This window comes from Podarcis muralis, chromosome 1, assembly GCF_964188315.1.
Source record: "Podarcis muralis chromosome 1, rPodMur119.hap1.1, whole genome shotgun sequence".
NCBI classification, from domain to species: Eukaryota; Metazoa; Chordata; class Lepidosauria; order Squamata; family Lacertidae; genus Podarcis; species Podarcis muralis.
In genome coordinates this window covers 15,931,855-16,200,679 of record NC_135655.1, presented here as the reverse complement: position 1 = coordinate 16,200,679, position 268,825 = coordinate 15,931,855, and the positions used below count along the sequence as shown (strand labels likewise).

General features: G+C 44.1%; 8 protein-coding genes and 1 non-coding gene across 27 annotated transcripts; 5 read left to right on the top strand and 4 right to left on the bottom strand.

Annotated features, from left to right (window-relative positions):
* Nucleotides 1-3,289: 3,289 nt before the first annotated feature.
* DYNC1H1 (dynein cytoplasmic 1 heavy chain 1) lies at nt 3,290-61,273 on the top strand. Of its 2 annotated transcripts, none has more exons than XM_077924012.1 (78): nt 3,290-3,670; nt 9,712-9,799; nt 11,137-11,310; nt 11,743-11,998; nt 12,675-12,861; nt 13,004-13,275; nt 13,969-14,196; nt 14,632-15,708; nt 16,279-16,458; nt 17,581-17,730; nt 18,608-18,754; nt 18,889-19,029; nt 19,265-19,441; nt 19,781-19,891; nt 20,238-20,357; nt 20,778-21,017; nt 21,545-21,700; nt 21,860-21,973; nt 22,919-23,029; nt 23,123-23,332; nt 24,067-24,213; nt 24,807-24,973; nt 25,144-25,317; nt 27,294-27,459; nt 28,092-28,280; nt 28,387-28,581; nt 28,710-28,992; nt 29,398-29,498; nt 29,809-29,968; nt 30,719-30,962; nt 31,199-31,382; nt 31,891-32,103; nt 32,426-32,664; nt 32,777-32,933; nt 33,362-33,589; nt 33,715-33,945; nt 34,095-34,235; nt 34,910-35,143; nt 35,647-35,853; nt 35,935-36,056; nt 36,387-36,552; nt 36,664-36,827; nt 37,978-38,107; nt 39,111-39,244; nt 39,591-39,705; nt 39,822-39,983; nt 40,428-40,642; nt 40,755-40,959; nt 41,081-41,254; nt 41,367-41,486; nt 41,603-41,723; nt 42,871-43,066; nt 43,203-43,320; nt 43,528-43,743; nt 44,439-44,651; nt 45,631-45,758; nt 46,504-46,657; nt 47,107-47,253; nt 47,349-47,499; nt 48,894-49,147; nt 49,277-49,411; nt 49,496-49,590; nt 50,858-51,032; nt 51,791-51,866; nt 52,318-52,478; nt 53,507-53,618; nt 53,707-53,767; nt 53,862-53,985; nt 54,573-54,686; nt 55,378-55,548; nt 55,938-56,155; nt 56,257-56,360; nt 56,816-57,027; nt 57,405-57,558; nt 58,060-58,202; nt 59,785-59,953; nt 60,584-60,711; nt 60,825-61,273. In XM_077924012.1, the coding sequence occupies exons 1-78, from the start codon at nt 3,400-3,402 to the stop codon at nt 60,951-60,953; spliced, it is 13,956 nt and encodes a 4,651-aa protein (XP_077780138.1). In that variant the 5' UTR covers nt 3,290-3,399; the 3' UTR covers nt 60,954-61,273. The 2 variants fall into 2 exon arrangements, with proteins under 2 accessions (XP_077780138.1, XP_028563803.2); XM_028707970.2 differs by lacking the exon at nt 42,871-43,066 and adding an exon at nt 42,369-42,564.
* Nucleotides 61,274-70,301: 9,028 nt separating this feature from the next.
* LOC114585565 (uncharacterized) lies at nt 70,302-77,706 on the bottom strand. Its single transcript, XM_077924004.1, has 3 exons — nt 77,427-77,706; nt 74,343-74,883; nt 70,302-71,371 (listed from the first exon to the last, which is right to left on the bottom strand). The coding sequence occupies exons 1-2, from the start codon at nt 77,535-77,537 to the stop codon at nt 74,344-74,346; spliced, it is 651 nt and encodes a 216-aa protein (XP_077780130.1). The 5' UTR covers nt 77,538-77,706; the 3' UTR covers nt 70,302-71,371; nt 74,343.
* Nucleotides 77,707-87,132: 9,426 nt separating this feature from the next.
* On the bottom strand, nt 87,133-94,718 carry HSP90AA1 (heat shock protein 90 alpha family class A member 1). The gene is made up of 11 exons (XM_028707844.2): nt 94,560-94,718; nt 92,770-92,928; nt 92,314-92,680; nt 91,959-92,092; nt 91,293-91,601; nt 90,676-90,841; nt 89,691-89,881; nt 89,460-89,607; nt 88,834-89,102; nt 87,997-88,330; nt 87,133-87,859 (listed from the first exon to the last, which is right to left on the bottom strand). The coding sequence occupies exons 2-11, from the start codon at nt 92,926-92,928 to the stop codon at nt 87,750-87,752; spliced, it is 2,187 nt and encodes a 728-aa protein (XP_028563677.2). The 5' UTR covers nt 94,560-94,718; the 3' UTR covers nt 87,133-87,749.
* A 15,635-nt stretch (nt 94,719-110,353) lies between these two features.
* On the top strand, nt 110,354-161,810 carry WDR20 (WD repeat domain 20). 2 transcript variants are annotated; one of them, XM_077923987.1, is made up of 4 exons: nt 110,354-110,796; nt 144,009-144,191; nt 147,672-148,952; nt 160,992-161,810. In XM_077923987.1, the coding sequence occupies exons 1-4, from the start codon at nt 110,533-110,535 to the stop codon at nt 161,043-161,045; spliced, it is 1,782 nt and encodes a 593-aa protein (XP_077780113.1). In that variant the 5' UTR covers nt 110,354-110,532; the 3' UTR covers nt 161,046-161,810. The 2 variants fall into 2 exon arrangements, with proteins under 2 accessions (XP_077780113.1, XP_077780115.1); XM_077923989.1 differs by lacking the exon at nt 110,354-110,796 and adding an exon at nt 122,587-122,718.
* A 3,533-nt stretch (nt 161,811-165,343) lies between these two features.
* MOK (MOK protein kinase) lies at nt 165,344-187,795 on the bottom strand. Of its 10 annotated transcripts, none has more exons than XR_013391782.1 (12): nt 185,438-185,459; nt 179,774-179,888; nt 179,050-179,139; nt 177,548-177,618; nt 172,879-172,957; nt 172,051-172,099; nt 170,835-171,013; nt 169,983-170,084; nt 168,643-168,816; nt 168,059-168,166; nt 166,331-166,534; nt 165,344-166,247 (listed from the first exon to the last, which is right to left on the bottom strand). XR_013391782.1 is itself a non-coding variant. In XM_028706821.2 (12 exons), the coding sequence occupies exons 1-12, from the start codon at nt 187,735-187,737 to the stop codon at nt 166,170-166,172; spliced, it is 1,326 nt and encodes a 441-aa protein (XP_028562654.1). In that variant the 5' UTR covers nt 187,738-187,795; the 3' UTR covers nt 165,344-166,169. The 10 variants fall into 10 exon arrangements, 9 of the variants coding, with proteins under 9 accessions (XP_028562654.1, XP_028562743.1, XP_077780099.1 ...); XM_028706821.2 differs by lacking the exon at nt 185,438-185,459 and adding an exon at nt 187,692-187,795 and having other exon boundaries at nt 168,059-168,197; XM_028706910.2 differs by lacking the exon at nt 185,438-185,459 and adding an exon at nt 187,692-187,790 and having other exon boundaries at nt 168,055-168,166.
* Nucleotides 187,796-197,296: 9,501 nt separating this feature from the next.
* Nucleotides 197,297-197,370, top strand: TRNAI-AAU (transfer RNA isoleucine (anticodon AAU)). Its single transcript has one exon. It is a non-coding gene; the product is annotated as a tRNA-Ile (tRNA).
* Nucleotides 197,371-198,171: 801 nt separating this feature from the next.
* Nucleotides 198,172-208,543, top strand: ZNF839 (zinc finger protein 839). 6 transcript variants are annotated; one of them, XM_028706268.2, is made up of 8 exons: nt 198,174-198,560; nt 200,193-201,107; nt 202,071-202,301; nt 203,663-203,755; nt 204,374-204,517; nt 205,337-205,474; nt 205,783-205,897; nt 207,618-208,543. In XM_028706268.2, exons 1-8 carry the CDS (start codon nt 198,210-198,212, stop codon nt 208,064-208,066), a joined length of 2,436 nt encoding a protein of 811 aa, XP_028562101.2. In that variant the 5' UTR covers nt 198,174-198,209; the 3' UTR covers nt 208,067-208,543. The 6 variants fall into 6 exon arrangements, with proteins under 6 accessions (XP_077780069.1, XP_028562268.2, XP_028562187.2 ...); XM_028706183.2 differs by having other exon boundaries at nt 205,783-205,903; XM_077923943.1 differs by lacking the exon at nt 207,618-208,543 and having other exon boundaries at nt 198,172-198,560; nt 205,337-205,485.
* A 1,269-nt stretch (nt 208,544-209,812) lies between these two features.
* CINP (cyclin dependent kinase 2 interacting protein) lies at nt 209,813-214,028 on the bottom strand. Its single transcript, XM_028706558.2, has 5 exons — nt 213,920-214,028; nt 212,638-212,797; nt 212,300-212,426; nt 210,913-211,033; nt 209,813-210,140 (listed from the first exon to the last, which is right to left on the bottom strand). Exons 1-5 carry the CDS (start codon nt 213,924-213,926, stop codon nt 209,938-209,940), a joined length of 618 nt encoding a protein of 205 aa, XP_028562391.2. The 5' UTR covers nt 213,927-214,028; the 3' UTR covers nt 209,813-209,937.
* Nucleotides 213,989-266,141, top strand: TECPR2 (tectonin beta-propeller repeat containing 2). 3 transcript variants are annotated; one of them, XM_028705787.2, is made up of 21 exons: nt 213,989-214,080; nt 215,230-215,358; nt 217,923-218,170; nt 220,461-220,589; nt 221,692-221,823; nt 222,635-222,792; nt 224,318-224,630; nt 226,012-226,144; nt 227,943-228,425; nt 229,678-230,624; nt 231,691-231,874; nt 233,632-233,805; nt 234,642-234,822; nt 235,896-236,037; nt 240,003-240,243; nt 241,091-241,180; nt 245,210-245,443; nt 250,557-250,705; nt 263,150-263,291; nt 263,516-263,665; nt 265,181-266,141. In XM_028705787.2, exons 3-21 carry the CDS (start codon nt 217,943-217,945, stop codon nt 265,330-265,332), a joined length of 4,362 nt encoding a protein of 1,453 aa, XP_028561620.2. In that variant the 5' UTR covers nt 213,989-214,080; nt 215,230-215,358; nt 217,923-217,942; the 3' UTR covers nt 265,333-266,141. The 3 variants fall into 3 exon arrangements, 2 of the variants coding, with proteins under 2 accessions (XP_028561620.2, XP_028561709.2); XM_028705876.2 differs by lacking the exon at nt 213,989-214,080 and adding an exon at nt 214,117-214,402; XR_013391767.1 differs by lacking the exons at nt 250,557-250,705; nt 265,181-266,141 and having other exon boundaries at nt 263,516-263,654.
* Nucleotides 266,142-268,825: the final 2,684 nt, after the last annotated feature.

Below are 268,825 nucleotides of genomic sequence, written 5' to 3'. Positions count from 1 at the left end.
TGCGGTTATGCTGAGGTAAGTGTCACCACAGAGGCTCCCAACGTGTCCAGGTCCCAAGCCCATCTACTGCATGGGGAGGGCAGGGCAAGACTTGGGACACTTAGCCTATTTCTCTCTGTATTCTCTCCAGCACTCTGGTGTTGGAATCCAGAAAATCCACTAGCACCGTATGTTGAGGAATGACCCTTTCCCTATTTTGGAGTACCGCTATCCCGGATGAGAGACGAGCCTTGAGCATTCCTTAGCCATAGATACCATCTTAATTGCAACCCAAGAGCATCTTCCCATCCATAGCTGAGCGTGTTCCAACGAGAAGGAATACCTTGTGCATGCATGTTTGAGTTACAGTGTTGTAGGGGGCCTTGTGCTCTGACCCACCCCCTTTGATGGAAGAGATCCAGTTCGAACATTCCCTAACAAATTACTTTGTTACACAGCACAAAGTTAAAACCATGGGATCACACAAGATGTAGCGATGGCCATCGACTTGGGACAGCTCTCAAAGAAGATTGGGCAGGTGATGAAGGCTATCAATGGCTGCTAGCCAAAATGGCTATGTTCTGTTTGCTGTGGGAGGCAGTATGCCCCTGAATACCCATTGCTGAGACTCCCAGGTTGGAGAGAGTGCTGTTGCTCTCCTGTGCTGCTTGCGGGCTCCCCATATGTTGTCCGCTACAGGAAGAGGATGCTGGGATATGGGTCACTGGCCTCATCCAGCAAGCTCTTGTGATGTGGCTGCCCAGCTTCTGCTTGAAGACCTCCAGCAGGGGAGAGTCTGCTATCTCTGTATGGGCCAGGATGGGAACCAGTGGCCCTCCAGATGTTGCTGGACTATAACTCCCATCATCCCTATCTGTCAGGGAACTGCCATCAGAGGCACGGGAGAAGGAGGGGGTCTCTGATTCTGCAGGGGAAGGTCCAAGCGCTAGAGGGAGACTCAGCCGGGAAGAAGGGGAAGAGAATGAGTGTAACACCAGGGATCAGGGAGAGCAACGGGACAGGGAGGTGCAGGGACTCCAGGACTCTTCATTGGAAGTCAGCGAGGAGAGCCCCAGCACCCCACTGCCCATGCCCACCCTGCGCAGGAGACTCCCGCGCAGTGAGAGGAGGAAACGATTGGGCGTCAAACAGCTCTTATGTTGGCAACGCTTTAAGAAACGCCCACAGACAGATTCTACGAGTGACTAAGAGCAGCCACGCTAAGATGGGCTGCGTAGTCCGGAGGGTTTAACCAGGCAATCTGAGGCTCAAACGGAGCAGGATTACGCACGAGTAACTCCCAATCCCTACACTATCCACACTGACCACACTGGCAGGGACTAAATAGGATCCAGAAACATCCCTGCTCTATGCAATCCAACCCATCTGCTCATCCTCCAGAATGGTAACTCCTTTAGATCAAAACAAAAAAATTCCTTCCAGTAGCACCTTAAAGACCAACTAAGACCAACTATCTGTGTATCTGAAGAAGTGTGCATGCACACGAAAGCTCATACCAAGAACTAACTTAGTTGGTCTTTAAGGTGCTACTGGAAGGAATTTTTTTGTTTTGACTATGGCAGACAAACATGGCTACCTATCAGTTTCCCAAACTTGGTTCTCCAGCTGTGTGTGTGTGTGTGTGTGTGTGTGTGTTTTGACTACAATTCCCATCATTCCTGACCACTGGTCCTGCAAAGCTAGGGATGGCTGGAGTTTTAGTCCAAAAACAGTTGGAGACCCGTGTTTGGGAAACCCTGCTTTAATCTCTGTCCCTCTGGCCTCTTACTCATAAGTAAGCCCCTTGTTACCCCTGCTTAAAGACTACAGCAAGCGGGCTGCCTCATCCTACACGTGTTTACCCAGAAAGAATTCCCATATTGTTTCCTAGGCGTCTTTACCAGCCCTAGTCTGCTGAGAAGTCCATTCCTTGTGTCTAAGCCCCATGTGAGAAGTGTGGCTAAAATTGTAGTCGTTTTGCCTACTCAGTTCAAGTGGGGCTTGGTGCAGAAGGCCTCAGCGTTAACTCCTTATCCGTAGCCGAAAATATCAGAAATACATCACTCGGCGCGCTGCAATCCGGGGCAAAGCTCTGCAGCGCAACTCTCTGGCAGCAAAGAGGCAAGAGGCTGCGTAGTGACAGCCTCAAAACTGCTTCTTCATTGCTCCGGCGGAAACAGTCGCAGTGCAATCTGGAACAAGTAGTTTTTCTCCTGCAGCCTTTGGCTTCGAAAAAAAGATTTCCTGAGAATAAGCGGGAAGGCGGGGTCACAAATCTGACATTTGCGCCCTATTGAGTTCGGCTTCCTAGAGAAAGAAACAGCCTGGGCTTTGCATTTGCTTTACATTATCTCTAGAAAACATATACTTTCTCTCTCTCTCTCTCTCACACACACACACTCCCAACCTTTAATTTTAACTGTGTAATTAATTTTATTCTGTCCTGTGTTTGTCATCTCTTGTAATGGCTTTGGTTAGACAATTTTTTTTTTAATAGTCCCATGTCTAAAGGATGCTTACATTTACATTTAAAACTTCATCGTATTTGCTAGTTTACAAGAGTGGCAGAATTTAACAGCGCAATCCTGCAGGTACCTACTCAAAAGCAAACCCCACTGAGCTCCTTTTCCAGAAAACCGGGACCTGAGGATTGCACTCTCATTAGCGGCTTTCTGAGCAGGAAAACACGCATTGCATACTAGCGTGCTTCCTTCGGCTGTGCCAAAAACTACATATGAAAATCCAAAAGAGACAAGTAATTTTTAAATATTGTTAATGCCCTTCCTCCCAAAGGAGCCCAGGAATGCAAGTAATGCTCAGGATTGAAACCTGAGGGTTTTCTCATATTATTACTATTATCATAATTGTATATTTATTTATTTATACCCCACTTTTCTCCCTGACAGGGACTCCAAATGGCTTACGGGGGGGGAGAATAAGAGCAGCTTAAAAACACAGGGAAAACCCAATAGTTAAAAAAAATTAACATGGATAAGTTCAAACATATTTAATATATATGCTGATCATCACAATACTGTAAATCCAACTTGCATTCTAAGCAAATCAGAGCCCCACCGCCGGAAACGTGAACTACATTGCCCGCGTGATCCTCTGGAGGGGGGGAGCGGATGTCCCCTTTCAGATGCATGTCGGGACTTGTAGTCCATCCTACCCCAGACCCCCCTCTTCAGCTACAAGCCCGGGCGGGTTTCCCCGACTACGCTTCCCATCATCCTCCGGGGCGGCTCTGACGGCAAGAGGCGGTGGTTAAAAGAGCGGCGGGGCGGGCGCGGCGGGCTCAGTACCGCTGAGCCGTAGAACTCAGCGGTCGCCGGGGGAGTTAGCTGCATCTCGTCTCTAGCGGCGTTTTATCCATCGGCTTCGAGGGGTGGGAGAGAATCCCACGAACCCTCAGCAGCCATGTCCGATTCGGTAGGGGGAGGCGGCGGAGGAGGAGGGGGAGAGGACGGCGGGCTGGAGGTGACCGGCTCGGCGGTGCAGAACGTGGCGGACGTGTCGGTGCTGCAGAAGCACCTGCGCAAGCTGGTGCCGCTGCTGCTGGAGGATGGCGGCGAGGCGCCGGCCGCGCTGGAGGCGGCGCTGGAGGAGAAAGGCGCCGTGGAGCAGATGCGCAAGTTCCTCTCCGACCCGCAGGTCCACGCCGTGCTGGTCGAGCGCTCCACCCTCAAGGGTGAGTCGGCAGCCCGGAGACACCCCAGTCCCACCAGCCCCGCCCGACCGCCTGGCTGGCTGCGTGTTTCAGGGCGGCGGCTTCCTCGCTCGCTTTCTGCGGGAGGCCTAGAGGTTTTCCCTTCCAGATGGGGATAAACAAGGGAGGAGCAGCGGAGGGGGAGGAGGAGGATGGAGAGAGGGGTGGGGCCGCTGGGGAAGACGGAGGCGACGGAGGCTGCCGATGCCGCCGCTCCCTCGGCTGTCAAAATGGCGCCGGCGCCGCCGCTTTGTCTTCTTCAGGCTGGCGGGCTGAGGGAGCCCGTCCTTCACCGCCTTTAATCTCTCTCTCAATCCCTCCCCCCCACTTCGCCAGTAACAGGAATAAATCTCTTTCCCCGCACATCTGCCCTCCGTGGCCTGATCCTGCAGTCTCCTCATCAACGCATCTTCCTCTTCAACCAGGCCTTGGGCTGATGAACCATCACTTTCAATGTGGGAGGGGAGCGGGGTTGGTTGTTGGTTGGGTTTGTTATTGTTTTCGTTGTGGGTTTTTTGTTTTCTTATGGTCTTGTTCTGTATTATTATTATTATTATTATTATTATTATTTATGCTGCAAACCTCCCCAGGATCTTCGGGTGACAGGCAATAGGCGGATCTAATACAGAATAATGGTATATCTTCTAGATCTGCGTGAGCAAAGCCTTTTTTGCAAGTCGATACAGTGACCCTCAATGCCACAAATAAAACAGTTCGAGTCAGGCCATACCTGCCTGGGTGGAGTTTGCACAGATAGGAAGCTGCCTCACACAATTTCAAATTATTTCTGTTTAATGTGGGTGCACCGGCGTTATCTATCCTCGTTCTTCTCAACACACACACACACCTGCCAACTGAGGCGGAGGTTTCTGAGCTCTAATCCATGCTATCACCTCACGCCATAAAAGAATGAAATATTTAGGATGCAGCAAGGCTTGTTTTTGCTGCAACATGCTGGACAAAGCCACCGCTCTGGAAATTGTCACATGTCTCTTTGTTGTCCAGACAGGCAGAGGATCTTTGGGGATTCAGGCAGAGTGAGGCCTTTCCACATGTAAAATGAGCATGATCGCTGGGTTAATAGTCCAAGGTACAGCACACAGTAATGCTCTGCTTGCGTGAGAGGAATTCCCAGTGTGGGATTGACTTCTTCTGAGCACTGTGATGCAGAGTGGATAGTAGGGTTGCCAAGTCGCCAGGAAGACAAACCGCCTTTGACAACAGCTTGGTGTGCCAGAATCAGTAGGTGAAGCTTTTCCTGGCATGGAGATAAACACAGTTGCTGTTTCTTGCCTGACTGTCAAGCTGATATTAAAGGCAAAGGTAAAAACCAGTAACAAAAACTGACAACCCTGGGTTCAAGGGCAAAATGACAGTGTTTCACTTTCGCAGGGTTGTTAGGTTATCTGTATTGGCACAGTACACTATTTTTTAATCCAGTTTCACCCTCTCATCAGGAACTAGATTCCATGCATTGCTTGGGGTTGGACTAGGTGACCCTTGGATTTCCTTCCAACCAGTGTTAGAAACTCAGATGTATAAGCCAAATTGCACCTTAGAGCTACGTTGTCTCCAGAATGGAATGTCTGTGCCTTTCCCCCCTTTTTGCAATGTGATTTATTATTAATATTAATTTCATTTCTATACTGCTTTATATTTTAAAGAAAAAAAATATTGAAGTGGTTTACATCACATTAAAACATCGAATAAAACAAATTCCAGGCTTGAAGGATACTATTTCAGATCCTTCTCTTAAGTGACATTTTGTTTTCCCCACATTTATTTACCTACTTGTTTTATATAGCTGTCCCATAGCAGAAGAACTCTGGGAAGCCAGTGTGGCCAGACTTGGCCCTCCAAATGTTTTGGGACTACAGTTCCCATCATCCCTGACCACTGGTCCTGTTAGCTAGGAATGATGGGAGTTGTAGTCAAGTTGGGCCATGCCTGGTTTAGAGTGTCTGACAAGGACCTGGGAATGAGGGCTCATGAAGCTCATTTGTTGACCTTGGGCCTGTCACAGCTTCTTAACCTACCTCAGGGTCATTGTAGGGATTAACTGAGGAGGGGATAAATCATGTACTCCTTGGATAAAAAAGGTGGGCTATAAATGTAATAAACTCTTCTTGCATGCTTAAGAAAGCTGGAGGGTCAGCCAGATGAAGATGTCAGTTGTCAACCTGGCATCCAGAGATAGCCATGTGGTCAAAATTGGACCCACTAGCAAAACGCGCCTGGCACCTGGGGAATTTCCAACACTGCTTCCAACTCTACAGTTCTATGTAGAACTGCACTGAAAATGACAAATGGTGACATTCTGGTTCACCTCGTCTTATCTCCAATTGTCCTTTGGCAGAACTGGACAACACTCTTTTGGCTTATAGGTTGTCAGCTAGAAGGACAGACCAGTACCTGGGGATTGTTGGGTGGCCGTTAATTGTAGATCCCATGCTTCCATGTATGGGAGGATTAGCCTATTTGTTTCCACTCACATCTTACGTAGTTCTACAGATTGGACAAGTAGTAAGCACAGGATCATTCTAGTCTTCAACCCCTTCCTCTCTTGGTCAGCAGACACCATAAGGCTCATTGTAGAGAAAAATATGTGTTGCATGCCAGATCTTCTGCTATGTATATCTTTCTAGGAACCAGAGGTATAATGCCGTAAGGAAGTACCATATGTCTGTTCTTGCATGCAATTTCCACTTATATGGGGGCCATGCATTTCTAAATGCATTTCTTGAAGGCATTTTGATGACATGGAAGAAGGGCCTCAGACGATGATCTCTGGGTCTGGGTAGGTTCATATGGAGAGAGGTGGTCCTTGAGCCGTTTATATAGCAAGGGAATGATGGTACTTTCTGGATAAGCCATCATTCTAGACCGTTGGTGGACTTTTTATGTCAATCATGCTATCAGTCATAGCCTGCCAATGGTCAGGATCTGCAATGATGGCAGTTGTGGTCCAACATCATCTGAAAGGCCACAGGTTTGTTATATACACAGTGGTTCTCAAGATGTAATGTCAATAATCCCAGCACTCCAGCTACTGTAATTGCATCTCCTCTGCCATTCTCCAAGCTGGCTGGGGTATATGAATGTGCGTGGGTTGTTGTTGTTTTTAAGGCATGCTGATAAGATTACAGATGGCTCTCAGTTTATATTGGGATTACATTCCAGGGATAGTGCCTAACACCAAAATTGCATATAGTTGGGTTCAATGGCAGGTGGGACTGCTAAAGTCTTTTTTCCTCTGACGTCCGCCCCCTTTTTGTTTTCTAATTTTACCAAGTGCATAAAGTTAAATGTGCGTAAGCTGCAAGTTACCTGTACTGTAGTCAGCAGTATATCACAATCCAAAGGGGAAAAGTCTCTACATATGTTACAGTGGTGAGATGTTGATTGGCTACTACTGTAAGTTTGGCCTTTGGAAAGCTTTTAGTGAATTATTGAGATTTTGCATCAGTTTCAGTACTATCAGCTACTGTAGACGGAGGTTTTCTAAGTATTATTTGTAACTAATCTTCTGCAAGAATTTGCTGTTGGTAAGCACCCTGCCCCCACTTCTGAGCACTGTTAATCCCTCCCCAGGAGGTGCGTCCCATTTTCCAAACATTAACTCTGTTGGCAGGATTTCTCTGTGCCCAGGTGTCACTCAGAAAGACAGCCTGGCCTGCTTGCTGAGTTCTGCTGGCAGCTTAGATAAACAAGAGAACTTTCATAGAGGACTGAGCTATGTAAATTTAAACATAAAAAAGTATAATATTTGTTTTAGATAGACCAGAACTAGAGAGCTTATTGGGATAGCTAACATCGTGCCTTCCAGATGTTTGAGACTGAAGCTCCTATCAGCCCTAGTCAGCATGGCCCATGATAGATGATGGGAATTGTAGTCTGAAAGTGCACCATGTTGGCTACCCCTGGCATAGATATTTTATTAAAGTCCCTGAACAATAATAGTTATTCCAGGCTATGGTTGCCATATTTCAAAAAGTAAAAACCTGGTCACCCTGCAAATTTTTGATTAACTTGCTTAAGATCCAGGACAAAACTCCACCTTTCGGGAATTCCCCCCGGATGTCAATTCCACCTTTGAAATCCCGGTAATGTCTGAGAAAATCCAGACTTATGGCAGCCATATTCTAGGCCCTAGCATAACTTTCTCTGTGGTTCATGAGCAGCTTTAATGAGTGTAAACAGACCAATTGTAATTCCATGACTAAATCATAGTCCTGGAATAGTTCTAATGATCCCCTTTGTGAACTATTAAAGTTTTTTGTGGGTGATTGCCTACTAAGTAATATTCATACAAATTTAATAATAAATAAATAAATAGATAGATAGACCATTAAGTTTATTGATTTCAATGGGTCTACTCTAAGCATGAATTAATTGGCTGTCTCCCTGTATCTTTTTTGATAGGCAATGTGCCTGAAGTGTTTGGCTTGTAGTGCAGATAGTGTAGCAGTTGCTAATGCAATGTTAAATATAAACCAAAGAGAGCTCTATGAGTCTTACTGGAGCCCTGCTCAATATAGTGCATCCTAGTTGTTAATGTTGATTCGTTACATCATTGCCACTTGCTCCTGAAAAACTTGCAGGCTTAAACAGTGGCTTATTGTTGAGATAAATGCTTCCATCTTCTCGAGATCCGAACTGTAAGGTCATTTGAATGTTGCGCTCATGTGTTTGAGTGCACATAGATCTGTACACATAAAATGTAACTTCCTTGACACAATTTTTGTACGAGCGTTTCACTTTTGTTGTGGGAAGCACTACACTGTTGTTGCGAAACTTTTAAATTTTGCATGTGGGTGACTTTTTAAAAGAAAAGTATTATTTGTACAACGTGATGGAGGTAGATACTCCCACATATTCCTGCATATTCTTTCTCTCTCATCTAAAGAAGTCTTTGAAATAGTATAGTTTTGAGGCTGAAAACAAATAACGTGTCTGTTGGAGAAATCTATATTGTGTGTCCTAAAGAAACTCTTCTGGAAGCAGAGTTGTACAGTTTAAGCCACATATTGATGTCTTGATTGATTCAAACCTATTCCTCAAATTGAATGTCAGCTATGGTGAAATGTATCTCTATTAAACCTTTTACTTTTTATATTAATTGCAAAGCAAACCCTGATGATTTTGCATAAGATTTGGAGAAAAGGACACATGCTTGCAGAATCTTGCATTTTGGCAGTATAGTTTCTCCTGGAAAAGGGCTATGACTTGAGAAGTACCAAGGTTGCTGCTGTTTATAATCAAGCTTTGTGGAAATTGATGCTTATTGAAAGTACACAGTGCAAAGGTTTCACAGTTCTTGACAGCATTTTTATAATGAAAAAATAGTGCTTTTTTGGCTGATATTAAAAGGAATGCATGCAATTCTCTTTATTACAGGGTTCTTTCCTGAGAAGAGCTATTCTTTGTCCAGTACACTTTCTCTTTCTGTTCTCCTGTTTGGGTGTGCCTCTTAGATGGAAGAATTGCTCTGCTGCATTGCAGTGGTTTCATTGCTGTAGTGTTGGCTGCTAAAGCAGTGACATCATCCTCTGAATTGTCGGTTATTAACAGGGCTCTTCCCTTTTTATCTTAGTTCTTCTGCTATTTTTAGATATAATACATATCTTAAATTCAAACTGTTTGAGGAAGCTGACTGCTTTTAAATAAATCTGATTTCCGCTAAATTTGAGAAGAACTGGATTTTGTTGAGAGGCCAAAGTAGGCTAACAAACATAGAATAAAGGGAAAGAGAGGGGTTTCTGCGCAATAAAGTTAATGCTAATGAATTCCTCTAGCTTCAGAGTCATGCATTTTGAGGGATACAAGGCTGCAGCCCTGTACCTGGAAGCAAGCCTCAAAGCAAGACTTAATTTGAGTAGATATGTTTAAGATTGTGTTGCGTGTATAAATATTTAGGCATTCTAACTTGAATGTAAAGTTCTGAACATGTGTGTGGCTCATAAAGGAAATGAGGGGAGAGGACATGCAGGAGATGTTAATAAAAATTTCCTAATTCTTTACAGAGGATGTTGGTGATGAAGGAGAGGAAGAGAAGGAATTTATTTCCTATGGCATAAGTACTGACATTCATTATGGGATGAAGTCAAACAGGTGAGTCGAATCTGTGTCTCTTCTGACAATAAACAAACAAGCCGTTCACTTGATGCAATTGTGGGACTGAAGAGGAATTCTGAGATTTAGGAAAAAGCTCTGTTGGTAGGAAATCCTCACCTGGGCCAATGTTAGTTGGGCAGGAAGAGTTGAAAGAACCATGCCCACTGGCTGATAGAGGCCTGTCGTATGACTGCAGAATCTCTCTGCCATCTTCTCTTATTGTTCCTGCCTGCTCCACCAATTTTCTATGCTCACATAATGTAGAAATGTTGTTCCTTCTTTCTAACTGGGAAGTGCAAAGTGAAGGAGAGAGCGAGAGCTATGCTTTCTGCCTGAGTGCCTCTTTCTCCCTCGTGATCCCAATTGTGACCAAAAAAACCACCAAAAGAACCAAGGCAGATATTTAAAAGGGGGTGGGGTCCATAACAACAAGAACAACAAAGAAAAAGAACAAAAACAATTTTATTATTTATAAGCCACCCATCGAACTGGGTTGCCCCAGCCACTCTGGTCGGTTCCCAACAAAATATTAAAAACTCATTAAAACATCAAACATTATAAACTTCCCTATAAGCTTCTAAAGAGAAGAGGTTAGTAATTTCCATGAGCGTGCATACAATATTTTTTCCTGAATTCCCCACCCCACCCTGGAAATTTGGTTCACACCAAATTCTGGACCGAGCCACTGGTTGGCATTTCACTTCTGAGCATAAACCCATGGTCTTAACTCTGGAAAGACAACATGGGGACATCTGATTTTCTGCCTGGGGAGTGCCTTCTGACAGCAGATTCAGTCATGAGCAAGGCTTACTCACGAGTAGAACTACAAACAGGAAGAACCTTAGCTAGCTGTTTACTGTAGAGCCCAAGCAGATGGTCTTGCAGATTGATCTGTGAACTGCATATCTGCAAACAGAAGAAAGCAAGTACATGGCGAAGGGGGAACAGAAAGGAAAAGCTTCTTTCCTCCTTTTCTTAGAAAAGAACTTCCACCTGCAAATATAGTTGATGCTACAAGACAGAATTAAACCATGTCCCTGACTCCTCACTCCCTTAGCCCCTGTGAGACCCCACTCACATTGCATCCTCATTCTGCATACAAAAGCATAGAGTCTGGGTAGGCAAGATTTAACCTACATAAAATACCATATTACTTCAATCCTAACCATTGAAACTTTTATTTCTTTTAAAATGTTAGGAAACCTTTAAATGTCTAGAACTTCTTTAACCCTAAAGAGGTTAATGTTCATTAAACTACAGTTACCTTGTGAACCCCAAAATACATATGTTCTCGGGTTAAATTGAATAGGTACTTAATATTATTTGGTTTACAGTTTGGCATTCATTAAACGAGCACCAGTAATTGATGCGGACAAGCCTGTGTCCTCACAGCTCAGGGTGCTTACCCTCAGTGAAGACTCCCCGTATGAAACTCTGCATTCCTTCATCAGCAATGCTGTTGCTCCCTTCTTTAAGTCCTACATCAGAGAGTCTGGCAAAGCAGACAGGTAAATACTTTCGTTCGTGTAATTTCTAGCCGTTGTGTACGTGAAGGAATAAAAGATGTGCAGGGGAAGGAAGATATAACTGGAAAGTAGATGGTGGTCAAGATCCTAAGAGCTTTGTGTGTATGTTGAAGCACATGTTTGTGTGGATTAGGGCTTCCCCAAGCTTTTCTTCTGACTGCAGCTTCTCTGCAACCAAAGATCCCCAGAGATTAGGGAGCAGCTTGCCAAACAACATGGGTAGTGTTGAACTAAGTTAAATTGAACCTCATTGGCTAGCCCTTTGACATCTTAGCCTCACGTGCTAGCTTAAGAAATTTGAAAAACGGAAATATATGTTGTCTTTATAGGGTGGGGAGGGCAGCTGCATGCACATTAATTGTATGTGACTCTGTGTGGTGGATTTTCCTTTGGCTCACTTCCGTGTTCCCTCAGGGATGGCGATAAAATGGCTCCCTCAGTTGAGAAAAAAATTGCGGAACTCGAAATGGGACTTCTTCATCTGCAGCAAAACATTGAAATCCCAGAGATTAGTTTGCCAATTCATCCGATCATTACCAATGTTGCTAAGCAGTGCTATGAGCGTGGAGAAAAGCCGAAGGTTACTGATTTTGGTGATAAAGTTGAAGACCCAACTTTTCTCAACCAGCTGCAGTCTGGAGTTAACCGGTGGATTAGAGAAATCCAAAAGGTAAATTCGAAAAAGAAGTTTAGTGTTCAAGGGATGTTCAGTTTCCCTCTTTAGTTCGTTGATGAATACCTTCCCAGTTGCATATTGTTAAAGTGGAGGATGAAATCTTCAGTGTGTAATCTGGAGCATATTTGGAATTGCAGCTTCTTAATTTAAAAATAAGAAGCAGTTACACATTTTACTTTCCTATACCTTTCCATTAACTATTTTATGTGTAGCAATGTGAACACACTCAGGTACATTATTTAGCAGTTTTATTTTTTAAAATAAACCCTTCCATCTACTTTGAGATAATCCATCTGAAGCTGATGAATGTAAGTAATCCATAGATTAATATTTTGGAGATGGGAGATAATGTCTGTATAACCAAATGGTCTTACAGTTTACTTAGAAGCAAGTCCCACTGTGTACATTGAGACTCCTTAATAGTTAGGATTGCAGCTGTAGTGTTGGAATCAGGTTTTCATTTGCACCTAAGTCCTTTTCTGTACATAGGTAGAACTCTGCTCAGTTCCAGTCGGGCAACGTCTTTTTTTGCTCTGCCCTCTGTTTACATAGCCAAGTAGTTAATGTGGTTCAGCAGCCAGTATGATCATATGGTTATGCCTTCAGTTGCTTTGACTCCCCCATTTGTTGAACAGTAGAAGCCTCATTACCCTCTTTACCAATTTTCAAGGTGACCAAACTAGATCGGGACCCTGCATCAGGCACTGCTTTGCAAGAAATCAGCTTTTGGCTAAACCTGGAACGTGCTCTATACCGTATTCAGGAGAAGCGTGAAAGCCCTGAAGTCCTCTTAACTTTAGATATCTTGAAGCACGGCAAACGCTTTCATGCTACTGTCAGCTTTGATACAGACACAGGTAAGAGCTTATGGAAGCTGTCCAGAAACAGAATTTGGCAGGACTGTAGCTGTTGTAGCACATTTACATTAACACGAGCCAAGTGATTAAATTCTTTTAAATGTTTGAAAAAGTGAAATTGGCTTTCTCTTGTGCCATCTAGGTCTAAAACAGGCATTGGAGACAGTAAATGACTACAATCCATTGATGAAAGACTTCCCTCTAAATGATTTGCTGTCTGCTACTGAACTGGATAAAATAAGGCAGGCATTGGTTGCAATATTCACCCACCTGAGAAAAATCAGAAATACAAAGTATCCTATTCAAAGAGCGCTGCGCCTGGTGGAGGCCATTTCAAGAGACCTGAGTTCTCAGCTACTCAAAGTGTTGGGGACACGGAAATTGATGCATGTTGCCTATGAAGAATTTGAGAAGGCAAGTCTTGCATTTAGATCCTTATGGGATCAGTGGGGGGTGGGAACTTGAGCTAAACTTTTGGAAAGAATTGCAGCCCCATCCCAGAAGCCACATTGCACTTGCTAACTGAAGCCTTAGCATTGGAATAGGTAATAAAAGGTAGAGATGTGTGATGACACTACCTTACAATTCTTTTTTAAACAACCTTTGGCCCTGTATACCTGAAGGAGCGTCTCCGCCATCATCATTCAGCCTGGACACTGAGATTGAGCACTGAGGGCCTTCTGGCGGTTCCTTCACTGTGAGAAGTGATGTTACTCGGTGGTAGCGCATGCCCTGTGGAATGCCCTCTCATCAGATGTCAAGGAAATAAACATTTGACTTTTAAAAAACATTTGAAGACAGCCCTGTTTAGGGAAGTTTTTAATGTTTGGTGTTTTATCATGTTTTTAATATTCTGTTGGGAGCCGCCCACAGTGGTTGCGGCAACCCAGTCAGATGGGCAGATGTTGTTGGTCATAATGCCAAAGTCATTGTTTGGTGCAATATAGTTTTTTCTACTCTTTCATAATCTACCAGTCCATTCCGCCCGCCCCCCGCAAATAAAGTTTGGGGGCCGATCTATCATCACATCCTTAGTGAACGCATACAATATGCAGAATTTGTGTGATGGAGCATGGTGTTCACTGACGGTGTTCAACTTTCTTTCAGGTCATGGTTGCATGCTTTGAGGTCTTCCAGACCTGGGACGATGAATATGAGAAACTGCAAGTCCTACTGAGAGACATTGTGAAAAGAAAGAGGGAAGAGAATCTGAAGATGGTGTGGCGCATCAATCCTGCTCACAGAAAGCTCCAGGCTCGTCTTGATCAGATGCGGAAGTTTCGACGCCAACACGAACAACTGAGAGCAGTTATCGTGAGAGTGCTAAGACCACAGGTAAGTACAACGGCTGGTGCCTTTTTTTAGAGACTTGGGTTGTGAATGAAACTAGTCCATTCGAAGTAAGAACTTACTCTTGTCTTGACCCAGACTATTTTCACCTAGAACACTTTCTGCGAAGCAAGCTGCCCCTCATTTGGGAGGAACGGTTTAAATCCATTTCCAAAGGAATTGCTTCAATGCAAGAGAGCTCCCCCTACTGGTTCCTAGGATAAATGCTAAAACGAAAAGCTTGATAGTCATTGAATTATGACTATCAAGAAACACCTTAAAAGAGACCCTGAAAATCTGGCAAACAAGTGAGCTAGTGAGTGAAATAACCATGGCTGCTGGTTGTTGAACCTTTGTTAGGGGAAGAGGCCATGTTGCTGTGTGTACTTGGTAGTGTGATTACTATTGCTGTTGCTTAATGATGTCTTTTTATCTTTTTAGGTGACTGCAGTACCCCAGCAAAATCAGGGAGAGGTACCTGAGCCACAGGATATGAAAGTAGCAGAAGTGCTGTTTGACGCTGCTGATGCCAACGCGATTGAAGAAGTAAACCTTGCTTATGAGAACGTTAAAGAAGTCGATGGCTTGGATGTTTCCAAAGAAGGCACAGAGGCCTGGGAAGCTGCAATGAAGCGTTACGATGAAAGAATCGATAGAGTTGAGACCCGCATTACTGCTCGCCTAAGAGACCAGCTGGGCACAGCAAAGAATGCCAATGAAATGTTCAGGATCTTCTCCAGGTTCAATGCTCTGTTTGTCAGGCCCCACATCAGAGGTGCCATCCGTGAATACCAAACACAGCTGATTCAGCGTGTGAAAGATGACATAGAGTCGCTTCATGACAAATTCAAAGTGCAGTACCCACAGAGTCAGGCTTGCAAAATGAGTCATGTTAGAGACTTGCCTCCAGTATCCGGGTCTATAATCTGGGCGAAACAGATTGACAGGCAGCTGACAGCCTACATGAAGCGTGTTGAAGATGTCCTCGGGAAGGGTTGGGAGAACCATGTAGAGGGCCAAAAACTGAAGCAGGATGGAGACAGCTTCCGCATGAAGCTCAACACCCAAGAAATATTTGATGATTGGGCCAGGAAGGTTCAGCAGCGTAACCTTGGTGTCTCGGGCCGCATTTTCACCATCGAAAGCACTCGTGTTCGAGGCCGAACAGGGAATGTCCTCAAACTGAAGGTCAACTTCCTCCCAGAAATAATCACCCTGTCAAAAGAAGTCCGCAACCTTAAGTGGCTAGGGTTCCGGGTTCCTCTCGCCATAGTCAACAAAGCTCACCAAGCAAATCAGCTCTATCCTTTTGCTATTTCTCTGATTGAAAGCGTCCGTACATACGAACGGACCTGTGAAAAGGTGGAAGAACGGAACACCATTTCCCTCTTGGTTGCTGGACTAAAGAAGGAAGTGCAGGCTTTGATCGGGGAAGGAATTGCTCTAGTGTGGGAATCGTACAAACTGGACCCATATGTCCAACGGCTGGCAGAGACAGTCTTCAACTTCCAGGAAAAGGTTAATTTGCTTTGAAGTTTATTACTGGGATTTGGGGTTTTTGCAGTGCATGGTTTATCAATAATGTTATTGCTTCAATAAAGAAACCTTGGAGAAATTGCCATTCAGCTGTTTAGTAGCCACAATGCCAACACTTTTAAAGCTGGCCTGGCAGGAAAGCCTCATGCAACAATGGATTTTGATACAGCCTTTTTATAAAATATTGAGTCAACTAGAAGCAAGGCAGTATTGACTCTATATAACAGGTTATAGTATTTTTTGTCAAAACCTTATTAGTACAGTATTACATACCAGACAGGATGTCAGTCTAGTTAGCGGAATCAATACTTCAAAATGCAGTTTTTATTTGAATTGTATTCAAATGCAGTAATCCTGAGAGAAGCAACTTAACACTGGTAATAAGCATGTACTTGTTTGTCTAAATTATGAATCCACTGTGAGTAAAGATATATTAGACATACATGTTGGAAAGGCAACGTAGACATTCGTTAATAGGTGGCTTCATGGAGAACAATCATTTTGCATATTGAAACTGAGCTTTAAAGACTGATTTCATTTCTGCCCTTTAAGGTGGATGACTTGCTTATCATTGAAGAGAAAATAGACCTGGAAGTCAGATCCTTGGAAACTTGCATGTATGATCACAAAACCTTCTCTGAAATTTTAAACAGAGTTCAAAAAGCTGTGGATGATTTGAATCTTCATTCATATTCCAATTTACCCATCTGGGTTAATAAACTGGATATGGAGGTAAGCTTTGCAAGTGGTTACCGGGAAGAGATAGCTGTATTTCTTAATAAGTTTAATTTTAAAGTTATCTGGTTTGAACACTTGAGAGATTTTGAGTTAAAAGCCTGCTGGAAGTTAATGGTGTCCTGATATATCCCATCACAGGATGCAGAGTCCAACTGCAAGGCTACAAATGTATGTGATACTAAAACAATAGGCTCAGCAGTAATGCCCACCATTCTTCTGCATTATTGTTGCTGTTAATTAAATTTGTATACCACTCTTCATCCAAGTATCTCCAGGCAGTTCACAGCCTTGCATGAAAGTATGTCGTCAGCTGGTGCCTAAAAGGTATAAGAGCCAATGACAGCTGTACAGGCAACTCCCCATTTACGTGTGTTCCAAGGCCTACATGACCATCCACACACGCATCACCGCAATCCCAGAAGTGGCAAAAAAGAGGAGGGAAACGGCTCTAAAATCATGAAAATGGTATCTAGTAACCCCAGGAGCCTTTGCACCGACCTTTGAGGCCTGTGGAGAGTTGGGAGTTTGACCAAGGAGGTTTGGAGGCAGCAGTTGTGGAGTGTGGTGCATTTTTGGTTTTCAAAAGGTTTCCAGATGTTTAGAGGATGTTTGCAGGCTTGTTCCCAATATACACGATTTCAGCTAAATGCACGGTGTCTTGGAACATAACCCCCCACATAAATTGGGAGTTGCCTATATTTCAGAGGAGAGGGAGTTCCATAACTGGGGTACTGCCACTGAGAAAGCCCTGCTTTGCAGTACCACATAATGAACTGCTGACAGCTGAGGTACCACAGGGAGTGCCTCCTCTCCCACCCACCACAGATCTCAGCACATAGGTGGGGCTGTGTGGGAGGAATCACTCACAGGTACAAAGATCCCAAGTTGTATAGTAAGTCACACACTGCTCCAGTTAACCTAATTCAGCCAAGAAGGACAGGTGTCCAGAGGACCTGTTGTCAGAGGGCTTTAAGTACCAGTCCATATCCTCAGGTCTCAAAGGGGCTAATAAGAAAGGAAGCTGATAAGAAAAATCTTTCCGTGGATGTTTAGTAGCATGTTTCTCTGCTGTGTTTCTTGAAGTACTTCAATTTTGTTAATGCAATTGCTTCCTAGATCGAGAGAATACTGGGAGTTCGTCTGCAGGCTGGGCTGAGAGCATGGACTCAAGTACTGCTTGGTCAAGCGGATGACAAAGCAGAAGTTGATATGGACACAGATGCTCCACAAGTCAGCCATAAGCCAGGTGGAGAGCCAAAGATCAAAGTACGTGGTGTCTTCACCTTGAATTGAATCCATGGAGTCTTGCAAGCTGGAAGTAATGCATGCAAAATCTCAAACTAGAAAAAAATGTGTATTGAAATGATGCAGTATAACTTAAATCTCATCCTGTGTTTGCACAATTCTGGTAAATCTGATGATCTTGCACAAAAGTTGGCATCCATAAGAATCCATAATTTTGCTGAGTTCCTAGCTCTTATGATCACAGAAAGAATGCTTATATTATGAGCGTTTATTTTAAAGGCTTGGAGTTGCAGGGAACCGGGATGTCTTAAGCTCTTTCATACTAATCATTGGCCAGCCTCCACCATCCTTTTCCATGGCCGCCTCTTTTTAGTCCTGTTCAATTCCCTGCGTCTTGTGGGGAGTAGTTATTTATTCTATTGTTACAGGATGTATTGCGTTCATCAACCTTTGCAATAACTGTTACTGAATCAAATGACAAATATATGTACTGCTGAAGACACCATGCTTGGAAATAAATAAAAACATTTTTTAAAAGAATTTCAGAGACAAAAGGGTACAGCTCTGTGTCCCTGCTTTCATTCTAAAATTTGACAGTTTTAAGAGATCATGAAGGAGAGGATATAGGATTGCATATATGTGCTTAGCCTTGATGGTGAAGATTAAGGGTTAAGCTAAAGGCTTTACAGGAGAGGTGGCTATTTGGAAACTGAACAGAATACATAACTTCATCTAGTGCAGTTTATATTTGTCCTATAATGCACAAATCCAAAGATAACTTTCCAACTTAATACCAGTCAAATTTTGGGTAATGCCACCAGACTAATGATAGTTTAATGCATTTTGTTATTACTTCCTCCAGTAAACCAAAACTGAACGTGGCTTTATATTCCTGCAGAATGTTGTTCATGAACTGCGGATAACCAACCAAGTAATCTACCTGAATCCACCCATTGAAGACTGCAGATACAAACTGTTCCAAGAACTGTTTGCTTGGAAGATGGTAATACTGTCACTACCTAGAATCCAAAGTCAGAGATATCAGGTAAGAATAAAGAAATACTACTTCTGAATCATAAGAATCTTGAGTAGATTTAAGCTAAATCTTAAAAAAAAAATATTATCAAAGCTCTCGTTGCTTTTAAATCAAAATGTGGTACATCTTCTGTTTTTCGTTAGGTGGGCGTGCACTATGAATTATCAGAAGAGGAAAAATTCTACCGTAATGCCCTGACACGGATGCCAGATGGCCCTTCGGCACTTGAAGAGTCTTACTCTGCAGTCATGGGGATCGTCACAGAAGTTGAACAGTACGTGAAGGTAAGAGAACATGTTACGTTTCCTGTTCCAGAGTTATTACGTAACATTATTCCACGTGACAGTGTCTTGATCAAGAATATGGAATGATGAGTTATTTAACATTTGTTTAAAGTACGGTGTTTACAGTTTTCGTTACCAGTTCGTAAACCCCAGAATTGGATATATCTAATAGCTTACAAATCCTTAAAATGAAAAATTTAGGTATTTCTTTTGTGTGTTCACGCTCGATCTGTAGGTTTGGCTCCAGTATCAATGTTTATGGGATATGCAAGCGGAGAATATCTACAACCGCCTTGGAGAAGACTTAAATAAGTGGCAAGCACTCTTGGTTCAGATAAGAAAAGCCAGAGGAACCTTTGACAATGCTGAAACCAGGAAGGAATTTGGGCCTGTTATCATCGACTATGGAAAGGTAAACACCCTGAAGGAAAATAGATCTGATAGTAGAGTTATAGAATCATAGAATTGTGGAGTTGGAAGGAAACCCAAGGATCATCTAGCCCAGTCCCATGCGATGCGGGAATAATGTAGTAGATAATCTCCTGCATTAATTTTCATTAAACGGTATCAAAGAACAGACCACAAGTAGAAGGGGTGGGGGAATGAGTAACCACAGTAAATAAACTTAGTTGGTCTCTAAGGTGCTACTGGACATTTTTTAAATTTATTTCTACAGTATATAAGAAACACAAGTTTGCAAATTAGAAGATAGATGGCATAGAGTAAAATTACCACTGTTTTAATTGTATAGGTGCAATCGAAGGTGAACTTGAAGTATGATTCCTGGCATAAGGAAGTGCTCAGCAAATTTGGTCAAATGCTGGGGCAAAACATGACAGAGTTCCATTCTCAAATTTCCAAGGTAAGTTTGCCAAAATTCGTCCCACTGAAAATACCTAAGCAGAAATTTTTGCCAAAGTGCCCCTAGCCATAGATATCAACACTTGCTTCTCTTCTCTCAATATGGGATGAAAGAGATTGTTCCATGTCAAAGCTTTCTTTCTTTTGTAATCTTAGAGGGGGGGAAATCATGTGTAATAGTGGGATATCTGAAGAACTGTGAGTGCCTGTACTATGCCTGTATTAAACTAATTGGGTGTGATTGGCACCTCCATAGAGGCTTTCCTTGTCTTTTGAACAGGGCGTCTAAAACTTACTCCCTTTCCTTTGAGAGCATTTTTTAAAATTTCATTTTTCCCATTTCTTAGTCACGGCAAGAGCTGGAGCAGCACTCGGTGGACACAGCTAGCACATCTGATGCTGTGACATTCATCACATACGTGCAGTCACTGAAACGCAAAATCAAACAATTTGAGAAACAAGTTGAGGTAAGCTTTCTACAACACGTTTCTGCAATCAGTTTCAACGGGAAAAGCTTTAATACTCTTCGTCCTAATATTTCCAGGCAGTTCACAGCCTTGCATGAAAGCATGTCGTCAGCTGGTGCCTGAAAGGTATAAGAGCCAATGACAGCTGTACAGGCAACTCCCCATTTACGTGTGTTCCAAGGCCTACATGACCAAACACACACGCATCACCGCAATCTTTATTACAAGAAGATATGTGATCAAAGCCTGTACCAAATAAAACATTGCTGTACATATCTCCTGTTCGGGGGATGTGTCAAAATAAAGTACCCTTTAAGGTTTTTTTTAAAAAACCTACATGGTGATGAGTTTCAGTTTAACGGTAGCATCTGAACTTGACACTTTTTGTTGAAATTGTAACTTATTTTTTGGTGGCTGTAGCTCTACCGTAATGGCCAGCGCTTGCTTGAGAAGCAGAGGTTCCAATTTCCTTCATCCTGGTTGTACATCGATAACATTGAAGGAGAATGGGGTGCTTTCAATGACATCATGCGTCGAAAGGATTCTGCCATTCAGCAGCAAGTAGCAAACCTGCAGATGAAAATTGTTCAGGAAGATCGAGCTGTGGAGACTCGTACAGTTGACTTACTGACAGACTGGGAGAAAACAAAGCCTGTAACCGTAAGTTGTCTTCAGTGCTCTGGCATTTTGAGCCTTGAGTCATCATTCCTTTGACACCTATGCTCTCCTTTAGCTAAAACATGCATCTAGTGGTGCACTTAGCACTTAACAGCATGACCACCATATAATTATTATCCTGCCTTAAGTCAGGCTGAGACCCACCAATTGAAGGCCAATGATCTAAATTATGTGTTCATTATGAATGTTTGTAATTGTGCTTAGCTGTCTCATTCACTAACAAACCCCAATTAGTGTATATATGGGACTAACCGTCTCAACACAACCTTGAGAACTGGAATTTGGTGCTTTTATATTCCTTGACATCCAACTTAATGGGAAGTCTGAAAACGGGGTGCTTGTACCTCTCTTCTGCAAAACTGGGGTATGCTATATTTCAAAATAGCTTAAAGTAGTCATACACCATCTATAAAAGTGAAATTTGGTACACGTAGTCAAAAGTGGCACCTTACATAACAGTGAACTCCACTCTGCCTAGTCTGATAATAGTATTTCACTTCTTTTTTCAGGGCAACCTGCGCCCAGAGGAAGCTCTCCAAGCCCTTACCATCTACGAAGGAAAGTTTGGGAGGTTGAAGGATGATCGTGAGAAATGTGCAAAGGCCAAGGAAGCTCTAGAACTCACAGATACAGGACTTCTCAGTGGTAGCGAAGAACGTGTTCAGGTATGAAAATCTAGTAGTCGGACGTATAAATTTCAGCAGCTGTATTCCGCAGAAAGACCTTTCCAGCTACGCTGATCAAAACCTACTAGAATTATTTGTCATATCCTGCTTTCCCCCCTCTAAAATTACCGATGTTTCGAACCATCTTTTGTCTCATAGGTTGCTTTAGAAGAGCTCCAAGACCTTAAAGGAGTCTGGTCTGAGCTTTCCAAGGTCTGGGAACAGATTGATCAAATGAAGGAGCAACCCTGGGTTTCAGTACAGCCTCGCAAGGTACTTCAGCTTTATATATATAAAGAACTTGAGGACCATAGCAAGAGAAATTGCAAATCTATCCTCTTCAAACACTGTAAAACAGAAGCTAAAAATGTTCTGCCGTATAGTCAGCATTGACATGGTTTGGCACATATTTGATAGCACTGATTAAACCTACGGCCCAGGGACCTCAATCCTGTCCCAGAACACCCTGACCATCTCTGCACATCTCTGAACTAACTTGGGCGTAGGAAGCTAACCTGTCAGTAAGGCAGAGAGACCAACCTACCAATGGCTACTACTGCAGGCTTCAACATCGGCTTCTTTACCTTTCTATTTAAATTAGCAGTGCAGCTCGTCGGCATTTGTAATCAAGGGGGAAGAATTTGGGGTGCAGAAAAGGATGGTGAGAATGTTGGATGACAGGGAGATTTAGGTTTGTAAGATGCGTGGGGGCATCTGCTACGACAATTAGAAGTCTTTGGAGGACTTTGGGGAGCTGCAGAGGGAAGCTCAGCAAAGGAGAAGCTGAAATTATGTTGTGAAACGCCCTGACATCTATGGATAAAGGGTGGTATACAAATTTGATAAATAATAATAAAATTGGGGGGCATGGTGGTACTGGTATGGAATTTGGGCAGGCAAGATGCAGAAAAGTAGCACATTGGGACCAGGTGGCAAAGGATATTTTAGAAGAATATGTAGAATGAGTTTATGAGGCTAGTCTTTTTTAGGGAGTCTTTGGGTGACTTGATAAAGAGCATAAAGAACAGCTTATGGGTAGGCATGCAGATGCGCTCTTGCCGTATCAGAAAGGAGAACAAGATAATAACTTGGTCAGTGTTCCTGGCAAGCAGGACTACTTGGGTGAGCCGTCCATTAATAAAGATGACAAATGGGTAATACTCAGCAATTTGTGCAGTCTGTTAACTTGTTAAAAGTTGCTCCCCATCTTCCTTATAGCTTCGACAAAGTCTAGATGGCTTACTCAACCAGCTGAAAAACTTCCCTGCTCGCTTACGGCAATATGCATCCTATGAATACGTGCAGAGGCTCCTGAAAGGTTACATGAAGGTAAGCTTGCCTATGAAAGACCTTTGGATAGAACATCGTGCTGATGCCTAACAAGACAAGTTTACACCTTTCCTTCATTTCCAACCCACTCAGATAAACATGTTGGTGATAGAGTTGAAGTCGGAGGCTCTTAAAGATCGCCATTGGAAGCAACTGATGAAGAGGCTTCACGTGAATTGGGTAGTTTCCGAACTAACCCTGGGGCAGATCTGGGATGTTGATTTGCAGAAGAATGAACTGATTGTGAAAGATGTGCTACTTGTAGCACAGGGAGAGATGGCACTGGAAGAATTCTTGAAGCAGGTAGCTATTGGCTTTTAATAAAAACTTTTGCTCGTTCAATAATTTTAAATCTATATTTCCAGCGAAGTTCCCTTAACTCAAACAAAACCATTGTCACTGAAGGAAGACAAGTCCTGATGCAATGGTTGCTACTTATTTGTGACCCTGCATACTGAGGGAGTAAAGGGAAAGTGGCAGGAAGGCTTGCTGGAAAAGGCTAAGAGGCTTCCTTCAAGGAACACAGCCTTTTGCACTCAGGAGCACTGGGGAGTTTTCTTCCTGAAGGGAAAGCAGCAAATTGCTGGCAATATTCTGTTCTTCCCAAGGAAGTCCAGTTTTTTAGAGGACAGTTGGTTAAACCTATGTCAGGCTGCAGGGTGTATTTCAAAAAGTTTTGTTCTTAGAAGCCGCTGTTGGTTTTAATCATCTACATACTGAATATTTTTGATCGATAGTGTTAACGTTTTATATTTTTGTAAACTGCTTGTCTCTATCAAGCAGTATATACATTTTATTAGATAAAGAAACCGCTAATTAACGTAGAATGAAATAATGATAGAACCAAAAGCGGAACCATTTGAACATCTGGCCACATTTATATGACAAAGGTCTTGCTTCCTGATGATCACTTGTTACATAAAGATGTTCTCTGGCTCTTCATCATCCGTTGGGCTATTTTTAAAGAAAAGCAGCTTTGGCCTGCCTGATTTTTTACCTGTAATCCTAAACACCACTGTACATTGTTTTCTATAAAGATACGAGAAGTGTGGAACACCTATGAGCTGGATTTGGTTAACTACCAGAACAAATGCCGTTTGATTCGTGGTTGGGATGACCTTTTCAACAAAGTCAAAGAGCACATCAACAGTGTTTCTGCAATGAAGCTATCGCCATACTACAAGGTAGAACCCAGAATGTATCTCTTGCTCTTTGCATTTCTGTCTCTTAACGTATTTAGGAATGTTAACGCATATGCTTCAGTTTGCACCCTTTTGTATAGCTATGACTAACTAGCAAGCACTGAATACAATTATATGATCTCCCTTACAATCCAGCCTGCTTCCTGAGATCATCTTGGTCCTAATTTCCCTGGAATTGCATTTAGTTGGCACTGGGCAGAGGGTGTTTTCGGTGTCTCGTGCCCAGGCTTTTGAACCCTCTCCCAAGAGAGGCTCATCTCAGCCCTTCTTAAATGCCCTTATGCTGGGTTGTTTTAAAACCTTCCATTTTAGGAAGGCTTTTGAGCCATAAGTGTTTTTTGAGCTTTTACTGATCAGTTTGTTGTTCTGGTTTTTTATTCTGCTGGTCTTAGTGTACTTTTTGATTATGCAATTTTTACATTTATTGTTAGACACTTTAAGCCCTTATTGAGGAAAAGGTGGTTATAAATTTTATTTAATATAGATAACACAGCTTAAATATAGTTGGATTGTGCTTTATTTGCAATAAATGTGTAACTCAGTTACATAAATTAAAGCCATTTATTGATCTGTAGGTGTTTGAAGAAGATGCCCTAAGCTGGGAAGACAAACTGAATCGTATCATGGCACTTTTTGATGTATGGATAGATGTCCAGAGGCGCTGGGTTTACCTGGAAGGTATCTTCACTGGGAGCGCTGATATCAAGCACCTGTTGCCTGTTGAAACACAGAGATTCCAAAGGTAATGTTTTGTTCTTGAAGATAAATGTGAATGCAGGAATCTCTGTAACATCTTATTTCACCCAGGAGGCTTTTATGTCTAAGTGTCTCCTTGGGGACATTGTCTCCTTGGGGACATTGGCTGGTGGTGGTTCTGCTTTGTTTCAATGCTCTCTCTTCTTGACTTCACAGCATCAGTACAGAGTTTCTGGCCCTCATGAAAAAGGTGTCCAAATCTCCCCTGGTCATGGATGTTCTGAATATTCAGGGTGTACAGAGATCACTGGAAAGATTAGCAGACTTGCTTGGGAAGATCCAGAAAGCTTTGGGAGAGTACCTGGAGAGAGAGAGAGCTTCTTTCCCTCGGTAAAGAATTGATATTTCACTGCATTAGTTTTGTTCTATAAGCAAACTCTGGCATTAATACATTGCCCCCCCCCCCAGGCTTTATGTTACCTTATCATCACCCATGTTCTAATCTTGTGTTTGACCAAAAAATTAAACCACCTGTGCAGATTTTGGCTTGGAAATAATTTGGATTGGGGACAAGCTTTTAAAAGAGAGTGAACGTTGCATTAAGATATAGCTAGAGTTATGTAAGGGACGCGGGTGGCGCTGTGGGTAAAAGCCTCAGCACCTAGGGCTTGCCGATCGAAAGGTCGGCGGTTCGAATCCCCGCGGCGGGGTGCGCTCCCGCTGCTCGGTCCCAGCGCCTGCCAACCTAGCAGTTCGAAAGCACCCCTGGGTACAAGTAGATAAATAGGGACCGCTTACTGGCGGGAAGGTAAACGGCATTTCCGTGTGCTGCACTGGCTCGCCAGATGCAGCTTTGTCACGCTGGCCACGTGACCCGGAACTGTCTCCGGACAGCGCTGGCCCCCGGCCTCTTGAGTGAGTTTTTTTTTGCAAGGGACGCAGGTGGCGCTGTGGGTAAAAGCCTCAGCGCCTAGGGCTTGCCGATCGAAAGGTCGGCGGTCCGAATCCCCGCGGCGGGGTGCGCTCCCGTCGTTCGGTCCCAGCGCCTGCCAACCTAGCAGTTCGAAAGCACCCCTGGGTGCAAGTAGATAAATAGGGACCGCTTACCAGCGGGAAGGTAAACGGCGTTCCGTGTGCTGCGCTGGCTCGCCAGATGCAGCTTGTCACGCTGGCCACGGGACCCGGAAATGTCTCCGGACAGCGCTGGCCCCCGGCCTCTTGAGTGAGATGGGCGCACAACCCCAGAGTCTGTCAAGACTGGCCCGTACGGGCAGGGGTACCTTTACCTTTACCTTTAGAGTTATGTAAATGACTTCAGTGTATTATAAAGCAGCTATACTTTATTAAATTTCTGTACCACCTTTCATCTGAAGATCACAGGGCAGTTTACGATTTAAAAACACAATAGTATATACCGTAATAACTAACAAAAACAATACCCTCCCAGTATTATTTATTAAATTTCATTTGGGAGCCTTGGATTGAAAAGTTTTGTGACCTGACACAATACTGTACAGTAAATTGATTCAGTAATTTGCGGTCTGGGCTTCCCATGTTATCTTAGACCGAAACTAATTACCTACCTACTAACGGCGAATGTGAATATGTAAATACAATAAACAATGCTGTCAGCTTTATTATTTTATGTTCGAATGACTTCAACCTGGCTCTTCAGCCAAGAAGAGTGGCTTACAAACATCAGTAGTAAGATGGGGCCCTGGTCTTCAGCCTACAACCTAAATGTGTGACCCCCAAAAAATACTGGGAGGGAGGCAGGAAAAAAGTAAACTCGGACACTAGTTGTTCACAGTCAGAGGCAGTAATGCTTCAGAATGCCAGTCGCTGGAAACCACAGGAAGGAAGAGTGCTCTTGTGCTCAGGCTCTGCTTGAGGGTTTCCCATAGACAACTGGATGGCCACTGAGAGCAGGGTGCTGGACTAGATGGACCATTGGCCTGGTCCTCTTCTGTTAGTCAACAAAGGTGTTTGATCAGCTGGAATGGAAAGAGTTGAAGGGGTTGGGGGAGCAAAGGTTGCTGGTTTCAGCTAAGCTGGTGAAGTGGCCCCTCTACCCTTCCTCTGCTGCATCCCGATGGAGTGGGAGCTCCCAGGTAACAGTTGTGGGAGGGAGAAGCCTGATAGAGCTGGCTTCTCAGCATAGCTGATGGCTGCCCTGTTTCCCTTCACTCCCTCTACTGCAGCCTAATGGAACAGCTCCCATCAGCTGACAGATGTAGTCTTCCGTTGCTTCACTTGACAGTCCACATAGAAAAATCCTGTTGAGGGGTACTAGATGCTTGTCACTTTGCATTTCACTGTACCCCTTTTTGTTCATTAAAATGGCAAGCTTTCTTTTTTTTTTTTAGGTTCTACTTTGTTGGTGATGAAGACTTGCTCGAAATCATAGGGAACAGCAAGAACGTAGCTAAACTGCAGAAGCACTTCAAGAAGATGTTTGCTGGAGTGTCGAGCATCATCCTTAACGAGGACAGCTCCATTGTTCTGGGAATATCTTCACGCGAGGGAGAGGAGGTACAGTGAAGGGATACCTCACTCTTTAAAACAGGTGGGGAACCTCCGAACAACCAGGCCATCAGGAGCAATCTACGCCCACCTGCCCTACACCTGACAACAGGTGAAGGGCATGTAAAGGCAGGGCTTGGCAGGATCCAACAATTGGCTTTCCAAGAGCCCAAGCATCAGCTGGTGGTCAGGCACTTGGGAAGTGCTGTTCAAGGGGCTCTGCAACTTCCTTTGGAAAGAAAAAAAGGCTCTGTTCTTACAAGTATTTATTTTTTCCAAAGGTCAGCAGGTTTGGAGTTACTGCATATCTCCTGATAGGTGGTAACTCCAAACCCTTTGAATCAACTCTGTGTTCAAGTGTCCCGTAGTAAGCTTGGTCACACAGCCAATCCCTGCAGAAAGGAGGTTTAAAACAAGTTACTACTTGTCAGGTGAATTCAAAGTCTCTGTTGCTTTAAAGCTCCACACAGGGCTATTCACATCGCTGTGAAGTCCTCACATGTTGCAGATCTTCTGTCTCCCTGCGATGAATTTGACAAATGTGCAGACTGCTACATCTGGCCCACCAGCTAGAAAGATTCCCCATCCTAGCTTTTATGAAAAGAAAAACACACCTAAACTTGATTTTTCCCCCCCTTCAGGTGCTGTTCAAAACTCCCGTTTCAATCACGGAGCATCCCAAGATCAACGAATGGCTCACACTTGTTGAGAAAGAAATGAGAGTCACGCTTGCCAAGCTGCTTGCTGAGTCTGTCACGGAAGTCGAAATCTTTGGCAAAGCAACCTCTATTGATCCAGCTACCTACATCTCCTGGATTGACAAATACCAGGTATAGGTTTGTTCTCTTCAGCCTTCAGAAAATGCATTGTGCTTTTTGGGGAAGGAAAGGGAAACATCTGGCAAAAGCCAATGCCTATTTTTGTTTAATGCTCTAGGCCCAGCTTGTTGTCCTGTCAGCCCAGATTGCCTGGTCAGAAAATGTGGAGTCTGCTTTGAGTGGCATGGGCGGTGGCGGTGACAGCAGCCCTCTGCAGTCTGTGCTGACCAATGTTGAGGTCACCCTGAATGTGCTTGCAGACTCTGTGCTGATGGAGCAGCCACCTCTCCGCAGAAGGAAGTTGGAACACCTGGTAAGCCGCAGCCTTCGTTATGCTCTCTAGACATCCCATCTCCAATTGCTTTTAAACATGATGGTGTTTCATGAAATGGTTGTTTTGATACTTCGCATTCTGAATTTCACCTTTTCTTTTTTCAAAAGATCACTGAGCTGGTCCACCAAAGGGATGTCACGCGATCACTGATCAAAAGCAGAATTGACAACTCCAAATCCTTCGATTGGCTGAGCCAGATGAGGTTCTACTTTGACCCTAAACAGACAGATGTGTTGCAGCAACTGTCCATCCAGATGGCCAATGCCAAGTTCAACTATGGCTTTGAATATCTTGGCGTTCAGGATAAACTGGTGCAGACGCCTCTTACTGATCGATGCTACCTGACAATGACCCAAGCTTTGGAAGCCAGGCTGGGAGGTTCTCCATTTGGTAGGTTACTGTTTTCTGTATGCCCATTTCTCGAAAGCTTTCTTAACGCTGGAAACAAAAAATTGTGTGTTCAGGTAGCAAAGCGATTTTAATAGCTGCACAGATAATTTAGTCTTAACTAAAAGGATCTCGGGGTTTGCTTTGAGACATACAGTACAGCGGTGTTGCTGAAACTAAACACATCTACTTAATTACTGGATAGAAGATCCCCTGTGAGTCTTATGTACAATGCCTTAGGGTTATAGTTTGGTATCGAGCTGGAATTCGAATTGCATCCTCCAAAGACTGAGGGTTATAAGAAAATTGTATGGCTATAAAGTGGTAACAAGTGTTGGGCATGGCTGTTATTTGGAAGTGATGGTTAAGATGACATGAAATATGTCTCTTTTTTTATTTAATGGACAGGGCCTGCTGGAACCGGTAAAACAGAATCAGTTAAGGCTCTTGGTCACCAGCTTGGACGTTTTGTTCTCGTGTTCAACTGCGACGAAACATTTGACTTCCAGGTATGGTGGTTTCAACTATCATTATGCTACCTTGGAATAGTGATCATAAATCCTGCAAGTTTCAAGTGTCTGTGTCTCCCGTACAGGGAAGCTATAGCTGGTTTCATTGGGCAGCCCTGTATTCTGAAGCAAGAGAAGGAGCACTTCTATGATTCTGTGTCTGTACGAAAGATTGGTACCATATAGGATGCCCTGCCCAATAATAGCAATTTCTGCCTCTCTAAAACTTAAGGGAAAATCCAGCCCCATTTTACAACTGATCAGTCTACTATTCTGCCGTGTTCATTAACCTTCCCCATCCTTTTTTCAGGCAATGGGACGCATCTTTGTGGGTCTTTGCCAAGTGGGCGCGTGGGGCTGCTTTGACGAATTCAACAGACTTGAGGAGCGAATGCTTTCTGCCGTTTCCCAGCAGGTCCAGTGCATCCAAGAAGCCTTGCGAGAGCACTCAAATCCAAACTTGGAGAAAAGTATGTTTGATGCACATGCCCTGCTGCTAATTATTCATGTGTGGTATCTAACAGGATACAACTCCTGAAACAAACTGCCCACCCCACCCCCCGACCAATTAACACCTCTCTTAAAATTGGACATTATAAACATGGGTTCTATCGCTGTGCTATATTTTTGCTAGTCCATTGTCACAGTGGCAACAGCCTCACATGTTCAGGGTGGGACAAGCACTAGAGTCAGGCAGGCAAGTGAGTGGGGATGGGGCAGAGGAGTGAGCAAAGCAATAGGGGTGGTGGGCCAGTGAGCTGGGCTTAGGGAAGTGGGACAGGTCAGCTGAGAGAGATGGGGTGGTGGGTTGAGTGAGAGGGGTGGCGCAGGTGAGCTGCAAAGGTTTGATGAGAAAGGGGATGGGCTATGGGGAGCAGGTGCTTGGACAAAGGGGAAAGGAGGGGACTTTGGAGAGGAGGGAGGAGGAGAAGGGTGCTTGGAGACCTAAGCAAGCAAGAATCATCAGCCCCTAGTATTTCAATATAAGTGGCTTTTATTGTGAGAAGGTAAGAACAGAAGTCTGAGTAATTCATTCTTCCCTGTCTTTCCCTAAAGCCTAGGGTGGTTTATGTTTATGTGCTGCTTCTCTGAGAATTATTTACCTCTTTGGGCTTTGGAAGTCTAATTGCTAGCCTTGCTGACTTCCTTTCATGTGTGCGTGCATACGCAAGTTGATTTGGTTAAGAACAGCAAACTGAACGACCAATGCTTGCTTCCAGCTTCCACCACCATTACCTGTGAGTTGCTGAACAAACAAGTGAAAGTGAGCGCAGACATGGCAATTTTCATCACAATGAACCCTGGCTATGCCGGTAGATCAAATCTCCCAGACAACTTGAAGAAACTGTTCCGGAGCTTGGCCATGACAAAACCTGACCGTCAGCTGATTGCCCAAGTCATGCTGTATTCCCAGGGATTTCGGACAGCAGAAGTGCTTGCCAACAAGATTGTCCCATTCTTCAAGTAAGAAACACTGCTGGTAGTAGAAGCACGTATCATGATTTGTTCTTAGAGCTGTGTGAATTCAGCATTAACCGGCCCAACCTGCTGCTGGCACTGTTATATTTCTGAAACTTAATCGTCAATTATTCTGATGCATCTGACTGTGCTTAGATCATTTCTCATGCAACCGTAGTATAACTTGCAAAAGCATCCAAGCCAACTTCAGCATTAATCAGTTGGTGTCTTTGGCTCCTTAGGTTATGTGATGAGCAGCTCTCCTCTCAAAGCCATTATGACTTTGGCTTGAGAGCTCTGAAGAGCGTCCTGATCAGTGCTGGCAATGTGAAGAGAGAGAGGATTCAGAGAATAAAGCGGGAGAAGGAGGAGCGTGGTGAAGTGGTTGATGAAGGAGAAATTGCTGAGAACTTGCCAGAACAAGAGGTATAGCCTGGGTTTGCATGTGACGGAACTAATGTAAAGTACAGTTACATACGCAGATGCTTGGAGACTATGGATGCACAAAAGGAGTGTGGTGTTAAATTGCTTGTTTTCTTGCACTCTGTATTCATGCCTATCATTCCTCTTGCTGCCATAGATGTTGCTTTAGCTGGCTACCAGTAGGCTTTGGTAGAAGGCATCTGAATTGGTGTCAGAAGTGCTGCTGTTCATCATGAGGGTGAACAAACTTCATGTCCTCTCCATAGTATAGAATCTAAAAATCTAAAGGAAAATTCAGTAATTGACATTGCATCATTCACAAAGCTTTTATTTTTGGATGAAGGGTGGTATATAAAGTTAATAAATAGCAATAATATAATAATAATTAAAAAGTATTTCTGATGTAGGATCTCAATTTTGATATTGTACCCAGAAGTATCACTTGAGTATTTTCATGATGCTTCTCACAGGCGTTAATAAGCAAGTCGGGTTTTTTTGTTCTTCTGTGTAGATCCTGATCCAGAGTGTCTGTGAAACAATGGTACCCAAACTGGTTGCAGAAGACATCCCATTGCTTTTCAGTCTCTTGTCCGATGTGTTCCCTGGCATTCAGTATCACCGTGGAGAAATGACTGCCCTGAGGGAAGAGCTTAAGAAGGTCTGTCAGGAAATGTACCTGACGTACGGCGATGGGGAAGACATTGGCAGCATGTGGGTTGAAAAGGTAGGTTGCGTCGGCGCTCACTGCCAACAAATAGCACAAAGTTATGTGAGATCTGGCCACAAACAGCCTTCTAGACATTTAAGCAAGATAATTATATCTTCCTTGTATTTATATGCTATCTCTCCTCCATCATGGAAACCAAGGTGGTGTACCTGTGGTTGCCAGGTGTCGCCCACCCAAGCACTGAGCAAACCCAGACCTGCTTAGCTTCAGCAAAGTGATGGCCTTCCTTGTTTTTGGACCATGTCAGCTGGACCCACCCAAAGCATTCTACATTAAGATGTTCCTCATGCAACACTTTGATTTTTCTCCTTCTCCATAGGTTCTTCAGCTCTACCAAATTACTCAGATCAATCATGGTTTGATGATGGTGGGCCCATCTGGAAGTGGAAAGACCATGGCTTGGAGAGTTCTTCTGAAAGCACTGGAGAGGCTGGAGGGTGTGGAAGGTATTGCCCACATCATCGATCCCAAAGCCATCAGCAAAGACCATCTCTATGGCACTCTCGATCCCAACACCAGAGAGTGGACAGATGGACTGTTTACTCATGTCTTGAGAAAGTGAGTGTGTGCTATAAGTAAAGGTGTGAGCTAGAAATTTCTCCCTGGTGTAGGAAGAACTTGGGCTGGCTGGACGTTCTCTCACATGGCCCTACATTATTCCCTTGTCTAGGATAATAGATAACGTGAGAGGTGAACTACAAAAACGGCAGTGGATCATCTTCGATGGAGATGTTGATCCTGAGTGGGTTGAGAATTTGAACTCTGTTCTGGATGACAACAAGCTGCTGACACTGCCAAATGGAGAACGTCTGAGCCTTCCACCAAACGTAAGGCTAGCTCCTTTTTTGCCCAAATAAGAAAATAAATCTGCTTGGACAATATTGCTGGACTGGGAAAATTTCTGGTAATTTTGAGATGTTTGTGTCAGCCAGGAAATTCATTTTAAGGTGTTTCCAGCAGACACAGTTTGGAAGTAGGTTGTTACTCCCTGGTTTTGTCATGTTGGGCTTTGCCAGTTCCCATTAGATTATGAGGAACTGCCTTACTTAAAGGGCTAGCTATAAAATATTACTTGAGGTTTAACTTGTACCATTCTGATTGCAATGCTGTCTTAATGCTCCCAGTGGCCTCTTAACAGGGCATGGGCCAAGGTTAGTCGAAGGAGAAAACTCTTAGAAGTTAGACACAGCTGTGTCCTCAGATAATTTTGAGGCCGGCGCTGGTTTCTAAGCCATCTTTCTGCTTTTTCCTATAGGTGCGCATCATGTTTGAGGTTCAAGATCTGAAGTATGCTACTCTGGCCACAGTGTCAAGGTGTGGCATGGTTTGGTTCAGTGAAGATGTTCTAAGCACTGACATGATTTTCAACAACTTCCTGGCCAGACTGAGGAGCATCCCTCTGGATGAAGGTGAAGAGGAAGCTCAGCGTAGGAGAAAGGGCAAGGAAGATGAAGGAGAGGAAGCAGCTTCCCCAATGTTGCAGGTATAGTTCAAGAGTATATCACATGAAAGATTGCAATACCACCTTGCTGTGGGCACGCAAATTATTATACGAGTAGTTCAGCTCTATTTTGCCCGATAATGGTTGATGAAATGCTGTTTCAACAGATTCAGAGAGATGCAGCAACAATTATGCAGCCATACTTCACATCGAATGGGCTGGTGACGAAGGCACTCGAACATGCTTTCAAGCTGGAGCACATCATGGACCTCACTCGCTTGCGCTGTCTTGGCTCCCTCTTCTCCATGCTGCACCAGGCTTGCCGCAACGTAGCACAGTACAATGCCAACCATCCAGACTTCCCTATGCAGATAGATCAGCTGGAACGCTACATCCAGGTAATGCCCATAGCTAAGTAAATAAAAAAGAGGAAACTGTCAAGCTGCCAGCCTTGTTAATTAATCTTGCTGTTAATTTTCATGTGGCTCTCTTGTGTGGGATTCCCTTTTTTCTGCACTTTTATTGATCAGTTTCTGAACTTTCTCAGCGATACCTCGTGTACGCGATTCTGTGGTCCCTTTGTGGAGACAGCCGTCTGAAGATGAGAGCCGAGCTGGGTGAATACATCAGGAGAATCACAACTGTGCCACTGCCTTCTGCACCAAATATACCTATCATTGATTACGAGGTAAAATATAAACCTTTCCATTTTCTAAATGCCAGGCTTAATGTCATTACTTATTTATGCTATTTGCACAAAACTTCATCAACACAACAAAACAGATGATTTCATAGCCTTCTTCCAGAGACTTGGCAGCAACATATTTATTCAGTGCACTTACATTTTGGACGTGCGCTTAACTAAACAAATTTCTTGGTGATTTGAATCTAAGGCTGTCATGAGATTTAAAGACTGATCCTTGAGCCTTGTTGATCTGGTTGGCTTTTAATTCATACACCTGGATTTCAGAATAAATAAGTTCAAAATAAAAGTATACTTTGCTTTTAGATGGTATACTCAGGTATTTTAGAGTCATTTCCCCCCACTCACTCAGAAGTGTATTAGCTGCTGTCTGTAATGAGTTTCTTTGTTAAAATCTTTTATAAAGTGTTCTCAATCTGCTGTCAGCTTAGTGGAGGCACTTCACTTTTTTTTAATTCCAGCGAACAAAAGCAGGGCCAACATAAATATATAGAAGTCAGTAGTACCAGCAATATATACACAAACTTCTTTTAAATGCTTTTGATCAGCTTAATGTTGCAATTAATGTAGCCGCTTTAAACAACACCAAGTTGCTTTGGCAGCAGCAACAGAAGCAGATAATACCAGATACTTATTTTTCTTTCTCTCTCTCTCCATAGGTCTCAATTACTGGCGAGTGGATTCCCTGGCAGTCAAAGGTCCCGCAGATTGAAGTCGAGACTCACAAAGTGGCAGCTCCTGATGTTGTGGTGCCAACCCTAGACACCGTCCGCCACGAAGCCTTGTTGTATACTTGGCTTGCGGAGCACAAACCCCTAGTGCTGTGTGGGCCGCCAGGTTCTGGAAAGACCATGACACTCTTCAGTGCACTCAGGGCTTTGCCTGACATGGAGGTAAACCGTTCTTTGTGTGTGACCTTCTCCCATTCCGAACATTCTGAATGAGTAACCACACCTGCAGGCTTTAAAATGCCACTAAGCTGCAGAAGATCAGAATAAGTTATTCATCTTCCACGTTTAATTAAATCTCTCTGCACAACAATGCAATAAGCAGAACGAGCGAGGAGGTGCTCAGTCCTTTTTTTTGCCAAGCCATTGTGTAGATAGTTCATTGCTGCCTCTGAGCCAGAATGGTTTGTTAGTTTAAGACCTTTAGATACCACTTTTCAAGTTTACAAAAAGCAGTTAAAACAAATTCAGCTAAACTGGCATGCTAGCAGAAGAGCAAGAGAGGGAAGTCACGATGTTGACTGCCTCCCATAGAAACATGAGCAGCATTCATAAAGAACAAAGGAAGGCGAGCAACAAAACTTTAAAAGCTGTCACCAGTCGGCAGTGTTTATGCCTCTTGGGTCTTGCTGCATATTCCTTTCCTGATCACGTCCTTGCATTTTTAGGTGGTTGGTCTGAATTTCTCCAGTGCTACAACTCCAGAGCTGCTCCTGAAAACCTTTGATCACTACTGTGAATACAGGCGTACGCCTAACGGTGTGGTGTTGGCTCCTGTCCAGCTAGGAAAGTGGCTGGTGCTCTTCTGTGACGAAATCAACTTGCCGGATATGGATAAATACGGCACACAGAGAGTCATATCCTTCATCAGACAGGTGCGTATAAGTCAGATTAAAGAACTCAACTTTTTTTGTCGTAGTTAAACTCCGTCGTAACCGCCTCTCTCAAATCCTCAGATGGTGGAACATGGAGGTTTCTACCGCACATCTGACCAGACGTGGGTGAAACTGGAGCGAATTCAGTTTGTTGGAGCGTGTAACCCACCTACAGATCCTGGAAGGAAGCCTCTTTCGCATAGGTAATGTGTCCACATTGCTGTCTATAAGTTGCTGAAGGTTTAAGGATCAAACCTGCAGTCTAGAGTCATATTAATGTGCTTTACTAAGAAGTAGAATTCAGCCTTTCAAATGCTCTATTAATGTTTTGGCTGCCAGAATGTAGAACTTCAGAATCTTTTTGTTGTTGCATTAGGCTTTGCACGCTAGTTCTGACACCTTGAACATGGCCTGACATCTCAATGGCAGCCAGTGCTGTGCTTTCAGGATCTGTTTTTGCCATATCTAGACCCATATATTTAGCCTAATAGCTGAGGTGCTACAGAACTCACCTCTCCTGTATGCCTTTCTAGATTTCTGCGCCATGTTCCTGTTGTGTACGTGGACTATCCTGGCCCAGCTTCCCTCACTCAGATCTACGGCACTTTCAATCGCGCTATGCTGCGGCTCATTCCATCTCTCCGCACGTATGCAGAACCTCTCACTGCAGCCATGGTTGAGTTCTACACAATGTCTCAGGTAACTGGAATGATAAATCTCTTTGCAGCTTTTTTATCAAATGTCTAGAGCGAGCGGTTAAAAAATACTTCCCTGGTTACTATGGACAACTCCTTATCCTGTTACTTCCAGGAAAGGTTTACTCAAGACACACAGCCGCACTACATCTATTCACCCCGTGAAATGACTCGATGGGTGAGAGGGATCTTCGAAGCTCTGAGACCGCTGGAAACATTGCCTGTCGAAGGCCTCATTAGAATTTGGGCACATGAAGCCCTGCGTCTCTTCCAAGACAGGTAAAGTGTGAAATCATAGAATTGCAGAGTTGAAGGGACACGGGGGGTCATTTAATTCAACCCTCTGCAATGCAGGATTGCACAGCTGTCCCATAGGGGGATTGAACCTGCAACCTTGACATTATCTGCACCATGCTGTCTCCAACTGAGATCACAGTGTACTTTTTAAAACTCCTTTTTGGTAGGAGGCAGGGTACACAGTCTCTTTCCCAACCCCAATTTTATGCTCTCAACAACCCATGAGGGAGGCTGAAGCACAATGGCTGGTCCGTGGTCACCCAGTGAGCTTCATGGCCTCCCAGTTCCTAGTCCAACACTAGGCACTACACCTCACTGGAGTAAAGTGTGACTGCACACTTGGTAGTATAATAATCCACAAGCATTCAGGCTGCATAGAATTCCTCTTGTGTGTTCAGACTGGAACAAGTCGTTCCAATATGTTTTTCTTAATTAACACAACACAGTTTACTGTACTGTAAATAAGCCCTTTCTAGTAAATGCACATGTTTGTAATGAAATAGAAGGATGCACATTACAAATAAATTCAGTTTGCCATTTGTTCACCAGTAGCTGGCATCTCTAGGTAGCGTAGGATAGACTGAGAGATGTACCAGTTAGTATAAGGCACTATAGCTTCCTAGGTCCCTAGGGGTTTGTGTTTTTTGGCTTTTTGTTGGGGGTGGAAAGTCAGTGGAAGTATTTATAGGTCACATTTCAGTATCACTGCTATGGGCCATCTTTCCACCCAAATCTTAGTGCAGGGAAAAATGTGGACAGCTAACTGGGGGAAAGTGTATTTAAAACATGTTTAGATACCTCTTGGGATTTGTGAGCAAATTTCAAGCTAACTGAGCACTACTTTTCACAACTCATAATTTGAACTCTGGGCATATGATGTAAATGTCAGTGTCCGGGTTCAAACTCAGAGGGAAATTGCTTAGCTATAGGAATATTCAGAACATGAATTACTTGCCAGTGGTGTCCCTGAATCTTAGACCATTGCAAGCGATATGCAACCATTACATTTCACTAGTAGTTGGGAGAAGTTCATTTCTCACTTTTGAACATATTAATGCCAAAGCTTCTCTGTCATGAAGTCTTTAAGCTGTTAATGTGCTTTCTAATACTAATGGTTGCTCCCTTTATCTAGGCTTGTGGAAGATGAGGAGAGACGGTGGACGGATGAAAACATTGACATGGTAGCTCTGAAGCACTTCCCCAACATAGACAAAGAGAAAGCAATGGCCAGGCCCATTCTGTACAGCAATTGGCTATCCAAGGTATAAGCTCTGCTGCTTACTTGAACTTTAATACATCAATACATTGCTTTAGTTCGTGGGTATATGGAAGTGTGCTGTGTTTAATTTTTTCTGCTTTTTCGGTTGATGGAGAAAACCTATGACATTAAAACTTTTCCTTTTATCAGTTGCAAATTGTATTATCATGACTTAATCATTGGTAGCAGATGTTGACTTGGTTTGAATAATATTTCTTCTGATAATTTAGAGCATAATTACATTTGGTGTGTTTACATTGGAAGTTACTGTCTTGACCTCGCTTTTAAAACTTCCTTGGATATCAGGGCACAGCTATCCTTTTGAGGATGAGCACCTCTCAATTCCCCCCTGGTGTAACAAACCATAGCTACTATCTGTTTTAGTGTGAGATTCGTGCAAGAATGGAGCTACCTGGGATTTTGAGTGTCTCTTAAAATAAATGTAATTAGTTGCACATTTTATCCATATTTCCTTCAGACAGAATGTTTGCCTGTATGGGAATTGAGTTGTCCCCTTGTCCAGCTCACATACATTTCCCCTCTTCTGCTTCCCTTCTTGTAAAAATGAGTCTATGTCTGCTGGCTACTTGGCCAGCAACTGATGAAAAGTATGATCAGGGTAGGCACTAAGCACATTGCAGCAAACTGGCCACCTGGAGGATGCATGTTGCATCCAGCCTATGTGCAAAATTCTCCCACGTGGCTGTTTTCATTCTTGCCCTTCAGCTGAAGTTCTGCAAAACTTCACTAGATTTTTTCAGTGATTACTTCTCATTCCTCATCTTGGGAAGACGCATTTGTCTGTTGCCCACCACTGTTCCCTACTTGGGAAAAGCTTGGGGATTATTGTTAGTCAACATGAGACAGTCAATTAATTAAGGTGGGTGGATAAGCTTCATGAATAGGCAATAGTTTGTGCCTCTTCAAATATTGTCATAAGCAAGGACAGCTCTAATGCTGATGCTTTATGGTTTGCAAGTATATAAGTTGTTTGCACTGTCTTTTAGGATTATATTCCAGTTAATCAAGAAGAGCTAAGAGACTATGTGAAAGCCAGACTGAAGGTTTTCTATGAAGAAGAACTTGACGTACCACTTGTCTTGTTCAATGAAGTCTTGGACCATGTGCTAAGAATTGACAGGTACATGACTCTTGTGTTCTAAACTTTTTTCCAGTTGTAGCACCTTGGCAAATATGTTTCTAAACCAATCCAGTATGTATTTAGAAAGGGGATACAGTTTTTTTTAATCACCTTGGACATTGAGTGCTAGAGCAGAACACAAAGAATATTGCCTACTATGTACCAGTAATACATATGTATTTTTGTAGGGGATGGTTGTTTACCAGTTACTCCTAAGCTGCAATTGTAGGCACAGTTAACTAGGAATGCGTGCCATTGAAAACAATAGATTTAACCCCTGAGTAAGCATGCATGGGATTCACTGCTAGTCAGTATTGCATCTTCTAAGTCAAGACTCTCTTTTCAGAATCTTCCGTCAGCCTCAGGGACACTTACTTCTCATTGGTGTTAGTGGAGCAGGAAAAACTACTCTCTCACGATTTGTGGCTTGGATGAATGGCTTAAGTGTCTACCAAATTAAGGTTGGTGTGCCCATTTCCCTAAACTGAAGTTCCAGCTTCGGTTTCTTGCAGCATTAAATCGAGCTTGGCATGCTAGATAAAATCATAGACGTTTAATCTATAACGGATGTTCACAGGTGCATAGAAAGTACACTGGTGAAGACTTTGATGAAGATCTGAGAACAGTATTGAGACGATCTGGCTGCAAGAATGAGAAAATAGCATTCATTATGGATGAATCAAATGTACTTGATTCTGGATTCCTGGAGAGAATGAATACTCTGCTGGCCAATGGAGAGGTAACTTTACTAAAGGCTGGACTTGGGGGATGGGGGTGGGATCCGAACTGTGCCATCCAATCTTGTTTAAGAGATTCTGGATTACTGACAAGCTGCTATGCAGGCCCATATATTTCTTGTTCCAAACATAGTAATTTATTTATTAAATTTGTATACTGCCATTCATCTGAAGATCACAGGACGGTTCACAACATAACAATACAAAAGAAGAATATAAAATACATAATACAACAAAAACAAACCAATAACCCCTCGCCTCCAAACACCTTATTAGCTTTTTGGAAGGTCTTGCACATTCTGTAAAAAAATGACTTTACAATCCATTGCCCAAACCAACAATTTTTAGAGTTCTCTGATTTCAGATTGCCATTGGCTCCTCAAGATTTATCTCAATGCAAAATTCAGAGATCTGTCTGTAAATTAACGTGTCTCTCTTCCATTTAGGTTCCTGGCTTGTTTGAAGGGGATGAATATGCCACACTTATGACTCAGTGTAAGGAAGGAGCCCAGAAGGAGGGTTTGATGTTGGATTCGCATGAAGAACTATACAAATGGTTCACCAGCCAAGTCATTCGTAATCTCCATGTGGTCTTCACCATGAACCCATCTTCTGAGGGTTTGAAGGACAGAGCAGCTACATCTCCAGCCCTCTTCAACAGGTACACAACTGCTTATTTTCTATTACATCCGTTACAGTGGTGTATGGATAATTCAGATGAGCAGGACTGTAAACTACAGTTAGTCTTCATAGCATGTCATCTTTTGCTTTAGGTGTGTCTTGAACTGGTTTGGAGACTGGTCGACAGAGGCGCTTTACCAAGTTGGCAAAGAGTTCACCAGCAAAATGGACCTAGAAAAGCCAAACTACATTGTACCAGACTACATGCCAGTTGTCTATGACAAGCTGCCACAGCCACCATCACATAGGGAAGCCATCGTGAACAGCTGTGTGTTTGTTCACCAGACCCTTCATCAGGTGGGTTTGTCCTCGCACTTTTTGTGCACCTTCTTGCAGTCCTCAAAGCATTTCCTACTTCGAAGGATATTTTAAAATGCGTGCATCAGTTTTTAACACGCTCTTTTCCCCTTTCTGGCAGGCTAATGCTCGTCTAGCCAAACGTGGTGGCAGGACAATGGCCATCACTCCTCGTCATTATTTGGACTTCATCAACCACTATGCCAATTTGTTCAATGAGAAACGGAGTGAGCTGGAAGAGCAGCAGATGCATTTGAATGTTGGTCTTAGGAAGATCAAGGAAACGGTTGACCAGGTATGAGTCTTAAGGAAAGAGCATTGCAAGAAGGAAGAAACCATTCGTGACAATCCTTGGAAGTTGTCTTGAAAAGAGTTCACTGTAATTGAGAATTTGCTGTCGGTTCTAGGTAGAAGAACTTCGCCGTGACTTACGGATAAAAAGCCAGGAGCTGGAAGTCAAGAATGCAGCCGCGAATGATAAGCTGAAGAAGATGGTGAAAGATCAGCAAGAGGCAGAGAAGAAAAAGGTGAAGACCTTAAAGTCCTTTTTAGTGCATGTTGTCGCACCAAGTTGTGCCTCTTAACTCAGAGCAGATAGGGTAAGAACGGGGCTCTTGAAATATCCTGTGTAACTTGCTTCCAGGTTATGAGCCAGGAAATCCAGGAGCAGTTGCATAAACAGCAAGAGGGCATTGCAGACAAGCAGATGAGCGTGAAGGAAGATCTGGATAAGGTGGAGCCTGCAGTCATCGAGGCTCAAAATGGTATGTGAAAGTCATCTGTTGAGCAGTTTTTTCGTGCATTCCAATCTGCTGCATGCAACAGGAACATTTTGCTCCATGCTTTCGAATATGCCCTTTACGGCTCCCTAAAAAAATCGTGCATTTTGTCAGCTTAATTCTTCTGAGTAATACATTGATCAATAATCAGGTTTGGGCTCTGATTGATTAGAAGCACAAGTAGTAAAGCTTTCCAGAATGCCAGATCATGTTCCTAGATAATCCACATTGTATATGGATGTTGTTGTCTTTAAATAAAAGGCAAAAGCATTGCCTTTCAAAAACAAAACCAAGAAGTTCATCTGCCATGAAAAGAAGTACCCAGTCTGGCTATGCCTTTGACAAAGGCTTTGAAGTTGCTTATCATAGTTTTGTGTGTTTTGAAATGGTGTTTCTGAAGGCTGAGAATCTGGGAAACATCCAGGTCCTTTTCCCTTGGCTTTAAAAAAAACAGTGGGAGATGTGCCTGGTAAATTGTGCCTTTCGTTTTTTAAATCAAAGTTGATTTTTGCTGAAGCTTAAGAATCTTTCACACTGATCCTCAAGATTTGCTAATCATCTTGCTCTTCACTGTTTTCTCCCAAATCACTATTTTTTCTCTCCTGGCTGATTGGGCTTGCTCCTTCCTAGCTGTTAAATCAATAAAGAAACAACATCTGGTGGAGGTCCGTTCTATGGCCAACCCTCCTGCTGCCGTGAAGCTGGCGTTAGAGTCGATCTGCCTGCTCTTGGGTGAAAGCACAACTGATTGGAAACAGATCCGTTCCATCATAATGAGGGAAAACTTCATCCCAACCATTGTAAACTTTTCTGCTGAGGAGATCAGGTGAATAATTGGCAGGTTTACAGTGGCTGCTGCAGGGAACAGAAATAAATGGTTCGCGAAGACTTCTGCAACATTTCTTGCATGTTGCAGATAAAAAGCATAATTTTTAAGGGCTCGATTTCTGCTTCAAATTAGCAAATCTCGTCTTGATTCAAGGAGAACATTCTCAGAAAGAAACTCTCCATTCAGTGGATTCCATTGTGGCCAAATCTCAGTCTTGGAACCAAATTTCTTTCTCCTATTCCCAGCAGCAGCCTTCAGTGTTTGTTTCTGCATGCTGAACCCTTTTTTCCATCCCCTTAATAGCTGTGAGCTCTATAAAGAAGCAGCACCTTATTGAAGTAAGAGCTATGGGCAACCCACCTGCGGCGGTAAAACTGGCTTTAGAATCCATCTGTCTCCTGTTGGGTGAGGAGACGAATGACTGGAAAAAGATCAGGCCAGTTATTCTGAAAGATAATTTCATCACCAGCATTGTCAACTTTAATATTGAAGACATGAGGTATTTGTGGTCTATAGCTTTGCTTACCAAGGTGACGGGATAACTTGCAGGCTTGGCAATTGCATGCTGGATGGTAACACCACGCTTGTCTGGATACCTTTTCAATATCTATCTATCCCCCCCCCCCTTATTCCAGTGATGCAATACGGGAGAAGATGAAGAAGAACTACTTGTCAAATCCAAGTTACAATTACGAAATTGTGAACAGAGCATCTTTGGCCTGCGGCCCTATGGTGAAATGGGCTATTGCACAGGTAATTTGTCTTGCGGTATTTAACTGGATTAGGATAAAATACTATAGAAGCTCAGTCGTATTTTGAAGGTGGTTTCCTGCCTCTTGCTGTTGAGCTCAGCAGGTCGCTGACAATCTAGCTTTAAAAATAACAAAGCTTTAAAACCAGAACTGTTTTAAGTGTCCCAGAACCGAGTGACCTGGTGTTATGTTTCCCCCCCCCCCCCAGCTGAACTATGCTGACATGTTGAAACGGGTAGAGCCCCTGAGAAACGAACTGCAGAAACTGGAGGACGATGCCAAAGACAACCAGCAGAAGGCCAACGAAGTAGAACAGATGATTAGAGACCTGGAGGCCAGCATTGCCCGCTACAAGGAAGAATATGCTGTGCTGATTTCCGAGGCTCAGGCTATTAAGGCGGATCTGGCTGCTGTGGAAGCAAAAGTGAGATGGCTGTGAATTTATCCTTCTTGTGCTTCCTTAGAAATTTGTCTGTGGTTTCCCTCTTTTATCCTGTCTCCTTAAGGGCTTACATTATAGTTGCAACCTTGAGTGGTCTAGTTGAGGGAAGCAAGAAGATAGTGGAATGGGTGCTTCTAAGCATTCTACACAATTTCCTTGTTAGTGCTCTTCGTTCAGGCATGAATTAAAATCCAAAGTTCATTTGTACATTGAAGAGAGTTTACTTATTTTGCTTCTATATTTAATACCAATAGCATAGTTAGGTAATCTATAAATTTGTCCACGCTAATAAATGCAGTATAATTTATATAGTTTTAGAAGCTTAATTTAAAAATGTGTGTATCACTACTTCTGTGTCTTCTGTAATAATTCCTACAGCTGCCTAGTGCTGCATATATTCTAGGTTTTAAGGTTGCCTTTTAAGCCAAACTTGATAAGCAAACAATTTTGCTCTGCTTCTTTGTTGATGCTGGCTGCACTTTCTAATACAAAATAAAGTTGTGGTTATGCTCCCCCTTTCCTCAGCCTCCTAGGTATTTGAAATGTGTGTTTCGTAATAGGATGCTGAAAACCTGGCCCTGTATCTGGTGCAGTTACAAATTTCTCCATGTTTTCAAAGACAGGTAGCAATCTTCGATCCAGTTTTCGTTTAACTGTATCAATGGTTTTACTTGCAGGTAAACCGCAGTACGGCTCTCTTGAAGAGTTTGTCTGCAGAGCGTGAAAGATGGGAGAAAACAAGTGAAACCTTCAAAAACCAGATGTCCACCATTGCTGGAGACTGCTTGCTCTCAGGAGCCTTCATCGCTTATGCTGGTTACTTTGACCAACAGATGCGTCAGAACCTGTTCACAACATGGTCTCATCACTTGCAACAAGCAAATATTCAGGTAAAAAACTGTGCATAGGTCATAAAGACCGCTGCTATTAACTTGAACTAATTAGAGCATTTCATTTTATGGTGCACCTTCCTCTTCCATGAAGCTCAGAACAGCTACATGTTTCACACGTGGTCTTCCACCTGAGCAGCTGACAAAACCAGATACGCTCTGCAGAACCATCATGTCCCTTCAGGCCATTTTATTTTGTTCCCAGATGTCTGATGATTTTATAAGGTGGCCAATAATAAAGGGTGATGCAACGTGGGTATTTTAGGATGGGATATCTCAGTTGGTAGAGCATAAGACTTTTACTGTCAGGGTCGTGGGTTCAAGCCCCGGATTGGGTGAAAGATTCCTGCATTGCAGGTACAGTGGTACCTCGCAAGACAAAAAACTCGCAAGACAAAAAACTCGCTAGACGAAAGGTTTTTTTGGTTTTTGAGCTGCTTCGCAAGACGATTTTCCCTATGGGCTTGCTTCACAAGACGGAAACGTCTTGCAAGTTTGTTTCCTTTTTCTTAACACCGTTAATACAGTTGCGACTTGACTTCAAGGAGCAACTCATAGAACGCGGTGTGGTAGCCTTTTTTGAGGGTTTTAAAGACTTTGGTGATTTTTGAAGCTTTTCCGAAACTTTCCCGACACCGTGCTTCGCAAGACGAAAAAAATCGCAAGACGACAAAACTTACGGAACGAATTAATTTCGTCTTGCGAGGCACCACTGTATTTGGACTAGATGATCCTCAGGGTCCCTTCCAACTCTACAATTCTACGATTCGCAACTCTACTGCCATCACCGCCTTTGACTTCAAGCTCTGCCCCCACTTTGCCATAAATGGCAGTGAGTGAATATGTTCTGCAGCCAAGAGAATGCCAATGTTTGTGGGAGCCCAAAGCCATAAGTAGCAGGAAGACAACTGATTGCTTCACCTAGTCACAAAAGTTGGTCAGTTCTTGGCTATGAAACACAATGGTCCTTTCCCTGCAGTTCCGTACAGACATTGCTAGGACCGAATACCTGTCCAACGCAGATGAACGCCTTCGCTGGCAAGCAAGTTCCCTACCTGCAGATGACCTGTGCACAGAAAATGCCATCATGCTCAAGCGATTTAACCGGTATTGTTGCTTTTCTTTTAATTAATTTTGTGCATACCAATGGCTTCTTCAGGCCAGAAAAGCTTTCCAGTGGAAGTAACATTTCAATCCTTCTGATGTGATCATTTCTGTCCAGGCTTTCTCTAGTGATTATGAGTGTTTTGGAATTGCCTGGGCTCTCGGCATTTAGATAAGAAGCCTTGTTAAAAGACAGGCAAAACCTGCTCATTCAACACATTATGAACATAGAGTTGTTTGCCAGAGGATATTGTGAATGGCCACTGGCACAGACAGCATGTGCTAGGAAAATTTTGTGGAGAAGTCTAGCATAGTCTTAAAATGAAACTTTCAAGTGGCGTCTGGCAAAACCACTGTTCTAAGAATTGCCATGCTAGATCAGATCCCTCTAACAGAGCACTCTGTAGTCAGAATGGAAATTTAGAAGCTCAAAAAGGTAAATGTAACTTTGAGCCCAACTATTTCAATAGTAAAGGCTGGATGATATACACATACATTACGTGCAACACTCATAATTTCTGAAGTAAAAATTATTCCAGGCCCCTATTTGGTATCTGCAGCATATCAAAATACAAACTAAAGGCTTTCAAAATACTTGAAGGACACCTAGTATAGCCAATTGTAAACTTTTTATCTGTTCCATGAATCCATAAATTGAAAGTGCTTCTTCCGTTAATATATGTTGAACAAATCTCTTCCTCCTGGGCTCTCTGAATTATAAATAACGTTCCACCAATTACCTTTTTAGGTATCCCCTGATTATTGACCCCTCTGGACAAGCTACAGAGTTCATCATGAATGAATATAAGGACCGTAAGATCACTCGTACCAGCTTTCTGGATGATGCTTTCAGGAAGAATTTGGAGAGCGCCTTGCGATTTGGTAATCCTCTGCTTGTCCAGGTTAGTTCTGTGCATATATATATTTTTTATAACCAGCACAAGTTTTGAATGGGTTGTTGAAACAAATATTGTGTAACTTGAATAAAAGAGCTTCAGAAAAGCTGAAAGATAAGCACTTCACCTAATATCAGAAAGACCACAGTCAAGATCCCAGGAACTGTAGCATTAGTTCCATGAGCCCAAGGGGGTTTGGACTTAGCACTGTGTGGGAAACAGCTTTCGAAACTTGGGGAGAGACTCTTTAAAAGGCAGCTTGTAATACAGCATGGGAATTTGCGGTTCTAATTAAAACGAGAGATCTCAATGGGTTTAAACTCTTGGGTGTGCCTAAAAGCAACTTTTGGAGTCCCAGCCTATATCTGGGTTGCTTTTTAGAACCAACTCCAGGGATGAAGGGAAGTACAATTCGTAATACTTAAATTATTTCCCCTTTCTGAATGCTTGCCCAGGATGTGGAGAGCTATGACCCTGTGCTGAATCCTGTGCTGAACCGTGAAGTCCGTAGAACTGGAGGCCGAGTTCTTATTACCCTGGGAGATCAGGATATTGATTTGTCTCCATCGTTCGTCATTTTCCTCTCCACCAGAGATCCAACGGTAAGCGAGAAACTTGGTTTACCTGCCCATCAGTTGGTGGGAGTGGAAGGGAAAGGAGATTCTATGTAAAAGGTGACTATGCTCTGTTCCGGTAGGTTGAGTTTCCACCAGATCTCTGCTCCCGCGTGACGTTCGTCAACTTCACAGTAACTCGCAGCAGCTTACAGAGCCAGTGTCTGAACGAAGTACTGAAAGCTGAAAGGCCAGATGTGGATGAGAAGCGCTCTGATCTCCTCAAACTTCAAGGTACAGTATTGGCAGGAATTGGATCCCAGACAGGACTTACTACTGTAGGTGGGCCTTAAAACAAACTAGAGATACTTGCAGAATCTCCCTCTGCTGCATTCTGACCCAGATTGTCTAGTTCTGCTTACACAGGTGTGTTCAGTGCTTTTTTTCTAGGGATATGCATACCCCTAAACGTTTTGTGAATCTTAAGTTTTGCCTCATTGAGGGGCAGTATTTCAATATGAGTAGGAAAATGAGAGTACCCCTAAACATTTTTTTAGAAAAAAAGGCACTGGGTGTGTTCACTAGAATCTCAGAATCTCATTCTTTCCCGGGTGCATTTTCCAGCATCTTTCAAGCTGAGGGAGATTTCTGTTACTTTATTTTTAATGTTTTCAAGCCGATGACACAAAGGACTTTTATACAGTTGCAAACAGAATGTTTTAAGTGCATTACAGTCATACCTTGGGTTGCAAACACTTTGGGGTGCGTGTTTTCGGGTTGTGGACCACGCTGAACCCAGAAGTACCAGAATGGGTTACTTCTGGGTTTTGGCGCATGCGCAAAATGACGTCATGCGCAGAAGCGCCGAATTGCATCACGCGCGTGCGCATATGCAGCACTGCGGCTTGTGAACATTCCTCCTGCACGGATCATATTCACAACCCGAGGTATGACTGTATACAAATGTGACACTAGATGGTGAGCTTATGGCAAATTCAATATAAAACATTTCATTAAAAAAGCATTTGCACAGTGTTTTTTATGTGTCTAGAGTCCACCCAATGAGTTGAATTAGAAAATGAAGTGCCTTGTCACTGACATATATTAAATGTTTATTTGTAATTGTACAAATATTTGAATAAAAACGTGGCTTTTATAATCTTAAAAACCTAGAATTGCGGGATGTGGGTGTTACTCTGCAACCTCTTCAATTTCATTCAAGGGCCCAAGAGTGAGGGACTTTACATTTTTAAATAGTCTTATGAGGGCAATCTGTTACCAGCCTTCTGAAATCTGATTGATTGGAACCAAGGGATATCGGCTTGGATCCAATGGTGGCCGCTGAATTCTTCAGGCTTCCCCATTCCACTCTGGCCCACCTCATGCTACTCCAGGGGGTTCCTCAACCTTCAAAACAACTTGCAGGGGCACAGGGAGCTGTAGTGAGTGGAAGGAGCCAGGAAAGCCCCCATTGTGCAGGTGGAGTTCTTCTGACCTGTCATTTTCATAACAACTGTGGAAGTGAAACTGATGGAATCTGTTCACTCTTAAAGAAGCCTAATTAAGTTAAGGACTGCGCTGATGTTGCTCTGTGGCTGAAAGCAATTTCCGGGGGATGTTGCAGAGTTCTTAGATTCACGCAGTGTATAGCTCGAACTGTCCTTAAGGCTTTTTTCCTCTACCCAAAGGTGAATTCCAGCTGCGTCTGCGGCAGTTAGAGAAGTCGCTTCTCCAAGCCCTCAATGAAGTGAAGGGTCGGATCTTGGATGACGACACCATCATTACTACGCTGGAGAACCTCAAGAAAGAGGCGGCTGAGGTCACCAGGAAAGTTGAAGAAACCGATATTGTCATGCAGGAGGTGGAGACTGTGTCTCAGCAGTACCTCCCACTTTCTACTGCCTGTAGCAGCATCTATTTCACAATGGAGTCGCTAAAACAGGTACAAAAGGACGACTGGGGCTTGCCTTGCCTTCTTCTACCTGTTAGCCATGTTTGTTGCACAACATGATGAGATGCCACAGGTACAGAAGCGGCTTGGTTTTGTGTGACTGTGTTTTTCCCTCTTTAGATACACTTCTTGTACCAGTACTCCCTCCAGTTTTTCCTGGATATCTATCACAACGTCTTGTACGAAAACCCGAATCTGAAGGGGATAACAGACCATACCCAGCGCCTTTCCATCATCACAAAGGATCTCTTCCAGGTTCGGAAAAGCCATATCAAGTTAAAACAGTTCCATGTTATCAGTAGGAGATGAAACTAACCTTTCTCGTTTTTGCACTGATAGGTTGCTTTCAACAGAGTCGCACGTGGCATGCTGCATCAGGATCACATAACCTTTGCTATGCTGTTGGCCAGAATAAAGCTGAAAGGCACTATTGGGTAAGCATACAATTCTCCCTTCTTCAATAGGTAGCCCAATCTTCAGTCTCTTACAAATGTAGGCAGTGTGTTGGGGCTATTCTTTAAAAGTAAGGCATACCCTGCCTTTTTGCAAAGGTGGCATTTGTAAAATCAATGCAGTACAGCCTAATAAACCACAAAGAAAGTTTCAAAAAGGTAAGTCAATAAAATCAAGAAAAAATCATAACCCTACTTTAAAACATACAAAAATTAAAATACTAAAACAGATTAAAATTGCCTCCACTTTCTGGGTAGGCCTGGAATGTTTTTAGCAGGTGCTGAAAATATCAATAGTCAGGGAGTTCCAAAGTCCAGGTGCCGCCGCATTAAACTATCGAGTTCTTACAAATGTGGAATGAGTATTAGGTGGCAGTTCTAGTAGTGCCGAGGCCGCCAATCATAGCGGTCAAATGGGCCCATGTGGGGTAAGGTGTTCCTGTAGGTAAACTGTTCCCATGTTGTTGTTCTGTATATATTATTTTTTTATTTTAACAAAGTAATAATAATAATAATGTGCACCCCACCCTCAAGACCATTCCAGTGTAACTATCCAACCTCCCAAAATTTCAGCACCTCTTGCAATGGTTTGACCCTTTTCCATTTTAACAGTACAAATTCTACAAACATCTTACATATCTCCTCCAAATCATTTCTTCTGCATATTCCTCATCATACCTTAATAGCACATGTCAATTTATCCTTAACAGCTATATCCCACACCTCTTTGTGCCATTCTTCCGTTTTATATTCTGCTTGCCCCTTCCACTTCCTAGCTATAATAACTCGTGCAGCTGTCAATAAATTTGTGAGCAAGTCCTTCATAGCCTGTGTACCTTCCACCTCATCGTAAATTGATGATAATGCTACCTCTGGACTTTCGGTCAGCTTCAACCCAGTGATTTCTGTTAAACACCCTTTGCCAAAAAAATTGTACATATTTATACCTACACCATATGTGAACATAATTCGCCGTTTCCTGGCATCCCCTCCAACATAACACTGAATATTCCTTGTTTATTTGATTTAATCTGACTGGTGTTAAATACCATCTCCAAATTAATTTATAATAATTTATTTTTTTCCTTATTGACAACATTTTCAAAGTGCGTCTCTCCCATATTTCACCCCAACTTTGACTATTTATCTGCTCCCACGTTCTTAAGGGCTGAAAATACTACTGCTTTTGTCCATAAGCACAAATAGTGAATTGTTCTCTAACGTGCCCTTCCTTTGTTGCCAATTGCAGGGAGCCTACCTATGATGCGGAATTCCAGCATTTCTTGAGAGGGAAAGAAATAGTCCTCAGCAGCACACCTCTCCCCAAGATCAGTGGCCTGACTGTGGAGCAACTGGAAGCCATGATGAGGTTGAGTTGCCTTCCTGCCTTTAAGGATCTGGTTTCCAAAGTCAAAGCTGATGATGTGAGTAATGTCGTCAAACAAAGCTGCCAAACTGAAATTAAAAATGAATTGCTGGTGCGACGGGAGAGGGCCTTATTGATACTGAAGCCTTGACATTATCTTTATTGGGAACCCTTAACACGTGGCAGGGACGCAGGTGGCACTGTGCTCTAAACCACAGAGCCTAGGGCTTGCCAATCGGAAGGTCGGCAGTTTGAATCCCTGCGATGGGATGAGCTCCCGTTGCCCGGTCCCTGCTCCTGCCCACCTAGCAGTTTGAAAGCACGTCAAAGTGCAAGTAGATAAATAGGTACCGCTCTGGCGGGAAGGTAAATGGCGTTTCCATGCGCTGCTCTGGTTCGCCAGAAGCGGCTTAGTCCTGCTGGCCACATGACCCGGAAGCTGTACGCCGGCTCCCTCAGCCAGTAAAGTGAGATGAGTGCCGCAACCCAAGTTGTTTGCGACTGGACCTAACGATCAGGGGTCACTTTACCTTGACTAACATGTGACACTTGTTCCTTGCGCTGATAATTTGTAGAGGGGAGGACAAATGTGTTTCACTTCCATACTTACTGCTTCCAGTACATGGACTGAATAGCTAAAGCTGCCTGATCGATGTATTGTACAACATCAACTTTAATATGTAGTAGTAATATAGGTGCTGTCTCTCCATGTCAGTCTCCTACCCCACCCCCACACACAGACACACTCTTAGTATCTCCATTGTGGTCTTTGGTCTAACACAAAGTTCCTGTTCTTTATCTCCACCTGATTCACAGCAATTCTGCATTTGGCTGGACAGCAGCTCACCAGAGCAGACTGTGCCATATATTTGGGCAGAAGACAAACCTGCAAGTAAGTGGAGAACTCCATTTCTGGATCAGTTTAAGTATATTTGGAGAAAAGGCAAAGCAGGTGCGTGTGGAGATTGATTCCACTGCTCTGGGGAAAGATGCTTCAGTATTACATGCACAAGGCATCTATTGCAGTTGGCCATTTGTCTGCCTTTGGTGGTGGCAAGTAGCAGTTGTCCCCTGGCAACACCTACAACTGAAATGTTGTGTGAATTGGCTGCAAGTATGCACACCGTATCCATGTCAGAAACTGAGGACCGTTGTCATGTGCTTTGTCCTGAGGACATCCAAGGTAGCTTATGTGCTTCTAGGTTTCAGTCACTGTCTCTATTCCCCTACTGGGAAAGGTTGGTGTTAAAAGAAGCATACTCCCTCAGTCCTCCTTTGCAAGGCCTTTTACCTGATGACTTTTAACCCCTCCCCCCATTTTTCCCCCTCTCTCTTCTGCTCAGCAACCATTGGGCAGGCCGTCCATCGCCTGCTCCTGATCCAGGCTTTCCGTCCTGATCGCTTACTGGCAATGGCGCATCATTTTGTTTCCACAAACCTTGGAGAAAGCTTTATGTCTATTATGGAGCAGCCCTTGGACCTGTCACACATTGTGGATACAGAGGCAAGTCGGCATTTTAAGTCACACCCATTCCGTTCCACAGAACCTCAGGTGGAACTTCTGCAGGCCTGCTGCTTAAACTCTCTTTCTCCGTTTTGTTTAGACCACTTCTGTACTGTTTAATATAAAAAACAAATCTATGTGATGTACAGGAAGCTAAAGCAGCAACAGCAGACAGCTTAAATAGCACAGATTTTAGAAAAATTCACAATATTACATTAATACAAATTACTAAGAAATATAGGCCAGTGTCAATTCCTTCTTCTGAAATACCTCCTGACCTCTCACTCGGGGCCCAGAGAAACTCACAAAAGAGGAACCTGCTGACATCGCCCTACTCTAAACTTGTTTTTATGGGCAGGCAGCAAGGCAGATGGAGTTTCCTCAGGCTGCCAGCCGCTGTGTCCCAGTCGGCTGCAGTTCTTGCAGCCCTGCTTCCTCCTCTTGTAATTTGCAAGGTGGTTTTATGTGGCATTACAACATGCCTTTTTCTACAAGGTTGACTCTAGTTCTGCGTGCCTGTTGGGAGTTCAGGCTTCTGAATCTTAAAGCAGCAGTGGCCAGTGCCACATAGCATAAACACTGTTGAAACTTTGCAGACTTTTCAGAAGCAGTGTGTGATACGGCTCAGGTTTTGCTGCTCAAACAAAGCCCCACTTTCTAAGACGCCCAGCACACCTCAAGTAGACCTTTGGATCTCAGCCTATATTGGAAAACTGGGGTTTGAATTGAACCTTGACCTAGATCCAGAACCTACCTTAAATGCCCACAAGTCAGCGGGAACGTGAAGAAAGAGAGGTCTGTTTGGAAATGTGCAAGGCATTCCACCCCTCCTTTTATTACCAAGTGCAGTTACAATCCCGTGCACTTATGCGACTGTTCCCCTCAAGTCCTCCCTGTGCTGCTGAAACATGAGAAGAGTAATGATCAGCTCCTGTGGGTGTTGAAAAAAGCAAACCTGCTTTGTCCTGTAACTACCCTAATTCCTTTACCTTTTTCCTTCCCCCCGCCCCACCCTTTTTGGATTTTAGGTGAAGCCTAATACGCCTGTGCTGATGTGCTCAGTGCCCGGCTACGATGCCAGTGGGCGCGTTGAAGACCTTGCTGCCGAGCAAAACACACAGATCACCTCTATTGCTATCGGTGAGACCTTTGGGCATCCTTGTCACTCCAAATGCTGCGGAATGTAGCTTTAAACTCCGCCTCTAAATTGTAAACTTCCTGTTGGCAGGTTCCGCTGAAGGATTTAACCAAGCTGATAAGGCAATCAATACAGCAGTGAAGTCTGGCAGGTAGGCTCTGCTCGGTCTGGCATTTACTCTGGCATTGTACAAATAAGTATACTGGAACTTCTTAATCCATTTTTTAAAAAACCATTTCTTCTAGATGGGTCATGCTAAAGAATGTCCACCTGGCGCCTGGATGGCTGATGCAGCTGGAAAAGAAGCTACATTCTCTTCAGCCTCATGCCTGCTTCAGACTCTTCCTTACAATGGAGATAAATCCAAAAGTAAGCAGCTCGGAAGCAAAATCCTAGTCATGCCCTGGATCTTTGCAAGCCTTTTCTTTCTGCACTGTTGTTTCTGGGAGAAGGGTGCCGCCTTAAAACAGGCACACAGAGATAGTATTCCACACACACACACACACACACACACCTGTGAGTTCTCTGTCCAGCCTTTTTAAAAATTAATTAACCTTCTCCTCACTAAAGTCAACTTAATGGCAATGAATAGAAAATAATAAATTAACTTTTATGCAGATTTGTTTAAAAAAAGTTTTATTTAAATAAACTACAATGTTTTTATTTAAATAAAACCTCAACGTGGTTTTTTGAGTGTCTCTACATTACCTCAGTAAATGGGGACAAAATGAAAAAATGTCTAGACGTTCTTTACTCTCTCCTCCGTTGTTTATTATTTATTATTATTATTATTATTATTATTATTATTATTATTATTAACATGAAGATACTTCTTGACACTAGGAGCATGACTCTTTTTAAGATTCAGAATTTGAGCTGGCATAGTCATTTTGCAGAGGTCTGGGAAAGGGGGTCATCTTTTAGTGCATAATTGTGGGGCTTATTCTGTGTTTTAGGTGCCTGTGAACTTGCTGAGGGCTGGGAGAATCTTTGTCTTTGAACCACCCCCCGGGGTAAAGGCCAACATGTTGAGAACCTTCAGCAGCATTCCGGTGTCCAGAATGTGCAAGGTAAGCTGTCTTGAGGATTATAAACAGATCCTATAGTTAGCCAAAGCATTAGCGGGACAGCATATGGTGGTTCCCCAAAGTGCTAGTGGGGGGGTGGGATCCATCAGAGTTTAGTTTAGAGCCCACCTATTCCCACCTAAAAGGGAGTGTCAGTCACTCATTAATTATTGCATTGGAAAGATCATCCTCTGCTGGCCTTTTGGCCATTCATTGATTTAAATGAAATAAGTTGAAGCTCCTCCCAGGCTATGTTTCCTTAACACCAACCTTGCAGAGAGAATGGTGCTGGTCCTCTGCTTGCTGCTGACACTCTGGTAGAGCGCAAAGCATCTGAGAAGGATGGGAGAAGACAGTGAAGAGCTTTAGTAAGCCCCTCTAGCCTGCACAAAGCAGACAAACATTGAGGCAGGCTCTCTGAGGCAAGCTAAACGTGTAATATCCACAACGACCAGGCCATCTGTTCTGACTTGATGTCCAAATGCAATACCTTGTCTTCACTAGCACAGTCCTAAGGCTGCCTACTGTGCCTGTTTCCTTTGGCAAACTTGCTCCAGGAGGTTATCCGTAAGATTAAAAAAAATGTACAAAGTAAGGACAAGGGTTTATTCGTCGTAATCTCAAGCATGCAGTTCTTCTCTTGAATGCAATGTAAGAAGAAGAAAAAACATTTCCCCCCCTCTCTCCTCCTTAGTCACCCAATGAGCGCGCTCGTCTCTATTTCCTTCTTGCTTGGTTCCATGCCATCATTCAAGAGCGTCTCCGATATGCTCCTCTCGGCTGGTCAAAAAAATACGAGTTTGGTGAATCTGATCTAAGATCTGCATGTGATACAGTGGATACATGGCTGGATGACACAGCAAAGGCAAGTGAAGTTGCAGGCGTTCCACTTTACCGCTCTGCCTTAAAGGGAATGTGGCTGGGCTGCTTTCGTGAAGGACAAGTAATTTGTAACAAGTAGGCAAAGCACATTCATAAAACTTATTGAGATCCTGCCTTTCCTCAATGGGAGCTCAAGGCAGCATGCATGGTAAGTAAAGCTAAATACTGAATAACTTGTCCAAGATCAGCAAATGGCTACGCTAAGCAAGATTTTGAAACCTGGGTCTCCCTAGTCCTAGATTTTGAAACCTGGGTCTTCCAACATGCTGACCAGCCTACCACACTGGTTCTTAATTTGTAATAATGTTGGCTTTGTAGACTTTTACTGCCCAAAAGCTACCTCCATTACAACAAAACTGTCTACCCCTCCAGGGCCGCCAGAATATCTCTCCTGACAAGATCCCCTGGTCTGCGCTGAAGACCCTGATGGCTCAGTCGATTTACGGAGGACGCATTGATAATGAATTTGACCAGCGTTTATTGAACAGTTTCCTGGAGCGCCTCTTCACCACTTCAAGTTTTGACAGTGAATTCAAATTGGCCTGCAAGGTTGACGGTCATAAAGACATCCAGATGCCAGATGGAATCAGGTACTTAAGTTCTGCCTTTAGTAGTAAGCCTGGGCCCGGTTGGCTCAAGCTGCTCAGTGCTATGGACCACGTGGTCATTACCTGACGTTTTGTCTCGACAGGCGTGAAGAATTTGTCCAGTGGGTTGAGTTGCTGCCAGATACGCAAACACCATCCTGGCTCGGGCTGCCAAACAATGCCGAGAAGGTTCTTCTCACCACCCAGGGTAAAAAATGCTTCACTTCAGTAGTTCAGTGTTAACCGGAGTCTAAACAATATTTGCTAAACCACAAAAGATTCCGTAAAGAAGCTTGCAAATGTTGCATCGGTTACTACGGAATTAGCTGGGTTTAAAAAAATTAACGGCTTAGTGCAGCATGAATCTCATGAACCAAATTTAGCCAGATAGGGAGGTTGAAGTGTTGCAGCAGGGATGAATCCTGAAAGCCAAAACTTTACTCACAATCTAATCAGCTGAAGTTATCAGGACCACACTTTGAGGATATGTGGCTGAATGTTATTTGTGAACTGACTAATAGCATAGGATCAAATTCCTAAACTATATGCAGGGCTTTCAAAGCTCAAGGTTGGATTAAAGTTAGCCTGCTTACAGCTAGCACACGTATGTTAATCTTTAACCTTTTTAAAATGCTTAAGCATTTCACGCCCTGTACATTTCAGGTATTGATATGATCAGTAAAATGCTGAAAATGCAAATGCTAGAAGATGAGGATGACTTGGCCTATGCTGAGACCGAGAAGAAGGCACGGACAGACTCCACCTCGGATGGTCGGCCAGCTTGGATGCGAACACTGCACACCACAGCTTCCAACTGGCTCCACCTCATCCCACAGACACTGAACCACCTGAAACGTACCGTGGAAAATATCAAGGTAGGACACGCAACCTAGTATGTACAGCAGAGCTGGGGAACTTGTTCTGGCCAGATTCTGCTGGACCACAACTCCCATAATCCCTAGCCTTTGCCATACTGGCTGGAGCTGATGAGAGGTAGAGTCCAACCATATGTGGAAGGCCACAGGTTCCCCAGCCCTGATGTAGGGCAAAGGTTTGCAAAATCATATTAATACTCTTAGATGATGGCGGTGATACTTAATTGACAAAATTGTCTTGGTTTCAAAAATCAAAATGTGTAAAGTTACTGATGGTGCTTCTAGGAAGGATAGTGCTGGGATATTCCTGCTCTCACAATTCAGTTGCCAGGATTTTCTCCACTTACTAACACTTTGCTCTTCCTTTGGAAACCAAGGATCCTTTGTTCAGATTCTTTGAGAGAGAAGTGAAGATGGGAGCCAAACTCCTTCAGGACGTTCGTCAAGATCTTGCAGATGTGGTTCAAGTGTGCGAGGGGAAGAAGAAGCAGACCAACTATCTGCGGACGCTTATTAATGAACTAGTGAAAGGTGAGCTATTCTAAACACACAAACAGGGCTTCCTGAATTAAGATGCTGCTGAAAGAAAGAAAATGGAAGGTCTAAGGGGGTCTCTTTCTTAGCTGTGGTGTTGTGCATATGGGATGGGATTAAACCAAGTACCTACATTCAGCTAAACCTGATGCCAAATCATAAATCCAGCTTGGTGGTTGTTGTTTTTTCCACATGTTACAGAATCCCATCCATAGATTCTGCAGTCGCTGGTGCTTAATTTAGTATCTTTCCATTTTATACACAAGAGTTTTCAGTGTAAATGTTGAGTGTTTGGAAGTTAACATAAATGCCACGATGAAGTAATTTAATTGCTGTAATTACTGTCTGGTTTTTGTTGTTGTTTTTGTGCATGTGTTTCTTTTTTTAATGTGTTCAGGATTTGCTTATAGGGAAACTATCAATGAAGGAAAGAGACCATCCAGTTGTGACTAGTCTTTTGCTCCCAAAAAATACAGCGTTTTTATACTTTCTCTCTAGGCATCTTGCCTCGCAGCTGGTCTCACTACACTGTGCCTGCTGGCATGACGGTCATCCAGTGGGTGTCTGACTTCAGTGAGCGCATTAAGCAGCTACAGAGCATCTCCCAGGCAGCTGCCGCAGGTGGAGCAAAAGAACTGAAGGTAGGCAATAGAGTGTTTCGTAGTGGTTGAATTCAGTACCGGTAATGTGAGAATACACATGAAATGAGTTTCAGCTCCTCTGACTTTTATGTGAAATGTGAAGACTACATCAGGGGTGGAAAAGCATGTTCCTTGGAGAAGATATAGAATAATAAATACACTCAGCTGATTGCTAGGGAAGCAGTGAAGCCCTGGTTCTGTAACCCCTCTACTGATGAAGTCTCTTCCATAGTTTTCCAAGCACCACTTTTTTAGTTATGTACAATGCTGTCGCCGTATGGATCACATATCACCATAACAATGATATATACGTGCTTGTATAGCATATTCTCATATGCTGTTTGAGAAGGGGTTGAATACAGCATATCCTCATTTTTAACGCACTACTAAGGAAGTGTGGGTGTCTGTATTTCCACTCACACAGATCTGCTTAAATCCATGGGATTTTGTGGGGCTGGTGAGGGCCAGTAGCTTCCAGGGTCAGAGGGAAGGCAGAAAGCGCTTCCCTGTCAGTAGCTAAACTGCTCAGACCCTGAGGGTGCAGAGTATGCACCTAAAATGATTGGGCAAAGAGAGATAAGAATAAGTCTGTATATGACTCACCAGCAGGCCTGGGCAATATGTCACCTAGGACCGGTATGAGGAGCAGACTGCGATGTTGGTTTCACTCAGCGGTATATCGCTGGTGAGCCACCGCTCCCGAGTCCCTCTGCTGGCAGCATCTGCTGGAGGGAGTCAAGAGTTTCTTCCTCCAGCGGGCGCTGCTAGCAGAGGGACTCGGGAGCGACGGCAGTTTCACCAGTGGTAGTATCACTGAGTGAAACTGCCATCCCACCCTCATATGGTGGAGAGGGAGAAACAAGCTGTATCAGAGAGGCATTGATACTGTCTGTTCCTCCCTCTGCATCTTTAATCTGCTCAACTGAGGAGTGTGCAGCTGCCCCTTGCTTCAGTCGAGCAGTTAAAGGAGCCCCGATGTCCTGCGCATGAACGGTGACAGCACCGGGCTGGTCTCAGCTTGGGGGTGGGGGAGGAAACCTTCCCTCCCCCCCAGCTGAGCGGCGCAAATGAGCTGCATTGTCCCAGCCTTCGAGCCTGGGTGAAACCGCCTCAGTTCTTGAGGTGAGAACGGGGGCAATTTCACTCAGTGTCTCGCAGGCAGAGGCCAATGCATTTGTTTTTTCAACATCACGGTATACAGTGGTACCTCTGGTTACGAACTTAATTCGTTCCAGAGGTCCGTTCTTAACCTGAAACTGTTCTTAACCTGAGGTAACACTTTAGCTAATGGGGCCTCCTGCTGCCGCTGCGCCGTTGCCGCACAAATTCTGTTCTCATCCTGAAGCAAAGTTTTTGACTCAAGGTACTATTTCTGGGTTAGCGGAGTCTGTAACCTGAAGCGTCTGTAACCCGAGGTACCACTGTATCGCCAAACCACGATGTTTGGCTGGGGATACACCGTGATGTTGAAAAGCCAATATCGCCCAGCCCTGCTCACCACGTCTTCACCTGCAGGCCTCTGGTACTGATCCAATGAATCAAGTTGTGTCAAAACAAACTCTGCTGTGGATTTGCTTAACAGAACATCCATGTATGCCTGGGAGGCCTATTTGTACCTGAGGCCTACATCACAGCTACAAGGCAGTACGTGGCTCAAGCCAACAGCTGGTCTCTTGAAGAACTCTGCCTAGAAGTCAACGTTACAACAACTCAGAACGCAGTGTTGGATGCTTGCAGTTTTGGAGTAACAGGTTAGTTGGAGCTACCGTTTCAAGGGTGACGTGGAGGAAATGTGCTTCATGCTGAAACGTTCCAGTTTCTTAATGGGTGTAAAAGCTAACGCATCAAGCAGAGTATACAGTGGCAAAGTAATTTTGTGTGCAAAAGACCATGAGGTTAGAATGCGCATGAATTCAGTTGTGCTGAAGTGGTGTTCCATTAACATTTTGGGGGTATGGGTGGCACATCTGCATCTTACATCTCTTCAGGGGTCTTTAATGGAGACAGGTGTGTGCCACAGTGGCTGTGGCAAAGATTCCAGGTATCTGCAGATTCCTTTGGCTTCATGTATGCAGTTAGGTGATATTGCATTCTGCCCATGCCAAGATCAGACAAATTTCCAAGACTAGCTGCCATGCATGTATGAAATCCAGGCCTCCTGAAGTGAACACATACTCATTGGAGGTTTTTAAGCAGAGATAGGGTGGCCATCTGTCATAGTTACTTGAGTTGAGATGACTCTCAGGGTCCCTTCCAACTCTACAATTCCATGTGCTTCGCTTCTAAGGAGACTTTGTATGAAATGGTGAATCCACAAAATAACAGACTTAAATACACTTCACGGCTGACATTGAAACATCCCTCTCTTTTTAACTCAATAGGCCTGAAGCTTCAGGGAGCCACATGCAATAACAACAAGCTGTCGCTTTCCAATGCTATTTCAACGGTTTTGCCCATAACTCAGCTTCGCTGGATCAAACAGACAAATGCTGATAAAAAGTCTAATGTGGTAAGTAATGTGATCTGTTGAGTCTTGTGCTTTTCACCTGTACATGCTGTTTATGCTCTCCTCGTGATTTACTTCCTCCTCTTCACCTTGTACTGAACCTGTTTGTTTTGCAGGTGACATTACCTGTTTATCTGAACTTCACTCGTGCTGATCTGATCTTCACGGTTGACTTTGAAATTGCTACCAAGGAAGACCCTCGTAGCTTCTATGAACGTGGCGTGGCTGTCCTGTGTACTGAGTAAAAAAGGAACCTGTAACCAGCATTCAAGCATTTTTGCATCTCGAATCTAGTTCAAGAAGGCTGTTTTAACACTGCAAAGCATAGTTATGTTGTCAAATGGTTATGTAGAGGAGAGTAAGAGTGATGTATCTGAAACATGCTTAGATGTTGACTGTTGGACTGCAAGGCATAGTTAAGTTTTCAGATGGCTGTATAGAGGTGGCTAAGAAAGATTTGTGGTTGAAAAATACCTGGAAAGACTGTCAGAAGGATTTGTTGTTTTTGGATTGTTCTAGATTGGTGTACTAATGTCAGATGCTTAAATAAAACTTTACAGCACGATTTCTTGTTTTGTGGGGGGGGGTGTTCAGTGCCTTATTCACTTGTCATGAGAATAACCAACAAAAGAGAGAGGTCTGTATACACAAAGCTAAGATCAAAAAGTAAGTGTACTGCAATCCTATCTTGAAATAGCCTCTATAGCAGGAGAGAGTCCACACTGAGGTGCTAGCTTGAGTTATATAGTCCATCTGTAGAATGTGGTCTGCCATTTGGCAACCTGATAGCTTGGACTAAATTTATTCTTTCAATTCAGCTTTTACAGTAAGTATTTCAAAACAGGCTCTAGGACAAGCTTGCCTTCCAACTCTTGTTGGATTCCCATCAACCCCAGTAAGCATGACCAGTGGTTGGGAATTGTTGTAGTCAAAAACAACTGGAGGGCAACAGATTGGGGGGGCGCTTTTCTAGAGCTATTTATTTTGTTATCTATAATCTGTGAGCCACCTTCAGGGAGGCTCACAATAAAAAAACTGCACTAAAATAATTTAAAACACTATGGCCTATTGCACACATCAAGTTAGCAAGGTGAAGAAAGCTCAGTTAAGTGGGAAAAGGGGGCATCAGCTGCTTCCGGCACAAGGGCTGGTGAATACTGCTATTTCAGGGGGTGTAAGAAATATATGGTGTTACTGAGATTTCCGCACTAAAGCGATAACAGTTCTTGATAAATTCTCTGCGATTTGGTATCTTCCAAACTGCCTTTATTACCAGGCGACTGACACTAGCAAAGCCTGGAGTAGCAAGGCAGTCAGTTGGGGATTAGGACATAGATGGTTGGTTTGCTGTAACAAGGCTGTCTAGTCCAGCATTTGGTCTTCAAATAATGACCAGCGTATAGTGTGGCCTGCTTTCAGGCAGGACAGAATCATGCCATGTTTGCCCTTGACATCCCAATAACCAGCAGTTCATAACACTATTATTGTGAAGACTAGCGTGGAGAAACAGTATAAAAATGTTCTCACAAACACTGCTTCCTCACTGATAAGACAGAAATCATCTTCTAGCATGAACTTCCTTTTTAGTGCTACGTGTTCCTAACTTTCCAAAACTTTTGCGATTACCTTTTTTGTGTAATGTGGCCTTGCAAGAACAATGAAGTGCTTAAATGTTAAAAAGACTTGCACACTTGTGGGCTCCACCTAATTTATTTTAACAACAGGCATTGTTTTCACCCACAGACATAGGTAGATTGCAGTTAGGCTACACAAACTCAAGTCATCCGCAATATTTTCCTTGGTGTTTCTCCAGCACTGTCTAGGACAGCCCTCCCTTCCTTCCTCTTGACCTTAAGAAGTTCACGCAGATTATCACAATCGGCCAACACCGGGTGTAGCACAAAACCACAAGGTGATTTTTCAGAAAGAACAGCACACTTTGAATGACCTGGCCCAGGAAACCAGGAAGGTTCTGTGGTCATCTGCAATACTTCTGCTGCTTCAATCAGCTGAGGTTCATCCTCATGAGTTACAATTAGAGGGATTTCCATGGGTGCGAAGGCAGAGAGGGGTTCTGGGCCTTCTGAAAGAACACTGTCTTCCGTGCTCAGATGCTTCAGAAAGATCACCCTACTCGACTCAAGGGAGCCCAAAGTACTGCTGGAGTTGCCTGAGATTTCTTCATCATCACCATCATAGGGATCCACGAACTAAAGCAACAGACACAGCAAAAGACTTCACTTAACAAGAGGGAAAGTTCCTTCTCAGCAGCCAACTTTCGGGAAAGAGTCCCTGAAACTAGACAGGATTTGCACATAACACTTAAGCTGTGGTTTGTTTAGCCCAAGCTAAGGTGGTTTGTTTCAACATCTGAAACCAGCTCAGAATGCTAACAATGGTTTCTTAAAACAACCCAGTATGTGGCACCAATATCCAACTAAAAGGTTCTGCCAATGCAAGGACTTTTGTGCTCAGTCTTGTTTAACCATGATTTGTTTGGCCACGCTACCCAAATGCTACAGAGTCACGGGGCAAGGGCAGCTGGAACCAAGCTTTGGAAAACTAAGCTGTGGCTCATTTGCTAGCCTGTGAGATAACTTGTGGTTTTTTAAACAAACCGGTTAAAAAAATCACACTTAGTGGCTTACCATCACGTGTAAATGATTTAAAAAACTCTTGCATTAATCAGACAATGAACTACTACTAAATAGTCAACCTCAGATAGCTTCAGAAAAATTCCACCCTGATCTAAGCCTAATAGTAGAAGCAAGAATGTATCCCACTTTAATAATACAATATAGTACAGGCACCTGTTGAATGCATTTTTGTTTGAAAGCACATTCTGCAGATGTATTCATGAAAGTGGAGTGGTGCCAAAGCTGGCAAAGCAAAATTCCATTGGAGGGCAGAGAATAGATACTAAAAACTTACTTGAAGTTTTGTTCTCTCCCGGGATCCTGCCAAAAGCGCACTCTTGGGCGGCACCTGTTTTGGATAAGACACTTAGCACATGGTTAAAGCCTGACTGCTCAAAGCTTAGCACATTCAAACTATGCAGGTTCACTGTGTGCATGTGCTCCCAGCTGTCCCTATATACCAGGAACAGTTTGGAGTTTTAGCTAGCTGCCTCTAGCAAAATAATTGCCCCTGTTTTACAATTTGGGAGGGTGTTTTCAAAATGTTTCTGTAAGATGCAAGAGTTGCCATTCTTCTGCACTTCCCCTTGCCATCTAGAATGGGGGTAAATCTAGGCATGGGGCGCAAGTGCGCCTTATCTCTAGTGCAGATGCAAGGGCATTAAGGTACCATTAAGGTACACATATGGGTGGCGCTGTGGGTGAAACCACAGAGCCTAGGACTTGCTGATCAGAAGGTCGGCAGTTCGAATCCCCGTGATGGAGTGAGCTCCCGTTGTTTGGTCCCTGCTCCTGCCAACCTAGCAGTTCGAAAGCACGTCAAAGTGCAAGTAGATAAATAGGTACCGCTCTGGCGGGAAGGTAAACGGCGTTTCCGTGCGCTGCTCTGGTTCGCCCGAAGCGGCTTAGTCATGCTGGCCACATGACCCAAAAGCTGTACGCCGGCTCCCTTGGCCAATAAAGCAAGATGAGCGCCACAACTCCAGAGTCAGCCACGACTGGACCTAATGGTCAAGGGTCCCTTTACCTTTAAGGTACACATTCTCTACTTTCGCATTCTTTAGCTAGTGATTTTGACCTCTTGATAAGGTACTCTGAATACCTCCTTTTTCCAACAAGCCCTTTAAAGTGCAGATTTGTATCCCTGTCTGTGCTCAACTATACAGCTACAAATATGTCTTAAGTGCATTATCCAAAGTGACACTAGATGATGAGCCAAATGCAAATTCAATATATATTTAAAAACTTTTTTAATAGCATTTTCACAGCATTTTTTGATATGTATCTAGATTCCACCTGTATCTGCATCGGATACAAAGTTGATGCTGCAAATCATTATGAGATGTTTCATAGATAACAGTTCATTAAAATACTCTACTACAATGGCATTGCTAGCTGAAAGAACAAAATCCCTTATTGCATTCAAATTCAGTGCAGGGCAGGCTATGTCCAACAGCAGCCCAATGCAGCAAGCAGACGCCATAAAAGACCCTTCCACAAACTGTAGCAGCCTGAGCTGGATTCAGGCTCTTGTCTCCAATTCTGTATTCCATGGGTAGGCCCAGGGGCCGGATTCGGCCCAATCACCTTCTAAAGCTGGCCTGCGGACGGTCTGAGAATCAGCATGTTTTTACATGAATAGAATGTGTGCTTTTATTTAAAATGCATCTCTGGGTTATTTGTGGGGCATAGGAATTCGTTCATTTCTCCCCAAAAAAAATATAGTCCGGCCCCCCACAAGGTCTGAGGGACAGTGGACTGGCCCCCTGCTGAAAATGTTTGCTGACCCCTGGACTGTGCTCTGCTTTCAAGGGAGACCTTTGCTGCTTAGTAATGTATTTGCTTTTCTGCTATAGTGTACGTGTATTGGCCAGCGGCAACCTTGAAGATAAGTGCTAGCCAATCTAAGTACACAACCAAATGCACCGCGCAGCAACCCAGAGATACAAAACGCTTGGCTAAAAACTTCACTTTCTGGAGCCCAAAGGCAAAATGTAATTTAATAGCCTCGTGGAAACCCATTATACTGCCCTTTTAAGATAACCACTTATCAATTGCTTTCCATAAGGTGTTTTGGGAGATAGTTAGGAGCAATCTGTACCAGGGAATAAGCAGGCACTGGAGCAGGCAAAGTGCTTAACCTGCTTCCATGTTATCACTGGGTGGGGGGGGGGGATTCCTAATTCAGCTCAACCAGCAGAGCAAAGACTCGGCAGAAGAGTTCTGTGACCTGGAGCTTAGAGCTTAGAATCATAGAGTTGGAATAGACCACAAGGGCCATCGAGTCCAACCCCCTGCCAAGCAGGAAACACCATCAGAGCACTCCTGACATATGGTTGTCAAGCCTCATATTTCTCAATTGTTTCTCAATTGTTTGCTAGTACAAGGTGCAAATAAATGCATCAGAATTCATCCGCGTGACCAAGAGGAGCCTCATGCAACGTTGAGATGAAAGAAGTTGTTTCAGGTTGCTAAGCATTTATAAGTCACTTTGGGTGACTTTTTTTTTTTTTTTTAGAAAAGCAACTAATGAATAATGATACTAATAATCTAGTATCGGTGCCAAGTCTCTCGCACTGCAAAGCTGGACGCTCAGAGGGCTGGGCGTGATGATGCCACAAGATGGTACCTCATGATGCCATAGGGTTGCCAACTCTTAAGAGAGAGAAAACGGATGCAGAAAGCAAGGGATGTGGCCCAGTTGAATGGGGATGAAACCAAACAACATTCTGCAGGTGGAAATAACAGGGTTCTTTGGGGTTTTGGCTGCAGGGTGGGGAGAATGCTACAAATTTTCATTTTGGGGGGTGGGGGGGATGTGTTACGAAAAAGGAGCAATGCAGATGCGAGCTCCAGATGGCTGGAAAGCCAAACAGTATGTTGTTGCTTGTGGCTGTACCGTGGGAACAAAGGGGCAGTCTATTCACTATGCTGAGCACCGGATGTTAGCTCAGAGTGTCATCTGACCTGTACTGGAAGTACAGGGGAGGAGTTCTCTCTCTCTGTTGTTGGTGTTAAGAGAGTACAGACACGTTTCTCTCTACTGCTGTGAAGACAGAAATAAAGGCATGTAAATAGATTTCTGTCTGTTTCTTTCCCCTCCCTGAGGGAAGCAGGGAGGAGGGGAATTTGGTGTGTCCCCCTCACGCTGAGTGGGATCGCCGATAGAAGATCTCGCCTGATCTTGCCGGGAGTCGCAGACCGGGGAGGTCAACAAGGAATTAAGCCGGGTGCCTGGAGAGTGTCCAATTCCTCTGATAAGGCTTAATTCTGACAGGATGTTCTCTCTCTTACGGTATTTTTTTTAAAGTCACATTTTAAAATACTACTGCGAAACTCCTAGACCCAAAATTCAAAGGAAGGAGGTGGTCTTATAGATGAACATGAGATTTAAACTTGCTGCCCTGAGCATTTGACTGCAGAAAATCTGAGTCTCAGGAGCCAAAGACTAAGATTCGACAACACAAACTCTGTATGTCTATGTCAGGGGTCAGCAAGGTTTACCTCGCCTGGGCTGGTTCACTTCAGCGGAGATCCCTCCATGGGCTGGATCGTGAGTGCCCACGCCTGCAATTTTCAGCATCTGCGCAGACGCGATTTTCAGAGCTGCGGAAGCGAGGTGCTGCACCAGTTTAGTGCAGCACGCAGGGACTCACCGCAAGGGTGGCTCAGTTTGGGGGTGGCTCATGGGCCAGTTAAATGACCCCTGTGGGCCGCTTGTGGCCCATGGGCCTTAGGTTGCCGACCCCTGGTCTATGTCTTTGCGTGCCTGCAATGTGCACCATCTACCTTCTTTGAAGCGCTAGTTCTATTGAGAGTAGACCCATTGAAATGAATGGACATGGTTAACACACCCATTAATTTCAATGCATTCACTCCAAGTTGGGCTTTGTTGAATGCCCACAACCCTACAGGGTACTCTTCTCCTAACAACATGCTACATCTTTAAGTGTTAAAAGTGTTGAGCAACTTCTATTAAATATATATATATCATAGGGTGTATCCTATTATACACACACACTCTCTCTCTCTCTCTCTAAATTTACTGCAACCACTTCATCACAACACAAGGCTTTCAAAGGGAAAGCCTTACTTGGGAGTAAATTGAATTCAATAGGACTTAAATCTGACTAGAAATGGTTGGGATTGTGTTGCAAATTAAATTTATACAGTGGTACCTCGGATTAAGTACTTAGTTCGTTCCGGAGGTCCGTTCTTAACCTGAAACCGTTCTTAACCTGAAGCACCACTTTAGCTAATGGAGCCTCCTGCTGCCGCCGTGCCACTGGAGCACGATTTCTGTTCTCATCCTGAAGCAAAGTTCTTAAGCTGAGGTAAGGGTTAGCGGAGTCTGTAATCTGAAGCGTATGTAACCTGAAGTGTATGTAACCCGAGCTACCACTGTATAGCTTTTGGATAGATAATACTTTGTATCTATATATTACCTCCAAGTCGGTATCTGATTCAGATTCACTGCTGTACTCAACAGTACACTTTTGCTGTGAAAGAGAACAGCTGGTGAATACAAGGGGATTTCATTTAATATTCTTAAAACACTTCAGTCCTGCTGCCCGCAACCTTAGCTTCCAAAAAACTTCCCACTGCCAAGCACACTAAATGGTCTTCTTCAAGTTTCCCATTCAACACCTGAAAACTACTCACTTTGCCCAGATTTAAACAAACAGGCAGAGTAGTTTGCCATTTGGAGCAATGTGGAGTCACCGTTGTTCCACAGTTCCTACCCATGCATGATGCAGTACCGAAATACCGGTGGACAACAAAAGAGGTTTAAAGATGCTGTCAAAGGCAAATCTAAAAAAAAATGTAGTATAAGCTCTGATAACTGGGGGGGGACTGGCCTGCAAGTGCTCCAGTTGGAGAACAGCCTTTACCAAAGGTGTCATGGGCTTTGAAGACACTCAAACTCAGGATGAAAGGAAGAAATGAAGAAGAGGAAGGCACACTTGGCAAACCCTCACCATGATAAACTCCCACCTGCAAACCTATGTTCCCACTGTGGAAGGACGTGTGGATCCCGAATTGGCCTCCAGTGTCACTTACAAACTCACTGTTAAGACCGTGTTCATGGAAGACAATCTTACTCGGCTACGAGTGATCGCCAAAGAAGATGATGCAATTATTCTTCAGGAAAATTTAGGAAACACAAGGAAGCTGCCTTATACCATCGGCCCATCTAACTCAGTACTGCCCACACAGATTGGCAGTGGCTCTCCCAGGTTTCAGATGAGTTGCGGACCTACTGTGATGGCTACCAGCAGCTGGGAATCACAGGTGGGCAGAGTGCGGTTCTGCTCCTGTCAGTTCGTAGACTTCCCACAGGCAAGTCGCTCCTTCCCGCCATTTTCATGGGTGGAAAGAAGCATGTGTGTGTTTAAAGGGTGGCAATCAAGTGCTGCGCCACAGACACTGCCACAAGTGAATTTTAGCGCAACATGGCGGTATTTCAAGCAAAAAGCCTGCGTTCCATAATGCGACAGGGTGTAATAAATTGGGACTATGACTAGGAAAACCAACACAATAATCCTCACGTCTGAAGACAGCCTATGGGTTTGTACACCCTCTTGTTTACATCCAGGCCCTGCCTGCTGCTATTTTGTGAAGAATTGTATGCAATCCATATCCTACACCTATCTTGTCTTTTTTTTTTTAATGAAATACCGTGTTTTGATGTGTTTCCCCCCCAAACCACTTTCAATCCAAACTGAGAAAGAGTTTGCATTTTAAATCAGTAACGTGTGCACAGCCCAGGATTTGCGAGACAAGGGTTCAAATCCCAGCTCGGCCATGAAACTCACTGGGTGACCCCCCCCCCCGGGCCAGACCACTGTCTCTCAGCCCAACCCACCTCAGGGGGATAAAATGGGAAGTGGGAGGTCAGAACCATATACAGTGGTACCTCCAGTTAAGTACTTAATTTGTTCCAGAGGTCCGTTCTTAACCTGAAACTGTTCTTAACCTGAAGCACCACTTTAGCTAATGGGGCCTCCCGCTGCTGCCGCGCCGCCGAAGCCCAATTTCTGTTCTTATCCTGAAGCAAAGTTCTTAACCTGAAGCACTATTTCTGGGTTAGCGTAGTGTGTAACCTGAAGCGTATGTAACCTGAAGCATATGTAATCCAAGGTACCACTGTATGTCGCTTGGAGCTCAGGTGTAAAACTGGTGTAGAAATAAATAAATGGAACATGCACAGGCCCAAGCAAATTTTTAAACTTTGTCAAGGATTAAGAGGGAAGCACAACATCACCTCTAGGCCTGGTGAGAGGATTCCATGTTACCTCAAGCAGCTCTTGGGGTCTTGCCTCGTCACCTGCAGCCGTTCCCACCTCACATTTCACAGGTGGCTCAACTTAAGCTGCTTCATCCCAGTCACAAGGCTCAGCAGAACTTACCAGTGCAATCAAAGCCAACCCTAGGCCAGGTGAGGCCACTCCTTGCAAAGTTTTGTGTTTTCAAATCAGCATTTTAAAGTGAAAATCTTACCATGTACTTGTGAGCTAATCGCTCTATCTCATCAGATTTCCCCCCTGGATTCCGAAGATCACATGAATCTACTACAGAAGAAGGGGAAAGTGTTTGGTTAGGGGGGGAATCAGCTCTTAAACCAGTGAGCAGCTGTGTTTGGCCTCCCTTCTCTTTCTCAATCTTCTGACACGAATTTAAGCAAATGTGGTATGGAACATCACCTGAGAGGTTTGTATTAGAAACATTTTCAGCTGTTTCTATAAGTGGATCTGTTTTTACGTGTTTCTTGCTTTATGGTCCTGATATATTTGTTTTAGAACTCTATAGTTTATTGTTGTAACTGACCCTGGGACCTTAATGGTAAAGGGCCATCAAGTTTTTAGAAAGAAAACAGATTTAAGGATCACTGCTCTTTGACACAGAGGCTGAACTGAACACACAGAAGGTAAAATTCACACCAACTATTTTTATTTTTATTTTTATTTACTTTGGAGCAGCACACAGAGCAAAATTTGAGCTCTGTCTTATTTGTTGTACCAATATGCCATGTGAGACTGGCTTTCCAAAATGCATGCTTTTCCATTCGGTTCTATACAAACTGGCAATGCTATCAAAAGACTCCACCCCAAAAAGTTACCATGAGCTTTTTTTTTTTATTAAAAGGATTCTTTCTCCATCTGTTTAGCACTGCTGAGAAGAAGAAGAAGAAATAGAGTTACTGTCTGATCCTAGGCCTATGCCCATCAAATTCCATATGAGATACTCCAAGTGCAAAGGATTACAGCTTTATAACCCAAATAGCTACACGTTACTTGCAACAAGCTGTTGACCTTATGGGGACTAACGTTTAGCTCAAGTGAATTAGGACAGTTGCAAAATCAGGACAGGTATTGAGACCAGTTCCCTCCATCCCCGTACCTGCCATAGAATTCCCACTTTGGTATATTTTTCTCCTCTTTTTCCTCTTCCGCTTTTCTTCCACAGATGTCATCCTGTCTCCAGCAGCCTTCAGTGTTCTGTGGTCTCACCAGTCACCACCCATAATTATAACCTTAAGTACTTGCACCTGACCTCGAAATTTCTATAGGTAGGGATGGTGTTGCATTGTGGTAGCTGAACTGCATGTTGGGATTTGTAGTTAAAGGCCAAAAAAAGATCAGGGAGGAAAAGGGGGGAAGTGGGCTTGGAGAAGGGTGGAGTTTAGCTTTTATTTCAGTTCTGAGTGAGTTGTTGGAAAAATAATATTAAAAAAACTAAGCATTTTTCTCTGCCATTTTGGATTTCTTAAAACAATTTGGTGATGTAGGTGTCAGGAGCAAGCCAGCAGTAAATCACACTGTGCAAGTGGAGTTAACTCTTTATCAGCAAAAACACCATTTGTCAGGCCGAATGAGCGTGGCAACTCCTCCTCAATAGGTCTTGCCCCCATAATGCAGTTGTTGAGACTGAAGGTCCCCAGCTCTCCAGGGTTTCTTCCAAGCAATTGGAGGCTGCGTGTGTGCATCACCAATCTCTCCTCCACCCTTTTCATGCCTCTTCTGGCTCTGGGAAACAAGCAGAGAGGGGAGATTTTTGCAACAGGAAGGGAGACACCCATTGCTCTTCACCAGCCTGACATTGCCTCTTGACTTATCTTGCCTTTCCCCACCCCCTCCTGCTTCAGCTTCTGCCTCTGATTCTAGACTTCTCTCTGCCATAGACTCTTCCCTGCTCACTAAGCCCTGTTGCTCTTCAGCATCCCTCTTATGAGAGGAGGAATCACTTGTTTCTTGCCCTTGGTGCCGCATAAAAGGCTTTCAAGTCCTCCTCACCAAATAAGCAAGAGCCCTTGAAAGACATTGAAGCCAGGTTGACCATGGTGCCACATCACCATTCCAGTTGCCAAATTTTACACATGGCCACTTTTTAGCTTTGGTTGTTTTGTCAGCTCAAAACACACCCATGGCACCATTGGAGGGGAACAGAGGGGAATGAAAGAACTGAGGAAGGCTTCAAACGACAACAAAGAACTTGCAGAAGGAAGAAAAACAGGCAGGGAGAATCAGATAAAAACCGCTGAGAATAATCTGTGGAAATCGGGGAAGGAGAAAGTTGATAATCTGATCTTCTTAGGTGTGGTAGGGAGAGAAACTGGAGGAAGAGGCTTGGGGTGCTGCCTGCCACTGCAATTTGGACCACGTGACCCTCTCCTAGGTTTTGTGGGGGCTGTTGACCCATTGTCTTCTGGAGGCCTACATGCCAACCCGGGGACAAAAAGCCTCATTTGAATCCCTGCATCATGTCAAAGTAACATTAACATCGGAGGACATAGATCTGTTCAACTCATCCACACTCTCATTGGTCCTGAGATTTCTAGTCACAGGGTCAAGAGAGGCTTTCCTTTTGTCCTGCATTTTCACCAGGAAAACCCACTGTTTACTGCTGAATTGGAACAAATGTCAATTCACAGAAAACCCGATCGGCATTTGTTCCGATTCAGTAGTGAATGGTGGGTGTTCTGGGGGGGGGAAACAAAGGTCTCTCAGACCCTTGACTAGAACTCACGGAACGAAATAAATTGTGGACGAGTCTTTAGTTTAAGAGGGGACAAACAAAAAACAACAACCCTTGAGTGACAGCTTTCTTCTTTCCCAACGTATGTTTTATTTCACTGGTGCCATTTAAAGACATGCTTATTTGAGAAACTGCGAAAATTCATTTATACCCAGCAGAGAGAGAGAGAGAGAGAGAGAGCAGAAAAGTACCCAAGGTAGCCAGGTGATTCATTTCAGCATCACTGTAGAATTGGAAGGAAACATTAGTGAGACATTCCCAGCCACGCAATCTCCACAAAACTAAAGCATTAAACTATGTGGGACTTGGGTGCTTCTCATAGTAAGATTGCAGGTGCACAAGGCTACAACAGGGCGACAGAAACAATGAATGCAGGAAGCTGCTTTTACCCAAGTCAGGCTATTGGTCTATCTGGCTCAATAGGTCTACACCATAGGTAGGCAAACTAAGGCCTGGGGGCCAGATCCGGCCCAATTGCCTTCTAAATCCGGCCCACGGATGGTCCGGGAATCAGCATGATTTTACATGAGTAGAATGTGTCCTTTTATTTAAAATGCATCTCTGGGTTATTTGTGGGGCATAGGAATTCATTCATATTTTTTTTCAAAATATAGTCCGGCCCCCCACAAGGTCTGAGGGACAGTGGACTGGCCCCCTGCTGAAAAAGTTTGCTGACCCCTGGTCTACACCTATTGGCAGCAGCTCGATAGGATTTCAGGTGCGATCCTTTCCCCCATCCCTACATTGATATGCTGAGGACGGAACCCAGGACCTTTTGCATAAATCACCGTGTCTAAGCTGTCAGGGAGTGTCCCAGGGTATGGTCCGAAGGTCCACCTCTTTGTTGAAGCCAAGCGTGTTTGGGTCAGTGTGTGGATGGATGACCACTTTTGGAACCTGGTACATCTTGCCTTGGGTTCCATGATGGGAAGAGGGTGAGTTATGCATGCGTGTGAAAGTAAATAGATAAATAAAATAGAGCACCTTCCGTATGAGCAGCGTCTTTCTTCTGGGGGGGGGTGCAGGGAGGAGCATACCCCTAAACGTTTTGTGAATCTTTGTACTTTTGTCAATTTACTGTATTTATTTCCCCCAATTTGAACTATAAAATGGTGGTTTTCTTGAGTCAAAATGACAGTACTCCTAAACATTTATTTTTTTTTAGGGGGGGAAAGCACTGCGTATGAGGATAAGCTAAATCAGCTAGGGGCTTAGAAAACAGATGACAGAGGAACATGTTAAACACAGTGTGGAGAAGGAGAGCATTTTCTACCTCGCAGTACCAGAACCTTGGTCACCCAACAAAACTAATCAGTGGTAGATGTTATATGTCAGATTCTTCATGTGCTTATGCCCTTCAGTCGGAAAGCATTTAGACCTAATCAAAAACACTTCCCCTTTTCCGCCCTGCAGTACTCTATCTGTCTGTCTCTTTCCATTTTTTTGCTTGCCACCCAAGCCAGAGAGTTCCTGGGCCGAATGGACAGGCACAAGCAGAAACCCACAAGGCGCTCCCATGTCTTCTCCTAGGTCTCTCTGCAAGGCAATGGTGGCTGGACCCCATTCAGACTGGTAGGGCAGGAGGAAGACAACAGTAGTAGGAGCCAGAGTCAACGATAGGCAGACCCAATGGCAGCCATTGCTAACAAACTCTAGTTTTGTGCCCATCCTACCACCTGCTGAGCTCTACATGGGCAACATGTTACTAAGGAGGAAGAAGCCAACACCTAGGGCCACCCTTCTGGACTTGGTTGCAAGAATGCAGGCCAGTGGGCTGAGGGCAGACAGAGGTAGATAGGACAGTGGCACTCGCCCTGATGCACCAACCTCCAGTGAGAGAAGGTATGCAAGGAGGACAACAGAGAAGAAGTAGTGCCCAGACAGAGAATTTGCTTCTGCCACTGCCCTGCCCACAGTTCCTATTTGTTACACATCGCAGCGAACAAGAGCCCATTCTGCTACCTCAAGTCTGGGTGGTGCGCAGTTTCTTTTGCCGTAGCGTCTCCCCAACCCGCTCTAGAATCGGGATGTCCTTTGACTTCCTGACAACTGTTTGGTCAAGCATAACAATGTCGCTATCCAGAGGTTGCGGCAAAGGAGCCACAGGTGAAGTTGGCGAGAGTCCCACAGCTTCCGAAGGCTCCACATCCATGAGCAAGGCCAGGTCGGGCACCAGCTCCTGAACTTCCGCCTCCGAGTCTTTCGGAAGCTCAGAGCCCCTTGGAATTATTCCGGGCAGGTTGATCACCGTCCCTGTAGAGAGACTTCCGTTTGCTCTTTGGGCATCGCTGCTGGGTTCCATATCAATGTCATCGTGCCTTCTTGTTGATGGAGGAATCCACCTTGCAGGCATTGGGAAGGGTTCTGATGCTTCCCCTCCCGATCCAATCAAGTGCATTGTAGGAGCGTGCGCTGCTTGGGGCCTTCTGTTGCTAGGAAGGTTCACACTGAAGTCAGGGTGAATTGAGAGCTCTTCCCAGAATCTGCCACCGGAATCTGGAGGCTAGCATAATGACAAAACACTGTACCATCATACAAATACAAGACGTGCTCATTTACCCAAGTGGAATATGAGAGAGAGAGAGAGAGAGAGAGAGAGAGAGAGAGAGAGAGAGAGAGAGAGAGAATGAGAATGTGTACATACATTATGTGTCTGCATAGGTAAAGGTAAAGGGACCCCTGACCATTAGGTCCAGTCATGACCGACTCTGGGGTGGCAGTGCTTATCTCGCTTTATTGGCCGAGGAAGCCGGCGTACAGCTTCTGGGTCATGTGGCCAACATGACTAAGGTGCTTCTGGCGAACCAGAGCAGCACACAGAAAAGCTGTTTACCTTTCCGCCAGAGCGGTACCTATTTATCTACTTGCACTTTGATGTGCTTTCAAATTGCTAGGTTGGCAAGAGCAGGGACCGAACAATGGGAGCTCACACCGTCGCGGCAATTCGAACCGCCGACCTTCTGATCGGCAAGTCCTAGGCTCTGTGGTTTAACCCACAGCGCCACCCGCGTCCATAGAGGACATCTAAAGCATTCGGGTATGCAAGTTTCCGTATGTTTTACGATGTCCAGCTAGAGATGGATGGAACAGCTCAGTGCTAAAGCACAGACCTTGCATGAAGAAGGTACGCCCCTCTGACATAATGCTGGACAGTTTCTCACCTGCTTAACTGTTGCCAAGGACTGTAATCAATGATATAGTCTATTATAAGGTCCTTGGGGCAGAAACCTAATTTTTTTGCATAAAGCACCAAGCTGCAGGTGGCCAGGACTCAGCCCAGGACCGCTTGCATGCAAAGCCTGCACTGCAAGCAGCAAGTTGCAACTCTTTCCCACTTTTAAGGGGATTAGATAAGGCTCCGTCCTTGGGGGGCACACTACCTCCAGGATCAGACCGCCAACAATCCCTCTGAATACTAGTTACTGGAGACAGCAGCAGGAGACGGCTACTTCCCTTACGTTATGCTTGGGATGCTGGACTAGGCAGGCCTTTAGACGGAGTGGTAGGGCTGCCTTTATGTTCTTTTGGGGAATGGCGTTTTCACGGAACTGTAGAGTTGGAAGGGACCGCAAGGGTCATCCAGTCCAGTCCCCAGCAATGCAGGAATCTTTTGTTCCATGTGTGGCTCGAACCCACAACCATGAGATTATGAGTTCTCATGCTCTAGCAGCTGCACTACCTGTAAGGGGGAAAGTGGGGATACACTCTTCTCTAATGCATTTTAAAAATACATTCTTGTTACGATGAACGTGAAGGCAGGCTACTCTGCCAGTGGGGTTCTCAGAGTCTCCCTCTCTGAAGTTGGAAGGTGCATGTCCTGCAGTTTAAGTCTCCCAAGCTTAAATGGCCAGCTCAGGTCTTCATAGAGATTTGCTGATCAGAAGCTCTTCACGAGATTTGCAACTGCACCACGGAGACCTGAACAACTTCTTAAGGAAGCTGCTTGCCTGCCCTAATTCACGCTGCAGCCCTGGTGAGAGATGAAACTGGGGAGTGTCTCTTTTCAAAGTCACGGAGCTTCATTCAATTCAGGGAACATCCAGGGATTATGCCCAAGATGCGTTTCTGTGCTAAGAACTGAGCCCTCCACCTCATTCATTCATATACTTCTAACTTCACTTTCAACCAGACGTCTCCAAGACAGCCAACAAGACATACAAATTATGCCTTACAAAAATGTGCATATATATATATATATTCCTATAAATATTAATTACAAGCAACATGAATCCTCGCACAGTGAATTTCACAACTGATCAGAGATGTGAACTTGCACTCTCTGCAGCCACTACATCACCCTTTGCTAGGTCTGTATTCTATGGCCATCAGGCAATAATGGGTGAGTTTTGTGGAAGATATAGATAGAGCAACACAGCTGCCTGCAATTAAGGACTTTTCATGGGGTGGGGGCATGCAATAGCTATGGATGCAGGGAGAAGACTGTCAGGTGGTCAGGTGACAAAGAGGACACAGGGCTACTTCACTTTTAATAGCTGTATAAAAGGTAAAGGGACCCCTGACCGTTAGGTCCAGTCGTGACCGACTCTGGGGTTGCGGCGCTCATCTCGCTTTATTGGCCGAGGGAGCCAGCGTACAGCTTCCGGGTCATGTGGCCAGCATGACTAAGCCACTTCTGGAGAACCAGAGCAGCGCATGGAAACGCCATTCACCTTCCCGCCAGATTTATCTACTTGCACTTTGACATGCTTCCAAACTATTAGGTTGGCAGGAGTAGGGACCGAGCAATGGGAGCTCACCCCATCGCAGGGATTCAAACCACCGACCTTCTGATCGGCAAGTCCTAGGCTCTGTGGTTTAACCCACAGCGCCACCCGCGTCCCTTAATAGCTGTATAGAAGGCAGGATTTTCCACTTCTTCTACTACCCAACTATTAAAAGAGAAACAGTCCTTGTTCCACCTAACAAACCTTGGCCACAATAAGCCCTCACATTTCAGATTTTGCTGTTGCACCACTGTGCATTCCTACGTCTTCCCAGACCTTGTACCCCCCTCTTCCCTCAAACAAGAGAGCACCCTCAGGACACCTTGTGACGAAAAGCTGCACTTCTCTTCCTCAGCTTCATGGAACCTGTCGTGCAAATCACACTGAACGCTCCCTTGGTGCAGTTTCTTTTCTTCCGCTGTACATCTGTCATGGACTGGAGGGGAAACACTTGTTTATTGCATGGTTGCGGCTGCGCAAAGAGAGGAAGTTACCTTTTTCTCCGTGTGCAGCAGAACAGTCTCCTGCCCTCCTTGTTTACATGCCCCTCTAAATCCCTCGTGGGTTTTTCACAGTGCAGGGCACCCAGGGGCAGAGGAGGGGGGGGATCCTGTTGCACTAGTGCAAATGTTACTGGTTTTTGTTTAATTAAACAAGAGCACGTGGACAAGGGTGGACTTTGGTGCCCTGCGGCGCAAAGACAAAATTTGGTGCTGCACCCCCACCCTGTCATGAGGAAGACTTGGCTAACTGCCGCGTGAAACTAAACATGCAGAGAGCTTCTTTTCAGTTCTTTATTAGCAGTAAATAAAAATACATGGAGACCATGGAATGTGAGCTGTTGCTCAGAGTGCCTGCTTCTCCCCCGTGGCAGCTACTTCCTACCTCTCAGACCCCTCCTGCTGTCTGCGGTGGCCGTGAAGGGAATCCCACTGTTTCTGTTTGGCTTTCTGTTCAGATAGATATATATATAAAAAGGTAAAGGGACCCCTGACCATTAGGCCCAGTCGTGGCCAACTCTGGGGTTGCGGCACTCATCTTGCTTTATTGGCCGAGGGAGCCGGCGTACAGCTTCCAGGTCATGTGCCCAGCATGACTAAGCCGCTTCTGGCGAACCAGAGCAGCGCATGGAAACGCCGTTTACCTTCCCACTGGAGTGGTACCTATTTATCTACTTGCACTTTGACATGCTTTTGAACTTCTGATCGGCAAGTCCTAGGCTCTGTGGTTTAACCCACAGCGCCACCCGCTGGGAAACAACAACTGGGAAACACTTGCCTGTGAGCGCTCCAATTGGAGAACAGCCTTTACCAAAGGTGTCGTGGGCTTTGAAGACACTCAAACTCAGGATGCAAGAGAGAAACGTGCTAGGAGGAAGGCACGCTTGGCACATCCACACTGTGATCAACTCCCGCCTGGAAACCAATGTCCCCACCGTGGAAGGACATGTGGATCAGGAATAGGCCCCACAGTCACTTACGGACTCATTGTTAAAACAGTGTTTATGGAAGACATTGGATCCCAGTACGTTTCCAAGCACAATTCAAGTGTTGGTGTTGGTGCTGACCTTTAAAGCCCTAAACAGCCTCGGTCCAGCTCCGAGGGCCTTCTGGCGGTTCCCTCACTGCGAGAAGCAAAGCTACAGGGAACCAGGCAGCGGGCCTTTTCGGTAGTGGCACCTGCCCTGTGGAACGCCTTCCCATCAGATGTCAAAGAGATAAACAACTACCTGACATTTAGAAGACATCTGAAGGCAGCTCTATTCGGGGAAGTTTTTAATGTGTGGCATTTTAATGTATTTTTAATCTTTGTTGGAAGCCGCCCAGAGTGGCTGGGGAAGCCCAGCTAGATGGGCGGGGTACAAAGAATAAATTATTATTATTATTATTATTATTCGGCTATGAGTGATCACCTAAGAAAGAAGAAAGAAGAAGAAAGGACCTGGTTCTAGGGGAAGGAACGAAGGAAGCATACTATTCCAGAGACATCGTGTCACTTGGCTGCTGTGCTGTTTCTAAGAGATCGGACTCTTTTCTCTGCCCAGGGCTAGTGCACCTGCTATCCTGCTCCTGTTCTTCACTATCCATTACTTCCTTGCTCTTTTGCTCTTCTGGACTCTGTCCCATCTCCCACCACCACGAACCTGGGTCCATACTCCCTTCATCGACCTGACTGAAAGCTTCCTGAGGTGGGGGGGGGGGTGTCCTCCACTCCTCCTCCTCACCTGCCCAGTCCCTGACACACATCCCATTCTTATTTTCACAGTAATTCTTTTTTTTTTTAATGAACTGTGCCCCCTCAGTTTGGCACCCTGTACAGGGGAACTGCACACACCTCCCTAAATCTGGCACTGATTGTGGATAGCACATTGTCCAAAGTATTGACTTAAACCGTTAGGATACAAAACTTGATCAAATTATGAGCCTTTCCAGACCAGGTAAGTGTTGGTTGTTTTTCCGACTGCAGAACATTTTGCTGAATACCACCCAATATTTGGGAGCCGTGATCTAAGCACAACCCTTTCCAAACTGTTCATTCTTCCAAAAGGGAAGTATCAGTAAATCTCACACATGGTGGAAATTCCCTTTTGTAGGCAACTGTCAAAACTACAGGAGTCCTGTCCTCTGTTTCACCTGTGGTCAAAATGCCCCTAAGTTTAGAAAAACGGTAGTGTTGACATCCACAAATGAAGATAGTTGCTACAGAGTTTTATATAACAAAGCTGCAAAAAAAAAAGTACAAACCTACTTGATGAGCCAGATCGCCTGTTTTTTCTAGGAGTCCATCTGTGGGCATATAGATGATATCCTGTTTCGGAAATAATTACATTGTAAATAGAAGAATAGGAAAGCAGCTGCCTGAGTCTCAGCTAAAGCTCTCTGAAAGGTGGCAATAATGAATGTGAATTGCTTGAAATAGCTTTTGTAAAAACTTAGCTATAGTACTGTACTGGCCTGAATAGAAGCCTCATTTCCCCTCCAAATTCTGAGCATGAGAAGTTAAAGTCCGGCTAAAACTCACGACCTTACAAAAATTGGCTTTTATGATATCGCTGCTGAAACAGACAGACGGTAAAACGGAACGGGTGTGAGTGCCTGCGAAATTTTAAGGGAGCGGATTATATTCAGGTAAATGTATTTTTTTCTTCCCCCACCCCCTTGAATTTTAAAGGTGTGGCTTAAATTCGGGTGCGGCTTACATTCGGGCCCATACGGTACTTGCCTGACTGAAGAAATTTAACATGTGAAGTGGGAAGATGCGAAGACAACACAAGGGTGACAGAAGAGGGATTTTCAGCAGGTGTCACTTGTATGGACAGGTAAACCGGCTGAAATCCCCTCTGTTAAAGGTGCAGGAGTCCTGTTCTCTCCCGCATCTGGCCACTCCGTTAACATGCAATCCTAAACAGGTTTGCTCTCTAATAAGAGTGGTTAGGATTGCAGCCTGGAGATGCAATCCTGTGCTCCGCTTACCTGAAAGTAAGCCCCATTGAACTCAACAAGTTATATATCTGAGTAGAGATGTATAGGATTGTGCTGCAAGTTATTAAACTGTATGCATTTTTGTTGATTAATTAATAAATCTGCATGAATTTGCATATTAATACAATGCTTCTGAAGACAGAAAGCACACTTTGTGTTCAGAAGATGCCCCCATTTGTGGCAGTGGTACCAACTTCAAAAATAGTCTCCTGTGTGTAAGAGAATAGTCAATGCATATTCTAAGAAGGTGCCTGCCACCTAGGTTTTTTTTATAATAAAATGTTACAAAGGTTATTGTACTGTTTCTAGCATTCAAAATAATATTTTTAAATTATTTAAATTTTGCTGCTGAATTAATCAAGGGCACTGTTTCATTCAATTAAAAGATTTGGTGTTACTTAATGTAGTAGATTAGACAACTACTGTTTAGTTGAGTAGCCTGTTGGTAACAATAAATCTCTTAATAAAAACAGTGCATCCCTTAGAATATTAGAATTATTATCCTGATGATCAGTTATACAATTATCTAATTATCTGGCATGGCAGATAATACCCTGAGCTCCAAACTTCATTCCCCTGAGTATGAATATTATTGGAAAGCAAGCGCTACATTTAAGGAAATATTCCTCTTGAAAACATTGCTTTTGTACTGCCAAAAAAGACCCCTCTATTCTTCTTTGCATCATTAGCAGTATAGGGTGGTACCTCGGGTTAAGAACTTAATTCGTTCTGGAGGTCCGTTCTTAACCTGAAACTGTTCTTAACCTGAGGTACCACTTTACTTAATGGGGCCTCCCGCTGCTGCCGCCACCGCCACATGATTTCTGTTCTCATCCTGAAGCAAAGTTCTTAACCCGAAGTACTATTTCTGGGTTAGCGTCTGTAACCTGAAGCATCTGTAACCCAAGGTACAATTGTACAGAGAAGAGGCACAATTGCCTGGAAATGCAGCAGTCATTACCTTAAGGTTGGTGTCAGAAGCTGGTCTTGTCCCAGACGCCACTGTGCATTTCTGCTTTGAGGGAAAAAGAACATAGAGGCAATATTGTAAATGACCACAAATGGGCAACAAACCTCTCTAAAGTTGAAGAAATTCAAAATACATAGGATGATTTTTTAGTTGAATAGAATGGCCAAGTGAAAAGAGTGCTGGCTCTTTTGTTTCGGACAAGAATGGAGTTTGAAACTAGCCTTTTTGTATACCAATAGCTTAGTAACTTTTACCATCTTGTAACCAGGCAGCACTTCACTGCCTGTGCAACTTTTTCTGACTGCTGTGTGGAAAAACACATGAATCTGACTTTTGGAGAGTTTTGTAAGTAAACTATTTTATGACTTACCAAACATGTGATCTATTTGTGTGCTTGCTAAGGAAGTGAGATATATTGGGGTTCACTGGGAAAGGCACATTTAAAAGGTTTTCCAGCTATATTTCCATGCTTTGCTTTGCTGTCTTTTTTTGTGCTATTAAATTTTTGCTGGGGTTCTCTTATCCAAAAGCATTTGGCCAAAACCTAGGCCTCGGCTTCCAGGATTCCAATGAATTGTTATGAGGATAAAATAGTGCAGCCATGGGTGCTGCCCTACGCTCTTTGGAGAAAGGCTGGGATGAACATTTTATAAATAAATATTTTCTACTTGATTTTCACTACTTTTTAAAGACTAGGCAGCTCTGTTAATCTGAACATATTTGAGTAGGATGAGGATGGTGATGATAGGAGGAGAAAAGGAAGGAGAATTTATTTTATAAATATTAGAAACCAACATAGTCTTCTGTGATCTGGAACATATAAGACCAGTGTTTCCCAAACTTGAATCTCCAGCTGTTTTTGGACTACAATTCCCACCATCCCTGACCACTGGATGGGAGTTGTGGTCCAAAAACATCTGGAGACCCAAGTTTGGGAAACATTGATATAGATAGAAGAAAACCCCATAGAGTTAAATAAGGAATATACCATGAATCTGTTCCTTAGTCCCTCCATGTTGTCTGGAGATTTGGCAACATCCATCAGATCAGAAGTCTAAAACAAAGGTTTGATAGAGAGCTTTGCTGAAAAGGACCACTTTTACCATGTTCCTAAATATAAACAATTTCATTTAGTATTTCCATTCATCTTTGTAACTGGCAAACTACTTCATGGCTTAACCAATTGGTCCCCACTTCTGCTCTTTTTGCCTCCTGAGGAGGAAGCCAAACTCATGAAAGGTGTTGTTGTTTTTTAATGCTGATGACCTCAGCCCATTGTGACACAATGCACAGCTCCAAAATAAATCACCTCTCCTCAGCTAATCATGTTTTCTTAGAGCAAAACCAAATATACCATACTTTTCCGTGTATAAAACTAGGTTTTATTAGTTTAAAATTATGTGAAAATCTGTGAGTCATCATATACACGGTTAGTGAATGGTGGGGATTTCTTAAATTGGAGTCCCTAAAAATAGGGGGCGTCTTATATATGGGGGCATGTTATACCCGGAAAAATATAGTAGTTTGTTAAGGGTGCTGACCTCACAGACCTGTAATTCCCAGCAGCCTTAATAGAATACAGTCAAATACCACAGTTCAAGAAGGACACTGACAAACTGGAACGTGTCCAGAGGAGGGCAACCAAAATGGTCAAGGGCCTGGAAACGATGCCTTATGAGGAACGGCTAAGGGAGCTGGGCATGTTTAGCCTGGAGAAGAGGAGGTTAAGGGGTGATATGATAGCCATGTTCAAATATATAAAAGGATGTCATATAGAGGAGGGAGAAAGGTTGTTTTCTGCTGCTCCAGAGAAGCGGACACGGAGCAATGGATCCAAACTACAAGAAAGAAGATTCCACCTAAACATTAGGAAGAACTTCCTGACAGTAAGAGCTGTTTGACAGTGGAATTTGCTGCCAAGGAGTGTGGTGGAGTCTCCTTCTTTGGAGGTCTTTAAGCAGAGGCTTGACAACCATATGTCAGGAGTGCTCTGATGGTGTTTCCTGCTTGGCAGGGGGTTGGACTCGATGGCCCTTGTGGTCTATTCCAACTCTATGATTCTATGAAATCTCGTTCTATGTCCGCCTCCGCTTGCGTCCGCTTCGGTGAACGTCCGCGGCAAACCTGGAAGTACCAGAATGGTTTACTTCCGGGTTTGCCACTCGCATGTGCACAGAAGCGCTAAATCGCGCTGCGCATGTGCAGACGCAGCACTTCAATGTGCGTCATTTTCGGGTTGCGGCAGGGCCTCTGAAACGGATCCCCGTCGTAACCCGAGGTTCCACTGTAGTGTTCTCATTATATAACCTTGACACAACTATTGTTGTGCACCACCCAATCTCCAAGTGAAAGAATGTCTCTACTTTCTAAGGAGTGTTGGAGGGTAGTTATCCTCTTCTGAATAAACTCGTTTGCAGGTACAGTCCACCAGGCTTGCTCTGTTCCTAGGAGAAACAGGAGCGCTTCCAAAAGCTAGGGGGAAAAGTATATAGCTTATGTGGCTGACCACACACTTTGCAGAAGACTCAGGCAGTAATGAGAAGGGCATTCACCTGCAGGCTGTCAGGGCCAACAGTGCTAGCCTTCCTCTGCTAACAGTACAGTGGTACCTCAGGTTACATACGCTTCAGGTTACAGACTCCGCTAACCCAGAAATAGTGCTTCAGGTTAAGAACTTTGCTTCAGGATGAGAACAGAAATTGTGCTCCGGCGGCGCGGCAGCAGCAGGAGGCCTCATTAGCTAAAGTGTTGCTTCAGGTTAAGAACAGTTTCAGGTTAAGAACGGACCTCCGGAACGAATACGTAACCCGAGGTACCACTGTACTGTGATTCTGACATCTACTGATTTTAGTGTCAACAGTAGGATCTGCATCTCCAAACCAGGAAACACTTACATCTAGAAACCTACCTTTGGGTCATTTTTAATTCTGTTAGCCACCAAGTGCTAGCATTTTGCCTTTGCGAAGAAGGCACCTCTCACACCAAGGCAATCTGTTCCATGCCACGCTCACCACTATGGTAACAGAACTGTCGCACATGCTGCACTATGACATCACCATTGGCATGGAAAGCTTATCTACATAAGCGTATCCCAGAAAACCACTCAGCCACCTACCTGTATTTTCACCCTCTTCTCCTGGGCTGAGCATGCATTGGATATAGTTGCAGAAGTGTGTCTGAGTGTCTCTCTCACTCAGTGACTGGGAGAGACACACTGCTATGCCAGCAGAACGGCCACTGTATCCTTTGCATGCTCAGCCCAGGAGAAGTGAGAGTGAAAGCAAGACAGACAGTCCGGGTGTGCTGAAATGGAAGAGATATTCCAAGTCTCCTGAGGGGGCAAGAAGCATTCGCTTCCTGCATTGCCCTTGCTCAGCGTTCTAAGGCTCTTTTGTCTAGAAAGCTGCTTAGGTGTTGGAATCAGAGCGGCTAATGGTCCTGGACTGGGACTTAATGGCGCCATGTTGTCTGGCATCCTCTCACTGCTGCGCGGGAGACGATGCCTCATTTTCTGAGCTACAGCAGCTTGAGGTCCTTGCACAGTGCTTGGGGAGGCTGCAAGGAAGCCATGCTCAAGCCCTTGTGCATTGCCATTCTAATATTATTACTACTGCTGCTGCTTTGTTCATTTTGTTACTGGATGGTTTGTGGTTGTACTTTTATTATTTGTAACAAGCAGTGCTTTTGGGGGGGGGACACAGGGGTATGCATACCCCTAAACATTTTGTGAATCTAAGTTTGGCCTCATTGCGGGGCAGTATATCAATATGAGTAGGAAAAGGAGTACCCCTAAACATTTTAAGGGGAAAAAAGCACTGGTAATAAGTATGTGCTTTGTTTTTAATTGCTGTCTTTTTGCAACCCACCCTAGACTCATAGAACTAAAGAGTTGGAAAGGACCACAAGTCATCTAGTCCAAACCCCTGCAATGCAGGAATCTTAACTAAAGAATCCCTGAGAGATGGCCATCCAACCTCTGCTTAAAAACCTCTAATGAAGGAGAATCCACCACCTCCCGATGGAATCTGCTGCACTGTTGGAACAGCTCTTACCATCAGAAAGTTCTTCCTAACGTTTAGCTGGAATCTCCTTTCTTGTAATTCAATATTTAGATCCCAGCCTCTGGAGCAGAACTGGCACCATTTGGTGAAAAGTGAGCTGTAAGTATTCATCATCATATCATCCTATTTGTTATTCAGTCTTGTTATGTGGAACAGTTTTCCTGGACCACTTGGTGTCATTTGATACCAACCATGGTAACCTTCTGAATAGCTCGTCTGGGTTGGGGCTTGAAGGCATTGCTTTATGGTGGGGTTCTGGTCACTCCTGGATAGTTGTTCTCAGAAGAATGGTGCTGGGGGACATTTGCTCTGCCCCATCTACATGAAACCACTGGAAGAAGTCATCATGAGGGTTGCAGTCTCATCTCTCTGCTGTTCTGTCTCTTTTCCATTTTCTGATCCCAGGGAGGCTATACTGTAAAGTTCTAAACTGGTACTTGGGGGTTGTTTTGGGGATGGGTAAGGGAGAAATTCCAAGGAAAAATATTGAGTAATGTTGCAGGTGCTGTGGGTTGGGATACCATATGCTACAGAAAGTGGTTTACAACTAGCCTTCGACAGGGTGGCACACCGCATCACCCGAAAAACCAACTATGCAGTTTGGGAATTTTCTTGAGAGCTCACACAGATCAAAGGCTCAGGTGGTGGGGTTAGCCATGATTGTTTTATCAACTGCAGCCCTATTTAAAGAGGTCAGACCTAGCCACAGTAATCCATGTTCTAGGCACGTCGAAGATTGATGACTAATGTCATCTCCATGGGACTGCACTTGAAGACAGCCTGGAAATTCAGCTGCTTCAGAATATAGCCACCAGGGTCTTGATGGAGACAAGGTGGCAAGACTCCTGAACACTATACCAGCAACACTGGTTGCTGGTGTATTTTCAATCCCAACTTAAAAGTACTGGTTTTAACCTTCAAAGCAAGTCATCTGTCACTTGGTGAATCAATACTTCATAAATCAATACATCTGTTGAAGCAGTTCATTCGTATTAAATAGTACTCCCAGCTACACACCCACTCAACTGATAAAATATGACACCAGAGGTGTAGAGATGAACGACAAAGGAACCATCAGGTGCTTGTGTGCGCGCTCTTACGATCCTGGTTCTCACCAACAAGGTGAGGACAATGTAAGTACTGGAACTCTTAGTATGACTGTTACCAAGCTTTATCACTCTTATTCAGTGAATCTTAAGAACCTATGTAACAGGAATTAGCAAGTGGTCATTACCACCCCAGAGCCTCCTCTCAACATAGCACTGACACAGGGCCTCCATGTAGTTTTAAAAGCCAGGTTCACGACTACCATCTTTTTTTGAAGTTTGTAAGCTTGCACTTTGTTTTATAGACCATTCTAGGAGCCTTTATTGGCTGAAGAGTAGGATAAAAGTTTCTCTCATAATTAAGGCTGTAACTAAATTTTTCAGCATGTATGCTGATCAAACTTTGGCAGCAGCTGCCTATAGACCCCAGTAAAGGAATCCCATTGAAAACCAAGTAATTCAACCAAGATACATTCTGAACACTTTTATTTCTAGATACTTCCAGAGTAACTGTACATGCAAAACTGCATTAGTCACAATAGATTTACAGTAGATTCTAATCTATTTTAAGTGTGGAATTTAGAATCCTTTTTACAGTATATAAAAAGACTAAACATCAATATCCCAGAACTTTGAATAGGATGTTTAAATATTCCACTTTTTAAAGTTGCAATACCTAGTTACTAGGCATTGTATGTTACAGGTGGTTGAGTTATCAGAACTTCAGAGGCTTAACAGCAACATTGCAGAACAAATCTAAGCTCCCAACGTATCCCCCCTTTTCTGTCCACAGCCAACCTCAAAACCCTGCCATCCACAACCAATAGAATTTATTCACCTGTATATAGGATTGTACAGTGTTATTTGTCAAAAGAAGACACTCCCTCAATGGCATCTCACATAAACTTTAAAAAGAAATTTAACAAAAATAAAGGTGTAACATCTTCAAAAATAAATATAAAGAGGGAATGCAGACAAGTGTCAAGACATTTTGGCAGGTCACATTCATAATGTACAAAATATAACTTATTCAAAGCCAAGGGCAAAAGAAATATATCCAAATTTCTCTTTCAAGAAGTCAACCATTTAATCCACTTCTTCCATGCGTGATGTGTCATCATCTCCTTCAAGTGGTGGCATTTCTTCAGCAACTGCAGGGGTAGTTTCTTCTGGAGCAGTATCATCTTCATCTATACCTGTAATTAAATTATAGTGTTTTATCACTAAATTTAACTAGTATCTTTAGCAAAAATTGAATTCTATACTATGTTTATTTCCACAACAATAAAGCTTTCCCAACTATACAACATTTAGTTAACGAGATTTAACTTACCCAAACCAAGTTTTATCATTCTATAAATACGGTTGGCATGTGTCTGGGGGTCTTCTAGACTGAAGCCAGATGACAGGAGAGCAGTCTCATACAGCAGGATGACCAGGTCCTTCACTGATTTGTCATTCTTGTCAGCTTCTGCCTTCTGCCTCAGTGTCTCAATAATAGAATGGTCAGGATTGATCTCCAGGTGCTTCTTGGCAGCCATGTAGCCCATTGTGGAGTTATCCCTGAGTGCTTGTGCTTTCATTATTCTCTCCATGTTTGCTGTCCAGCCATATGTGCTGGTCACAATACAGCATGGGGAAGTCACCAATCGGTTGGAGACTACAACCTAGGTAAGTACACAGAGATTTAGAGAGAAAATCCATACAGCTAAATGTGCTACAGTACTAACATTTTTGCACGTGAATGTTAGCTTATTGGGTATTTAGTTTGTACCAAACTAATGGGGATACATGCAGGCTACTTCAACATAATGTAATATGGAATCATCTCAACACCAAGCTAGTACACCAAGTGCACCAGCATAATTAAGCTTTAGTTATCAAACAGCAATCCATTAGGTAGCACTAAGAATTTAAAAAGATTTAGACAAGGATTAGAAAGGTGGCATAGTGGTGAACACCACAGGTATCACATCAGCTGGGATTAGGTCTCAAATTCAATCTTTGGCACCTCCAGTTAAACTCTTAAGAGTCAGAGCTGGAAGAACTTCTGCAAATTGTTGCTTGGCAAGATGAACTAATAGTCTAACAGTACCAGATAACTTATGAACTTGCAAGAAACAATCTGACAACTGCTTTTACCAGAGTTTATATATTATTTCATGCTTACCTTCTCTACTTTCTTTTCAAGTATATCTTTCATGATTTTGCAGAGGCTTTCAAACTTTGCTTTCTTCTCCTCCTGTTTCTTTTTCTCCTCTTCATCTTCGGGAAGTTCCAGTCCCTCTTTTGTTACTGAAACCAAAGTCTTCCCCTCAAATTCTTTTAGCTGCTGTACACAGTATTCATCAATGGGCTCAATCATGTAAATTACTTCCAAACCATGTTTACGAAGGCGCTCCACAAAAGCAGAGTTTGCTACTTGATCTTTGGTTTCACCTACAAAGAGAGAAACAGATTCAATTACTTTAACTACGCACTCCTCCATCCCCAAAATTGGTTACGTCTAAGACCAAACAGTTTCCCTCAAATGAAATTTGCTACCAAGCCACAAACATATGCAGCATCAATGCCCAAAGTAACAATAGTCTAAAACATAGAAGATGAAATATGGCAAACCTGTGCAACAAATTCAAATTCTATAAAGCCACTCTTGGTCAATACTCAAGTCAGTCTAAAACGCAACACCTAAACAACACAGTTTCCCAATAATCCTGTTAATCAAGGTAACTAGACTTCATTTCACTACTGAAAGTTGTAGTCATTTTAGCTTCTAGTTATAAAAGTGAAACTTGCCTGTAATGTAGTATATATGTTTCTGGTTTTCCTTCATCCGGGTGCAGTAATCTTTTAATGATACCATCTCATCCCCAGATGCAGAAGTATAGTATCTCAACAACTCTGATAGTTTCTTGCGATTCTGTGAATCCTCATGTATGCCAAGCTGGAAGAAAGTTGCAATTTGTATGTTAGGTGTTACCCAAGACTCAAGGTGCACAGGAAAGTGCATTCTATGACCCAACCAACCTTAATGTTTTTGGAAAACTGCTCGTAGAACTTCTTGTAGTTTTCTTTATCTTCTGCCAACTCAGTGAAGAGTTCTAAGCATTTCTTGACTAAGTTCTTCCGGATCACTTTCAGAATCTTGCTCTGTTGCAGCATTTCACGGGAGATATTTAGAGGCAGGTCTTCTGAATCAACAACACCTCGCATGAAATCTGTGAAGAACATATTCATTAGTCTATCATGCAGAGTGATAATCTAGCTATTCCTAGACATGGGTTATTTATATGCCTAAGTAATTGTATGTTGCTTTCAGTTTATAACAAGGTTTCTTGAAACGGTCATCCCTTAGGGTAGATAGGGCACAGTGCAAGGGGTTAATAAAGACCTGGGGTCAAAAATAGCCTAGGGTTGTTGAAGTTTATGATGGCAAGTGAATAAAGATTAATCAGAAATAATTGCCATGGGCATTTTCACCTCCTTTGCAAATGAGAAGCCTCTATTTAGTAAGACAAATCCACAACTATTATTGGAAAATGCTGCTTTACTGCCAATTGTTTTAGTTACAGGGATCAATGCATGGTATCATTATTTTCCCTCGTTATAGTATTTGATCATTAATAAATGTTGATTATATACTTCTTGATTTTACTTCATATTTGCATAAAATTTAGGTTGGGGTCACTGACACACTCTGTAAGCTCTTTGAGCGGCAAGTGAATTCTTAGATTTGGGAAAGCCTGATTTAGAAAAAAGGTAGTACATCATGGCAGCGTTATTATGCTGCACACACATCACTCACTTGGCATTAGAGCTTATTAAAAAATGGAATTTAAAACAGAAGCACTCCACACATAACATGCATTAATTCACTCAAGATATGCAAAGTGCTGCATTTACACTTATGTTATACATCTTCCAAGCCACTCTGCACGCATCACAGGTAGCAGCAACTTCCATCCTATATCTACCAGGATACCACTTAGCAGATGCAGAGCTATTCACTTACTCAGATATTCAGGGATTAATTCTTCACAGTTATCCATAATGAACACTCTGCGCACATACAGCTTGATGTTATTCTTTTTCTTTCTGTTTTCAAACAAATCAAAAGGTGCACGCCTTGGAACAAACAAGAGTGCTCTGAATTCCAGCTGCCCTTCCACAGAGAAGTGCTGCAAAAAGAGAAAGTTGTAGTGAAACATCTGGAGAAACAAAGGATTCCTTCACCCCCTATGTGCCCACGTGACCACTTCCATTGGCAGAATAGGCACTTTTACACGTGCCATGTAATACCCGCAGCACTTCTGTAAGAACTCATTGGCACAGTGTGGCAGCACTGTCACTTTGTAACTCCTTGCCCATTGATAGTAGGCACATGTATTCACTGTATTCTTTTTTGGTGCCTGCTGAAGACATTCTTATTTAGGCAAGCCTGCCTACATTTTTAGAAAATTTTGTGAGTTTTAACTTGTCAGTGGTTTTGACTTTCTATATGTTTTAAATTTTGATTGCAATTTTTTTTTAGTAATGTTATTGTTTCATCAATTTTGTAAACCTCATTGAGGGCTTTTTCTACAATCAAGCTATACTACAACTTTAGCTTTCCATAAGTAACAATCTTACTTTGACTGCTAGATGATCTTCCCAGTCATTGGTTAGGCTCTTGTAGAATTCTCCGTATTCTTCATTAGTAATGTCATCTGGGTTCCTGGTCCAAATTGGCTTAGTCTTGTTCAGCTCTTCCTGGTCAATGTACTTCTCCTTGATCTTCTTCTTTTTCTTCTTGTCACCCTCTTTCTTTTCCTCTTCCTCATCAGAGCCAACATCTTCAATCTCAGGTTTATCTTCAGCTTTTTCTTCCTTTTCTTCCTTCTCTTCCTCTTTTTCCTCAGCCTCATCATCACTCACCTCTTTATCACGCTCTTTCTCCACCTGCCCACAAAAAACGAAGTTGAAACATGGCCAGTGAATTTGCATGACTAAACTACGTAACAAGTGAAAAGACCACTGGTTGCACATAAACCTCCACAATACCACTTTCTTTCGCAGCTTTGAACTTCAATTGCCCTCCTATTCCAACCTATTAGAGTGACTAGTTAATTCAAAATAATTTGCTGCAACCTTTCATTATTAAAGCTTTACCAACGCTTGAGCGTGCACTGAAAATTTTGCTTCCCTTGCTATTTTTGACACACATAAGTGAACTGCTTGGTAGTTCAAGGAGAATGAAGAACTATGATTTTTGTATCTGGTACACAATATAATGGCTCTGGAAACAAAGTCACTTACAAAAAGTGTTATTGGATATCCAATAAACTGAGAATGCTTCTTGACTATTTCTTTAATTCGTCTCTCTTCAATGTATTCCGTTTGATCTTCCTTCAAATGTAGAATAACCTTTGTACCACGGCCTAAAGGCTCACCTGCAACACAGAGTTACAGAAGTTAACTGCCACTGCCACAAAAGCTATTTTGAGTATTTGACTGCTAAGTAACAATTCCAAACAGCCAGCTTTAGAAAATGTAATGTTTTAATGTGCATAATATGTTGGCTCAGTACAATTACTGATCTAGTTTTGTACCAGAGCTCTAGTTTTTCTTAGAATCATAGCAATTTACTAAGGAGAACATTAACATTTCTTACCATTGTCCAGCCGGACAGTAAATGATCCACCAGCTGAAGACTCCCAAGCATACTGTTCATCATCATTGTGCTTGGTGATCACGGTTACTTTCTCAGCAACCAGATATGCGGAGTAGAAACCAACACCAAATTGACCAATCATGGAGATATCTGCACCAGCTTGCAAAGCCTCCATGAAGGCTTTGGTGCCTGACTTGGCGATGGTTCCCAGATTATTCACCAGATCGGCTTTGGTCATTCCAATGCCAGTATCCACAATGGTCAGGGTACGATCATGCTTGTTAGGAATAAGGTTGATCTTCAGGTCCTTTCCAGAATCCAGTTTGCTTGGGTCAGTCAAACTCTCATATCTGATTTTATCCAGAGCCTGTAGAACACAAGGTAGCCTTTTTAGTGTTTAGGAAACCTTAACATAAGCCAATTATTTGTTTTCTACCCCTTGGAAGATTTACTTACATCAGATGAATTAGAGATAAGCTCCCTGAGGAAGATTTCCTTATTGGAATAGAAAGTGTTGATGATCAGGGACATCAACTGAGCTATCTCTGCCTGGAAGGCAAAGGTCTCCACATCCTCCTCCATTGGCTGATCTTGTGTGTGTACTTCCTCTGGCATCTACCAATAGTAAAGAAAATTTTTTTAAAGCACAGGTCACTGAATGTAGCCACTGAATTAACAATTGCATGCTTTAAGCATCCTAACTAGGGTCCTAAGTATCTGTTATCTATGTAGGAAAACTGTGTTTAAAGTTTACTTTAGTGGGGAGTCAGTTTTAACTTAATCTCAAATATTGTACATACTAGACAGTTAACTAGTTCATCAATAACAGTTCCCAAAGTAATGTTTCACAGATCAAGAATTTCTGAAAGCAGCTTGCCATGCAAATTTTTCCTGTTATAAAGTTGCTTACAAGATAGATAAGAGAACTCATTTAATGATGCAGTATTTCCCAACAGTCTGCTCGCCTGGGAGTAATTCTAGCAGCAGCACCCTATGTAATCAATCACCAGCCCAGACTCTCAATATACATTGCATGGAGCAATGACAAATCAATCTTATTGTGAAAAAAGTTCACTCTGCCATACATAATATGCACCCGTTTTAAAAGTTTTAAGAAATCCTGGCAATTAATTAAAGAAAGGCCAATGTTTGCTGTGTGTGCGCTGGCTGCATCTACTCGGCATTAAACTCCACCGAATTCCGCAAGCTTAACAACTTCTGAAGAAGGCTTAAAGATGGTCTTGCTGTGGCTTTTTGCTACTGTAACATGAACCATTTAAACCTGAAACTCGGGGGGGGGGGGGGGGGGACTCAACAGCACCTGCAACTCAACAGCACCTGCCTAGCGAAACGACCAACGGCGAAAGGAACCGAATGAAAGAGGGACACTCCACTGGCTCTCCCAAGACGCCAGTCCCTGCGCCCCCTGCCGGCCTCGACGCGGAACACACTAAATCCTTCTAGAAACTGCTAGAGCCTTCCCGCCCACCCTCTTCTCTTTTTTTGCCCTTTCAAACCCCTCCCTTCACCAGCGCTTTGACAAGCCAATCCTCTCGGCCGCGCCGCGAAGCTGCCATAGACTTAACGTGCACGCGCCGCCACGGCAGAAGACGTTCCCCCCCCCCTCCCGCACCCCAACTCGCATCCGCCTCCCCATCACCACCGCCGCCCCCGCGAGCGCCGCTTCCATCTTCCCTTCCTCCCCCCCCCCCCCAGTACTGGACAATCGAGCCCGCTCTCACCGAGAACACCCGCCCGCTCCTTCGACGTAACCGCCTTCCGCGCCGAGCTCCCGCTTATCGGCTCCGTTATTATGCCCGTTAGCCCCGAGCAACCCTGTCTATTTATTCTTCCCCGCAAAAAACGCCGACTATTTATTGTACAGTTTTCTACGCACACTTAGAATGAGCGGCGAGAGCGGGAATAAGAGACACGCGGCCCATTTGCTTCGCTGAGGTGTTTATGTGTGGGGAAGAGACATCTTTCCCTTCTTGTGCCTTCTAAACCTCCCCCCCCCAAAAAAAAAAATCTCTTCAACCGCCTCCAACTCCGTCCTTCACGCTGCCGGCCGTGCCACTTCTTCCCTCCGTCCTTCTCCCCTTCCCCATCACGGCGCGGCACCTCAAAGCACCGGCAATTCCGCCCCGTCACTTTTCCGTTGCCACTTCTGTGGCTGTCGCGACGGGCGTCCGTGAGGGGCAACTGACACCGCCAACTGCCGTCCCCCTACCGAACGGCCTCCTCACCTTGGCGGCTGTTGGATTACCAGGCTGCTTGAGAACGCTTCCTCTCACAGAGCTCGCTCTCCCGCTACCTCCTCTCGAGCTGCACTGCGCGGCGCCCCCGCCTCACGCTCGCCTTATATAGCCTCGCCGCCGCCTCTTTCCAGAACCATCGGGAACCTTCACTGACAGAGAACGCGCGGGGCGGGGAGCAGGCGGGGTTTCGCCTCCCGCGCGAGGGGGGAAAGGGGAGGAGCCAAGCTTGGGAGGGGGGAGATGCGGCAAGGCGCGCATGCGCTAGCCGCGCCTCTCTTCACCTTCCCACATGGAAACTCGCCGAGTTGATATGCGAGGGGCTCTGTCGTCTTCTCTTACCCCCGCCTCGCGGGAGACTGCGCGTGCGCTAGCGCAGAAGTCCCCGCGAGGAGGAGGGAAACGCTGCAGCTTGGCGCGGTGACGCCGTCGCCCTCGTTACGGAGAACAGCCGAGAAGCAAGGGCGGGGCTTCTCGCATTTTCTTTGCTTTGCCCCTCCCATCCTTCATCGAACTAATGAGGAGGGGCAGAATTGCGCCCTCCCCCTCCGCGGCGGTTGGAGGCTTGAGAAGCTTCCCGACGCTGCCTCACCTCAGAATGTCCTAGAAGCCGCGGGAAGCTGAAGGTGTTCCTCTTCTCCCCCTCCACCAACACTTAAGAACTGCCCGGAAACGTCAAGACGTTGTTTCAGTTTACACACACACAGTTGCCCCCTTGAAAATAAACTGCCTTCCACAACCCCCTCTCTCACCATGTGTGATTTATACCTATATATCATATATACCTCAGGATGACTCCCCATGAGCCCAAGAGTGTCTGCAGACCCTCCAAGTGTCCCTATTTTCCAGGGAAGTCCCTGATTTAGAGAGCCATCTGGTTTCTGATTTGATCCCGAAATGTCCCACTTTTCCTTAGGATGTTCCTATTTTCATTGGAGAAATATTAGAGGGTATGGAGTTATCCGACCTCCACCGCAGCCATCTGAAGACAATCTTGCATAAGGAAGTTTTTAATAAAATGTTTTATTATGTTTTTATATACAGTCATACCTTGGGTTACAGACGCTTCGGGTTGCGTGTTTTCGGGTTGCGCACTGCGCCGAACCTGGAAGTACCAGAACAGGTTACTTCCAGCGCATGTGCATGTGCAGAAGCGCTAAATCACACTTTGCACATGCACAGAAGTGCTGAATCGCAACCCGTGCGCAGACACAGCACTGCGGGTTGCGAATGTGCCTCCCGCATGGATCACGTTTGCAACCCGAGCATCCACTGTATGTTGTAATCTGCCCAGAGTGACTGGAGTAACCCAGGAAGATGTGTGGGGTATAAATAGTAAAATTATCGTGATGGAATGGGATGTCCCTATTTGCATCAGAGGGTGCGTATCCGCAAAGGCTTGTGCCAGAATCTGTCAGTGTCTCAAGACTGCTATTGTGGCAAATGGAGCCAGCCCACCCATGAGGCAAGTGAGGCAACTGCCTCAGGTGGCAGAATCCACAGATCTAGCCTTCAAGGGACGTATCACCCTTTGCTGTGGTACCAGTGATGGCTGCAGCGGCGCATTCTTTGGAGGCCGGATCTGCTGCCTGCTTGGGAGCTCTACCAATTGCTGTCTCTACGGTGGCCTCCGGGCAAATCGGAGGTGCTGCTGGTCTCCCACTCCCAGGAAGGAAATGGGAGCTGCCCTGTGGGGTCTCCCGGGCTCTACACCCACATGGCGATATTTAGATTGGGCCCCTTCCCTGCACACGATGGCCTTCGATTCCTACCTTTAACGGTTGGGCAAGGTTGATTTGATTCTCCCCCTCGTTCCTGGTATAGATCTTCATCTACCCCTTTTTCCCTGGTGGGGAGGTCCCTGCCATTTTGTGGTTCGCCTCAGTTGCCAAAATGTCTTGGGCCAGCCCTGGTGGCAAATAACGCTCAAAGTAATTTGGAGTCTCCTGACCTCTTCCCCATCCTGGCACAGAGGGGAAGGGGGACTTGGTGAAACTAGACTAAATGGGCACGTGTTTGGTCCAGCTTTATTATTGCGGGGACCCAAAAGACACCCGAGCCACTTGCCTGCGCTCGCTTTCCTTGACTGAGGTTTAGCCCAGAGAACCAAATCGTATTTGTCACACCACTGTGAAAAGCTGGGAACACAGAGCCACCCCAATACATTTTGCTGCCCGAGGCAAAGGGACAATAAGGCATCTCCCTTTTCCATTCCACATACAGGAGGAGCCAGGTGGATGTTACTTCGGCACTAGCGATCTGATAGCATCCTGCACTGTACCTGTGGCTGGTACCACATGCTTTTGACAGAATCTCCCCAGATCAGAATACACAAGTTTACTTATCATAGTATCTAAGTTCAGTACAGTGGTACCTCTGGTTACATAGGCTTCAGGTTACATACACTTCAGGTTACACTCCGCTAACCCAGAAATAGTACCTCGGGTTAAGAACTTTGCTTCAGGATGAGAACAGAAATTGTGCTTCGGTGGCGCGGCAGCAGCAGGAGGCCCCAATAGCTAAAGTGGTGCTTCAGAAAGCATCTTCTTTGAATCCATTCTGTTGAGTTTTCTACACCATTAATCTGGACCTGGGAGCTAGCTAAGGTTAGATGTGCCTGCATGCAGGAAACTGTTCTGGAAACATATTATCTATGTTTAAAAATACATTATGTGTGAAACAGCCCACAGAGTATACTCATCTCCAGAACTGGAGCTCAAAAAGCTGTGCCCTTGGAAGCACACTGTTTTGAAATTCACTCAGACTCAGCACTGTGTGCTATATACTTAAAGCTGCCAGACAAAAAAGCATCACAAATAAAGCATGTGGAGCCAAGGTGTCTGCAACATTTCCGGGAATAAAATAAGGTATGAGAACACACACACACAGAGCACGCAATATACTAGAGGTTCTGTTTTCGGTATGGCTCTGCAGATTAGGCCTCAAGCTTTTATTAGAGGGTCTAGATTTCACATGGGGATGTGGTCAACAATGGCAATTCTGCCTGCCATCCTTCTGCAACAATGTTTAGTCAGCCTTACTCGTTTTGATTTCGCAGCCCCTGCTGCTCCCAGGGAATAACATGGTAGCATGTTGCTGAATGTTGTGTCCAACATACTGACAGAGCATCACACAGAATGCTCACTGCCCCACTAGCGCATGTCATTTTCAGAGCAAAACTTAATTTTTACAAATTTATTCCATGTGAGGTCTTTAAAAATATGTTTTGGGGTGTGAGGAATTCAAATCTGCTATTCTTTTTGTGATTGGACAACATGTAGCTTTGTAAGTCTATGTCCGATGAAGAAGCACATAAACTGCTTTAGGAAAACCAAATAATTTTAAGTTTACCTTCTGAAAATATCAGGAGATTCTAAATAATAATAATAATACTAATAATAGGAAATAATACATAATAAAATTGCAAGTACTCGGCAATCATTTTTAATTATTTCTATGCAATTTTACACACATTTTACATACATTTCATTTACACATTTCATTTAGCAAGCAAAACAAATTCATATTAATTTAACCAAAATAGCTTTTGAGTTCCCAACTTTTTAGAACCCAACATTTTTGGAATTTGAGCATTTAAAAATTCAACATGTCCTATGCCCACCCCTTCACACCCCCCCATGGTAAAGTCTGTCACTGAGGGAGACCTGTCTATCTTTCCAAAGTATAAGAGGTTTCATCCCCTCAAAAGGGTTGGCTATGCCTGCAATTAGCATCAAATTCGAGCAAAAAAACAACAAACACACTTTGAAAGTTTCCTGCACAAATAAACCCTTGATAAATCTGGCTGGAATTTAGCAAGCAGGTTTAATCTGCTCTAGAAAGCCTGCCTTGACAGCAAATTCCAGCAAAGTTTATTTTTTAGATTCCTCATTATAGTCAATGAGGGCAAAACAGAACTTTTGATTTAACTTATCATACTTGGACCCAAATAACAAATAAAATCAGAGCATCACACAATAGGCCTGACATGGATTGGGCTGTTTCCAAATGCTACATATAGATTAATCTTGTGCTTGCAGCACAGCCTTAATATTTCTGACTAAATCACACAGAATATTCAAATGCATCTTAGAAAGGATACAGGAAAGATGCTAGGATTGTCTAATAGTGAACAATCTCTTCATTTGTTGAGATGGAGAATCCAAAGCAGAATAATTAACTAGGGTCCATTTGCGTTGTATTCTGTTCATCCCCTCTGCAGTTCCATCAGAGCCTCTCATTCTCTGTTATCAAGTCATCTATGGCAACAAGCAAGCAAGCAAGTAAGCAAGCAAGTTCTCTTCCAAATAACTTTGCCTAAAAATAGGCATCTGCCAAAAACACCCAGTCAGATCTCAGAAAGGCACACGGGAGGAGAATCTATAGAGAATATACACTGCTCTGATCTCCTTTGGGGACGCGGGTAGCTCCCTTAGACCAAAAGACACCCCAGGTGTTACATAGTCAACAGCTGGATGCAGATTAAGATAGCTTTTATGATTTTTGCTAAATTTCCTAGAGAAATTTCCTCCATTACTATAAACTCCTTTACTATCTATAACATTAACCTATATTAACCAATATCATTGAACTATAACTATAACCATCTCTCAAGACACTGAAGACAAGAGTTTCCAACTCTGTCAGAAGTTATAGGCAAGTGCTATCCTATAACTTAAAATGTTTTGGGGGGTTATTGGGTTGTTATTGTTTTGATTTTATGTATTTTGTGTTTTTATATTGTGATTTTATTCTGTGAACCGCCCTGAGACCTGCGGGTATAGGGCGGTATACAAATTTAACAAATAATAGAAATAATCAATTTCACTTTCCTTATCGCAAAAGGTACAGATCTTTTGAGGAAATGGGTTTGTTGCAGAATACGTTCCAATCAACTATAATTCTATCCAAAAATAGTGACAGTCTGATGGTGTCCAAGATCCAAAGTGCAGAGGGTAGATCTGGTCCCCACCTCATCTGCCTCATGTTCCTAGAATTCTGTTCCCATGCCTTTCTGTGGATATGTAATCCATGAGTCATTCATAAAGTATACTATTTTAGTTTTGTTTCAGGTTCTGTGGTAGCTACAGCGGGAAGTGCAGCATTGTCCAAGTGTTTCCTTCTTCTTCTAAGTAAGACACTTTCAGTTTCAGGTCTGCATGCACACCATTTGAATAGCAATGCCCATCAACTTAGGAGGGGCCCGGTGCCCTCAGATATTTTACAGGGGAGGGGCAAAGACCCCTTGGCCCCTAGGAGTTGGTTCCTATGGGTCCCATCCTGGGAGTAATTGACCATATACAGGGTTCGGGGTGACACTGAATTTATTTGGAACGAAATTCCTCACTTGTTTCTTCCTCTTCCTTTGAATATTTGTATTTGATCAGTCTTTATTTTTAAGAAGATGAGTAGATCAAACCAAAGGCCCATCTAGAGAGCCAGCGTGGTGTAGTGGTTAAGAGCGGTGGTCTCGTAATCTGGGGAACCGGGTTCGCGTCTCCGCTCCTCCACATGCAGCTGCTGGGTGACCTTGGGCCAGTCACACTTCTTTGAAGTCTCTCAGCCCCACTCACCTCACAGAGTGTTTGTTGTGGGGGAGGAAGGGAAAGGAGAATGTTAGCCGCTTTGAGACTCCTGAAGGGGAGTGAAAGGCGGGGTATCAAATCCAAACTCTTCTTCTTCATCATCTAGGGCTCGTTCATGTGTTGCTTGACCCATGCCTAAAAAAGCATGAAGGCAAACAGTTTTCTGCCTGTACCATGCATTCTAGGCCCAGGCCCAGGTGGTTTTCCACTGAATCCTATTCAACTCAGTACCTAACTATTCTGAATCCTATTCAACTCAGTACATAACAAATTTGATGGTTGAAAGATAAGTGTTCACTGTGAGAGAATGTGCACTTGGCTGATGGCTGGAACCTCTCTGGAGTCATGTTGGTTTCTCTCTGGGTAGCTGATCTGCTGCCTCCTAGAAGTGCCTGCTGTTTTCCTTCATCTGCTAGTTGTACACACTATATTTCTAAGGAAAGCAAGGATTATAACCCATACCTTTGGTCTAGAGTGCTCTCTCATCCAAAGGAAAGCCAAAACCAGATAGTGTGCAGCAGTACATTAGGTTAAGAGAACATAGGTAACTTTGCCCAAGATTTATGGCTGAGATCCAATGACAACCCCAGTCAAAGTCTGACACTGTGTACTACTACACTACACTGGTTCCCACAGCACCAACACCTGCAAACTGTAAAATAGTTTTTGTATATCTCATGTTCCTTGCCCACCACCCTTCACTCAAGCAGGCAGCCCCAGGCCTGAAAATTACCCATTGGCAGCACATGACCATGTGGCCAAAGCATTATCATGTAGTCAGTGGTGGTATGGCATTATCATTGTCACCATCTGTTTATTTGAAGAAGAAGAAGGAGAAGAGTTTGGATTTGATATCCCGCTTTATCACTACCCGAAGGAGTTTCAAAGCGGCTAACATTCTCCTTTCCCTTCCTCCCCCACAACAAACACTCTGTGAGGTGAGTGGGGCTGAGAGACTTCAGAGAAGTGTGACTAGCCCACATGTGGAGAAGCGGGGATGCGAACCCAGTTCACCAGATTACGAGTCCATCGCTCTTAACCACTACACCACACTGTATGCTATTCTTCCACAAAACTGTGCCGCCCAAAGCAGCTCACAACATATAAAAATGTCCAATGACTATAACAGTTCAATAAATGTATTAGAAACCATTAGAAACAATCATAATGGGAAAAAGGAAATACAAAAGAAATCAGCCCATACAGCACTGTAAAATTTTAAAACCAAACAGGAGAGAAAATAACGTTTAGCACAGAAATAAAATAACAATATACAAAATATCACCATGTTCCAGAAAACCCTATCTTCAAATATAAAGGGCACCCACCACTTCTCTCACCTGGGGTAGTGCAGACACTCCAGCCTTTGCTCACACTCAGAAGGGCTTTGTGGCCACTGCTTTCATAGGCTCTCACCCCACACAGTGTTCCTTCTACTGAGCACATATTCATTATGTGCTGGTTCGATCTTGGTCCGACTGCACTGGCTACCAATTTGTTTCTGTGCCCAATTCAAAGTGCTGGTTTTGACCTCTAAAGCCTTAAATGGCTAAGGACCACAATACCTCAAGGACCACCTTTTCCCATATGAACCTCCCCAGACCCTGAGATCATCTTCTGAGGCCCTCCTTCGTGTGCCTCCTCCTTGAGAGGTCCGGAGGGTGTCAACACGAGAACGGGCCTTCTCTGCAGTGGCTCCCTGTCTATGGAATGCTCTCCCTAGGGAAGTTCGCCTGGCGCCTTCATTATGCACCTTTAGGCACCAGGCAAAACGTTCCTTTTTAACCAGGTCTTTGGTTGATCTGATTGACATCCTATGTCCTTTTAAAATGTGTTCTTTGGGGGTGGAGGGCTATTGGATTATTGTTTTTATTTTTATTATGTATTTTGGTTTTATATCTTGATTTTATTCTGTGAACCGCCCTGAGACCCCCATATATAGGGCAGTATATAAATTCTATTTAATTTATTTATTTATTTATTTATTTATTTGCAGCAAAAATGGACAAGCTCAAACCAAGCTAAAACCAAAGCCCACAAATGCCAAACAAACTACTGAGGAAATACATGCAGCTACTGAGGAAATGCACACAGCTAGATATTGCAGCTCACTCCCTTGCAGGTTAAGGGAGGACATGGGCAGCAGCATCGGTACTGTGTGTTCACATACAAGTCAGCTGCAATAAATAGCTTAGAAGGCAGTCTCCAAGGAAGCTGAGTGGTAATTCTGCTAGGACAATGGAAAAGGGCAAGCAGACCAAGGCAGGCATCAGAGACCCATGTGCTTTTGAAAGCATCAGCAAATAAAGCCATATCTATAGTTCTACTGGAGTTAGGAAAAGGCAGGTTGCACTGCTCTACATCCCCACTAGCAGATGGTACCTCATCAATGCAAGCTGCAACCCTACCCACGCAGAGAAGAAGGCAGAGTACATCATGCCTGCAGTTCATAGGCAGGCACGTGTGTTGCCAGAGGCAACCATCACACCCACTCCAGTCGATTCTCTCTCCATCTCTCTCTTTTCCATTGCTTTCATTTGGTGAATTAGTTGCGTCCCTCCAAGCATACAGAATTAAGGAGGGGGAAGTTGAATCTGTAAAGAACAGTAGAGATCATTGTATGTGAAATGTGCAAGAAACAGACCTGCTTTTCTGAGCTCCGTCTTGGAAAAGAGATACAGACATACCTCGGGTTACAGACCCTTCAGGTTGCGCGTTTTCGGGTTACGGACGCTCCGAAACCCAGATGTACCGGCATGGGTTACTTCTGGGTTTTGGCACTCGTGCATGAGCATAAACATTAAATCGCGCTTTGCACATGCGCAGAAGCACTGAATCACAACCCACGCGTGTGCAGACGCGGCGCTGTGGGTTGCGGACGCTGCGGGTTGCGAACGTGCCTGCCGCACGGATCACGTTCGCAACCCAAGTGTCCACTGTACTGTACAAGGAAGGGCTGTAGCTCAGTGGTAGACCATGTGAGCTGCATGCAAAAGGTCCCGGGTTCAGTCTCGGTGTTATGTACTGAGTTGAATAGGATCCAAAATGCAGCAGTCTGATTGGTCCTAGAACAATAGGATTTAGAATGCAGCAGTATGATTGGTCTGCAGGAGTCACCCAATCCAGCTCCAGATGGAAGTGAATCCACAACCCGATTGGCCTACAGGAGAATCCCGGAATTAGCCAATCACGTGCAGCCCATTGTGTAAATAATGTATATAAAACAGATACTTTGGGGGAACTTCCATTCCTCCTCACCACTATGAGCTGAATAAAGAGCATGAAATCCACTCTCGACTCCGAGTATATTTCACTCTACTTTCTTCAGGTGGGGCTGGAACTGGCTACACCTGCTTGAAACACTGGAAAACCACGGCCTTTCAAGTGACAATACTAAGATAGAAGGACCACTGGTCCGATTAGGTTTAAGACAGCTTCCTGTTTCAAGTATACTCAGACATTTAGGCATGAACCCTTCAAAGGAATCCATGATGAACACCCTGTGGGCACACAGCACGATGGACTTCCTTTTTCTGCTGTCAAAGGGATTAGGAGGGACGCAACTTGGGATAAGAAGAACCGCTCAGGATTCCAACCGTTGTTCCATGGCAGAGTACTATAAGAAGAGAGTGGCTGTGTCTAGTGATATGAGGTGAGGATATTCTCTGCTAGAAAATTCTCCGGAGAATATTCTCCACAAACTGTAAATTCTGTGTCGTCTACATAGCTGTGTTAAATGTACACACCTCATTAATCGAGAATGTTCTCGGGACTATTCTCTAAAATATTATTCTCAAGAATTTAACATCACTAGGTACAGTATACAAAAATGGGGACATAACATCATAATTTAAAGCAGACATGGGAAGAGCCAAGGAATGTGCATATCTAACTGCCCATGGAGGTATGGCAATGGATGTGAAAAAAATAAAATGGGTTGAGCTTGGGCGGTTGATTTGGTAAAACACTAGCAGGTGTTACAAGCCTTTGTGTCTATGAAATGTTAGAGACTGTGCTTTAATGGACTATATCACGATATGCAGCTTGTGCATGGAGCAAAGGCTGTTCAGGAACATTGTTCTCCAAAAGCATTAAAGACTATTTATGGCACAGCTAGTAATGTTAAATTCTCAAGAATAATCTTTTGGAGAATATTATCGAGAATATTTTCGATTAATGAGGTGTGTACATTTAAAGCAGCTGTGTAGACGGACACAGGTCCGTATAGTTAAAGCTATAGTTTTCCCAGTAGTGATGTATGGAAGTGAGAGCTGGACCATAAAGAAGGCTGATCGCCGAAAAATTGATGCTTTTGAATTATGGTGCTGGGGGAGACTCTTGAGAGTCCCATGGACTGCAAGAAGATCAAACTTATCCATTCTTAAGGAAATCAGCCCTTCCAGTGCTCACTGGAAGGACAGATCGTGAAGCTGAGGCTCCAATACCTTGGCCACTTCGTGAGAAAAGAAGACTCCCTGGAAAAGACCCTGATGTTGGGAAAGATGGAGGGCACAAGGAGAAGGGGATGACAGAGGACGAGATGGTTGGACAGTGTTCTCAAAGCTACCAGCATGAGTTTGACCAAACTGCGGGAGGCAGTGGAAGACAGGATTGCCTGGCGTGCTCTGGTCCATGGGGTCACAAAGAGTTGGACACGACTAAACAACAACAGACGACATAGAATTTACATTTTGTGGAGAATATTCTCCAGAGAATTTTCTAGCAGAGAATATTCTCACCTCACATCACTAACTGTACCCACCAGCAAAGTGCAACAAGCATTCAGGGCTCTGTGCTGGAAGTTCTTATTGTATCTCTTCTGCAGCATGGTTTTAATAATTCAGAAATCCCACAAAGTTCAATAATAATATAGTCGTCCCCCCCTCCACCACACACACCTACAGTCTGGAGTAAATATAGACCACTCAGCTGTTGCATGTATAAACCAAAAGAAAGTGGGAGGTAAGCTGCAATAAGGGAACTAGGCGTTGGGTCTTGCCCAGAGTCTCTCTTGTTAACGGAAGGAAGGAGTAAATTCTCCTGTCTTGCAACATGAACCAAATTCACCAGAGGGAGCTAAAGTAATACATTCAGATTCTAATAATATGTGCAAATGTTCATGCTACATCAGAAACATTATAGCATTCCTGATTTTTCTATTGACATTTTATTCTATTAACATTTATTCTTTGCTATTTAGATACATTTTATAAAGTTATTATTATTTGGATAATCTATTATGTGCATGCTGTAAAATGAGATATGGAATCTGTACCTTGGAACACTGGAATGTGCTGCTGTGATGCCACAGTTGCAAGGGGCCTGGCTTATAGTTTTGCTACCAGGCTATGTCTGCTTGGGTAGTTTCTCTTCCTGTGGGAAATTAGTGAAACAAATGCTTCCAAGGTCTATTGCTACTTAGGATTGCCGGTTTCAGATTGTAACAAGGTTGCTGTGCAATCATATGCTTGTTAATACACTATGTTCAGCAGGGTTGAACAACATAGGGTTGTGCACAGGACAACAACCTCAGGAACTTCTAGGAGGTTAGTTGTATTAGTCTGTTGCAGCAAAAACAGCAATGAATTTTGTAGCACCTTACAGACCTAGCAATTTTATCAAGGCATAAACTTTCACAGACAAGCGTCCATTTCATAGCTCAGTCAGCAGAGCATGAGACTTGTGGTCCCTTCTAATCCTACAAATCTATGATTCTATCTATACTAGCAGAAACTTATCTTTACATGTGTATTTTATATACTTTGATGTCCATCATGCCTTTCTTTGTTACCACAAACTGCTGGCTATAGAACAGGCACAGGCAAACTCGGCCCCCCCAGATGTTTTGGGACTACAACTCCCATCATCCCTGACCACTGGTCCCGTTAGCTAGGAATGATGGGAGTCGTAGTCCCAAAACATCTGGAGGGCCGAGTTTGCCTATGCCTGCTATAGAAGCTGCTTCCCTCCTACAGAACTGCAAATTAGAAACTGTATTTCACCCAGGTAAGCGGGGTTAGGATTGCAGTCTTACTTGTAATTTTAAAAACAAGCACGAACACAAGTCTGGCCCCCCTCACCGCCACGAACATGCTGTATGCGGCATTCCAGGCACTCACATTCTGTAACCTTTATTACATAGCTAGACTTGCAGCTATGAAGGTGATATTGTGCTTTATGTACTAGGTCTTGAAAGTGACAGTTTCCTTGAGATAAGCGCAGATCATATCACAACTGGATTCACAGTGATTTAGCCCAGCTTTCAAAAATAATTTGCATTGGTTTGAAGGTTCATGAAAAGCTATGAAAGGAAGCTTACAGGTGGTTTTTCTTTGGCTTTTTTGGAATTGGTTCTTTTGAGATAATTTTCATTGCCGTTGGAGATAGAGTACATTGTATTATCTGTAAGTCCAGCCACGGAATAGATGTTCTAAAAAGCAAATGGCTCGGAATGTGACATGCAGTATGTTGCAAATACCACCACAGACCTTTGTACCCATTTCAGAAATCACAAGTCAGCAGCTACAATGGAGGCTATTGCAAGATAATAATAATAATATAAATGTCCACAGCTATTCAGACTTAGAAATATTCCAAGCACCATCCAAACTCAGGACACTATTTATTTCCTATATTTTTGTCCTGTTTTCTAGACTATTATCTCCAAAAACAGATCACATAAATGAAAAAAAAAAAACCAAAGAGATAAAAAGCATAGGCCCTGACATCAGGCTTACAAACTCAAAAGGTAAAACATACAAGGGAAGGTGAGTGGACAGTATTTGTAGAGTAGAAAGATCAGCCTTTCAAGGCCGAAACACAGTGGTAAGCTGTAAGAATTTACATCCAGTGGATTGTGAAATCATTTTATTAAACAACAGAGGTTCCTCAGTGGAATTGTACATGCCCATTCTTCTTACTTCTTTTTTTTTAAATTATATTTATTAACGTTTCAAAAAAGGTTACAAAAATAGAAAAAAGAAAAAGAAAAGAAAATACAAAATACAGAAAAAATAAAAACAATTAAAAACAAATCAATCTTTTCATGTCTTGTCTTTCATTTGCTTGTTTCCCTGACCTCCTCACACCTCCCTTTTTTGTATTCCAATTCAGTTAGTTATTTCAGCAAATCCTTACCCTCTTTGTTTTTATCTTTAATCCAATATCTTAATATATTATAACTTTAGATTCTCACCTGTTAACAATCCATTTTTACATACTCCTTTATAACATTGCTGCTAAAACCACTTAACTTCATTCCAACATCATTCTAACATTCATTAATTTTACAATATTTCTGTAGATAGTCTTTAAATTTCTTCCAATCTTCTTCCACCGACTCTTCTCCCTGGTCTCAGATTCTGCCAGTCATTTCCACCAGTTCCATATACTGTAGTCCATCACCTTCATCTGCCATCCATTCTTCTTATTTCTGAGGCTTACAGATCCTGGTATTATTATTATTATTTTGCACTATAACTTGTAAACCTCCCCCACCCCTTTTCCTGCCCCCAGATCTTTATCCACCCACTGCACATTCCTATCAGCCCTCAAAGGGGTCAATATCATGCTCACTTTTTTTCTGGAGACTGACACTCACTCTCTCTCTCTCTCTCTCTCTCTCACACACACACACACAGAATCTTGCTATTTAAAAAAGGGTGGAAGAAGAACCACGTAAAGTATAGAATTTTAGCGTTTATAGCGACCACAATGGTCAAGTTCAGGCACCCCCAACCTGCAGCCCTCCAGATGTTTTGGTCTACAACTCCCATGAACCCTAGCTAACAGGACCAGTGGTCAGGGATGATGGGAATTGTAGTCCAAAACATCGGGAGGGCCGAAGGGTGGGGGTGCCAGGTCTAGTCCAATCCTCTTCTATGCAGGAATCTCAACTAAAACCTCCAAGACAAATGGCCATCGAAACCTCTGCTTAAAAACCTCCAATGAAGGAGAGTTCACCACCTTCCAAGAGAGCCCACTCCACTGTTGAACAGCTCTCACCAAAAGAAAGTTCCTCCTGCTGTATAGTCATAACCTCCTTTATTGCAACTTGAATCCATTGGTTTGGGTTCTACCCTCTAGAGCAGGAGAAAACAAGCTTGCTCCATCCTCCATGTGACCGCCCTTAGCTATTTGAAAATGTCAGTCATGTCTGCTCTCAGACTCCTCTTTTCCAGGCTAAACATACCTAGCTCCTTTAACCCTTCCAGATTCTTTATGATCAGGGTCACCCTCATCCGCACATGTTCCAGCTTGTTAACTTCTTTCTTAAATTGTGGAACCCAGAACTGGACACAATACTCCAGGTGTGGCCTGACCAAGGCAGAATAGAGCAGCACTATGACTACCCTTAGGGGATGCGGGTGGCGCTGTGGGTTAAACCACAGAGACTAGGGCTTGCCGATCAGAAGGTCGGCGGTTCGAATCCCCGCACAGGGTGAACTCCCGTTGCTCGGTCCCTGCTCCTGTCAACCTAGCAGTTCAAAAGCATGTCAAAGTGCAAGTAGATAAATAGGTACCGCTTCGGCAGGAAGGTAAACGGCATTTCCATGCGCTGCTCTGGTTCGCTAGAAGTGGCTTAGTCATGCTGGCCACATGACCCAGAAGCTGTACACTGGCTCCTTCGGCCAATAAAGTGAGATGAGCGCCGCAACCCCAGAGTCGGCCACGACTGGACCTAATGGTCAGAGGTCCCTTTACCTTTTATGACTACCCTTGATCTAGACACTATACTTCTGTGGATGCAGCCTCTAATATAATTAGCGCCCCCCCCCAATAGCTCCTTTGCTGGAAGCAACATTACAAACCACACAGTGAAGAAACAAAAGCCTACCATACTCATTCCTTAAGCAATGAAGAGCATGTGCAGAGCGCTTTTCCCTAGATTATCATGATCTATTTACAAACACTCCGCCTTTTCCCCTTAAGCCTTTTCCCTTTTCGCCTAAGCCCTTTGTGGCTTAGGACCCTTGTATTTACCGGACCGCCTCTCCTGGTATGCCCCACAGAGGACCTTAAGGTCCATGAATAACCATAGTTTAGAGGTCCCGGGCCCTAAGGAAGACTATCCTCCACCAGGGCCAGGGCCTTTTCAGTGATGGCTCCTACCTGGTGGAATGCTCTGTCCCATGAGACTAGGGCCCTTCAAGATTTAACCTCCTTCCATCAGGCCTGTAAGACAGAGCTATTCCACCTGGCCTTTAATTTGAATTCAACCTGATCTTTTATTTCCCTTCTCTTCCCTCCCCCTCCCCTTTTATGAAGATTACCCGCTCTGAGACCCCACAGCTAATTCTCATCTGACTTCCTTGCTGGCCCAAGTAGGACTAATTCAGCCAGCTAGCCCTGGTGATTATCTAATGCTTATTAGATGGATTCCCCCTAAATAGATTTCTGAACTTTGAATTTTATTGTTATTCATGTTTTTATACTGTATTTTATGCTGCTTTTATAATTAAGTGTTTTAAATTTGTTGTTAGCCGCCCTGAGCCCGGTTTTTGAACCGGGAAGGGCGGGGTATAAATAAAATTATATTATTATTATTATGGGACTAAAGGTAAAGGAACCCCTGACTATTAGGTTTAGTCGTGACTGACTCTGGAGTTGCGGTGCTCATCTTGCTTTATTGGCCGAGGGAGCCGGCGTACAGCTTCCGGGTCATGTGGCCAGCATGACTAAGCCGCTTCTGGCGAACCAGAGCAGCGCACGGAAACGCCGTTTACCTTCCCGCCGGAGCGGTACCTATTGATCTACTTGCACTTTGACGTGCTTTAGAACTGCTAGGTTGGCAGGAGCATTATGGGACTAGTGGTGGCTTAAGAGAGAGAGAGAAAACAAGAATCCCCTCAAAAGATAGGGGGGAAATTATTTTTTAAAAAATAGACATTGATATCATTTAAACTATATCCATATATAAAATCTACGAAAGTCATACGAACCATTTCAAAAAAACACAACAGCAGGGCACCTGCCCTTTAATTAGCAGCAGCAGCCGCCCCGCCCCGCCCCTTTCCTATCTCCTTGCACGCCTCCAGCCAGCCTTTGCCCTCCTCGCTTCTTCCTCATCTCTCATTCTCCGCCCCCTTCCGCTCCGGAGGCTCCTCCCTCTTCTCCCCCCCTTCCTACCACCTGAAAGCTTTGCCTCGCCCCTCCCCTCCGCATCCCCAAAGGGGCGCAGCCGGCGCACGCGCAGCGCCTCGGTAAACAAGGGGTGGGGAGGGAAAGGCCCGAGGCCCCGCCCACATCGCGGCGTGAACGTTTCACGGGCTTCCCTTCCCTTTTGCTTTCGGGCAGGGGAAGCGAGCTTTCCCCCTTTCTCGGCGGCGGCGGCGGCGCCTGCGCGCTGGCCTCAACATCCGGGCACTGGGGCAGGATGAATGCTCCTTTCCAAGATGGCGGCGGAGGGAGGAGGGAAGGAGATGAACGAGATTAAGACCCAGTTTACCACCCGCGAGGGGCTGTACAAGCTGCTGAGCCACTCGGAGTACAGCCGGCCCAACAGGGTGCCCTTCAACTCGCAGGGCTCCAACCCCGTCCGCGTCTCCTTCGTCAACGTCAACGACCAGAGCGGCAACGGCGACCGGCTCTGCTTCAATGTGGGCCGGGAGCTCTACTTCTACATCTACAAGGGGGTCCGCAAGGTAAAGGGACGGGAAGGGGAGGGCGCCGCCGCTCGGAAGGGGCTGCCGGCGCCGCGCTGAGGGAGGCGGCGCGGCCTGAGGAGGGGCGCTCGGGGCTGGCGGGGTGGCATGAAGGGGCGCCCGGCCCTCTCTGGCTGGGCTCACCCTCGCCGAGAGGCTGCCTGACTGGCGTAACCGCCTCCGCCGCGCGGGAGCTGTCAACAAACACGTTTCCCTCGCTTCCTTTAAAAAAAAAAGGGGGGGGAAGAAATCCGTTAAAGGGTCCCCCACCCCTTGTAGCTTTTTTGGGTAGGTGGGTTGGGGTGAGGGAGGTAACTTTGCGTGGTTTGGAGAGCAATGGAGGTGTCCTTGCCGGGCTCAGGAGTATAGGGCAGGTTACACAGGTCTCTCTTAAGTGCTGTGGGTCTTCACTTTGAATAAGATAAAAGCAAATGGAAGCGGGGAGGCGGCAGCAAGACCTTTCTTCTTCTTCTTTTTGCCTTGGAAGGCTTTAATGTAACCTGCCCTCTTGACAGGAAGCACAAAAAAGGTGTCTCTGGAAGTATGTGTGGGTGGACTGCTGGATACCTTTAAAAAGTTGGCTGCCGTGCTCTTCGAGGAAGAGCAATAAAATAAGAAGGATGGACTTCTTGTTCTGTTGATTTACTTTTATTTATTTTCAGAAGCGCTGTTAGCTAAAGCAGTATTGATCATTTTGGTATTCCAGGAATGCTTGTGCTGTAAGGTGAATGTATTTACCCTTAAACAAAGCTGGTCTATAGGAGCCCTTCCAGCTCTCCGTTTACAGGACAAATGAATTCTGGATGCGTTCATTTTCATTCACTGCCTCATGAGATTTTGGGAGGAAAAGATTATTTTGTCATCATTGTGTCAACACCCTTTTGAGGTGCATGCAGTTTGCAAGGAAAACTGGTTTTAGCTAGGAAAACTGGGAATTTTGATGTAGAAAGTGAGGAGTTACAGCAGTGTTCTGGTTGGTAGTGAGTTTTGGTTGGAAAATGTTTTCAAAGTAGTGAAGCTTCTTGTGTGTTTAATGTAAGCGTAGGTGCTGATATGAGATAGTGTAGTAGAAAGAGCTCTTAAGAAGAGTGTGCTGGATCAGGCCACTGGCCTAACTAGTCCAGCACCTTGTTCTCACAGTGGCCAACCAGATGCCTGTGGGAAGCCTGAAAGAGAAGGGATAAAGTTTTTTTAGCCATTCACTTGATATTAAATAATATGTAATCACAGTTAAGTTTATTTGGATAGTTTAGAAAGTTTGCATTTTCACCTGTGAGTTGGGTGCCTGACTAAATCATACAATACCATGTTAATGAACATAGGCATGTAGATGCTGCTGATAATAATAATAATAATAATAATAATAATAATAATAATAATAATAATAATATCTGGTACCTGCTGTATTATATTGAAATGCCAGTTTCCTACTCAGTAGTAACACGATGGGTTGAATTGCCAGTGAAAAATCAAACACTCTACTTGAGGATCAGTTTGCAGTAACTAGCCCTACAGACCTATTTTTAAGTATCCCCTTAGATCAACTAAAGCCCAAATCTTGTACACATGCACCTGTGCCATATTTTGATGCAAGCTTTTCATTTCAAAAGGAGAAAACAGAGACCTTCTGATTATATACAAATTAAGTGGTGTGCTAATTAATATTGGCAAATGAAGCTTTGTGGTTTCATTTCATAGCCTGATGAAGTTATTACCACATCTTAATTGCTTGAACTTTATCGTTTCTATGACTCTTCTGTTTGAGATTCAGTGCCCTAATACATAATTAAAACATTAGTTCATCTTTCCTCAACAGTCTGGTCTATACTGTATTAAGATTCATATTCGGTGTAATATTTGTTTGTTCGCTTCAGCCAAAAAAGAGTTCAAGGGTGGCTTTTAGATCACTTTATTGAAGAAGAAAAAGAAGAAAGCCCCATCTCTCATGCTTATACTTTAAACAGACACAACACAGAAGTAAAATGGATAGGGATGGAGGAGGCAATAAGCAAACTTGTCTACAAGTTCTTTGTTTTTCTCTACTGACAAGTTGGGGTGAAAAAGTTTAAGGTAAAAAGCGGCAAAATCTTGGTGCATTGGTGGTGCGGCGCGGCCCTACCTCTCTCCTCTTTCCTTCATTACTGCAACTTGATATAATGGCTGCTGCCAGGTGACAGTTGCTGAAGGAAGGAGTCTGGCTCCTCAGTAGAGCTGTAAATGACCACTCATGCCTTCCCTTGTTTACAACCAAATGCTACTCATGGGAACTAATTTTCAAGATGACCCAGTCTCTGAGTCATTAAATTTCTGTGGCACCAGTTATCACAATTGTAAAATATGGGGAAAGGGGTGTGCAGTTTGGAAGTAGGACAGAGATCTTGAAGTGAAATGGTCAACAAGGAAACCAGTATATTTTGTTTGGCTTTCTGAAGCCATTTAGATTCTCCCTTTTGATTAAAAGAATAATGTCATACTGAATGAATGACAGTAAGCTCTGTTGAGAAACATCTAGTATATTTCAGATCCAGCTGTAAATATTTTGAAAGGCAGTACAAAAGTCAAGAAATACTTTATTTTAGCAAGTTGGCTAGAGCCATGAATAGCCTTAAAAAGTGCTTGAATCAAAAACAGTATCTTAGCTGGCAGTGCTCAGATTTCTATGTTAAGAAATTTATGTTAAAGGTTTTTGTTGTAGTTTTTGCTATGCATGATAATCTTTGATACAGGCATTTTGTATGAGAGGCCTTTTTGGTTTTAGTAATAATTAAATGTTTTAGACATCTTATCAAAGGAACGTATAGGGTTCTGTTTTCTCCTTGAAGAAAGCTATGGAAGAAGAAAGTAGAAAATGTGAAACATTATGTTCTGAAAATGAAACTTTTTAGTTAGAATGCAGCAATCATGTGCTAAACCAGTGATGTCAGGTGGACATCTTCAAAAACAGTGAACTTTTTCCAGTGGTTCACTTTTCCATGGAAATATAATACTTTCATAAGTTCATTAGTAACAATGAATGGATGCCAGTTGCAAATACAATATTAGGCAAGCTCAGCAGTTTGAAAGTTGTAGTTAATGTTTTTCATAAGATTATCCCTATCAAGTGTGAGAGAGAATACATGCATTTGTAAGTGGCAGGTGCAAGGGAATCGAAACATGTTGACCATTTTCAATACCCTTTTGCCGTAAATTTAGAAAATGTAAGGTGAATACATGATACTGTCATTAAATTGTACAAGTATTCCAAAAGAAATGTCTACATAATATATCATTTAAGCCACTTCAAGTGTGCTTTGTAGGACAAAAATTTTTTTGGGAGTGCTTTTATCTTTGTTTACTAAATGGAAGAAAAATAAACATACTAAACTAGGTCACTTTCTATGGCATCAGAAAATTTCCCAGTGCAAACAGAAAGATTTCCAGAAAACTGGTGTAATGGTTAGAGTATTTGACTAGAACCTGGGAGGCCGGGGTTCTGATCCCCACCCATGGAGCGGTCTAGGTGGCTTTGGGCTAGTCACCATCTTGCAACCTAATAGACCTCACAGGGTTGTTGTTTTGAGCATGAAATAAAGAGGAGAACCATGTATGCCACCTTGGGCTCTTTGCAAGAAATGTGCAATATAAATGTAGCAATAAAAAATCAGTATTAAGTTCGGTTTACGAACTTAATCTGTCCCGGAAGTCTGTTCTTAAACCGAAACTGTTCTTAAACCGAGGTACCACTGTACTTACATACATTATTTTCAATTATTCATAGGGCTATAGGAGCAATCTATAGAATCAGATAAATAGTATTTATCTTCCCGTTTGCTATTTGAAGGCCAGTTTTTATTCATGGGCTATCCAGATTACCGTGTTCTTGCTTAGCTGCCTACTTCTGAAATCTCATTGTGTTGATTCATTCCCCCTAAACCTGGTTGTACAGTAATAACATTCCAAGTGAAGACTAAAGTCTCATGTCTTTGCACATCGCTGTCTCTTTGGTTGTAACTTATTAGCATTTATTACTAGTATTTATATACTGTAACTAGTTTAACGGGCACTTTATAGAACAGAACAGGTCCCAGCATACCTTTTAAAACACTTATGATACAATTGCAAATCCTTACGTTAAGCCTGCTCAGGGGCTTGCATGCCCCTAGTGGAATTTTGGCCTTCAACCCTTTGAAATAGCAAGCCATGTTTATCAACTGTTACTTCATATTCTAAAGCAAATTGTGATAGACATGTTCATTTTTTCTACAAAGGTAAAAGGCAGAAATTCCTCTGGGTGTTTTGCAAGTTCATGAACATGCCTAAAATTAGGTATTTCAGTTTAAGCTCCTTGAGGCAGAGACTTGTCTCTTGATTCTGTAAAACACCATTAACAACAACAACAAAAAGTTCTTGTGTCCATGTTGATGACGCTTGTACTGAAATATCGGTTTCCAAAGCAGTTCACCACTGTATAAAAGATACAAATTAGTGTGGTTAGCAAGTTGCTGAGTACAAATTCTCCTTGAATCATCCTGTTTGTTGTTTTTGGATCCCAGCTTTTGAATCTTTTTTGCTGATGACCGTAGTCTCGAATGATGGAGCTGAATCTTGGGAGCTCATACTTCATGCTTCCTATTCTTGTTTTGCCTACTTGTCTCAGAGGATTGTTAGGCTACAGTGTTGTTCCGAACCACTGTCAGAAATTAGCTAGTCACGTTTTGCTATTGACACAGATCCAATTGCGACCGCACGGAGATCTCTGGATGCCATGTTGCTGACTGGGGAAAGCAAAATGTCACTTAGAGAAGGTTCTGAAATATTTTCCTTGAAACTTGAATTTGTTTTATTCTGGATTGTTTTACTTGATGTTTTAAAGTATTGTAAGCAGCTTTGAGATTTGTTCTATAAAATATAAAGTGGTATAGAAATGAAATGAACAACAACAACAACTTCATGGGGGTGTGGGATGGCACCTAGACATTTCATTGCATATCCTAAGTTAAGCCATTTGGCGATTCGATTATATATCTGAGTTTCTAATACTGTTCTGAATTCTCTGGAGAAAGAGTATGAAACAAAAATATCAAAATAAGTGCTAATTGAAACGATAACCAATTTTATGGCTCTATACTACCCCAAGAATAATCAGGCTCCCCCCAAATATTAAACATAAGCATTAAAGAACTAGTTAATATATACAACACCCATGTACCAATCACCTGTGAATAAATTCATATTTTCTATTTTGCTGAAATTATGCAAATTATCTTCATCATTTGACTTTGTCATAGCTTGTTTGTAATTGTTAGTGGCAAACACTCATTGCACATTGATCATGTCCTGTGGGAAGTACTGGTATTCTAGGGTGCACATTGTCCTATTCCCAGTTGCCTGAGAGTACAATTATGTTTAGTGGTTCTTACTTTTGAGGAGGACTGCACCGTAAATATCACTTTAGGTAGATTACCTATGCATTGACCCACTCTGTATTTGCATAGTGCTTTAAAAAGTATTACAGGGTAGATTTTCCTTCCATTTAAATGTGTATGTGAATCCATATTGGATTGTAATCCATATAGATAATTGAACTATGTTCTTGTTACTTCACAGCACGGAATATATGTATCATTCATTGGTCTTTAAATCGATCTGTCTGGGAGGTGAGGAATGCTTTGTTTGTGTGCATGTGTTGGCATTAACTTTAGATGTCTTGTAAAGGACATGTGACTTTGCTAAAATGTAGGTTAAAAAAAAAAGAGGTAGCCAAACAGAATGAGATACAGGATATTCAAGTATTATAAACCTGTGGGAAGATGTCTACTTACTGAGGAGCCTGTCCTTAATGTTCTAGTCTGTCAAGACAAACTGCTGATAAATACTGCTCTTGAAGTTGCATTTGTTAAACAAGGAATTGATCTCTTTTTTTCTTGCAAAGTATTTGAAAGTCTTAAGCTATTCTGTCATACCAACTGCAATGATACATAGAAATAACAATTCATGTATTATGATATAAGCTTTTGTGTGCCAGTGTCCACGTCATCAAATATATTTATATATTTTAATACATTTTTATCCTGTTCTTCCTTCCAAAGAATCTCAGAGTGGCAATATCTGAAGCGTAATCTTTAATTGTCAGGCCAGGCATACACATGGTTCAGGAGAAATGGAGAAGACAGTGGCCAGAGGGAAACAAAATGCAAAAAGAAAACTTTTGACTTTGAAAGCATGTGCCACAATAAATTAGTTAGTCTTGAAGGTATCACAAGACTGTTTTTGCTGCAACAGGCTAAAATGGCTGCTACTCTGGAAGTATTTGTGGAAAGGCCATGCTTCTATAATGCTTGCCTCTTTTCTGCATTTGAAGGTAGATGTGTGTCCAACAACATAAGTGGAGGTGAATTTTTTTAATCCAGCTTTGTGAGTACTGAGGACTAAGGGATCCAAAATACTTGTCAGAAATATGGTGGCGAGAGTTCGGGTTTCTGTTTTTCCATCCCTGGGACTGTATGTTTTATTTTGCTTTGTCACAGATAAAGCAGTAGAGCCCTGGACTAATTAATTTATTCTGAATTGCCCTTCTGTCAACCCTGTAAATTTCATTTACCCAGCTGCAACTTCCATTGGCTCCCTTGAATATTCTTGAAGGGTGGATTACTGCAGGGGTAGATTGACCTGGTCTTGTGTCTACTTATTTTCACGTGCATCATTATGATCCATGGTTGAATTTAAAATTGACAAAACAAGAGTGCATACTTGGGATCTCTGACCAATTAAGGCATAACTAATCTGTTTTAAGTAATACTTGGTATGCACCATCACTTTTTGCCAGAATCCCAACAACCAGTAGGTCCTAGGCAGATTCCCAGAAACTGGCCAGTTGTTCATCCATGGAGCATAGTCTTTCTTTTGCTCACCCTTGAATTACTGGATGACATCTAGAAAAGTTTGCCTTTTTAAAATTCTCAGACTGACATATCAGATTGCTGTATGGTTTACCAAATATTAATTTTTAATGTAATATCGCTAGTGTGGGAAGGTTAACAACGTTCATGGTTTAATCATATGAAGTTCTTGACCTGCACTGAGGCATGGCAAATGATTGTCTAATTGTCTTAGTGTAATACATCTTGGCTTTCAGCATACAGGTTAACTAATTTAACATGAATTAAAGAGTTGCCTGATAAGATGCTTGCTCTTGGGTTAAGAAGCAGATAGCCTGGTATTTGTACCTAGATGTGCTGAGGTTCATAAAAGTTTAGACTATGGTTAAAGTGACAAACAGAAATACTTCAGTATCTTTGGCTTCCAGAGTATTGTACCTGATGATTTCTTTTCTTTTGTTGGAGTTGAGATGATCTCTGGATGCTTTCACTGTCCATGCAAATTAAGGGTGCGGTACATCTGCCCCTTGGGCCCAACTGTGCCTCCCCATTGGCCTATCAGGCCATTTGGGTCAAACATGCCCACTTGCGTGATGCCTGTGGGGCAGGAAAAACCTAGCTCAGCTGAAAGGGCATTTGCAGGCACTGTTGATTAGCTTGTCAACAGTGTCTGAAAAGTGCTGTGCAGATAGCACTTTGAAAGGGGCTTCTGAAAAATCCTGTAGGCAATTGTGATGCTAGGTGATTGACATGTGGATGGCTCTGCCTACTTGTCAGACTTGACCTGTAAGGGATGGGGGAGATAATGATAAAGCTCTTTGGCCATGGCCAGTTCCTCACCCCGATGTAAACAATAGTTCTCTAGGAAAGCAGATTTATGGTATTGTGTCCATTACTGGAATTGGATGAAATGTGTAACAGTGGTCTTGGAAAACAATATGGCATAGACACTCTAGATGTGTAAGCAGCTTGCTGCATAATCCTACACATGTTTACTCAGAAGGAACATAGAAGTACCACTGTCCTAAGCAGATAGGACTCGCTCATAAGCGATCTAGAGTTAGAAGTGAGCACTGAGATGGTCAGACTTGCTGATGATACTAAATTGTTTAGGGTTGCTAAAACAAAAATGTGAAGAGCTCCAAAAGGACCTCACCAAACTGACTGAATGGTCAGTAAAATGGCAAGTGCAGTTCAGTGTAAACAAGTGCAAAATGATTCATATGGGGGCAAAAGAAATCTTAATTTCATGGGGTCTGTACTGGAGGTGACAGACCAGGAATGAGACTTTAGGGTCATGGTAAATAACTTGATGATGATGATGTGAACCCAATGTACAGTGGCTATGGAAAATGCATAGTGTCAGACTAGGATCTGGGAGATCAGGGTTCAGATCCTCACTCACAGTCATTAAGCTCACTAGGTGACCTTGGGTCAGTCACAGCCTCTTAGCCTACCTCACAGGATTGTTGTAGGGATTAATTTAGGAGGGGGGTGAACCATGTACTCCTTGGAGAAAAAGGTTGGATATAAATGCAATTTACTAGCTCTTAAGAAAGCTGGAGGTGCCAGCCAGATGACAATCGTCAGTCTGACATCCAGAGGTCTCCATGTCATCGAAATTGGATCTGTGCCGGTTGCAAAACGTGCTTGGTGCCTGGGGAATTTCAAACACTGGTTGGGGTACCCTCCAGAACAGCATGAGAGTCTCTCCTTCCTCCCGCAGGAACCTCCTCCTGGATCTCAGTTCCTTCTGTCAACAGGAGCAAGTCTGGATCCAACTGTCTTGGTAGTTTTAGCCAAAACTATGATTTTTCACAGGATTATAAGGATTTATCAGACGAGGCTTTTATAAGGATGCTTGAGAACTTTTGTGAAGCTTTTTATAGTGCTTTTCTGAAATAATTATACTCAACAGTGTTACTGCTGTTTTCCTTCATTTCGGTCATGAACAGACAGTTTGTGGCTAGTGGTTCTCTTCTTGCTAGTTGGAAAGGTGGCAGTAAAGTTTAGTAGTTTTTATTGTATGTAAATTGCATTCTTGGTGTTTCAGAAACAGATAACTATAGTAATACTCGATTCCTCAGTTGGTTTCTGGGTAGTAATGTTAGCAAGTGATTTCTCTTGCTAACTGCCTCCGCTGTGTGGGGAACTCTGAGCTCAGTTGCAATTCTGATTTCTGGAACATGTTCTTCTAACTTCAAGATTACATAAACTGAAGTTTTGAAGATGGGATGTTTACAGTACTTTCTCCCCGCATTTCTGAGGTCACCATTTCTAGTAACATGGTTATTAAGCTAACAAACAATGGAAAACAGCCTAGAAAAAACAAACAACCCTACAAATCCATTTTTCGTACAGCATCCACAGGATGTTTATTAAGTATGTTAACTATTCTGCTATTCTAATACTAGAGGGTGAGCTTATTTAATACGGGGATATGGGACCTATAGCCCTCAGATATTGTTGGACTCTAACTCCCATCAGCTTGCTGGGGCTTACGGGATCAAGAGTCCATCAAGGCTGCAAGTTCCCCATCCCTGTTTTAATATAAAGACATGATTATTTCCTCCACCCACCCCAAATTGGTAGAATTTAACATCTACAGCCCTGGATTCTGGCATCCTTTTTGTAGAGATGCCAGAGATTTCATATGGCATCCTCTTCATCAAAGCTTGGGCTTTACTAGTAAGCTATGATTTTAACTCTATCTCTGGGCTTGGTTGTGGTCCCCAGAATATTCAGACTAATTTGTATAAAGATGTTCACAGCTTTAGGAATATGTATTTGCTTTTCAAAATCAGTTGTCTGATGAAAGCTTTTGTTTGGGGGCTAAAGTAGATATAACGGCAGCAGTCGCAAGTGTTCTCTGTGTTTGCCCTACTAGCATACAGAATGGGGTGTGTCTATTTTAAACATCAGTCTCAGGGTCATTGGTACGAGCCACACATTAGGCAAAAGGATTAGAACAAAATACATGTGTGCCCTACATTGTGACTGATGTGCAAGCAGTGAAGTGCTGGGGTATGTTGTAAAAATGATTTGCTTCTAAAACCTTTTTGAAAGTGGCAAAATAAAAATGGACCCTCCTGATCCTAAGCATCTCAGCTCAATGGAAGAGGGGTTTTGAGAACCTGAAGCTGTGAAGCCTGGTAATTACATGGGCAGATTTAAGAACTCTGAAGGCAAACAACCAATAATTGTTATAGCTTTATTGGTTAATAATCAGACTTCACTGTACTGGAACTATCCAGACATCCAGCTGGCTGGAAGAACTGAGATGTAAAAGAAAACTATCTTGCATATCTTTAATAAGGCCAGTGCTGTGGTCTGTGAATGAAATACCTATGCAAACTAAAGAATAGTGGGAAAGTTCCTTCTTTCTGGAAGAGGGTAGTCTTCATTTTTTTCTCTTTTACCTGAGATGGTTGAGTTGCAATTAGGAGAATGTTGTTCTTGACCTCAGCTGTTAATAATGTACGTTGCCTATTCAGAAACTGCAAAAATTGTATTTATAAAATTGCAAAGTGAGTCAGGCCATGAAGCTGCCTACAGCTGAGGCTTGCATAAACAAACAAGGATACAACACAAATTAAATACACCACTTGTGTAAACATTCACGGCTACAGGGGCACCAAGAAGTGGAGAATTAGCAAACTAGAAATCATAACTCTAACTTGGGGTCCCTCTAATGTAGGTGGTGTTGGACATGCACTTGAAATCCTTTCATTATTTTGTATTACATATTTAATACTGTATTTTATTCTTTTAATTTTTGTGAGCCTCTTGAGAGAGTGTTTTTGGGCAGCCTTACAATTATTGCAAATTGATGTCTTTGGTTTTTTTAATGAATTGTTTTAACTGAAGAAATAGTTACATTAAAAAATTACCACCACTACCAGAACCCTGGAAACTATAGCTTTGTATTTGTGCCATATATGCACACACACACCACTTGACTCCATATTAATTCAGAAAAATCACTACCCCTTGGCACCATAATTACTAAATTTATACTGGTCCTTCTGCAAGGAGACAAACTCCCTCTTGATTTCCTGTACAGTTGTCCACCAGCTCTTAGCCTAAATCTTATTAGTGCACTCAAAAGAAACACATTGGACTTTCATGACTTCCATATCACTAGTAATTGACTGTATTGACTTATATATCACTAGTAATTGACTGTATTGATTTCCAGCTGTTATGATTTGGTTAAGGCATAGTGACCAAAGTGTATTTTGGTGTCTTGACTACCTACAAGATATAGCACCTTCCTTTCCCTGCTTCGCTCAAACTTTAGTTTTGTCATTGCATTTCAGTTGGATGAACTGTAGTTGCTTCCACCCAGGAATCGCTTCCAAACTATGACTCCAGAAGGTTTGGATGCAGTTCCTGGTTTGCAGTAACCATAGCTTGTCAAGGCTGGATTTTACAGCAAGCTACGAAAGGGAGGAGGAACGCCCCCCGCCAAAGTTTCTGAACCACGGCTTGACAATGATATTTGAATTGGATTGGTGAAATGTCAAGCTTTGCTAAAACATCACTTGCTTTGTCACTGAGGGACAGATTCAGCTAACTGGTCCCAGTAACACAAACCCACACAAGGACTTACTGTAGTGCAATGGGGCATATCCCCTCCCCTCCCACCGTGTGTTCCACCAAATTGGCTGCTATGGGACGGGGTGGGGTGCGTAGAATAACTCCCACATCAGCATGTGCGGGAAGGAGATGGGAGATCATTCATTGGGCAAGCAGAAATGCTTGCCCTGATTGGTCAAACTCCTTAGTGCTGTGTTATACATAGAGATGTAGTAGATTATAGCCTGCTTTTTGCCACAAGTCCTTAAAGCAACTAACAGCTGCACGCTCATGAAACAAAACAAAAGCAGAAGCTGGATCGGGTGGCAGTTGGTGTCAATTGGCTCTGAGATGGGATGTGGGAAAGACAGCCTGACAGGATTGGGCCCCGATGTTACCCTTGATTGCTTCCCTCACTCTTTCCATAGAAGATATCACCTCTGTCCTTCATTTCTGCCATGCCACATATCTTCTCTTGCCAGAATTGGTAAGTGGTGCAAAACCCTACTCTATCTAAATGCCATTCTTGAGCTTGAAACCAAACTATTCTCGTAAATCTGTTTGGCTTAGAACACTGTTGCAGGATTGCTGAGGATAGCGCATGTGACCCTATCTTCTTTTCACTGTGTGTATATATGTTGAATATGCGTTGCAGGCTTTGTGTAGCTGTGTGTGGGAAGTGAATGAGAGGATCATATGCATCCTTTTAAAAGTATAGAAGGCTGTTTTGTGTGGAAGGGTGTGTGTACTTGCACCTTGTCTCTTAGGGGCGGGCCCCAGAGATTGGCACAGCAGTTGTATTAACAACAGCTGATGGTGCCAGCAGCTGCTTTAAACCCTGCATGCTAAGAAAGTTTTTCTCAGGAGACAAAGTCCCTGACAGAGGCAAGACCTGCCCTGGTGTGGGTGTGCATGTGAGCAGGTGGAGGGAGGGAGGATGCAGTGAAGAAATATCTTTATGCTCCTGAGACATGCCAAGCTTTCTACACAGCCGGTTCCAGATTGGGTCAGTTCCAATGCTCATGCCCATTCTGCAATTGTTAAGGCAAAAGATGCACTGAATACTTCTTCATTGTGGCTGATAACTCCTCATCTAAAAATGGGCTGCAGTTCCTTTTTATTTGTTAGGATGCAGAAGGATTAGTTTTTTATTCTCTAAATCTGTGATGCCTTAGCAGGGATAGGATGAGAAAACTTTCTGAAAAGTGGTCTCATTGACATTGTTTTCATTGCATTAAGCAGCAATAGAGTCCAGTTTTGATGTCATGCCAAAACATACTTTTGATTACCATATTGTATATCTGGTTATAGAACCTTGTTCCTTTTCTGAATCAGTTATCTCCAAGAAGCGACTGTCTAAACATCCTGCACCAACTGAGAACCCTTATTCTAAGAAACCACAAATTCCCTCAGCTTCATACCTTTTCTCGTTTAAATCTTTAAGGAATCAATAATCTCTTCCCTTAACCTCCTCTCCAGAGATGTGTTAAAGAATGGATGATAAACATGTTGCTAATGATTTTGAGGTTGCAGTTGGTGGCAAGCATATGTAATATGATCTCTTTCTCCAAAGGAAATCTTTGAGGCCACCCAGTACCATTATTGCAGTGTCCAGAAGTTCCAAAACTCAAATGGAGATACAGTGGTGCCTCGCAAGACGAAATTAATTCGTTCCGCGAGTTTTGTCGTCTTGCGATTTTTTTCGTCTTGCGAAGCACGGTGTCGGGAAAGTTTTGGAAAAGCTTCAAAAATCACCAAAGTCTTTAAAAACCTCAAAAAAGGCTACCACACCGCGTTCTATGAGTTGCTCCTCGAAGTCAAGTCGCAACTGTATTAACGGTGTTAAGAAAAAGGAAACAAACTTGCAAGACGTTTCTGTCTTGCGAAGCAAGCCCATAGGGAAAATCGTCTTGCGAAGCAGCTCAAAAAACAAAAAACCCTTTCGTCTAGCGAGTTTTTTGTCTTGCGAGGCATTCGTCTTGCGAGGTACCACTGTACTGGAAAGCAAAATGAAAAATGGCAAGTGAATAAAAAGTTCATTGCCTGGAACGAGTTGTGAGGTGTGGTTGATGTTAAGATGGTGCATTTGCTGCCTTAATTCACTACTAAGTCCATGTGCAAACAGGAGTGGCTGTGCTGGTCCGTGTCAGACGGCACAGATCATTTTGAAGGAGGACAAAGATGAAAATGGCTGAGAACAGCCAAGCCATTCAGACATCTCAACTCCCTTTCCCAAATACTTGCATCATCCTGAGGCCAGGAAATGAGTTTCATTAAGAGCTAAACTTGCAAGTGTTGCTTCTACCAAAGCTTCACTCATCAGCTTCAGGGGTTATTCATACCTTATAATAGTCTCATGGCTTGCTTCCATGTTTTTAAGGGTGGGTTTGGGGACTGTGTCATCCTGAGAATGGAGGCAGAAACTCTCCCAAGCCAGCATTGGTTTCAGCAGGGAACTCTGACATACATAGTGCAGAAAGCTTGACTGTGCTTTGCAGCATCAAAAAACAACAAGAAAAAGTTGGGTAGCAACCGTGAGTTAAAATTACTAATGCAGGGGGAGAGGAGAACCAACACTCCATTGTGAAGTACTTAAGCCAGATGTGGGGTGTGGATGGCAGCTTCTATTTTAGACATATATTTATTATATTTATATACGTTAATCCAAACATGTTCTCTGCATGAAATACAGTTTATAATTTGCAGTTCTGTAGGAGGGAAGCTGCTTCTATAGTAAGCAGTTTGTGGTAACAGAGAAAGAAGGGCATTATTGACATCAAAGTATATAAAATACACCTATGAAGGTAATTTTCTGCTAGTATAGAATAATCAAATTGTAGGGTTGGAAGGGACTCCAAGGGTCATTCAGTCCAACCCCCTGCAATGCTGGAATCTCAACATAGCATCCATGACAGGTGGCCATCCAACCTCTGCTTAGTAGAAATTGATAGTCAGAATAAGAGCTGAGCTTAGCCTTTGGCTAATACTTTTTCTTTGAAAGAAAAAGGCAAGGTGGGAAGAATAAAATCTTATTGGGTGTGGGAGAATTATGTATTTTTTTACAGGGTAGGGGGCCATATCCTAACAAGCAGTTAGGGTTGTACATCATGCATTGAGCATACCAGTATGTTTGCCTAGGGGCTTCTTTTCTCTTGGATCCTTTTTTCAGATGAGTATGGCAGAACCTTGAGCCCATGCCTTAGGGCAGCCTGGGTCCAATATATGCTTCCTCCCAAGCAAGCTGTCTGGGGTTTGTATAATATTGAACATCCTTCCCTGGAGTGCTGCCTCTGAAGTGCCATAGGGACATTGATGAGTAATGATTACCAGCTGCAACACAGTCACTGGACTGGTTGAGTCAAAGTGCTCATGAGCAAGTGATGGTTCTCCCATCTCAGTGCCCTTCTGGTGCCCTTGTCGTGTTGTGTGGAGGAAGGGTACTGTCTGAAACAATAGTTACCCCTTCCTTGGGAAGTGGGACTCTTACGTGCATAGAGTCTAGAAAAAACTGGGTATGGATAAATAAATGGACAAGGAGAACAAAGATCTGTGCTCAAAGTAGGCATTGATCCTATAAGGCAGGTGGGCCTCTGCACCTTTGACCAGCAGTTGCAGTGGCTGGAACAGAGCACATGCTGCTCATGGACTCGAGCATTTCTTCTACACAGTTGAGAGTATTGAAGCATGAGGAGCAAAATGTGGGAGACGTGTGTAGCAGATATACTTTGAGGCATGGCACCTTTCCTCCTTGTGAACCCTTTTGAAGCAGTGGAGTATAATCTCTGTTTTGAATCCTGAGGCAGAGTTAGAGTTCTGAGAAGGCCAATGGTGGCAATGAGCTCACCCTGTATTTGTGCTGAGGCTAGGCTGTTCATGTAGGGTGCCCTCTCTTTGTGCAGTCTGCCCTTGCACCATAGATCTTCTCACCAAAGTTCCCATTGTGGAAACTATGTGAGACCCAAGTGATGTGTGCTCTGTCATGTGAGTAAAGGGCTTCCTTAGTGCGGGGCGGTTTGTATACTAGTGTTAGCGCACTGCAGTTAGGTGCAGTTAGAGTCTATAGTCTGCCACAGCAGTGTAGGTGGTGGCAGGCAGAGGAATAGTTTATTTTGGCAACTCATTTTCAGTTATTTTGCCAGCAAAGAAATTGGGCCAAGCTTGATCCTCACCACCTGCTGCCCATCTTGGCCACTCTATCAATAGTTCTGCCAACAGTGAGGATGTTGCTGTCTCTGGGACTATCAGCTAAAATGATCGCCAATGATGGTGTGGTATGTGCCCAAGATACATCAGCATTGGGAACGTAAGCCAGTTAAGATGGTATCCTTGAAGCTTGGGATTGTAGTGTGAGCTGCCTTGAGTTGGTAAAATCTTAATTCGACCGATGTGCTGGTAATCTCTTGGAAGAGGCTTTGCTATTACTGCTTCCAAAAAATCCTCAATTAAAGGACAAAATAGTTGGTTCTAGATTTTCTCCTTAGCAATAAAACATTTAAGCAGCCCACAAATATCTCATGTCTCGCAGAATACCAATGTTCTGCCCCAATATCTCATTCTGAGGAGAGAAGAGAATGATTAATCCAAATGACTTCAAGCTGCAAATAGGGACCAGTACAGGAAAAGGTGGGCAGCTGTTATGGAGGGAGGATCTGTCCAAATGAGCAGTAATTAAAATGGAGTGCTGAATATTTGAAGACTTAATAGATGCAGGAAACAAGTTGCTACAACTAGAAACAGGGGGAGGAGGAAAATAAGGCCTTTGCTACATCCTTTTTATAGGATTTATAAAAGTGACTGAGAACAGGGATTGGGAGGCATGGCACAGGAGACACTGTAATTATATTTTCAAGTATAAATAGAAGTCTGTCTGGGATTGCAGTTCCTGGAGGCATCTGTGTGTGTGGCACTAAATAAGTTTTTCACTCTGGTGATGGAGTTGAGAAGCTACACAAATCAAAGTAGATGGTTAACTAGTTTTACATTTTTAACCAGAACAGGAAAGTACTAAATTTGGAGGCAGTGTGTCATGAACACATGCGAAACCTAATTTTTCTATTTCTAGAACCACTGTAGCGCTATGTGTTACTGTTGTAACACTTTTTCCTGATTCTGTTGGGACTAGAGTCGTAACATTTGGGTGGGGGGAAGTAACACAGTTTTTCAGAACTTGTCGAGGAGCCTCCCAATGACTTTTGACTTAAGTTCAATAGAAGTTTAAATTGTTACTGCCTATTCTTTCTAAATAGGGACGTGGGTGGCGCTGTGGGTAAAACCTCAGCGCCTAGGACTTGCCGATCGTCAGGTCGGCGGTTCGAATCCCCGTGGCGGGGTGCGCTCCTGCTGCTCGGTCCCAGCGCCTGCCAACCTAGCAGTTCGAAAGCACCCCCGGGTGCAAGTAGATAAATAGGGACCGCTTACTAGCGGGAAGGTAAACAGCGTTCCGTGTGCTGCGCTGGCTCGCCAGATGCAGCTTGTCACGCTGGCCACGTGACCCAGAAGTGTCTCCGGACAGCGCTGGCCCCCGGCCTCTTGAGTGAGATGAGCGCACAACCCTAGAGTCTGTCAAGACTGGCCCGTATGGGCAGGGGTACCTTTACCTTTACCTTTATTCTTTCTAACTCAATAACTGTAACATAACATGATTTTCTAGGAACTGTTAATTACTTTCTTGCCTGAATAGGTAGAAATCCTCCGCCTAACTGGCATGTATACATCTAAATTGCTCCCATTGCCAGTGGTGTTTTATTATTATTATATTTGCGCCACCCTCTTAACCCTCTAATTTGCTCAGCAAAACTGATTATTGATTAATGAGCTTAGATTGTTCTTGTCTTCATAGTTTTTCTTTAAGCTATCTGTTATAGTATACCACATCTTTCTTGATCATCACTGTTTCTGTAAAATTAGCATGATTTAGCGTTCAAAGAGTACATTTGATTAAAGCAGAGAGAGTGATCTAATTTAGGGGTGCCATAGGGATGGATGTAGCCAAGATTATAAAGAAGATGAAAAATATTTATGAATTAATGTTTCTTCCAGCAGCCTGTTATTGCATGAGGAGCTCATACATAGCTATCTATAACCTATTGATTGGAACAAAAGGATATTATTTGAATAGGAGTGCTCCTTTTCCTCCCCTCCCTTTTGCCTGGCTCCAGATTCATTTCATTTCTCCAAGATGGGCTGTTGGAGATTAAGGCCTCACACCAATGTCAGGGAGGAGTTAATCTGGCATGCTTTCCTGGAAGTGTTTGAAAGGGTGAAGGAGGTGCCCTAACCAGATAGGCAAGAAGGTTTTGCATAGCAGGTGAGAATAAGGAAGTTGAGAGGTACTGCAATTTTAGACACTGATCCAAAGGAGGAAAAGATGTGAGTACCTTCTTCTTTCTTCAGCTGTTTGGAGTTCTGGCTCGTCATCTCCTACCTCAAATAATCACCCCACTGCCCTTTTACCTATTGGGCCATGTTGTGGAGTTTCCAGAAAAGGGTTCCATGCTCTAAATTAGGATCTTATTCAGCATGTTTATTTTGACTAATAGTAAACAACTTAAGAAGTACCGTGTACTCTGATAACCGTACATGCTATATAGCACCAGCATTTTTCCAGCAGCTGAAGGGATTTTAATGAGAAGGTCTGATAAGGAGGAAAATTAAAGCACACTAAGAATTGAAGGCGCTGAAACAGGTGTCTACAATTTTTGGCTTTCCTTGCTGGCCATGCGAAAAACTGGATAGATACCGTGTTTTTCCGTGTATAACACACACCCGTGTAGAAGACAACCCCTATTTTGGGGGACTCAAAATTAAAGAAATGGGGGGAGATTGCCCAGAGTTGTTGAGCTTTTTTAGGGGGGATTGCCCAGAGTTGCACAACTCACCGAAGCCATTGATTGTCTGCCCGCTAGCCACCAGCAACCGCCAAACACACAGCCACTTCCCACAGCAGCAGCCAGTCACCAGCACACATTGCTGCAGCCCAAAAACCACAGCCAAATCACAGCTTAAAATCTCCTGCTCGCAGCTGCCACCAATCGCAGGTCCCCCCTCACTATCCGTGTATAAGATGACCCCAAAATTGTAACAGTTCTTTATAATATAACAACCTCATCTTATACACAGAAAAAGACGGTAACCCCTTCTCTGCATTTCCTGAACTCAAGCACAAAAAACATTGGGGGCAATGAAAGGCAGTCTGTTCCTGAATGGCCAAGGTTGTCTGGCAACATAGCTGTCAGATGTCCCTTAACTTTCTGCCTAGTGGCCCAGGTGGTAGGGATCTCCATAGAAAGAGATCTGCCACTTTCTACAGCTTCAGAGTTGGGATAAAGGCAGGCTGCTCACTACAGTGAAGTTACATCCTTGCCACGGTGAGCATAATTGGACATATTCCCTGTTGTTATGCTAAATTTATAAAACTCAAAAGAGTTTTGTATTGGGCAAGACATTACTGTTATAAGTAATGTGGAGTTGCAGGGGTGGGGAGAGACGTGGAAAGAGAGGGAGGGAGGGAGGGAGGGAGGGAGGGAGGGAAGGAAGGAAGGAAGGAAGGAAGGAAGGAAGGAAGGAAGGAAGGGGGGTTGGTGAAATTTCAATATTTTGCATTGTAATGGTATATGAACAAAGTTTTGTGTCAGTGTCCCATAAATAGGTACCTTATTTTTGTTGGCGGCATGAGAGTCTGGAGTGCCCAGGGCATGGTTGGTTGCAGATGGCTGGTTCCCTGACTTCTGTAGAATTAAGAAACAGGCTCTAGTGCATACAGCTGCATGTGTGATTAGGAGCCCTGACCAGCCAGCAGCACAGATCCAACACCCTTATAGCCTGTTCTCACTTTTTGCACAGCGAGCAGAGGTTGTACGAGCAGGGCTTCTGCATGTTTGGTGAGAAGGGACCAAGTAAGTAGCCACAATCCCACTCCCCTCCATGACTAGATGGAACATGAGAAAGGACCTATAGTTACGGGGGTGGGGACAACTTACAACTTTGAACATGCCCAGTGAAATTGCATTTATTCATTATGATGCTCCTAACTCATTTTTAAGAAAACATTCTTTCACATGGAAAATGTTCTGCCCCACATCACTGCTAGTATACTAGGATAGGTAAGGAGGTAGTAGGAAGTGAAAGAGAGCAGATTTCCAGGAAGGGAACACACTAAAATGCCAGCTTGTCTTCTAGCAGTGGTGGCTGCCATTTGCTCCAAAACCCCAGCATTCATTTTCACTCCCACCCCACCAGTTGACTACCTGCGTGCATATGACGGAGTAGCTGCATATGGCACCATTTTGAGAATATGTGAATTCTTTTCTGCTGGCTGTCAGTTGCGAAGCCAAACTTCCAAATGTTACTAAACCAGGTTAACAAGTTGTATGATTATGAAACAAATGAGGCTAATTGCTTTCACGTTGTTATGCTGCTAGGGTGCATCTTTTAATTGTTTCAGTTGGACCTTGGGGAAGGGAGAAGTCTACAGCAGAAATCATTTTGAGAGAGCTACTGAAATTGAATTGCTCAATAATTACTGAGGCCTTTTAAAATTGCGTCTGACAACATTTTTTGTCTGCAAAACCTTTCCCTACTCCTCTGATAGGAAAACACCTGCTAGGGAGGGAAATTTGAGACCAGTGTATATAAGCAAGGAGAACAGTAATCTTGTTCACGTGCTTTAGACTTGTTTTTTCTGTCTCAGTGAATATGGGAAATCTTTCATACCAGGAGTGTGAAAGCATTTTGCAGCAATATTTTGTGCAGCAGACAAATAGTTGTACATATGACACTGCACAATAACGCTGAATAGCCCCCACAACCCTGTTGGCTTTCTACCTGCATGCTTTTTGTTCTTGGTCTTCTACAGTTGTGAAGTTAGGATTTGCAAGATAAAGTGGGAAGGTTATCTGCCTTTGCCTACTGGCCCTATTGCTAAACCTGTGCAGGTGGCAGGTGCTTACCTTGCTTGTTTGCTTAACTGTTTACCTTAATGCTTTGTCACTGAGGCTGAGACTCTTGTCTGCTGGGATTCTGCTAATTCTTATAGAACTGCCACCATCTCCCTCCCTCTGCCTACTTGTTTCTGTCTGCCATCTTTCTTTTCTTTTCTTTTCTTTTCTTTTTTCTTTTCTTTTCTTTTCTTTTCTTCCCTCCCCTCCCCTCCTCTCCTCTCCTCTCCTCTCCTCTCCTCTCCTCTCCTCTCCTCTCCTCTCCTCTCCTCTCCTCTCCATTTTGCTGCTACCTTCCTTTCAAACACCAGCCAGTGCTCCAACTGGCCTATCTGGAAGTGGAGAAATGCAGTAATAGGTGGTGGCGGTGGCGGCAGCAGCTTACACCCTGTGAACTACTGAGTGCTGAGAAGTGGTGACAAAGAGTTGTGTGCTTGGAACCAGTGGTACCAAGAAAGGAAAGGGAGGTGCAAATTCAGTGTGTGGCGGTGGAGTGAGGGGCAGTCTTTTTGCAGTTGCAGTTGCAAGGAAGGGACCATTGACACACAGTCCCAATATTACAACCAAACTATGGGTTGTCCGTAATCTGGCTGTAAAGGGCTTACATGGTCACTTATTTACTCTCCCCTTCCATCCTGCACTTCCTGGTTTCTGTCAACCACACTTTTTCCTGACACCAGAATTGCTCAGACAGTGGTTACCACAAACCATAGCTTCTGGTTCTATTTTTGAAGCATACTATGAACCTTAATCTTCCCAATTCAGACATCATGTCAAGCTATTGTCATTGAAAATCAAGAAGCTTAGATGAGAGTTGGCATTGCCATTAGCTTGCTTTTCCCTCTTGTGTTCCCAGTGGTGAAAACGTGTTTTCATTGGTGCCATGCTATTAAAACCAGAGTTGGTTAGAGCTCTTTAAAGAGAATGTGTGTGTTTCTAAATACTCAGTGATTTTCTCAAGATGGCATACTGTGTTGGCTTGAAGGTTTCTTGATCTTTAGATGTCTATAACCATGCTGTGCTGTTTAGTTATCACTGACAAGAGTTTCTGTTTGAAGCTCACTGCTTAAGCTAATCCGCTTTAAGTTTACAACTGTTCATTTTTCTTCCCTTCAGTGGACTGGTGTGTGTTTTTCATGCCACCAAGCCGTACTTTTGCAAAGCATTCTGTGGTTCAACATAGAGGCACTTTTTCTGACAACTTGCTGCTTTCTCTTCTCCTATTCAAAAGTTGTTCTTGTCTTTCTTCTTTGGCATAAGTTCATCCACATCTTAAATACACTGGAATAGAATATACATTTCCCATACACAGCTTATTGCAGTCATGCAGCACAGAAGATCTATAAATCAGAGCTGTTAACCAACCTGTGCTTACATACTGTTTGTGTGTGAGGGAGCAGATGAGCAATGAATTCCACCACTTACTGACTGCAAGGCAATTGCGTTGCTGGTATTAAATGTTTCATTATGGGGTGGGAAATTGAAACATGACTGTAGAGATGAACTTGTGATATTTAAGTTGAACTTCCTCCTCCTCCTAGGGTTCTCTGAAAAATCATTGATTTTGGGAACTGTTGCTGTAAAAATGACAGAGGGAAATCATGAATAAAACATTCATAATCTGTTAAACAGTATTAACAACAAAGGAACACAAAAAGCTAAACACTATTATGTGTAAAAGGTAAAGGACCCCTTGACGGTTAAGTCAAAGGCGACTCTGGGGTTGCGGCGCTCATCTCGCTTTCAGGCCGAGGGAGCCGGAGTTTGTCCGCAGACAGCTTTCCGGGTCATGTGGCCAGCATGACTAAGCCGCTTCTGGCACAACGGAACACCGTGACAGAAACCAGAGCACACGGAAATGCTGTTTACCTTCCCACCGCAGCGGTACTATGTGTACATTTTCTCTTTGTTTCTCTCTCTCTCTCTCTCTCTCTCTCTCTCTCTCTCTCTCTCTCTCCACCAATCATAACATTTCACTCTATTCATCCCATTAAAATACATACCGCTCCTGATCCATTTATGAGCCTACTGTAGTGTTGACTAGTGTATCTTATACCTATTTTGACTTTGAACTCTACTTCTGAGGCCTTTAAGTACACCAGAGAGATAAGGTTATGCAGGTGGATTCTGGGAAAAGGGCCTCTTCAAAAGGTGTGCCCTGACTGTAGACTGCTCAACTCAGAGAGGCTCACCTGGTGTCTTCCTTGATGCCCTTCTTGCACTTAGCAAATACCTCTTTATTCCCTCAGGCCGTATGTATGTATGTATGTATGTATGTATGTATGTATGTATGTATGTATTTCTGCACTGTCAAATTATCAAATAGCAGGGTGCTGTACAATAATAAGCACCATTAAAAAAAAATGCAAATTGTTTAGTTTCTCGCTGGCATGTCCCTCTGTGATTTTAGACTTGATTTGTCTTTTCATTGCATTTCACACTTGGTTTTCTGATAGTTTGCTCCCCTGAGAACTTACTCAGATGTGGAATAGAAATGCAGTCAATCAATTGCTAAAGTAGGTGGGATGTAAAGAGCTCTGTTCTGGGCTTCTGCCCATACAGCCCCTTTGCTTTGCACAAGACCACCTTAAAGCACTTGCAGAAACAATCTCTGGCATACCACAAGGAACATTGATCAAAAGTGGAGAACAGAAACTTTCTTGTACATGTACCAGAGCACTTGAACCCTTGCTTAGAATTTTTTGTATCCTGTCCTATATGTTTTGAAACAAATCTGACTCTGATTTACATAGGCTGCTTGCCAACTCCTGTTGCAAGGTAGGCTTGCATAATTATTGCAACAAGTATATCTGATCTACCTTTACACAGACATAGCACTGTAACACAGATGTCACCATGGTGGTGCCCACAGAGGCATATGCTTCTGTGCACAGAGTCTCCCCGCCCTCACTGAAATTAAACACGAAAGAAGCATTCTGATAGTTCCCCTGGTTTGCAGTTGTGTCCATGACCCAAAAAGGTCGGGAGCCTTTATGGACAGGAAGGAGTTCACTTATTCCAAAAGCTTCATCTGAACTCTAGTCCAGAACTTCTGCCTCGTGCTGCCTTAGAGTTAAAATACTTCTGCACCTCTTACGACCCTGACAATCAATTTACAATGTATGTATAAACCAGCTGGTTCTCATTTTTAGAATTCAAGGAGTGCTGTAAAATGACATTTTATTCATAGCTTACTTGGAATAAAACATGTCAGTTCCAAGACAGAAGCAAATTAAGACTTCTATGCATTTCTTAACATTTCATAAAGCAGGTGTCTCTGGGATTTTTGTTTTTATTGCATGGCGCAATACTAAATAATTGAATCATTTTGTAATTCTCACCTGTTCTTACTAGGCAGTTTCCATATGATGAAAAACATCTCTACAATTTAACAAAAGTACAAAATCAGAATTTGACACAGCCATTTAGGATAGAGAGAATGCACAGTGATTAACCATCATCACCACCACATTAGAACATCTCCATAGCAACCCAAGATAGAATTATGCAAACTGCATTTAGTTTGTTGATAACTTATTTACATCTAAGTGAAAGATGAACACCTAAGATTTTGACTTCTGTGGTGTGCATATTATAGGACTGTGAACAGTTTCTTTTACACTGAAATGCCAGTATCCGTAATACATTTATTTTTCAACCAAGGTGCTAAGATCTTTGGGGTTTCAGTATTACTGTTTGTATTGTGCTACTTGATACTTATATATAGTACTTGATAATTGACATGTTGGTGTGTTTGCACTTGAAAAAATCCTGTTGCTTAAGGGCCAAAGTAGACATTACACACAGAGGTCAGTAACATCTCTGTAGGAACCTAAAAAATCAAATCAAAAATTTTGAGAGATGGTGAGTAATCTTTTCCCTAGTGGCTGTTTTTTATTATCCAAATATGCCACCCTCCAAACCCATTTCTCTCTCCCCCGCCCCCCCCTGGAGACTTACATTTGAAACTTGCTGGCTGTAGTACTACTCTGAATTGAGAAACAACTACTGGGGAGAGGGAAGTAGACACACCACCTGTTTCTCCTCCTGAACACCCTGTCCTGAAGCCGCTGCTAATTAGCCAGCAGGGTAACCTTAAAGAAACCCATGCATTTGGCCATAAAATGCAGCCAAATTGGAATCATTCTAATTTCAAAGAGGAAATATAATATTGGACAGTTAGAGTGGCTAACCATTGAGTCTGACTTGATACTACATTAAGGACTGGATTTAGACATTGTCCTAGTTTGCATGGAACACTAAACTCTGGATGGGGTGAGTTTCCTCATAGGAACCTTCTCGCATGCTTGCAGTGGGTGGGAATAGAGACAGAAATGGGTGGGCGAGAGGCAAAACAGTCAATGGAGCAGCAGCTGTCTTTCTTACCTTTGAATTATGGGCCACATTCCAGCCTTGCAAAACCCAGAGGTTTTCCCACATGCAGATCTCTCTTTCCATCCAGGCAAGCAAAAGGGATGATCATATTTCAAAGAGGTATTCTGGGCAGGCAAAAGCACTTGAGGAAGTAAAGCAGTGCCAGTGATGTGAGCTTGTATTGAGGTGAGCTCGCATTAGACCCCTGGGCCTGAGGCTCCCCACCCCAGCACTAAACCATTGCTTAGTGTAGGGTTGGCTAATATCTTTTTCAGCCTAAGGGCCATAGTGAAAGCTGCTCACTTATGATATGGGCATGACAAACATGGATACAGTGGTGCCCCGCAAGACGAATGTCTCGCAAGACGAAAAACTCGCTAGACGAAAGGGTTTTCCGTTTTTTGAGTCGTTCCGCAAGACGAATTTCCCTATGGGCTTGCTTCGCAAGACGAAATGTCTTGCGAGTTCTTGCGAGTTTGTTTCCTTTTTCTTAAAGCCGCTAAACCGTTAATAGCCGCTAAGCCGCTAATAACCGTGCTTCGCAAGATGAAAAAACCGCAAGACGAAGAGACTCGCGGAACGGATTCATTTCGTCTTGCGAGGCACCACTGTAGTTTGTGTCTGCATACACAACATTTTCAACCCCACAATAGGCTAGGAGTGTGGGTTGAGATAAACAAAAAGAAGGAAAATCACGATAGTCTTAGTGCCTTTTCTCCCTCTGGCACAGTACCTTTGTAAGGAAGTCTTCGTGCTCTTTCCTATTTCTCAGGTCTCCAAAACCACCTTCCAATGACAAGACAAGGCTTTCCTACCCCTGATTTTGGTCAAAGGTTGGTAGGCCATAAAGGTGGTTCTGTGGATCAGAACCAGGCCAAGGTTTCGTGCTACATGCATGAGGTGGAACAAACCCAAGTGAAGCATTGGGCTCCATTTCCTCCTTACCCATTTTACAGGGAGAGCTTTGCAAGGCCCCATCCCCACTTTCCTCTAATCTCTGCTTGTTTCATATAAGCAAAATATTGCAGTTTATCACATATACTGGTTAGTTCAAAATAAGCTAGCTTTAGATGGCGAGTTAAGAAGCTGACTTGTTAAACTAAGCAGAACTTTCCGGAAACTACAATTTCTATTTCGTACACAAGGACAAGCTAAGATGAGGGGAAAGTGAAAGAAAATGCTGGCAAAATCCTTCTCCTGGCTGTACAAGATAGGGGAACCCATGAGCCTGAGGCTTTGTTTAGGCTCATTGCAGCTTGTGTGCATAGCACTAAAGAACGGTTTAACATCACACGCAAGCACTTCCAATGAGTTACTATGTCATTTATAGGAAGCACCTACTGTTTTGAATGACCTAGAGAATGTCAGGTTTTTGTGCTGATTTGTCAAGTAAGTACAATCATAGGGTTAATCATCAGAGAAGAGAGAAATCTGCTGTAATACCTTTTTTGTTTAACAAAATGTTGCACCAAACCAAAGAATGGAAATCTTTATGCATTCATGTAGCACAATTGCATGGTGTGCGGTGCTGAATTGCCATCTGAAGTGCTTAGTCAAAAGATGGAAGTTGACACAATAGATAATAAACAGTGGTGGTATGTGTACTGAATGAATGCCTTTTGGATGATGCTAGCAATCTCCATCTCCACTTATCTGAAGTCATGCAGATCTTTGGCAACAAGTCTCAGTGGCTTGAAATTGTGTTTAAGGAGCATCAGAATTTTGATTTAATCTCTGCTTTAAACACATAAGGGTGCAGAAGAATATAAAGCAGGCAATAAGGGAGAAAATCCTTGTTTTGATGAGGGTGTCATCTGAAGCCTGAAAGAGGAATTGAATCATTGCTTTGTGAATGTGTATGGAGCCTAAAAATTGGCCCAGCCTAAGACGGGTAAATGGGGTATGCAGAGAGCAGGTTGGGATAACCCTTGAAAGATTCTGAATTGATGTGTCTAATGAATGTATTTGGACTTTTCTATCCACCACATAGCCTTTGTTGCATATAACCACAATTAATAGCCCATTGTGTTGATGAAAAGTGGCATATAAATGCTGGTATGAATAAAATGAATACTCCCAGTATATCTTAATGATAGAACTTCGTGTTCTGTAAATATTGGCCATTTATTGTTCAAAATCACTCTACATCATCAAGATATCCTGAGGCATTTTTGATAGGCCCCTTGCAAGGATCCATCTTAACCTCCGTGTTGTTAAGTACCTATATGAAACTGCTGGGGAACATCATTTGGGAAACAATGTCAACAATATGCAGATTATTCCCAGCTGTCTCTCTGTTCCACCTGAAATCAGGTGATGCTGTGAAGATGCCAGACCAGAGTCTGGTGACACTAATGAGCTGTATGCGGGCCAGTAAATTGAGCTGAGCCTTTGCCCATATAGTTCTCAACAGATTACAGTCAATTGCTTACAAGTCTTTCCCGAGTCACAGTGTACCTTTAGAGCTCAGAGGTCAACAGTCAACATGATTTTTTCACTGCATCAGCTGCAGGAGAAATGCTGAAAGCAGAGACGCCCCTTGTACATCATCTTCATAGGCCTGACAAAGGCCTTTGATCTCTTCAGCTGAAAAGGACTCTTCACACTGCTCAGCAAGATAGGTGGCTCACCTTAGATTGTTTTCTTCCACTAGAACGTGCACAGCACCATCCAATATGGCGGCTCATCCCCCTGGGATGATGGTCAAAGAGTGTTCTGCCCTAGCCGTACAGACCCAGGGCAATTCAAAAAACTGAAGGAGAGCAGGACTTTGTGTTTGGGGCAGGAATTTACCATTAAAAACAGCAACAGCCCTCAGTTGGTTCTTTGAAAAGAAGCATAAATAAGAAGACTGACTTGCAGTGTGATTTTTCAAGGATTTGTGTTTGCTAAATTGTGTCAGTTATTAATATAAATATTGGCATAATCATTTATTAACTCTGACTGCTTCCCACCACAACTTCTAAATGTTGCTTAATACATTGTCCCTATGTTCATTTAAGAATGTGAAAGCAATTTTTACACCTTGGCTTAAGATACAGTTTTTGCTTAAGCTGGGTTGATAGGCTTAGAGATTTGGGGGCAATGATGTGGAAAGTTTTGTTGTTGTTGTGTGGTCTTCTGAAGTTTAGATAGTTACATTTGTCCCAAATAAAACATAGCTGAATATTTGAAATCCACAGTTGATACCAATACTGACAGGTAATTTTGTGCTTGCTTTCAGTGTCACAAAATGGAACAAACTGTCACTTCTACTGTAATTATACATAGTAAGCAAAGAATACTCAATATAATGAAATGAAATGCAGTGGGTAGCCATGAGTAGTAACTAGGGCTGCCACATTTCACAGATCCTGAATCCTTCACCTTTTGAAGCAGAAATATAGTTGGTGATTCTCACAACTTTGTCAGCCTTCTCCAGCTGCTGGGAATTGTAATCCAAAACACCTGGAGGATGCAAGGTGATAGACGGATGCTTTATGTCCATGTTAGTAAAAAATGGACTGCTTAACCGTAGTCTGACATACAGATGATAAATAGGTGGAACTTTTTCCTGTTACCTTATATATTTGTCGGAAAAAGCCTAATCTGAATTGTGTGTCAGGTTGCTACAGGAACAGAAGCAGACCTAAGGGAAAAGGTGGCAGCCCAAGGAGTACCGGAATTTAAGTCACCATGTATCTTTCACCTTGGTATAAAAGGTTTATCTAGGACTCTCAAAACAGTATTTTCGTTTGCTGCACATTAGCCTTGGCTACATCTTGCTCTGGTTTCGTTTTGGGTAGTGCAGGTGGGGAAGAGAAGATTGAACCATAGCGGATGCTGTTGCCACTTAGCTGTGAATAGATTGATGTTGGTATTTGGTAATCCTACCAGCAATATTAGAAGAGCAGGGATTTGGTTTGTGGTAAGCCGTAACATTTGGTAAATTCTCATAAAATTCACGAAATTTTATTCAATAAAATGTTGTGATAGTCTCCAGTCTAAATGGTAGATTTGTAGAGAATGTTAACCATGATAGCTAAATCGAACCACCATGTTCAAAGGAAGTATGCCAAAATACCAGGGATTGGGGGTAAACATCAGTAGAAGTTTGTTTGCTTCATACCATACTTGGAGATTTCCTGGAAGAGTGTGTTGGAAATGGGGTGTGGATTAGATAGATCCCTATGCAAAATCATATTTTGTCATCCAGGCACCTTGGGGTTAGCATAAGAGGTCGACTTCAATATCTCTTGCCAAGAAAAAATGGGCACATTAAATTCAATGTGTGTATGTGTTTCTGGGCTTGCTTGGCTCTAATTTGATGCTAGATCTGTTTCTGATGACTGTCCTATACCAGTGTGTCATGCAGAAACGTCTTCACACTGAGTATCTGCCTTGCAGAGAATAGTTTAGCAATGGTATTAATGTGTTCCTCCAGCATGGTAAGAATAATGAATGAAAAATATTACGGCTCCCAAGATGTTTAAGAGCAAAGACCATCAGTCCTTTTCTCCTCCCGTCAAATAAAATGTCATTGTTCAGAGGCGCATTTAGACAGGTGAGAAATGTATCCTTCAGAGCATTAAAAACCAAGAGTTAGTTAAAGGATAGTTAATGTATTTGCTTCCTCTGTTTTACTTATAGGGTCTCTTTATGTTTGTAACAAACCCTTTAAAAATTGCTTGCCCCCAGGTCCAGTGGTTAGCACTCTGGCTTGCACAGTCTCTTAAATTTAGTGGACTCTTATTAAATATGTTAGTGCTGTAATATGAAATGGCAAAGAGGTTATATTTAATTCAGTGCTTTTGGAAACGGTATCTGAAGCATTTAGACATAATGAAATGTTCAGTGCTTTTATTCCAACTCTTTTAAGTACTGAGGCTGGATCTGAGGAAGCATGGTAGTATAACTTGAAGAGCCACTTCAAGTGTGAGTGGAAGCACAGAGCACCTTTCAGATACAACCTCCTAACAAAGTTAGGAACTGCTTCAGATTCAGTGGTGGTGAACTTATGGCATGCATGCCAGCTTCCATGCCTGGGGTGGGGGAGGAGGAGGAGAGGAGGGCTCACGCGCGCCATCCAAAGTCGGCGGCACCAGGGCCTGGCAAGCGAACGAGGGGCTGAGCAAGCATTGACTTTTGATGCGCCAGGGCCTCCCGCCAGTCTATTTTTCCTACTTGGGAGTAAGCTGCCTTGGGCTCAACTCCTAGGTCAGTAAGCATATAAAGACAGCAACCCAAGAAAGGGCTGCTGGGTTTACATGTTTGCTGGGCTTTCCCGCAGAAGCCAACAGAGAAATTCATTCCATGGAGGCTGCGATCAAACGGCAGCTGAAGAAACGGCAAATAATAATAATAAATACCATGCCCATCTGGTTGGGTTTATTTATTTATATTTATTTGTATGTGTGCACGCAGACAATCATGATTATCTCACATAAAAAATTGGGAGAGGGTGGCTCTTAGTACAGCCCTCCAGTGTGCTAGTGGCCAAAATTGTGGAACCTTCTGGAAAAAACGTATTTGCAATGTTTGATGGTTCATAACACCACTTTGTTTTGGAGTAATACCAGTGTTGTTTTTTTCTGTGGGGACGCATACCCCTAAACATTTTGTGAATTTAATGGGAGAAGAAATTCACTGTATTTATTTTCCCCGATCTGAACAGTATTTATTTCCCCCCGGTGGTGATTTTCTTGAGTCAATATGAGAATGCCATTAAACTTTTTTTTTAGAAAAAAAAGCACCGAGTTATACCATAAAATTATATATCAGTGGGAAGGTAATTTAATGAAGAATGTAATGCAATAACTTTTATGAAGGATTATTTATTACAACAGCAGCCATAAAGAAGAAACGTGAAACACACAGAAAAATGAGATATAAAGGTTAAATTGCCGTGTTGGCACTTTGTGATAAATAAATGGGTTTGGGGTTGCAGTTTGGGCACTCGGTCTCTAAAAGGTTCGCCATCACTGATATAGTGTAATTGGTATTGTTACCTTGAAAGCCATGTTTCCAGTCCACAGGAAAACAGAAAATTAGAGTTTACAATAAATCTGGGTGAGGTTTCCAGTAGTTAGAATGAAACCTCTGTGCACAAATTGGAGGGAAAGGCAAGTGCACATAAAACAAATATTGTTCCTAAGCCATTTGGAATTCAGTTTTCTCCTATAAAGGAGGTAGAAAATAAACTCATTTGCTTACCTTATGCTGCCTCAAGGGAAAGCCTAAGGCTGCAATCCCAACAATACTTAGTACCATTGAATTCAATAGGACTTCTGAGTAGACATAGGTAGGCTTGTTCTGTTAATCACAGTTCTTCTAATATATTTGCCAACTGCTTGCTCCCAATATCACAGCCTTTAAAGTCTACATGTGATTAAGTTCCTAATACATTATATTTAAGATCTTAGTTTAAATCACCAAAGGCAGCAAAGATTGCCATTGCTGCAGCAGGTGGTGGGTCTTTGACCTTAAGACCACTCTCTGCCAACCACAGAGAGGTAGGTCAGCAGCCTCCCAGCTGTTCTTCCCACTGCCTTAGGATTGTTCTCAGGATGTCCAAGTTAACACTATGTAGATTAGGCATTTAATATACTTGTCAGTTGTATAATTTGTACTAAAAAGTATTAAGGACTCTATTGCCACAACTGTCTCTTAATAGCAGGGGTCATATGGAAAAATACACCTTCCACAATTCAGTTAGTTCCATTGTTGACCCTACTAGAATAATACATATTAACATTGCTCTTGTAATCTTTAAGCATCTTCATGATGGACAATAAAGATGAAACTAGATGTTAGGCTTGACAAAGATTGCAGAAACCTTGTGTTGAATTATTGCATCTCTCTCTAATGCCCAGGCACATTTACATATGACATGTCACCATGCACTAGTTATTTAAAATATTTGTATCCCACTCTTCAGCCAAAAATGATTCCAGAATGACTTACAAGATCAATAAAAAAACAATGCAGCCCCCGCTCTGGGGCTTATAAGCTAAGGTATGATACAAAAGGAAAAAGGAATGTGAGTGGAGGATGCAAATGTTTTAAAAGTTGAGTGTTGTAATGACCCAGCTAGAATGGAAACAGTTTGGTGAGAGGAGGAGCTGGTCTTTCAGCAGAGCAGATCATGTGGCCTTGCTTTCCATTTCCCCCTCTTCTACAGCCTGATAGAATGGCTGCTGCTATGGCATAGTTGAGAATCCAAAAGACAGCTAGTTCCTCTTAGCAGAGCCAATGGCTCTTCTCTTTTACTTTTCTTCTTCCCTCTGCTGCAGCCTGTTGGAATGTGAGCTTCTCTGCAGATTCATTCATGGCAGCCAGTGGTGTGCATCATGTGCAAATTCATAATGTGATGACATAATGTAATGGGTAAGAGAGATTCAATTTATGAGAAGTTGGAGAGCTTAACATGGAGCTGCTATTTTATTGTGCCAGTGCCACACTGAACATTAAGTCTTTTTCTACCATATGTTTTGGGTATTCCTACTGCATTGACTTGCGTAACTGTCCCACCAGTGCAAGGGTTAATGTTTGTGCAACAGGACTTTTCTCCCGTCTTCTCTCCCTACGTGTTCCCTGCATCCTCCCCAAATCTACTCATGAGGGTTGGGGGAATCCCCAGAACAGATTTAGGGGCACATGGTTCAGGTCCTGTGGGGGCCTGGTACAAATTGGCCTAAATGGCAGATGCAGAATTATCCTTTCAACAAGCTGGTAAAATAGATTAGACTGATGGAGTGACCTATCTGGGGCACCTGATGAACCTCATAGACTTCAAAACCAGAAGCGCTATGCCATTGCACTACACTTCTGTGATAACGGATAATGACTCTGATGACCAGAGATGAAGCAGCAATGCATTTCATGTAGAGCGTGAAGCTTTTTGGCACACCACATAATACAGTGGAGTTACAGATTCTTGGAACATTTTGCTTCAAACAAGGATGGCCACCTGCCAGCAGTTTCGTGTCACCCGAATCTTGTACTAAGGTGTTAATATACAGTAAAACTTTTGGTCCACTATGTTTACAGAGTAAGGGAACTTCTTGTTAAGGAATTGAGATATCCATACTCAGTTGCAACTTCTTTGAACTTTTGTATGTGCTGCCAATGTGCATGTTACTGTGTAATGCTTTCCATGAATGCATGTTCTGTCTGACTGGGAAGCCCAGGTGGTGCCAACTTTTGATAGACTGTGTCCATTTCTGAAGAGGTCAGTTCATGAGTGACTAGATATATTCTGGCCTCCTGATGACTCTTGACTATACAACTCTTGACTGTACAAAAAAAATTGCTGTTCCTTTAGTACATGATTTCCAAATAGTCTACTTAAAGTTAGTTTCTAAACTCTCTCTGGGTTTTAATCCTGCATTGTTGCCACAGTTGCTACAAACATCAGACTTGTTCTACTGTAGAGCACACTAGAGTACCGTTATATTCATTGCTAATCTTATTTTCAATCTTTTTGCAGGCTGCTGACTTGAGTAAACCAATAGATAAAAGGATATACAAAGGAACACAACCAACGTGTCATGACTTCAATCATTTAACAGCCACGGCAGAAAGTGTTTCTCTACTAGTGGGCTTCTCTGCAGGCCAGGTGCAACTTATAGATCCTATTAAAAAAGAAACTAGCAAATTATTTAATGAGGAAGTAAGTGGATACCGTAATCTTGGTGCATGCAAACGTTTATTTTCTTTTATGAGCTCTCCATATGCATGTTTGTTTTTCCATTTGAAAATAGTCACCTTGGAGGGATACTAGGGGAAGCCTTTGAAAGTGGGAAAGCACATTTATATCACATTCTGTGAGAGGGACTGTGTCACAGTAATGCACTATGGAAGAGGTGGTGGTTTTTCTCACATCCTCAATTTCTCACCATTTGCTTATTGTCAGAAGACTGGAGTACTGTATGGGATATAGCAGTGCACTTAGACTGTGGGCAGCGTCACATCTGTGTCATCTCCTAATCCAAGGGTGGCTAACCCTCAGGGTGAGGGGTTGATCTGACTCCCAAAGGCCCAACAATTTTGCCTGTGGCAGCAAAAAAATAAAATAAAGTAGACACAGTGCTGAAATGGGTAGACTCTACCATTCTATGATTGCATGAACTGTTATATGGAATGCTCTAGACCTCTTTCAGTTAATATTAATGCTTAAAAGCTTGCATATTTGCAGAACATAAATTTATTAGTTCTTGGTTTACCTTCGAGCTTGGACAGCTGCACCCGAAGAGCTCCTTCAGGCGAGTTGCACTCAGTGGTTTCTTAGCTTGAACAGCTTACTGCTTTGCAGCTTTCCTCAATTTCAAGTATTTTACCATGCAATGGAACTGGAACACATACATACCAGCCTTTGCACACCCAAGACAGTTTTGGAACCATGAAACTTTTTGGGACCATGAAAGTGATTTTTGGATTGCTAAGTAACTATTCTAGAGGGGTGGGTAGTTCATAATGTAAGACAACTGTGCCCAAACACCTCCCCCTGTTCTCCTTTTGCATACAAGGCAAGATCACAGAATTGTAGAGTTGGAAGGGACCACGAAGGTCGTCTTGGCCAACTCCCTGCAACGCAGGAGTCTTTTGCCCAACATGGGGCTCGAAGCCATGATTAAGAGTCTCATCCTCTACTGACTTAGCTATCCCAGATCATCAGCTCTCCAAAGATGGATCAGCACAATTTGGACAAAATGTGCTGCAACTTGCTTTAGGTGTAGTTTATCGTTCATTGCAGTGGTTTGTAAAGAAAATATAACACTGTGAGAGCAGTTGTAAGTCACAAAGCTTGTTCCACAATTTTGTACTGGCTTTAATGCCTTGTTACTGATGACGATAGATAATAATAATAATAATAATAATAATAATAATAATAATAATAATAATAATAAAAATCTGGTGCAACTTGAAAGAAGCATTTTTTTGTTTTAACTTGTTGAGGATTAGTATACCACATGATGGTGCGATGTTTGACTGCCAGATTTTTAGAGAGATCTGTAATTTAATTTGAATACAAATTCTACTTTAAAGTGAGTCTCTAAAATCTGATGCTTAAAGGTCTTGCCTTCTGTCCACTCATAAATATGCTCAGCAGTTTGCTATAGCAACTCAGGCAGTTGCAAACACATTCAAAACACATTTGTGCATTTCTAGCACCTGTGTGAGTAAAATCGTTAACTCGAGGTCTAACATTGATTATGACTCAGTCGAATTATTCTAGAAGGTGGATCATTGAGTAACCCTGAATATAAAATGGGTTGGTTTTTTTGGGGGGGTCCTGTTCTCATGAATGTCAGCCAGACCTATAAAACCTTCTTTTGTTTCATTGACTGAAAATGTTTCACTTTTCGGGGGTTCAGGAGGCATATTCCTGAAAGTGGTCACCTTAGTACAGAATATGGTGGACTTTGGGCCGGGCATGTTTTTTTTCTTTGTAGTCTGCTGAGACAAGAGTAGTAAAGAACTCTGCATCTCACTATAAATTTGCTAGCTTGGATCCTATGATAAGTTGACTTAAGGATGCTTACAGAAGGAGAGTTTCTCATCTTCTCCTGACACCGCCCATGTGAGAAAAGACTCTCCAGAACAATGTGAGATGGGGAAATGTGTGTTGGGGGGGTGGCATATTCTGCGGGGAGGGGTAATTGCCGAAAATTGGACTTGGATCCCAGAATAAGCTTTAATGTAAGTGATTTCACAAAAGGAAAGTGCCCTGTTTTCTTCTTTATTATTAATATTACCACCTTTCTCTCCCCCACCCTAATGCCGGGGAAATGCAAACCTTCTTTGCTTGTACTGACTCCAGATTATCAGGGATCCATTAGCCCCCATACCTCAACCCACCCTATTCAGTAGGTTCCCCTGAAGCCCAAAGGGGAAATCAGCTTTTTGCCAGCCTCCTTCCATGGACTCTTCTCTAGACCATCCCAGCCCTTTCTGGCTACAGCTGCTCATTTAACATATTGTGCATTGTACACAATTTGTCACGTTGATGTATATCCTATATTGAACAAGACAGGGCAAGAACTCTAGGATGGGGTTTTCACATTTCATAATTTGATGATTTTTTCCCCTATAGTCTCCAGGGATTATTGAAATTATAGTAAGTGTTTTCCCTCAGTGAGCAGCCTTTACATCACTGTACTAGTGAAAAAGTATTGTATCATAAATTTTTGTTAAACAAAATAAGTTGTGTCCCAGTTGAAGACATGCTACAGTCCAGAGAGGGAAGGATATTTAGTTTTATAGCTGGTTACAAAAAAAAACCCCTGGTATTACTGTTATTTGCTTCTTCCCTTTTTTGTTGTGATGCTTGAATGGCTTAGGTTGGCAGAATAATGATAAAACCCACAGAAGTGCCATTACTATCACTTAAAGATAATGAACCCACAGGCCAAATTGCATTGGTTGTTCATAGAAGCCCAGCACAGGTAATTGGAAGGTGGAATCCGCAACTGAAAATCTCTTCCATCTATCGTAACTAATTACCTTGAATGTCTAGACATCTTCTACACAAAAGCAATGCAGTACTTGTTAAGTGGCTCAAAGATTTTAACTTGCCCAGATACTAGATCTCTCCTCCCCATCCTAGGTCCAGACTGTCAAAGTATTTTTTTAAGTTGAGCATACTTTGCAATTGCCATTATTTTTGTTGAAATAACCTCTGCTTCCTTCCTATTTTCACTTCAGTAAGGTAGAGCTATAATACCTAAAGTGGTCCCATTATTCTACTAAATTGCTTCTTCTCTTCTGGATCCTTAAAGCCAGGTTCCTTTTTCCAAGGACATATTAAGTGGTTGTCTTTTCAGGGGTCCCCCCCCCAATCTATGTCAGATTCAGATTTGATGAGTAAGTTCTTCCCAGAATGTACACAGCCTGACTTTCTTTTTTTCATTGAACTGTGTTAAGGGAGGCTTGCCACAAATCATGCTGACCCTTGTAATGTTACTCCAGATCTACATGGGGTAAGAAAAGCACACAGTAGCTTATAACTGAAGTAGTCATAGGCTTGTTTTCTGCAAGTAGAATAACTTTGTGTATTAAATGCTGAATGGCAGAAAATTAATTACCTTGTTAAATGAAAAATCAAAACTGAGATGACTCTGATGTGTACCTTCTTTCCTTTGTTTTCCAGAGACTAATAGACAAGTCCAGAGTAACTTGTGTAAAATGGGTTCCTGGTTCAGAAAGCCTCTTCCTAGTAGCTCATTCCAGTGGCAATATGTACTTGTATAACGTGGAACACAATTGTGGTACCACAGCCCCACACTATCAGCTACTCAAACAAGGAGAAAGTTTTGCAGTCCATACATGCAAGAGCAAATCTACACGAAACCCTTTGCTTAAATGGACAGTAGGTGAGGGGGCCCTGAACGAATTTGCTTTTTCCCCAGATGGGAAATTCTTGGCATGTGTAAGCCAGGATGGCTTTCTTCGTGTATTTAACTTTGATTCTGTGGAGTTGCACGGTACAATGAAAAGCTACTTTGGAGGGCTGCTGTGCGCATGTTGGAGCCCCGATGGCAAATACATCGTGACAGGCGGAGAAGACGACTTAGTGACTGTCTGGTCTTTTGTGGACTGCCGAGTGATAGCTAGAGGCCACGGACACAAATCCTGGGTCAGCGTCGTGGCCTTTGATCCGTATACCACTAGCGTAGAAGAAAGCGACCCAATGGAATTCAGCGGCAGCGACGAGGACTTCCAAGACCTTCTTCATTTTGGAAGGGATCGAGCAAACAGCACGCAGTCTAGGCTATCTAAAAGGAACTCTACGGACAGTCGTCCAGTAAGTGTCACATATAGGTTTGGTTCAGTGGGCCAGGACACGCAGCTATGCTTATGGGACCTAACAGAAGATATCCTCTTCCCACACCAACCCCTCTCGAGAGCAAGGACACACACAAATGTCATGAATGCAACCAGCCCACCTGCAGGAAGCGGTGGAGCTAATCCAGGCAGTAATGGAAACAGCATCACAACACCTGGGAACTCTGTGCCCCCTCCTCTTCCACGGTCCAATAGCCTTCCACATTCTGCCGTCTCCAATTCTGGCAGTAAAAGCAGTGTCATGGACGGCGCCATTGCCTCTGGCGTTAGTAAGTTTGCAACCTTATCACTACATGATCGGAAGGAGAGGCACCACGAAAAAGACCACAAGCGAAACCATAGTATGGGACATATATCTAGTAAGAGCAGTGACAAACTGAACCTAGTTACTAAAACCAAAACGGACCCAGCAAAAACTTTGGGAACGCCCCTGTGTCCCAGAATGGAGGAAGTTCCTTTGTTAGAGCCTCTTATCTGTAAAAAGATAGCACACGAAAGACTGACTGTGTTAATTTTTCTTGAAGACTGTATAGTCACTGCTTGTCAGGAGGGATTTATTTGCACATGGGCAAGGCCTGGTAAAGTGGTAAGTTTTAACCCTTAATGCTGCATCAAAGAAGTAGAACTTGAATAGGTAGTTTTTCTCAAAACATAACTGAATGTTGAATATAAAATTTCTTTATGCTTAATGTAAAAAAGAAAAAGGAAAAAAAGAAAAGATTATTTCCTCAGAGCCATACTTTTGGATACTGCATGCCATATTTCTGAACGATTTGAAGTGTCTGGCCCAGGTAAAGTTCTTTTGAAATACAGTTGCCTTCCAGCTGGAGAAGTGTTGTGTATCCAAAGTGTCCGTGATAGTTTTCCTATATTTTCAAAAGCTATTTTTGTATAACATGATTCAGACAAATCTAAAAAAAAATCAACTAGTGAGGGTAGAATTGTAAGGGCATTCAGGATATCGGATTGGTTGCAGCTTGCGTAAGCTGTAGCTTTGCATAACATGCATTCTGGGTAAATTGAAGTTGGAACATTTATTCTGACAGGAATCCATAAAGCAGGGTCTGTTCTCACTTTTTTTTTCTTTCCAAAAGTTAGTCTCTTCCTCCTTCGGTGATCATCTCAAGAGCAGTTTTTAGTGTCGCCATTTAAAATTTGAATAAACTTGGTATTAAATATACATTGTAATATTCTGATCTTTAATATCAATCTTCTCCAAATATGTAAGGTCACTTTTTAAAAAAAGCTTCCTAGTGAATTGTATCCCTTACTCATTTCTACCCCCTAATCACTTTACAGAACGTTTGTGTTAAAGGTATTTTTAATTCATGCATTTTTCATTAAATCCACAGGCTTAAAATGTGGCACTAGTGATGTCTTCTTTCATGTTAAGAAACTGAAATTATCTATTTAATATTTAGTACTTTCTACTGATAAAAATTATTTTGCCTTCAAATACTCATGGGCAATTTGCAGGCTATGGCCAAGCTCCAAGACTTTTGAGGTGGCTTTTGGGCATGCAGTTTGGTTGACTTTGGCTTGCGCTTCTCAGAGGGGGCTCCCCAAAAGCAACCAATAAGGGTTGGGGGGATCCTTTAATTCAGAACCCAACACTGTGTGAGGGGTTAGAGCTGCAAGCAAAGACTTGGGAAGCCCAGTGTGTGCATTGGAATGCACACATGGGTTCTCCTGATCTCTGCCTATGATGGATAAACCAGCAAAAGACCCTAAATGGCAGCTGGTTATCTTCTGGAGATCTTCCTGAAGGTTCCTAAACTTTGTTCCTAAATCTTCCAAAACTTGGAAAGTGTTGTTGAGAGTTTCTGAAGTGCATCTGTTTTACAAAATTAACACTCTTCCAGTAGACATTAATGCCCATTTTGACTGTAAGGATTCACAGCTTCTCTAAAATATGTAATAATTAGATATATTAAGTGAAATCTTATCAAACATGTTCTGGTATGTAATGTCACCTGTATGCCTTATCTTGGATAGACAATCTGGAAAAATATGGCATTGCTTTTCGTGCGGGGGGGGAAAGCAAATGGTAAGGATAAAGGACAAAACTGTCTATGTTCCCAAGTGCTAAAATCATGGAAATGTGTGTATTTCTGTGCCAGGGGCCAAACAGTTTGGAAGGTAATTTTGCAGATGTGCATTGCTGAGCTATTGTTGGTAGCTATCCAAGCCCCTCTGCTTACTATATTCTAAAGTAACTTAACATTCACCCTTTGGCTACTTGCATTTCTATTAAGTAAAAATTCTGCAAAAAAGTTGTGTTTAATCGGTACAGGTCGTAACTTGCACGCAAATGACAATTTGATTTGGAGCACATTTCAAATATTTCAGAGATAAGTATGCAGTACCAAAAGCTAGGATTTCTCTATTTGGCCAATGCGGAAATCTTTAATTAAAGGTAAGTTTCATGCTGATGTTGTTCACTAGGTCTTTGAAAACTAATATCACACACTGATGTAAATGCCATATTGTTTAGGATGTGTTTATTTAGAATGGGTTTCAAATTATTATTATGCTTTATTTTTGCAGTCGGTGAGCTCACTCAGCTGGCCTAAATTAGCAAGTTAGGTGATATGTTTACATGGCTCTGGCCAAGAAAGTCTTTGTTCCAGAAAGGTGTTAATAAGCACCATTTTCGTTCTATAGGAGAGCACTTACTAAACTTTATACTTATTTAATGAGTCTTCAGAAACACTCATGGTAACATATTTCTTTCCCTTGGGTTATACACTGCATATGTTAGTCTTGCCTATAGTTTAGTTCCGTAGCTTTTAAAGAGTTTAAAGCTGCTACCTTCCCGCGTTGACATTTCTCTCCCAGACTCCTCGAAAACTACTTCCATTGCCCTTTTCCTCTGCTGAATTTGTTTCCCACCCACCTTTTGGCAGAGTTGGAAAGAAGGGCCACAAACTTCCAGTTTGAGGAGCAAATGGGCCAGAAGACTCAACCAGTTGCGCAGTCTGAAACCTCACTGCTACTGAGCCAACCCTGTCGTTTTCCTTCCTCACCTGTCTGTCTGCCAGGCTGATGCAGTCAGGAAAGCAAATGTTATTTTCTTGAGAAGAACAGGGTTCAAATAGGCAGGAGTGGGCAACCTGCGGTATTCGTATTGGGCTCCCTTCAGCCCCAGCCATCATGGCTGATGGTTGAGGACGATGGGAGTTGTAGTCTGACCACACCTGGAAGGCTGCAGGCTAACCCATCCCTGGTATGGACAGTCCCTCCCTAGAATAAACATATTTTGGCTGGCTGATACTTGGCTAGACTTGAGTCTCAGAGACCCATAGGGCAGAGGAAGCCAATGTAGTGCCCTGCATATGTCACTGGACAATATCTCCCCCCACCCCGCCATAGGGCACAGACAGACTCACTGCTGGGTTGGAGCAAGAAGATCTACGCTACAAACATTATGACCTCTGTGTAGCATCATGTCTTGAGCTTCCTTAACTCCTTTCTCTTTCGAAATGCTACTTAAACATGAGTTCAGATCTAAAGTACCATGTTCAGCAGAAAACGTGGGGCAAGCCCATGTTGCATACCGCAGCAACATTTTAGAAGTGCACTAATTTGTGGGAGAAACTACCTACTCTACAGGAAACAAAACTTCTCAGTAATGACTTTGTAAAAAAATATATATATGCTCTACTACTGGGAAACACAAAACTGCTTATCTATCTCTCGGCCATTTCCTTCCCGATTACATCGTATGGCAGAGATGGCAGGGAAGCTTTTGCATTTCTTTTGCAGCGCTACTGTCACACATGGAGGTGTTGCTTTCAGTAGCAGGCTAATCTGCAGCCCTCCAGGTGTTACTGGACTTGCAGCTCCCATCAACCCCCATGCAGCAGAGCCAAAGGCTGGGGGTGATGGGAGCTGCAGTCTAGCAAAACCTCTAGGGCCGCAGCATCTTTATCCCTGATCTACAACCCCTTGTAATTTCAAGGGGAACTTGCCACTACTTAACCGGGAAACTCCTGGTAAGAAAGAGTGGACAACTGCAAATGAATACAGTAGTTGAGTGAAATGGCAGCATATACCCTGGCTGAGAAAATGTGTTACCACTTTGTACAACAAAATGCACATGAAATTTAGAATATTTATTTGAACTATATTGTACAGGGAAAAATCTAGAGTTAAATTATAGAACGTCCTTTAGTTTTCCAATAAAGAGGAACTATATAGTACAGCATCATGTTTAAATGAGTTCTATCATTGCTGTTTTAACAGACATTTTGTTTTACTATTTGGGCACGGGAAGACGTCACGTTTACTACTAAATCTTCATTGGCAAAGGGCATTTCATTTGGTAGAGCTGAAGTATAAAGTGCTGTTGGGAAGTACTATCTTATTTCGTTTGATTTAATTTTAAATTCAGGGATGGTTAGGAATTGCTAAATCAGTTCTTGATTTTGAGGTTGCCATGATATAAAATGAAATATATGGAACCATAAACACTGCAAACGAGAGTTCAGATTCCTTGAAATATTGCCATGCAAAGTTCTCGGGATTGGTGTTGGCTTAGTACACCAGGTTAAGAAGCTGCCCAGTTGAGAGTGGGCCAGTTACTTCTGTGAAGCCAGGAAAGAGTAATTGCCTTATTATGTGGGTGTCCAGATTAGGAGGGGAAGATTCTTACTAAAGACTTTTCAGAAAATGCTTGATCTTTTGGAACTCAGTTATGTACTTGAAAAGACTGTATATGTCTCCTCCTACCACGTTAAAGCTACTAAATTTGCATTTAGAATAACTGCTGGCCTGCTTGTGTTCTTAAAGAAAGAAAACCAGCTAATTTACTGTCATATAACTTGTGTAAAGTTTAAAAGCGAGACTTTTTTCCTGCATTTATGAAATCTGTATACATGAATTTGTTAAGATTGACACGTTAGGTGATACTGTACAAAATTGTAATGATATAGTGAAAAAAAATCAACAGTAAAATTCATATGTATTTTCTTTATAAACGTCCATCTAATTTCTTGACAACTTGAATAAATTTCATAAGAGCCTTTCTAACATAACAAATTGTTAAACTAAATTGACTGTTGCAATAATAATGAAGCTTTAATAAGTATTGTTATATTTATAATTTTAAAAAATCATGTTTGTTTCATACTGCTTATTTTTTAGCGTTTTATGTCACTGTTTCAGCTGAAGAACCCTACTAAATACTTGACATTACAGAATAATTTACTGGGGTTGTCCTCTGTATACTGACATTAAATAAAAAGTGTGACTGAACTGTAAAATGTAGATAACTGTCAGTAGTGCTTCTCATGCCTGAAGTTCTAATATTGATCTGCCGCAATTAAGACTTCTATGCAGGAAGAAGCATATTCCTGAACAAAAAATGGCCACCGTGAAACTGCTGCCTCTGTAACTGCCATTTTTATAAATGACCAATGTACAACCTCTTATTTCATACAGTTTTCAGATGTTAGCTTTGACTTACTTATATTGATCTGTCATAATTCATGTCCATTTGAATCATACTGGATTGTTATATGACTTAAATGAGAAAATATGCAGTGGGCATGGTTAAAATTGGTGTTTCTAGTTTAAATAAAAGGGAATTGTGGGAGAAGGTAAGATGATGATGTAAATCCATTAAACAACCAATGGAATGGAGAATTGATGCCTTTTGGATTCTACAGGAGCTCTTTTGTTTATCAACAATGCACGTTAACGTTTAAGCGCTTTAGGGGCTGCTCACCAGAATGAAGTGCATAAAAGGACAACCCAAGGCTTACTGTAAACACAGATTCATGCAACTCTCAAGTGTTTGTGTATCCGTTTGGGTCATGTAGGCTGCTGATACTGCAGGATGTTGCTAGCAAACTTTAATTCAGATTTGGTTAGACCACTTGGTTCTGTGTTCTCTCCAAAAGCAAGAATTCTTAATTGTATCTGAAGCAGGCATGGTAGTGTCACTAGAAGGTATCTTCCCCAGGCTGGCACGTTGAATATGGATTTAAAAATCCATCTCCCAACTTGGTTTCCAAAGCCATACTTCCTACTACTGTTCAGTTATGTTACTTTCTAGTTACCCAATTCCTTTGATTCCTGTCCATTTGCCTCTGTGCACCAAAGTGGCTTTAAACCTAGCAGTGACCCCCCCTCCCCAAGCTTTATGAAAACACAGAATGAAAAGGGGAGGGGGTGGAGTTGTCCTTGCTGAAGAGTTATATTAACATTATCTTCGGGTACAGAGTCTGTGTCACAGCAAGATCATATTCATTTGAAGCCCAGCGTCTAATCTGACTTTCAGCATATAGCTTTCCCCAGGAAAAGCATTTGAAGATCCTCTGCCCTGGCTCCGGTTTAATTTTTGAATGGATCATCCCTAATTTTGGCCACCGGGCAACTTAGCTTCCAAACTTGACGAGAGACAAGCTCCTCAGTGGGTACAGCAGTTTCTGCTAAATTAGCAACCGTAACCATATCTTAAGGGACGCGGGTGGTGCTGTGGGTAAAACCTCAGTGCCTAGGACTTGCCGATCGCATGGTTGGCGGTTCGAATCCCCGCGGCAGGGTGCGCTCCCGTCGTTCGGTCCCAGAGCCTGCCAACCTAGCAGTTTGAAAGCATCTCCGGGTGCAAGTAGATAAATAGGGACCGCTTACCAATGGGAAGGTAAACAGCGTTCCGTGTGCTGCGCTGGCTCGCCAGATGCAGCTTGTCATGCTGGCCATGTGACCCGGAAGTGTCTGCGGACAGCGCTGGCTCCCGGCCTATAGAGTGAGATGAGCGCACAACCCTAGAGTCTGGCAAGACTGGCCCGAACGGGCAGGGGTACCTTTACCTTTAACCATATCTTGGTGTGAGATCCTACTTGCAGAGAGTATATACCTTGAACATATGAAGGGTATTGCTCCTTGAAGTTTGCTATATTCAGGGTACCAGTATGGTGCCCCCCAGATTTCATTTGGCTCCTACCTCCATCAGCCCAAGCCAGCCTGGCTGATGGTTGGCAACGATGGAATAAGTAGCACAGCAACATCTGGAGGCACCATGTTAGGTACCCCTGGCAATAGACCTTGTAGAAGTGACATGCAATGCACTAGAGCACGGTGCCCCAACTACTGCCAAATGCTTTTCCGTGTCTCATTGATAGAAGCAGAGTATGTTGCAAAAGGGTAAGTGGATATATTTGAGAAGAAGTCTGGAAGAAGAACTTGCATTACATCAATAAGATTATGCAGTCCTAATTTCTGTAAAGAGATTGGGTGGTGTCCAGTGAAGTCTTCCGACAGAAGTAATACATCAGATGAATGGGAGGCAGGCAAATTTTGGTGATTCTGCCTCCCCCTGCACCCCCTAAATGCGTTTCATAGGGCTCCCCATTGTTAACCAGTCTTGAATGGAATAGCTTGTTTTTATTGTGCCTAAAGAGAGCAGCCTTTTTTGTCTGTCAGGTAGCTTTGGCTCTCACTGTCTCAATATTTGTTGCAGTGTGTTATGCAAGGTACCGGTTTCTTCCCTGAGTATTTGCATAGAAGCAATGTTGTTTCAACTTCGTCTGCTTGCCCAAGAAAAATACTTGAATCGTTCTAAGAACCTTTTCCTGTCTTGATGTGCCAAGCGTTCGAAAAGAAATATTTTAAATTGATCATAGTTGGATTTCTTTTTGATAGTTTCCTTGTACAACCTTTCTGAAACAGTCAATTTTCTTTAAAAGCAAACTAGGGAATGATCCTGTCTCCCTTCTGTGGATGGTAGATGAACCCTTTCAAACACCCCAATGTATGTGCAAACAAAAAGGAAAAAATAGAGAGAGCAGCTGGATTCCCTCCTTAGACTTAAGGATGGTACCTTAAGAGATTCAAGATGTATTATGCCCTACTTGTTATATTTGATAGAGAAATAGCTTACCTTTTCATTCTATCGAGTAAATGATTACTTGAAAGGGATGCCTACATAATAACCATGGAAAGTTGGGCCAGTGAAAATTCATTGATTTGCATAGAGTAAGCGTGAGACCTGCAGAAAACCTGTCTTCGGTTATTCTACAGTGTCTCAGCTAAGCTTCTTTTCTTTCCTACGTGTAACTGAGATATGCATGTAATAGATTTTGTTGAAGCTGATCAATGATGGTTTTTGTTTCCTAAGCCCCACAAAGCCAAGATATATTTGATCCCTGATTATATCTGTATACTTGGGGCATACCAGCTCAGATGTCAGCTGCACCCCAAGGCCCTAAATATATTTTGATTCTTTCCTGGTTGGGAAATTTAGGGGAGAAAGACATATTAAATAGGAATGATCTACACTATAATAAATGAAAGTCCGTTCTTATTTGGGTTTAAAGCAAACCCTTCTCCAGAGTCCTGCACTATCCAGAAACAGATGAAACAATACCAAAAATAGCCACAAGGGAATAATAGAACACACAGGCTTCAAGTAGTGATCTTTTTCAAACTCTTTACTACTTCAGAGCTGAAATGTCCTAGCTTTAACAGAATTAGATAATTGGGGATCTTACAGCTATTGTTGGGATCCAGCTTCTTTCAGCCCAAGTCAGCATGGTCAGGGATGTCGGAGTTGTAGCCCATAACATTTGTTGGGTTGTTGTTGTTATTACTATTATTATTATTTAAAGTTATTAAAGGAAGCAAAATGGAGCTACAATAATACTTTAACACCCTAGGGTTCCACAGCTTAAACTGCTGTATTCGGGGAGAAGTGAATGGAGGCCGCACACAGTATTTGAGCTAGTTGGCTAAGCGGCTTGAAAAGTATCGAGTATAAGTAGTTCTTTATACCTAAATGCTCCTTGAACAGGCTTGTGGTGATGGGGACTGACTGATCAATACAAAAGTCCTCTGGGTGTCAAATTAGCCACGTAGTTCTCTGGATCCAGGCCCCAAGTGTTTTAGATAATTTTGAAGGACATTTTTATATTGTTAAACAGCTTTGTGCTGACGGGAGTCACCATTTGTTAGCTTGAACAGCTTAGAACTTGGAAAGAGTAAGAGAAGACAATTAGAATATCATTAAAATTTGCCAACCCTTGCTGAACTAGCACTGCTCAAAGACTGCCCAATTTGCCTTTGAACATAGATGTTTCATTCTAAGTTACTTCTGGCTAATGGATCTATTACTGGCAGCTGGCTATAGGAGGAAAAACGAATCATTAAAGTTGGGCTTCGCAATGGCTGTTATCTAGTCTGCCTGTGTGTACCAGGGGCGTAGCGTGGGTTGTCAGCACCCGGGGCAAGGCAAGTAATTTGCGCCCCCTAACCCATGGATTTGCGCCCCCTAACCTGTGGATTTGCGCCCCCTAACCCTAACCCCCAGATGTTGCGCCCGGTGCGGCCGGCCCCCCCTGCACCCCCCACGCTACGCCACTGGTGTGTACTCCGCAAGCAAAAGTCCATAGCTCAGTTGCAAACTGGGCCTGCTCTAGATATGCTGTTGCCTGATAGAGCATCAAATACCCTCTTTCAAGGTACATAGTACCCAAGGCCAGCCAAGTTATTTTGGCACCTGAGGAAGAAAATCCTTCAAGCACTTCTTCCTGGCAGTAAAAAGAATAAGCCGCAATTTCCTGCTCTTTAATGATACTCAAAATCAGGTACTTGAGGTGGATGCTTCACTTCCTCTAATGATCAGGCCAGCCCTGGAGAGAGTCCATGGTGTTTGCATACAGAAGATTCTAGATTCACTGGCAAGCACCTGCAGTTAAAGGATTTAAACTGGATTTTAACAAGCAGAAAGAGCTGCTGTTAATCAGAATACTTGGACCAATGGACAACAGTCAGTCATATTTTGTAATTTCCCCCCATACTTAATCCATCTTATGCAAAGTTTAGAATATGATGGCCCCTGTTTTCATTGCTTTATTTTAAAAGGACACACTTCCGGCTTTTATATTTTCATAGATAGTTTTGAATGGGTACATGCCATAGAAGTTCTAAGAAGCCAGAATGCTGGATGAATAAAATTTTCATGCCTGGCAGAAGCAGAACATATTATGCAAATCCAGCAAATAGATGTAATTTCTTCATAATCATACAGGTCGCAGAATTCAGCTTCTTTTGGTCCAAAGCTCTTGAGTCAGGCTAGCTGCTCGCAGCCAGCCAATGAGAACTTGCTCGTTCAGAGGCTGTATACTAGTGCTTAAAGAAATTCTTGGGAAAGTTACACACCTCTGACAATTTTTCAAGTCTATGCATGCGGGGGGCGGGGAGAGAGATCCATTTCCCCATCCAAACACACTTTTGCATTAGGGATATATGTTTGAGTACACTTCCATATCCAAATATAAATGTATTTGCTTTGCATTACATTTTTTCAATGGGATGCATGTGTAATCACACCATAGGAGATCATGGGTCCAGCTGCCTTGGAAATGGGGACATGTTCCCCCTTCTCTCCTCCCCTGCCCCCCAGCAGTGACTGATGAGAAGAAACGGTGGCTGTGAAGAGCTATGGAAATGTGCAGAAATGAAAACCGGAGGCATGAACCATGAGGACTTTGGTAGTGAAAAGTGATCCTCACCAATTCAGCTGAGAGCACCACTGCCTACATCTGTCTACTAAGTCAAATTTTGTTGTCAAACTCTGATTATGAACACCTGGGTTAACAGGAAATCACTGATGTTGGGTGATATTCATCATTTGGACCTGTGGCCTAACCAAGTAAAGCAATTTGTTTATTAATATTGACATGTATGAGAAACATAAAGAATATAGTGACCATACAGATATCAGCCACAGAACAGACCGTGTTGTTTAGCTACGTTGATTAAGGGTTGTCCATTAGCATTTATTTTGCCTGTTGAATCCGACTTTGGGGCCGTCACTCCTATGACATGGCAAGTTTGTGCAGATTGTTTAGCTCTGACTTCACATTTGTTTGCTACTGTCTCCTGTCTCTTGTTTCTAGCTAATGCTATACTCTTTATTCAGAGTGGTGTTTTCTTAAAGGCCCTTTTCCCGTTTTGAAATCAGCAGTTTTACACATTTCTCTCTGGGACATAACTTTGGTGTGGGGTATGCTAGACTATGTTGTGCATAACACTATAATATGAAAAGTGTGTGCCTACCGAAACAGTGATTAGGCTCCTGGGCTTAAAACGAAGACACTTTGACTTATAACCTAGTACACCTGGAGGAGCTATGTCTTTCTTTCTGTGCTGCTACCTGAAATGTCATCTTGAATAAACTTGGTTTAGACATTTTTAAGAGATGAAAATATCAGGCCAGGTTCTGGTCTGGGCAGCTTGTGTTCTCCAAAGCAGGGCACTTTTGTCCAACCTGGTTTCAAGAGCAGGGAGTATACTTCTCTTTCATAGCGCTTTCTCAGTATTTGGGTCGGACCCCAAAAGAGCTCCTGTAGATTCCGAAGACTTAATTCTACATTACAATTAATAATAATGATTGGTACCTCGCCCATCTGGTTAATCCAACCTGAATTTCACAATATTCAGGTAAGAAAAATACCTGCAAAACCAAGTATTCAAAATGATGGATTTCCCCCATGCATACTTAAAGTGGAACAACGGTATTTAAGAAACAAAACTAAAAAAAACAAGCACCCAAGTTTGGTGTAGATGCCAGTGTATCTGTTAGGGGAGGGGTGTAATACAGAAATGTTCAGAACCGTATCTCTAAAGCCAGCTTTGCTAGCCTTGCTGATCAGTTTCTGATTGGAGAAACGGTTGCTTAGCGAGCTGCAAATTAAATGTGAAATGAGCATTTCCCATTGTTTAAAACTCAGTTTTTAAAAAATGCGAATTGGAAACGTGAGAGTTCACTGCAAACACAACCACTAGCTGCAGTTGCTTGTTAGTGTTCCGTTTGTGGGTTTCATTAGAGGTGAAATGATTTCCTATTAAAGGCAACATTGGTTCTGTTGGCTGGGCAGATCGACAGGCTGGGAAGGGTCCATTATGTCATTTGAAAAAGCAGGGTAATCCCCCCCCCCCCAACCAGCAGTTCTGCATCCAAGAATAGGCTGCAGCATCTTTCCTTGGCATAGATACAGTGGCTGAGAGGGGCTCCAGCTTGCACTCTGAAACATCTGGCTGAAGAGCCCCTCATGAATACTTGTGTCTTATGGTTGCAAGGTGCATACAGCAGGGAGAGATACATGCTGATCGTAACCTCCTGGTAAAAGACTTGTGGCACAAATGTGCCCTGTAGTTTACTGACTTTATGTTTTGAATAGGATAGCTTAAGTTTTGTAAGACATGAGCTAAAATCTAATCATACTACGGTCATAATCAAGATTCCTGGGGCATATTAAAAATGAATACATACTATGGTATAAGCGTCTGTGGACTAAAACCCACTCTCAAGTTTTATCAGGATACTTCATGTTCATTTTAAAGCAGCAACCATATTCCTTGCTTGCTGGAACATATTACAGCTGCTACACCCCTGGAATTCTAATTATGATCTACATCTTATAAGTTACTTTGAACTAAACTGCTACATAAAGAGTGAAGTCGTTCATGTTAAGACGTTCGAACAATGTGATCTATCACTTTGAAGTCATAATATGCAAATGCCACTGTGCACTGAAAGTCTACAGATATATATAGAACTGTTTAGAAAACTAAATGCTGGGTTCTCTTGCTGGATTAATGCAAATTGCTTTGTTTGCAGGGTTTATTGCCATCCCAAAACCAGGCCAATTCTCCAAGTGGAACTGTAGTATAGCCATCACATTTCTGCTAGCAAATCTTTGAACACAGAACAAGAAGTAATGGCAATGGAACCAGGAGCTGCTGTTCAGCCAGGGAGCACCACAAATTCTTAAAGGCAGAGTGTAAACTTGGAGTTATGTGAATCACATAGTGTTTTACAAAAATAATAATGTAATGAATTCTTTTTACAGCTAATATTTAGGCTGGTGGCCGAAAGAAGGATTTTGCTAAAAAATACTTCTTTTGGTGTTGCAGTTAAAAATAGTATAACTTTTCCAGTTTCTCTGTAAAACAAAATGTTTGTTAAATCTGAGTAAGTTTAATGGTTATATAAATTAGAACTTCATTGTTGGGTTTTTTTGCACTGATTTTTTTTATCCAGCAATGGTTAGTCTCTAGAATGCTCTCATGGGAAATGAAAGTCATTACTTTCTGGCTTCATAAATGTAATTCAGGAAGATGGATGCTGCAATCATAGAGGTTCCCCACTCCCCCAAAAAAAGATTGTTTGCACTTAAATAGCTTAATGCTAGTAGAAAATTACTTTTAAATGGGTGTTTGGACGCCCTCTAAAGCTATGTTATGGGGAAAGAGATCCTTTGTATCTATTAAACATTTTATTTTAATAATGTTTTGAGCTACAATCAATCTGTATTATATGTGTAAATAATGTAATTCAGTGATCGGGGGAGAAATGAGTCATTACACTAGTAATTTTCATTTAGGAAAGTGATATTTCTAATTCAGAAAATACATATTAAACTATCTTGAATATGCAGTTTTGTTTATGTTCTGTTTAAATTAAATCAACTGTGATGTAATCTTTTTTGAATGTAATATTGGCGTGGACATGCAGGGCATATTCATTTTGGAAACACTCAGGTTGGATTCGCTACCTATTTAACCAAGCTTGCCCTTTGTTATAAGGCATAATAATTCCCCACTATATTCTAAACACTACATCAATTCTTAAAATTAGCCTAATTTTCTAATCAAGGTTAGCCACTTAACAGTAGGACTATCCATTTTTATATATTAGAAATGCAATGTAGCATATTTTAAGGCTAGCATAATTTTAAATGTTGATTTAAAATTCAGTTTAAGAGCAATACAGTGAAATAGGTTGATACAATAGAATAATGTGTCAAACTATACAGTTTATTTTCCTGAAAAAGGCATGTCTTCTGTCAGAGGAGAGATTTGACAGACTACAAAGTCTAACTGCTGCTTAGTTAGTATTAAACTGATTTTGAACAGTATAAAGACACTAGATTTCAATTCAATTCTTCACTGGTAGTGGCTCCCACCCTGTGGAACGCCCTCCCATCAGATGTCAAAGGAATAAACAACTATGACGTTTAGAAGACACCTGAAGGCAGCCCAGTTTAGGGAGGTTTTTAAATGTTTGATGTTTTAATGTATTTTTAATCTCCTGTTGGAAGCCGCCCAGAGTGGCTGGGGAAACCCAGCCAGGTGGGTGGGGTATAAGTAATAGATTATTGCTTTTGTTATTAATATTCATTGAAGAAAATGCTGTCTGCTTGATACCAGAATCTATGAGGGCTGGGTATTATTCTCCTGATACTGAAAACCTCATCTTTTTAACTTTTTGAAAGTGAGCCTTTCATCTTTCTTCCTCACATGACAAAAGTAGTCTTATCCCCCCCCCCCAACATATCTAGTAACATGACAAGTTTTAACGCCTCCTCACAAAACCAAAAAAATAAAAAATAAAATCTGGTCCATAAAGGTTATAACCTACATAACATATTTAGGCATATTCACCTGTGTTTAAAAGCTCTGGTCTTCAAAGATAGCTTTTTATATATTTGGATGGGTGTGACAGGCAGCTAGCTACTCATATTGCCTGTTACATTCAAAACTCTGCATCTAGATCTAAATCTGTCAGACCATGCTTCTCAAAGTGGTGCAAATCACTTTTCTGAACAGCATGTTTCAAAATCGGATCATGGAGCCCTGGGCTCCCTCAGGAGGAATGGCAGGCTATAAACGAGTAGGGGAAACCCTTCCGCTTTTCCAAAGGACTGCTCTGGCATGTAATCATGACAAGTATTAATTACCGTATTTTTCGCTCTATAAGACGCACCAGACCACAAGACGCACCTAGTTTTTGGAGGAGGAAAACAAGAAAAAATATATTCTGAATCTCAGAAGCCAGAACAACAAGAGGGATCGCTGCGCAGTGAAAGCAGCAATCCCTCTTGCTGTTCTGGCTTCAGCCTGCATTTGCTCCATAAGACGCGCACACATTTCCCCTTACTTTTTAGGAGGGGAAAAGTGAGTCTTAATAGAGCAAAAAATATGGTAGTTTGAAAGAGGGTAATAGCAGTACTAAGACACTCAAAAGTGTTTCAAAGCCTCCCTGCCTTTCTTGTTCATTTGTGGTGGTCTGAAAAGGGAAGAAGAAGAAGAAGAAAACAGATTCCCTACCTGATGACTTGCCTAGGCTCTTATTTGTACAGGGAAGTATTTGCAGTCTTAACCTTTTAAATATATAGCAAGGAGAGTTGCACTGGCAGCCCCACCTGGTATAACTTCCACATTGGTTAGTATATGTGTATACAATTTCACTTAAATATATGAGCAAGAAACACTTGAGTAGTAACTTCATGACCTGTTCACCAGAGTGCTGCTCCTCCGATGTGACTAATGCTGCACTCATAACCATGTCTACTCAGAAGTCACTCATACTGAATTAAATAGGGCTTACTCCCAGGTAAGTAGAATTTGGATTAAAGCCTGAATCACGAAGAGGCAGAACTATAATGAACAAGTTACTTCTATGGCGGGATTCAAGTTCAAATGCAGGAGAGGAAGTTGGGAGCATAGCTGTACTTCAGAATGCATGAAACCCATGTGGCTTGACAGTTGCAAGTTTCTTTCCTTAGAGGGCTGTGCAAGAAGTCTCTGCCCCTCCCAGCTGGTGGTAGTTGTCATATGACAGCTCTGTAGGCTTCAATAGAACAGCTGTGACAAAACATACTGCCATCGGAGAAAGCTGAATTGAGACCAGCCAAAAATGGGCAAACTTGCGTATTTTTGCTTGCTTTGGATGAATGACATTTCGCTTCTGCTAGTTGTGGGTCAGGTCAAGGAGCTTTGAGGGGTTCTGAAGCCCCATCCCTTGACTCAGCTCCCTCTCTGGCTTGTGAAATTAGACCATATCAGCTAAATGAGTTACAAACTTCAAATGAAAAAGAGCCAGCGTTGATTTCAAAGCTGAAACCTGACATTTCCCACTTGCATGTAAACACTAAAACAACAGAACAATCCATTCCTTGGCTACCTTTTGTGCCTTTCAAGGGTTCTGGTGTGACCCACCCTCCAAGGCTACTTATGTTATATTACCTTGATGATGCAGGAAGAAAGCATGCCAGGACTGACGTGTAGAGAATGTGTCTGCACTGCGCTCTTAACTTACTTGCCAATGGGTACCTAGAAGCAGCACGTCTTCTGAGCTGCCTCTGCTCTTCCCAAAAGCACCGGCCAGGTAAGTCCACCTCAGAAGTGGGGTGGAATGGGATAAATCCCAGGACCAGTTTATGATGCCATGCAAAAATCAGTGTGGGTGGGAGGTACTGAGATTAATAGCCTTTCATGAATTTGGCATGTAATCTAATCAGCACAGTATTTAGGATCCTTTGCTGTTTGGCGCATTCTGCACTTCCCCCAACAGTGGATGTCTGTAATTTTTTAAAAAAATAGGAACTTGCTCCATGAATTTGCACTTAATTTTCTGGATTTGAATGAAGTCAATACACCAGAGAAATGCTTGTGCTTGAAGATGCTTGAAGATGCTTTTCACTTGTGCTGGTAGCAAGACTGGAAGCTTTTGCCATGCAATAGGTACTTAGATGAAACTGCAATATTGTTAAAGAGTTGTTGCCCTCGTACACGGAAGAAATGCAGCGTTTTAGCAGTATAGAAGCTACATGGCTATGTTCTGGTTCATGCTTCCCTTGAATACATCTGTGGCTTTTCTGGAGGGAAAATCCAATTACTGTACAACTTTCATTATTTAAGGTAAGGTCAGGTCTCACTTATTTTTGTACTATCTACCTATCCACTAGCATTACTGATTAACCCCCCCCCCATTGTATCATTGACCTCCCTTCTAGGATAGGTGTTCACCTCTATATTTTGGGGAATCTGATGCTTTGGATGATGGTCATAAATTTATTTATACAATTAGTTGTACCAGTAATACACAAACTACTTTCCTTGTTAGAGAGAGGTTGTTATAGAAGTGGATTTCATTTCAAAAGGGTAGAATATAACAAACCTTGAGAGTACCATTTCAAAACCCTGTATTTTAATAAAACAGCATTTTTATTTTTCATTTAAACGGTCATTCTGAAAGCGACTTAAGAATCTTCTTGTCCCTGGCAGATACAAGGCCCCTCCCCCACAAAATATACTTTCAGATATTATTGGCTCTTCTAGCACAAATGCACAATGTGTTCTTTGAAGTGAAATTGTATTGAGCATGTGACAAATCGTATTTTAACTGATAAAGCATGCCTATGCTGTTTAAGCTTCCGTGCTACAGGAATATGTTGGGAGAGCAACAGCAAGACTAACTTGATCTTACGAACGACGCATGCAGAGAAAATCTGCCCATTTACATAATTTGGAAAATAAATCTTTACACAAGATTGCACTCAAATCAGATGTAACATACTCCAGAAGACACTAAGTAGACTCGGGTTTTGAAACTACCAAACACCTTCCCCGCTGCTTCAATCTATATCTCCACAGTCACATTTACAAAAATACACAAATTCAGTTTCAACACATCTTAAATAAGAAGTACTGTATCGTATTTAATATAAAAGTAGTAACAATTCCATTCCTACCAGAGCAGCACAATTGGAACAAATGTACGACCCACTTAAGAGGAAATAAAATTGTACATCGGGAGCTTTAAAAAAAATGAAGTGCAGACTGAGTTATGAAAACGGTGCTCACGTAGAAAGGCTCCTTTTCCTTTTTTTTAAAGTTAAGCACAAAAATAATAATATTGTAGCATCTTGCTGCAGCATTTGAGAAGATAAGGCACTATTGCTGTTAGTGTACCTTTCAAAAGTATTGGCGAGCACAAGGGATTCTTAGTCCATCAGTAACCACCTCTTCTTCCCAGAGCAGGCAAGTGGTAGTGTTTCACAGGAGATTTAAATTCCTTCTGTCTTTCAGACTGTTGGTGAGACAACACAAGTTAAAATGGGCTGTTAATTACTTGTCTAAAATTGTACAATCTGATAAGCAAGGCAGATTTACCTTGCAGTGTGTCCCAAAATATGTTATGGGCTGCAACACTTGGACTTGCCCGTTGGTTGCTGGGAGAGGAAAAACTGACTGAAATGGAGGATTAGGGTAAGAAGTCAAGTTGGTTACTTCAGGAACAGCCAGTTTGGGCAACTCCACTGTATAGGGAAATCCACGACGTCCCAGTGGATTCTCCTGGGCTCTCCTAAGAAAGTTCTTTTAAAATAAAAATAAAAGTTCAATTTTTTTTGAAATCAGTATGTTTCGTGTAGGCTAAATGTTAAGTGTTTGACGACCTGTGTTGGTCTGGTTGACATTGCTGCTGTGATGGTCTAAGCATGTATACAAACTTACAACCAAAATGGTTCTTCCCGAGTAGCGCTGCTTGTGTTCTGTGATCACACCTTCAGAAAGAAACACATAGATGGATGTACTTTAAAGGTATTAGGATTAGTGTAGGAGCAAATGTCGATAATGGTAACTACACCAATACTGGTATCCAAACACTACTGGAGAAAAGCTGGAGCATATTGGAAGGTGGATACTTACCAGGAAAATAGATTTTTTGCTGCTCTAATTTTAAGAGAACCAAGAATTTCAACTGTGCCACAAGCTAAGGCTTGATTAAACCTGCTCTGTTAGTAGCATGAGATTAATTTCTAATTTCTAAAACTGCTCCCTAGAACAGCTATTGGAATACCTTTTAAATAAGACAAAACATTGGTTAGATCTGACATAGAATTTGATAGGGAAGGTGTTGTCAACTTAAACCTGGTGCCTTCAGAATTCCATGGCGGGAGGGAAGCTAAGCGTAGTGGTTTCAAAATGTAAGATCGGGCACATTTCATCCTGCCCCCTCCCCTTGCACAAGTGATCCAATAGATCCTGGAAACGCTTTATTAGAATAAGTGACCCTCTTTTCCCTGCTTGGATTTCAGTTTGGTCAGCACAGAATCTTGTTTGGGTGCTGGCAAATGGGATACTGATAGCTCAAGTGACAACTTGCATCTGGTTCAGCCAGATTCTTCCGATTTCATAGTTCTATAATTAATGTACAATTTGCAGGGATGATTTAATAAGCCTGGATGCAACAGCAGTCATGCTCACAGAACTTCTCGAGAAAAGATGTGTAAATAACCTGTTCCAGCATAATTACATGTGCATCTTCATAAGGTCACTAAAAGTTTTCTGAGTGCCAAATGCTATACTGTATGCTCCTCCAAGCTGTAAATCATAATATTCAGCAGCCTGACATTAGCCTGGTAGTGACTGGCAACAAGAAATTCCATGCAGGCAGATGAACAGGCTTGTAGAGAAGGGATAGAACATTTCCCCCATCCACTCCCAAGCTAGAAACTAAACAGGCTGCCAGGAAGCCTCCCTGCAATTCCATATAAATGGAGCAGGTTACTGCAAGAGGGATAGAGCCCTCTTCCTGCAGCCACCAAGCTAGTAAATATTTTTGCAGGCTAGTAGCTTTTGGGAGCCTATTTGCAATGCAGTATGTATGCAAAGCCCTCTCTAAAGCTACCTGTCTTGCTTAGATGGACATTGTTTGTTTAGATCAGAAATCCATACAGCCTTGGATCCTTTTGAGACAAAAATCCTAAAATACGTTTTGCCTATTGGACACTATTCATCATATCATCACATTTGACACAGGGCTGTTCTGTTGGCAATTTTAAAATGACATTACTTAATTAGGTTTATTACTTATTCATTGATTTAAAGATTACCTGCCTTTGATCCTCCTTTGAAATACGACGCAAGCTGAGAGTCTCCCTTTCTAATGGGTTTTCTGCTAATCTCATTCTTCTGCGTATGGTCAAAGCTTGTTTCTCTGCCAACCTGTTCAGCACAGAGCCAGACAAAATCCCACCTATGAAACTCAAAATTCGTTTGTGTCAACTAGAGAGTCGAGCCAACATAGCAACTCCCGTTTTTCAGCCGTACTAAACAGTAATTTAAAACGCAGCTGTTAAGTACCCAAACCTAGTGAAGTAGGTCAAGATTTAAGCTTGGATGCTATAGATGTAATTTAAGTCCTCTGGGTGATATCCAGTGTTGAGTTGTGTTTGCACCAGTGGGACTTTCCCTTCCTCGCAGCCTCCCACCTGCCCCTGTGGTCTGCTGTAGCTAGCCAAGGGCCTCTCTGGAGCAGTTTGGGAGAACTAAGGAGGTTGTGAGAGGAAGGGAAGTCCTGTTCATGCACTGTTGCAATGGTGGACCTCACTCACTGATTTTAAGTCTGGGATTAAGAAGCTGGAGACACCAGCAACTCCACATTTATTGCTCAATTCAAGAGACACTGAAAGTTTACTTACCTTAATTCTCTGAAGTAAGGGTGCTGTAGGGCTTCATGGGCACAGATCCTCTCGTCAGGATCATATTGTATCATTGCATACATAAGAGTTAGGCTCTTATTTGACAAGCTAGGCATAAATGGAGAGATTCCTTTCCCTTTTCTGATGGGAAAATCAAAGCTCATCACTCGTGACCTGCATTCATCCAGTGAAAGGAAACACATTCCTGTCAGGAGGCTATTAATGTCAGCCTTACTGGGGAGGATGGGGCAGGGATGCCAAAGAGATAAAGCTGACGTAGAAAATCTTGAAGGCTAAATACACATTTTGCTCTTTGTCTGACCTTCGATTTGCCTACCTAGAAGCAGCGGGTTCACAGTTTGTTTGTGCTTTTGGCTCCAGCTCTGTCACCGGAAGCCTCAGCAGCTTAGAAGTGCCTTTTACCAACGGCAATGGCTTTGACTGCTACAGCCATTCTTGGACCAGAAAAACCTGGCCACGGCACTTCACAAACTGAAGACTGGATTGCTGCAGTGCGCTCTAGGTGGAGCTTCCCTCGCACATGATCTAGAAGCTAAAGTTTGTGCAGAGTTGCTGCAGCACAATTACTGACAATAGTGAGACTTTGTCAGCATATAACACTTTGTCAGAGATCTGGCTACCGGGCCGTCTTCAGCAGTGCTTTGCAACCCATAGCCTACTTAACATATACGTAGCATTGTTGAGTGTTCAAAGGACTTCTCATACCATTAATGATCCACGTTATTCCCATGTTATAGAGGAATGAGGTTGAGAAGGCAGTAGTTTGCCTCAGGGCACCTGGCGAGGTCATGGCAGAGGTGACTTCCTGACTCACCATCTTGGCCATTAAGTAAACAGCAGCTATCAGGGTCTTTCTGTGCTTGAGGAGGTATTCATTGATCACAGTTTAAAATGCCACAATGCTGGAGTAGAAGCATGTGTGACTTGTGGCATAGGGGTGGGATCTCTGGGGAGGCAAAGGGATAAATGCATGTCCCTCTGCTGGACCTGCTCTGTGCTTGGAGCCTGAAGCTGGTATTTCTGTACCACTTAACACTCTGAAACAGAGATCTAACTTGTTTTTGAATGGAAAAGTAGACAGCGAGTGATCTAATCAATTCACAAGATGCCATTATTTGGAGTGTGACCTCAGCTCACAACTGATGAAGTAGCCTCAGGTTACACTGAATTGTTAGCCTACACTGTTTTAGCTATGGACTAGCAAACAGCTTCCTTGACATGATGTGTGAGCATTCTCCTCTAAATTAAGACATTTATTTGTACAGCTTCGATCACAGAGAGAATGCACTATTAAATCCCAGAATTCAAAATGTACTTACTGCTTGAACTTATTAAGAATCTTCTTGGGAGGAGTACCTACAATATCATGGATTTTTGATATTTGGTCCAGTTCATTAGATCCAGGAAAGAGTGGATGGAAACTAGAAACAGAAAAAGAGGAATTGGTTGGGCAGTGTGGGAAATTAAACTGCCAGGGTTGAGGGTTTTCTCCTTGTGAGGAAAACTGTTCAGTCTTAAATTGTGGCACAGGTGTTGGTAGTATTTGACCCCTGCACCAACTATTGAGGAGATTACAGGTGGAATTCAGCATTGTGCTACTGCAAACATTCCATCTGCGCAAGCAATGCAGCTTGCCAGACAGAACAATCCGCTCTCCCTCCCCATGTGCTGTTCTGGGGGTTCTGCCATCCCCTTCAAAGCCAAACCCTCCCCCCCCCAGTGAAGACTCAAGTATATATTTACTAGCAAGGCCAAAGACTAAATCTAAAACGTTCTCCACGCAAAAGCATGTGCTTTCCCACTGAGCTTTATCTGTTGTTGTCCAGCTTTTCACAGTATCTGAAATTGTTTCCATGACACAATTGTGAACACTTCATGCCATCTACAGAATCCAACCCTTAATGTGAATTTCACTCTAAGTCAAGGGCAGTGTGTCCCGTTTTGCCGCCCGAGGCAAAATGGGAAGGTACTGCCCCACTGCCAGTGCCTCTGTTACCTGGGTCGCGAAGCGGTGGCAGGAAGCCGCCACCATTGCTTCTCTACTAATGACGGGGGAGGCAGGGGTGCCACCTCATGGTGTTCCACTGCCTAAGGCGGCTGCCTCAGCCCACCTCATGGCTGGGCCGGCCCTGCTCTCAAGTCAAACCACCAATTCCTTTAAGATAACGTACCTTGCAATTTCATAGAACACACAGCCAGCACTCCACATGTCCATTTTATAACTGTAGTACCCATCTGTGAGAAGACATTCAGGTGCCCTGTACCAGCGCGTAGAGATGTACTCTGTATAAGGCTGCTTGGAGTGTATACTTCTGCAGGAACCAAAATCCCCAAGCTTCAGAAGATCTTGCTGCAGTTAAGATAGTTGTGGCATCTCAAATCAGAAGGCATTCATATGAAATCAATCATGTGTAAAGGTGCTTAATTTGAGAATTAAATCCGGCTATTACATTGCAATGAACTCTGGTCCATGGCTATTTTGGGCAGAGTGCTTGTAGTCTTTGGAAATGGCGAGAAAATGTAACTCCAGGAGCACTTAACATGGTAACGGGGTGTAAAGGTAAAGGGACCCCTGACCATTAGGTCCAGTCGTGGCCGACTCTGGGGTTGCGGCGCTCATCTCGCTTTATTGGCCGAGGGAGCCGGCATACAGCTTCCGAGTCATGTGGCCAGAATGACTAAGCCGCTTCTGGCGAACAAGAGCAGTGCACGGAAACGCCGTTTACCTTCCCGCCGGAGCGGTACCTATTTATCTACTTGCACTGGTGTGCTTTCAAACTGCTAGGTTGGCAGGAGCTGGGACCGAGCAACGGGAGCTCACCCCGTCGCAGGGATTCAAACCACCGACCTCTGATGAGCAAGTCCTAGGCTGGTGGTTTAACCCACAGCGCCACCCGCGTCCCCGTAACGGGGTGTACTTAACTGGGGGGGAAAAGCTTGAAACTTTGGTCACAAGAAGACTTACCAGGTTATAGAAGATTACTTACTACACTTCATCAGTAGTGTTTGGGAAAGGCTAGGGACAATACTGCCACTTATCTAAACTGGGCACCTGTAGTTCCACATCCAAAACTAACAATGGACTTTTCTCTTAGGTACAAATGCACTTCCAAATTGCAGAGTCTTAGCATAATGAATACAGAGTTTCAACATATTTATCACTTGTGCTACGGCTGTGTTTCCCAAACCTACAACAAACCTCTTTTGAGTTTAGTCTTACTGGTGTGCCCCTTCTCAAGCAAAAATAAATTGGGGGTATTTTTAATAATACTATTTTATTTATGATAAAATAATAATAAATTCTGCCTTGTACTCTTTGAAACTCTTTCACGTACCTGGAGGGGGGTGGGACACATTTTGAGAAAGACTGCACTAAAGACTGCTTACCTTTATTAATATGTTTTCTGGTTTTACATCTCTGTGAAATAACCCATTCCTGCAAGGGAATTATTCAGGGCAAGTAAGTATTTATATACCAAGGATGGCGTACAGAAAGTCCCCTGTGCATTGGGGTTTTCCCGCTCCACACTGTCCCATTCCCAGTCCACCTTATGAACACTCCTGAAAACCATCCCTGGCTTGGAGATTGGGGGATGCTCCAGAGAAGAATTTGCAGCGTGAGAGGCTGCAGCTGGAACAGATACATCAAGGCCAAACTGCATGGATGTTACATGCAGAGCCTGCTGCTAGCGGCTTGCTGGTTTTTTCTGTGCATAGTGTTTTTAAACTGATTTAAGGTTTTAATGTGATTTTATGAAGATTGTAAGCTACCTGGGCTCCTATGGAAGGAAGGACAGATACACACACACACACACACACACACACACACACACAATATCAATCTAGTGGGATTAACTTGATTCCTTTTATTTTGGAGAAAACTAGAATGGGCTCCCAATCCACATTGGAGCCCTATACCATTTCCTCCCTACTGAAAATGATTCTCTTATGGCGGTTATTAGCCCCAGAAAATGCTGTATATTGCCATCAATAGTCTACTTTTTGGAGCAAGCAGATGAGCAATTTTCATCAGTGTGAAGTCAGAATAAATGCACATTCTGGATAGGGGCCCCAAGGCTGCTTTTTCTCCAAAATAAAAGCAGCCCCACGACTAATATCCTATGTACTTTGGGGTGTTCACTGGACTCTCCAGATCCCAGCTCAATAATATAGCCAAATACTACATTTGCAAAAATATACAAATGGCTGCCTTACCTGTGCATGTGATCGAGAGACTTGCATAACTGGTACATATAATTCATTATTTTCCCTTCAGGCAATGGTTTTTTCCTCCCTAGAGGAAACAGTCAAATGAACATGATACAGTTTTATACAAAGTTCACTTTATGATGGAGCGCTTGCAGTCACTACTGCCAGTTAAGTGAATTTTAAATACAGTTGTGAGATGGTTTGCCTATGAACCATGGTAGAGTGTTTGTTTTCTTTTTATATTTTCCATAGTGGTGAGGAAGAACACACTGGGCTGGTTTAATCTGTTTCTAATATACCGCTGATTTTTAAAAAATGTTTTAAATAGTTGTTTTTAACTGTATTCTCTTTGTAAACCACTTTGAGGGTTTTTGTTTACAATCAAGTAGTATATAATTTTTATTAAAATGCATTCATTCATTTACTTACTTAAGGAGGCTACCATTAAGAGTTCAGCAGTCATCTATCCCCCTCCCTAGAGCAAATTTTCCTGCTCAGCCTTAACCACTGTTAAAAGAACCACAGGCACTCACCTAACCACAGTTAACACATGCCAGAGTTCTGGATAACTGCAGACAGAGTCAACGCTGACTCTTCTCTTAATAGTGGTCAACATGATATGAAGGTTTGCTCCCCAGAAAGGTGAGTGTGGAGGAAGTGTTGATTCCTAAACTGGCTTTCCAATCTCTGCTGAAAGGGCTGCCATTGTTGGGAATACCCAGGCCCATTCTGAACAGTGTAAAGTACATGCTTTAGGTGTTTACTTGCCCTCCATGAATGGAAGAGCAAACTTCCATGCCTAGAGGGAACCTACTATCGGATACCCCCTTATATGGTGAGCTCAACCACTTGATACGGTTGGTGCATAGTAAACCTGACAGGAGATATATCAATCTAACCAAAGCATCTGAACTTTGGGAAATGCGGAACAGAATGCCCTACTCCAAGATGGTGAAACTGTGGCCCTTCAGAAGTTGTTGGCTTCCCAGATCCCATTGATCCTAGCCAGCATGGTCAGTGGTCATGGATGATGGGAGCTGAACAGCTAGAAGGCCACAGGTTCCTTTCCTACACAATAGGCAGTAGTAGCCTCATCACATAACCACACCTGCCCTGATATGGCACACAGACTGGCTCCTCCAAAGACTGCTTTCAGTATTACAGAGGACAGATATAACAGGACACCAAGGGTGTTTGGATGCTGGCAGTAGGATTTAATGCATAAGAAGGAAATGCTTTGTCAAGGCCCCAAAGTATCACAAGCATGCGTATTTTTTTATCTTCCTGCTCAAACTGCTACATTGCTTCATTTCAGGTAGCATTGGCCTACTTGAAGCAACCATGACTAATTTACTCACTGCATTTTCAGCATGAACATTACTTCTCAAGTTATCGCTTGAATAAGCTACAGCTGTTTGGGATGATAAGGGTGAATGAATGCTCCTGACTGACCAATGTACAGTGGTAGCTCAGGTTACAGACGCTTCAGGTTACAGATGCTTCAGGTTACAGACTCCGCTAACCCAGAAATAGTACCTCGGGTTAAGAACTTTGCTTCAGGATGAGAAAAGAAATCGTGCAACGGCAGTGGGAGGCCCCATTAGCTAAAGTGGTGCTTCAGGTTAAGAACAGTTTCAGGTTAAGAACGGACCTCCGGAACGAATTAAGTACATAACCAGAGGTACCACTTTATTCAATTTGGGATTTGGGGGGGGGGGGGAGGTAACATTGGTCATACTTGGATCCAGATTAAGATAGTCATGCTTTAGTCTCACTGTAATCAGTGGGATTAAAAGTATGACTAATTTAGCCTGGATTCAACCTACAATGTAGTAACCTGACTCCTAAGACACTTCACCCTCAACTATTTAAATACAAAATACATACCTTTATACTTAAGCCATCAAATGAGCCATAAGTTCATGAAGAAGCTGAACAGCCAGACATCTGGATTGTATATATATTGTCCCATAGATCTCCTGTCATAACATTGTGTCTCTTTTCACAGACATTTTCAGAATATTCATCATGGAAACTCAGACAAATTTTCATAAGCCTTAATTGCTTATTTTAATGCATTCTAGATGACAGAATCAACCTGCTTTCTAACTCTCAGTTATTGCTATGCAACTATCGCCATTAGGAAACTATTTCCATTCTAGTTGTTGCTTCTGTGTATTGTACTATCAACTTATTATTTTTCCATAGCTAATTTAATGAGGGAATGCAGTAGATTATTCCAGTCCTTACAATCTCACCCGAAGAAATGATACTAAAACCCCAGCAACTGTGGAGCCTCATATTCTGCAGTTTGTTCACATTGAATATCAAATAATGATTTAAGATTGAACCCCCAGTATCTATGTCACTCCTTTTGAAAGGATTATCAAATGGAAAAGACCTCACCCACCACCTTGCCATGCTAAGTGCCAACTCATACATACATTATTTTACTCTGCATCTACAAACAGAATATGAATTCACATCAGCTTGTACTAGTGTGAGCTGACTCTCCTGGAAAGCATTGCATCTGAGGTGACCTAAGGAGCAATGAGAGCATCCATCTATGAAGGCCCACTCAGACAAGTGAGTCACCACTAGGTGTTGGAGTCACTAGCTGCTGAACATGTATGAGTGAACTGTCCCTCAGAAGATTCATCGCTGAAGGAAATGGAACTGCAACTAAGGAAAGCAAGCCACATTTTCTTTATGTATGATACATATACCAAATTCCCTGAAGGACCAATGGGTTGATTAAACAGAGGCAAGGGGGAAAGTCTATTTTTGCAGATTCTCTCTTCTGGAGAAAAAAATTAAGGTTGGAGGAGGGAGGGGAAACTGGTGAAAGTTATCTCCCGCGTTCTGTTGGGAGGGGCCTCTGCTAAATCAAAAGCCCTTCCACAAGCAGGAGGACATTGGCTGCCACCCAATGAGTCCTTATAAATATAAAAATCAATACAATTAATGAAAGCCTTTCCCTGTAGCAACTCAAGGACAAAATTATTATAAAGGCACTGAACTGAAGAAACTTGACTACCACCCTTAGAAAGTGGCTTACATAGAGAAGCGTGCTTTTTAGTTTAGAGAGCTTTTTATTCTGTCATCATTCTGCAATTTTTTGCATTTGTATGTGCGGCCACATTCAATACTAGCTAAGACAACCGTGAATACTTGTCTTGAATTCTGTAAGTTCTGAGTTCCTAAGACTCTTTAGATGAACATAGAGTTAGCCTAGAGAAGGTGGAGCTGGAACTTTTAAGATTCATTGCATTAAAATTACTTGTGGCTCATGGTACCAGACTTGTCCAGCCTTTCATTTTTCATCAACATACAGCCAGCATTTGAAACATACACTATGCCATTCCCTCCAATACTCAGCTATATTTTATTGCCGGGGGGCAACAACCACAGGCCAAGATCCAAACAGTCCTCAGACTTGAAAGTGATTCCACTTGTGGTGAAAAGGATTGCTGCTGGAAAGGAAAGTCAGTAACTGCTATCTACCCTTGCTCTGCAGGGACCCTCAGCCAGTGCAGGGGGGGCCGTTCGCACCGGGTGCCATGTGTGGGGGGTGACAAGAAGGCACCCCGCGGGGTGCTCACCCTGCTGCCCCCAGGCACGGTGGCACAAGCAGCCATCGTGCTTCAGCAGCCGTATGTGGAGGATCCTCTGTTCACGGCTGCAGCTGCAAGCAGAGGATCCCACCGCCGGCTGTACAGCATTCAGGAGGCGCCACCGGCAAACCACTATGTACAACGCATGCACAGTGTCGCACGCATGTGCTGTACGTAGCGACGTCGCACATATGCCCTATGTCGCGACACCACACATGTATCGTACATGGCGGCACAACGCATGTGCACCCGGTGGTTTCCCCTGCCCCGGGTGTCGGTTAGCCTTCATTCACCCCTGCCCCCAGCCATCAGTAATAACTTTTGAGGTGTGCAAGAAAGCAGGTGAGTGCAAATGCCTGTTCTCACACACGTGCACATGGCCAAGAATGACAAAGGAATGGCAAGAAAAGATAGGGGAATTAATCTCTCAACAGCACTGAAATGTGATCGTGGCTTTCTAATCTCAGCCAATCAGTTGTTTTGAATTGTAAATATATAGATTTGTGATGTGTGAGCTGTTATAACAGGACTCTTAATTACAGAGCAGGGATGACACAATTATTAGCTGCTGTTCCCTTTCTACACAGTCTTCCCACCTGCACCTGTTTCCTCCTTTCCAACACCGTCAGGCAGGTGTTTCCCTTCGGTATCTGTAATTATATGGAAATGTCATCTCCACATTTCAAAATCTCTCTCTGCCTTCACCTACTGGGAAGAAGACTATGAGCGGTAAACAGCCGAATTGCACAAACAGAATGACTTCAGCTTGGGCAACGGGACTGGCCAACTAGAGAAATCTTGTGGTCCTCCAGATGTTGTTGGACAACAACTCCCTGACAACTGGTCCTCCAGATGTTGCTAGAGAAAAACACCCTGACAATTGGCAATGCTGGCTGAGATTGATGGGAGTTGGAGTTCAACAACATTTAGTGTGTCACAGGTTCTCCACCTGCCCTATTTTATTCTTTTGGTCAGTCATACTGTACAAATAGTTGGGTTTCTGCATAAATAAATAAAGATAATCTCTGCAAATGACTTTCTCATTGGCATGATCTACATACCTTTGATCAGTTCATAAATGTTCATGTCCATGAGTTCACATATCAATGCCACAGCACCGGCTTTCTTGTCACTGAAGGGGGGAAAAGAGTGATCTTATTTAACTACATGGAAGAAAGGATAAAACTACAGTGGTGCCTCGCAAGACGAAAAGAATCCGTTCCGTGATTCTCTTCGTCTAGCGGTTTTTTCGTCTTGCGAAGCAACCCCATTGGCAGCTAAGCGGATTAGCGCTATTAGCGATTTAGCGCTATTAGCGGCTTAGCGGGCTTAGCGGCTAAGCTGTTAAAAGGCTATTAACAGCTTAGCGGCTTTGAAAAAGGGGGGGGGGGAGCGAAAAAAAATGGCGAGACTCGCAAGACGTTTTCGTCTTGCGAAGCAAGCCCATAGGGAACTTCGTCTTGCGAAGCGCCTCCGCGACGAAAAACCCTTTCATCTTGCGGGTTTTCCGTCTTGCGAGGCATTCGTCTTGCGGGGCACCACTGTACTTATGAAATCCTTTGGTGGATAGGAGGTGTTCTCATATGTAAAAAGGCTAGAACTCAAAAGCAAAAGTTCTGAACTTATGTGGAGACAAAAGTCACTTTATTCAATAGAATACAACAGTATGAAAAACGTTTTGTTATCATCCACTGACCACCTGTAGTCTTTTATTGGGCAGGTGGCATAAGATAGCCCACCTTACAATACGGGCAACTCCCCATTTACACAGGGGTTACATTCTGAGGCACCGTGTGTTTAAGTGAAATCACGTATATCGGGAACACCATTGAAAAAGCCTGCAAGTACCCTCCTAACCTCCTTGCTCAAGCTCCAACTCTCGACAGGCCTCAAAGTTTGGGGCAAAGGCTCCTGGGATTGCACTCGCAAAGGCTTGTGGGATTGCTAGACACTGTTTTCATGCAATTTCTGCTGTTTTTTGCTCTCTTTTAGGGCTGCTTTTGCCCCTTTTCATGCCACTTCCAAGTTCATAGCAATGCGTGTGCGCATGGTCACACGTGCCTTCAATGCATGTAAATTGGGAGTTGCCTGTACATGTAATTCTCCTTAATAGTGTCATTACTTGAGTCCTTCATTGTACTTTTCTTGTACTGTTGGTGCTGCCATCATCTACACTACCAGAGAACACAGATAAAGATGGAATAAAAGCAAGTTGTTCCTTAAAACTTGTACATGTAGAGTCTCGGTGTTCATGCTACCAGTGGCTCAATGGCCTTACTTAGATATATTACTCAGCCATTCAAGTGCAAGTGATTGGCAGCCCCAGTAGGCTCACTTCCCAACGCAAGGGTATTTGCTGCCCTCCTGGGAGCAGGGGTGTAGGAAAAGGCAGAATCTCATTCATGATGCCACAGGAAAATAGAGGAGCTGTTGCCTCAAGCAACTGTAACCAGATTAAGACTGGTCTGGCAAATGAAATTGTGATTCACCACCTCCGCATCATCTTAGGGAAGAATACTTAGGGTATAGAAAGGGAAGGTGAAAGAAAGCATGCAGCACTTACAATATCACTTCATGCAACGTGAGGATATTTGGATGTGGATTCAGTCGCCTTAGTGCTTGTATCTCTCTCATACTGTTCACGTGGTCAATACTTCAGTATATAAAAAAGGGAAAAGATTAGGCTACCATGTTAAGGTCGCTTTTGTTTGTTAAAATTACAGAAGAGTAAACACTTCATCCCCCCTCCTCTTTATTGTTGCTCTGTTCAGTCTGTGAATTGGGCCACACATAATCTCAAGAGATGTGTGAGACACATGCTTGGATGAGTGAATTAGAGCATTTCATGGTTTTCTCTTCCGGTAGCAGAAGAGTGTTATTTATTTATTTATTTATTTATTTTATGTATTACATTAATAGCAGAGGCATCTCATGGCATTTCCCCAGGTTATGAAAGTAGCTTATAAGACAGCATGTAAACTACTTCTGTAAGAGACCACAGAGAAGCCTCTGTCTCTGGTCACCAGCTCCTACACCTTTGATGGTTGTGGGATCCGGAGAAGGGCTACATACTATGTTTAATGCTCGGGTCAAAAGAGAGACAAATTCGGATATGTCAGCCGAGTCCATTATTGAGAAACGTAGTGGTTGTAAGGTTAGTTGTCCTCTTTGAAGGCACTCTTTTTCTGTATAATATTTATGAATATTCAGAATCAAACTTTGATCATCCAAATTTCAGTATTTCAACATTTAAGTAAAAAGAAAATTAAAAAAGCAGCTGCACCTACCTTTCAAAATGCTGTTTCATTTGTTTACATGCATAATATTGTCCATCTTTGAAATTTTGTACCTTCAGAACATCAGAAAACGTTCCCTCGCCAATCTTACCAATCGTTTTATATTCTAAAAAGGTCAAAATTTTAAAAGAAAACTATGTTTTAGTATCGATAGCAAGCTTAATATCCTCAAGATTGCTTTAAATACTGCTTCATTGGACATGTTTACAGTTATAGCTTACTTACTTATTCAACCAACTCTCCTATCACCACTGTGTCTATCAAAAACTAAGGCTTGCATCCCTCTACGCTGTATAAGGATTATGGAAATACAGCTCTTATTTATGGACAGCTGTGTGAGGAGCTCCACCTTGCTTAAAAGTGCATTTGCTGTAATACAGTGGTTCCTCGCAAGACGAATGCCTCGCAAGAGGGAAAACTCGCAAGAAGAAAGAGTTTTCCGTTTTTCGAGGTGCTTCGCCAGACGAATTTCCCTATGGGCTTGCTTCGCAAGAAGAAAGCCCATAGGGAAATCTCCGGGGACCTCTTTTAAAATGCTGGCGGTCGGGAGCAAAGACTTTCGCCCACCACCGGCCTTCAGAAGAGGTCCTGGACCTCTTCTGAAGGCCGGCGGGGGGCAAAAGTCTTTGCTCCCCCCCCGCCTGCCTTCCCGGGACAGCGGAGACTTCTCCGCTGTCCCAGGGCGATCTTAAAATGCTGGCGGGCGGCAGCGAAGCGATTTTAAAATCGCCCCGGGACAGCAGAGGCTTCGCTGCCGCCTGCCAGCATTTTACAATTGCCCCGGGACAGCGGAGGCTTCGCTGCCGCCCGCCAGCATTTTAAAATCGCCCCGGGACAGCGGAGAAGTCTCCGCTGTCCCGGGGGCTTTTAAAATGCTGGCGGTCGGCAGCAAAGCCCTCTTGTCCCCGGAGCTTGCGGGGCGGGAGGTGGGGAGAAGGGCTTTTCTTCCCACCGCCAGCCTTCAGAACAGCCTTCTGAAGGCTGGCGGTGGGAAGAAAAGCCCTTGTCCCCCCCCCCCCCCAGCCTTCAGAAGAGGTCGGAAGACTGTCCCCGGACCTGGTCTGAAGGCGGTTTCCATAGGAACACATTGATTGATTTTCAATGCATTCCTATGGGAAACCGTGCTTCGCAAGACAAAAAACTCGCAAGAAGAAAAAACTCGCGGAACGAATTAATTTCGTCTTGCGAGGTACCACTGTAATTCGAAGCTTTTCTTTGCTTAACTGCCTATCAGATGCTTCTTCAGCAAAGTGTGAAATAGTCATTTTACTCCCATGGTAATTTATGAGATAAAATGTTAATCAAATTAGTGTCAATTTAGTTTTCAGAGATTTGAGTTTGCTGTGTAAAAGTATCAGAAATTTTTAAAGCTTGACCACTATGGCGTTTAAATTCATGCCTATCTAGCCTTTAAGTTGGACTGTTTTGATTCTTAGAATCAAAGAATCATCATTATTATTATTATTATTTATTAAATTTCTATACTGTCCTATACCCAGAGGTATATTGTTGGAATCCTTTAGTGAAATGTAGCACATGTAAACTGGGATCACAGCTGTAGCTACATCTATAATCTCCTAATGCTCTGCTATGTAATTCAGAGCGTTTTACTCATGTGTGACATTACCACTCACACAGGGATAGCTGCCCATGGGTATGGCTGTTTGCCTCCATATAGACAGCATCCCTCTTGCTATCATATTGATCACTCTCTTAACCATTCTTTAACCTTCTTTGGTGTTAAGCATCTGCAGACTGAGTCAATTCTAACTTTCGTTCCAATTGTCTTCTGTAGATACCTCTGTCCTCTCTAATTTGGTTTAGTCATCTCCCATACATATCACCTCTACAGCAACTGCTTCTAAAAGCCTCCACTGGCTAACTTCTTATGACAATTAACTTCTTCAGACTGCAGCTAGCTCTAAAGAAAAAGTAGTTTTTTCAGGGAGGGGTGCGGGAGGCTCAAATTGCTCTGCAGCTGGAAAAGCAGATGCAGGTGTCTGCAACTCAAGGAGTGCATTGGCTCATAACTGTACACCATTGATAGCTTTGGAAACATAATAATAATAATAATAATTTATTATTTATACCCCGCCCATCTGGCTGGGTTTCCCCAGCCACTCTGGGCGGCTTCCAACTGAATATTAAAAACAGTACAGCATCAAACATTAAAAACTTCCCTAAAGAGGGCTGCCTTCAGATGACTTTTAAAAGTAAAATAGTTGTTTATTGCTTTGACATCTGCTGGGAGGGCGTTCCACAGGGCAGGAGCCACTACCGAGAAGGCCCTCTGCCTGGTTCCCTGTAACCTTACTTCTCGCAATGAGGGAACCGCCAGAAGGCCCTCGGCGCTGGATCTCAGTGTCCGGGCTGAACGATGGGGGTGGAGACGCTCCTTCAGATATACTGGACCAAGGCCGTTTAGGGCTTTAAAGGTCAGCACCAACACTTTGAATTGTGCTCGGAAACGTACTGGGAGCCAATGCAGATCTCTCAGAACTGGTGTTATGTGGTCCCGGCGGCCACTCCCAGTCACCAGTCTAGCGGCCGCATTCTGGATTAATTGCAGTTTCCGGGTCACCTTCAAAGGTAGCCCCACGTAGAGCGCGTTGCAGTAGTCCAAGCGGGAGATAACCAGAGCATGCACCACTCTGGCAAGACAGTCTGCGGGCAGGTAGGGTCTTAGCCTACGTACCAGGTGGAGCTGGTAGACAGCTGCCCTGGACACAGAATTAACCTGTGCCTCCATGGACAGCTGTGAGTCCAAAATGACTCCCAGGCTGCGCACCTGGTCCTTCAGGGGCACAGTTACCCCATTCAGGACCAGGGAATCCCCCACACCTGCCCGCCCCCTGTCCCCCAAAAACAGTACTTCTGTCTTGTCAGGATTCAGCCTCAATCTGTTAGCCGCCATCCATCCTCCAACAGCCTCCAGGCACTCACACAGGACCTTCACCGCCTTCACTGGTTCTGATTTAAAGGAGAGGTAGAGCTGGGTGTCATCTGCATACTGATGAACACCCAGCCCAAACCCCCTGATGATCTCTCCCAGCGGCTTCATATAGATATTAAAAAGCATGGGGGAGAGGACGGAACCCTGAGGCACCCCACAAGTGAGAGCCCAGGGGTCTGAACACTCATCCCCCACCACCACTTTCTGGACACGGCCCAGGAGAAAGGAGCGGAACCACCGTATAACAGTGCCCCCAGCTCCCAGCCCCTCTAGACGGTCCAGAAGGATGTTATGGTCGATGGTGTCAAAGGCCGCTGAGAGATCCAGCAGAACTAGGAAACAGCTCTCACCTTTGTCCCTAGCCCGCCGGAGATCATCAACCAGCGCGACCAAGGCAGTTTCAGTCCCATGGTGAGGCCTGAATCCCGATTGGAAGGGATCCAAATGGTCCGCATCCTCCAGGCGTGCTTGGAGTTGTCTGGCAACCACCCGCTCAATCACCTTGCCCAAGAATGGTAAATTTGAGACTGGGCGATAGTTGGCCAAATTGGCTGGGTCTAAAGATGTTTTTTTAAGAAGCGGTTTAATGACCGCCTCTTTCAGCGGGTCTGGGAAGGCTCCCTCATAGAGGGAAGCATTCACCACCCCGCAGAGCCCATCGCCCAGCCCTTCCCGGCTCGCTTTTATCAGCCAGGATGGGCAAGGATCCAGGAGACAGGTGGTCGGTTTCACTTGTCCAAGCAGCCTGTCCACATCCTCGGAGGTAACAGATTGGAATTGATCCCATGTAACAGGACCAGACAGAACTCTAGCACTCTCCCACCCTGGCCCTGCTCCCACGGTGGAGTCTACCTCCTTCTGAATCTGAGCGACTTTATCTGCAAAAAACTTTGCAAAAGCATTGCAGGAGATCTTGGGGTCCCTACCAGGCCCCGGTGGTGCAGGTGGTTCCGATAGATTGCGAACTACCTGAAAAAGTCTCCTGCTGCTGTTTTCTGCAGATGCAATGGAGGCGGTGAAGAAGGCCCTCTTCGCCGTCGCCATTGCCACTTGGTAGGCTCGACGTTGAGCTCTAGCCCGTGTCCGGTCTGATTCAGAATGAGTTTTCCGCCACCGGCGCTCTAGCCGTCTCAACGATTGTTTCATCACCCTCAGCTCTGGGGAAAACCACGGGGCTGTCCGGGCTCCATGCAATCGGAGAGGGCGCTTCGGAGCCAGACAGTCAATAGCCCTGGTTAACTCCGCATTCCAGCGGGCCACCAGGGAATCAGCTGAAAGGCCATCAACTTGGGATAAAACATCCCCTACCACTCTCTGGAAGCCAATTGGATCCATTAAGTGGCGGGGGCGGACCATCCGAATCGGTCCCACCTCCCTGCAGAGGGGAAGGGTCGCGGAGAAGTCCAGTTGCACCAGGAAGTGATCTGACCATGGCACTTCTTTTGTTTCGCTTTTAGATAATGTCAGATCACCAACATCTGTAGAGGTAAACACCAAGTCTAAGGCATGTCCGCGGCTATGAGTTGGGCCAAACTTATTCAGGGACAGCCCCATGGAGGCCATGCTTTCCACGAAGTCCCGAGCGGCCCCTTGTAAGGTCGTGTCGGCATGGATGTTAAAATCCCCCAGGACAACCAAGCTAGGTGTCTCCAGGAGCATATCCGCCACGACCTGAAGCAGCTCGGGCAGGGAATCCTTGGTGCAGCGGGGAGGTCGGTACACCAATAGGAATCCTGTACTGCCCCTATTGCCCAACTTCCAGAACATGCACTCAGAAAATTGGGTCTTCCCAATAGGACGCCTGTTTAAAACAGCATGTGTTTAAAACAGTTGGTTAAAGCAAATAACCCCACTTTTAAAACTTTAGATTTGTTGAAGATCATAATCTTCAGTCTGAACATGTAGACAATGAATTGTGGGCTAGCATCTAAACAGGTATGGGGTCTTCCACATATTCTTGGAGTAAAAAACTCATCATCCTTGACTACTGGCCATGCTAGTTGGGGCTGATGGGAGCTGGAATGCATCGACATCTGGAAGGACACAGCTTGTCTATCCTCACCTACCCTTCTTTTAAATGAAGTGTGACTATCAGGGCCACTTATCTAATAATGGCAAAGCATCTGGAATCTGGGCCTATCCCCAGTTCAAACAGTAGAACACAGACTACAAAGAGTGAAGTACATACCACAGTCATGGTAAGAATTGGTTGTGTACCCCACCCCCCTATTAAAGATCTCTTTTTACAATATACCGTATTTTTTGCTCTATAAGACTCACTTTTTCCCTCCTAAAAAGCAAGGGGAAGTGTGTGTGCGTCTTATGGAGTGAATGCAGGCTGCGCAGCTATCCCAGAAGCCAGAACAGCAAAAGGGATCGCTGCTTTTGCTGTGCAGCAATCCCTCTTGCTGTTATGGCTTCTGAGATTCAGAATATTTTTTTTCTTGTTTTCCTCCTCCAAAAACTAGGTGCGTCTTGTGGTCTGGGGCGTCTTATAGAGCGAAAAATACGGTATATCACTGCTTGATAATAAATAAGACCATTGCTGTTACCACCTTAGATATGTTTACTTGACAACTCTATATAGTAACAAAAGGCAGGGTGGGGAAACTGTAGCCCTCCAAATAATGATGGTCTGCAACAGGTGTGGGGAACCTTTGACCCACCAGATATTGCTTAACTACAACTTGCATCAGCCCTACCAAGCATGGGTGATGTCCAGGGATGATGGGAGTTGTGGTTCAGCAACCTCTGGAGGGACGAAAGTTCCCCACAATTGGCTATGTTGGCTGGGGATAACTGGAGTTGGAGTTCAACACCATCTGGAAGGTCAAAAGTTTCCCACTCCTGAAGGCTTGTGCCTGATACATACATGAAAGGAAAACCCATTAAATTGTGTTTGGAGTAAGCATTATCAGATCAGGGGCTAGGAAAAGTTTTAAGGCTAGACTGCAATCTGAAACATTTATCATGGCATGAGCTTTTGTAGATCATGTCATATAATTCTCCAGATGTATAAAGCAGGCTGAAAATATGATAGGCGTTCATGTACACCTGAATTGAAGCACACATCCTAATTCAGGCATCCCCAGACTCTGCCCTCCAGCTGTTTTGGGACTACAACTCCCATCATCCCTGGCTAACAGGACCAGTAGTCAGGGATGATGGGAGTTGTAGTCCCAAAACAGCTGGAGGGCAGAGTTTTGGGAAGCCTGTCCTAATTATTGAACATGAAATTAGAATAGGATACATACAGCAAAGCAGAAGAAACACTGCCTACAATCTCTGTTCAAAGCCTGAAATATGATGTCCTTTGAGAGGCAGTATCTAGCCCAGGCTTCCTCAACCTCGGCCCTCCAGATGTTTTGAGACTACAATCATGGGAGTTGTAGGCCAAAAACATCTGGAGGGCTGAAGTTGAGGAAGTCTGACCTAGCGCAAGGTCACTCAGTGAGCTGCATGGCTGGCCCAGAGGGGATTTGAATTCTTGTATCTCCCAGGTGGTTGACACTCTAACGCAGAGTTTTCCAAACTGTGTGTCATGACACATTAGTGTGCCGGCATGAACGCTCCCTGCACTCCTCCTGCAGCTAGAAAGGGGTTAGTTTAACCTCCGGTTTGCTAGTAAAAGGTTACCAGACGTCCCCATTTCCCGGGGACAGTCCCGGATTTACAAACCGGTCCCCATACAAAATCCACTGAGGTTGAAAAGTGTCCCTGGATTCATTGAAAAAAATCTGGTAACCTTAAGTAAAACTGAATTACTGCATCACGAAATGATGCATGTCTAAAAAGTGTGTCACCAACATGAAAAATTTGAAAAACTCTGCTCTAACCGCTATTGTTGTTGGCACTCTACTGCCTCTAGAGACAATTGAGTGCGCCTCTGAGGGCGAAGTCAAAACACTGCATTAACAGCACCAAAGTGACCTCCTTGGGGTACAAGCCTGGGCAGTGTTTGTGGAGTTCCAGGGCTGCCTAGTCGATGACCCCCCCCCCCACCCACTTGGCCTCGCTATGATCCAAAGGAAAGCAGAGCAATACGTTGGGCACCAGCTTGGCTGCAGCAGTTGCCGGATGGAAGTATACAAGGCACCATCCAACCATCTTAGCGACTCCTAAGCCTTGTCTTCTCCTAAATAAATCATGCAAGACGGAGGTTTAGGACTGGAGTTCTCCTTCTCCAAACGGGCTACCTTCGCAGGTTGGTGAGCCCCATCTGCCCCTCGCTTCCCTCTACAGCACATGCAGAAACCACTATACCACACTGTTACAAACACCTCTTCCCCATCCCGACTGGTTTCCCCTCCCCACCCCCCTTTTTCTTTGCACACAGCTCTCATCCCCTCCCCTCCCCATCCCCCACCAAGCGGGATATCGAATCAGACACCTCTCGCTGTAAGAATTTAGCATCTCTGTTTAACTAGCTGGCTGCCAGAAGATATACGCCGGCCTCGGCAGCCACCGGTGGCATCCTTCCAGGACCTGGAACAAACTTCTCCGACGCGATGTTGTAGATCATATACGTTACACACGTGTACACACATACACACGTACACATATATATTCCTTTAACCCCTCCTCCCCCGCCTCCTCGCGATCCGCCTTGAAAGCCGAGCTGCACCGGCTCCTCTCCTCTCTCCCCTTCCCCCCCCCCCCAATTCCCCTCAGGGAGACTCGCCGCTGCCGCCGCCCCCAGCCAGGCCGCCCCCTTACTGTTCATCCTCCGCTCGCTTTCCCCGCGCGTGCCCTCCGGTGGGGAGGGGGGTGTGGGGCGGCGAGGGTCCTCTCTGAAGCGCCAGGGCCCCCCGCCCTCCGCTCCCCGCGCCGAGAACTTGTCAGCGCGCCATGTTGTATCCCCGTCACCCTGGCAACCCCAGAGCGTCAAGCTCCCTCAACCCGGGGGCGCGACCGTGTCAGCCCCGCCCTCGGAGCGGCGCAAGCGCAGTTGCTAACCTCCGCCCTCTCCTATTGACTGCGGCAGCCGCAGGGCGGGCTTCATGGCGGCGGCGGGGCCTCCGAGGGGCGCATGCGCACACCACGGCTGCTCTCCTTTCTGCGCGCACCCTCAGTCGCCTCGCCCTATGAAACCCCACCCACCCCCGCCCCTCGGGCGATCCTTGCACATGCGCAGTCACGGGAGCGCTTAGAACCTTAGCTGAGTCGGAAGGGGCGCCCCAAAGGTCATCTAGTCCAACGCCGCTCGGCAATGCGGGAATCACAATCCATGACAGATGCAACCTCTGCTTTAGAATCATCAAATGAAGGAGAATAAGCTGATCTGGGAGTAAGTTGCCGTCGAACTTCCCAGTACGCATGCTTAAGTTTGAACTGTAAGGGGCACCAGGTAGAATTACTCAATTACACACTTACATGCGGGCAAGTTCCATTGCACTCAGCGAGGCTTACTTCCGAGTAAGCATCTCCTGCTCCATGAAGACACATCTTGAGCATAGTTAAGCAAAGCAAAATGTAGTTCTTCGGGTCTGCATAAAAGGCGGATCTACACGGATCCTCATGGATCCTCCAGTTTTTTAAAAATAATTCCAACAAATGCAGTGTCAAATCACACCTAGAAGGCACGCCTACAAACTGGACTATAAAAAACGTGGATCCAACAATTTGCCGCGCTGCAGCACCATAAAAACATGGATCCGAGGCACGGATCCTCATGAATTCATATGATTTTTATATTGAAACAAAATAAAAACACCATGCTACTGTAGACCACATCTTAGTCGGTAGGAGGAACCAAAAAAATCACGCATCCACTGTTTCGTGGTGCCGCAATGGCGCAAAAACATGGTTAAAAAACACGGATCCTCATGAATCCTCATGATTTTTGCACTAGATCAGCCCAAACTCACTTTCAAATTACACATCATGTCCAGGGGCACAACATCCACCACAGAAATCACGGATCCATGGCTTCCTGGCCATACCATGGCCCAAAAACGTGGTTTTCAAGAACGGATCCTCATGGATCCTCACACTTTTTGCATTGGGCCAACCCAAACTCACCGTCAAATCACACATCATAGCCAGGGGCACAGCCTACACCACAAAAAACTCAGATCCACGCCTGCCTGGCCACGCCCTAGCCCAAAAACGTGGTTCCGAAGCACGGATCCTCATGAATCCTCATGATTTTTGCACAAGATCAACCCAAAGTCACCATCAGATCAAACATCATGGCCATAGGCACAGCATCCACCACAAAAATCACGGATCCACGGCTTCCTGGCGAAACCGTGGCTCAAAAACGTGGTTTTCAAGAACGGATCTTCATGGATCCACACGCTTTCTGCATTGGGCCAACCCAAACTCACCGTCAAATCACATATCATAATAAGGGGCACAGCCTACACCACAAAAAACTCGGATCCACGCCTGCCTGGCCACGCCCTGGCCCAAAAACGTGGTTCCGAAGCACGGATCCTCATGAATCCTCATGATTTTTGCACTAGATCAGCCCAAAGTCACCATCAGATCAAACATCATGGCCAGCAGCACAGCATGCAACACAAAAATCACGTATCCACGGCTTCCTGGCGAAACCGTGGCCCAAAAACTTGGTTCCGAACCACAGATCCTCATGGATCCTCATGCTTTTTGCATCGGGCCACCCCAAACTCACCGACAAATCACACATCATGTCCAGAGGCACAGCCTGCACCACAAAAATCACGGATCCACGGCTTCCTGACCATACCGTGGCCCAAAAACCTGGTTCCAAAGCACGGATCCTCATGGATCCTCACGCTTTCTGCATTGTGCCAACCCAAACTCACCATCAAATCACACATCATTCCCAGGGGCACAGCCTGCACCACAAAAAACTCAGATCCACGGCTTCCTGGCCACTCCAAGGCCCAAAAACGTGGTTCCGAAGCACGGATCCTCATGGATCCTCACGCTTTTTGCATTGGGCCAACCCAAAATCACTGTCAAATCACACATCATATCCAGGGGCACAGCCTGCACCACAAAAATCATGGATCCACGGCTTCCTGGCCATAACGTGGCCCAAAAATGTGGTTTTAAAGCACGGATCTTCATGGATCCTCACGCTTTTTGCATTGGGCCAACCCAAAATCACTGTCAAATCACATATCATAGCCTGGGGCACAGCCTACACCCCAAAAAACTCGGATCCACACCTGCCTGGCCATACCGTGGCCCAAAAACGTGGTTCCGAAGCATGGATCCTCATGGATCCTCCTGATTTTTGCACAAGACCATCCCAAAGTCACTATCAGATCAAACATCATGGCCAGGGGCACAGCATCCACCACAAAAATCACGGATCCACGGCTTCCTGGCCACTCCATGGCCCAAAAACGTGGTTTTGAAGCACGGATCCTCATGGATCCTCACGCTTTTTGCATTGGGCCAACCCAAACTCACCGTCAAATCACACATCATGGCCAGGGGCACAGCCTGCACCACAAAAAACTCGGATCCACGGCTTCCTGGCCATATTGTGGCCCAAAAACGTGGCTCCGAAGCACGGATCCTCATGGATCCTCACGCTTTTTGCATTGGGCCACCCCAAACTCACCATCAAATCACACATCATGTCCAGGGGTACAGTCTGCACCACAAAAGACTAGCATCCACGGTTATCTGGCAACGCCATGGCCCAAAAACGTCGTTTTGAAGGTCGGATCCTCATGGATCCTAACGCTTTTTTCATTGGGCCAACCAAAAATCAACGGCAAATCACACATCATTTCCAGGGGCACAGCCTGCACCAGAAAAATCACGGATCCATGGCTTCCTGGCCACTCCATGGCTCAAAAACATGGTTTTGAAGCACGGATCCTCATGGATCATCACACTTTTTGCATTGGGGAACCCCAAATTCACCCTTCATTCACATATCTTGTACATAACCACAGATCTGACCACAAACATCATGGATCTACTGCTTCATGGCCCTGGCCAGATGCTACCCTGGATATATTGGCCAATTTTTAGGTGGGTGTGCTGGGATGGAGGAAACAGTGTCGGCTGAATCTCTATCCTTTAAAGATGGGCGTCCAATGGCTGGGCCAGAATAATTTCAGTTTGGTTTGCCAGCTCCCAGCTCTTCATGGGGTGCAATAGTCACCTGTAGCTGCCATCAGGAGTCCTGGTGTGATCCTGGATGCTTCTGTCTCTATGGAGACATTGGTCACAAATGTAGCCAAACTGGAATTTTTGAATCTATGTCAGGTTAGGCAATCGGCACTGTACCTGTCCCTTTCCAACCTAGCCATGGTGATCCATGCAGTAGTCACCTGCATACAGTACTAGAGTACTTTAACTTGCTATACACCTGAGCCGGGGAGTGCAGGGTTTAAATATGTGTGTGTGTGTGTGTGTGTGTGAGAGAGAGAGAGAGAGAGAGAGAGAGAGACAGAGAGAGAGAGAGAGAGAGATATGCAGGGCTACCCTTGAGACTGCTCCAGAAACTCCAAATGGTCTAAAATGCAGATGCATGAGTTCTTTCTTGGACTTTGTGGAGAGCCCACATTCAGTTGGTTGTTAATCAGCTGGATTGGCTCCAGGTGGAGTATCAAATCAGGTTCAATGTTTTGGTGCTAATCTTTAAAGCCCTAAACAGTCTGTGACCTTTCTTATCTGTGGGAATTATCTTCCAATACACCCCCATGAGTGTGATGCTCATCTAACAGCAACCTACTGGTGGTCCCTGGCCCAAAACATATCCAGCTGTCCTCAACCAGAGCCAGAGCCTTTTTGGTGGAACACTTTGTCTAATGAGACCAGGGCTCAGTGCAATCTATCTCAGTTCTCTCACTTGTCATGGTGAGTGGGCTTGCACATTCCTATGACCCTTGTGAGTGAAGCCGTTGGGAATCTCGTACTCCCAGCAGGGTCACCCAAGGTGGTAAGGTCAAAGAAAATTAAATATGCTCAGAGTCCTGTAGTGATTTCATGCTCTTTATTGCAGCTTGTAAAACAGTGACTGAATTTCCCCCAAAACCTCAGGCTTTTATATACATTATTTACACAATGAGTCCCGTCTGAATGGCTGGTTCTGCTTCCCTCCTGGAGCCTGATTGGTCTTTCCTGCAAGCCAATCAATTCTTGCATTCTAGGATCCTACTTGCCTATTGTTCTAGGATCCAAGCTTAGTACATAACAGGGAAGGAGCTAGACAAAGAATGAGCCAAGAAGTCCTCAATGGCAGAACAGGCGGGTGATAACAAGCAGTGTGTTACAACGGCTGTGAAGGCGGATGAAGGCTGCATGAGATAGGATCCACCAGTTCGTCGTGACTACTCATGCCATCAGAACAGAGCCCTACTGCGAAGGCTGTGCGTTGGTCAGTGTGCACTGATCTACACACATAAAACAAATTCACGCACAGGCATCTTCCAAAAACCCAACCCAACCCCCCCAAACCCAACCCCCATGGCGATCACTAAATGGCTACAGGGGCAGGAATGTGAAGCCCCTAGTCATGAACCGACACATGGGCGTTCAGTCGTTCTGACTCAAGGAATAAGGCAGTTGAGCAGCTCAGCAGCTGTATCCATGACTGAGCAGCCCTTTTTAGGATCCACTATTCTCACCCCGAAAAGGAGAAGAGGCTGGAAATGGTGCCCTAAACATAGTATGCCTCCCTTTTTCCCTGACTGGATTACCGCGCCCAGGTGGAATCTCTTTTCCCATAGTTTGAATCTATTATTCTGCATCCTAGTCTCTAGAACAGCAGAAAACAAGCTTGCTCCCTCTTCAACATGACATCCCTTCAAATATTTAAACATGGCTATCATGTCACTCCTTAATCTTCTCTTCTCTAGATTAAACAAATCCAGCTCCCTAAGTCTCTCCTCATAGGGCTTGGATTACAGACCTTTTACATTTTGGTCACCCACCTCTGGACATGTTCCAGCTTGACAATATCCTTCTTCAACTGGACACAGTATTTCAGGTGTGGTCTGACCAACCAGAATAGTGTGGTAGCATTCCTTCACTTGATCTAGACACTATACTCCTATTGATGCAGCCCAGAATTGCATTGGCGTTCTTAGCTGCCACATCACACTGTTGACTCATATTCAGCTTGTGGTCAACTAAGACTCCCAGATCCCTTTCACTGGTACTGTTGTCAAGCCAAGTGTCCCCCACCTGTGCATTTCATTTTTTCTATCCAGGTGTAGTACCTTACATTTCTCCCTATTGAACTCCATATTGTTGGTTTTGGCCCAGCTCTCTAGGCTATTCAGGTCATTTTGAATTCTGACCCTGTCCTCTGGTGTATTAGCAACCTGTCAGGGAACTGACATCAGAGACACGGGAGAAGGAGAGGGTCTCAGACTCTGCAGGTGAAGGTCCTAGCACAAGGGGGAGACTCAGCTCGGTGGAAGGGGAAGGAAATACGCGTTACACCAAGAGTCCAGGAGAGCAATGGGAAGAGGAGGTGGAAGGGCTCCGGGATTCTTCCCTGGAAGTCAGTGAAGAGAGCCCAGGCACTCCGCTACCCACGCCCACCCTGCGCAGGAGACTCCCGCGCAATGAGAGGCGGAGACGATTAGGTGTCAAAAAGCTTTTATGATGAGTTTGGCCTGGCCCAATGCGAAAAGCGTAAGGATCCATGAGGATCCGTGCTTCAAAACTACGTTTTTGGGCCACGGTATGGCCAGGAAGCCGTGGATCTCAGTTTTTTGTGGTCCGGGCTGTGCCGCCGGCGATGATGTGTGATTTGATGGTGAATTTGGGCTGATCTAGTGCAAAAAGCGTGAGGATCCATGAGGATCCGTGCTTCAAAACCACGTTTTTGGGCCACGGTATGACCAGGAAGCCGTGGATCCGTGATTTTTGTGGTGCAGGCTGTGCCCATGGCTATGACGTGTGATCTGACGGTGAGTTTGGGTTGGCCCAATGCGAAAAGCGTGAGGATCCATGAGGATCCGTGCTTCAAAACCATGTCTTTGGGCCATGCCGTTGCCAGATAACCGTGGACCTGAGTTTTCTGTGCTGCAGGCTGTGCCCCTGGACATGATGTTTGATATGACAGTGAATTTGGGGTGGCCTAATGCAAAAAGCGATAGGATCTGTGCAGATCCGACCTTCAAAACCACGTTTTTGGGCCATGCCGTTGCCAGATAACCGTGGACCTGAGTTTTCTGTGCTGCAGGCTGTGCCCCTGGACATGATGTTTGATATGACAGTGAATTTGGGGTGGCCTAATGCAAAAAGCGTTAGGATCCGTGCAGATCCGACCTTCAAAACCACGTTTTTGGGCCACGATATGGCCAGGAAGCCGTGGATCCATGATTTTTGTGGTGGATGCTGTGCCCCTGGCCATGATGTTTGATCTGATGGTGACTTTGGGCTGATCTAGTGCAAAAATAATGAGGACCCATGAGGATCCGTGCTTCGAAACCACGTTTTTGGTCCATGGCGTTGCCAGATAACCGTGGATCCGAGTTTTTTGTTGTGTAGGCTGTGCCCCTGGACATGATGTGTGATTTGACGGTGAGTTTAGGGTAGCTCAATGCAAAAAGCGTGAGGATCCATGAGGATCCGTCCTTCAAAACCACATTTTCGGGCCATGGATTTACCAGGAAGTCATGGATCCGTGACTTTTGTGGTGTAGGCTGTGCTCCTGGCTATGATGTGTGATTTGACAGTGAGTTTGGGGTGGTCCAATGCAAAAAGCGTGAAGATCCATGAGGATCCGTGGTCCGGAACCACGTTTTTGGGCCACGGTATGGCCAGGAAGCCGTGGATCCGTGATTTTTGTGGTGGATGCTGTGCCCCTGGCCATGATGTTTGATCTGATAGTGACTTTGGGCTGGTCTTGTGCAAAAATCATGAGGATCCATGAGGATCCATGCTTCGGAACCACGTTTTTGGGCCACGGTATGGCCAGGCAGGTGTGGATCCGAGTTTTTTGGGGTGTAGGCTGTGCCCCAGGCTATGATATGTGATTTGACAGTGATTTTGGGTTGGCCCAATGCAAAAAGCGTGAGGATCCATGAAGATCCGTGCTTTAAAACCACGTTTTTGGGCCATGGAGTGGCCAGGAAGCCGTGGATCCGAGTTTTTTGTGGTGTAAGCTGTGCCCCTGGACATGATGTGTGATTTGACGGTGAGTTTGGGTTGGCCCAATGCAAAAAGCGTGAGGATCCATGAGGATCTGTTCTTGAAAACCATGTTTTTGGGCCACGGTATGGCCAGGAAGCCGTGGATCCGTGATTTCTGTGGTGGATGCTGTGCCCCTGGACATGATGTGTAATTTGACAGTGAGTTTGGGTTGGCCCAATGCAAAAAGCGTGAGGATCCGTGAGGATCCATGCTTCGAAACCACGTTTTTGGGCCATGAAGTGGCCAGGAAGCCGTGGATCCGAGTTTTTTGTGGTGCAGGCTGTGCCCCTGGGAATGATGTGTGATTTGACGGTGAGTTTGGGTTGGCCCAATGCAAAAAGCGTGAGGATCCATGAGGATCCGTGCTTTGGAACCACGTTTTTGGGCCATGAAGTGGCCAGGAAGCCGTGGATCCGAGTTTTTTGTGGTGCAGGCTGTGCCCCTGGGAATGATGTGTGATTTGATGGTGAGTTTGGGTTGGCACAATGCAGAAAGCGTGAGGATCCATGAGGATCCGTGCTTTGGAACCACGTTTTTGGGCCATGGAGTGGCCAGGAAGCCGTGGATCCGAGTTTTTTGTGGTGTAAGCTGTGCCCCTGGACATGATGTGTGATTTGACGGTGAGTTTGGGTTGGCCCAATGCAAAAAGTGTGAGGATCCATGAGGATCCGTGCTTCGGAACCACGTTTTTGGGCCATGGCATTGCCAGATAACCGTGGATCTGAGTTTTTTGTGGTGCAGGCTGTGCCCCTGGGAATGATGTGTGATTTGACGGTGAGTTTGGGTTGGTCCAATGCAAAAAGCGTGAGGATCCATGAGGATCCGTGCTTTGGAACCACTTTTTTGGGCCATGGAGTGGGGAGGAAGCCGTGGATCCGAGTTTTTTGTGGTGTAAGCTGTGCCCCTGGGAATGATGTGTGATTTGACGGTGAGTTTGGGTTGGCCCAATGCAAAAAGTGTGAGGATCCATGAGGATCCGTGCTTCGGAACCACGTTTTTGGGCCATGGCATTGCCAGATAACCGTGGATCCGAGTTTTTTGTGGTGCAGGCTGTGCCCCTGGGAATGATGTGTGATTTGACGGTGAGTTTGGGTTGGTCCAATGCAAAAAGCGTGAGGATCCATGAGGATCCGTGCTTTGGAACCACGTTTTTGGGCCATGGAGTGGCCAGGAAGCCGTGGATCCGAGTTTTTTGTGGTGTAAGCTGTGCCCCTGGACATGATGTGTGATTTGACGGTGAGTTTGGGCTGATCTAGTGCAAAAATCATAAGGATTCATGAGGATCCGTGCTTCGGAACCACGTTTTTGGGCCAGGGCGTGGCCAGGCAGGTGTGGATCCGAGTTTTTTGTGTTGTAGGCTGTGCCCCATACTATGATATGTGATTTGACGGTGAGTTTGGGTTGGCCCGATGCAGAAAGCGTGTGGATCCATGAAGATCCGTTCTTGAAAACCACGTTTTTGGGCCACGGTTTCGCCAGGAAGCCGTGGATGCGTGATTTCTGTGGTGGATGTTGTGCCCCTGGACATGATTTGTAATTTGAAAGTGAGTTTGGGCTGATCTAGTGCAAAAATCATGAGGATCCATGAGGATCCGTGTTTTTTAACCATGTTTTTGCGCCCCTGCGCCCCCCCGAAACAGTGGATGCGTGATTTTTTTGATGCTTTCTACAGAGTAAGACATGGTCTACAGTATCATGGTGGTTTTATTTAATTTGAATGAAAAAATCATATGAATTCACGAGGATCCGTGTAGATCCGCCTTTTACCTTTTTCCTAGTTCTTCTGAAAAGGAGCTATGTTACCAAAACCAACCTCCACCCACTGTCAGAATTATAAAGTAGTTATTTTGGAGTGGGAGTTGACGTGACATGCATTCAAAAAGAAAGAAATAACATGCTAGTTGAGTCGCTCTTGCAAAAGTCGCCACTTCCAGTACAGAACTGGGATTGCAGGGGTGTCATCTTCACTTGCCTGTGAATAACTGCAGCTCGAATACTGTGTCCCAGTTCGCTAGATATCTCTGCAACTGCTCCGCGTAATAAGACAACATAGGATCTGAATAACAGATTTTGAAAATCCAGAATATATCCAGCTCTGAAAATCAACCAGCTGTTACATCGTTTGCTCATAACCCTTTTCTCTAGCTGTTAAAAAAGGCAAAGCATAGTGTTGACTCGTGTAGTCGATGCTCTGTATGTAATAAATAGCCATCAGACAGACATTAAACGAAGCAGCCCTTTTTCATAACCGCAGCTACAATTTTTCACACACTCTCAAATGGATCACTTTTGAACAGCATGCAGATCTGCTTCGTTTTACAGTGAAACACACATTTGTGATTTAAAGAAACGACATGCAACTCCAGAAGCACAGCCATTAATATTTTGTACGAATGCCAATCTTCAAAGTTGAGTCAACGCGTAGCAGAAAGAAAGCGAATGCAAAACGTTTTCCCAGTGGCCGGTTAGCTCAGTTGGTTAGAGCGTGGTGCTAATAACGCCAAGGTCGCGGGTTCGATCCCCGTACGGGCCACGAGGAAGCCTTTTGCTTTTCAATAAAATGTTCGTCCGCCACAAAACAAAACAAACAAATGCTCGATTGCCGTAAAATGTCGCTTAGAAAAAAGCAAATTTGTTCATTTTGCAAAGAGCGAAAAAGGCGACGGTTATGCGATGTTGAAAAACTATTTTCTTTTAATGTTTACGATTTTTAGGAAAAAATGCTTGACTTAAAAATAAATATATCCGTACAGCAACAAAAACAGAAAACTGTGGTTAAGTAAAAACCACCCGGGCTTCATCCTGCGGAAGGGCTGTGCCCATTTCTGTACAGGCATTTCGAACAGATCGCTATGGAGACAAATAAGGCCAGAATACTCATGATTTGTCAATCTATTTAATCTGCTCGGCATTTAGAACCTCGACTTTGGCAATACCTTCCATTTTAATAATAATGATAATAATAATAATGAATTTAAAGCTTCCCCCTTGGATAATGCAAACAAAACACGGCCTCTCCAGGCATAATTAGCCTGCGATTTTATTTATTCCTATCTGCCCGAAATCCAGAATGTGCCCACCGAGTTCGCATCAAGGAGATGAGCAAGCGGAAGAGGGGTTCGAAGAGGAAGCACTAGGACTCCAGGGAAGCGACTAAACGCTTTTGAACCTAATTTGACCCCGCTCGGCTCCCACTGCGACGCTCTAACTCTTGCTCCTCCTCCCCACTCCACCCCTTCGCTGTCGTCACGTACCGCAAACAGCCGAGCCCGATTCCTATTGGCCCGGCGCTCTTTGTTCCTCATGCGCGCGGTAGGGGCGGGGCTTAGGGAGACTTCCAACCGTCTCCCCTGACAGGAGCTACTCGCTAAGATGGCGGCCTCTGAGGCGAGCGGGCTTGTGGACCCGGACTCGGCGCTCGGCCTACAGCAGCCGGGCGAGACCTTGCCCCTTGGGAAGCAAACGGGGAGACCCGTCTCCGGGAGGTCCGCGGGCCGCCGTATCGCCGGGGCTGCGGCATCGCCTCAAGGGCGGGAAGCCTCTTCTCCTGTAGCCCAGGACGACGGCCGCGCGGCTTCTCATCCCCACTTCCCGGCTCGGGGCTTCTGCTCAGCGACTTCCGCCTCGGCTTCGGCGGCCCCGCCGGTGTCCAGTATCCCGCATGACGCGGCGCAGCGGCTGCAGAAGGTGCCCCGTGTCCCCGCCAGGCTGCTGCCGCCCAAGGTATAAGAAATAAGCCTGTGGGGTTTGTGTGGGGATTTTTCGTGAGGGGTGAGGGGGATGGCTGATGCTTAAGTCGTTGTTGTTTAGTCGTGTCCGACTCTTCGTGACCCCATGGACCAGAGCACGCCAGGCACTCCTGTCTTCCACTGCCTCCCGCAGTTTGGTCAGACTCATGCTGGTAGCTTCGAGAACACTGTCCAGCCATCTCGTCCTCTGTCGTCCCCTTCTCCTTGTGCCCTCCAACTTTCCCAACATCAGGGTCTTTTCCAGGGAGTCTTCTCTTCTCATGAGGTGGCCAAAGTATTGGAGCCTCAGCTTCAGGATCTGTCCTTCCAGTGAGCACTCAGGGCTGATTTCCTTAAGAATGGATAGGTTTGATCTTCTTGCAGTCCATGGGACTCCCAAGAGTCTCCTCTAGCACCATAATTCAAAAGCATCAATTCTTCGGCGATCAGCCTTCTTTATGGTCCAGCTCTCACTTCCATACATCACTACTGGGAAAACCATGGCTTTAACTATATGGACCTTAAGTCGTAGAATGGTTAAATCGCTGCTTGTGGGGCAGAGGGCTGCTGCTATTTATTTATTTAATAAATTTATATACCGCTTTTAATCCGAAGATCCCAGAGCAGCTTACAACATAAAAACACAAAATACGTATTATTATTATTATTATAGAGTATTGTTAAGTATTTGGTGTTTTTATGTTGTAAGCCGCTCTGGGATCTTTGGCTGTAGGGTGGTATATACTGTAACTATAATAATAAATTAATATAGGATCACCAAAGTGCTGCTTTACATGGAGGTGAATAGTTTAGTGTCCTCTGATTGACAGAGAGAGCACTGGAAACGTAAGGTGTCTTGGGAGGAAAATAAATTCTGGATCTCCTGTGTACAAGGCAGGCACGCCTTTGAAGCAGTAGATTTACCAGAGAGCAAGGTAAGCAGTGCTTATCCATCACAACCTCGCCTGGGGTGGAGCTTCCCCAAAGTTGTGAACTTCTTTGGGGAACATCACCAAAACTTGCTTAGCTCCGACACCCTCCAGCCCCCCATCATGCCCAGGACACCCTGCCCCCCCTCCTGCCCTCCTCCACTACTGCTTTCTGCCCATTCTAAAGATGCACAAGCATCTGCTCCCTCTGCTGAACTGAGGGGTGCACCATAAAGAAATGAAAGGAGATTCCCAACTTTCACAAATCCTGTCAATTAATTTCCCATGGATGGGATACCAACTGACCAAGCCAGACTTTTACCCAGCAATCTGCTTAACAATAGCAGGTCAGTTAGTTAGCAGTTAAAACCACATGATTTCTCCCCTTCCTGCCCTTGATCTCCTTCAGGTCACTATTAAAAATTTACTCCACTCCCCATAAAACCTTAGCTTTAATCCTTACAACGATATGACCAGTAGATAAACGTGTATAATAGTAGTTTCCGGAGTATGCAAGCTAGAGTTTTTTGGTTTTTTTTTAAGTCAATTGTGCTACAATTCCGACCAATCTTGACTGTGTTTACTTGGATTAAAAGAGACTTTTAAAAACTAGTGTGTCTAGATCAGTTTCATTTTCAAGAATGTATAGAAAACCTTATATGACTTTGTGCTTAAACAAGCTTTATTTTTTCTTACAGTCATTGGAAACCATCTGTGTCCAAGTACAGCCAGAACAGAAAAAAGAGAAAGAAAGATCAGAGCTGTCTCTTGCAGCAATTCAAAGATCAAAAAATGTAACTCTGAATCAGCCACTTGAGAAAAATTCCAGGATTGTAGCACTCAGTGTTATTAACCCACATATTGCTACAGTGCCTAGACCACAGCAATTTTTGTTATATAAATCTTCTGAACCTACCCTTCAGCTGCTTCTGCAGAGACCTTTACATCCTCTTGGACAAGTTTCCTCAGGCAAGATAACACATGAACTACTCAATGGCCTTGCTGTCAATGGACAGAAAAACATATCTGTTGCAATAGCTGCTTCAGATTCACCAAATGTTACTCACACCCCATCTTGTTCAGCAAATTCATTCACAAACCACGAGAAGAAGTACAAATACAGAGCTAAAAAATCTCTAAAAGTGAAAACTCGTTCTGGGCGGATTTCAAGGCCTCCCAAATATAAAGCTAAGGATTACAAATTCATTAAAACTAAAGATTTGGCTGACTGTCACCAGTCTGATTCTGATGACTATGCTGACCTAAGTCTAGAAGATGATGAAGGAGGCGGCAAGGAGAAGGAAGTGTGCTCCTTATTTGGTCCCTTGAACTATGACCTGAAGCCAAAATTGTTTAAATGTCAAAGCTGTGAAAAATCCTACATAGGAAAAGGAGGATTAGCACGGCATTATAAACTTAATCCAGCTCATAGGCTGGAAGAATCTTCACAATCTTCTCCTATAAATAGACAGTTGCTGGAGTGTACTGGGCAGACAAGTTGTGAAAGTGTACATCAGATGCTTTCACCACCACCAATTAGTGCCCCTTTAATAAATGAAATTGGATCAGCTGTAGGCTTGAAAAATAATCTTCCTATAGAGAATAAGCAACAGGTAAGAGGAATATATATATTTCTATTTCAAATTATCCAGGAAATGGTCAGCTAATGCCCTCTGCCTTTCCAGAGCAAGCTGGATCTCCCTTAGCCACTTATCTAAATCCAGTTCATAGCTACAGGAATCTATACAATAGGCTTCACTGAATGGCATTGCTGGGATATTTTAAACAACTGCACTATAGACACTTCTAATTCTAAACGCCAGTAGGTCATTAAAGTTAGACAGGAGAAAAACAGGTTATGCCATTCTTATCCCTACAATATGAAGAGGGAATTAGTCTGGGATAGAGGCTGCTGGTAACGTTTAAGTATTTAATGGACAATCTATTCTAAAGGCAATTTCTAATCAATATTGGGGAAGCATACCATACAAAAAATCCTTTTCATGAATGGCATTTGTCATATGAAAGCAATACAGTATTGTATTGATACATGCATGTCTTAAAAGATCTTCAAATACTGTGAATTATTGGTCATGATTACTGGATAGATAAGGTAACTGGTGTAAAAGTGTTGCTAGTTGTCACATTGCCTTCCTCCTTCTGAATTGCAAAATTCATTTTGAAGCTTCCTTGCAAGGAGCAAGCAAATGAAAACTGCTTACCAGCTGCAGTAATTCCAGAGACACCATTGTTTTGCCTTGTTGCTCTATCAATGCTCCTTACTGTGTCAAAAAGTAGGTAGTCCTTGTTTCTGGAAGTAGACAGGGTTATGTGAAAATAAATCCTAAAACAGCAAAGTTAGCAGCACATGCAAACCATAATGATGTGACATCACGGTGCATTAAAGGTAGGAGAAAAGGAATTTGCAATCTTCCTTGTCTTGAAGTGACATGTGGGAAGTATATGTGCCTTTTAACTCAGTTTTATAGGATAATGTTAGTATAATGATTCCAAACTGAAAAATTAATACATAAAGTCAAAACTGTTTAAAGCATTCTTATGAACATTTTTTAAAGTCTTCTACGTCTACAGAAGATGGAAAGTTAATAGAACATCAAAACACCGATTTATTGTATTTGGGTCCTGGAAGACCCCGACAACCAAGAAGGTGTGGCCGACCAAAGACAGCTGAAAGATCAAGGTATTCTGGAAGATATAGCAGACGCAGTCAGTTCTCTTCAAAGTGTCTTAATAATATGTCAGCAGAGCACCACAGAATATTTAGAAGGAAAGCTAGGCTAAAAGAGGTATGGTTCCTTTTCACAATTGTTCGTGCTCGCTTGTCTAGTGATAGTTTCTCCATTAGGCTACAGTGCTCACAATACAATCTTAAGCATGTTTACTGAGAATTGGGTCTCAATGAGCTCAGTGGGACTTACACCTTGGTAAAAATACTTAGGATTGTGCACCTAGAGAGGCCTGGACATTTCCCTGCTTCTGAACTATCTGGCCCTCTGGATTCACACCAGCCCGTCTCCTCACCCTCCTTGAGTGACTTTGCCTAGCTGCAGATAGGTAGCCGTGTTGGTCTGCCATAGTCAAAACAAAAAAAATTCCTTCCAGTAGCACCTTAAAGACCAACTAAATTAGTTCTTGGTATGAGCTTTCGTGTGCATGCACACTTCTTCAGATATTTGCCTAGCTGGAATGTGTTGTTGTACCTTAATAGTACCTTACTTACTTGAATGGAGAGATATGTGTGTGCATGTGTGTTGAAACCTATGACTTTTGTGTAGTTGGAAAGAGATCCTACAGTACAAAGTAAAAAATCTTAACCACTTTTGCCAGCCGCCCTTGCCACCATTGGTGCATGGCTTCAAGAACGTTGCTCATGAGGAAATGCTGCTCCAGGATTGACAAAGGTTCCCCATCCCTTAGTTAGACTCATCCATTTAAAATGTTTTGATAACTTGAAATGGTGTCTCAGTTGGGCAACACACATTCCTGAAATTATTTTTGATATAAGTATAAAATGGGGAGATGGCTGGTGCTATCTTATAAGAACTATCCTTTTCTCTTCAAGCAGGAGGAAATGTTTCTAAGGGTGCCTGCTGCTTCATCTAAGAGGAAGCATGCTTTTCTCATCAAAGCTATTTATACAAATGTGACCATTTATGCAGATTCAACCATTTAAAACTCCTACAACTTATTTAGTTATCTGGTGAAAGACTTACTATTTTTTCTTTCAGAATCTGCCAGCGAAGATTCTACTTGGTAGCTAGCCTTTCATGTAGTAAATGAGGCTTTGGAAAGGCTCTCTTGAAAACTTGGATAAAGTGTCTGCCCATGGCAAAATAATCCAATTGTGTGTGCTTCACACAAGTTGTACAGGTTTTCTGCATTAGTTTTGATCATCTCCATGCAGGAAGAATGTTGTGTGAGGTGGCCCCTAGATATAACTGCTGGGATTTAAAAATTGAATTTATTCTGGCAATGACTCTAGGAACTGTCTCATAACATTGACACTTCTCAGTGATTTATCTGTTTTCTATAATAAATTGCTCAGATATCATGCATTTTTCTTTGTTCATTTCCATGTATTTAGACTTGGCGTTTTAGCGATTTGACTTTATGGCTTCTCTAAAGAAATTATTATGGTCTTTAATAGCTGATTCAGCAATGTGCCAATGAAGATTTTATGGAGCTGGCTCTTCCACGCTTTACAACACTTGTTACTGTATCTGAATTCCTATTGATGAAGGTAAGATACAACTTGCAAACTTAGTGTAAATGCACAAAATAAATGAATAATAAATACTATCTGCAAATGTGCATTTAATTTCCTATAGTCAAACTCATGCAGGTTTGAACAAAAATTGGATGAAACCAGATTAACCAGGAGGAGTACAAGGAATTACATGGTGGAAGATTGAAGAAGTGGGACACATCACTTTCCTTACCCTATTTGAAGTTACAGTTTAGGGGAAAGTCAACAATTTTTTCACTCTTTATGGAAATATAGATTAGTACAGTAAGTTATTACAGTGAGATATTTTTCTCATAACAGGTAGATAGGAGTTATGGTTCTTAACATAATCTTTCTGGACCTTGAACCACAGCCTCTGTTGTCTACTTTTCTTAACTCCACAGTCCCTACTTCTCCAGACTCTGTTTAACATAAGATCAACGACAACTGGATGGACTGACAGCTCTGATCCAAACCAATGTGCTCACAATAGGGGACTTGCTGGAGATGTTCAAATAGTACTTTCTGCCTTTAATCACCTGTCACTTGTTTGTTTTATAATAGGCTTGAATGATACTTATAGCACGTGATTGTGAATTTGCTCATATTCATGTAGCTTTTGTTACTAAACAGGTAGAAAAAAATTATCCAACCAAAGCACTTTTTCCAGAAGTATACCGGGAATTTGAAGAGCTGCACACTATAGTAAAGAAAATGTGCCAAGACTATTTGAGTACTCCTGAATTAAACAACCCTCTGGCAATAAAAAACCCAAAGGTATGTTGGGTAGTTCTGTGTGTGGCTGTGAAACAAGATCCAGTAGCTAAACTGAGTGCAGCAGGTGAAACTGAACACATTTTCTTTAAAAGGAGGAGTGTGAAGATAAATAGCAAATACTGAAGATAAGCAGAAATTAAGTACATCTTATTTTATATTTGCGCTTCTATCTTTTGCTTTTAGGCCTACTTGCTAAGATCAAATATAGTACCTTGGAGTAAAAAACTATCACCACAATAGTTAAATAACTTTCCGCTAAAGCAGCTTTTAGGGACGCGGGTGGCGCTGTGGGTTAAACGACAGAGCCTAGGACTTGCCGATCAGAAGGTTGGCGGTTCGAATCCCCATGATGGGGCGAGCTCCCGTTGCTTGGTCCCTGGTCCTGCCAACCTAGCAGTTCGAAAGCAAGTAGATAAATAGGTACCGCTCCGGCGGGAAGGTAAACAGCGTTTCCGTGTGCTGCTCTGGTTCACCAGAAGCGGCTTAGTCATGCTGGCCACATGACCCGGAAGCTGTATGCTGGCTCCCTCGGCCAATAAAGCGAGATGAGCGCCGCAACCCCAGAGTCGGTCATGACTGGACCTAATGGTCAGGGGTCCCTTTACCTTTAAAGCAGCTTTATTTACAAACATGATACTCAAAATATTAACAAAGAAGACTTGGTAAGGTCTAATAAAACCATCCTCAAAATAATGAAAGCAGGTACATCCCCTGCTGACTTAACGCCTGTAAATAAGAATTTTGAAATAATGAAATTTACTGTGAATAAATTGTGTATTACTGGTCTAGGACAAAAATATTGTGTCTCATCTTTCATAGGTGGCTGAATCTCTAGGAATTATAGGCAGTGATCTTGAAATGCAAATGGTTCAAACAATAGAATCTTCACCCGAGTGTATTAAAATTGCTGATGCATGTGTATGTACAGAGATTCTGGGACAGAAACGAGTGACTGAGGTATAAAATAGGTGAATTCTGCCACATCAATAATACTGTACAAACCTTGTAGCATATTTAATTTTTCTTGTGCTTTTTTGCTTGTATGTGTCTTGCTGAAAATAAGCTGTTGCATATTTCATCTTCCATACAAAATTGGTCTTTATATAATAAAGCAAACCATACTTTTTTGGCATAAGTTCATTCACTTGGATTCTTGTGTGGCACAAAGTGCTGCCAAATGAACAGAGCTTTTTAAAATATTGGAATAATTTTAAAAAGTTGATGTTTGATAAATAGGCTGGTAAGTTTATTTTCTCTCTCAACAGGGTTCAGATGAAATGTTGCCATTTGCAAAAAAGATCAGAGCTGAAAATTTGTTAGAAAGTGTGACTATCAGTTCAAGTCAAGGTGAAATAAAGGAAAGAAGTCCTGCATATGAAGGTAGTGGTATGTGAATTCTAATATCTCCACTCTCTCCTGAAGATAAAATTACGTGCAAATAGCTAGGAAGCTGAAAGAGTACAATGACCCTTTAAACTAGTGGTATAAGTCTAAAAATAATGTTGAGTAGGGAGAGGGAGAAAGGAAACTTAGCTAAAAATTTGCTGTATCCTTCACACTTGCATTCTCCTTAAGGTACTTAATGTATAGGTTTTCCAAAAGTTGTTTTTTTTCTTTATTGGTGATTTGAATCCAGATTTCACTAAATGAATGTCAATACTGCTGTTTTAGAAACATGAGCTTAAAGCCCCATGGGCATACAAAACTAACTATACCTTTGTTTAGCTCTCAACCTATATTGGAAGGAAATGTGAGTTAATGCAAGTATTTATTAGTAGTAAATACTCCACCACCTGGCTACTTTCAGGGATAAATGTTAACACTGCCAAGCAGATTTTTTTAAAAAATCTGTTGCCAAAGTAGAAGCTGTTTGTTTATTCTATTATACTACTTAATGCTTAATATTATACTTAAACAGCTTAATTTTTAATATGGGTAGCATATACAGTGGTACCTCGCAAGACGAACGCCTCGCAAGACGGAAAACCCGCTAGACGAAAGGGTTTTCCGTTTTGGAGGCGCTTCGCAAAACGAATTTCCCTATGGGCTTGCTTCGCAAGACGACAGCCCATAGGGAAATCTCCGGGACAGCGGGGAAGCGCAGCGCGTCTTCCCCACTGTCCTCGGACCTCCTCCGAAGCCTGGCGGCAAGGCGGGGACACCTCCTCCCGCCGCCGCCGGGCTTCGGAACGATGCCCCGATGCTGGGCGGTGGGGCGGGAACCTCTCCCCCCGCCGCACGGCATCGGGACGATGCCCCGATGCCGGGCGGCGGGCGGGAACCTCACACCCCCGCCGCTCGGCATCAGGACGATGCCCCGATGCCGGGCGGCGGGGCGGGAACCTCTCACCCCGCCGCCCGGCATCGGGACGATGCCCCGAAGCCGGGCCGCGAAGCCTGGGCGCGCTGATCTCAGTGCGCGCAGGCTTCGGCATGCCGGCAACTCTCCGCAAGCAGCGGCAGAGCGCTGCTTTTGAAGGCAGGCGGGGGGGGGGAGTGAAAGTCTTTGTCCCCCCTGCCTGCCTTTAAAAGCCCTCCAGGGAGAGCGGAGAAACGCGCTGCGTTTTTCCGCTCTCCCGGGAAGGCAGGCGTGGGGAGCAAAGACTTTTGCCCCCCGCTGGCCTTCAGAAGAGGTCCAGGACCTCTTCTGAAGGCTGGCGGGGGGCAAAAGTCTTTGTCCCCCCTGCCTGCCTTCCCAGGGGCTTTTAAATCGCCCCGGACAGCGGAGAAGTCCTCCGCTGTCCCGGGGCGATTTTAAAATGCCGCCCGCCAGCATTTTAAGATCGCCCCGGACAGCGGAGAAGCCCTCCTTCAGAAGAGGTCGGGGGACAGACTGTCTGAAGTCGGTTTCCCTAGGAACGCATTAATTGATTTTCAATGCATTCCTATGGGAAACCGTGCATCGCAAGACGAAAAACTCGCAAGGAGAAAAAACTTGCGGAACGAATTAATTTCATCTTGCGAGGCACCACTGTACCACAATCGGGTGGTATATAATTTTTATGAAATAAATAGTTTATAAAACACTTGCCTTTTTGTCTGTTTTGAAAAGCATGCATGTAAACTGAAGTTTTGTGTTTTTTAACTTGATTTTTTTTAGGTTTCCCCCCAGAACAGAACTGCGGAGCAAACATTTGCACCGGAAATACATTACACCAAAAGGAGCGCCACAAATCACATGAACTAGAAGCTTCAAATGAGATTGCAGATACAGATCAGTTCCTGCAAGGGAAGGCTGAGATCTTACAACCTTCAAGTGTATCAGGGTTGGATTGTTCAGGCTACCTGTTCTCACGGAGTGAAAGGTTGCCACTTGCCAGTTCAGAAAGTTCACAAGAAAAGATGGTGGCTGCGTACTCTGGTTGTAATGCAGCAAACGGACTAAGTGTGTTTGAGATTTGTAACTCCACAGCATCAAAAAAAGCTAATCAAAATCCTTCCTTGTTAGTGCATGAAGAAAGCAATCATAATGAAAAATATCAAGAATCTCAGGAAGAAGCGAGGATTTTGTCATTAATAGATTGTGAACATCCTAGGGTATCTGATTAAGCAAAATCTTCCCAAATTAGTAACATGGCAGTAGCTAATCCACTTAGGTCTCAATGAGATAGCGTTTCTATATGATCTTAGAAAACTCATTGACAATCGATTAAAAAGATGACTGGATGAGCTAGAAACTCTTCTCTAGGGATATGAAATAGTTCAGGCTTTGCCTCATCCTGGTGCTGCTGTCTTTTTCAACCAGTGTTGTAACCAAATTGATGATCCTGATATGCACTTACACATTCAAGTTCTTTGGAAAGTACAGAGGCTCTTTTAACAACATTGTTCACACAGAGAACTTGCTCGGAGTAAAGCCATTATGAAAATATATGGGGTTTTTTTTAAAAAAAAACAATTTCTTAAAATGTGCATTTTTGTTATTAAATCTTAATTTTCTGCTGCTTGTGAGCTTTGTGCAATTACAACTAACATGACTGAAGAGTAACTAGAATTCCAAGTAAACTGCACTGTTTACCAAACTGATCTGTTTTTTGGACACAACTTATTACCAAAATTACGCTGCTATTTGATTATAAACGGTAAGATCAAGAACCAGCTCATTGGTAAGAATCTTTTTATAAAATTGAGAATCTGTGCAAACAAAGGTAATGGCATTCAGTGCTGGATATCAAACTGTAACTGATGGTTTATCTAGTTCAAATTAAAGGTACTACATATACTATCCTTGACACCTTGGGTGTGTCAGGTCATTTTGATGTTTTGAACACAGCAGCTGCTCTAAAGCTGCTAAGCATAGAGAGATTGTATTGCAGTCAGTTACAAAGTGAAAGCTTCAGTCTGGTAAGTAGGTCACTTTCATATTTAGATATTATTATCTGGAAGAGTGGGCCTTCATGTCCCAGAGATGAATCCAATCCCCCAACATACAGACTTCAGTCACAGACCTCAACGAGGCTGTTCAGATTTAGATACTTTCCCAGAGTAGCGGCAATTCTAAAAAGCATATGCCTCTAGGCACAACCTGAGCTGAAATGGTAATGTAGCATTTGCCTAATGTTAACAATTTTCTGTTCACTAAGGTAGAAATGCAAAAAGTGCCTAATAGCCATTGGTGCCTGAAAAAAATGGGCCTGGCAGCTAGGATTCTGAGAAGGGCAGGAGGCTGTTAGTGCTTTGCCCCTTGTATATGTTTCCTGAAATCCCCAGTGCTTTCTGTGCTGTCATGGCCTAGCAACAGAGGCAAGGATGGGCCTTTATGGGATTTACATATTGGCCTCGTAATCAAAGGCATGTGTTAACTTTTCTCATAGCCCTGGTGAAAGATCCAGCTACAGTCATATTTAGATTATAAATGAGGAGAGAGTGCTGGTGCACTCAGGTACTCCTAGCAGGCTTTCCACAGGCATATAGTTGGCCATTGAGAACAGTATGCTTGACTGGATAGACCATTGGCCTACTCTAGCAGGTTCCTCTTACACTCATGGTGTGAAAGTTCAGACTTTAAAACAAAAGAAAAAGGAGTTCCACTGGATATTGAAATCTGTGAAAGCAGATTTTTAGAGATCCTAAAGTTAATCAGAAGACAGGAGTGCCTGGCGTGCTCTGGTCCATGGGGTCACGAAGAGTCGGACACGACTAAACGGCTAAACAACAACAAAGTTAATCAAGCTCTGTTTTAGAATTGTTTTGATTCTATTATTTTACAAAATTTATATAAATCTGGATGGTACTAAAACCTCTTAAGTGGTTTTGTTTGTTGTAATCCCAATATAGGACCTGCTAGGTAGATACAATCTTACAAAATAAAACAGACTTTATTAAAAAGTTGGAACTATACAAAAATAAACACAATGCAATTTATATAATGTATTAGCAGTGCAGTTCAAGGCAAATGCAACTTTATAAAGTAGGAAAGGTTAGACCAGCCTGTGTCCTGTTTCCAATAACATGCTTTCTAGTAATACTTGGCTGGTATTCTCAATGTAGGGCTGGTATAACCATGAGGACAAGTAGGCCATCAGGAGATCTTGGTCAGCGGTATGAGCAATCTCTTGCACAATAGTTTGCTTGAGTTTTAGTTCCTTTGAGTACATGTTGAGGAGCTTTCCAGAAACTTCATCTGAAACAGAAAAATTAAATCAAGAAGTAGCTCTGGAAAGACATAGGCATTCCGAATATGGCTTAGGACAGCAAATGAAGAAAAGAACGTGCACTAACTTTGTCCCCACCCTCCCCTCAATTAGATGCTGTGTTTCCTAGCAACTGTCTGCAGTGGGAAAACATCATGTACCCCTGTGCACTTTGAAAGCCTGATATATTTTTTCAGGGTTTCAAAATGCATAGATGCAGCCATGATTCCAGGAGGCTTCTCTGCTGCAGACGGTTTGATAGGGAACACATGGCGAATGTGGTACAGCTACCACACCCTCAGAGTGCATACTCTCATATGTATTAACGAAGCCATAATTCAGAATGCCTGAGTAGTGCTCAGATTTTGCTTCATATTACAAATGCTGAACATACTACATTGCTAGCTAGATTGCTTGCCTATAGTTTTTAAGCTTTAGAATTAGTTAACTCATCTTCCATCCCTCAAGTTCCATATTTCTCCTGCTGTGCAATTTTTAAAAAGCTTATCTCGTTTCAACATACGGAATTCTAGGTATTGATGTGGGTTGATGATGTGGAGCATTCTCTCCTGAGAGCTATAGTTGCCTTGCAAATTTGCAATTCAAGCAATATAAGCTAAATTTAATTTCTTTAGCTCACAGTATTTCACTCTCATTTTCTCATATATATATATATATACACACACACACACACACACACACACAAAAATATACTTCAGCAGAAAGAAATAGCAGTATCTCAGAAAAGAAGAATTTACTTACAGAAGTAAGGAATGGGCCATGTGTGAAAGAATGGTGTCTTCTGATCTCCATGATATGCTTCTAAGTCGCAGATCCCTTTAGTAGTTGAACATAGTTTTTCCATTTTCTGTTGTATTTTTGCCTAACAAAGTTTTAAGTGTCTGTGTAAGAAGCTAATATTTTGTAACCAACAGTACAATCCTAACCATGTCTATTCAGAAGTCACATTGAATTTTATGTTGGAACTGCCCTGAAATCTTCAGACGAAGAGCGATATACAAATTTAATAAGCAATAATAATTACAGTAATAAATACCATATTTATGTGAATCTAATGCACCTTCAAATCTAATGTGCACCTCAGTTTTCAAGACCTTAAAACCAAAAAAAGTACAGTAGTACCTCGGGTTAAGAACTTTACCTCAGGATGAGAACAGAAATTACGCTGCAGCAGCAGCAGGAGGCCCCATTAGCTATAGTGGTACCTCAGGTTAAGAACGGACCTCCGGAATGTATTAAGTTCGTAACCAGAGATACCACTGTATTTGCTATGTCTGTGTTTTTCAAGCTTGCAATTGAATCTAATGCACCATCAAATCTAATGCACACTCTAATTTCCATGACATAATTGGGCCAAAATGGTACACATTACATACGTGTAAATAATGTAATAATAACAATAAATGTGTTTTTGTCCTGAAGTGGCAATCCTAGTCCCACCTACCTGGCCTAACCTCAACTGAATTCAATGTGACTTGTTTCTGAGTACACATGAATATGACTGCAGCTTAACATATGTTCTATCTGTGTAGGCTACTCAATCCCTACTTTCAGAAACTTCACAACCAGGGAACTTTTATTACAAAGACTGGATAACTGGATTAGAGACAAATCACTAATTAAAGTATTCAGTCAGTACTGGACTAAAATTAATAGTTCTCAAAGGGCATTTTTCACAACAAAACATTAAGAACAGCTTCAGTTCTCCCTTCTGAATGTTTTGCACAGAAGAGATTCATTTTTCATTTGGTTGATTGCTCCATTAGGTAGATTTGCATATAATTCTTATACCCTCTCTTGTGAAGGGATGTTGTCTTGAATATTCATGGAAAACATTGTTGAAAAGAAGACCTCTAGATCTCCCACCAGTGGCTATGGCCTCTCCCTCTCCACAACAAGGGTTCAGAAACTGTCCAGGAGTTTCATTTAGGTGGTCTGCAATGTGTCCATAAAAATACAGTTAAAAGTCACACAGCATCTAGCAGTGTGTGTTATGATTGCTACAACTTGCAGAAAAATCTCTTAACTGGTCCCCTGGGCTGGGGAAAGCTTTGGGAACCACTGATCTATAGGAGGATGGTGGAAACAGAAAAATGCAGTGGGGGTCTTAATAAGAGAAATAGCGTACCATGTTTTCAAAAGTATCAAGTAGTTCTGTACAGCACTCCTCCAATTCTACATTGTAGTCAACTGGTCGTCTTCCGGACTCTGAAGCAATATTATCATGTTCTATTTCCAACTTGCCGTCTTTGCACCTAAAGAAAAATATCATTCACTGTACATAATAGAAGCTCTGTTCCTCTGACAACCCCTACCCCTTGTTGCCTATAATATATAGGGTCAACTGTAGTCAGTGCATAATGCAAGGTAAATTGTTACATTCATATCATGCAGATTTTAAAAAGTGATGGCCTAAGGTAATAAATTTGCACTGGAACCATCGACAAGATCTTTCAATATACTTACTCTGCAGAAATTTTGATGTTCACGATTTTGGTGGCAGTGGTAAATCCCTTATTATTCAGAGTTTCCCACTTCATCATTAAATTATGCCAGTCTGCTGCATTATCTTTAATTTTTCTTGCACTGATGGATAATACAGGTGTCTTGGGAGTTGAGCCTTTGGCTAATCAAAAACACAACAATAAAACCCTTTAAATAGGAAGAGGGAAAATATCTATGTGAGACATTTTAGACTGCTGGCGACATTTTTTTTATAATGTAATAAAATAAAATAACAACCCTATTCTTATTGTTTTGTGAAGTTTCAGCCTCTATCTTCATCTGGCTCTTTGCTTCAAACCTTCAATAAGAGGTTTTATTTCACTGATAGAAAACCGACAGGTCTCTGCCCACTGCAACACTCTGCGCCTGCCCATTGCCCATCACCCAAACATGTGAAGATGACCACCCAACCCAAGCGGGAGCCGGGATTGTAGTAGCATCGCAGGATCATCTCACTTCCTTCGCAACCCCACAACCAGTTCCCAAAATTCACCCTTCTCCCTGCTTCCGTTCAGAAACAGCCTCTCTCAACTCCCGCCACGGCTGCCTCACAACATATCCAGTGCTGGATTTACCCATAAGCTAAACAAGCTATAGCTTAGGGCCCCTGGGGGCCGCCAAAAAATTTAAAGGAAAAAAACCTGGATGTACATTTCCAAAATATAAGATAAACAAATAAAATAAAACCTACACACAGCAACAGTGTTTTGTGTTGTGTAGGCTCCAAGGATGGGCCCCGCCTGCTAGCCTGCTCCCTAAAATATCACTGGTTTGCTCATTTCTATATATAGGGTGCCTACATTCTGCATGTGCAAATGGCTTTAGATCCCTATTAGGTTCATAAATTACTATATAGCATATATTCAACACAAAAAAGCGACCATTTGTTGTTGACAAAAGACAGCTAGACATATAAAGGGCCCCATTACCTTCAGTAGCTTAGGGCCTCATCAAACCTAAACCCGGCCCTGAACTTATAGTTCTGAAGTCGGAGGCCAACCCTGCCTCCAGTGGCGGGGAGTTCCACCGTCCCGCCACCCTTTCATCTTCAGCTCCATCGCACGCCGCCCCCCCCCCATCCCAGTCCTGGTACAGTATTACTTGAGAGCGAGGAAAAAACTGCTGGGTTGTGGCGACCCCCTCCCCATGCGCCTTTCTCCAGCAACCGCTTTCCCCGGGGCCTCCTTCGCTGAAGGAGGTGCAGGCCGCGCTCCCGCCCGCTGCCTGGGGAAGAAGCGCTTACCGGCCATCTCCGCCGCCACCCGAGGCCGAGGCCGCTCCCTCCCCTCGGAAGTGCGCTCACGTCCGGCTCCGCCCAGCTCCGCCGCCCAGCGCTGGAGACCCAGCGCCGCTGGGCCTGGGGGCGACGCGGGAGCTCAGGCCCCGGCCGTGGCCCCTGCTGAGGTGAGGAGGGCAGCCTAGCGCGGCGGGGAGGCGGGGTGGGAGCCTCCTGGCTGGGCGGCCCTCTCTTCTTCCCTTCCCTGGCTGCAGGAGGCGATAAGAAGGACGCTCACCGTCCGGAGAACCCCCTTTTTACGCATTCCTTCCCGGGTTTCCCTCGAGAGACCTGGCGCTGGAAACACGTGTCGAGGCTCCGTCCTGACGAGCCCTGGGCGGTTGGTCGGCTTCTCTGCCCGCCAAGGCGCGCACAGAGAATGAGGCTTGCCTTGAGCATCTCTTGCGGGGGTGAAGCGGGGGCGCATGTTTGGGAACCGCCGTGTGCTAGGTTTGTTTACCTTCTTTAGTATAGTATTTCGGCCGCCTGTCTGCCTGCCTGTAATCTTGTTTGGTTCATGCTTCAGGTGGGGTGGTTGGGCTTCCCAACAGTGCTGATTATTACTCTATCGATTAATGGGATCATTTAATTCTGCTCTCTTTTATCACTTATGGGTTAGAATTGTCACTCTGCATTGAGGAGGAAGGACAAAAATCCACCCAGAAGTTTTCCCTTCTCCCATTAGTCTTGTCTTGTCTGTCTTTCTTTCTTTCTTTCTTTCTTTCTTTCTTTCTTTCTTTCTTTCTTTCTTTCTGATTTGTGCTTTCCTCTTCATGCCCTTCTTAGCAAAACAAATAATACAACTTCTAGACGGCATTAAAATGGGGGTCGGTGGGAATGCTATCTCTTTAAGCAACTCCTCTCACTGCTGCACAGTTTGCAGAGTTAATATTGCAGCACCCACCCTTAACAGCTCCTGGGTTCCTGAAATGAAAACATATTCCGAGAAGCTTTTCCATCCTAAATATCTGTAGCTAGGAAAGTGGCAAGGATCCTGATACTTGAGCTGTGCATTTACTAATTCTGCAAGCTGCAGATGTTGGCACAGCTACCTTGTAGCCCAGTGTACTTCGGTTATTTACTTTTTTCACTGTTCTGCCTGATGCCTGTTGAATTCTTCCTTGGACAAATCATTTATTTGTTACAAATGTATGCTTTTGAAAAAGGTAGCTCCCCTGGGACCTGGTTTTATGTTCGTTTAAAAAGCAAAACAGTTGATGCTGTCCCTTCAAAGTGATTTAATGGTTTCATTATTTGAGCTTATGTTACTTCAACAGGAGGATAACACACATTGTTTTCCAAAATTGTCGTCTGCAACAAAGATGTATCCTGCCTTAGGGTCGTGGACTGAATGTGATGAACTGGCTGCTTAAAGCCATAGGATTCTTCGATGGAAGACTAGTAGAGTGAGTGCACCATAACCCTTGGTTTTGACATGAAATTTAATATTCTGTTTTGAAAAAAGTACCGGTATCCGAAATTTATTGTAACCTTAGCTCACGAAATAGAAGTTCCCTAAAAACTCTTAAGCGCACTGTGTTAGCAGAGCTTAAGCAATCCAGAGGGCTGTCACATGAGAACTGGGTGTGGAAAATTAGCAAGACATTCACTTTGACCTTTAATGGTGCCTAATTCCAATGCTGGTTCTTCCCTGTGCGTACATAGGCAGGTAAATGACAGCTGGCCACCCCATGTTCAGTGATGAACTGCATTTGGGTTGTACATAATTTTCTACACTTAAGGCAACTTTATAATGTATGAGGAGGTCTTCAATGCATATTTAGATGTCAGTAGTAGGAGTAAATCATATGACCCAATGCAAGAGGGATGCCAGGATTTAACTAGACTTCCCCCCCCCCCTTCTCCACTATTAGCAAGGGACAATATTTATTTGGAATTTTTACTTTCATTTTATCTCAGAAGTGCCTTTCGAAAGAATACTAGTTTGCTCAGCTTCTTTTACTTGTATGTGTGGCTTTTACTTGTTATGGTCTTGAGTGCTTGCATAGACATTAATTCTGCATAATTTCCTGTGGTGGCAGAGATGGAAGCATTGGCATTGGCTTGAATGGACAGGATTGCTGATCTAGCACATAGTGGCTATCTTTGCATGTTGTGGCAAGCCATAGTTAATGGTTTTCTGTCAGCAACACACGTGACTTCCACATCACTCCTCCCCAAGCATGACTGGGAGGAACAAACCATGATCCCTGACTTACCGCATTTTTTGCCCTATAGGACGCACCGTCCCATAAGGCGCACCTATTTTTTTGGGGGGGGAAATAAAGGGGGGAAAATTATTTCCCCCCCAGGCGCGGGGCTGGGGCGGGGGAAGCTCGAGCTTCCCCCGACCCCAGCCCCCAAACAGGCAGCTCTCTGTAAGCCGTGGGAGCGCTCCCGCTGCTTGCTGAGAGGTCCGCGAAGCCTGGACGCGCTGAGCTGAGCGCGGGCAGGCTTCGGCATGCAAGCAACTCTCCGCAAGCAGCAGGAGCGCTCCCGCTGCTTGCGGAGAGGTCCGCGAAGCCTGGATGCACTGAGTTCAGCGCGCGCAGGCTTCAGCATGCAGGCAACTCTCCGCAAGCAGCGAGAGCCCAGCGCTGGGTTCCCGTTGCTTGCGGAGAGGTGTGCGAAGCCTGGAGAGCGTGAGGGGTCCATGTGCACTGACCCCTCTCGCTCTCCAGGCTTCAGCGAAAGCCTGCATTCGCCCCATAGGACGCACACACATTTCCCCTTCATTTTTGGAGGGGGGAAAGTGCATCCTATAGGGCGAAAAATATGGTAGTGTTACATCCAAGCTGAGTACCATGGTTTGTTTTGCTCCAAATAAACCATGATGTGAAACCAAGGGTTGTTCTTGACTTACCATTCGGTGTGGGGATGGGGAAGAGATTTGGCACTAACATTAAGATTCACTGTTACACTGTTACATCTTTGGATCAGCCTCTTAGAGAGTATTTTTGTTTTTAAACTGTGTGGGTTTTATAAATAGGACCCAGGGCACAGAGGGAATCATGAATTTTGCATTCTGTGGGAACATTCCCCAATTGTAGTGATGTTAAATCAGGGGTCGGCAAAGTTTTTGTGGCTTGGGCTGGTTCACTGTCCTGCAGACGCCGTAGTGGGCCGGGGCACGCACACATGCATGCATGCGCAAACACTATTTGCAGCTTCCCATTGGCTTCAGGAGCTTCCTGCAGCCAATGGGAAGCCAGCCAGCATCACGGAAGGCAGTCCCCGCTCTGCTCTGTGCCAGCTTAGCGTGGCGCATGGGAGCCGACTGAGCAGGCAGTGGGGGTCCATGGGCCGGTTAAATGACTCCTTTAGGTTGCCGACCCCTGTGTTAAATGAAAGACAGGAATCTTGTGCATCAATTCACACTGCTATTCGCTGTCCGAGAGCTTGGTTCTGGAGGAGAAGAGGGAAGCTGGGTAAAATGCATGTCTCTCATCCCTAGCTTATTGAAGCAAAGCTCCTTTGTAAACCACAGTTCGAAGTTGGCTTATTTCTGCAAACTATTGTTAAGGCTAACCACAGTTGGTCTGGCTTTGAATGTAACTGAACCGCAGTTAATGGAAGTGAATTTCTTTCTACAAAATATTGAGGACACCAGTTGGCTTTCATCAGTTTTGGGAGACAGTGGAAGAGTGTTGGAACATTTGCAACTAATTGCTTTGTGTTCTCCTTTTCATAAGTTGAAAACCTTTGTCATGCATAAAAAAGAAATCACAAAGTGTTGTTCTGGGTTATGAGACACAAAATGTTATACAGCATAGGCATTATGTTAAGCCAACTAGTTGCAGATCTGTGATGCAGTAAGTATTATTATTAAACTTTTCATGAGGGAGAAAAACCACTTTTCCCCACCAGCATTGTACGTACTCCCAGTTGTATAGATACTAAGGGTGGCCGCTGAAATAAATACTCCTTGTTTTCATGGGCTTCAGGAGTACATGCAGTTTATCTTTTCCAGCCTCTAGGTAGCACATACAGATGTTTGCCATGGCATCGGCGACTCCATCGTTTACCTTCAAGGAGTTCTGTCCCTTGTACTATCTTCTCAATGCCATTCCTACAAAGATCCAAAAGGGATTCCGTTCCATTGTGGTATACCTCACTGCACTTGACACTAATGAGGACTACATCGCCGTGGGCAGCAGTATTGGAATGTTGTATTTATACTGCAGGCGCTTGAACCAGATGAAAAAGTACAATTTTGAGGTATGAACCAACACTTAACAGGACACCTTCATTTTTAAAAAGGTGCGATGAAGCTTATGCCTTGGGTTTTGTCAGTTTTAGCATATTGAAATGTGCAGAAATGTAAAGCTATAGAGTTGGTTAACTTGAGGAAAAGCGGTTGCTCTGGCTGTTGCTAAAATTAGATTTGTGGTCTATAATTATTTTATCTCACACAGCATGATTTAGGGGTTTGTTCTCAATTCTATATACTTGCTTCTCAGTGAGGCATTCTGTTGTTCAGCATCTGTTTATTTATATGCTGCTGTTCCACTAGAGATAGACCCCATAGTGGTTTGCAGGGCATAAGGAAATGAGAGCTGTAATATATCGCAAAATATAAACGTTAGTACATCAATCAGAGTTCAACAGCAGTTTCATACCATATAGATTGCAACAACATAATATCAACCTATTTTATTTATTTATGCTATTTGTTTATTTTTTATACTGCCCTGCACCTAGGACTTGCCGATCGAAAGGTCGGCGGTTCGAATCCCCGCGGCAGGGTGCGCTCCTGTCGTTCGGTCCCAGCGCCTGCCAACCTAGCAGTTCGAAAGCACCTTCGGGTGCAAGTAGATAAATAGGGACCGCTTACTAGCGGGAAGGTAAACGGTGTTCCGTGTGCTGCGCTGGCTTGCCAGAGCAGCGATGTCACGCTGGCCACGTGACCCGGAAGTGTCTGCGGACAGCACTGGCTCCCGGCCTATAAAGTGAGATGAGCGCACAACCCTAGAGTCTGGCAAGACTGGCCCGTACGGGCAGGGGTACCTTTACCTTTATACCCAAAGATCTCAGGGCAGCTCACATAAAATATCAAATACATAAAATCAAAACAACAGCAACCCAATAACCCCACCCTCAAAAAAAGAGCCAGCATTTTAAAAAGGGTATAGGATGTAGATCAAGTCAGGCAAAGGCCTGGTTAAAAAGAAATGTTTTTGCCTGGTGTATATTGAAGGCGCCAGGCGAACTTCCCTGGGGAGAGCATTCCACAGATAGGGAGCCACTGCAGAGAAGGCCCATTCTCGTGTTGCCATCCTCTTGACCTCTTGAGGAGGAGGCACACAATTATAATTCATATTGATATTTCATTTATTTGGAAAAAATTATAGACCACGCTTCATCACAAAATTCTCTAAGCATTGCACATGCTAAAATTGCCAGTAAAACACAGCTAAAATCCACAAAACTATTTAAAAAATACATAAAATAATTATAAATATAACACAAATTAAAATCTGTCACTATGTAAAAGCAACTTTAGGTGACTAAATTGTATGTTTGGGTAGACTTGCTGAAATATAACAGTTTTCAGCAGGCATCTAAAACAAAATAGTGAAGGCTCTTGTTTAATTATCAGCAGACAGGAAGATTGACACCTTATATATGGTAAACAATAATTCATATAGCATATCAAAAAATTCACACAGCTGATAAAAAACAGGTAATAAAACAGTTTGTTGCAAAGTCAGCTATCAACACATTCAATAATATGTTTCAGACATTAATATTATTATAATAGCCAGTACAATCATAATTATCCTATAAAACATACAAAAGAATACCAAAAGCGGCAGCAACAACACAGAACTTGAATAACAAACAAATGCCTAAGCTACAAGTAAAACCCTCAGAAGTAGCAGCAATACGATATACTCTCAAGAGCATCCCAGAGTCCAGCAGGCAAGTCTGAGAGCTTAAAAGCTCTTTCCGTGTCGGGAAAACCTGGCGCAAAATGCGCTTTAAAGCTCTCTGCCTTGCATGTAATTAATTCGCAGGATTTCAGGCTGCTGGCTTTCAACCTTGTAAGGTTGAAATCATGCAAGTTAATTGCACGCAAGACAAGATTGTTTTGTACTGTGCATCCACAGTATAAAAATAATGTACATTAAAAACAGTTTCAGCAAATTTTTATTCAGCATTAGCTAGAGATCAAACCGCAGCAACAGCCCCTTCCTAGTCTAAAGGTCCTTCTAAGCAAAGCGGTCTTCACTAGCCTATGAAAAGCCCCCAGAGAGCTAGCCAGTTGAGCCTTCTTAGGCAAAGAGATCCACAGGGAGGAAGCCCACCACACAGACAACTCTGGCCCAAATCTCCACATACTTGAACTTCAGTGGTGGAGAAACACACAGCAGAATTGCCTCAGGATCTTGAGGTCAGCAGGTGAGGAGCAAAAGCTCTCCTTCAGGTATCCCAATTTTGTCTCAGCCGATACGAATAAACATGGCATCTTAATTTTACAGCTGTATTTTTTTTCCTGCTCCACCAGGGGAAAAATGAGTCTATCACTGTCGTGAAAGTCTTGAGCTGCTTTGATGATCTCGTTGCTGTTGGGACAGCTTCGGGCAAGATTGCTATTTTTCAGCTTGTCTCGTCCTTGCCAGGGAGAAACAAACAAGTAAGAGCCAAACTTGGTTACAGCCTGTGCTGTTTCACATTAATTGTGTGATTAGGTTAATGTTTCACATTAATTGTGTGATTAGGTTATTGTATTTTAGTGTTTTGTTGGAAGCCGCCCAGAGTGGCTGGGGAAACCCAGCCAGATGGGCGGGGTATAAATAATAAATTATTATTATTATTATTATTATTATTATTATTATTATTATTATTATTATTATTATTATGCTTCAGCTCAGTGGTAGAGCAGCTGCTTTGCAATCTCCACTGCCTTGTGGTACATCTTTGGGAAAAGAAAAGACTCAGAGGAAACCCAAAGACAATTGGATTCCTCCTTGTACGCCTTTTTCCTGCAGCCAAGCTGGTGCCAAACACCTTGGCTTTCCTTTTGACCACATCAGCGAGGTCATGTCCTCTGGGCAGATCAGGACCTCCATACACACTGCCCAGGTTTGCATCCTGGGGAGGTCATTTCAGTGCTTCTAACGCAGCAGTTTGGCTTCACCCCAGAGGTGCACTCCATTGTCTCTCAAGACAGACGGATGCCAATAATATGTTAAAGCAGGGGTCGGCAACCTAAGGGCCATGGGTTGGAAGCGGCCCACGGAGGCCGTTCAGCCAGCCCACAAGCCGCCCCCAAACTGAGCCGCCTGCTAAACCAGCACAGTGTGGCACAGGGACTCCCTTCCGTGGCACCGAAAACCGTTCTGCGCATGCCCAGATGCCAAAAATCGCTTCTGCGCAGGCGCGATTTTGGGTGTATGCACAGAAGCGATTTCTGGTGCCGCGGACATGCACAGATGCAATTTCCGGCGTCGCGCTGTGCCGGCCCGGCCCACGGAGGATCTCCGTGAGAGTGATCCAGCCTATGCCCAGTAAGCCTTGCCAACCCCTGTGTTAAATTGTCAGTTGGGGCTTTTGTGACATTGCAATTCGCTGACTGCACAGATCTATCTGGAAACGTGCATGAGCATTAAAATGAAGTAGCAGGACCAATAGAGAAGTACCTTTGATAGCTACATCAATGAATAACCCCACCCACTGAAGGCCTTCTGCTTTCTGCTTGGTTTCTCTCGTATGCTCACTGGTGTCTGTCATTGCAGCTTCGGAGGTTTAACGTGTCTGGTATCCACAAAAGTAGCATCACAGCCTTGGCGTGGAGTCCCAATGGAATGAAATTGTTCTCTGGAGATGACAAAGGGAAAATAGTGTATTCTGCTCTGGATCTGGATCAGGTAATTGGTTGGTTGCCCAAACTTTTGGTACCTGGAATACAAATAACAGTGGTACCTTGGTTCTCGAGCTTAATCCGTTCCGGGAGTCCGTTCGATTCCCGAAACCATTTGAAAACCAAGGCACGGCTTCCGATTGGCTGCAGGAGCTCCCTGCACTCGGTGGGAAGCCGCGTCAGACGTTCGGCTTCTGACAAACATTCGCAAACCAGAACATTCACTTCTGGGTTTGTGGCATTTGGGAGCCGATTAGTTTGGGAGCCAAGCCGTCCAAGGTACCATTGTATTCAAAGCGTATATAAAAACTTTTCCTATAGATTAAAATTGGAGGGTGGTAGTTAAGATGTAGAGAAGGTGGAGCTTAGGGGGCTGTAAGTAAAGGAGCAGTTATGTAAAATTCTGCCACTTGTGAGATGGCATTTATTGAGGGTTTATTCCCCTCCTGCCCTGACCACTATCTGTAGTTGTTATGTTTTCCCCAAAGCATTTATTTACTTGAATCCCTGTGGTGGGTGGTATTGATCTGCAAGACCTGGCGTCGCATCTTTGCTCAGTCATGGGATCAGTTGGTGGTCTTGAACATTGTCTGCCTTTCAGCCTTGAGGCTTTTACTTGGAGAAATATCTTAAGCAGAAAGAAGCACTCCAAAATGCTGTGACAGAAACTATGGGAAGTGAATTCTAGTGGATCCCCTACAAATAGTCGAACGCTAGATAAACCAGCTTTAACATAAGCTTGCACAGGCCACCCGGCAAGTTTAGACAACTTAACTTGAAATATGACTGCTCTGTATATTCACACTATGTCCTTCCAGGGTCGTTGCAACTCCAGTTTGGTACTGGAAGAGCCTTCTTCAGTCGTGCAGCTGGATTATAGCCAGAAAGTGTTGCTGGTCTCCACATTACAGCGAAGTCTGCTTTTTTACACTGAAGAAAAATCTGTCAAGCAAGTTGGAAGCCAACCCAGAAAAAAGTAGGTCTTCTAGATTTTTGCCCAGACATTTAGAGATGAGATTTAAATAATGTATATAACTCTGTATAATTCTGCTAAGGTATTTCATGCACTGTTGCCCTCTTCTAAAGTTGTTAATAAAGGAGGCAAAATAGATAATTTGAAGTACTGTTCATGTTTTTATTCTTTTAATCATTCCAGTGGGGAAGGACTCTGCTGAAGTGAAAATGTAAGAAGCTTCCAGCTATTGGTGGGCAAGAAATTAGCATCCTGACCCTATTTGGTTCCATAATTGTTTTCCCATGATTCCTAAACTTAAGGGCTAACTCACATTTCCTTGTTCGTTCACACAGTCCTCTCCCAGTATTATTATTATTATTATTTCATCCCAAACTCCCCAAACAGGTAGCGGAACAAAGGTTTTTATTTGCCATAGCACTAAGGTGAACATTCTTTTAGTGCAAGGATTTTCCCTTGCTCAGTGGAACGTTCTCCCTTTTCTCTTGCCCACACACTACCACTAAATCTGTTAGGAGTGTTCCCCCAGTCCTCCAGAGCAGACAGGAAACAGCACAGGGCACACACAACAGGGTAGGCAGAATAAAAATAAGCAAAGCTGTTTATACCAAATTTGCTAATCCCTCTTTGTTTTCTTCATACCCTTGTGTTTTGAGGATTTAAAATATTTCCCATCCAAGAAGAAGAAAGAGCAAGTATCTATCCAGGTTGGGAACAGCCCTAACTGTGAGCCACAGTACTTCCACGTGCACCTAGTGTAATGGTCAGTGGATGCATTGCACTCTGCTCTGGGACAAATCTTTTGACTCCCAGAAACAGTGTTTAGGAAGACACCTAGGGTTGCAGCAAGAGGAAGAGGGGATTGGAAAAATCTCTGGAGCATGCATGGTAGACCATGCAGAGCTCGTTGGCTTCCAGCACATATTTTTCTTTCTCATGTATTGCATATTGGTAATGCAGGTGGCACTGTGATCTAAACCACTGAGCCTCTTGGGCTTGCTGATCAGAAGGTCGGCGGTTCAAAACCCTACGACGGGGTGAGCTCCCATTGCTCTGTCCCAGTCTAGCAGTTCAAAAACATGCCATGGCAAGTAAATAAATAGGTACCGCTGTGGTGGGAAGGTAAAGAGCGTTTCTGTGCTCTCTGGCACTCGGTCCTCCGTGCGCCAGTAGCGGCTTAGTCCTGCTGGCCACATCACCCGGAAAGCTGTCTGTGGACAAACGCCGGCTCCCTCGGCCTGAAAGCGAGATGAGCGCCGCAACCCCAGAGTCGCCTTTGACTGCACTAAACCGTCCAGGGGTCCTTTACCTTTATTGTTGTTGTTGTTGTTATTATTATTATTATTAATATGCTGCAATTATTTACTAGAGCCATGTTTTCACTTACGCAGTTTGCTGCAAAGTTTTATCAGTTTGCACTTGGAGACGAAAGAGTTTTAGCATTGTTCATCTTCCCAGTCCCACCATTCCCCACCTCTGAGTATAATAACCATGTGGTTTGATCATTCTTCTGCTTTTACATTTTTAGTACTGGCAAACTTGGAGCATGTTTTGTACCTGGGCTGTGCAAGCAAAGCGACCTGACCCTGTTTGCTGCAAGGCCTGGGATCCGCCTTTGGAAATCAGATGTTCATGGGACTGTTCAGGCCACGTTTATTTTGAAAGATGTATTTCCTGTTGGAATGAAGCCTTTTGAATTATATCCCCGACTGGAGCCCTTAAGCAACAGCAGCTGCAATTTCCCAGACAGGCAACTTGGACTCATTTCCTGCTTCTTCCAGGAAGGATGGGTGCTGAGCTGGAATGAATATAGCATCTATTTAATAGATACAGTAAACCAGGTGAGTCAAACCAAGAGAGCAGTAGCATTTTAAGCTGGGTGTGCGTGGCCTTTAATCTGGAACAGTTAAATTACATTGAAATTAAGAGGTCTGTTAAAACTATCTGATCTGCACAAATAGGGCACAGGTTTAATTAATCCCTGGCGTCTCCAGTTCAAAGGGTTTAGTAGCAGGTGATGCGAAGGACTTTCTGCCTGACACCCTGGAAAACCACTGCCAATCAGAGTAGACAGTATTGAGTTAGATGGGCTGGTGGGTCTGACTTTGTACAGATCAACTTCCTTTGTTCCTATCTCAACATGCTTTCTAGACATAGAGTTGCTTATGATAAAGCAGTGACACTTCATATTAACTCACCTGCCATGGAGCCACTGCACATTGCAGAGGAATTCTGGGGCATGTTCTGAGATGCACTGTCAATTCAAACAGGGTGGCCTGTTGGTTGGCTGAGATGAAATTTGGAAGCATCCCAATACTTTCCCCTCTTTTTCCTTAGTGTTCTGTGTACGAGGGCTCAGGTCTGGAGCTGACAAGCAGCCTTGAACATGAGCATTTTGAGTGGCGTGGCAGGATGCTGTAGGCAGGGTGAAAATGTCTATTCCTTCCTAGAAAAATCCTCGTATAATGCAGGGGAAAGTTGCTGATTTTTAAACACCCCCCCCCATCTTCTTATAATCTGTTAAAGGGTTGAGCAGGTCAGTTCCCTCTCCTCTCCTCACTCCCTTCCATTTCCAGTTCCTTTTCTTTCTCAGTTGACACTTCAACATTCAGTAAATCCTGGACCTTCACAGGTCCTCCTCCTTCCATTTTGAGCTCTTGGTTTTGTTTGTTTGTTTAATTTGCAAACTTGCATATTTAGCAGTCCCATTTCTCTTCCGAGCTGATGACACGTTCAGCCACCCTAGCCTGCTATTAATGGGAATCATTTTGCACTTGGCTATAAAGACCATTGACAGTGAATTCCAAATAGGTCATGCAAATTAGTTGAGTTTATACAAGTTACCTGCGTATTTTCCCCCTTTATCTCAACCAAGTCCTTTAAGGGCTTCTGCCAATCTTTTGCTTCTTTGGGACTTGGAAGTGTCTTTGATTGTGGTCTGAAGCTACATTTCTTAAGCCAGGAGTGAATTATCACAAACAGAGCTACGTTTATAAAACATTTATAGCCCATTTCTCTTCTTAGTCAAGCTTTACATGAGTCACCCTCTCCCCCAAGCCTGCATTCGTGCTTCCTTTCTTTTAGGACTGCTGTTTTGCTCCTTGATTTGACTGTATAATATTGCTTGCCAAAAATAAAATCAGGCCTCTGAAGTGTTGCTTGCGTCCTAAAATGCTTCCTGGCACATTCGTTGCTCAACTTTAACTTCTCTTGCTTTCACAGACCCTGATTGGAAGTTTGGAAGGATCTGGCGATATTGTGTCTGTATCCTGCACAGAAACTGAGATTTTTCTCTTAAAGGGAGACAGAGATGTCATTAGGATCTCAAGCAGACCAGAAGGATTGGTCTCAATAGGTTTGCATACATTAGCATACTAAGCTTATAGTATTTTTTAAAAAAGATTTATGTTAACGCATAGATGATTGTTTTATTCCAAGGAGCTGTGTCTGGGGCTGTGCGTGCTTTGCTGCCACTGCCCTTTTTGGCCCCCTAAAAGTTACTCCTGGAGATTGGTGGAGTTTCTGGAATGGCTTGGAGTTATGTGTGGGGAGGTGAAGGAGGCAGCTACACCTCAGGGTCGGGATCAGTAGAAATCGGAGACCATCACTTGCAGAGTGGAAATGCCTTTAATGATGGACTCCCTTGGGCTAAGGCTAGCAATAGGGAGCAGATTTAAGACTCTTATCGGGTCACTCAGCCTAGAGATTCTACTTCCTCTTGTTCTTGTCATTAGAATGGGCTGGATAAATCATTGGAGAATAGGGCTATTGGTTTTATTTTGGGCTGCCCTGTCTAGTATCAGATTACCTATTGGAAGGCTATGACCAAGGTGTTTGGGGACAAATGTTGGGACTATCTCGCTGGTAAAATGTCACTGTAGGACAAGATGCTATCCTAATTAATCCAGAGCAACATGCCAGGATGAATTTTGGAGCCACGAACACAGGACACCTCTTGCACGCCTCTCTCAGCAGCCAGATGTCTCTGACAAATGTGCAAAGCTCCCATTGAAGCAAAACAAACAAACCAGCCTTGCCCTAATATGAATGTGGCTTTGTTTATTGCATGCAAGTCTGTACCAATGCATCACAATAAATTCTGGCTTGCTTAGAATGATTTTTAGGACACAATAAGACACAGCTTTTAAAGAAATGGTTTGAATTTTCCAGATATTTTTTGTTGAATTGCAGCCTTTTAATGAGATGTGTTTCAGTGGTATCACTTTACTTCAACATTTTGTTTGTTGTTACTGTCAGATTTATCTTGGAAAACACATGCATAAAAGCATATTTTTATTTTGCTGTTTTGGAAACCCCTTGATTGGACCAAATCTGGTCAACCATTCTATTTCCAGTCAGATGCATCTGTGAAATTTGCAAGCAACACATGAAGACATTAGCCTTCTGCTGTCCGTCACCTAGCAATCTGCTATATATTTTGGAAAGTCGTTCGTTCTCTTTGCATTCAGACAACTCTAAAGATATCATAACCAGATTTTGCATGATGGTTCCTGAGACCAAGGAGCAGATTGCCTTCTGCTTGGATACATTTTGAGTCAAGTTGCTAGGCTGAAGCTTTGAAAACTGCACTGATCTCAACTACTAATTTCAAAACAGCACTGATTTTTTGTTGTTCTTCCTTAGAATACATAGCTGCTAGTCTGAGAGACAGACTGGCTGCATTCTCACATAACACTAAACTATAATTTAGTACAGTGTTCACAAGATAGAACTAGCCCAAAGTTTACCTTCGGACACGCATGCTCCCCTTACTCCTCCTGCAAGGCTGGGAGGAAATGTTCAGTTCTAATTTCAAATAATCCTGACTTAATGTTACTTTCAAACCAGGGATCATGGCTTAAAAGAAACTCTGGTTAGCTGAACAAACCAGCTTCATAAACTGCGGTTTTAAGTTGGCTTGTTTGGAAACTGCAATAAACAACTATTTTGCTTTTAAAAGACAACTGAAGGGGGCCCTGTTTAGGGACGTTTTTAATGTCTGATTCTGTATTGTTTGTAATGTTCGGTTGGAAGCCACCCAGAGTGGCTGGGGAAACCCAGCCAGATAGGTGGGGTATAAATAAATTATTATTATTATTATTATTATTATTATTATTATTATTATTATATCATTCTTTGTGCTCCAATTACAGATAGGAATGGAAAACCGATGAGCCCGCTATCCGATACGAGCCCCAAGTTACAGAGCCCGTACTCTGTTGCTGCGGCGTCTGTGTCCTCCGAACCTTCTCCAGAAGCAAGCCAAACGCGGAACAGCTTCCCTTCGTCCCAAACGCCTAGTGACAGGAATGGCTCTGTCGCCAGAGCAGACCTGGAAGTGGCCCTGCTCACGGAGAGGATCCGTTCCCAGAGCTTCAACGGGTTCGGGGACTTGAGCACCGACCCGCGAAGGCGGGGCTACTCAGTGGCCAGTGAGCCCAGGAGCAGGAGCACCTCGGTCAGCTCTGTGGGCAGCGGCTGCAGTTTTGTGACCGGTGGAGAACAGGCCTCAGTCCAAGTCCAGAAAGAAGGTCTGCTTTCTTCGCAGCGGTTCAGTGTGATCAGCTCCGAAGACTTCAACCAGGAGCTGGTTGTCAAGCCAATCAAAGTGAAGAAGAAGAAAAAGAAAAGATATGGTAAATTAAATTTTTATTTTTGCTTAGTGGTGGGTTTCTCACCCACTCTTTATCGTAAAGTCCAGTACTCTGAGCAGATAGATTTGTATACCGCCCTTCATAGATCTCAAGGCAGTTCCCAGCATAAAAATGCATAATAAAAACAAGAAAGAAAAAAATGCAAACCAATAACCCCACTCCCCATCATGGTTTCACTGCTGTTCGAAGATGATAAGTAGTTTAGAAGAAGAAGAAGAAGAAGAAGAAGAGTTTGGATTTGATATCCCGCCTTTCACTCCCTTTAAGGAGTCTCAAAGCGGCTCACATTCTCCTTTCCCTTCCTCCCCCACAACAAACACTCTGTGAGGTGAGTGGGGCTGAGAGACTTCAGAGAAGTGTGACTGGCCCAAGGTCACCCAGCAGCTGCATGTGGAGGAGCAGAGACACGAACCCGGTTCCCCAGATTACAAACCTACAGCTCTTAACCACTACACCACACTGGCTCTGGGTTAGAGCAGGGATGTCCAACTGGTTGACCATGATCGACAGGTCGATCCCTGTTTTATCACGATCGATCGCGGGCTCTTTTTCCTCTGCGGCGGGAAAAGGAGCATCCGCCCCCGCCCCCTCGCTCTGTCCTTTATTCACGCACGATTCCAAGAATGGAAGACGGAGTTACCGCTGGTGGGACTACTACTACTATTGTGATGTTTGTCGCGCGTGTGTCCCCCCCCCCCAGCGGCAGAACTATGGGTTCCCCCCCAAAATGGGTAAATCACTACCATTAATCTTTTCCCGGGAGTAGATCGCAATTCTTGGGAGTTGGACGTCCCTGGTTTAGTGCATTCAGAGTTTTGTAATACTTAAATAACCCTGCAGTATAAATCAGTGTTATTTCTCCCTATTGGAGAGTGGGGGAAAGAGGCTGAGAGAGAGGATTTCCCCTTTGACAGCAGTGGGGTAGAGGTGACATTCAAACCAGAAACTTCCTGAATCACAGCTCAGTCCCTTGGCTACTACAACACAACAGTTAAGATTGCGTTGATGTTCTGCTTTGGTGGCAAGTTCTGCACTGCCAAAGTAGGCAGTTTGGCCTGCCGATATATTCCTGGTTGGTCAAATTCAGGAGCTTCAAACAGATGGTTTCTTGTTTTTCGTTGGCCCTAGAATGGCATTCCCTTAATTAACAAGCTTCTTTTCTCCCTTTCCTCCTCTCTGCCCCTCGGCTTACCTATTTCCCTCTCCCACCTTTCCCGACTATGTGTGAGCTTAGAAAATTCGAGATACCTCAGCTCTCTGGAAAGCACACCGTCCTGTGAACGTCGAGACTTTGCTGACAGCCCTCACTCTGTAAACGTGGACTCTTTCTCTATTGAATCTAGCCTCATGGGCAGTTCTGAAGACCAGGAAAGTGTATTCTGTATTGAATCCCAAAATGTGCTGCAGGAGGAAAATGGCTCTGAAACATTCAGCGTCCTTCAGTCGCCGGAGTCGGTAGCTGCTCTGACGCCAGAGGACGACGATGCGCCAGAAGTCCTGAAAGGTTCCAACGGCGAGAGCGAAGTGGGCACATCTCCCGCTAGGAGCTCCTTGGCTTCCGGTTCCCCCTTGCTTCTCGCAGAAGATAAAGCGGTTAGCGATGGCGCTGAATGTAATTGGAGCCCTACGTCTGAACAAAACGAAATCGTCTCAAAACCGCCAGCCCAGGATGAAGAGCGTTGTTCTATCCTGCATAAAACAGAAGGCACTTTAGCTAAGTTAGGTGTTTTAGAGTCTCTGGAAGAGACAAACCCTGAGAAAAGGATGTCTGGAGATGTGAAAGCCAGCCTTAGTCCTGAGGACTCATCTGGTCAGGAGGCGGGAGTTGAGACCCACACGGAACAGAAGCAGCAGCTACCTCTAACGGACCCAGTCCCCGCCAGTCCCCTTCCTGCCCCTTTTAAAGAGGAGAGCTGTCTTCAAGAGAGTGCATTACCCGGGCAGGATTTCAGGGAGCCACTGACGGCTCACCCCAATGCTAGCGCTGCCAGTGAATGGATAACCAACACCTCTGATGCAGCAGCTGAGAGATCGGCATCGAGTGATGAAGAGGATATCTACAGGCACGGTTTGCCTTACTCATCCTCTGAGACTAGTGTGACAGAAATGGGGGGCTGCCTCCCGCCCCAGGAAAAGGTCAGAACCAGCTCAGATGAAGGAGCGCTTTTAAAGTCGGATCAGGTATGAATACAAACTTGCATCACATCCTAGAGCAGGCATAGGCAAACTCCGGCCCTCCAGATGTTTGAGACTACAGTTCCCATCATCCCTGGCCACTGGTCCTGTTAGCTAGGGATGATGGGAATTGTAGTCCCAAACATCTGGAGGGCCGGAGTTTGCCTATGCCTGCCCTAGAGGCTCCCCGGCGTGAGTGGAAGGTCCTTGCAGCCTCACCAGCCATTTCCCCATTGATTTCTCTCACTTCTGCTGCAGCCCTCCAAACCACAGTGTTCCCTGCAATCCCCACAAGTGGATTCGGGCAGGGGGGGAAAGAGGGGAGAAGCAGGAAAGCCGTATTGCACTCCTTTCTTCTCAATCCAGTCCCTATTTTATTACATCTTTAAAATGAAGCACAGTGTTTAGGATATTGGGGCCAGTCTCTTATGAGCCAATGTCACAAGCTGACTTTCTAGAATACTGGCTTTCCAGAAGCTTAAAAAAACAAACAGGTTTCAACAACTAGAAACTGCAAATATGCTTTTGTTTGGTTTACGGAAGTAGGAAGAGAGCCATGAGACACTGGAGGTGTTTGTTATGAAGGAGAAGACGGTTGCAGTGTAGCAAAGAGTGATTACCCCTTTATTTCTGGCCACTTAAATTTATTACACCAAGCCAATTTATTCTTGAAGCTTCAGCACAGAGCATCCATACCCTATCAGACGTTACCTGCCTCTGGTCAGCATAAGAAACGTACTTTTGGATTCACATCTAGGAGCCATCATTCCAATGTCTAGGAATTAATGGTGTTTTCCTGGGTCTAGAAATCCCGCCATAACTATCAAAACAGTTACCAGGGTGGGTGATAAAGCTGAGAAAACTCACATTGGATATAACTAAATAAATTTCTAGAGACTGCGTTGTTTAATGTCTGTCTTGCAGAAATCAAACGATCCTTTATTAATGGAGCATTTCAAGAAGATACAATGAATGCACTCCCCGCCCCCCCCCCTTTCGTAATGTCGAAATTTGTCCGATTTCTCGCACCGATAAAGATTCCTCACCTGCATTCTAACTCTCCAGTCTTTAGTTTGCAGAAAGCTGGATGGGCTACGCAGGTCCTGGCTATGGAATACTGAGCCTGGTTGTCTCTGAAAAATACATCTGGTGCCTGGACTACAAAGGCGGCCTGTACTGCAGTGCTTTACCTAGTGCTGGTTTGCGCTGGCAGAAGTTTGAAGATAACGTCCAGCAGGTGGCAGTCTCTCCTTCAGGTTGGTTAGCCTGCCATTCTTTTCATCATCATCATCACCACCATCATTTTGCCTGCTGTACTTGGTTTGGTGGGGGGGGGATAATGGCTTCTGCAGCTCTGCTGCAAGAGCCTCGTTGCAGCTGCCCTCTGTTTGATTAAACTTTATATGCCTTTTCTTATATACAGAGATCATTCTTACCGCAGACAAGGTCCATGCACGACCCTTGAAATGATTATGAGCAATTTACGATCTCGGTAGCAGAACCAGTGCATTTCTGGTGCATACTTCTGGAGTCCAGAATTACGTTTGGAGCTGGGGTTAATAGCCTGTTGCGTTAGTACTGAAAACAATAGGCTGAGGGCGTCTGGTTGCCTGTTGTAGAAAAGCAGTCAAGCTTCCCTGAACTGTTCCACCATAGGCTGCAAATGGACTGGTTAGGTTACATGTTTCCGTGATAAGAAGCCTGTTGGGTTGAAATATAACCTTCCCCTGGCAGACTAGTACTCTTGTGTGGAGGGGTGATTTTTGCCAGGAGGAGAACGTTCGGACAAGCCCCCTCCATGCGCACCCAGCCTGAAGTGTAGTCTCGAAAAAGCGTTTTATCAGTTCTCCTGATTGTATGTTCTGACTCTCCTACCTGCCCCTTAAGCTGTGCCTGATTTTCTGTGACAATTCTGTTCAACGTCTTTGGAATTTTAGCAGCATGCAGTATAATGCTACAGGGCGCAATGCTGGCTTATTTAATTTTTTTACCAGGGCTTACCAGGCATCTCTCAGTTCAAATAAAAACCTAGTGCACCTCAAACAACTGTAAAATAATACAATAATGGTCAAAGTACTAAAAGCAGTGTGCCTTCTAATGGGTTTAAGACCTTTGGGGGACATTTCCAGCAAAACATTTTGCATCCACAGGGTGGATAATGAAATTATTCCAGTAACACAAGACACAGAGTTATACAGGCACATCTTCAGTAGCTGGTCCTGTGAACTACAGCTGTGAAGGCTTTTGGGCCCTGCTTAAAGGAAAACCTTGCAAGCAACTTCTGTGGCTGTGCTGTCCATAAAAATGCTCTTTGCCGGTATGTCATTGCGGTGAGCTCCCGTTGCTCTGTCCCAGCTCCTGCCCACCTAGCAGTTCGAAAGCACACCAGTGCAAGTAGATAAATAGGTACCGCTATGGCGGGAAGGTAAACAGCATTTCCGTGCACTCTGGCACTCAGCACGGTCCTCCATGCGCCAGAAGCTGTTTAGTCATGCTGGCCACATGACCACAAGCTGTCTGTGGACAAACGCCGGCTCCCTCAGCCTGAAAGTGAGATGAGCACCAAAACCTCATATTCGCTTTTGACTGGACTTAACCATCCAGGGGTCCTATATATATATATATATACAGTGGTACCTCGGTTTGCGAACTTAATCCATTCCAGAAGTCCGTTCTTAAACCAAAGCCATTCTGAAACCGAGGTGTGCTTTCCCTAATGAGGCCTTCTGCTGCCGGTGCCCTTCCACCGTTCGGCTTCCGTTTGTAGGCCGAGGTAAATTTTTCTAACCAGAACACTGCTTCCGGTTTTGCAGAGTTTGTATACCGAATAGATCATAAACAGGGCTGTTCTTAAACTGAAGTACCACTGTATATACATATTCCATGAAAGTAGGTCTTTCAAGCTTTAAAATGACTGTAAGCAAGGAATAAAATTGGAGCACCTAAGAAGGTCCAGAGGTGTTCCGTTGCGCTAAACATGATTCATCTGACTAATGTGAAGCTCCTTCCTCAGGGACTCTTCTCTGGAAGGTTGAGCACAAAACCAATAAAGCCTTTGCCTGTGGAAAAGTGACTATTAAAGGAAAGCGTCACTGGTACGAAGCCTTGCCTGAGACAGCGTTTGTATCTTTGAGTGATGACACTGCCTGGATTATCCGAACAAACGGCGATCTATACCTGCAGACAGGTACCTCCGTTAACTTGCTTTTTTGCTTCTTCTAGGGTGGTGGTGTTTCCCTCTCCGCCCTCCCAAAGTGCATTTTGGGAGAACCCTCTGGTTCTTTGGAAACTTCTCAAGGTTGTGGTGAAGTAAAGCAGACATTTTTCCTGCCATTTCCTATCCTCCTTTACCCCCTCCCCTTGCCAAGGCACATCGTGACTCAAGTTATTGAAAGCAGTGTTATCGGAGGGCACAGATAAATAAGATTTTTTTAAAAAAAAACGTTTTTTTTAATTGGTAAATGTCACATAAGCAAATAAGTAAGAGAGAAACAAACAGATCAATTTTATTTATGTATTTAAAAACCTCATTACCTGCTGTCATTAACGATAAGAATATTCCATCAGTCCTGATTTAAATGTATACATTAATATAGGAAGTCCAAATGTCTGAAGAGGTATCTAAAAGAAAGGGATGATTGTGAGTCATGCATTCATATGTAAAAAGTGTGAAATCTTCAGACCACTGGGCGATAGACATTTTACAGCAGAAGTCTCTTAGGCACTGTAGAGGCTTGCAGAACCCACTTTCGTTGCCCACAGGAATATGATTTAAGAGTGTGCGAACATCCACAGATATCAAGTCTTTTTTTCAGAATGAAATTGATAAGAGCAGTAATTTCTGACCAGGAAGAAAACACCCCAGGCCGTTCCCAGAAAGGAATGTGCTAAGAGAGCACACTGTGAGCTTAAAGCATGGCCCTAATAACCACAGGAAGATAATTTATGAACCCTGAAGGTGAGCATCATAAGCATAAAAAGTGAGTTAATGCAATTTATTTCTACTCTATATTTTACTTGAAGGCCTGAGTGTGGATCGTCCCTGTGCCAGAGCAGTAAAAGTGGACTGTCCCTATCCGCTCTCGCAGGTCACAGCCAGAAATAATGTTGTCTGGGCATTAACTGAGCATCGTGCGCTTCTGTACCGCGAGGGGGTAAGCAGCTTCTGCCCTGAAGGGGAGCAGTGGAAATGCGATGTCATCAGGTAAGCGGTGTTTAATCAGCAGGTATGTTCTGTAATAGATGTTCCCTGATCTTGCAACACCTTAGTTTGGATTTACACATCTTTCGAAGGCCAGTTTCCTAATCGGGGCACTAGGTTTCATTGACCTCGCGTTACATTGCGCTCTGTTCTGAAACTGCACAAGAGGCTGAAAAGCAGCCCATTTGTGGAAGCAGCACGAGGAAGTTGTATCAGCTGGCATTTAATATTGCACAATTTGATAACAGCTGTGCATTCATGTGGTCATGTTCCAACGAGTATTAAAAGCTTCTTTGATTTACCTTCTTAGACGCAGGGCTGTGCATTTTGAGGTGTTGGGTGGTGTATGCACTGTGGAAGCTCACCCAAGGGATTAAGCTCACCACAGAAAACAGCCATTTAGCGGAGTGTCTTTACAAGGCCAACTCCAGCATACAGTTCAGTTGCTTGCAAAGTTCTGCAACTGATAGAGTTCTCCGAGTTCTGGAAATTTTCCAACTCCTTCCTCAGTACGATCTCCTCTGAATGCCTTCCCTCGGATCCACGGTTCCAACAGATAGCCTTGGCAGTTTCTGCGATCTCTTACCACGACCCACACAATATGCTGCAACCTGAGCCATACATATATATACCGTATTTTTTGCTCTATAAGACTCTCTTTTTCCCTCCTAAAAAGTAAGGGGAAATGTGTGTGCATCTTATGGAGCGAATGCAGGCTGCGCAGCTATCCCAGAAGCCAGAACAGCAAGAGGGATCGCTGCTTTCACTGCGCAGCGATCCCTCTTGCTGTTCTGGCTTCTGGGATTCAGAATATTTTTTTTCTTGTTTTCCTCCTCCAAAAACTAGGTGCGTCTTGTGGTCTGGTGTGTCTTATAGAGCGAAGAATACGGTATAGAGAGAGAGAGTTGTGTGCAAGGCTAAAACAATAGCATTCTACTGAACCGTCTTAGCTTCAATTCACAGAGCTGTAAATAAGTAAATCAGAAAAATTGGCAGGGCATGGTACGGGCTGTATATTTGGGGAGGGTGGAAACACTTGTGTGCAAATGTGTTGTGACTTTTGTTCATTTTTGCAGTGAAATGCAAGCTCTAGAGCCGGTGTGTGTGACTCTTGGAGACCAGCAGACCATATGGGTTTTAGACATCCATGGCAATCTGTGGTTCAGAACGGGTGTTGTTTCCAAGAAACCACAAGGGGATGATAACCACTGGTGGCAAGTAGGCATTCCTTCTTCTACTTTCAGTAAATGCAGAGGGCAAAATACATGCTTTGCACGTGTAAGGTCCCTGATGCAATATGACCTAAAGGATCTCGGATCTGAGAAAAGCCTTTGCACGAGACCTTGGAGAGCCACTACTGATCAGATGCTGGTCCAGTTTGCATGTCACGCTTAAGCCAAGCATGAGAAGAGATTGTGGACACTTTGACCCTCCTCCGGTCCTGCTGCTCCCCCCTCCTGTCACAGTGCTGTTCGTTGAACCGTAGTTTGGCTTAGCCAGTCGTTCAAACCCATGCTCTTGGTACGCCCCACTGCAGACAAGCCACGAGGTGTAACCATGGTTTGTTCTTGATTTACAGCTCATGGTATGTTTGCAGGAAACAAAACCGCAAGCCTGGGTTCAGATGACACACTAAGCCATGTATGTCCAACGTATTGATCGCGATTGATTCGTAGATCGTGTGATGGATCTTCATCTCAATCACCCTGCTTTGCCCGACGCCCAATCAGCTGGCTGGCCCGGAAAGGTGCAAGGCGCCTCCCCCCCCCCCCCCAAGCCTCAGCCCCAGGCAGGGAAGCAAAGATGAGGTGTGCGGGCTCTGCACGGGGTGCATCTGTGGAGGCGCCCAGTCAGCTGGCCAGCTGGAAAAGGGAGCCGAGAGAAGGGCAGCGCATGAGAGAGACAATGACATCCCTCTCCCCACTCCCGCCAGTTCCCATGGGAAGAAAACACCCTTTCCTTCTTAGTTCTACATGGAGCTTTCCTCACTTTTCCAGCTCCAGCCTAGCTGTGTTTACTCAAAAGTAAGCTGCTCTCCCTTTTAGTTCTGCGTGGATGCTGAATTTTCCAGCTCCAGCCTAGCTGTGTTTACTCAAAAGTAAGCTGCTCTCCCTCTTAGTTCTGCGTGGATGCTGAACTTTCCCCACCTTTCCAGCTCCAGCCTAGCTGTGTTTACTCAAAAGTAAGCCGCTGCCCCCCTCCCTCCCCAAGGAGCTCTTCATCGGTAAAGGGGGAATTGGACATTTTAGGGCATGTTGCCTTCCCACGTGCACCAAGGGCCCTGGGGTGTGTGTAATAATTTGTTATTATTTTTATTATCATCATCATAATTTATTATTTATACCCTGCCCATCTGGCTGGGTTCCCCCAGGCAAATATAATATGTTTAAGTTGAAGAATGACAGTGGGAGAGTGTGGTAGATCACTGCCAGATTTGGATACTGGATGGTGGATCGCAGCCTATTGGAATTTGGACATGCCTGCGCTAAGCCAAACCATGGCTTAGCACACCACAGCAACAGGACTGGAGGAGGAGAAAAAGCAGCCTCTATCTCCTCTCCACCTGGGACACAGGTGGCGCTGTGGGTTAAACCATAGAGCCGAGGACTTGCCGATCAGAAGGTCGGCGGTTCGAATCCCCGCGACAGGGTGAGCTCCCGTTGCTCGGTCCCTCCTCCTGCCAACCTAGCAGCTCAAAAGCACGTCAAAGTGCAAGTAGATAAATGTGTACCACTCTGGCGGGAAGGTAAATGGCATTTCCGTGCGCTGCTCTGGTTCACCAGAAGCGGCTTAGTCATGCTGGCCACATGACCCGGAAGCTGTACGCCGGCTCCCTCGGCCAATAAAGCGAGATGAGCACCGCAACCCCAGAGTCGGTCACGACTGGACCTAATGGTCAGGGGTCCCTTACCTTTATCTCCTCTCCAGGAGCCTGGTGTTCACAGTAAGGTCACAACCATACCCTACATATAAATAACTCTTATTCGTGGCTTCCCAAAGCATCCTGGGTGAGGAAGCCCCATCCCAGAGAAAGTGTCTCTGGTGGCACAGGGCTGGTGCTCAGCAGCCACTTCTGATATTTTTAACTCGCTGTGAGTTTGTATAGAACTGTATTACTTAAATGACGAATTTGTTTTCTGTGCTATTTATATGCTGTTGTGCTTTTGATGTGACTATAGCGATTGTAATGTTTGCTCCTTTTAAAGGCGGTTATTGTTGAGCTGCTCAATATGGTTGTTGGGAAATTGACGTACTACAAACATTGAGTCAAGTGAAAAATATCCGATCAGCCCTGGGAACTGCAGTTTTAGGGTGTCGTTGCAATTCTTGGCTCCCTCAACAAACTACAGTTCCCTAGGATTCTCTGGGGGGAAAGCCATGACTGTTAAAGTTGTTTTTGCAGGGATTGTAGTGTGGAACTGCCAACAGACATGGCTTTATGTATGATTTCTCTTATAGGTTAGTTCCTAAACGCAAGATAAAGGAGTCTATCTGGTCCTGTTCCCATTAGAGCCACTGAAGAAAAAATAGAGATAAAGAACTAAACTCACATTTATCTTGCTAAGTGAGGTATCTGAGCTCCTTCCTTTTGCTAGTCGCAGTATTCCCACAAACCTTCACTAATCTCCAGCTGTGGAGTGAGACAAATGTTACTGTTTCCCCTTTGCAAAATATCAGCCCTGTTACTCGGATTTTCTTGTCAGGTGTAGGGTTTTCTCCCTGCTCCCCCCCCCCCCCCGTTGTTTTTGCACATACTTTCTCAAAAGGAACAGCTTGGCTGCTTGCCTTTTATGTAACAACCAACCCTTCCAAAGGAATTGAGGTGCCCCTTTGCGGTTTTCCCTAATCTACACATTGTTCTGCTAGGATATTTCAGAGCCACCTAATTTTTTGATTAACAGCACTCCAGATTGGAGATCTATAGTGCTTGTTTCTTTGTCACTTCTCTGGTTCCGAAGCATAAAACTAAAAAGCATAAAACTAAAAACAGCTCCAAGAGCGAGGCAAGCAGAATTCAGTATTACACAAACTGCCTTCTGCCCGTCCTCACTATTTGTTGTTGCCAGTAGCCAGAATAACTGCAAATATTCAGGAAGGGCAATAACCCAATTGTACATCATATGCGGGGGGCGCTGTGGTCTAAACCACAGAGCCTAGGACTTACTGATCAGAAGGTCGGCGGTTCGAATCCCTGCGACGGGGTGAGCTCCCGTTGCTTAGTCCCTGCTCCTGCCCACCTAGCAGTTCGAAACCATGTCAAGTGCAAGTAGATAAATAGGTACCACTCTGGTGGGAAGGTAAACGGTGTTTCCGTGCGCTGCTCTGGTTCGCCAGAAGTGGCTTAGTCCTGCTAGCCTGTCTGTCTGTGTACAAACGCCTGCTCCCTTGGCCTATAGAGTGAGATGAGCGCCGCAACCCCCGAGTCGTCTGCGACTGGACCTAATGGTCAGGGGTACCTTTACCTTTATGCTTTGCATGTAGAAGGTCCCAGGCTTAATCCTCTGCATTTGCAGATAGGGCTGGGAGCGACCACCGCCTGAAACTCTGGAGAGCCGTTACCAGTCAGTGTAGACCAGCGTTCTTCAACCTGGGCCCCCAGATTTTCTTGGACTAGCACTCCCATATTCCACGGCCAGCTGAGCCCAGTGGGTCAGGGATGATGGGAGTTGTAGTCCACCAACATCTAGGAACCCAATATTGAAGAACACTAGGTAGGCAGCTTCCTATGTTTCTATTGGACACAATGCAGACAAAGTGAGGGTGGCCTTTGGTTTGGACTCAGTCTGACCCTTATGTTTCCCTCCCCTTATGGTTTTGATCTATGGGCTACTATTAAAATGAGGCTACATTTTGAATTCTATTTCTAACCTGTATTTTAAATTGGTGTCGTCGTCGTCCCCCTTATTATGTTTTTATTGTAATTTTACTGGTGTTAGCCCTGAGCCCGGCTCTGGCCGGGGAGGGTGGGGTATAAATAAAATATTATTATTATTATTATTATTATTATTATTATTATTATTATTATAGTATTAAAAGTCCCACTGATTTCAAATGTGGATTTTTCTCCTCTTGAAATCAGAGAGACTCACAAACCTCATTGATAATACATTGGGATTTTGCCTATTATCCAGTCTTATCTTTCTATTTCGCTGACCTGGTTCTTTTCGTACATTCCCCCCCAGGTAAGCATTACGGATTATGTAGTGTTTGACCAGAGCAGCCTTTTCCAGACCATCATCCAGGCAACCCAGACAGTCGCCACAGCAGCTCAGGCCCCCGTTGAGAAGGTGGCAGACAAACTCCGCACGGCTTTCTGGGCACAGCCGCTTCAGTGTCAGCCGAGTCTCCTCGCCGTCAGCAGCGGCGGCGTCTGGATCTCGTCGGGGAAGAACGAGTTTCACGTAGCGAAGGGAAACCTCATAGGTAGGCGCGCTTTTGGTTGCTGGCTTCTGTTTGCAAAAGGCGAAGCCAGGCGGCTTGTCCACATTTAGCAGCACAACAGGGTATCTTCATTCATGCCAACTGCTTAGAAATGGAAGACTCCCTGAACCTCCCATGGCAGCATGTACTTGCGTTGTAATGGGATAGCTCAGTCAGCAGAGCGTGAGACTCTTAATCTCAAGGTTGTGGGTTTGAACCCCACATTGGGCGAATGATTCCTGCATTGCAGAGAGTTTGACTAGAGGACCTTCAATGTCCCTTCAAACACTAAAGTTCTGTGAGAAACAGTGGTCAACCTCTTTGGTAATTCTGCCATTCCAAAGTGGGCAAAAGCAGAAGCGGATCATTTAACACCATATTCTGAGTAATACATATTTTTGGAAACATCACTGTGAGTGGAAACTCTACTCCATATCCACAGCAATTTTCATTATATGAGAGAGATGAATGCATAGATGATGATGGTGATGAAGAATATTATTACAAATAATAATATTGACTAATAACAATATGACCAATAATATTAGTCACTTCTTTTTCAGAAAGGTGAACTCAGAGCAACTTACAAAAGCAAATAAAGACGTTTCTGCCTGGCACCTAAAAACAGATAGTGATGGTGATGCCAAGTGTGCCTCACAGAGCATTCCACAAACAGGGGGCCATCCCTGAGAAGGCCCGCTCTCACACCTCCCTTGGAGGGAAGGGCCTAAGATGAGAATTCCATGGTGTTTAGAATAAAAACTTGAAGCAGGAATCTCAGGAGCACCAGAAGAGTTTGGGAGAAAGCTGGCTGTTTCCATGCTAAGACTATTCCTCCTTCCTTCTCCAGGTACTTATTGGAATAACGTCGTGCCTCGCGGCACTGCTTCGGCCACAAAATGGGCGTTTGCGTTGGCTTCTGCAGCTCCAGCAAAAGAAGGTAACGTCTGTCCCGGGGCTGCCTTGCAAGTTTATTCTGCTTTTTCTGACACACCGGCGAAAGATAACAAGCTCTTTGCATCAATATACTCCATCCATTGATATTGGCAGGTTTTTCTAAGGGCATTAATGTGTACTGGACACAGGGGTGGAGGAAGGGGGTGCAGTGGGGGCGGGCCGTCCCAGGGGTCACTACTGGGGGGGGGGTGTGTGACAAAATGCCAGGCGGCACTCACCCCAGAGCCTGCAGCATGCCCGAGCCACACGCATCTCTCCTAGGAGTGACTGACGTGGTTGCTTGGGCACCCGCCACCTCTCCGCTGGCCGAAACGGTCCACCTGCCACCTCCCCCTCAGCTGTAGTGTGGTTGAGTGGAAGGAGGCAGGCAGACTCCTTGGAGGCCTGTGGAGCGTCCTGCCCCAGCTCGCCCCACCCTGTGGGCAGCTGGCCCCGCCCCTGGGCGCCGAGCATGTGTCCCAGGCGCCCAATCGGCTTCCTCCACCACTGACTGGCAGGGCCTTGCAGAGCCAGGCAGAGGCCCAGGCCAGGTAGATAATGTGCCCCCCCTTTTTTTTTCTACCCTGGGGATAACTGTAGTCTTATAAATAAGTAAGTATATAAAAATGTTTCACAAAAGTTATGCTGGCATATAATTTTATTTCAAGGCTTGAACCATATCTGCATATAAAGACAAAATGGAAAATATAGATATACAATAGTGCTTTTTCAAAATACATAGGGAAAAGGATTATTTTAAGTATTTACATTTAAAAATGCTTTCCTAGCTTTCTTTTCTGCAAATTCTTGAATTACGCAGGAAAAATCAAGCCACTTCGCCTTATCGTGGTTTATGTTTATCATTGCGATAAGAAAGCCAACACACTTATCTTTAAGATACGTGTGGTTTTAATTTTTGGAAACGATTTTCAAACAAAAACTCACCAACTTTTAACAGCATGAAAAACATGGTCCACCATCACGTTCGCGGCGTGCTGGCTGCTGGAGCCTTGGTTGCCTCCACCCACCCGGCGCCCGTTCTGCGCTCCTCTGCGGAGCCAATCGCAGGCCCCGCCCCGGACGCCAGGGAAGCTTTTCTCTTGCACTGCCAGCCAGCCATGGCCCCAGGGAATCTGCCCACTGCCACTGCTGCCTTTGCGCCTCTGTGTTCGCCCCAGTGCCTCCCCTGCGATTGTGAATATGCTGACCGAAGCCCCCTTTGGAATTGGAGGCCCGGGCCAAGTGGCCCATATGGGGCCCCCCCCCTCTGTCTGGGCCTGCTGACTGGACAGAAAGGAAGGGCAGACCTGAACAATGGATTCTAACCCCATGGCTTAGCCTTTGCTCTTCACTGCGGCACAAGTAGGAAAAAGAGCACAGGTCACCTTAGCTAGTCCCATAAAGAATCATTAACGTGGGCAGTTAAGATTTAAGGTTCACAAACAATTAACAAAAATGAAGCATCAAAAGCGTGTGGTCTACTTTCGGTTCACACACACAGACAGACACGCGGTTTTAATTGCGCTCACTTAAGCCAAACGATATCTGCATCTTTGATTTTCACATTGCCGTGTTCCTTTTGTGGTTACGCTGGTGCCTTGTCTGCACTGTTAACAGTTCTTTTGGGCGTGTGATGGAGTAACCCTGAGCAGAGAAGGGCAGGAGGGATGTTCCACCACTTTCCCAAACCTTGCTGGCTTGCACCAGCCCGAGCAGGAGCTGTGTTGCATGTGGCGTGGGTGTTTTTCCTTCAGACCTGATGATTAGCATGTGTTTAATTCCATCACTCCCATTATTGAAACCAACGGAGCATTGGTGAGATTATTCACAGCAGCTCCAAGCTGGCAGAGGTAGTGAGCCTAATGTTGGGTTCTCTTCGCAGGAACAAAAGAGTTTTTGGATCCAAGGCTGCCTCCAGCCCAGGCCCAGAATGCATTGCTTCAGAAATTAGCACTGGCTATTGCTGGCTGAAATACCGGCAGCGGTAGATCTGGACCCAAAGAGTTTTCTGCAGGTGTTGCAGGGGCTTCTGCCGCAGATGTATAGGGTGGGGGCCAGAGGGGTACTGCCATTATTAAACCATCAGTGGAGAGGCACTTCTTCCCCATCCTAACTCATTTCAGCCAGGGGTTAGGATTATTTGAGGGCAGTGATGATATGCCAAGAGTTCCTGGCTGATTAAGCAGCATAGGAAATTGTCTTCTCCTGAATCAGACAATCAAGCCCACTATTGTCACACAGCATGGCAGTGACCCTCTCCACTGAGTTCCAGGCAGGGGGTCTGTGCTTGGCCTGGAGATGCCAGGAATCTCCTGCATGCAAAGCATTATTATTATTATTATTATTATTATTATTATTATTATTAGGTAAAGGTACCCCTGACCGTTAGGTCTAGTCGCGGACAACTCTGGGGTTGCGTGCTCATCTCACTCTATAGGCCGAGGGAGCCGGCGTTTGTCTGCAGACAGCTTCTGGGTCATGTGGCCAGCATGACTAAGCCGCTTCTGGCAAACCAGAGCAGCGCACGGAAACGCTGATTACCTTCCCACTGGAATGGTACCTATTTATCTACTTGCATTTTGATGTGCTTTCGAACTGCTAGGTGGGCAGGAGCAGGGACCGAACAACGGGAGCTCACCCTGTCGCGGGGATTCAAACCGCCAACCTTCTGAATGGCAAGCCCTAGGCTCTGTGGTTTAGACCACAGCGCCACCCATATCCCTTATTATATTTATTTATTTATACTTACATACATACATACATACATACATACCACGCCCATCTGGCTGGGTTTCCCCAGCCACTCTGAGTGTCTCCCAAAGGAATATAAAAAACACGATAAAAGATCATACATTAAAAACTTCCCTAAACAGGACTGCTTTCAGATGTCTTCTAAACATCAGATAGTTGTTTATTTCCTTGACATCTGGTGGGAGGGCGTTCCACAGGGCAGGTGCCGCTACCGAGAAGGCCCTCTGCCTGGTTCCCTGTAACCTCACTTCTCGCAGGGAGGGAGCCTCCAGAAGGCCCTCGGAGCTGGACCTCAGAGTCCGGGCTGAACGATGGGGGTGGAGATGCTCCTTCAGGTGCATTAGCTCCCTGAGCAACTCTGGAAAACTCATTGTGTGTGTTGATTTGCTAGACATAAAAAAAAACTCGCCTCCAGTAAATGGTCTTGTGTAAAAAGTATAGCATGAAATGAAGCAAGCACATACTTAAACTGTGGAGCTCCCTACCCCAAGATGCGGTGATAGCCACGAACTTGGATGGCTTCGAAAGGAGGTTGGACAAATTCATGGAGGATAAGGCTGCCAGTGGTACTAGCTGTAGTAGCCCTACATTACCTCCAGGATCAAAAGCGGCATGTCTCTGAATACCAGTTACTGGGGAGCAGCAGTACAGCAGCAAAAGGGTATTTCTTTATGTCTGCTTCTTGGCTTCCTGAACTTGGATGGGCCTTTGGAATGATCCAGCAAGACTCTTACATTACTAAGCAGCTATCTTTCAGCCTCAGCCTTCCCATCTGCATTATGGGGATAATGCTGCCCTCCCGTACAGGGCTGTTTTGCCAAGATACTGTAAAATTTATATACTGTTTGACTGTTGAAAAAAACATTAAAGCGGTTTATGTATGCAAAGTTTATTGAGCGCACAGTAGAAATAGTAATAATGCAGTCATACCTCTTGTTATGTTCGGTTCAGGTTATGTTTTTTCAGGTTGTGTCCCGCGGCGACCCAGAAGTAACGGAACGGGTTACTTCCGGGTTTCGCCGCTCGCACATGCACAGACGCTCAAAATGATGTCGCGTGCATGTGCAGAAGAAGCAAATCGCAGCACGCGCAGACGTGGGTTGTGTTCTGCTCATGTTGCAAACGGGTGTCCGGAACGGATCCCGTTCGCAACCAGAGGTACCACTGTAATAGTAATTATTTACTACATTCAACCTAGGTTAGAATACTGATACTTAGACACTGAATGGCGAAGGCTTCTGGAAAAGCAGATTTAACCATGAAAGTGTTGTCCCTCCCACAGGAAGCTTTCTGTGGTTGTGCCAAAGCAGCAAGGATCTCTTTTGCGTCAGCGACCAAAACCCGCAGTTTCATCCTTCGACTGTTCAGCTACCCCCTGATGACGAAATAGAATACTATTCAGCCTGCCAGGATGCCATATGGTGCCTGGACCACCTGGGACGAGTCTTCATAAGGACACTCTCGCCAAATTGCCCAACGGGGATGCACTGGACCAGACTGGACCTTGCCCAGTTAGGTAAGACTCCTTGTGAGCTCGTTTGTCACCTGCAAATTTCCCAACTTAAACACAGGCTGACGGGGAGCATTTCCTCTGCATACCTGGTGAGTATTTGAACACAAACTTGCTCTGACCCGTGACACCTATGGATAAAGCATTAAACATGGATTTGGCTTCATAGAATTCTTTGCCATCTTAATCTCAGAGAAAGGGTAGGACAGAGAACTGCAGGGCCATTTTGACTTGGCTGGTTTTTGCTGATGGAAAGAAAAGATGATCCAGATTTTCAAAAAAGCAGAATAAAGGTGCCATCAGAGCAAGGTGTGATGTGCTCTTTGGGAGCATCCTTGTGTGGACATCCCACAGAAGCGATGGGGAACCTGTGATCCTCACATCATCCCTGACCTTTGGCCATGCCGGCTGGAGCTGATGATAGTTGGTAGTCGCAACAGTATATGGAAGGCCAGAGGTTCCCATTCCCTGCCCTACAGGATGAAGGTAGATCAAGAATTAATGCTATCCTGGCCCACAGAGGATCAGGATGTCTGCCACTTCCCTGTGGCTCTGTCCCACGTCTCCAGCTGTGATAAAACTGGAAAGGGTTTCTTCCCATATGAAGGTGTCCTGCCCACCAATGTATTGCATGCTTGTGGGTTGCGGTGTGTTAAAGGGAAAACTGGATGAGCTCATCTTTTTAAAAAAAGAAAGCAAAAAGTCTTCTACTTGAAATGTGCACTCTGGAAATCAAACTCAAGGCAAGTAACACCTGATGAAATGGCATTAGCAAATAAGAGGCTTAAAATAGCATGCCAGTAGGTTTTGAGACGTCTCTTGCGCAGATTTCTGAGGCATAGCATTTGACGTGATCAGAGCTGCCCTGTCATATCCCGGAGTTCCAAAAAATGAAGCGGGATTCGCTTTGACAGTGTGCTAGCAAGCAGAAAGATTTGTTTCTCTGGATGAGCAATTAGCATCAGCTTTGGAGAAAGGAGGAAAAACCCAAGGTGGAATAGGAAAACAAGCCGAAAACGTTACATAAGAGAAGTGCGCATTTGGATATCGGATTGTGCTGCATATGTTAATAAGTGCCCAGCGATGCAGAGCAGGTGATATGTGACCCCTTGTTCAGAGAGCCCTGATGCTTAGCTAGATCAAAACCAACAGCTGAACCGCTGAGGCCCAAAGCCACCGTGATCCAGGATGTCTGTGCCGGGAGGAGTAACAAGACTTTATTTTAAATAGCGCTGCTGAATGTCAGACCCAGAGGAGCAGCAGAATTATGCTGATGACTCTCTTCCCCACCCCACGGCTATTTTGAGCTGGGCAGGTCTTATGTAACGGTGCTAAAATAAAGATAGAAATCAAGAAGAACCTATATGAGAATAAGCTAGGAGAATTCAGGTGCTCAACACCTTGGTTGTTTTAACCCATTTCGAATAAAGCCACTTTAAATGGTCATTTTATCACTTAGCATATTGGTATCCCTTTCAACCTCTAGGGAACCTTGGGACAGTTCTGAGCCGCCGCTCCCCCTCCCCCCATTTTCTCTGTGGTCTCTTTCTTTGACGTACAGTGGTACCTCGGGTTAAGTACTTAATTCGTTCCGGAGGTCCGTTCTTAACCTGAAACTGTTCTTAACCTGAAGCACCACTTTAGCTAATGGGGCCTCCTGCTGCCGTCGTGCCGCCAGAGCACGATTTCTGTTCTCATCCTGAAGCAAAGTTCTTAACCCAAGGTACTATTTCTGGGTTAGCGGAGTCTGTAACCTGAAGCGTATGTAACCTGAAGTGTATGTAACCCGAGGTACCACTGTACATGTGGGCTTCTCCCATTTGTGCAGGAGTTTCTAGACTGCAAACTCAGGACAGAGCTGGTGCCCTTTCCCTCAACTGGAGAGATTTTATCTTTGTTCTGTACATGAAGGAAGTGAGATGAGTTCTTTTGAATACCACAAGACCAACAATGCAGATACATATTCCCCCCCCCGATAGGTTTCCCCCTCAGTGAATCCTTCCTTTCTCTCTCTACAGACCTATTACTTAATTCAGTTTATATTTTCTTTCTTTTCTGCCACGCACCAATGGTGCGAAGGCCTTCTTTAAAAGCCACAATTGCATTAGGGATATACCTGCATTCTGCCACGGCCATTTTGAGGAGAAGAGCACAGATTCCATTTTTGCACTCAGAGAGAGAAGCCATGGGTTTGGCTTCGCATGTTGGCCAAACATCGAGTTGTAGTCACAGTTTATCCTTGCCTACAGCTCATGGTTAGAAAGGAGAGACCTTTGCCATGAGCCTGAGTTCAGACATCAGCCTTAGCCCAACCTTGGCTTAGCCTAACATGGGATTTTTTAAAAAGAGAGAGAGAGAGAGAGAGAGATAGAAGAGCAAAGTGACTGTGAGCTGTTCTCTGGGATCCCACACATTTGTGTGGCTGAAGTAAGAAGCCATGCTTTGTCTTGCTGTGATGTGAGAACGAAGCCGTTGACAAGAGATGCAAAAAAAAAACCCCTCCACGCCATTGCTGCTCTCCCATAGAACAGGATGCCGCTTCCAATTCTGTGATACTTGAGAACGTTAAACTACCATTGCATTCTTTTAAAGTGCCTTAAAGAACTACAAGGGAGGTGGAAATTTGCCTGTGGCTTATGTGGCAAAATGGCATGTTCCTTGCCCGTATTTTATTTTTAATTTTTAGTAAATTTTATTTTGCTTTAAACAGATACAGATAAATATAAACAACCAAAATTACAAAAGAAAAATCCTTAATAATGGAAAAGGCTAAAAAACTACAAAAAATATCAAAGTACATGGCATAGAACATAAGCCATTATGGGAAAGAAAAAAGAAAAAGGAAAGGAGAAGGAAGAAAAAAGGGGTGGAAGGGTGGAAATGAGCCAAAACACAAGAAGGCTCGTCTATTGTACACTTCTGTCAAGGTCACAACAGATCATTATTCTTAACAATTCTCTCTGTCTGCATTCCATAGAATCCCTCATCTTGGTATCAGGGAACATTTCCCTATGCGGTATCATTCTAAACATAACCAGGTCTTTATTGATGTACCCTTATCCCCTAGATAATTATTTAAACTTCCCATTTTCTTTCACCATCTAGTTCTTAACGCAACTCAGTTTTTTAGACTTCTCTTTCTCCCCCATCCAGGTGTTTCTGCTACAAAATACAGAAGCACTAGACATGATAAGGTTGGCCTTGGTTTATAAACCGTAGGTGATTTTCCCCTTTTTCCTTGAAGTGCCTTTTTCAGTGTAAATAGCATAGCTGAAGTTTCTAGGAACAAGTGCTCTCGCTGATGGATGACTGCCTAATGACCTGAGAGAGTTGCTTCACAGCTTTACACTTTTCTATTTCAGTCCTCGGGGAAGCGGCAAAGTTATGATGCTGCCGTACGGCTGAAAATAAAAATAACCTGTTGATGGCACAATCGTTTTTTTGGAGAAGAGCTCCTTGCTTGCGTTGCATGCTAGAAATGAAAACAGGCTAACTCTGAAATACTTGTTCCATAGTTCGGCAGCCACTGTTTGCTAGTAACATTTGGAATGTTAAGCGCTAACATGTATTTATAGACCTGGTCTGTAAGCACGACTGGCTCCCTGGGAGAGTTCACTTGAGGTCATGTGAAAAGTTGCATCTCTAGTTTAGACCAATCACATTGCATGAAGGGTCCCGCCCCCGCCCCCACCTGTTCCTCTTTGAAAATCATCGTTTTAAATGTCAGTTGTGGACTACATTGTGTCCTGTTATCCTAAGGCACTTCATAGAAGGGACCACATGAGTCATCTGGTTCAATCTCCTGCAATGCAGGGACATCTTTTGGGCCATTGTGGGGCTCGATCCTGGAAATAAGAGTCTTATGCTGTACCCAGTGAGCTATCCCGCAAACCAGCTTCAGTGTTGGTGCTGACCTTTAAAGCCCTAAACGGCCTCGGCCCAGTATACCTGAAGGAGCGTCTCCACCCCCATCGTTCTGCCTGGACACTGAGGTCCAGCGCCGAGAGCCTTCTGGCAGTTCACCTCACTGCGAGAAGCAAAGCTACAGGGAACCAGGAAGAGGGCCTTCTCGGTAGTGGCGCCCTCCCATCAGATGTCAAAGAGATAAACAACGACCTGACATTTAGAAGACATCTGAAGGCAGCCCTCTTTAGGGAAGTTTTTAATGTGTGACATTTTAATGTATTTTTAATCTTTGTTGGAAGCCGCCCAGAGTGGCTGGGGAAACCCAGCCAGATGGGCGGGGTACAAATAATAAATTATTATTATTAATATTATATTATAGTGAAAAGGACTCACTAAACAAGCAGAATCAACATCTTACATTGCACCTGCCACCAACCAGCTGTCATATTTGTTTTGCATTGCTAACATAGCGAAATGTTCTGTGCCCTCCTTAGGGTAGACATAGTATTCTCTTGTGTAAATGATTCAGTTCAGGTGAATTCTCCCAAGTAGTGGCTACATATGGGGTGGGGGCGAGGGAGCCAGTGGATCCTTCTTGCGCGTCTTGCACTCAGACTCTGCAAAAGTCAATGCATGGCTCTAACATCTGCACGCGGGTCACAAGTCTGAAATCTTGCAAGCACAAGTCCAACTCGTTCTGTCCGTTTCCTGGGTGGTGCACAAGATGTCAGCCATGCAGTTCAGGCCTGGATTTTCTGCTGAGAGGGTCCATATTCTCACATACATCCAGTGAGAGGTAATCTGTAGAGCTGGAAGGGACCCAAGGGTCATCTATTCCAACCCCCTGCAGTGCAGGAATCTCAACTAGATCATGCATGACAGGTGGCCATGCAACCTCTGCTTAAGAAGAACCTCCAAGGAAAGAGAGTTCACCGCCCATCGTTTTTCTTTGTAGTCTTAAGTGTCCATGAGAGACTCTGATTTTTTTTATTGCAATGGCAGCATTGGGGGAAGGGGTTTCCAGCCCTCCCCTCTCCCCTTGCACCGCTGTCTTCGTGGTCTGACTCCCTTCCTCCTGAAGCTGATTTAGGGGGAAACGAAGGGGGAAACGCAGAGTAGCTTTGTATCTCGACCTTAACTAGCGCCATAAATCAGAACTGAAGATGGCTGGTTGAATGACTGGGTGCCGCTCTTCCTCTCTTTTTTCAATTAGGTGCTGTGAAACTTAAAAGTTTGGCATGTGGCAAACAGCACATCTGGGCCTGTGACAGTGGTGGCGGAATCTACTTCCGGGTTGGGACACAGCCGCTGAACCCCAGTTTGATGCTGCCTGCATGGATCATGATTGAGCCACCAATCCAGGTAGAAAAACAAGTTGCCTTGTTTTTAATTCAAAACCATCAGAATGCCTATATCCAACTGTAAAAGCACGTAAACATAATAGGCTGTATGGTAACAACTGCAAAGTTATTTGCTAGAAACTACTTCTGAAAAATTAGATACAGCTTCTCATAGTGTCAAAATCAACATTGTGACGTAATATATTAAAATGTAGCTTATTCAGTTGACAACCACGTCCAGTACAGTGGTACCTCGGGTTACATACGCTTCAGGTTACATATGCTTCAGGTAACAGACTCTGCTAACCCAGAAATGTTACCTCAGGTTAAGAACTTTGCTTCAGGATGAGAACAGAAATCGTGCCGCCGTGGCGGCAGCGGGAGGCCCCATTAGCTAAAGTGGTGCTTCAAGTTAAGAACAGTTTCAGGTTAAGAACAGACCTCAGGAACGAATTAAGTACTTAACCCGAGGTACCACTGTATGTACAAAATACAAATCCTATTTTGTCAGTGCCATAATACATTCATTTCTAATTTCTTCATCTTCTCTTGTATTTTACCTTGACCGAGAACCTGTTACAAATAAGTTCCATGTAGCTGTTATATACAGTACTGAACTACGCACGGCTGATGAAGCCCCTTCGGGCGAAACAGGGGAATATCCAGGAATCCTGCCTGTGCCAGCATCTACCAGTGCCAGTTTCTTTCTTCATTAGACACTTAGAAGATTATTTCATGTCACTCTTCTAAGGCAGTGTTTCCCAACCGGTGTTCCGCGGCACACTAGTGTGCCGCGAGACGTTGCCTGGTGTGCCGTGGGAGGGAGGCGGGCGAGTCGGGCGGCGAGAGGCGGGGCGGCGGCGGCGAGGAGAGGCCACCCAGCGCTGGGCTCTCGCCGTCTGCCTGCCTGGCTGCCTGCGTGGCGCTGACGTCACGGGGCTGTAACGTGCCCCACATAGGCACACGCGGGGCGGCGAGCGAGCTCCCTCCCACATCCCATCGCCGGCTCTGCACCAGGCGGTAGAGCTCGGCGAAGTCGCCGCGCTGGAAGGCCAGCAGCGCGCGCGCCTTGGCCAGGCTCTCGCCCGCCTGCGCCTCCAGGCACGGCGCCTCGGCGTCGGGCGGCAGCGAGCCCAGGAAGCGGCCCAGCCGGCCGGGGTCGCCCGCCTGCAGCAGCGCCTCGCACCCACACGAGACCTGCTCCGCCGAGAAGCGCGGCGAGCGCGGAGGATCGGGCGCGGCGGAGGCCAGCCCCGCGCTTGGAGAGGACGCAGCAGCCGTCGCCAAACCCGATCCTCCTCCTCCTGCTCCGCCGCCGTCCTCTGGCTCTCGGCCGGGAGGAGCCTGCGGCGACGGGGCGGGCGCCGAAGTTGGCAGAAGTTGGTGCGCCTCCTCGGCAGCGCCTTCGTCCTCCTCCTCCTGCCTCTGCTCTCCTCCAGCGGCGGGGGCGCGCTGCCCTCCCCGGCCGGGGGGCTCGGCGGGGAAGGAGGCCATGTTCGCGGCGCGCGGGATCGCGGCCCCCCTCGCCCGCCTCTGGCCCGCTCCCCTCCCCCTGCGCGCTGCCCTAGCCGTGCGGGTCTCCTCCCCCTGCGCCGCCGTCCCCTTTCCACATCCTAGGAGCCGCGGTCCGCCTACCGCCCCCGGGCCGCGGCGCGGCTCCCAGCCCGGGCTGGCCTCCGCCTCCTGGGACGCGTGCCCACCCCCGCGGCCCCCCAAACTTCGGAGCAACTCTCCAGACGCTTCTCCCCCGCCTCGGTCTCCCTCCTTTCCACTTCTCTTCCCCCCTTCCTTCCCTCTTTCTTTCTCTTTCTCTCCCACCCGCCTTTCCTTCTATTAACTTTCCTTTCCCCTCCCTTCGTCCTTCCTACTTTTACTCCTGGGCTCCTCCCCCCTTTGCGCAGCCACAAATCAATCTCTCTCTCTTTTTTCCCCTCTCTCTCTTCTTTGCTCAGACGCAAAAAAGCGCCGCTTTTTGGAAATCCGGACTGCTGTCCCCGCTGAAACGATACTTTAAAAAAGGAAGAACCCACTGGCTCTTATTTCTGTTTAAAGCAGTAGATCCCGAACTCTTTTGGCCCACTGCCCCCTTGGTTCCACATCCCCCAGTGTCCCCTATGCTTACTCTATAGAAAGCATTACAGGGGTTAACGCGGCTCGCTAAGGAAGATATTAATAGAATTCTGCATTTGGGGGGAGACCCTAACAGTCATCTACCATTACCTTCTATGCTGTTACTATTTTTTTATTTATTTTTTACATAAGTAAAAAGTGACCTTTCCCCATCTGGCATGGTGGTGTGCCTCGAGATTTTTTTCATGAAACAAGTGTGCCTTTGCCCAAAAAAGGTTGGGAAACACTGTTCTAAGGAATACGTCAGACAGAAAAATACAAGAGAAGATGAAGAAATCAGAAATGAACGTATTACGGCACTGACAAAATAGGATTTGTATTTTGTACATACTGGGCTTGGTTGTCAACTGAATAAGCTACATTTTAATATATTATGTCACAATGTTGATCTTGTTTTTAATTCAGCCACTAGTCTTTAGGCCTCCTGACATGAACAGATCCCAGTTGTTCAGTGGCGGCAAGTGAAGATTCTCAGATCTTGGAATGCTGTGGGGCAGGAGAGAGGGCTCAGCTATGGACTTAAGGCTGTCATAGACTTGGTAATATTTAGTAGAAGATTGAGATACCAGAATGAACCCTGGTGTGCATGGTCAGAGCACCATTCTGTCTTTCCAGCATAGATCCTAGCTGAATTCCTGCATCTGTTTTTGAAGTGGACGGTGGGGTAGCCTTTAATGGGGGGAAACTGGACTTTTGTAGCTGGAGGTGAACTTGATACTAATAATCTTTTCCAACCTGGTTTCTCCTCCTGTCTTGATATCCCATTTCCCACTCCCCAAAACTGGAAATTCTTCCTTTCTTGCCAAACATCAGCAATGCAAGCCTAATGCAGTTGATCTCAAAGAGCAAAGAATTCGGGGTATTCCCCGCCCCCAACCTTCCAGAGAAGTAATCTCTTGGTTACGTAATAGCATCTGGGAGAATTCCAGTTCATTAGGCCAAATGGGTACAAGAAAATGTAAAAAAAGTGCAACTTCATGTTGCCTAATGCCCCCAAACCCAGCTCAAATCTAGCTTTCGGCCAATAGATGTTAGCAGGTGAGTGTCTTCTTAGCAAGTCATTCAGCAAGCTTTGCAGAACCCCAGTTAATGTCATTTGGGCTGCACCTCACTGACTTGACCTAGGAGGTTACGTTACATCATGTTCACAGCAATGGGCAAAAGAAGGAATGGCACAGAGCAGGAAGGGAGGGTGAGACAGAGGGGTGTTGCCAAGGCTTTCAGTGGCTTCAGGTACAACCCTGCTCTCAGAATACAGCCTCTGCCATCAGTGAGGCAGGACAGCCTGATCCTTCAGCCAGACAGAATAGTTTGCTGTTCCTCAGAACTCGTGAGTCATGAAATTTGCCTGCAAGTGGCTGAATTTTCGTCTTTAGCTGCACCGCTTGTGTAACACTCCAAAATTCTAGGGCAACACGACTTCTGTCAGGGTTGATACGGATCATAAATCTGTCGCCTAAAATAACATCGCCTTTCTTGGATTTTCGCCGGCGATTTGAGTAACTAGACCTTACCTCTCCTTGTGAATCTGAGCCTTGGCTTTAAATGCTGGCTTATAACTGATAAATGTGCACATGCTCTTTTCATCGTGTTCTCTCCGCAGCTTGTGGAATGACTCCCGACCCCTCTCATGTGAAAGCAGATCAGCTGTTTACTATCCTGTTTTTCTGTTTGCTGAGCCGAGATCATTGGTCAGCAAAATGACAGGCCGGGGAGCTATTAAAATAGGGAACAGTTGTTTATCACAACATAGCCTGTTCTGCTCTGGACTTCTAACAGTATACAAACAAGCTGTCAGAATGCCCTTTTGCTCTGTGAGAAGTGCACTTTTAAATCTCTTGTCAGGTTTGAGAAAAAGTCTGTTCTCTGCTCCGGCATTTGAGCACCCCAGAAGTACCGTATTTTTTGCTCTACAAGACGAACCAGACCACAAGACGCACCTAGTTTTTGGAGGAGGAAAACAAGAAAAAAAATATTCTGAATCCCAGAAGCCAGAACAGCAAGAGGGATCGCTGTGCAGTGAAAGCAGCGATCCCTCTTGCTGTTCTGCCTTCTGGGATAGCTGCGCAGCCTGCATTCGCTCCATAAGACGCACACACATTTCCCCTTACTTTTTAGGAGGGAAAAAGTGAGTCTTATAGAGCAAAAAATATGGTAAATCCATTGTCTCTTTGTTTTCATTCATCACAATGGCATTTCTATACTTTTACCATGTAAATCAGATTTTGTTCAACTTATAAATATTAGGGGTGTGGTGTGTGTGTGTTTGTGTGTGTGTGTGTGTGTGTGTGTGTGTATTTACAGCACACACTTGTTGGGTAGAATGAAGTCCTTTTTGTTTTATTCCTTCAGCAATTCTAGTAATCTGTAGGCATAATAGATGGGGAGAGTAGTAGTAGTAGTAGTAGTAGTAATCACCATCATATTCATCAGACACTCCATTAAAAATGCACTGGGTGATGTTTAATATATGATTGTGTTTAGTTTCCAGTGCATTTTAATGGGATGTCTGATCCTGATGATCACAGCATAAAATTGCAATACAAAAAGCACAAAATGCTTTTTTTAAAAAGAACAGAATCAAACCAATAACCCTCTCCCCTCCCAGAACACATTTAAAAGGGCATTGAATGTCAATCAGCCAAAGGCCCGGTTGAAGAGGAACGTTTTCACCTGGCACCTAAAGGTGTCTAATGATGCTTCCATGATATGGTCGTTTCACGTTTTTGAGTGTGTTTCTTCACTTTTATGGCCTTGGGTTCTGAGTTTAACCTGAGGGAAGTTTGCAGAAGTTTCCAATTCCTGCAGCTACCTGGATCCCTCCCTCAGAGCTCCTCCAGGTGGGATGGTGGGAGAGGGTCTCCTGGAGACTTTCCTTCCATGAACATCCTTAGGTTGATTTATCTTTGCATCCGTTCATTTCCGCCCCCCACCCCCCGTCTTTCAGTGCTGTGCTTAAGTCAGATAATGTGCACTATTTAGTATGGCAAAAGAGAGAGATGCATCTGTAAAACTGTTCTTCAATGACTCATCCCTGTTTTATCAAGGGCTCATGTGGATATCTGTTGTTGTTGTTGTTGTTTTGTTTTGTTTTGTTTTGTTTTATGCATTGCCTTCGACGTGAAGGTCCCTAGGCGACTTGCATAGAAAGAAAGCCCACTGCGTTTTGGTGCCTAGGAAGCAAATCTAACTATTACTTCCCATGATGGTAAAAATGAAATACTAAACAACTTAATTCACAATTAGCTTCTCTTGCTCCGTCCTGCTTAAAGCTAAGACTGACTCCGGCTTTAAAGAGAGAGAGAGGCAAGAATCCTTAATAAAACGAGTGTTGCCTTGTTTGTGCAGGGTGGGCGGTTTATCCTAATTTTGGTGTTGGAATATGTTTTTCGTAGCTTTTTTAGTTTCCTACTGTGCCTCAGGGGCAGGAGGCAGGAGGTGGTGGCTCAAGTAAGAGAAAAGGGAACAGCTGATGGATGATCCACTCTTCCCAATTCTCAGGTGTTCTTGATCTTTATCTCAGATGACACAGGGAATGTAAACAGTGCTGTAAATAAACAGCAGCAGCTTGAAAGGGGATCCAGGAGAGATGCTTAACTAAACTGGAGTGGGAGTGAGCAAGGTGACTCATGTGGGCCTCTTGCATTCGGAATTTCTTAAGGCACTCTGATGATGAAACATCCCATCAGCACCTACTAGAGTAGACATTTGACAGGTATTTTAGCGCCTCACCCTGTACCAAAAAAAAGCCATATCTACAAAAGGAGTGAGAAAGTGACCTCTATTTAGAGCCAGTGTGGTTTAGTGGATGAAAGACCCCTGTTCAAATTCACACTAGGCCACAAAGGTTACTGGCATAACTTTGATCCAGTCGCTATCTTTCTTGCCCAGCCCGCCTCGCTGTGAGCCTCACAGGTTGCTGTGAGGATGCAAAGGAGATGGGATGGAAGCACCCTCGCTAGAAAGGAGCAGAATAAAAAATTGAGGAGTAATAACATGAATATTGAACTGTTAGAGCATAACATAAAAGGGTAAAGGGACCCCTCACCTTAGGTCCAGTCGCAGGCGACTCTGGGATTGCGGCGCTCATCTTGCTTTACTGGCTGGGGGAGCCAGCATACAGCTTCCAGGTCAGCCGCTTCTGGCGAACCAGAGCAGCACACGGAAACGCCGTTTCCCGCCAGAGCAGTACCTATTTATCTACTTGCACTTAGACATGCTTTCAAACTGCTAGGTTGGCAGGAGCAGGGACCGAGCAACGGGAGATCACCCTGTCGCGGGGATTCGAACCACCAACCTTCTGATCGGCAAGTCCTAGGCTCTGTGGTTTAACCCACAGCGCCACTTGCGTCCCTGCCAGTCCCTGCCGCGGCCTAGCCCTATCAATTGCCCAGAAATGGAGCAGCTGCAGAGAGCTTGCTTCGTTCTTCCTTGCCAGAAAGCAGGAGTGCCTGGGTGTTGCTGTTTTCCCCTCCTTCCTCCCAGTCACTTTCTCCTTTTCTGCCATGTCTTCTGTATTGCACAAGGAGCATGGAATCGCAGAATTGTAGAGTTGGAAGGGACCCCCGAGGGCCATCTAGTCCAACCCCTGCAATGCAGGAATCTTTTGCCCAGCATAGGGCTCGAACCCACAACCCTGAAAAATTAAGAGTCTCGTGCTCTACCGACTGAGCCATCATCTTGTTAATGATCATTGTAACCCCTTTCTGGAGACCTTTTCATCTGGAGAGCAGGGTAAAAATACTTCCAATAATAATAATAATAATAATAATAAATAATTGCCTTTAGGTCAAGGAATATATGGGCTTTAAAAATATTATTTTAATAGAGTGGAGTGGGCACAGGAGAAGGTGCATGCAGCAGAGCAGAGTGTGGATCTGTTTAAGGGTTTTCAGAGGACACCCACGTGTCTGCCTAAGCACATGTTCAAACTTGCAGCACTAAATTTTCCTCCAGGCGCCCAGTTGTACTTTTGGGAACGAAGCTTGTAAAATGAGATTGCAGGATAAAGGTCAGCGATGGGCCCTGCTCACGCATCCTGCTTCGAGTGATTCCCAGTGCAGCCCCTGTTTGGTGGTCTCTTTGAGACGAGGAGCCTTTGGATGAAGGGCTAGCTCATCTTGCTTGTGCCACCCACATTTGATTGCTTTTTCATTCCTTCTTTCTTCCTCTCATTTCTGCTCACTTCCCTTTTTATCTTTCAAGTCTTCTTTTCACAACATGTGTGTTGGGGATGCACGAATGGCTTATTAAAGGCTGGAAAGGATTTCTAAATAATTATCCCGAGTTTGGAGTGATAAAAGTACTGTTTCTGAACACTTGCGGGCAGGATTTGCCTGTGCAAGGACATCTGATTGCACAACAGGGCTCCCCTATCTTCTCCTGCCCCCCATGCATGCCCTGGATCTCCCAGAATAATATGGGTGGCGGGGCGGGGGGTGTTTCTATATTATATATTTTGTCATCTCGGTTTGTATTTTTCTGTTGCAAACCACCCTGTGTTCTTCGAATGAAGGGTGGTATACATCAGAGGTAGGCAGCCTAAGGCCCATGGGCCAGGAGCAGCCCACGGGGGGTCGTTTAACTGGCCCACAAGCCGCCTGCTTGGCAAGTCCCCACGTTTGGTGCTAAACCGGCGCAGCACGGTGTGGGGGCTCGCTTCCATGGCACCAGAAATTGCTTCTGCGCAGATGCTATTGAAATTGCCATTGAAATTGCTTCTGCGCTGAAGGACCAGGTGCGCAGCCTGGGAGTCATTTTGGACTCACAGCTGTCCATGGACAGCTGTCTACCAGCTCCACCTGGTACGCAGGCTAAGACCCTACCTGCCCGCGAACTGTCTCGCCAGAGTGGTGCATGCTCTAGTTATCTCCCGCTTGGACTACTGCAACGCGCTCTACGTGGGGCTACCTTTGAAGGTGACCCGGAAACCGCAATTAATCCAGAACGCAGCAGCTAGACTGGTGACTGGGAGTGGCCGCCAGGACCACATAACACCGGTTCTAAGAGATCTGCATTGGCTCCCAGTACGTTTCCGAGCACATTTCAAAGTGTTGCTGCTGACCTTTAAAGCCCTAAACGGCCTCAGCCCTGTATACCTGAAGGAGCGTCTCCACCCCCATCGTTCAGCCCGGACACTGAGATCCAGCGCCGAGGGCCTTCTGGCGGTTCCCTCATTGCGAGAAGTGAGGATACAGGGAACCAGACAGAGGGCCTTCTCGGTAGTGGAACGCCCTCCCATCAGATGTCAAAGAGATAAATAATTACCTGACATTCAGAAGACATCTTAAGGCAGCCCTGTTCAGGGAAGTTTTTAATATGTAACACTGTACTGTTTTTAACACTGATTGGGAGCCGCCCAGAGTGGCTGGGGAAACTCAGTCAGATGGGCGGGGTATAAATAATAAATTATTATTATTATTATTATTATTATTATTATTATTATGCCGGAAATCGCGGGCATGGGCACAATCCAGCCCACAGAGGGATGTCCGCTGGAGTGAACTGGCCCAGGCGAGGTAAACCTTGCCGACCCCTGGTATACATAGAACCATAGAATTTTTGGAAGGGAACTCCAGGGGTCTTCTAGTCCAGCCCCCTGCTATGCAGGAATCCTGCCTACAGCCGTCCCTGGGTGGACTCAAAACACCAACTTTCTGGTTAGCAGCCAGATGCACTGACCCATTGTGCCACTGGGGCACACATTTAATAATACAGTCATACCTTGGCTTACTGGAGCTTCAGGTTGTGCGTTTTCGGGTTACGGACACACCAAAACCCGAAAGTACCGGAACGGGTTACTTCCGGGTTTTGGCACTCGCACATGCGCAGAAGCACTAAATTGCGCTTTGTGCATGCGCAGAAGCACCGAATCACAACCCACGCGTGCACAGACACGACGCTGAGGGTTGCAAACATGCCTCCTGCACGGATCACGTTCACAACCCGAGCATCCACTGTAGTAGTAGTAGTAATAATAATAATAATAATAATAATAATAATAATAAAATAATCTGCAATGCTTGCACAGGTGGAATAGCAGGAGGAGTGCAGTGTTCAATTCCACCCTGTATCCTCCAAGTTGATGAGGCTCGTTTGACATCACCACGAAATAAAGCCTTTAGTCTCATCGGCCCAGTCCTATGGGATGTTCATCCAGCAGAGATTCAGCAGGTTTCTTCTGCCTTAACTTTCACATATTTGCGGGGGAACGTTTTCTGTGCTGCCAGGCTTATGCAGACATTTAAGAAAATATTTCCTGTAATAGTTAGCTGATGATCCTCTGCCTTAAATTTTGTACGGTGTGTGTGTGTGTGTGTGTGTGCGCGCGTGTGTGTGTGTGTAATGCTTGTGAACCACTTTGATATTTTTTATGATGCAGTATACAAGTATTTTTTTTTTCATAAATGCAATAGGTTTATAGTCTAAGCAACAGCATGTGGTGCATTTAAAAGCTTTTTTTGTGGCTTTTGCAAACTAAAGCCTAGTTCATCAGATGCCTAAACCATTGGCTTGACTTTGCTGCAGGGCTAAGATTCAGCAACCACATAACCGGAGTCTTAAAATTCAGCCTTGGATTTTAAAAAAAGAGTCTGGCTTGCATTCCATATTACTGGCCAACATGCATGTGGGGAATATGTGATTTGGAGTGAGGGGGGGGGGGACAGAGGAAGGAGGACAAAACATAAAAGTAACTGTGTTTGGTCCATAAAGAAAAATCTCCTAAGTTGGCTGCTAATGTGCAATGAGTAAAAGATCCCTTGCAATACCCAACAGCTATTCCTTCATGTTTGTTATTGTTTCTGTTGGTGTTGGGAAGGCATTTCACAGTTCATACTCAACCGTGCAGTTACACAAGACTGGGGGAGGCATTGTGTGGGTGTGGGACTCTGAAGAGCCTCATACGAAACTCTCCTGCTCGCCTCCCTATGTGCAGCAACGTGCTTGCTATCTGCCTGTCCAGCTTACTGTGGGTGCTGCAAAGTGATAAGAAATGATGTGTTCCGCATAAGATACTGGTAACTTAAAAAACTTCAAAGAGCTGCCTAACGTTTCACCTGCAATGCTCAAATGGCCCTTAAAATAAGTTGGCATCGGTGACATTTGCAGTAGCCGTTCTTGACACACACAGCGATCCTTCTCACGATTCAGCAGCAGAGGTTTCATTTATAAATGTTTGCTTTTTTTAGAGAACAAGATAATTCCCCCCCCCCCCTGTTTTGTTGTCATCTGTAGACCAGAGTGTGGTGTGCTAGATCAGCATTCTGTGTTCAGGACCCAGACATCATAACACAGGGCCAAGAGTGGCCTGACACCTGTCTTCCACCTCATCCCCAATGCATAGTCATCCAGACATTTAAACCTCATCGATAGCTAAAACTAGGGTGGAGAGCCAGAGGCTGAATGCGGCCCTGCAGGCTCTCAATCTGGCCCTTGGCACTCTCCATAAGCCACAGCCTCTCCCCAGGCCTTGCCCCTCATTGCTTCTGCTCTGCTCCCACCTTGAATGTTTTTACCTGGTTCTAATGTGTCCTTGGACTGCAAATAATGCTTCTTGCTTGCCTGCGTAGAGGCTGGAGAGAGGGCTTTTTGCGTATGTTGGTAGAAACCCCAGGCTTTTGGGTGTCTGGAATTTAGCCTCTTGTTGTTGTTTAGTCATTTAGTTGTGTCCAACTCTTCGTAACTCCATGGACCAGAGCACGCCAGGCACTCCTGTCTTCCACTGCCTCCCGCAGTTTGGCCAAACTCATGCTGGTAGCTTTGAGAACACTGTCCAACCATCTTGTCCTCTGTCGTCCCCTTCTCCTTGTGCCCTCCATCTTTCCCAGCATCAGGGTCTTTTCTAGGGAGTCTTCTCTTCTCATGAGGTGGCCAAAGTATTGGAGTCTCAGCTTCACGATCTGTCCTTCCAGTGAGCACTCAGGGCTGATTTCCTTAAGAATGGATCGGTTGGATCCTCTTGCAGTCCATGGGACTCTCAAGAGTCTCCTCCAGCACCAGAATTCAAAAGCATCAATTCTTCGGCGATCAGCCTTCTTTATGGTCCAGTATACACCACTACTGGGAAAACCATAGCTTTAACTATATGGACCTTTGTTGGCAAGGTGATGTCTCTGCTTTTGTACAAGAGGTGATGCCTCTTGTACAAAGGTAATAATCTCCCTTCATCACCCACCCCCTTCTCATTTCACCCAGTGCCACCTGCAACGGCATGTATCCCCAGGAGGGTTCCCTATTAGGGCATGGGGCCCTCGGGCTGAAAGCCTGATGTTGCCCTGGGAGGGGTCCCTAGGGCAAGGGCAGAATTCAGGATGACTCGCACGCTGCCGCCATCGTGGCAGTGTAAAGTAGCGGGGCACAGGCAAGATCTTGCTTTGTGCAAAGAGAGATAGAAAAACTTAGTTGCACACTGATCTTGTAGTTCAGATCACACAGCACAGGGGAAGGGGTCTTTGGGTCACTTGCCAGTTTGAGCTGGAGGAGAGTTTTTCATCCCAATCGCTGTGATCAGATTCTGACTGGAAAGGGGATGAGATTCTTTGGCTCCTAATACACTCAGCATCCATTCTCCCGGTAGCCAAAATTCCGCTAAAGGCTAAGATACAGAGTGTAGATCGAGTTTTGCAGAATGGCGATAATTCAGATAGGCAGCTTTTTACTCCAGAGCACAATGCCTATGTATTCTATAATGTAGAAATAATAGGGAGCCGAAAGAAGCAAAAGGCATTGACACTGCAAATAGCAAGGGCTTGTGCGCATGTATCATATTCGGATGTATTCTGCATTATTTGATATTTAAATTGAAACACGATGGGAAACTTCTGGAGGATGCAGTCATGAAAAATGAAATGTGTGTGTTTCAGAGAGCGAGAGACGGAGAGAAGAGAATCTCTTTGTAAGAACAGTATGACATGGAGTCTCTCGCCTACCATATTTCTCTTTCCATGACAGATTTGCTTCCTGTTGCACTTCACGGAAATTTGGCACCGAGTTCAGATTTTAAAACAGAAGCATTACATAAATATCATTAGTTACTTTGAGTTTTTGGAGAAAGTGATATTGAGCCTGCATTTTACAGGTGTTTTTTGCATTCCCAGAGGCGATCAAATGGAAAGTTATCTATTTGCTTTGAGTTTGCTTTCTGCAATAAATAACAATAATGCTACTTTTTCTGAGGCTCTTTTGACTGCCAATATACATCCAGCACTTTCTCTCCACTCCTTCCAGCAGTTCATCTTTAATTTAATTTCCTGCCTCTCAGTCAGTGCCGATCCATTAGAGAGGGTTTGTATCAAACGGCAGAGGATGACATTGACCGTTGTATTATCTTTTGCAGCCAGTTGGAGTCAACTTGGTTAGTGTGTTCTCAAGTCCCAACGATCAGAGCCTGTGGGCGATCGACAACAAATGGAACGTCCATGTTCGCACGGGGATTACAGAGGAGATGCCTGTAGGCACAGATTGGGAACAGGTTCCAGGTGGGAAGATTTTGCGTTCATCATTTGGTCGCTGTTGAAATGCCATTGGGAAATGTGTAACGTCCCTTTCCCCCATGAAATTAGAAGCAGAGGAAAAAATAGAAGCGGTGTGTCGCTGTTCCTCCTCCTCCCTGCCTTCTTTTTGCATTTACCTTTACTGACACTGTATTTTGCTTTTGTATTCGCTCTTCTCTACTTTGACCAAACTTATCCTTTGGCTTCAGGGCTTCAGGCATGCCAGCTGGCAATAAGTACAAGGACTGTTTGGGCACGTTGTCCGAATGGTGACATAGCACGTCGGTACGGCATCACGGATAAAAACCCCGCAGGAGATTACTGGAAGAAGATTCCAGGGAATGTTACTTGTTTGACAGGCGAGTTGTGTTTCGTTCTCTCTCTCTCTCTCTCTCTCTCTCTCTCTCTCTCTCTCTCTCTCTCTCTATCTCTCTCTCTCTCTCTCTATATATATATATATATATGTTTCGTTCTTTTGCGGGGCTTGTAGTGGGAATTGCATCCAGTACAGTAGTACCTCTGGTTACGTACTTAATTCATTCCGGAGGTCCGCTCTTAACCTGAAACTGTTCTTAACCTGAAGCACCACTTTAGCTAATGGGTCCTCCTGCTGCCACCGCGCCGCCGGAGCACAATTTCTGTTCTCATCCTGAAACAAAGTTCTTATCCCGAGGTACTATTTCTGGGTTAGCGGAATCTGTAACCTGAAGCGTATGTAACCCGAGGTACCACTGTACAGTCATACCTCAGGTTACAGACGCTTCAGGTTGCGTGTTTTTGGGTTGCGCACCGCGCCAAACCCGAAGCACCGAATTGCAACCCGCGCATGCAGACACGGCTCTGTGGGTTGCGAATGCTGCGGGCTGTAAACGTGCCTCCCGCATGGATCATGTTCACAACCCGAGCGCACACTGTACTTGAAACATGTAGCATGCTGGTCTGAACAGGAGCATAATTAATAGCTGGATCGCTCAGTGGGTGGAGCATTCAACTCTTCATCTCAGGGTCATGGGTTCAAGCCCCATGCTGGGCAAAAGATTCCTGCATTGCAGGGGGTTGGCATAGATGACCCTCAGGGTCCCTCTTTCCAACTCTACAGTTCTATGTTGTTGTTTTCAAAGTGTTGAATGTCCTCTTCTTAAAGAGAACATTGGATGAATACAGTCATACCTTGGTTTTCGTACAGCTTAGTTCTTGAACGTTTTGCCTCCTGAACGCTGCAAACTCGGAAGTGAGTGTTCCGGTTTGCGAACTATTTTTGGAAGCCGAACATCTGACAGGGCTTCAGCGGCTTCCGATTGGCTGCAGGAGTTTCCTGCAGCCAATCGGAAGCCGCGCTTTGGTTTCCGAACGTTTTGGAAAACGAATGGACTTCCGAAATGGATTCCATTCGACTTCCAAGGTACAACTGTACAGGGTTTCCACAGGATGCCTTGCAGAGAGCTTACTAGAGAGTAGGTGGAAAAGAATTGACCTAGAGCCGGGCACCCGGCTCATCAATGATGATGCATCTAATGTCCCTTTGGGCACTGCTTTCTTAGGTGTGCTTGCCACACATACGGGATTAAAAATCAGGTGGTAGGTGCGCTCTTCTTGTGGGCAGTTTAATCAGGTCTGTTTTGGCCCTTCCTCCGTGTGGCATTTAAGTAGGAATAGTTGCAGCGATACTGTCAAACAACTCCCCACCCCATCCTGCCTTCAGCTGAACTGTTGAACCTGTTAGGCTTCAAACGGGATCTTTAGCACAGGACACACAGCAATGCAAAGCAGGCAGTGCTTTGGGGAGTTGTAGTACAGGATGGGGTGGACTCCTTCGCTAACAGCCTGTTTGTTGGCCTGCTAAAATTGAACCTGGCAACTTTTTTCTTCCTCAGCTACTCCTCTAGATGAACTGTGGGCCGTCGGTCCTTCAGGCTGCCTCCTTCAGCGCCTCACTAAGACCTTCCGCCATTCTCACACGTTGCAGAAGCACAGCGACGCTTCCATGTCGTTCCACTCAGACGAAGACGAATGGGAGGTAATATGAGGCTCCCCAGGACCTGGAGCGCTGAAACAGCATGGACATGCACGTGGGAGTGTCGGGCCAGCGTCTGACAACAATTAGCACTTTGATATATAAAACACTGACTTTCTCGAATATCCCCCAAACCGTGTAGTGAGGTGTCTTGTTTCTGTATCTCTCGGGCGAGATGGGCAACGTGGCTTTAAGAAGTCTTTGCCGTAGCTGTACCGTTTAAAAATACTTATCGATTTAACCTCGTTAGCAGCAAAACAAATGTTGCTCTAGCATGCAAATTAATATCTGTGCGACATTGGGAAGGAGGTCTGTTACATAGGCTGAACAGCAGAAATGCATTTTTTAATGTCCTTGTACTTTTACACCGCGTAGGGGGAAATGGGTGCAATGTGGAAGACGGTTACATTTCAGAACGAGAGAACCTTTCTCAGTAGAAAGTCAATTCAGCAAGGCACAGTTTGGCAATTGAGGTGAAAACCTCTTGGGACCATTTTTGTCGTAACTTCCAGGGTTCCACTGAACCTTCGCTCTTCGGTTACTAATTTCATACCTTGCTGAGAAGTTTGGGTTCATCCCAGGCTTTGTGCAGACATTGGCTCCTCTTATGCCTAAAACCGGGACACTAATGGCTTTTGTTTCATAGATACCCATGAGAGGATTAGGCAGAACAATGAAAGTCAAGATTGTAATATGAAGGGGGCGGGCTGTGGGTGCCCATTGAAATCCTTGCTTGGCCTGACTGAACTGTAACCAGAGGAGACTCTGAATTTCCACTTTTGTATCACGAAACAAAACGAAAATAAAGAAATTGCATCTCACGAGAGAGTCTCTGGTATTGGTTAGGTTTTGTCTTCAGAATGGTCCTTTTTTAAAAAAGCTATATTAGCTATATCTTACAATGTCTTATACTTGAGATGTTTACAGCAGAAGTGCTGGATAATTTACTAATCACTGCAAATTACCGTATTTTTCCGTCTATAAGACGCCCCCATGTATAAGAAACATCCTATTTTGGGGGGGCTCAGATTTAAGAAAATGGGGGGAGATGTAGCCGTGTATAAGATGCCCCCTAATTTTTGACATTATTTTTTTGGGGGGGGGACCTAGTCTTATACATGGGAAAATACGGTATATTTCATGGAGAGTTAAAAAAAAACAAACCCAACCTAAAACTCTAGGAGAGAGCTTGATTCCAATGGCTTGGATGGGAAAGCCTTCCCTTATAGTTTTACGGATATGTTTATTTTAGGAACAGAAGCACCCTTGGTGGTTTTTAAGCAGCTGCTAATGAACCTGTGGATGAGCCAACTTAACAGCAGGGACTGGGGGAGGGGGGGCACGTGTGGAGAAGCTTTGGGAACCCAATGCCCAGGTCAAGTGCCACGCCTGTTTCCTCCTTAAACTGCCCTGTGGTAGATTTTCTGGGGAGAAACCACTGCAAACCAAGAACACAGCACCTCTGCATATCGAGAACTTAACATTCGGTCACGGCAGATACCTGTTTTGCAACAAGCGCTTGCGTAACGAGTGTTACGCTTCTTCCCTTTCAGTTTTGGGTGACTAGCAGGTCATATTTGTTTCCCTCCGAGACCTGATCTGTTTTGCTCGATCCCTTCCTCATCTATATATGGAGCCGGCCTCGGAGTTTCTTTTTATAGTCTGCCACTGGATCGTAACCAACTCAGCTGCCGAGGTTCACCCAGGTCACTAGATGGTCTGTTTGGGGAGCTTCGTCGGCAAGCGAGATGTCAAGAGGCATCCAAGACATTTCTCTGAAGTCGGGAACTTCTGGAGGGTGGAAACAGGGCTGTTTTGCTCTCCTCCTGGTCAAGAACCAGATGTTCATGTTACAATACTGAAATATTATACTTTTTTTAATTAAAAAAAGACCTCATGATAACAGCTTGGCTTGCTAGTTCGTATTCTCTGTCATAGGGCACCTTGCTTTGTTCATTAATATTAGCTGGTGTTTACAACCCTTTTAAGCCAATAAGTTTTTTTTATATTATGTTTCATCCAACAGACTGAAATGTTTACCATCTTTAGTTTCATTTCTGTACACCTGTGCATGTGGTTTTTCCTCCCCATTGTGCTTTCAGATAAGTGCAATAAACTATCCTTTTTCTTAAAAAAAAAAATGCTTGGATTTATTTTTTTTAAATACGGCTTTCGTGGGGCAACATAACATCACTAAACCAATATACAAACTGCAATGTGAGCTGAAATGGTGTAACAGCTTCTGCTCACCTAAGATTCAGTTTTCTTCTGCAAAGCCTGGAATAATTTAAATGCGACCGCCTGGACCATTCAAGCTGAGCATACACCAAAAATTCTGTCCTGGTGCACTGCAAACACGCAGTCACTCTTGCATAGTGGCGCAGGGAATATGCAACTCTCCAAATGTTGCTGGACTGAGGCTCCCATCGGTCTCAGCCAGTGTGGCCAAAGCTCAGGGATGATGGGAGTTGGGAATCCCAGCAATGGAGGGCCACTGGTTCCCCATCCCTGCTACATGGGACTCTCCTGTACCTACAGCTCTTGAAGCCATGTGTCTGCAAAGACAAGACATGCATCTTTGGAGTGGTGGGAGATGCAGGTATCTCTGCTTAAGTAACATTAGCCTGAGGTGGTGTAGTGGTTTGTGCACTGAGCCAAGACCTGGGAGATCAGGGTTCGATTCCCCACTTGGCCATGAAGCTTGCTGGGTGGCCGCGGGCCAGTTACTGCCTCTCAGCCTAGACCACCTCACAGGGTTGTTGTGAGGGTAGAATGGAGAGGAAGGGGAATCATGCATTAAGCTCCATTAAGAGCCAGTGTGGTGTAGTGGTTAAGAGCGGTGGACTCATAATCTGGTGAACCGGGTTCACTTCCCCGCTCCTCCACATGCAGCTGCTGGGTGACCTTGGGCCAGTCACACTTCTCTGAAGTCTCTCAGCTTCACTCATCTCACAGAGTGTTTGTTGTGGGAGAGGAAGGGAAAGGAGAATGTTAGCCGCTTGGAGACTCCTTAGGGTGGTGATAAAGCGGGATATCAAATCCAAACTCCTCCTCGTCTTCTTCTTCCATTTGGTACAAATGTAATACTGTATTTTTCCGTCTATAAGATGCCCCCATGTATAAGATGCCCCCTATTTTGGGGGGCTCCAATTTAAGAAAACGGGGGAAGATCTATCCGTGTATAAGACGCCCGCAAATTTTGCACATTATTTTTTAGGGAACAAACCTAGTCTTATATACAGAAAAATACGGTAAATAAATTCCTTTCCCTGATGCAAAATATTAGGGGGTAACTGGACAAAAGGAAGCATGGCGCTTTGATCCCTTGCCAAGCGGAGAACATTTCTGCGCATTCTCCTATCTCGTGGCCGTCTTTGTATATCGACGTTGCTAACTGTAATCAAGGTGTCTAGATGACCAAATAACCCTAAGTGTTCCATTACGCTAGCTTTATTTGTTGATGCGTGTGTAGAGATCTCGAAGAGCAGAGGACAGTCAGGAAAGA

Bases quoted from the DNA above. Each gene is read 5' to 3' on its own strand.
- CINP (XM_028706558.2), bottom strand. The intron at 212,427-212,637 runs GTAAGTATATTG...ATTTTTCTTTAG, and splicing joins AACATCAAAATTTCTGCAGA to GTGCAAAGACGGCAAGTTGG. The intron at 210,141-210,912 runs GTAAGTAAATTC...TTTCTGTTTCAG, and splicing joins ATGGCCCATTCCTTACTTCT to ATGAAGTTTCTGGAAAGCTC.
- LOC114585565 (XM_077924004.1), bottom strand. From the start codon at position 77,537: ATGACAGATGTACAGCGGAAGAAAAGAAACTGCACCAAGGGAGCGTTC. The intron at 74,884-77,426 runs GTGTCCTGAGGG...TCATTATGCTAG, and splicing joins GTGCAGCTTTTCGTCACAAG to CCTCCAGATTCCGGTGGCAG.
- ZNF839 (XM_028706183.2), top strand. From the start codon at position 198,210: ATGGCGGCCTCTGAGGCGAGCGGGCTTGTGGACCCGGACTCGGCGCTC. The intron at 198,561-200,192 runs GTATAAGAAATA...TTTTTCTTACAG, and splicing joins CCAGGCTGCTGCCGCCCAAG to TCATTGGAAACCATCTGTGT. The intron at 204,518-205,336 runs GTATGTTGGGTA...CATCTTTCATAG, and splicing joins TGGCAATAAAAAACCCAAAG to GTGGCTGAATCTCTAGGAAT.
- TECPR2 (XM_028705787.2), top strand. From the start codon at position 217,943: ATGTTTGCCATGGCATCGGCGACTCCATCGTTTACCTTCAAGGAGTTC. The intron at 226,145-227,942 runs GTTTGCATACAT...CTCCAATTACAG, and splicing joins AGAAGGATTGGTCTCAATAG to ATAGGAATGGAAAACCGATG. The intron at 236,038-240,002 runs GTAGGCATTCCT...ATTCCCCCCCAG, and splicing joins ATGATAACCACTGGTGGCAA to GTAAGCATTACGGATTATGT.
- WDR20 (XM_077923987.1), top strand. From the start codon at position 110,533: ATGCTCCTTTCCAAGATGGCGGCGGAGGGAGGAGGGAAGGAGATGAAC. The intron at 110,797-144,008 runs GTAAAGGGACGG...ATCTTTTTGCAG, and splicing joins TCTACAAGGGGGTCCGCAAG to GCTGCTGACTTGAGTAAACC. The intron at 148,953-160,991 runs GTAAGTTTTAAC...CTTTGTTTGCAG, and splicing joins GGGCAAGGCCTGGTAAAGTG to GGTTTATTGCCATCCCAAAA.
- DYNC1H1 (XM_077924012.1), top strand. From the start codon at position 3,400: ATGTCCGATTCGGTAGGGGGAGGCGGCGGAGGAGGAGGGGGAGAGGAC. The intron at 41,255-41,366 runs GTATGAGTCTTA...TGTCGGTTCTAG, and splicing joins TCAAGGAAACGGTTGACCAG to GTAGAAGAACTTCGCCGTGA. The intron at 53,986-54,572 runs GTAAGCAGCTCG...TCTGTGTTTTAG, and splicing joins CAATGGAGATAAATCCAAAA to GTGCCTGTGAACTTGCTGAG.
- HSP90AA1 (XM_028707844.2), bottom strand. From the start codon at position 92,928: ATGCCAGAGGAAGTACACACACAAGATCAGCCAATGGAGGAGGATGTG. The intron at 92,681-92,769 runs GTAAGTAAATCT...TGTGTTCTACAG, and splicing joins TTATCTCTAATTCATCTGAT to GCTCTGGATAAAATCAGATA. The intron at 88,331-88,833 runs GTAAGCATGAAA...GTACTTACCTAG, and splicing joins TTGAAAAGAAAGTAGAGAAG to GTTGTAGTCTCCAACCGATT.
- MOK (XM_028706821.2), bottom strand. From the start codon at position 187,737: ATGAAGCCCGCCCTGCGGCTGCCGCAGTCAATAGGAGAGGGCGGAG. The intron at 179,140-179,773 runs GTAGGTGCAGCT...TATATACTGAAG, and splicing joins ATGAAACAGCATTTTGAAAG to TATTGACCACGTGAACAGTA. The intron at 172,100-172,878 runs GTAAGGCAGCCA...ATTCCCTTGCAG, and splicing joins TCTCTCGATCACATGCACAG to GAATGGGTTATTTCACAGAG.